We start from the raw sequence: 288358 nt of genomic DNA, 5'->3' as shown, positions 1-288358 counted from the left end.
TATGTTTGTAAAGTGATTCTTTTATTCTCAAATGTCTGTAAGTTGGCGAAAATGGAGAAATAAAAATAAAAAGATATAAAACATTTAATGTGATGCAGGAATGTAATAATTGTGGTGATATGAACTATATCGGGTTAGAAAAAGGTCTATCTTTGACGGTTCTGGAGGCTTTGATGCTAAGCAGCATTCTCGGTTCCAGTGGCATTTTCCATGGAACCAGTCACCCGATGAGGTCATAAACCAGCCCACACTACAGGGCTTCAAAGCGTCCTTGGACAGACACTGGTCGGACCTCCATGGTTGTCCCCCTATATAGTTTCTCTTTGTACATAGCCCCTAGCCCCCTAAATTCTTGTAAATAGCAATCACTTGTGTGTTTATGCTTTGCCAATTAAATGAAAGAATGAGTGAATGAAAGAAATATGAAAGAAAATTCAGTAGATACGTTTAATATGAAAAACGTAAGATAGTTCCATTTATTTAATTTTCTAATGGTAAACCTCTATTCCTGTATTTCATATTTCTAAAATATGCCTGAAAAGGAGAAAGACTACATGAAAGGAAAAACATATATTGACTAGTGTAGTATATAGACGGAAGTGAAAAATTTAAATATGAAATAATAGCAGTGATTTAGCAAAAGTCACCCTATTAAGTAGAGTTTCCAGTGATGGTGGGAGCTGTGCAAGTAAATAAACTGAGTTAAAAGGCCTTCAATGTTCTTTGTAAAATGTCTGTTTTGGGAGAAGCAATTGCTCATAAAAAAAGTAAGCAATTTTAAGAGAAAGAAGCAAATATATATTTTCTGGAAACATTTCAGGAAGTGGTTGGTGGGATTTGTAAGAATATGAACATTTTGGCTTGAAAGCTATAATGGGCAATAAAATAGAAAATTGATTCTGCTTTATTACATAAACTAGCGGGGGTACCCGATGTTGCCCGAGTGTTTGTTTCCGGGACGCGGGGGGGGGGGGTTAAAAAATGTTATGGTAGGTAAGTAGGAAGGATCAAACCCGGAGTCATGAGTAAAAGTAGGAAAATAAAGTGTGAAAAAAAAAAAAAAAACATCTGCAACGTTAACAGTTCGGCCACCAAGAAAAGTCCATTCCAGTTGTTTAGGAAAAAAAAAAAAACGACTACGGTAGGTCGGCACGAACGTGAAAATATAATGTGAATTGTCCAGCACGCTAACCACTATGCCACAGAGCACTGCAGCTTAGTTTAGTGATTTTAAATAACTTTACATGAAAGAACTACGAAGCCAAACCAGTTTTCTCTTCTCAACTGTTCCTTGTGAACGATCTCCAAACGGTGTTAAGTGGTGGCAGGGGGAGGAGGAATTTATTAGAGAGAAAATATTTTACCACTTCCATTGATCTTAACCGATTTTGGCCGTGACTTCTCAGCAGAAAAAGTATAGAAATCTAAGATTATCGAGGAATTTGAGAAATAATAAGCCTATAACACACCTCAGATATTGTTCTGCCGTTTGTGCATATTATATTTGCATGAAATATCTTGATTTTTAATCCTATTAATGTCAAAATCAGACGGGAAAAAATGAGTTCATTTTATTTATATAGAGATATAGAATATTTAAAATGGGATTGTTTTAAAATCTAATTCAATCCCATAACTAAAGAATATTTTAGCATGTACACAGGCAGCAAAAAGAAAGTCTGCGCTTGTAGTTTTTTCAAAAACTGCAAATTTAAGCTAAATTTAATGTAACTGTTTAAGCAAACTATAACTCATTTGATTGGCCTTTTATTCTTCTATAATTTTACCTGTTCATACTTGACTTTTAATTGAAATATTCTAGTGTTCTCGTCAATTTAAAAAAATAACTTCAAATTGAGGAAGCAAAAAGAAAGTCCGCATAATGGAAAATTGTTATTTAAAAATGTAACTTTAGGACATTAATGCAACATAAATACAACAGGAACACAATGAACTAGTTAATATTTAATAGCATAGCCCTTTTGCAATTTGACAGCCTGCAATCTTTTGGGAATTCCTTGAATTAGACTGCAGCAATACTCCAGGGAAAGGGCATCCCACTTTTCTTTAATTTTTGTGCGAATTTCTTCCAAATTTGAAATTTTATCATTGCGTAGCTGTTGCTTGATGTAATGCGATACGTTTTTGATAGGATTGAGGTCTGGAGATTGTGCAGGCCAATCCAAACATGGAATATCATGCTCTTCCAGAAACCTCTTGACATTGCCAGCTGTGTGAATGGGGTCATTATCCTGAATGAAGATGAGATGATCATCCAAATTTCGACCAAAGTAGGGTAGAAAATGCTCAGTTAACATATTAATGTACTTGGTCGAATTAATTCGACCTTGCAAGCAAACTATAGGCCCTGGACCATTGGTACTAATAATGCCGCACACCAAAACTGAACCTCCACCACCTTGCAGCATTGAAACTGAGCACCTAGGATTAAGTTCTTCATTGTAACTCTGACGGACGTACTGCCTACCATCACTGCCTTGTCTATTGAACTTACTTTCGCAGAGAGATGTCTGTTCACATTACATTTAAACTTCTGTGGTTTAGTACAGTCAGGGAAGCAGTAAACAGGGTGTGGATTCCAAAGTCCAAGGAAATTAACTATTAAAGAAGGCTTTTCAGTATCTAGGGATCTAAACAGTGAAGAGGTGGGATTTTGGTGCTTGTCTTGTTAGTCAGGACTATGTATGTCGTGAGGGGCACAAGTGCTATGAGTTCATCAAAACACATTTCATTAAAATACTTGTTAAACAGACATGAATGCAATGCTACAACAATGAAACAAAGGTTGGAGCTTGGCAGATAGTGCTGGACCTATTAGATTTTAGCTTTTTTTTTTTTTTTTTTTTTTTTTTTTTTTTTTGGAGCCTGTCTAAAAGTGAAAGATTGGTGACATATGCACCAGCTCAGATGTGGCAACAATACTTCATGCATGAGCGAATTGTAGTGTTGTAAATACATAGGATATTCCCTGGTGCAAGTAATGTTCTAGCATGGTAGATGGAGCCCACTTTTGTTGTAGCAGCTTTGGCAATGTCCTCAATGTATTTGTTCCAATTCATGTTGCCTGTGAATGTTAAAACGATTGAGTTTGATGAATAGGCTCTCAGGTAGGGTGTTATTTGTCATGTCAATTGTTGGTTAAAAAGTTTTTTGTAGTTGTTAAAGGAGAGAAGCTTAATCTTGTTAATTATTTAAATTGTTTTTTATTCTGCAATATTTATTTTTACTTTAGGCTTAAATAACAAAAATGGTATTTGTCAGTGTGTCTGCATTTTGATTTAAAGTCAGTTTTGTGTTTAATAACTTTATTAGTTTTGCTTTTTGAGTTATAATATTTTTCCTCTAAGTGTCCAATTGTAAAGAGCATGTTCACTCATATAAATTTGTTTTTAATTCAGAGCAACGTTAGAATGTACGTACACAGAAAATCGAGGTCATCATATCTACTTAGATGCTTCCTCAATCTGCTGTTGATAGAAACAGACATGATATCACATGGCTCTAAGGGAAAGTGCAAAGCTTTGAGTGGACAGCATGTGTAAAGATATGACTTAACAATCGATTATAAACGACTTCCTTGGCCTTTAGGTTAAGAACAAAGTGTAGTATCTGTTCTTATGCTACACTTAATCTATTCTATGCTAGGTTAGTAAAGGAGAAATTTTTCAAGACTTGAGGCAATTTTTATTTTTGTTCCAATCCAGAGTGCCCCCTTTTTTTTTTAGGGGGCTAAATTTTGCCCATATTAAAAACCGATCTTGTATCTAACTTTGCCCTTGTGGAGAGGTAAGTATATAGGAACAATCGATTATAAACAAATATGTAAGTAACTCTGGAGTGACCTTCCTTCCTTCTCTGCTGCTAGCAGAAGAGAAGGTGACGTCAAGAGCTTAATAAATGGTATTTCTCTTAATTAAGTATTCTTTTTTTCGTTGGTTGTTGTGAGGCTTTAATTCCAGACAATAATGACCCCCTCCCCTTTCATCAAGACTGTTGTAGATGAAGTGTCTCTGGTGTAGGAGGAGTAGTGGATTCAAGATATGATTTAATTGTGCTTTTATGATTTGATTTGCATTCTTTATTTCAGCAAAGCCAGGAGAAGCTAGTTCAAGATGTTGCCAATAGAAATTAGTATTTCCAGCTACAGTATAACTGGAAATGTTTTCTCGATCATTAAATCATTTCTCTCTGATAGGCTCAGAAGAGTAGTGCTTGATGGACAAAAATCAGAGGCCCACAGTATTAATGCTGGAGTCCCTCAGGGTACATACTGGGCCCAACTCTCTTCCTGATCTACATTAATGATCTCCCAAAACACGTACTAAAATCTTTTGTTGACATGTATGCTGATGACACGACTATCTATGGAAACACATTAAAGGTCGTAAATGACGATGTTCTCTCTGATTCTCTCTCCTCTGATTTTGAGTGCGTGGTACAGTGGGGAAAGAGGTGGCTGGTTACCTTTAATGCATCTAAGACCAAGCTCCTATCTCTACATCATAAACGCTCTGATCCCCATCTGGCATCAATTGAAATGGATGACTCCCGTCTAGGGGAGGCCCCATGTTTTGATAAGCTTCTGGGTTTGACCTTTACTCCTGATCTTAAATGGAACACATACATCAAGTCTGTGGTCAAGGTCGATGGGAAAATGGTGGGATCCTTCTACCGCTCCAGAAGATATCTCACTAATGATGCAATTCTCTATCTATATAAAAGCCAAGTATGTCCAAGGATGGAGTACTGCTGCCATATTTGGGCAGGAGCTGCTAAAAACAGCCTATCCTGCCTTGACAGAGTACAAAATAGACTTTGTGGCTTGGTGGGAGATGCACTTTTTCTCTTATATAATCATCTCCTAGTGTTATTTCTATATTTTTTCATTTCTGAATGTCATCATGTAATGATTATACCTATATTTGAAATTATTTTTGTGTCTCGTCTGTTGCTATTATTATTTACTGTTGCTTTATATATGATATTAGCTGTTAGACATTTATTTATTAATGGGCAATTATTTTTATTTTACAATTGCATAATTGCGTATTATTATTATTATTATTAACAACACTGATAGCATTAGTATTACTATTATTATGAAAAGAGCCAGTCAAAATATAAGATTATTTTTCTTGTATTTTTTTTTTTTTTTTTTAATTGGCCTAACATTTTCTTTTCAGGCAGTTGAGCGGGGAGTTTTCTTTGAAATTCAATATGGGCCAATGATCCGCGATAGAGTTGCTCGCAAGCACATCATTGCCAATGTTCAAATGCTTTTGGAAGTCGGAAAAGGAAAGGTAAATGATTTTTATTTTCTTTAAAATAATTGTTTTTCGTTGTTTTCCCGATTTAAAAAAAAGAAAGCATATTTTTATTTTTTCCATTCTGTTTAAATAATATCCATTTTGAAAAATTGGATGTTTTGTTAATTTTTCAAAACTGTGTATTATAGTTCATATATTAAAGAAAATGTTATTTAATATATTGGAAATCTGATTGTTGAAATAGAAAAACTAATTTCTGTCAGTATTACTTTTCGTTTAATCTGCTTTGCTTTTTCTTTCTTCTCCTACTCCCCTTTTTTTTCCTCCCCTTTTTTTTTCATCTTTTCCTCTACTCTCCTCTCTTTTCCCCCCCACACTCTATTTCTATTTCCTCTCTCTCTCATCCTCTCTCTCCCTCTGTTTCCTCTTTCTCCTCCTCTTTTCCTCTTTCTTCTTTTCCCTCCCCTTTAATCCCCCCTCCCTCTCTCTCGTCCCCCCCCGCCCTCTCTCTCTCGTTCCCCGCCCTCTCTCTCGTTCCCCCCCCCCGCCCTCTCTCTCTCGTTCCCCCCCCCCCCGCCCTCTCTCTCTCGTTCCCCCCCCCCCGCCCTCTCTCTCTCGTTCCCCCCCCCCCGCCCTCTCTCTCTCTCGTTCCCCCCCGCCCTCTCTGTCTCGTTCCCCCCCCGCCCCCTCTCTCTCTCGTTCCCCCCCGCCCCTCTCTCTCTCGTTCCCCCCCGCCCCCTCTCTCTCTCGTTCCCCCCCGCCCCTCTCTCTCTCGTTCCCCCTCGCCCTCTCTCTCTCGTTCCCCCTCGCCCTCTCTCTCTCGTTCCCCCTCGCCCTCTCTCTCTCTCTCTCTCTCCTTTCCCTTCTCTCTTTTCTTCCCCCACTCTCTCTCTCTCTCTCTCTCCTTTCCCTCCTCTCTTTTCTTCCCCCACTCTCTCTCTCTCCTTTCCCTCCTCTCTTTTCTTCCCCCACTCTCTCTCTCTCTCCTTTCCCTCCTCTCTTTTCTTCCCCCACTCTCTCTCTCTCCTTTCCCTCCTCTCTTTTCTTCCCCCACTCTCTCTCTCTCTCCTTTCCCTCCTCTCTTTTCTTCCCCCTCTCTCTCTCCTTTCTCTCCTCTCTTTTCTTCACCCACTCTCTCTCTCTCCTCTCTTTTCGTCCCCCACTCTCTCTCTCTCTCTCTCTCTCCTTTCCCTCCTCTCTTTTCGTCCCCCACCCTCTTTCTCCTTTTCCCTTCTGATTCAAATTCTACTCCCACTTTTTTCTCAGTTTTGCTAAGAATACACACATACCACTTGGAATAAGCCACAGGGCAAGCCTATTTGAAAATTATGGGCTGTTTAATTTATGGTATAAAAAACAACTAATTAGAGAATCTTATCTGGAGTGGACATAATTTTATATAATTTCAAATACCATCTGATCTCCGTATATGAACTCTTGTTTTGTTTTACAGTATAATACAAGTCTGAAGTAAGTAGTTTATTTGTCCAAACAACTGTTTGAAAATTTATGACTTTTTTTATTTACAGAATTTAATATTGAGCAGCGGTTGTAAAAATGTAAGTAAAGTTTCTGTTTTTCATTTTCTTATTGACTAGTACATATTTATAACTAGCCTGGGTACCCAGCATTGCCCAGGTGTTTAAAGGTGTGTGTTGAGTAAAAATTTAAAAAGGTGATCGTAGGCAGGCAGGCAGGCTCGAACCCGTACTGCGAAGGAGGAAAAGAATGTGAAAAAAAGATGTGACATTTTTGCCGTTGAGTTCATCGCCAAACCAGAAGTGGCAAAGGTTTAAATTAAGGCTGGTCAAGAGAAAAGAGGGGATGACTTTCGAAAATATAGGCGAAAAAAGCGACCCCTCCCTGTAGAAAAGTGCCCAGTTAAGGGTGAAGGAATTAATGTTTTTAGCCATTTTTTTTTATATTTGTCATCCGAAGGGTCAAGCTTCAAAACAATACCAATCTCGTGAAAATCCATCACCTCTGTCGAAAGTTTTAGTCATACATACATACATTTAAACAGACAGGTAAGATTTATATAATAGATGAAATAATTATTCTTTATACCTACAGACACTAGTGTATCATGCTTACACTATCATCAGTGTAGGAGTGACAATTCCTGCTGGTCGGGAAATTTTAACTTTTCCACGAAGCCACCTTTGACTCTAATTGCTAAGCCTTCGCCTAAGGGCTACCAAATAATTTCCACAAGAATGAAGGTGCCTTTCTGCTTATGTGGTGATAGAACTTCTCAAATGTACATGTGATGTTAGTCTGTATAAGGGTGTTAACTTTGATCAAAATTGGACTGTTCCTTCTTTAATTTTATTTTGATTACTTATTTTGGGTACTTATCAGAGGCATTCTGATACAAAACCTATCTAAGAACATTGTCAGACATAAAGTACATTTGTGTGAAATTTTTAAAAATTTAATCCAGCCGTTTTGGAGTCCCTAGAGAACAAATTCACGGACAAAGTGCCTTTTATACACAAGTAGATACATTAGTGGCCTGGCAAGGCCACAGGGCAGACAACCGGAGCAGCAAAACTAGAGGATGACCTCCAATCCGTAGTGGAATGGGGACAAAAATGGTTGGTCACATTCAATGCTGCTAAGACTAAGCTTGTTTCCTTCAATAACTACAAGAAATCTTCTCTACCACCAATAGCAATGGCCAAGAACACATTTCCTGAAAGTACTTCTTTTAAACTCCTTGGCCTAACGTTTACAGGGAATATGAACTGGAATAGATACATTGAGAGCATTGCCAAGGCTGCTGCAAGGAAGGTTGGCTCCCTCTACCGTGCTAGAAAACTACTTACGCCTGACAGTATCCTATACCTCTATAAGGCAACCATTCGCCCATGTATGGAGTACTGTTGTCACATCTGGGCTGGTGCATCTGCTTCTTGTCTCTCACTCCTGGACAAGGTTCAAAAGAGAGTCGCCAACCTGATAGGTCCTGAACTGTCATCTAGGCTTCAGCCTCTGTCCCATCGACGAGATGTTGCATACCTCTGCCTGTTCTACAAATACTTCAATGGTGAATGCTCTGACGAACTGCAAACACTTGTACCTCCCCGACGTAACTACCCCCGACAAACCCGACAAGCTACTAAGTCTCATCCCTTTACAGTAGAGATCCCTAGGTGCAAGAAAGCCTTTTACTCCAATAGTTTCTTCCCCAGAACTGCGGGTCTTTTGAACTCCCTTCTGGGATTCTGCTTTCCCAACTGCAATGATATGCAGAAGTTCAAGTGTAATGTTAACAAACATCTTTCTACTCATCTCCCTTCATAATAACCCCGCTAATTAAGTCCCTGAAAGTAGCCCCCTGCTTCAAAGTGGCACTGTGCCTTGTTTGGGGTGAAAATTGAATAAAAAAAATAAAATAAAACTAAAAAAAACTGAAGCTGGCCTGCAGGACACTATATATACAAATATAGGCAAATTTGGACATATTTTATTGGTTTGAAAATATAGGCTTTTTTACCAACTGTCATAAAATTTTAACCATAGAATAGTATTATAATCTTCAAAAAGCCTGCAAAGTTACATGTAGTTTCGTCCCATAGAACCAAAGATATGAGCATTTCAATATTCGATTTGACTACCAGTGTATATATATCCATATATATGTGTATATAGACACATAAATACCCGTTCATATACACTTTTTCATGATAAAGCTAGAACCCAGAATTAGATGGAATCGAGCAATTGCATCAACAATAGACAATGCCAGACTCAAAGTGGGTTTCAATGTACTGCATCTCATCAGTGACGTGCTCCGACATAGGCGCGAACTCAGGTCGTTGCACATATGAAGTGTGCAATACTGACGACCTAACCATATGGGCCATGGCGCAATCTATTGGCTGTGCCTCGATTTTAATTTTTATTCAGTTCTACATTCTACTATGTGACAAGTCACGCATCCTATACAACTAAGATAGTTACTGCTAGTATGCAGGCAGTAGATGTCATATCTACAAACATTAACTGAAATCAGTCGACTCCCCAAGACACAATTTCCGAACAACTTATTTGTTGAGGGACATCACGTCTTTACAAAAGCCACTTTGGGTCTGGCGTTGTCTGTTATCGATGCAATTGCTCGATTCCATCTAATTCTGGGTTCTAGCTTTATTATGAAAAAGTGTATGTGAACGGGTATTTATGTCTGTCTATAATCTCCTCTTAATGTCTAATATATATATATATATATATATATATATATAAAATGTATATGGCGATTGAGCTACACTGAATATTCCGCATTTCATCCACTCTCGGATTCTTCAGGCTTATGCACGAATTCTGTGGTTGTTTGTCGTTTTTATATGCGCATCTTCTATTGAGATTTTATTTCAATCAATCAATTTTTGTTTGAGCCAAGCTGATTGGCTAACTAAAATCTCAATAGAAGATGCGCATATAAAAACGACAAACAACCACAGAATTCGCGCATAAGACTGAAGAATCCTAGAGTGGGTGAAACGCGGAATATTCAGTGTAGCTTAATCGCCATAGTAATTTTATAAATTACTAACTAGCTCTACCTACGTATTGAGCACTTTTGAAGTAAATACTTAAAGTTTACGCATAAATCTATACTTTCATATATTAATTTTATGTGAGTAAATTAAATAGTTATATATGCACACACACGCACACCATCTTTTTTGGACATTTTATAAGTTCCAAATCTCAACGACTATTGATCAGAATTTAACAAATGAAGGCTTATTGGAAAGGTAATGGCCTGAATTGTGTAGTGGGCTATGTGAAATTTGCTCTTAACGTCGCACATAAAGGTGATCATTCATCATCAAGAACCTATTTTTCGCACGTTTTTACAGCTATAAAATTTTTCAATCATAATCATTTGTTTTTCTAGTTTTGCATATAAATTACAAAATATGATATTTCCTCAAAACCTCTATCATGATGGAGAAGAACTAAAACTTGCTGCTATGGTTTCAAATGATCTGAAATAACAGCAAGAGAAGACTTGATTCCAGATATTTATCATATGTTATATCTCCCCTGTTTGGTTTTCATACACAAAGTAAATTTCACAGTGTATAAGGATTATTTGATACTGGAGATATTCATAATCATGCCTTATTCTCAAAAGAGGGGAGATATAACAGATGAGAAATATTTGCTGTTATTTCAGATCATTTGAAACCATAGCAGCAAGTTTTAGTCTCCCTTCCATCAAGGCCAGAGATTTTGAAACAAAATATATATATATATATATACACACACGAGGTGCCTTCAATAAGTTTTCAGACATTTTTGTCTTGAAAATTCAGTATGTTATTCCTGTACATCTTATGAGATGACTGACCAATTTGATGATTTCAGGTTTAATTGAACGGCTACATCAGAAATTGGAATACACCCTACTAAAGCCTAATTGTCACAGTTGGTGAATTTCAAAAATGCAATCTGGACAGTAAAATTCTGTTTTAAACTTGAAAAAAATGCCACAGAAACATATGGAATGCTTCAGACTGCTTTTTGACCATCTTGCATAAATTACGTGTCAGTATTTGAGTAGCATAAGTGAAGGACAGGAGGTCTGCAAGAGATAAGTGTGGAAGGAAGTCAGAATACCAAAGTTAATTGACCAAATAAAGAATTACATGAATAAGGACCAGCGTGTGTCTACAGAGACAATAAATGCACAGTTTGATGCCGGTGTGGGAACTATACAAGGAACTGAAGATTAGCGCAAAGTTTGTTGAAAGGTTGCTCAGAGAAGATCAGAGAGAAAGACGTTATAGGCATCAAGACCGTTCCTCACCCTCCCTATAGTTCAGACTTTGCTTCCTGTGACTGAAAATTCAAAATGGCATAATGGAAACATATTAAAGGTATTTGCAGCTTCTCTTCCAATTTTCGGATTTTAATCATGTCAAATCACACCTTCAATCCTTTTGACGAATTGATTGTTGCTATTTCTTCTGATGAGTTGAAGGCATAATAGATTCACTGATTAGTGATTGATTTTGCACTACAAAAGATACTGTCAAGAATTGTAAATGTCAACTGAATTAAAGGAATAAATTATAAAATGATCAACATCATGAATTTTGGAATAGTTGGTTGTCATTTATTCACTATATTGCTCTGTAATTACATTGAGCTTCTTAAATAAGGATTGGTATATATTATAATGAAATATTAGCTATTTTATTCAAGACATATTTCATTAAATATTACAAGTGGTTTGTGTTTGCATATTTTTAAAACATCTTTTCTAGATACTAGATAAGTTTTTAAATTTCAGGCTGGAACTGGCAAATGAATTTGCCATACTTGTTGTGTATCCTAGTAGTTTCATTTTCTTCCGGAGCCATCTTGAGTGAAGAACATAACATTTTTAATTTTTAATGATTTGTAGGTTATAGTATTAAAATCATTTTCCAGTGTTTTCGAAATTAATTTTATTAAGTTTTTTTTGTTTTGTTTTTTTTGTTTTTTGTTTTTTTAAGTAGGTCTTTCAATACCTGTAGTCTTAGTTTGTTATTTTTGTATTCTAATATGGATTAGGAAGGAACCGAATGTACTAGGTTGCACAATGATTATGGTAAATTCAAGATTGAAAAAAAAAAATCCTTTCTATATTTTTATTCCTTTCTCTCTTTTTTTGTCTTTTGTTTTTATTTTGAAAGGCCAAATTTATCGATTTACTTATTCTTCTGAGAATTGTGTATGTATTTTAAAGCTAATGCTTTTTTTTTTTTTTTTTTTTTTTTTTTCTTTTTCAGCCCCTTGACATTAGAAGTCCTTATGATGTAACGGCTTTGTATCCTTCTTTTGCTAACCGATATAAACTTGAACGTCAATATCTGTTGTGTTGTTCATTTTACATATCTAAGAAAAATGTTCATGTTATGGTAAAAAGACAGAGTAGGAAAACAATGTTTTATAATAGCTGTACATGTTTCATACTGAACATTTTTGGGAACTTAAATTGTAAAATAAAAAAAATAAAAAAAAATATTGGGCTAAATACAGGTTTAGGCAATCAAATCATTCATTTGTGCTGAAATGTATACTAGCAAACCTACTCACCCATTATCCAACACACACACATATATTAGGTTGACTAGAAAGTTCTTGTGGAATTTTAATTTCAAATAATGTATTTTCATATAAGTTTTCATTATAATACCTTTATTTTATATATCATTTTAAAGAGCGTTTTTCGCTCTATCTAATCGTTTAAATTACAATCGTTTTAAAACAATTGTCTTCTTTTTAGAATGTTGAATACAAGATGAAAAAAAAAGCACAATTTTCTTATTTCAATTCAAACTATGCCAAGATGCTGCTGAAACAGCTCGCAATATCAACAAAGCGTTTGGCCCAGAAACCACTACTAAATGCACAAGACAATGATGGTTTAAGAAATTTTGTGGCGGCGACAAGTCGTAAAGGTTATAAGCATAGTGATCTGCCATCTGATGTTGACTATGATTAATTAAGAGCCTTAGTTGAAGCTAATCCATGCACAACTTTTTGAGAATTTGCTTCTGAATCGAACGTAATGTATATGACAATTTCCAACCACAAAAAAAATTGGAAAGAAAAAAAAATTTGATAAATGGGTGCCTCATGAATTGAACGACAACCAAAAGAAATGCTCTTATGAAGAGTCATCGTCCCTTCTTTTACACAAGAACGACCCGTTTCTCAACCGGATTGTGACTTGCAATGAAAAGTGGGTTCTTTACAACAACTGACGATGTTCAGCTCTGTGGTTAGACACTGAAGAAGCTCTACAACACTTCCCGAAGGAGAGTTGCACCAAAAGGTCTTGTTGACTGTTTGGTGGCCTGCGACCAGTCTCATCCATTATAGTTTTATTTTTTTAATGCATGCAAAACTATTATGACAAAGAAGTACTGTGAACAAATAGATGAAATGCATCAGAAACTTCGACAACAACACCCAGCATTAGTCAACAAAATAGGCCCAATTCTTCCCCAGGAGAATACTTCACTGCACATTGCTAAACTGACCCTGCAGAAGTTGAATGAATTGACCTACAAAACTTTGCCTCATCCACCATACTATCCAGACCTTTCACCTACCGACTATCACTTTTTCAAGCATCTCGACAACTTTCTGTGCGAGAAATGCTCCAAAAACCTAAGTGATATCAAAAACGCCTTCAGCAACTTCGTCGCCAGAACACAAAATTCTTGCGTTACTGGCATAAGTACATTTGTTTTGCGTTGGCAGAAGTGTGTCAATTCTGATGGTGCTTATTTCAATCAATCAATTTTTGTTTGAGCCGAGATATTTTCATCTGAACTTAAAAGTTAAAACGTGATCTGTTGTCTTGCTCATTTTACATATCTAAGAAACATATTGTGGTAAAAAAAACAGTGAGAAAACAATGTTTTATCATAGCTTCATACTGTACATTGTTGGGGACTTAAATTGTAAAAAGAATTGAGGGTTAAGCAATCAAATCCGACCTGTCAACTTTCTCATTGATGATAGGTTATTGTCAATACACCCTCTCAAATGCACCCTCTTCCACACACTCACACACAGCACAAGTCATTCATTTGTGCTAAAATGTATACTAGCAAACTTACTCATCCATTATCCAACATACACACACACACACACACACACACACATATTACATAAAGGGATAAGTTTTCTTTTTATATATATATATATATATATATATATATATAACGTGAAATCACCTTTTCTTCGCCATATTCCCTCTGCTTCATTATTTGTTATCAAGTAAGATCTATTACTTACTTGTAGTTTCATCAAATACTTTTGCAAGCAAAATCCGATCCCGCATTTTGCTAAATCCTACCCTCTGATGAGAAGGAAAGTATTTCTTCAAAACTTTGAGGATTAAGGACTATCCACTTATTTTGCGCTTCCTTTTTAAAATTAAATATGTTTTTAACTCTTTTTCAAAGTGTTTTTTTAACATGTTTTATTAACTACTTGTTCTTATATATATATCATCATCAAGTGATGTCCTGCCTGGTACAGGCATTGACATCTATGGCTCACCATCTCTCTCTCTCTCTCTCTCTCTCTCTCTCTCTCTCTCTCTATCAAGACCTTCATGAATTCACTGTTGCTCATCATTTTTGATGTTACCCAGGTATTCAGACTGTCAACATATGTTTCTTGCTGTCGTCCTCTGCTTCTTCTATCCATGATCTTTCCTGTCAAGCTAATCTGTTCTATTCTGCTTTTTCTGTAGACATGACCCATGAATCTCATTTGTGTTTATCATACTGTTCTTATTAGAAACTTTTCTGTATTTGCCATTTCTAATACCTCCTGATTTGTTTTCTTTTCTCTCCAAGATATCTTCAAAATTCTCCTCGGGAACCAAGTTTCAGTTGCCTCTAGTCTCTTCCTCATGTTATTGGTGAGTGTCCTGCACTCACAACTGTATAATAGAACAGACCATATATACGTTCATAGTGTTTTGAATTTGGTGTCTAATTTAATCTTTCTCTTGGTCATGATAATAACAATCTCTTGAAGGCTGCAGCTATGCGACTTTGTATATTAGTAGTGCACCTTCCATCAGATGTGATCCAGTAGCCCATATATTTGAATTTATCAACTTTAACTGGTACATTGCAACATTGTAGCTTGCATGTTGGAGCTTGGGTGTTCTTGGATACTACCATGCTTACTGTTTTTAAAATATTTAAAGCAAGACCGTTACTTTCATTTGTTCCCATCACAATAACCGGCATATGTTGGAGGTTCTCTTTGAATTGTACTATTAACACAGTATCGGCTGCATACTTTAGATAGTTAACGTTGTGTCCACCCAAACTTATTCCTTTGATGTCCTCAATTTCTCGCTGTATGTTTTTTGCTATAGAGGTTAAATAAATCTGGTAACGAGACACACCCTTGGCGGACTCCTCCTCTTATTAATACTTCCTCACAGTGCTCTCCATCTATTCTAATTGTCGCCTTTTTGTCTCCAGGTTGTTCAAAATTCTAAGGTCTTTTTTATCAATATATAGTTTATTTAGCATTTTTAATAGGTCTTCATGTCTTACTTTATTTACATATATATATATATATATACTCGGGTTTTTTTATATTCAAAAGTAATGGACTAATGAATTCAACGAGGTTGTTAGATAGTGCTCAATAAAAAGAGCTGATAATACTTGTTTATTGTTATATAAACATGCTCACATCCCGCTGCTACAAATAGCCACTTGTTTCAATCAAACAACAGATATCATCAGGCAGCGACTTGACTATTCAAAAGTTCAATGAATAATCATATAATAATCATTATTCATTGAACTTTTGAATAGTCAAGTCGCTGCCTGATGATATCTGTTGTTTGATTGAAACAAGTGGCTATTTGTAGCAGCGGGATGTGAGCATGTTTATATAACAATAAACAAGTATTATATATATATATATATATATATATTATGTACATTTTCTTATATTGTTACCACGTTTTTACACACACAATCTTCAAATAGTCTGTCAGAAATTGGAGTTGAATTTACTATTTGTTATCTTTTCCCAGTTTTGTGGGTTTTTGCTATTAATTCTCTAGTATATATATGAATGAAACGCGGAATATTCTGTGTAGCTTAATTGCCATATATATTTTCATAACTTACTACCTAGCTCTACCTATGTATTGAGCACTGTTGAAGTAAATACTGAAAAATTTATGCATAAGATTATTTATTTGTATATTAATTTATGTGATTAAATGAAGTAATCATATATATATATATATATATATATATATGAGGGTTGTTCCCAAAGTAATATTAATCAGTTAAGACTGTTCAATTATCTCCCCTTGTCTATAGATAAAAGAAAATCTGAAGTCTTGGCTGTTGTAGTTTTTTTTTAACAAGATGGCGGTTTAGTTTAGACTGGGTGTTTGAGGAATAAATATCTACATTATCAAGTAAGACTTCCTATTTTTTAACTCAAAAGCTAAAACGTTGAAGAGCTACGAAGACGGGAGTGGTACTATTAAAATGAGTGAGCTTTTGTGCTCTAGAATTTTTCTACATAGTCACGAATATTCTAAATGCACTTTTATCTCTTTTTATGCCTCGGTCATAAGTCTGGAGCACTCTTTGTCACTTACATCTCCTTAAATTCGCTGGTGAATGTTGATTGGTTCAATTTTTTCTGCATGCAGGAATTCAATGACGCATCTCTGCTTTTGGTACTCCTGCAGTATTTTACCCACCGATTTCACGATCTTAGCCGAGCGTTGATCGACATCCGTCGGAAAACGCCGGAACATGGCGAGCGGTACGATACTCTATCAGCCAATCAGGACGCTTCAAACGAACGCGCAGCAGACGGATAATTTTCATTGAAATTACACACATAGCGTTTCATTTCAGTTATTTTATTGTTCAAAGTAAAAATACACAGCCTTTCATTTCAGCTATTTAATTTAGCGATAAAAAAAAAAAAAAAAAAAAAAACGGGAGCTGTTGGAAACATATTTATGCGAATTTATGTGGAGACAAAAATTTGGACACAACCCTTCTTTTGTCTCCATAATAAATCAAATCGCGGAAGGCTACCCGGTTTGGGAAGGAGCTTCTTTCCACATCCTCTGAAAACCCTTTGCTCCCTACTTTGCCTCTACAGTCAGTAGAAAATCTTCCAGTCGGAACTAAAGATAAACAGTAATTGTTGTCCCCCCCCCCTACAAACATTACTGAAAAAAAAAAAAAACAAATAAAAAAAACATTGTTGTTACTGTTTAATAACGTTTTGTTAAAAAAAAAAAAAAAAAAAACATTGAAGTGTTTATTACTGTTGCTTACCCCCCCCCCCAAAAAAAAAGCTATCGGAAAACAAAATGAACCAAAAAAAAAAAAATATTCAACAAAATAAATTTATTTTACTTTAAAAAAACTTACGGTAAGTGTTTGTGATTTATTTTATCCAAATTTTTTGTATTAATTTTATCCATTTTGCTGTGTGTGTGTGTAATATCTTTTCCTTGTAATGTTGTTGCTATTCACATACTTTTAGCGTTCTTGCACCGTAGCTCCGAATTCTCGGCTTTCGTCGGCGTTAACGCCGAAAGCGTTCGTCAACGCTCGGCTAAGATCGTGAAATCGGTGGGTAAAATACTGCAGGAGTACCCTGCTTTTGGCACATGTCCATGATAAGGGTTGCTTTCAAGCCATCAATATCTGCAACAGAGACATGAAACTTTCAGATTATGAATGCATAAGTTCAGTCATCATGACAATGCAATTTTCAACCCTTCTGGTCCATTTGGCTGGAATAAAAAAATAGGAGGCATTATTTTTGGAACATTCCTCATATAATGCAAACACATAGGTTGACAAAAAAGTTTTTGCGGTTTTTAACTTTGAAATTCAGATGAACATCTCTCGGCTCAGACAAAAATTTATTGATCGAAATAAGCACCATCAGAATCAACGCAAAACAAGTGTATTTATGCCAGAAACATAAAAATCTTGCGTTCTGGTGGCAATGAAGTTGCCGAAGGCGTTTTTGATACGTTTAAGTTTTTGAAGCATTTCTTGCACAGAAAGTTGAGATGCTTGAAAAAGTAGTAGTCAGTGAGAGATCTGGAAAGTATGGCGGATAAGGCATTTTTGTAGGCCATTTTGTTCAACTTCCGCAAGGTTGGTTTAGTAATGTGCAGTAAGGCGTTGTCGTGGAGGAGAATTGGGCCTTTTCTGTTGACTAATGCTGAGTGTTGTTGTCGAAGTTTCTGATGCATTTCATCCATTTGTTGACAGTACTTCTTGGTCATAATGGTTTCGCTTACATTAAAAAAAAAAAATGGATGAGACGGGTTGCAGACCACCAAACAGTCACCATGACCTTCTTTTGGTGCAAGTCTGACTTCAGGAAGTATTGTGGAGCTTTATCAGCGTTTAATCACTGAGCTAAGCATCGTCAGTTGCCATAAAGAACCCACTTTTCATTGCAAGTCACAATTCAGTTGAGAAACGGGTCTTTCCTGTTGCATTACAGCGTTTCTTCTGGTTGTCATTCAATTTGTGAGTCACCTATTAAGTTTTTTTTGTTTTTCAAATCTCTCAAGTGGTTGAAACCGTTATATACGTTATGTTTAATTCACAAGCAAGTTTTCAAACAGTTGTTGTGTGGATTGGCTTCGACTAATGCTCTTAATTAATCATTGTCAACATCCAATAGCCAACCACTACACTCCTCATCAAGACTCGTTGCCACCACAAATTTCTTAAGCCACTATTGCATTGTGCATTCAATAGTGGTTCCTGAGCCAAACGCTTTGTTGATGTTGCGAGCTGTTTCAGCAACTTTTGGCCTAGCTTGAATTGAAATAAGAAAACTGTGCGACTTTGCTTTTTTTCCATCTTGTATTCGACGTTCTGAAAAGAAGATATAATTGTTTTAAAACGATTGTAATTTAAACAATTAGAGCAAAAAACACTCTTTAAAATGATATATAAAGTAAAGGTATTTTAACGCAGACTTACTTGAAAATACATCATTTGAAATTAAAATAAAAAAAATCAGCAAGAACTTTCTTCTCAATATAAAATATGAATTTGTTTTTGGCCAAATTAAATTATTATTTATTTAATGTTGAGATCTCCTCCCCCTCTTTCCGATTTTACCAAAAATTAAATAGCTACTAATTTGTCTTGTTTGTTTAGTGTTTAATTGCCTTCTCAGCCACTCTAGGGTCATTTACAAGTCAAATAGTTTTTTGTTTTTTTTTTAATCAGCACATATGAAATACAGTTTGGTTTTATGCCAGAGCAAGGAATCACTAGTGCTATATTTATTCTCAGACAAATACGAGATGAGAAGATTGTAGATGTGTTTCTGGTTTGTGGAACCTTTTTGTCTTGTAGAATAGGGGGTAGTTATTTTTCTATTTTTAGATTTTCCAGTACGGTCCAATTGTTTTTAGGAAATGTAATGCATTTTTTATTTATGCTGAAAAGTTTTCTAGGCTGCTGGAAGAACTGGGAGCTTATTATTTCAAAGTCAATGGACATAAGTTTTTGACATTGTGTACATAGAGAGGGATTTTCTCCTTTTAGGTGGGTGTGTAATGAAGGCATGATCTATACGTAGTCTGGCTAGAATTACTTCTTTCTTTCTCTGTTTCCTATAACGCAATTGCCATTCTTTGATGGTAAGGGATATGTGTTCTAATTTGTTATTAGAGGGTAGTTGTTCCATTTAACCCGTAAGGCCAATCCACACTTGCTTTCCTAACCTTTATATTTGTAAAGATATTCCTTAACCTGATGATTTTCAGAGGCCTCATGCTTGGTTTATCAGAACCAAAGGCCAAACAAGCCATCTCGACCAACTGCAATTCTGTGTTATTGCATGCAGGTAAGTCATACTTTTATTATAAACTAGCCTGGGTGCCCGGCGTTGCTCGGGTGTTTTGGAGGTTTGTGTTTTTGTGTTGAGCAAAAAAAAAAAAGTGATAGTAGACAGGCCGGCTCAAACCCGTACCGCGAAGGAGGAAAAGAACATGAAAAAAAAAATGTGACGTCTTTGCCATTGCGCCCATCGCAAACTCGGAAGTGTCGAAGGTTTAAATTAAGGCTAGTCAATCAAAATAAGGGGATGACTTTCAAAAATATTGGTGAAAAAAGGAACTCCTCCTTGTAGAAAATTGCCCAGTTGAGGGTGAAGGAATTAATGTTTTTAGCCAATTTTTCGATATTTATCATCCGAAGAGTCTAGCTTTAAAACGATACCAATCTCATGAAAATCTGTCACATCTGTCAAAAGTTTTATTCAAAACGTACATTTGTAATATTTTTTGCAAATGAGTACAAGGTGCCTTCGATAAGTTTCCAGACTTTTTGTACAGGCATTTAAAATTATTGTAGACTCTTGAAAATTCAGTATGTTATTGCTATACATCTTATGAGATGACTAATTTTTGTGATTTCAAATTAACAACTACAGCAAAAATTGCAATTCTAAAACTTGATTATCACAGCTGGTGAATTTCAAAAATGCAATCTGAACGTGAGGACAATTTAGAAGAACGATATGCAATAAAATTCTGTTTTAAACCTGGAAAAAATGCCACAGAAACGTATGGAATGCTTCAGACTGCTTTTGGACCATCTTGCATGAATCAAGCATCAGTTTTCGAGTAGCATAAGAGATTCAAGGAAGGCAGGGAGTAAGGGATGTGAGAGGCGTGGGAGGAGTAAGGAAGTCAAGACACCAGAGTTGATTGACCAAATAAAGAATTTCATGGATAAGGACCATTGCGTCTATAGAGGAACTGAAGATGCGGAAGATTTGTGTGAATGCACCAGCCTATGATTCCATTCTTGTCACAGACTATTTGACCATAGATGGGCATCAAGACAGTTTCTCACCCTCCCTGTTCTCCAGACTTTGCTCTCTGTGACTTTTGGTTATTCCCTAAGCTCAAGGTAAACCTTAGAGGCTGTTGCTAGGAGATAATTTAGGAGATGAAAGAGGCTGTGAAGAGGACTTCTATGGGCCCTTCCAGAAGTTGCTGAAACAGTACAAGTGCATTGCAGCTGGAGGAGATTACTTCGAAGAGGACTAGCGTTCCATCTGTGTACTACCAATAAAAGTGCCTGTACGAAAATAGTCTGGAAACTTATTGAACGCACCTTGTAAAAGTGAAGTATCTGTTCTCCACATCAGCACCATTTGACGCCAGAAGTTTGCATGTATATCTCCCTTGCAAAAGTTCAAAAATTCAAAGCTAAAATTGTTTACTCCACTCTTAGCTAGAATCATCAATCACCATAATACCATATTTACTTCAAGGACACTTACTACACTCTGATCTTAGTGTAACCCCTCCAGTGCAGCTCAGCTCAGGTGCATAGGCTCGTGATTGAAATGCACCTGTAGCCGATACCTGTGGCGTTACCCGTGGTTTCGTCTAGTGGTCGAATTTGTCTTCGGGTCGTCGTCGGTCTCCTTCCGGTTCTGCTTTCAAATCAGCTTCCAACCGTCACCTGGGCTATCGGAGAAATATATTGCATTCACAACGGTGTTCCAATCAAAGAAAAGAAAGTCAAAACTTAATTGGTTTTCTTAACATAGAATTGATTATTGTCTTTGATTTTACAAATAATAGTTCCACACTGGCCTAGTCATGCAACTTAGGGGGCTGGCAGTTTTGTTTCTTTTACCAAGTTCTCCGTTCTTCATCTACCGTCAGTCCACGGGAAGGGATCAGCGAAAACAGACACCAATTAGCCAAGTCTTTTGTTTTTATCAAATCAGTAATTCCTCCGTCCACCTTTTTGGAGTTATTCTTTCTTTCTTTCCTTTCCTCTCCCTCTCTCTGTTTCCCTGATTTCTACTCCTCCTTACGGCTTTATCTATCCCCATTTTTAACCCTCATTGCACTGAGGTGTTCCTTATTAGGAGCTATTAGTCACTCCCAGGTCAACAATGCCTGGCGGCGACCCCTCACCCCTGATTTCCACCCCAAGCTGTCAGCTTAAGAATCTGGATTTCTTCATATCGCTCAACAGAGGGTCTAAAAACAATCTTTTCGTTGTTAACGGATTTACAATAGCAATAAGATAAGAACAATTATTTGTTTTTTTTTTTTCTCTCTCTGACAAAATCCCATAGACATTTCTGTTTAAACAACATCAAACCATCATCATCATCATTAGAATTCAGCCGTGCGAATTTCTCTGAATTCGTGTCGACTAGCAAGGTCACTCGGCATCGCTCGGTCCGCATCATGTCGCATTAGCAAAAAATCAAGGAGCTATGAAAAATGCTTTTTTTCTTAAATGAATGAAAATAAAATCTATAAATATATATAGTGCATCAACATATAGTATTTTAAATAATTTTGTTTAATTTATTCATACCAATAATATTGTGTAGTCTGCATTTGCACTTGACCTATTAAATAAAAATAGGTAAATACTGTATGTGATGTGTGGGGTACTTTCTGAACATAATGTTTTTTTGTTTGTTTGTTTTTTTTTTGTTTTTTTTTCTTGGTAGTCACCACTTATCAAGGAACAAAGTCCACTCAAGGATAAGGGCTAACGAATGTAAGGTAGTAGTGTAGTAGGCTTTAATGGTGTAAATTGGGTAGAATTTGAATTATTTAAAGGGGCAGCTCAACAAGAACTTTTTATATCAGATTTTGAAGACTACCATGTTGTATTAAACAGGGGAGCAGTCAGCAGAACAGTGTTCCACAGGCGGGTATTCTAGGAAAGAAACTTTGTTCATGGGATCTGCATTTAAATTTAGGCACAGATAGAGAATGGGGGAAATTGTTGATAGTGGTTGTAGCTAGTCGAGTATTTTTGTGAAAATTTGGCAAGGGGGACCATAGATTGGAATTCAGTTGAGCACCATAAAAATAACGATAACGCAGACTTGCAATGTCTCTTCTGTGGGAAAGAAGAGGTAAGGAAGAGAAAATATATTGTATAAATAATGTGGAGAATAGGTTTTCCTAGAAAAGGAAAGAAACAGGGTTAAATGAGCAGGGCTATATTTATAATACACATGCAATCCGGCTAGGTTTTTTTTTTTTTACTCAGCCCCAAAAATCAACAGAAATTAGACCATTCCGGTAATGATCTGGACCTTGTTGATTTTGTGGTGGGAGTTAAGCTCTGTGCAGTTCTAGGAGGTCCATCCTCTCAGGCTTTGTCTTCTCTCTTTGAGAAGAAGTTAGTTTATTGCTAATCGCCTGAGGTGCCCTCACCAGGGAATGCCGATGGGGCTGCCCAGGCACTTTTTCCAGGTCAGAGTGCCCCTTCTCTGGGGTGCTGACTTCTCAATCCCACTTTCCGACCCTGGTGTCTACGTTCTTGCAGTGGGAGAGAACTATATTTTATGTTTATATCATTCAAACATGGTAATGTTTGAATATATGGTTCAGGGGCAGTTTTAGTCATTTAGAACTGCTTTAACGCTTCGCTTCACCGCTCACTCATTTTTCGACCAAATTTCAAACAATTATTACAGTTTATAGATCACCTTCTCAGCTATATTGTGAAAAAAAATTTTTCAATTTTCGTTCAGTAAAACAAAAGTTATGAATTTTTTGGTGTTCAAAATTGTAAAAATATGTAAGGAGGTGAGTGATGCTTTTTATGACTGGTTTCCATAGCCACAGTGTCGCTTCAGCGACTACTGTCACAAAAAGAGAAGTAACTCGTGAAACAGACAGAATGAAAGGGAGATAATTGGGAGTATTTTTTTTTAAGCAAACGAGTGCCGTATATTGTTATTACATATACGTATGTTATGTTTATGCAGTAAAAAAATAAGACTGAAATTAAACAAATAACAAGTGAATTTACTGGAAGCCTTGAAAATTCATGGATTGCAATAGAAAAATGTGAGCATGAAAAGTAATATGGTTAAGCTTAAACCTGGAAAAGAAAAGGACAAGATATTCTAGTAAAAAATATAAATTTATAGCTTAAAATATTGCAGCATTTAAGAATTTTTTAAAAAATTCAATTTATAACATTATATAATCAATTCTTCCTATTTTACATTTTCTTCCTATTTTACATTTTTTCCTTTTTTTTCAATTTTTCCATTTTTTTTCCTCTTTTTTCCATTTTTTCCTTTTTTTTACATTTTCCTTATGTTTCTCTTTTTTTCTTTTTTTTTGTACATTTCCTACCTTTTTACATTTTTTTTACATTTTCTGTTTTTACATTTTTAGCATTTTCCCCTTTTTGACATTTCCTCTCTATTTTTCCATTTTGTCTTTTTTTTCTTTTACTTTTAAAAAGTTTTGTTACGAGTTTATGCATTTGTATGAATCTACTGTTTTTGTTTTTATCATCTTATTAGCTGCTAGAAAAGCTGGACGTTCTGTTGTGAGCATCAGCCGACTGGACGGGCTCGCAAATCAAGACAAATGGATCATCAATGCTACAGATCCTGCGACTATCGAGAGCGAAGAATCAAATCCAGAAGATTCAGAAGAAGAAACTGAAGATTCTGAAGATGAAAGTTATCATGAACCACCGACCAAAAAGAAAAAAGATCAGACATAACTTCATCATTTTTCTCACATCCTTTTTCTTTTATTAAAAAACATTAAACTTTACTGTGCTTGTATTTATTCTTTTTTTCATCTGAAGTTCTTGTCTGTGGCATGGTATAGTTTTTTTTTTTTTTTAGTTTTTTTTTATACAAGTTTACAAATATTACAAGTTTCTGAATTTTTTTAGATGAGGATCGATTATCTGTATAATTTTAACAAGCAGAACCTATGGAAATTCCACAGATGACTCATTCATATGTTATATATTGATGTTGGCATTCTGTAGATGTTCAGTGTAAATAGAGACGCTCTGATATTATTGTAGCTTTTTTGTTAAAGCTGCAAAAGTATTTATCTAAGCTAGCATGAACACCTGGTAAAACCCGGTCATAAAGTACACTTAAATATATTTTAATTCTTGCAGATTTCGTATATATTATTAGAAAGTTAATGTTCTATCGATTTTTATACATTATAAAGTTGCAATTTCAAAAATAAAACAATTTATCCATATAACTTGAGTGCATTAGCTTGAATCGAAACCGAAATAGAAACTTATTAAAAAAAAAAGAAAAAAAAAAGGCTTTTGACAGGGTATGGCATGAAGGTCTTCTCAGGAAAATCAGATCATATGGTATCACTGAAAGAATACATGACATAATTAAATCCTTCTTAGATAAGAGAAAATTCAGGTTGTCCTCGACAGTCGTACATCTAAACAATACAATATGAATGCGGGAGTGCCTCAAGGGTCTATGCTGGGACCTCTGTTATTCCTAATATTCATAAATGACCTCCCTGACAAAATTGCCTGTGAGATGGGTATATATGCTGACGACACCACACTCTATAACAGACATTACAGGAAAACAAATGAACACGTATCTAAAGAAATGGCAGAAACACTAGAGGATGACCTCCGATCTGTAGTGGAATGGGGGCATAAATGGATGGTCACCTTCAATGCTGCCAAGACAAAACTCGTTTCCTTCAATAATTACAAGAAATCTTCTCTACCACCAATAGCAATGGCCAATGACTCTTTATCTGAAAGTACATCCTTTAAACTCCTCGGCCTAACACTCTCAGGAAACATGAGTTGGAACAATTACATTGAGAGTATCACCAGGACCGCTGCGAAGAAGGTAGGTTCTCTCTACCGTGCTAGAAAGATACCTATATCCTATACCTCTATAACTCCACCATTCGTCCATGTATGGAGTATTGTTGTCATATTTGGGCTGGTGCATCTACTACTAGTCTCTCGCTCCTAGACAAGGTTCAAAAGAGTCGCCAATCTGATAGGTCCTGAACTGTCATCTAAACTTCAGCCCCTGTCCCATCGACAAAATGTTGCCTCCCTCTGCCTTTTTTACAAGTACTTTAACGGTGAATGCTCTGACGAACTGCGACACTTGTGTCCCCTCGACGTAAATATCCCTGACAAACCCGACAAGCAGCTAAATCACACCCCTTCACAGTAAAGATCCCTAGATGTAAGAGAGCCTTCTACTCCAGTAGTTTCTTCCCTAGGACAGCTAAACTTTGGAATTCCCTGCCGGGTCCCTGCTTCCCCAGCTGTACTGACATGCAGAAGTTCAAGTGCAACAAAGTAGCAATATGCATTGTTTGGGGTGAAAATGTAAAAAAAATAAAAAAAATATTTATATAACAACTTGAGTTCCTTCAGCCATAATTGAAACCGAAACGAAAACTTACGAAGAATTCTTGATAAAATTATTTATATATAAAAAAAAAAAAAAAAAAAAAAAATTAGATGATTTAAGTGCCTTCAGCTATTGTTGAAACTGAAACCAAAACTTATAAATGATTTTTACCAAGAATTCTTCATGACAAAAAATAGAAGAACATAACAATTAAATGACCCGGACGTAATTGTGACACACACAATATTGATATATAGATTCTTCGGACTACTGTTCTCATCTTTAGTGTTATTTTCATAAGGTTTCTGTTAATGTAACCCTCGACCTTTTTCAAGTGTATCTTGCTGAACTCGGGAATCTACACAAAATATCCACGGGGTAACATGCTCTTGTTTGATCAGCCATGACTTGATTGTATTTGAAGTACCGTCCACACTGAGGATTGAACCTTCTAGATCCAGAAGAGTAACTTTTACATACTGAATTTTATGAAATACTCTGCAGTGCACAAATATTAGCTAATTTTTTTTTTTTTTTAGTAATCATTCAAAATTTCTTAAAGCTACTCCTAAGAGCTTTTTTTCCAGTCTTATTACACTACCATGACCAAATGCCTAAAATATGTTCATAGTCACAAAATGTTCTCCATTTTCCAACAACTACTGCCTCGATAAGAACACGAGACAAGGTTTCTAATTACAAAAAAAAAAAAAAAACTCGTGGATAGTGTACTATTTGAAATTAAAAAGAAAAGCAAGTTATAAAAAAAAAAAAAAAAAACCTACGATTTGTTAAAATATTTGCATTTTAAATATTGTTTCAAAGGCATTTTGTCTGTTTATTCAAAATTTCCAGTATTTGTCTTTTTAAATTATTATTGGCCAAACAATTGTCCAATAAGCAACTCTTAATATAGTTTGATTGTTGGGATTTTATTTAAACATTCTACAGACATCTAATATGAATTTTTTTTTTTTTTTTTTTTTTTTTTTTTACACCAATTTTTAATCTGTTATATCCTTAAATAAACTTAATTTAGGCCACAGGGCTGGACATGACCATGGAAAATTATAAAGAAAAAGATGACTCAGATAAAATTCAAACCTGTACCTGTCAAAGAGGAATTATCTGTTACTAGGATACAATTCTGTGGCAAAGTTTGGAAACTTACAAATGAATACTGCCAAAAGTCCTCAATTATAACATGAAATATGTAGAGCTATCGATCTGTGATAGAAGTGAGTTAAAAATGTTTATTCTGTGTGTATCATATTGGATTCAATCCTTAGAACTTTATTTTATTAGAATAATGTTTGCTACCAGAACAGATGTTTGGAAGAAACAACTTACCTTGCAGACTTGTATATATTCAAATTTATTGCCTCTTAACTTGCAGGGTATTTCATTCTGTCTTATTTTAATTGGAATTCATTATTGAGATGAGTTTTATTTATTAATTGCGGACTATTATCCTCATCTTTTTTTTAGTTGTTGTTTCACAACATTTCGGCCAACTATTCCTCTAGTCTTCATCAGGTGGTAACCATGACAAGGTAGGAACTCTGAATCTCTTAACTGCATTCTCAGCAATCACTACCATCTCACCACATTTTGGCCAAGTAAGCCCCTGGCCGGCTTTGAGTAGGATTGAAACCGCTATCTTCAGATAATTCTCACCTGGAACAATAGAGATTCAACATCTCTATCCACTGCGCACTGACGATCAAGGTTGGATTTTTTGGTCTTATAAATCCACGTTTATTTATTACCTGATCTTCCATGGTCGGGTGCATGCCGTTATTTTAATTGGAATTCATTGAGGTGAGTATTATGTAATTCTGGTCTTCAGATAATATCTAGTCACTAGAAGAGAATACACACTATTTCGTTGCTTTCATTTTAGTAAATTTTACTTTGTAATAGAATTGGATATTTAATTAGACATATTAACCAAATAATGGAATTTTACATAAGTTAAATAATTTTTAGAATTTTTTATTTTTTTTTATTTGATCATTGAAAAATACATACAAAAACTAGGAAGTAATTCAAGAAATTTGTGTTCTCATTCTCTACTCATTATTTTTAAAGATAGGAAAGCTCAATGGCTGAAAATGCAAAGCACAAAAATAATTTTATCTGATGTATCAAATGGGAAGTCCATATTAAAACACACTTTGGGTTGAGGTCAAAGCATATCCTACGTCATCCATAATGTCACGCCGTAGTGTGACAGAGTAACAAATGGTATTTCAACATTCTGTCCGTAGCAGTGAATGCATTTGAATGAGAACTTTTGCCGATCAGGATTTTAGGTTTTTCAAGCATTTTTTTTTTTTTTTTTTTTTTTTTTTTTTTTTTTTTTTACACAGTGGTCACCACTTATCAAGGCCCGGAAGCCACTCAGGGATAAGGGTTATTGCAAGTACAGTATGTTAGTGTGGAGATTTGATGAAGTGTTTACTTAAGGTGGCAGTTCATTAGGAATTTGTTAACGTTGGACTTGAAGACATCCAAGTTGTAGTCATGTGGGAAGCAGGCAGACAGAACAGAGTTCCACAGGCGTGCAGTTCAGTTGTTGTAGAAAAAGATTACATTCTGCAATTTTTTTTTTTTTTTTTTTTTTTTTTTTTTAAAAGGTGGATAAAAAGTAACGAGCTTGTGTGTATGCAAGAGTCAAGTATGAGGTATGTTCCCTGCTTGAGCCCCTGAGATAAGACATTAGTTTCTTAGCTAGTTGAGTGAATGGCCAACTCTCCAATTTTTTTTTCTTTTTATCTCTCTTGCCTCCCCCAAATTGCATTTATCTTGGAAGGACATCACTTTCCCTCTTCCCCACCCCCTATTTTTTTTCTTTTCCTCATCTAGATTTCTTCCTGCTTAGATTGGAACTTAAAAAAAGCAAGCCAAACAAGCCAGAAAACCATGGGTGGTTTATCATTTAGAAAGTCTTGGGAACATCTTACTAACACTCTCCCCAATGCTAATTAAATACACTACAAATAAATGATTAAATTAAAAAAAAAATTTTTTAATAGATTTGGAAATCTTAAGTAGGATGACCCCCTGAAGTGAATGTGGTATTATGGTGACTAAGGATTCCAGTTAGGAAGAGCTTAGACAATTATAAGGTAAAATGACAAGGATAGCCATAGAACCCCTCTCCCCACACTTTTGAATGGCCTTTCACCTAATTTATTTTTCAATCTTAAATTTTCAGAAATAAATTTTTCAAAGTGTATCTGTGCTGTCTAAAGGGCTGGACATCTGCTTCCCAGCTGATTATAATATGGTAAACTTCAAGTCCAATGTAAACAAGTTCTTGAGCTGTCCCCTTGAGTAATCCAAATTCTACCCATACCAATTACTTCACTACTACCATACATTCATTAACCCTTGTCCTCGAGTGGGCTTTAGGCCTTTGGTGATTTCCTTGTATAAAAAAAAAAAAAAAAAAAAAAAATGCAAATATGTCGCAAACTTTTGAGAGATAGAGCCTTATAACAAAATATACTTTCTGAAACCTAGTACATAGATAAGCATGTTTCGGTTCAAATGATATTTGGAGGAGGAGGCTGCAATCACACTGGATGTCCATAAAATTTTTTTTTTTTTTTTTTTTTTTTTTTTTTACAAAGGCATCACCACATTATCAAGGCCAAGAGGCCACTCAAGGATAAGGGTTAAAGAGTGTACAGTAGAAATTGGTCAATATAGTAATCATTAGTAATGAAAATTTGGTAAATTTGATAACTTATATGGAACGGCTCATCAAGAACTTATTTACTTTAGACTTGAACACAACCATATTGTAGTCAGCCGGAAAGCAGGAAAACGGAAGACAATTCCACAGGCATGCAGTTCTAAGAAAGAAGCTTTGTTCATGGAATCTACGTTTAGGTTTAGGCACAGATAAAGAGTGGGGGAAATTATTGATAGTGTTTACAGCTAGACGAGTGTTTCTTGTGAAAGTTTGGCGAGGGGGGACCATAGATTGAAGCTCAGTTGAACACTTTCCATGAAAATAACGATACATCAGAGACAAACTCGCAACATCTCTTCTGTGAGATAGAGGTTGCAAGGAGGAGAAAAGGACATCTCCTATGAGGCTACGAATCTACAGCAGCAATATAGATTTTAATACTTGTGATGCTGTGTGTGTCTCCCTCAGTAGCTGCCCATGTGAAAGACGAAACAACCAAAGGAGAAGATCATGAAAACAACATTGGATTGGCAATTTTGTCAGGCAAAGCAAATGTGATATATTATAAAGCAAATAGCAAGCGAGATATCCCTGCCATCTCAAAATTAACTATGAAAGATATCATTCACACTAAATAGAATGTCAATTTTTTTTTTTCTTTTGTAGGTCAAAAATAATTTGAGAAATGAAATAATTCCATAATTTTATGTGAAAACTTGGAGGGGGGGGGCAGCCTTGCCCAGTCGTTAAATATGCTTTTATTTTAATGCATGCAGATTTATTATTACAAAGCCAATTGTCTATTGAATATTATATTGTACCTAATATATAGTAATGATTTCAAATGTTGAAGAAAAAAAATATCCAAACCAAAACATTTAGTGCTACTGCCACATTCTCTACCATTTCAGCTATGGACAGATATATAAAAAAAATTAAACTAAACCATTTCAAGCTATGAATGAATTTGCACATGCAAAATTAATACAAATAGTGAATTGAAATGAACAGTTTGCATTTCAACTTGTAGACATTTCTGTACACTTTATTCATCCATCCAAAGTAAGATTACTCGTTATAAACAGTTTTTGGTGTACAAATAATATTTCCTGTTAATTTCAGTGTTATGTGACTAGGAGTTTAAGAGTTTATTGGTTAAATAATTTCACACAAACAGACATACACACGTTTTATTTATATATAGATAGATTAGCATGAATACCGACAAAGCATAATTGTTTTTATTTTTTTGTTTGTGTGTTTATGTGGGATATACTTAAAAAATAAATAAACAATGATTTGGGGAATAACGGAAGTTAATTTCAGAAACATGCAGTTTTCTTCGAATAGACTAATTGCATTTTTAATGATTTAAAAAAAAAAAAAAAAAATTACAAATTTTTTTTTTTTTTTTTTTTTTAATTCATATCTACTATAGAGACAAAAAAATTACATTTCAGTTGCGGTTGGAAAAGTTAGAAGCAAGATTACTTTTTCTATAGGAAATAATATCTCCTACCCCCTCTGTGTCAATACAAAACAATTTAAATCTCAAATCGAATTGAATGTTAATTGAAGTTTATTTGAAAATAGTTTGTTCATACTAAAACTGCTAGATGTAAGGCAGGCGAAACAGAAATGTTGATCTCTGCTCCATTAAATTTATATTTTAGTATCACACGCTCCTCGAACTCTCATATTCCTTGAAAACAAAATAGATTAAAAATATGAAGAAATTTTCAGGGTTTTTTTTTTTTCTTTCTTTTGAAATACATCAAATGTTTTACTTACCTGAAAACTGGACAACATATTTAGTCATCAGTATTGTTATAAAACAATTTAGATTTGTTTCTTGTCCAGAATTTCCCCACTGTCAAAAAAAAAAATTCAATCAGTATGATGTACATACTTCTGACGAAACAATATAAGTCGATCGAGTAGTTTTATTTTTAAGAAAATCAAATTTTAAAAGTAACTAGAGAGCAGTTTTGTACGCCATTTTAAAACAATTTTTAAAAAAGAAAGGGAGGTAACTTAAATCAATCTTATTTTTGTTGTAATTTTCTACAAATACCGATTAACTGAAAACGATTTTCTTCATAAAAATACTTTGTTACTTTACATAATTTTGGGGATATATTTTCATTTTATCACAGGCACGCACATCAAATTTTTCTTTAGTTTTTTTTTTAATATAAAGAAGAATTCTAGACAAGGACTAAATTTTTCTGTATGCACTTCAAGTTCGCCTCGAACTCACTTGTCCATATTTGTTAAATGTTGAACACTTAAAATCCAGGGGAGGTAACTGCAGTCTGATTTTAACAAAATCAGAATCTGCAAATTTTAAAATAGAAAATGCCTAATATCTTATTTTTTGTAGTTGGACTATTCTCATCCTGGTTATTTTTTTTCTCACGTTTCAACCAATGTAACCTCCGATCGTCTTTAGGCGAATTCACGCTGGATATTATTGGTGAATGGTGAGAAATGCCCTCTCCCTCTACAATGAACATAGCTGCTGGAAATTCAAAATGCAAATAGCACCAATTTTTTTTTTTAATATGTTTGTATATTTTTGAGATGAGGATTGATAATTATTTGTGTATTATTTGGACTATTGTTCTCATCTTTTTTTTTTTTTTCTCACAACGTATCTTGTTTTTTGGGGAAAAATATTTCTTGTAGATCTTGTACTCGATCATATTTTTGTAACTTTTACTAATTTTGACATGAAACGTGAATATGCAATAGTAATTTTTACCTAAACTGCAGCGCAGCTTTCAAATCCCTTTTTTGCACAAACTATTTTTTTTTTTTAAACTTGAGGGTGGAAACTTAGTTGGACTTATTTCTAACAATTAAGAAAAAAAAAATTTTTTTTTAAATAGAACATTTTTTTATTGGCAAGTTGAATGCTAAAGATGCAAAACCCAAATTACCAAGCAAATCTAATTTTATTTAATGCTAGCAGTTCAGCCCAGCTTTGCTCGGGCCCTATGTACTGTTCATAACTATGTGCATATGTATATATATATTAAAAAGTTTGACTTATGTCCAGGTAACCTACATCTAAAATTTCAAGTGTTTAGACCCAAATTGGTGGAGGAGTTTGGTAGAGCCTGCAAAGGTCAACTCATAACTGACCTCCTGAGTCAAATTTTCGCCACAAAAACTGATTAAAAAAGCTTGCTGCATATCAGAATACCTGTTATGTAAAATTCCAAATGTTTAGACCCAAAATTGGCTGAATAGTTTGCTAGAGACCACAAAGGTCAAATCTTTTGAACTTTGACCCCTTGGCAGCCAAATTTTCAGCCAAAAAACAAACATTTTCCCAAATCTCAATACCTCTTATGAAATCTCAAGTTTGTAGACTGAAAATTGACAGTAGTTTGGCAGGGAAATGTACAGACAGTTTCACTTTTATATATAACTAGCGAGGGGGGGGGGACTCGACGTTGCCCTGGTGTTTAGAGGCGTGTGTGCTCCGGAGGGGGGGGGGGGGTAATAAAACATAAGAATAAACAAAGTAAATAAAAAAAGTTAAAACTTAAAAAAAAAACTAACGTAAGGCAAACGAACGATGTTAAACGTAAAAATAGGAAAAACAAAAAAGAAAACGCGAATCTGATGGAAAAATAAAACAGAAAAACGAATGTTAAAAAAAAAAAAAAAAAAATACTGGCTTAAATAACCGTTTCAATATTAAAATTAAAAAAGATATCTCACACCACGATTCGAACCCAAAACCTTTAGATAATGATGCCACGCTCTAAGCAACTGAGCTAAGACAACGACGAAATGGGATAGTTTTTTTAAATATTTAAACTAAATCGTTCTGACGTCATTTGCGCATGTGCAGAGGCGGACTTGCCATGAGAGGACGGGTTTTGCTAACCCCTCCCTGTAGAAAACTGAAGATTTTAGGGTGAAGAAATTAATGTTTTTGGCCAAGTTTTCGGTATTTGTCGGGCGAAAGTTGGAACTTCACATTGATACAGATCTCGTGAAAATCTGTGACCAGTGTCGAAAGTTTTTGCGAGACATACACACATTTTCGCTTATATATATATATATATATTATATATATTGATTGAAATGTAATTTTCATAAAAAGACAGACATAGAATGTCTTTGTATGACTAAGGTGGTTTGGTTCTCTCTAACTACAAGAACTTAGACACCAGGGTTGGAAAGTGCGATTGAGAAGTTCATGCTTCCAAAGAAGAGGCACTCTAACCTGCAAAAAAGTGCCCAGGCAGCCCTGTCGGCATTCCTCAGTAAGGGCGCCTAAGGCAATTAGCAATAAACTAACCCCCTTTTAAAGAGAGGAGGCAAAGCCTGGGAGGGTAGAACTACATGGAACTAAACTCCCAAGTGACAGGGACCGGATCATTACTAAAATGGTCTAATCTCTTGATTTTGGGGGCCCAGGAAAAAAATCCCAAGCCAAAATAATATATTGTAAGCCATATATTCATTTAATTTGAAATAAGATTTTATTTTTCTTTGCTTGTATTGAAACTAACGAAAGTTTAGATCACAATTTCCCTAGGAACAGCTGAATTACTGATTTTCTTTATTTCTTATAATACAACCTTTAAAATGTTTTCCATTTCCACTTCAAAACATCAAAAATTAAAATCAATTGTTTATATATATATATATATATATATATATATATATATATATATACACTCTGAAAAACACATTTAGTATCAGATGTAAAAATAACATTTCAAACTTATTTTAAAAAACCTTTTTACGAAAATATCAGAAGAGAGCAAAACAAAGCTTGAAACCCGTTATAAAAATATTTAAAAATAAAAATGATAAAAGGCTGAAAAACCCATAATTGTTGATGGTTACACACACACTGTATATATATATATATATATATATATATATATATATATATATGTGTGTGTGAATAAAAAAGAATGCGAAAAGTATAAAAGCTTATAACTTTTCTTTATTCGTTTTTAATTGGTGACGTGCAGGAATACAAAATAATATTATGAAAAAAAAAAAATTAAAAAACTTTTTATATATATATATATATATATATATAGCCAGTAGAGTTTAGTTTCCTAGAAGTACATCCAATGAAACAACATGTCTACCAAAATAGTGCTCAATGAGTGAACAAAGCAAGTATATTAATTTTATGTTTGTATAAATAAAATTTATATATATATATATATATATATATATATATTACGAATTCCGTTATTAATGCAAACAGAAAATAACACATTCGTGAGTTCGTAACAAAAAAATAATAAAACATTCATAAAATACAATGAACATTAAAACACGTAGGCCCTGGGTTCGATACACCTCGCTGAAATAAAAATGTGGCGAGATTCTTTCAAAACCAGAAATATACAATAGACGAAGAACAGCATATGAAAATAACGGAAAACACGACACGCAATGGTAATATTTTCAAAATTAAATTTTATTATAAACCGATGACTATAGGGGAGGAATAATGCAATTAAGTGAAAATAAAAAAACAATAAAGACGGGGAGGGGTATTTTTGTCTATTCGAGGATGCCAACGAGAAATATCAAAACCAAAAGTGTATCTTTAGTGCAAACAAATAATGGCAAAATGAACTCAATGTCTTAATATACGAGAGAGGGAAATATTCACGGAGATGACTTGCTGAGTTTTTTTTTTTTTTTTTTATCCTTTCTTTTTGTTCCAAGCGGTTGGTCAAAATGTCTTTAATATCCATCCCTCCGGATTAAAACGCACGTGTAAAGTTTGCCGTTTACCATCGTCAACATCGCATCCTTTTGCCGTTGGTATCTAATTTCTCCCAGGCATTACTTCGTTCGCTGTTGATGGGGTTTTTCCCAGGCATTATCTCCTTTCGCTGTTAAGGGGGGGGGGTCGATACCTCCTATCTCGACGGCATCGCTGCTCTATCGCTGGGGTGGGAATTTCGCACATCCGTCTGGCAGCACGGCCACTGTTGTATTAAAAAGGCCTCTTTTTCTTTGTGTCTCTCTCTCTCTCTCTCTTCTCAGTATCTTTCTTAGCCCCTTTCTTTCCTTTATTCTTCGTTGCTTAGGAACCCGCATGGGTCAAGTTTCTGGTCAAATGACCCGGTCATCTCGATAGCTCATGTGTCAAAAGGCTTTCTCACCTCTCTCTCCCTCTCTTCTATACTTGCTGTCTTTCTTTTTAGGTTTAGCCTCCCCCTCTTTTTTCCTATACTTTCTTTTTCTCTCTTTAAACTAAGTTCATTGCCTCGGTGATAAGATAAAATAACAAACGATACATTTCTCGTTGTCCCGAAATTAAATATTTCAATTTTTAATTAATTACGCAATCCAAGTCTTGGATTACGTCATATATATATATATATATATAAAGAAAAAAAAAAAGAAAAAAAAGGGTGCTTGTCCAAAATTCCCACTATATTAAAAAACTAAAATTTAACAAATTGTGCAGATTTATGACTAAAAGAATGAGAATTCATAAACGTTACAATTTTTTAAATTCGAATTACTTAAGTTTTTTCAAGATGGCATTGCTGTTTTTTTGTTTTTTTCTCATTTAACCATAAAATGTTCTTATTTAAAAAGAAAACTATCAATTTACATGATTTTTGGAATACAATATTTTTCTTTCCATCACAGGTTAGACTTTATTTTATTATTTTTATATAATATAGGGAAAATTCTGGATAAGCACCAGAAAATATTTTAATTGTTGAAACAAAATGTAAAAATAAGTCTCAATAAATTATATTCCTTGATATGACCCGAGTGCCATCCTAAAGTAAGAGAGAACCTTTAATATTTAACGCATGCAAAATTAGTCTCAAAACTAAAACGTCTGACGATCAGAAAGAAAACCCAAAGCAATCATTTATATGAAGCAAGTTTTATTGTCAATAAATGCTTGGAGTATACAGATAACAAGGCGGGGAGGGGGGGGGGTTGTATAGGGATACGAGGGAAGACCTTATTTTTATATAGCGTTTTATTTTTTTTTGCTACAAATTGATATCTTAGAGGAAAAAAAAAAGGTAAAATCTAGAAAGGTTTAACTTCAGTTAAAAGTACAAGAAAAACAAAACGGTATATATTTATTTTGAAACTTTTACTTAGAAATCATAAAATCTTAGTATTTTCCCTCTTTACGCTAAAATCGGTTCTCAGTTCAATAAATTGATTGAATAAAGTTTTTCAAACTAGAGAAATATAGTGGGCAATAGAAATAAACAAAATCATTTTTATGTAACACAAAAAAAATAAAAAATAATCTGTCATCTGCATTTAAATGAACTCCTTTTCCTGTTTTAATATTTTACAGTCGTCCAACCATCATCTTCTCCATCCTCACGAGCTGAAAGCACAGAAAAAAAAAAAAAAAATGTAATAACACCTATGAATTTTTTTTTTTTTTTTTTTTTTTTAAATATGTAATGGTGATATATAAAAAACATTTTCTATCTTTTAATACATAAGGACTTTCTACTCAATAGTTTAAAACATTTCCAAATTTGCTTAAAATTTTAAATGCTTAGTAGTAATTCTTTTTCAACTATTACTAAAAGTAGTAAAATGGCTAACTTACTTATGAAGAAACTGAAATGCATTAAGGTGGATTTAATTTCATAATTTAGCACGTATGTTTTTATTAAATAGAATTTAAAATTGTTTTCTTTTAAACTATCGCAATCTTCAACTTACTCTTAATAGTAAAAGAAATAAAATGTAATTCCTATTTAACACACAACCGGTATATAAAAAAAAAATTTTCTTATGGATATTATGTTAATTTTTTGGATAAGGATTTATTTATATATTTGAATTATTCAGACTACTATTCTCATCTTTGGTGTTATTTGCACAATTGATGTAACCTCTGACCATCTTCAAGTATATTTTGTTGAACTCTGGAATCCTTTGGTAGTACTCCGGAATCTGCACAGAATTTTTAACAGAATCCTTTTAATCCAGAGAAGCAGCATACTCTTATTTCGCCCACCATCAGCCATAGGTAAATGTTCCAAGTAATTCACAATTGTATTTTGAGCTTCAACTTTCAACAATGGTGTAATTTAAAACTGAATTTGGTACTTGTACAGTTTAGTCAAGACATTAAAAAATGAAAATACCGAAAAGTTTTAATTGTATGTATCAGTTATACAACTGAGTTCTCCGAAAAAAAAAAAAAAAAAAAATTAACTTAATTTCAAATAGTTTTCTTTTTTTGTTTTTTTTACAGCGGAAAAACATGTTTTTATGAGAGCACGTTGAAGACGGCCATCTTGGATTTAAAAAAAAAAAAAAAAAAAAAAAAAAAAATTGTTTGAATTTTAGAAATGCCAAAGGGAGATAACTCCAGTTAAAACGCTGACACGCCTTCCCATCTTTAATACTAGCTTTTCTTCCTAAAAGTTGAAGATTTTGCTCGATATCAAATTGTTTTTTCGCAGTAAAAATTAAGTGAAATATTTTTTCCGAGAACTTTGTTCCATAACGGATACATACAATTTACACTTTTTTCGATATTTTCATTTTTTTAATGTCTTGACTAAACTGTACAAGTACCCTGAATTTTACCCAGTACTCTATCCACTACACAATTGGGTTTTTCGTACAAACACTCAAGATGAGAACATTAGTCCAAATAATCCAAATACGGATTTAATCTTTAATACTCCTTATGAAATAAGGAGTTTTAAAACTCCTTTGGGTTTGTTTTTCAGAAAAAACCTGAAAAACAAATATGTAGTGATAAATAACTTACCTGAACCAGGTGCCCTCCAGTTCCGAGATGGTGTTTGGTTAGGGGCATTACGTTCCCCGCGTTCACCACGGTCCATTCCTGTAAGACCAGAAAGTATTTTCAGTGTAAGATTGATAGGTTTTGTTTTTAACAACTTTCCAATCTTTTGGGAATTATTATTAAACATTTCATTTGTGAATGTATCATAAAAGACATGAATCAATTCATGGATTTTGATCAAAATTGGAATAAGGATTCTAGACAAAAGGTTTAATAGGATATATACCTTTTCATAAGGAAAATATAAAAGTGGTGCAAGCCTGTGAAATTTGGTGCTTGTGTATTATAACTGGATATCAAAAAATTCATTTCAAGCAAAAAACAACTAATTACACATGTCGAAATTAGTAAAAATTCCAAAAAATGATAAAATTAAAAAAATTTATCAAATAATGCAGTTTTATTAGTTTCTTCTATTGCAACTAATTCCACATGACTTCTCATTTGTTTTCATTTAACTTTGCTATTTCAAATTAGAAAATGGCCAATCGAGAATATATAATGCTTTTTTCTTTTAATATAAATTATGGAAGATAGAAAATCAGAACTATTTTTCTTTTTCTTTTTTTACACTTACTGACATGTAGTTGCATAATATCTGATTAAAAATTAGAAACTAAACAGGATGCACCCAAAAAGTTAATATTTTTTTCTCATCTAGACAGGATATGGACACACGGTTTTTAACAACCAAGTTTTGTATTTAAAAATTCAAAATGCCTATCAAAAAGTAATAACTAAAAATTTCAAATAGTTAATTAGAAAATCTTGTTCAAATAGTTCTATTAAAAATAGATAAGTTTTAAATAAAAATTTTTTAAAAAATAGAAAAAAAAATCTAATGTTTTTTTCGGTTGTTTACAAATGTCACATGCAAAGGTCAAGGTCAACCATTGCTAAACGAAAACCGCCGCTTTTGTGTCTCCGATTTCATATAGTTATTCTATATGCTCTATTAACATTCAGATTTCTATAAACAAGCACCAAAATGTGTAATTTTTATTTTTTTTTATTTTTTTTACATGGGCATCACAACTTATCAAGGCCCAGAGACCACTCGAGGATAAGGGTTAAGAGTGTACAGTAATCAATTGGACAATATAGTAATCGTTAGTAACGGAAATTCAGTAAATTTGTTAACTTGAGTGGAACTGGACTCTTAGGAAAATCTCCATTTGAGTTATTATAGGAACAACTAGACTCATGAAAGAAAAAAAAAAATTTTTTAAAGGCAAATATACCAGGTGAACCAAGTGCAAGAGAAATTCAAACAAAAATAATTAAATTTAAATGGACAGTTAAAATCTTAACATCTCTTGGTTGGAATGTGGGAGATAGCAGGTGAATGCTCCATCACCAACTAGAACAAAAGAAAATTAGAAAAAATATACACACATTTCATGTAAAACAAATATATAAAGCATATATTTATATCATTGTTAATAATGAAAAATCAGTTTGTTTTTGTTTTTTTTAAATTTTTTAGTGCAATTAACACATGAGCAAGTCATAACATTAAAGATCTGCTTACCTCGTCTACCCCAATCGCCATCACGACCCGGTGGCGGTCCTCGGTCATCTCTATTCCTATCACCACCACGCCAATTATCTCTGCCATCTCTGTTACCCCTATCACGGCCCCAGCCTTCATCACGCTCCCGAGAAGGAGCCCGATCATTTCGCCAATCATCGTCCTTTGGAGGAGGAGCTCGGTCCCTGTCACGATCTCGACCCCACATACCATCCCGGGGTGGGCCGTCTCTGGGACCATCACGTTGACCTCCACGCCAAGGAGAGTCACGAGGTGCACGATCTCTCCAGCTACCATCGTCACGATCTCTAGCACGATCCCTCCAGCTGCTACCCCCAGTTTCTTCACGGGGTGTACCACGATCTCTCCAAGTATCTTCTCTGCCTGGAGGACCACCACGTGATGGAGGACCGCCACGCCTCCAGTCATCGTCATCACGTCTTGATCCCCATCGATCATCTCTGCAAAAGGATAGAAAGAGGATATTTTAATCTTACAAGTCAATCTGGCAAGGATTTCCTTTTAAGCAAACTAAAAGATGTTGGGTTGGTTGTTTTACGGCATATCAACCCTTTTTAAGTTATTTAATGTTGAACTCCGTAATGTTGGAAAGTTTTTATGCTTTAAATTCTTTATATCTTCCACTATTCACGGTGTTTGGTTGGGTTTGTAATGTGACCCTTTGGGCTGTGATCATAGCGTAGTATCTGTTAACTGTGGCAAGCAGGAACAAGGGTCAAAACATTAGAGAAATAAACAATTAAATTGGGAAAAAACGATTGACATAAACATGATTTTGGTTTGCATAAACAAATAGATTGGGGCCATCAGCTGTTGGTCTGAGACAAGTAATGATGAGATGTAATGAGACACCATATGTATGTAGATTTGGGGAGAATCTAGGCAGTCGTTAGCTGAACATCAGAGAGAACGGATGGCTCAAAATGACGCAGGGAGTGGCGTGATTTCAGACAGCCAAGGTGTAAAAACGTGTAACTCTGAAAATGCCGGCCAAATCATGAAAATAAATGTTCGTAAATAATTCAGGTATGTGTTGTGTTATTTACATCTGTTGAAAAAAAAAGTTTGTCTACAACTGTTTCGATACGTCCACGTCAATCATTTCCTGTTAGAACTGTTGTTAGACATCTGTGGTGATTTTTTTTTTTTTTTTTAAATAAACCAAAGTTAAAACTAATTATTAAGTCATCTCACCTTTCTCTGTCGTCATCTTTCCTGTCTCGCCAACTGTCTTTCGCTGGTCTATCTCTTGATGGAGATTGATCTCTAGGCGAGTTGGATCTTGGACCAAGATTCCTGGGTCCAACCCGGCCAGAGACAGGCTTAGATGAAACACCATGTTCCTTTGGACCATGCCAGCCATCATCATCGTCGTCGTCGTCGTCATCATCATCATCATCATCAGCCCTAACATCCTTAGGACGACCATCAACATCATCATTATAACGATCATCACGGGCTGGAATACGGTCGGTTCGAGTTCTTTTTAAGTCCTCACCTTCACTGTGAAAAAAAAAAAAAAAAAAAATTTACAAAAATACAATACTTATGTAGCCTGATGCGCACTATGGTAAAAACAAATTGTTGCCATAAGTCAGTTGTGCTCTTAATACGTTTGTGACAGTTGTTGCAGAAAAGGACCCCACCCAAGTTTCTATCAATAGTTATCAGGTTGTGTTGGCCCCCCAACTCCCCAGTAAGAATGTTTGGCACTTTTTTGGAATAAAAACAAAATTATGTCAAAATCAGTAACATACCCAAAAATTACGAAAAATGATAAAATAAAAAACAAGCCAAGCATGTTGGTTCCCTTCCATGAATGTAAAATTTACTTTCATCATGTGTAATGCTTGTACAAAATAAAATAAAAACTCCAAGGTTACTGAGAAAAATGCGAACAAATTACTAGGTCTACTTCCTTGTTTGTCGGATCAATTATTAATGCAAATAGTTTTCAAAGAAATTGCAACATATACCAAACTAAGTTACTTCTGTTTATGTTGCACTAGCATGCCGCCTAGCATTGCTCGGTCCTAATAGGCTTAAATATGATATTTCAATTTATACGGATTTTGTATTTATTATATTGGACCCAATATATAGTAATGATTAAAAAAATTTAATTAATTTTTTTTGATTAAAAATAAAAAATTTATTTTTAATTTTTTTAAAAAGAAATCAAAAAATTTTTTTTAAAGATTAAAAAAGTTTTAAATTTGAAAAAAAAAAAAAAACGTGGCTAGAATTGTCAGACATTTTTTTGTGACAGGATTTTCATTCTTATTCCAGATATGCACTTTATCCAAGGTGAACGAACTCATTGAATTTCGGACACTCTTGGCACTTCTACTCAAAATCAAACTGACAGAAAAACTAAAAGGAAAGTGCACGCTGATATATTTATCACAAATTAAATGATTAATAGGATTTTGAAATTTAAAAAGAAAAATACAATGAATTAAATTGATTAAAATAGTTAACATAGCAAATGGGAACATGGTAGACATGTTCATTCTTTTTTGGTATCAGAATGGGCAGTGATAGCTTTCATGGTCACTAGCATTGTCATTCTTTTGTCAAAAAAAAAAAGTCTACAGATAATTACCTAGCATCTGGCTTACGCCAACTATCTTCTCTCTGTATGGCACGTTCACGCCAGCCACCTTCTTTAATAGCAGGTTTCCAAGGCATTTTATCCTTCTTTTCTTCTTTCTTTTCTTCCTCACCCTCGCGCATCATTTCTCTGAGAAAAAGAAATATTTAAAAAATTTAGTGCTTATTTAAAAGCAAACCTAAAAATTAAAATCACAGAAAAATTTTTTATGATGTATATATCCGTCATAGGTTTAAAAAATCAAGAACAAAATTAAGGGAAACAAGAGTTACGAAACTATCAAAAGTAAACCCAAAGATCATTTATTCTCTTCAATTATAAGAAATCTTTCCAACCACCGATTACCATGGTCTTCCGAAGACTTCAATGTTCAAACTTCTGGGCCTATCAACTTCTACTTTATTCATAGCGTATCATAATGCTGCAATTTATTTCGATTTCTTGGAATTTGTAAGTCACCTTTTGCTAAGAAACCCGGGGTACATTATTTACCCCCTTTGACGTACTTGCACTTTCATCAATATTTGGTAGTTTATTTGAAACTATTTTTTTGGCTTGTTAAAATTTGAATGATTTTCTGAAAATTTTTTTACTAAAATCCATATTTATAAATTTTCTTATTTTTAATGCAATGACAAAAGAACGAAGAGTAAAAGGCCCGATGTGCTTAAAGATAATTCAAATATTGATAGATTATACATCATACATAAAAATTGTGTTCATTAAAATGAAAAACTCACTTCATGCGTTCTTCCCGTCTTTTCTTTTCTTTCATTTCAATCTCGTGTTCACGTGCACGTTGTTTGGCAGCCTGTTCTTCCAGTTTGGCAATTCTTTCTTTAGCCTCAGCCATTTTCTCCCTCATTTCCCTCTCACGGCGTTCTGTTTCCAGCCTCTCGCGCTCAGCCATATCTAAGGGAGGAAAAAAAAAATTTTTTTTACATACACAAGTCTGCATTAATATCAAAATAATCAAATCTCGTAAAAATAAAAATGGCTACTGAAAATATTTTATTATATATATTTCTTTTTAAATCAGACTAAACAAAAATGGATGTGAATAGCCAATTGTACAAAAAATTGTAACTGAAATGAATTGCCAAACATGTATGTAATAAAAACCCATTTAATATAATTAGATTAATATAAATCATGGTAAGCACTGAACGTTCACGTGGGAGTTCTTCCTATAATATATAACAGTACTGCTTACTACATAATAACCCTGAAGAATGAGGGGGGGTTACTATATTTTAGAACTTTTTATATACTCCCTAGATTGTAATATCTACAATCTACAAATGGAGATCGTCTATATCTTATTTGAGCGACTTTTACGAAATTCACGCTATTCTGTCCTGTCGCATGCTTGTTCGGCTTTTTCGTATAAAAGCGAAACTAATCGAAAGCAAAGTCATCAGCGGCCTTTCATGCAGAGACATCTTGAAAGCAATTATCTTTGATCAATGTGGGGAAAACCCTTCATATTGGACAATTGCTATTCATTTGAGAGTTCCCCTTTTCAGGAGAGCTTGGTTTCCCCAACATCGTGGCGAAACAAATGAAACGGCGGAAAGCTTAACTGGCTTTCAGCCAAAGTTCATTTCTGCATTCACTTAGCAAGTCAACTTTTTGATTGACATCACTAAATTTAAACGCTTTTCACTTTCTATGGCCTTGTAATGTAGCGGCAAGATGTCACGTTTTCTTTCCCTTTCTTTCCAGCCTCTGCATCGCGGGTTTGAGTCTCCCTCCCTACCAACTCTTTTTTCTTTTACACCTCCCAGCACCCAGGCAACGCCGGGTACATCCACTAGTAACAAAATAATCAGTAAAATCCAATTTAAAATTAATCATCAAATGTTACTTTCCTCTAAAACGAAAAATTTTTGGTACAGAATAGTTAACACTTAAAAACTAATTCATTAAAACAAAATTATTTATCAAACCTGGCGTATGGCTAATAAATCCACCATAAAACCAACTGTCAAACCTACCTACGGTCCCAGATGTATGCTAGTCCCGAGATTGGCTGCCTATTACTATCTTGGCTGCTGCAGAACATTGTGCGTAGTCTGCATCCATTCTATGGGAGTTGGCAGCTCAGAACCCACCTAGTTTTAACATGACTAAAAGATTTGTAAGACTTCTATAAAATTTGTCTTTAACAAAAGTTACAGGTGGAAATGTAGCCTTGTTAAGACAGATTTTAAAGGGAAAAAAAATTTTTTACATTAAACTAGGCAGGTTTGGTAGAGAATTTGATTCTAAAAAGTTTTATATAAACTACATTTTCTTTATTTCAAACAAGTCCTTGAAGGTTAACTATTTTGTACTTTGAACAGGTTTCATCTCCACACATCCTGTGTACACATGTATTATATAAAAGAGCAATTGTCTTTTTGTATATCCAGCTAAAAAACAAGAGGGATTAATTCAGCGTAACTATGGATGTATGTCTAAAATAAAAAATAAACATTTGGGAGTCAACAGCCCATTGTGTGCGCGTGTGTGTGTGTGTGTGTTTATGTCTAGAGAGGAATGGACTAGGCAAAAAAGAGAGGAGGTTTGAGAGAGAGAGAGAGAGACGTTCAACTTTTGCTCTGCGGAATTCCGGGGTAGCCCTGCTAGTGTATCATAAAATTTGTTTTGATAAGTTCTATCTCTCCAAGTAATCCTCTTAGAAATCTACCTGTTCCTAACCACAAGTGTATGAATTGACTTACCTCTCTGCTCGGCCTCTTCTTTGAGTTGAATCTCTCTTTCTCTCTTTTCGCGATAATATTTCTCTCGCCTTGCCTCTTTTCTTTGCTCTTTGCGTTCCTTTAGTCGTTTTTTCACCTCTTCTTGGAGACGGGCTTCAAACGCCTTCAATCTTTCCTGTTATTAAATAAGATAAAAAAAATAGAAATAAAAAAAAGGTACAATTTAAACTATCTTAATGTCAGATGAAAACATTTTAAAATTTTATCAGAAAGACGATTATGCAGTAGATAAAGATTGGATAATTTTTTTTTTCAAAGATTATGACATGCTGAATGTCGACATTAAAATCAATTTGGTATTACGCATGGGGGGGGGGGCACTTTTTAAGCTGGTTGATATATTGGCAAAAAGATCTAAGATGGATACACGTAAAACTAATCCATATAAAAATTGGAATGGAGAAGAGTCCAGAATAAAAGTATTTTAATGAGTTATAATTGCTTTAGCACGGATATGAGTTTTTAAAAAGGCAGCAATGTAGGATACTGGAATGTTAAAGTGACAAGTAGGAACACAAAAATGGAAAGTTGACGACAGCATTCAAATTAATCTTTGTGTATTTTTCAAAGATTTTTCAAACATCAGAAATTCGGGATGGTATAAGATCTGATAATTTTGAGAGTAAACCTTTTTGGAACAATTAAAATGTTTATAAAAATATTTCACAATGTAATTTTTGTTTTGACTTAAAATTTAAAAACAAAAAAAAAAATTGCTTTTCTAATAAAATGTTTACTGATTAAAATTAATATTCATTAAAAAATATTAAAGTAAAATTCTTTCTCGGTTAACATGCAAAAGATGTCAAGCTTTCTCTGTCTTTTGATTAGGAGCAAAGTGTAATAGCTCTTCTAATAATTCATCTTTTCTGCATTTGACTAGTGAATGAGAAACTCTTGTACACAGAGGCAATTTAAATTTTTGTTCCCATCCAGACTGCCCCCCCTCTAAAAAAATGACCTTTGTATCTAACTTTTTTCACAAGTATATAAAAAAAAAAAAAACTTACATTAAAGTCAGATTTCCTGGATTCAGACAAAGTTTTAATGAATTTATCCCTTTCGTCTTTCATGTAAGACAATCGGTTTCGACATTCCAGAGCATATTCACGTTCTTTCTTCAGTGTTTCAATCTAAATTGGAAGAAAAAATAAATAATGATAAAAACTGGTACAGTGAAAACTTTACAAACTTTCACTGCCATAAAACAAACGCAGGAGACAATTTTCAAACATACAAATACCCTCATACCACCACAATCAATTTTCATTCATGCACAAACACATTTTTCCTCTCTAAAAAAAAGTTGCTACATTTACCAAATGCTATTAAGCGTATTTTATTTTTGTTTGATAATTCCAATTTTATTTATTACTAGCAGGGGGGTGCCCTGTCTTACCTGGTCATAAAATACACTTAAATATATTTTAATACATGCAGATTTTGTCTTTATTATTAGAGCCAATTTTCTATTGAATATCATATTGCACCTAAGATATAGTAGTGGTTTCAAAAGAATTAAAAACAAAATGTTTACTGCTCCAGCCATATTCCCTACCATTTGAGCTATCGACAAATAAGATTTAAAATTAAACCACTTCAAGCTCTGAATGAATTTGCGTATTCACAAAAGTAATAGAAAAATGTCAGCAAGTTGAAATTAACATTTTGCATTCCAACTTGCCGACATATTTCTGTATGCGCTATTCATCCAACCTAAGATTTTACTCGTTATAAACCATCCTTGGTGTATGATCACTAGGGCTATGACAACAGAATATTCTTTTCATTGTTTTGACTCTTGAGTATTTATCTAACACAGTTAATCAACCGAGAACATCATCACTATATAAAAACCTAAGATACACACTCGAGAGTCAAAACAATGAAAAGAATATGCTGTTGTCATAGCCCTACCCTATTTAAACATACAACGGACTCTTCCCATACGTATATAAGTATCTTTAATCTTTTCATTACAGCATAATTGTGACAAAACCAATATATATCAGCAGCAGAATACCTATCTCAAGACAGGTACAACTAATTTCATATACAGAATTTAGGCACCACTTGTATATCCATTATTAAAATCTAAATAGAATGCTAAACTTTATTTCTAGAACTCTTATTTTAATCAAAATTCATTACAAGATTTTTATTCTAGAAAAAAGTTTAATGAAACATAACTGAAATTCAAAGAATTTTGCTGAAGTTGTGTTTATGTTTATAAATACAAATCCAATATATTTGAATTTTTAAATGAGAGGCTGAGTACATATGCCCACCCATCCTTTTTTTTTTTTTTTTAAAGATAAAAATTTGGAGAATATTAATTGATATTTAAGATCTATTGTTAAAATTACACTAAAAAATCCAAAATATCTTGATTTTCACAATTAGATTCACTCCCATATTTTTTTAACCAAGTTAAATATAGTCCACATCTGGACCCTTTACGCCTAGCAGCTGTGTTCTAAAATTCATAATGATCAGTTAAGTCCATACAAATATATTAACATACCCATCATCAAAGAGATTAGGCCAAGCAAACAGTTGTATCCCTAAGTAAAAACCAATATATTGTACAGCAAACCAAGTTTTTTTTTTTTTTTTTTTTTTTTGATATTCATGAAATTGAAAAATGAAAGCAAAAAGGTAGACATACTCGTTCTGTCACTTGTTCTTCCCAAAACTTCTGCATTTGAACTCTTTCCTCCTCAAACTGCAATTCTAACAAAGGAATTTCCTCCAGTCGTTTTGCTCTGGCAAAATAATCCACCTGGGAAAGGAAAAAAAAGCAGTTAAGAATGATTTCTGAAATGAATGTTATTTTTTAGTAATTTTTTTTTGGAGGGGGGGGGGTTCTATTTCACAAGTTTTAAAAAGAAAATCTATACATTACTATCACTATATCCTATTTTTTTTTATTAAAAAAAAAAAAAAAGAAAAAAGAAAGGACTTTATAGTTGAAAAAAAATTAAGGTACATTTCAAAATGAATTGTTCCACAATTGAATACAATTCTATCATTGATGTTAGTTTTATTTATTGTATAAGCAATACCCATTGCAAGATTAATTTGCATATCGATTTTAAAAAAGTACATTTTATTCATTATCCATTTTGTTAATACTTTCTTTTAATTCAATTTTTTTAAAATTTTAATTGATAGTGTTCTTTTCCATTTGAAAAAAATTACAAACGATTTCCGGCATATATTTTCTTTGCGTCATAGGCATATTCATCATACATACTTTAATTTTGTTTTGTTTTCTTAATAAAATAGGTTGGTTGGTTGTTTTACGGCATATCAACCCTTTTCGGGTTATTTAATGCCGAATCCAAAGATTTAAGAAAAAAATTTTTTAATAGAATATATTTGTTGTTCTCAAATCAGTTTCTATTTAACCCATAGTTAAACAGGTACTACCACTCCGGGTCCGAGTGGACCTGGGAGCAATGGTAATTAAAGGTTGGCTCCACACTCCCTAAAGCCCGCAAGCTGGGGCCTCACCACTGTATATAGTTTAAGGTCATATCCAGGACCTAATATAATAGGAATTCTGGACAAGCAAGAAAAATTCTTTAAATGAATATGTTACAGTTTACGGATTTTTCAGACAAAATCAAAGTGGAACAACTCACAGGTTGTATAGTATTACTTACCTTCTTTTCTTGTGCTTTAAGTCTTTCCATCAATTCCTTCTTTTCCTTTTCTAATTGTTCAACTTGTCTGGCCATGATTTCATCTACATCCAAATCAGCAAAATCCTAAGTACAAATATATATAAAAAAGTTACCAAGAAATATATATGCACACACACATTTTTTAGAATCTTTTATATTAAACAAGGATACATCAGACAATATAAATAATTTATTTGGACGATTGAGTAGTAAAAATGTTACAGTATCATTTCAGCATAAAAGAAAAGGGTAACAAGGTGGATTCCCTTTATCGAGCTAAAAGACTACTCACACCTGAGAGTATTCTGTACCGTTACAAGGCCATCATTCACCAATGCATGGAGTATTTTTGCCATATCTGGGCTGGTGTATCTACCACTAGTCTCTCCCCCTTAGATAAAGTCTAAAAAGAGTTGTCAATCTAATCAGTCCCACTTTATCAACTAAGCTCCAGCCCCTGTCCCATCACCGTGCCTGTCTTACAAATATTTTAATGGAATGTGTTCTGATGAACTTGTTTCACTTGTACCCACTTAACGTACATATCTCCGACAAACCCGCTTAGCAATAAGATCTCGTCCCTTCACTGTTGATCTCCCTAAATGCCAGAAGGCTTTCTATTCTAATAGTTTTTTCCCCCCCAAACAGCTAGACTTTGGAATTCCCTTCTAGTTGCCTGCACTGATATGTAGAAGTTTAAATGTAACATAAACAAATATCTTGTTAATCTTTCATAGACATGGGCCCCAAATAGTAGCCCCTTACGTCCAAGTGGTGATATGCTTTGTAAGGGGTGAACAGGAGTAAAAAAAAAAAAATGATCAATAAATGAAATATTGGGAATTTTGCTAATTAGTGGAAAATACATCCAGTCTCAAAGATGTAATTCCTTGTAGTAACCATATGCAAACCAGAGGATTTTATATACAATTCAGCTTAAAGATCACAGGTGTTTACTAAAAAGGTATGATCAAAACACATGTAAAAGCAACTGGACTCATGAAAAAGAATTTAAGAAAACTATTTGGCAAAATATGCATGAACCAAGTTCAAGAGATACAAACAATTGCACTTAAAAAAAAAAAAAAAAAAAAAAAAAAAAAAAGGACAGTTGCAATGTATGTGAATGTCTGAAATCTGGTAGGATGCCCCATCCCCAGCTAAATATGAAAAACAAAATTACTTGTTAAGGCTATCTTCAGGCTGTATGATTTTTTACAAGGTGGTTTTAACCATCCCACATGCAGTGTCTGATATTCCTCAACTTTGGTGATCTAATTGAAAACTGCTTCTAATTTTTGAGACAACTAATGATTTGGATTATTTGGAATACTGTTCTCGTCTTAGATCAAATTCTCACAATGTTTTAGTCGATGTAACCTCTGATCATCTCCAGGTCATCTTATCTAAATCAGGAATCTGTTTGAAATTTCGAATGGAACCTTTTAATCTACGAGGGTAGTATGCTCTCATTCTATAGACCATGAGAACTGGTGTGTTAATATGATTAAATATATATTTATATATATAACTTATGATTGCTTTGAAGTATAATTATCTCCTACTAAATGGTCATAGGGTGCTTCATAGTTATAAGACCTCTTGGTATTTCAACTGGTGGTAATGGATTATTCTTTTACTAACCTCTTCAAATCTTTTTTTGGTCATTCCTGTCCACATACGATTGTATTGATACCTACACAATAAATTTTAAAGGCAATTAATTGGATTTTTTTTTTTTTTTTTTTGCTCAAGCTGGATGTATCTCTGGCAGCATGCGAAGTAGTCAATGGGAGAATCGAAATGAATTTTCGAACCTGCAAGGCCACATTCACAAAGAAAAAAAACAATTGAAAGCCACCTTGTGTGTATGACAAGAAATCATTTCTTTCCACCCTCCCGCACCATACCCATGGCATTGAATTGTTGAGTTTCAAGGAAAACTCATAGGAGGGGTAAGGAAAGAGCAAAATAAAAAAAAAACAGAAAAAGAAACGTAAAGTGAGAGGAGAGGAAGAAAGAAACTAAATGAGACCAAACAGCGATAAAAAAAAAAAAATGAGGTAAAGTTCTAGTAATTTGGCAGTCATTATAGCAATTCCTCGTAAAAAAAAAAACAAAAAACAAACTAATATGGGAGGCTCTGGTAATTTAAGCAAAATTCGGCTGTTTCTGTGTTACACACACACATTATAAAAATGAATAAAAATTATGACAACTTTAATAATTTCTATACCTCTTCATCAATATTCTGCAGAAATTTAGCGCCCATTTCAGATTTGCGCAATTGCTCTATCCTCTCCTTGGCATGGCGCCTCTGAATTTCTTTATGTTCATCCTCTAATCTTTGCTTTTCCCTCTCTTTTGTTTCACGATCCAATCTGGCCATCTCAGCCTCATAAGCTTTGCGCTTTTGCTCCTCCTGCTGCTCATGTTCTTCACGTTCCTAAAAAACAGCATATAAAATAGGTTGTGTTAAAAAAAAAAAACAAAAAAAAAATTACAATTTTTTCATAATTGATAAAAATGAACATATACCGAAAATAAAATTTTTTTTAAATGCAAATTATAAAATACATTAAAATTTTTTTTTTTTTTTTTTTCATTATTCACAATGGCTAACCATTAAATAGAAATCAAAATCATTGTTGGATACCTGTCCCAAGATAGTAAAATTAATAAATTTTGCACAACTTTTATGGCCCCACATGACGATTAAAATCGAGATACCAAACCTCATGTCTAGAATCATTTTCTAATTCTGATTGTAGAACAAAAATCTAAAATTCTAAGGTGTCTTAACTGAAATTCAGGGAGTCTGGTTTAATTGGCATTTAATGATTATGGATCAAACTTAATACCAATCAAAAATATTCAATTTGTAAATGAGATTGTGCTCATATGATGTTCCCTAAAAATCTTCAAAATGTTCCAAACTAAAATTGAAGGAATATTTATTAATTGATGTCTAATATCTATTGTTGGAATTTCATTAAAATCAAATTTGAATTTTCAGAACAGGTTTCTACTACTTTACTCTTTGCATAAAACTAAATATAGCCTATATTACTCATCCTTCCACCTCACAGCTTTGTTCCAAAATTTATAATGATCAGTTTATTACTTAGGTGAAAATCCTTTACAAATATATAAACATTTGTAACTTTATATAAAGGGTAATTTGTAGACACATTGGCCTTGAAAAAAAGTCTGCCAAGATCTTAGAATGCATTCAACAATGGTTGGATGAATTGCCAAGCATCAGTTAATAGCAAATTTTTGAAGGTGTGAAATCTAATTTAACACATGCATTGAACCGTTATTCGCAATCAACTGATGGTTGGAGATGGAAATATTCAAAAAATGGTTTTCATCGTCCAGTACAAAAAAACTTTTTTTTAGGTAAAGCAAACTTTTAGAGAGCAATTATCTTTATAATTTATGTGGAGTAAGGATTTCTTTCAGTTTCTACATAAAACTCAGCAGCCTTTTTCTTTCAAGGCTCGTGTGTCTAAATAAAAGGTGGGAGGTGACAGTGGCCAAGTGGTTAACGACACATTGATAACCTGTAGGTTTCAAATTTGAATCTAATTTGTTCCACAAAATCATTTTCACTTAAAATGTTGGCAACCTTCATGTGACCCGCTCCCATAAGTACCCGATATCATTCTAGAAAAAAATTCTTACTAGAAAAGTATTGGTGGAACCAATGCCAACAACATCTTTAGACTCATACAATATGAAAATGAATTAAAAGATAACAAGCCGAGCACGAGTCCCACTCCACAAATGAAAAATTTACTTTCACCATGATTAATGTTTGTTCAAAATTAAAAAAATTCAAGACGTGGTTATGGAGAAAAGTGTGAACAAATGATTTAGGGGCAATTTTACCCTTATAATTTTTTTTTAGGAGGGTGGGAGGGAGGGAGGGGCCCAGAGTTAGCCCGGAAAATTAATCCCGGCAAATTTTTTTTAAAGATCCATGACGTAGTTATTGAGAAAAGTGCGAACAAACGAACGGGCAAACGGGAGTGAATTAAGAGATCCAATACCTCTTTCGTTGGAGAATCAAAAATATTTCACTTTTAGTGATTATTTAATATTTTATGATTTTTTTTGTTTTAAAACAAAAACTTACTCTTTGATCGTTGAGATGTTCCAACTGTTCTTTACGATCTTCAATGATCTGTCTGCGCTTGAGAATTTTGATGTGTTCCTTTTTCGCAGTCTGTCGGTAAGTATTAATCATCTGCTGGCGAAGATTCTCTTTGTCGCTCTGTCAGAAAAAGCAGATTCAACAATAAGATTCAAAAAGTCAGATAAAAATAAAAAAAAATAAAAGTAAACAAGATATATACACCCAAAGTTATTTTTTTTAATCATTTAATAAAATCTCAACATTTGGTTTTCTAATATTTTTAAATTAACTTTACAAAAGGTTTTCAAAGATGTGACCAAATTTCCGTTTAAACACACATATTAGTCTGAAGAAGACTTTAATTAAGAAAATAAAAAAAAAAATAAAAAAAAAAAACTTTAACCTATCGCAGACTTAGCACCTACATAATCCGACTTCTAAAAAGTTTATGATTACAAAAATGAATTCATTTATATAAGGAGAGGAGGGGAGGGGAGGAGAACAAAAATAAAGCCGGAACTAAAATTGTTAAATAGAAATAGACTTAGCACTTGCATAAGCCGATTTCGCAAAAGTGTTCAATTTTAAAACAAAATTTAACTATATAAGGACGAAAAGAGAAACCCTTAACTGAAATTTAGTATATAGAAAACAGGGCTTCTCAGCTGCTTACCATGTAGCTGTTTCGGAGATTTAAAAACAGAACAGCTGTTAAATACATAGCTCCCCAGTGGATAATACTAATTCCACAATAAGAAAATGTAGAATAATACGGTTACTATTGATACTAATATATATTAAAAAAAAAAAAACTTAATAAATAAGTTTAAGATTACAAGATCTATTCTGTGACATGTTAACTAGCATATAAATGCTATGAGAATAAAAATGCATAAAAGCTTAAGTACCTTAGGTACCAGAAAGGCAAATATATATATATATATATATATATATATATATATAAATAAGAATAGTAAATAAATTTCCAACAAATAAAGCGAATACCATGACCGGAAATCAAATTGTCAGTCTGATGTTTTACTTATTTGGAGTTTCTTATAAAACAGCTTAAAACTATCATAACTAATAAACCTTTCGCTGGATGTCATATTTATGATGTGCCTTTCGCTGGATGTCATATTTATGATGTACCTTTTGCTGGATGTCATATTTATGATGTGCCTTTTGCTGGATGTCATATTTATGATGTACCTTTTGCTGGATGTCATATTTATGATGTACCTTTTGCTGGATGTCATATTTATGATGTACCTTTTGCTGGATGTCATATTTATGATGTACCTTTTGCTGGATGTCATATTTATGATGTACCTTTTGCTGGATGTCATATTTATGATGTACCTTTTGCTGGATGTCATATTTATGATGTGCCTTTTGCTGGATGTCATATTTATGATGTACCTTTTGCTGGATGTCATATTTATGATGTGCCTTTTGCTGGATGTCATATTTATGATGTACCTTTTGCTGGATGTCATATTTATGATGTGCCTTTCGCTGGATGTCATATTTATGATGTGCCTTTCGCTGGATGTCATATTTATGATGTGCCTTTCGCTGGATGTCATATTTATGATGTACCTTTTGCTGGATGTCATATTTATGATGTACCTTTTGCTGGATGTCATATTTATGATGTACCTTTTGCTGGATGTCATATTTATGATGTACCTTTTGCTGGATGTCATATTTATGATGTACCTTTTGCTGGATGTCATATTTATGATGTACCTTTTGCTGGATGTCATATTTATGATGTACCTTTTGCTGGATGTCATATTTATGATGTACCTTTTGCTGGATGTCATATTTATGATGTACCTTTTGCTGGATGTCATTTATGATGTACCTTTTGCTGGATGTCATATTTATGATGTACCTTTTGCTGGATGTCATATTTATGATGTACCTTTTGCTGGATGTCATATTTATGATGTACCTTTTGCTGGATGTCATATTTATGATGTACCTTTTGCTGGATGTCATATTTATGATGTACCTTTTGCTGGATGTCATATTTATGATGTACATCAAGTCTCAAATAAAAAAAATAAATAAAATTGAATGGATAAACATTATCAATAATTTAATACATTTTACTTTGTATACAGATTTGCATATCAAGTTCTTTTGCATGTGTATAGTTTGTGAACAAACAACCTAATATAAATTCTATATAATCCATAGACCAGTTTGGTTTGATTTATTAAACTTTACTTTAGACCTATTTTCATAAATAGTAAAAGTTCCATTTTGATGTCATTAAATAATTTCTTTATACCGTCTCTCGCTCAAGCCATAATAAATGCGTGGTCAATATAGAGATCGAAAAGGATAATCTACCTTAGTGCCTCTTTACAGCCATATCTCCTTAATCGGATTGCATTGTCAACAATTTATTGGTAGTGTTAATGCAGCTTCTTAATTGCCATTTCTCAAGAATATGTGTATGGATCTTAACATCTGTGTATGGAACTTTAAATTTGTTGTTGGAGAGCTCTCATCAAAAGTTTTGGCTGCTGTGGAGACTAGTATTTCCCGGATTCTCATCTGATTTTCCAATCATAACCATGTGATTGCATAATTTACATGAAAGGGAAAATTATTACTATCGGCTCACCTAAGGTGATCATGATGCTCCGACAACAGTCTTTGTTATTAATAATAGGGATGTTTATTCTCATATTTTAGTAGATATTGAAAAAAAAAAATAAAAAAGAATTGAAACAATGTGTTGTCTAGTGTTGAATAAATTTTTCGCATTTATCTCCTTTGCGGGCCCTTTTTTCTAAGAGGTTTCTTTTTGACCAGAAAAGCTTCTGGTGGCTTTCCGCAATTGCTTTTAACCACTTTTCTTATGGCTCTATGGCATAATTTACCTCCATTTGACATCTAACATTTTTTTAATACTCACCAGTTAGAATTATTGCCTTTCTCTTTTACTATAGAATGCAATCATGCATTCTTTTTTGATATTTCTTCATCTAAATGAGATTTGTTTACCTTTTGCTTATATGTGAAACATCTACCTTTCGTAAATTGGCTGCAACTCAACAATTTGTATTTTTTCCTTTCAAAGAGTATTTTTTATACCCAAATGCTTTCTATTCTGTAAGAATAAGTCTACAACTCTTGAGTCTTAGTAAACTTGTTATCTCTTTACGGTCTTCATTTTGTAGCCATGCGTTTCTTTAGCAATGTTCTTATTCCTTTTCAGTTTTACCTTTGTCGATGACCAATAAATCTGTAAATTATGCCATGTCTAAGAGTCTTGCCAATAATAGTTTATGATGAAGTTTTGTGCACATTTCATTGAAATATACACATCTCCAAAACCAATGAAATATATTAGAGAATTTGATAAAAAAAACAAAAAAAAAAAAAAATTCTTACCTCATTTTCTTTTGGCTGAACTAAATTAACAGCTTTTGAGAGGACCTGAGTCATAATGGCTAGCTGATTACGAATACGTTCACTCGGCATACTTTGGATATAGGGCCCTTCAGGAATGTCTTCCTTTTGAGCAAGTATCAAATCTGTGCCAAAGGTCAAAGATTTTGGACAATGGTTGATCCTAACCTGAAATGAACAAGAAAATACAGTTGTTACAAAATGTACTTAAAGCATATAGCAAGTAAATCTCAAGTTATAAAAGATCATGAAGATTGATGGTATAGAGGGAATTCTTTTTGTTCCACAGGAGAATCAAGGAAAGAGTCAAACAGACATAATATGGATATGCAGTGTGAGTATTAAATACAAGTTTAGATCAGATGATTTCAGAAAGATTAAATTTGGACAGTATAGAGAGATGTGTGCACAACAGAAGACTGTTAGTATGGTCACATTGAAAGAATGGAATTTCTTCGCTTAGTAGATTTAGAACAGTTGAGGTAGCAAGTCACTTGACAATGAAAGGCCAAAGGCTACATGTGAAGTGATAAAGATGGACTTGAAAAAAATAAAGACCTGACCAAAGATAGTCCATTTCTAGAAGCTGTCCAAGCACAGCAGCATTAAACTGATAGGATCAATAAAAATTGAGGCATTACAGATTCCAGAATTACCAGTAGCATTTGAAAAAAAAGAAAAAAAAAATGCAGTGCTTGTTAATAAGATAGATTCAACAGATCAGATTTTTGGAAATACGGTTTTAAGCAAAAATAGTACTTGTCATATCAAAAATAGTAATATATCCAAAAATTACAAAAAAAATGAAAAAAAAAAAAAAATCACTACGGTCCAAAACAGTTATATCCACCATAAAAGTAGCAAAAAGGGAGATAAATATGTCCCCTGTATTTGCAATCTGCAAAGTGTTCACATCTAGGGAAAATGCAATTTTCACCCAATTTTGCGTAAAAATTTGTTACTATTAATAATTTTCTACTCAATAAATTTTCCTAATTTTTGGATACATTACTATTTTTGATATGACAAGTACTGTTGCCCCTCCCCCTTCGCCAATCTTTCACGAAACGCATCCGTCTGGCTGAAACTACTGTCATTAATTTTCCCTACTCTTTATCTGTGCCTAATTCCAAGTGTAGAGTCCATAAGCAGAGCTTTCTTAGAAGTGCACGACTGTGGAACTCTTCAGTTTGCCTGTTTCCCACCCGACTACAACTTGAATGTCTTCAAGTCCAACATAAACAAATTCCTGACACACCGCCCCCTTAAAACACTTCATCAAATCTCCAATACCAACGATTACTATCCTATTGATTACTGTACCTGCAATAACCCTTATCCCCGAATGGCTTCCGAGCCTTGATAAAAAAAAACAAAAAAAAAACGCCTGCTTATCAAAGATAAGGAGGATATAAGCAGTGAAATCTGAAAATTGGTTTTAATTAGATTTCTTCCTTTCTGTCTAGTGTTATTGGTTGTAGGAAGAAGACTGAAATGTGTTAAATCCCAAGACACCTTCATGATATTAGTAAGCAAAGCTGAAAATTATTTTGCAGATGAAATATGCAATTCAATAAAATGAATCACTTTTTTTTTTTTTTTAGAACATTGACCAAAATTTGGCAAACAAGCTTGATAAAAAATTGTTTTATTTACTTTTTATTTTGAAAGTTATTTTGGACAACCAAATAGGGGAACAAACTGACTATTTTAATTACAAGTTCCAGTGCATAGTTTTTAAATCATTGGAATTGTTCGTTTGCCAGCATATCATTTAAAGTTCATTCAATTCTAATATGCAATATAAATTGTATGAAATTTCTAAGAAAGTTTCCCTTTTACATATCTGAGAGAAGGGTGGGGGACAATATTAAGTGCTTATCCAATATTCTCCCTATATATATATATATAAAAAAAAAAAAAAAGATCTTTATGATGTATGTACCCATGATGGAAAAAAATGTCTTTCAAAACTGCATTAAAATTCATCAGGTAGTTTATAAAGAAAATCATTTTTAAATTAACTTGAGTTTTTTAATGCCCTCCTCCCCATGTTAAGAATGGCTTTCTAAAATCTAGTAAGTTTGAATTATTTAAACTTTTCGCTTGTCCCTTCACCTTATTTTAAAGATAGTGGCACAATATTATTGCTGTTTAGCCACAAAATTTGATTTCATTTAATAAAACTAGTTGATCAATTTGTGATTTTTTTCCATCACAGGTATGTACATAGATTTATTTTTTAGTGGGAGGGCTAATATTGGATGAATTCTGGACAAGCACCTAATATTAGTGTACTACAATTGATCTGTGAACATTTGAACTCTATAGAAGAGATTCCATGGTCTATGATAGTACCCATGAGGCCAATGCCACACACTTAAAATCATTGGAAGAGAAAACAACTTACTTGTAAATCTAATTGTTTTGAAGCAGATACAATAATTCTCTCCAGATGGAAAGGGGAGGCAAACGGCAACAGTGCAGCAAGACGCTTGAATTCAATCGTTTGATAAACTTGAGAGACCTGAAACGCAAACATAAATTTATCTAAATGCAAAAGTTTTTTTTTTTCATTCATCTTTCCTATATTACCATTTAAACAGGATACTATTGTTTAAATTAATACAAAATAGCATTTTGAAATTTTATACACAGATGAACTATGCAAAAACAATGTCTAATTAGCAGGATTTTTTTTAAAATAGTTCATAATTCATATCTGAAGTAAGACTGTATTATTTTTATATATTATTTTAATTGGAATTCATTATTGAGATGAGTATATTAATTTTTATTTATTGCGGACTATTATTCTCATCTTTATTAGTTGTTTCACAACGTTTCGGTCAACTATTCCTCTGGCCTTCGTCAGGTGGTAACTGCGATGGATAGGAACTTCGAATCTCCTAACTGCATTCTCAGCAATCACTGTAATCCGTAGTTGTCTCACTACGTTTTGGCCAAATAAGCCTCTGGCCGGCTTTGGGTAGGATTGAAACCGCTATCTTCAGACAATCATCACCTGGAACTGTAGAAATTCAATGTCTATCAACTGCGCCACGGACCCCGAAAGGCGATCAAGGTTGGATTTTTTTATCTTATAAATCCACATTTATTTATTATCTGATCTTCCATGGTCGGGTCCGTACCGAATGGTATATATATTATTTTAATTGAAATTCACCTGACGAAGGCCAGAGGAATAGTTGGCCGCAACGTCGTGAAACTAATAAAGATGAGAATAATAGTCTGCAATAAATAAAAATTGTATTATTTTGTCGAGACAAATCAATCTAAATGCGCAAGCTTTTTTTTTTCCATTCGATATTCCTATATTACCATTCAAAACCAAATCTATGTAATATTAAGACAAATTGCATTGCTCAGTTTAAGTCATTCCGTTAATCCATGACTATGTTCTAGAATATGTACAGAAAATTACTGAAAACCCGGGAGCGTTTGTTATTTGATTATTAAGTCTAATATAATATATAGGAAATATGGTGAAAAGTATGCTATTTAAATCATGTAGTGTTCATGAGTTTTGTGAGAGGACTTAATGGTAAGAGAGTGAAAGTGTTTCCTTTGTAGGATTAAATATCAGTAAATCTAGTCAGATTAAATGTAATAATTTGTGAACATGGACAAAATGTATACATCTTTTTTTAAGAAACACACTATATGTTGTAAGTAGTAAAAATGTGTTTAAGTGTTCAGTTATTTTCCTGATGTTTCACAAGGGAAACAAAATAAAATAAAAAATTCTCTCATTAATATAATAGATACACTATAACTATACATTACTTATGAATTTTTCTGCGTAAGAAATTGACACATACCTGTTTCAAAACTCTGGTGATGATAATATCTTGCAAGGAATTTACATACTGTTTTAAGTCAGTTTGGTTGTTGATGTATTCAATAGGAGGACTTATTCTGTGTGCTAATTTTAATGGATGGAACTCAACTTCCATCCACCGATAAAGGTTTTGCAGCTCCGGAAATACATACTGAATCACATTGTATTTGACCTGCAGAAAAAATAAAAAAAACATTAAACAATTAAAAGAATTGAAAAAGTTACCTTATTTAAAATTCGGAAGAATCCAGTTGAAATCATTTGACTAAAACAAGAAAACCTCAGAAATTACAGTATTTCTAATGTTTGGTATATGTTTTAAAACTATATACTGTATATAGTTGTCATAAAAACTTGAGGGAGTTGTCTTATGAAGCATTATTATAACTTATCACTATCTGTTGCACAAATCTTATTTGAAATTTTTCTTTTAAATAATCATTCGTTCCCATATTTCACATTTTGTATTTAATTCTATAGTTTACTTAAGATACCTTTGTCAACCAACATGTGTACTGCTTTGAGACATTTTACAAAAAGGAGGGGCTCAAAGATCAGACCAACAGTCGTCAAAATTTTCCAGTATGATTTGTGCAATCTTTATTTTGGCAACCAATAGAGAAACATAACATTGTTTAAACTGAAAAGCTACAAAATTCCTGGAAAAAAGTTTTCATGTTCATAAAAAAAAAAAAAAAAAAAAATATAAATTATTTTTGACATTCTTATTGTTTACCCCGGAGATAGACTCTTTCTGCTACCTCTGAGACATAGTGAACACGAGTGACGAATGTGTACTCAATAAAACCATAAGGATGAAGATGTCTAAAAACTATAGAATAGAATTTTAATTAAAAAACAAATCAATTTTATTGTATTTTCCGAATTGCCATTGGCACACTTACACAAAACAGGGAAACAAGTCAGGCTATCATTTCGCCACATAATCAATGGCAAAAAAAAAAAACTTTAATCAAACTTCTACTTGATACTTTTTAATTTTTTTTGGTGTAGATACCTATTTTTTGCCTGTTAAATTATTTGGAACTGCGATTTTCACTCATTTTTTTTTTTTTTTGGGAAAAGCACCCGCAAAAGGTTTACATACCAAGTCTTTGATTAGTTGCGCTCTTGTTGGTGGATTATTCAACATCAACAGAGTGGCAAGGCGTCTCTGTTTCTCAATGGTGCTATCGTCCATATCAAGCATCTGACCAATAGCATTTCTGGCAGGAGGAATAGGTATAGCAAGCGTAGCGCACAAAACTCGAGAAGCCATTCTAAAAATAAAAAATTTGAAAGATGGTTGTTATTTTGTCTATCACAAGAAAAAAAAAAAAAAAAAAAATTATCAAACAAACACCTATAAAATAATCCCCCCCATTTCATTGACCAGAATAGCTTATCAAACAAAGGTTACATAAAAACCTATCTTTAAAAAATATTTCATATACGCCCACCAAATATTTTATGCTAATAAAAATAAGTTTGATCTGCTTATGTTTTTACAAGTTAACCTTCTAAGGCCATTTAATGCTAAAACGATGTGATTGAAAATAATATTCTATTTTTCACTTACGGGCCAGGATATCAGGGGTTCAATCCAGAGTAGAATTGTGTGTATGCGCGGAAAGGCCCACCAAATTACTGTCAATTTTTGGTCTACGAACTTGAAACTTGATATATAGAGAATTCAGATCCGTGAAGTATGTTTGATTTAATTTTTAGTCGAAAGATCAGCTAAGGGTCTAAATTGAAAAATTGGAACTTGGCAGGTGCAAGTCAAACTATTGCTTATCCCTTATGCATGCACAAATATACATTTATATGTTTAATAACATTTTTCAAGTTTTGTTGTGTTGGTCACCCAGATTGTTGCGAATACTGCTGAAGGCCTAAATGTTTTGGTTTTGATTCTATCTTATTGCACTCCAGTCATTTTTCTTTTTAAACTTTTGAAATCACTACTATATATTGGGGTACAATATATTAATAAGGAATTGGCCCTATAACAAATACAAAATCTGCATAAATTAAAATATATATAAGCATATTTTACAACCAGGAAATGTTAAGCGGTGAATTAATTTTCCATAAAGAAACTTAAGTATGGGTATTCTATTTTAACTGAAATTGACAAAAGCTGTTTATTATGGAATTAAAAAAATAATGAATGCAAATTTTTAATAATGTCTTTAAAAGTCAGATTAAAAAATCTAGCAATTTTGTTCACTTTCAAATAAAACAGTAATGTAGTTAATATAAAATATACCAGATTGTACCTGAAAGTAATAAGATTAATTTCTAAAGGATTCATTAGACTATGCAGAAAATAAAGTTGAGGAAATAGTTCAATTAACTTATTTTTCTTTTAAGATGATTATTTAATATCTGTAGACTGGATTAAAATGTTTTTTTTTAAATATATTGTAGAAGTACAAAGTATATTAGTCTATTATAACAATAACAAATGAAAGTTGGCTCCTCTGACTAAATTGTTAGTAGTGAAAATTTGGTAAATTGGATTTGTTTACATTGGACTTGAAGACGACCATATTGCAGTCAGCTACAAAGCAGGCAAACAGAACGGAATTCCACAGGCGGGCAGTTCTAAGAAAAAAGCTTTGTTCATAGAATCCATGTTTAGGTACAGATAAAGAGTGGGGGAAGTTATTGATGATGGTTTCAGCTAGAGGAGTGTTTTTCATGGAAGTTTGGTGAGGGGGGGTGCAGAGATTGGAGCTCAAACAAGATTATGGTTATTAGTAATAGTAGTATATTAATGTTCACCATCTTCAGGGGTTGAAGCCTTGGAGTATTTAATATTTAGAGTAATTAAATAGTGGCATATTGACCCCCACCTCAAAGATGCTTAATGTCAAATTTATATCAATGCTGCCATTCAGTTTTGTAGCTTACAAGTGACCAACAGCAAGACAAAATATGTTCATTTATCTTAGCCTATAATAAAAACCAATGTGTATTTAATCCTTATCTGCAAGTAGCCTTTGGACTTCAATAGTACAAACAAACAAAAAAATTGTATATAAATATGTTCGTAGATCCCTTCACAAAAATTGGTGAGTACTGTTAAAAGGGTAATAAAATGCAAGAGTTGTATGCTCAGTCTTAAATCCAAAGTAGCTGAGCAACGCCTAGGTTCCCACCAGTTTTGGCAAACAGGGTCCTGAACAGAAATGTGTGCTCTATCCCAACAATCAATGGACCTGAGGTAACCTCGTCAGCATTAGACAAAGCCAAACTCTTTGCAGGTAATTCTACCCTATGCAATCAAAGTTATCAACCCCACATATTTCCTCCTGTAACAGAAAACACGCTATGCGACATACACATATCTGTGCATGATGCTGCCAAGCTAATCAAGAACCTTGATTCCAGTAAAGCAACTGGCCCTGATAGCATTTCAATTATAGTGTTGAAAAAGCTTCAACCAGAACTAACCCCAAAGCTGTTTAAGAATTGTTTTAAGGAGAATTGCTTCCCAACACCCTGAAAAAACTCATCAGTATGCCCTGTATTTAAGAATTCAAGTGATCAGTCATCTCCCTCTCAGTACAGACCAATAAATCTCTCGTGTGTTATAAGTTGCTGGAATTCGTATTAAATAAAGTAGTCAACCACTTCAGCAGAAATAACCTTCTTAGCGACATGCAATATGGTTTCCGTTCTGCTAAATCTACAGCAGATGTGCTAACGGTTATATCTCAGAGGATTAGCAAATCTCTCAAAGGCTTTCTTTCTAGGGCAGTTGCTCTTGACATATCAAAGGCCTTTGATAAGGCAAGGCATAAAGGCCTACTTTAGAAGATTTCAAGCTACAGTATAGCTGGAAATCATAGGATTAGTGAATCTCGACAAAGGTTTCCTTTGTAAGGCAGTTGCATAAAGGCTTACTTCACAAGATTTCAAGCTATGGTATAACTAGAAATCAATTATTAAATCATTCCTCTCTGATAGGTTCATAAGAGTAGTGGTTGATGGGCAGAAATCGATAGCTCACAGTATTAATGCTGGAGTTCCTCAGGGGTCGATTCTTTTTTATTTTATTTTATTTTTTTTTATTACATTTTCACCCCAAACAAGGCAAATTGCCACTTTGGTGTAGGGGGCTACTGTCAGGGGCAACAACTACTGGGGTACTATGTAGGGATTTGGGCAGCAAGGTGTCGGTTCACGTTACACTTGAACTTCTGCACGTCAGTACTGTTGGGGAAGCAGGGACCTGGAATGGAATTCCAGAGTCTAGCGGTTCTGGGGAAGAAACTATTGGAGTAAAAAGATCTTTTACATCTAGGGATCTCTACAGTGTGGGGGTGGGATTTAGCAGCCTGTCGGGTTTGTCGAGGGTGCTCACGTCGTGGGGGCACAAGTGATTGCAGTTCGTCAGAGCATTCACCACTAAAATACTTGTAGAAAAGGCAGAGGGATGCAACATTTCGTCGATGGGACAGAGGCTGAAGCTTAGATGCCAGTTCAGGGCCTATCAGGTTTGCGACTCTCTTTTGAACCTTGTCAAGGAGCGAGAGACTAGTAGCAGATGCACCAGCCCAGATGTGGCAGCAATACTCCATACATGGGCGAATGGTGGCCTTATAGAGGTACAGGATACTTTCGGGTGTTAGTAGTTTTCTAGCATGGTAGAGAGAGCCCACCTTTCTTGCAGCGGCCCTGGCAATGCCTTCAATGTAATTGTTCCAACTCATGTTTTCTGTGAACGTTAGGCCAAGGAGTTTGAAAGATGGACTCTCAGATAAAGAGTCGTTGGCCATTGCTATGGATGGTAGAGAGGGTTTCTTGTAATTATTGAATAAAACTAGTTTAGTCTTGGCAGCATTGAACGCGACCAACCACTTGTCCCCATTCCACTACAGATTGGAGGTCTTCCTCTAGTGTTTCTGCCATTTCTTTAGAAATGTGTTCATTCGTCTTCCTGTCGTGCCTGCCATAGAGTGTAGTGTCATCAGCATATATACCCATCTCAGAGGCAATGTCGTCGGGGAGGTCATTTATGAATATCAGGAACAATAGAGGTCCAAGGATAGAACCCTGGGGCACCCCCGCATTTATATCATATTGTTTAGATGTACGACCGTCGAGGACAACCTGGTCCATCTTGGTCCAACACTCTTCTTGATCTGCATCAATGACCTTCCAAAACACATAGATCATTCGTAGACATTTATGCTGACGACACTACCATCTATGGCAACACATCAAAGGTAATAAATGACCAAGTTCTGATTCTCTCTCCTCTGATCTTGAGCACGTAGTACAATGGAGAAAGAAGTAGCTGGTTACTTTTAATGTATCTAAAACTTATCTTTACATCATCAACACTCTGATCCCCATCTAGCATCAATTGAAATAAATGGCTCTTGTCTTGGAGAGGCTCTGTTTCAACAAGCTTCTGGGCTTGATTTTCACTCCTGATCTGAAATGAAACATTTACATCAAATCTGTTGCCAAGGTCGCTGGAAAAATGGTGGGATCCTTCTACCACTCCAGTAGATATCTCCCACCTGATTCAATTCTCTATCTATATAAGAGCCAAGTACGTCCAATGATTGAGTACTGCTGCCATATCTGGGCAGGAGCTGCTAGAAGCCGCTTATCCTGCCTTGACAGAGTTTAAAACAGATTTCGTAACTCAGTGGGGGATGCCCTCTTCTCTTCCTTGCAAACTCTTTCCCACAGAAGAGACGTTGCGAGCCTATCTATGCTTTATCATTATTTCCATGGCAAGTGCTCGTCAGAGCTCCAATCTATCCCCCCCAACAAACTTTCACAAAAAACACCCGTCTAGCTGAAACTACAGTCAATAATTTTCCTCACTCTTCATCTGTGCCTAAACTGAAACGTAGATTCCATGAACAAAGCTTCTTTCTCAGAACTGCACGCCTGTGGAACTCTCTTCCGCTTGTTTTTTCAGCTGATTTCAATTTGGTTGTTTTTAAGTCCAACGTAAACAAATTCTTAATGAACCGTCCCATTAATCAAATTTACCAAATTTCTACTACTAACGATTACTAATAAATTATTCGATTGACTACTGTACACTTAATAACCGTTATCCTCGAGTGGCCCCCGGGCCTTGATAAGTGGTGACCCCCTTTGTAAAAAGGAAAAACATGCGTCCTTTTCTAACCCCCCCTCCCCAAACCATTTTAAAGTGATGAGAGAAAGTGAGAAATCAAATAGCAAATTCGACAATTATTTTAGATTTACTGAAACACATTTAGATTTTTTTTTTTTTTTAAATAAAAGTCATCACTTGGCCTGAAGGCCACTCAAGGGTAAGGATTAATGAATTTAAGGTGATAGTGTTATAATTGTTAATAGTGTAGATTGGGTAGGATTTAGAATATTTAAGGGGACAGCTCAAGAACTTGTTTACATTAAATCCTCCACTATAATGAAATGTCAACGGAGTCTTTTTTTTTTTTTTAGGTAATCAGAAAATGTATATATGAAAAATTAAACTGATTTAATTCTATGATTTTATACATTTTAGTAATATATCTATATAAATATACATTTTAGTAATATATCTATATAAATATACATTTTAGTAATATATCTATATAAATATACATTTTAGTAATATATCTATATAAATGGTAAGTAAAAACAACCAGCAAAGGATTTTTTTGTCACTTGACTGAGGGCGTCTAAAAGTATAGATTGCTTACTTCTGCAATTCATCCTGGGACAAATTCTTCTTTTGTTCTCTTGACAAATGGAACAAGCGGTGGAGGGTACAGGCATGGAACAAGTGATTTCCAGATTTCCAAAAAACTAGACCCAACTTCTGATAATAGTTGGCCATCAGTGAAGGCTTGGGAGGCTTCTTTGATAAACTGATGAGGCCGTAGATATCCTCAACTGCCTTGAAGGCTTCCTGCCACAATTCCATTGTAATGGCACTGTCCAATTGAGACAAGCGAGTTTCCAAATGCATCGCCTGCGATTCAGGATTATTCAAGTTTATGGCTGTTTGTTGATGCTGTTGCTTGTTAATTTGTATTAAATGCGTCCGCAGCTAAAAAACAATAAAATCAAACACGTTGAGAAAAAATTTTTTAAAAAAAGCTCACAAACACATAATATATATATATATACACATACAAAAAAAAGTTGAAGTGACTGAACTTAAAAAATTCAAGAGTTATTTCAGTTGAGATTAATTCATACATATTCTTAAAGGGTACCCGATCACTTTGTATTCATTTAAGAGAAAAATACATTAAGTGATCAGGAAATACTTCAACACTGCAGTTAAAAATTCAATAATTAATAGGTTATATCAATCTGAACTTCCATATATTAATTGGGTAGATTTCAAAATATTCTAATTTCACATGTGAAATAAATGTGAGACAATGTTACTTTATATGAAAAACTCATTCCTGAAAAACACTTATGCGTAAGATTTCAAATGTATGATTTTCTTCATTAGAATATCAAAATTCATCAATTACAATCTCTGGTAATATTACATGGATATACTTGGAATAGTTAAAGAACTGTCAAGAGAGAAAAATTGAATAGATTTTTTTTTTTATAAATGGATTTTCTTAAGATAGATTAAGACAGGATTTCAAACGAAAATAAGTTATTCCACTTTGTAAACAAATTGTTTATATTCATTTTTCATCCAATAAAAAAATCAGAAAAAAAGAAAAAAAAGATTGTATTTAAGATATTTTATGATTGAATTATGAATAAAATCATATTTGGACTAAGCTTATTGTTTAAGTCTGTTGATTTGACATAATATAGAATTTAATTTGTCTCCTTCCCTTTGTTACCGCGTCGTGGCCTAAGGGTTGAATACCAAACCAGTATTAGACATAACACTAAACCATGGAAGTTCTAAATTCAAGTTTAGCCCTTCTTTGGACTATACAAAACCAGTAACATGAAGGCATGTATTGTGCGACTTGAGCCGCCACCACAAAACATGCAAACCATGATAAATGATAGATTATGGGATGAAACAACTGCAAAATTGAAATTCTCTCAATTATTGATTATAATCAAGTAAGCTTGATTAAACCTGAAACATTGAGCAGAAGTATTTTTAAAACACACACAATCTTTTTAACTGAAGTATGAATAAATATTCGAATCAATGTATGTGATGGATAACTTTGACATTTGACGTTAATATAATATACAAAATGCAAAGAAAAAAAATTGTAAGAAAATAAGAAATTGAAATACTTACATTGTCACATAGTTTCCTAAATTCTGTCTTTCTGTTGTATTTGATACAAAACTGGAACGCTAGCAAAATAAAGTCATTTTTACATTAAAGCTTATGTAATCTTTAATGTTCAAGTCAACTTCAGTATACAGTAGATCCCAAGGATACGTTTTTTTTCAGGTTACAATGTGGATTACAATGTTTTTCCGGACCCTGGTTATGGTATTTGCCCCGCCTCAGTTATTAGATTATATACATGTGTATTATATACTGTACTGTATTTTGTTACTAATTTTTAATATGTACTGTATAAAATTTTGCTTGGCCTCCGCCATAAAGAGATTTCACGTCACGACCCTAGCCCCCAAACGGATTAATGCTGTATCCTGGGGTTCTACTGTATTATGTTGTTGAAATTTTTAAATATTTTCAATACAAACAGCATCATTTATACGATACAGCCAAGCATATATACAATTGGCTGCAGCATTGGCGACCCCCCCCTCCCAATATACAAATTTAAATGCATAAAATGAGGTAACAAAAAGTTAATTTTTTAATCACAAATTTAATTTGGGTAAAGTTACAATAATTGGTATTCGGCTAAAATTTAAAGATGTTTCAACTCACAATCCAGAAATCATATCCAACAGCACCTCACTTTCATACAGACTTCCTTTGTCATTGTTGAAAGGGGAAAAAAAAAAAAAAAAAATTGATCATTCTGGAAACTTTACATCAACCTCTTCTTCCTCTGTATTCCTACATTGCTTGTTACAGAAGTCAACAAAGTCTTCACCACTATCCCAGAATGCACAAACTACTTTTCCACCATGCTATCACATTGTTTGGACCCTTTCTCCTACACTTACTACCTACTCTACTACTGACTCCCTGTCCATATTACTAGCAAAGTTTCCTTCCAATAAATACCCATTTGCTCCGTCCCAACTGACTACACATTCATTTTAAAGTCCAATGTTAAATTCTTGTTGAGATGTCCTCCTAAATAAATACTGTCTAATTTCAACAATTGTTTATAAATCTTTAGTGTTTTCTCACTATCCACCAGACAAACTCATTAATCCTTATCCTTAAGTGCCTTTTGTGTCTTAATGAATTGTGGCCCATTAGTACATAAAAATCAAACCATTTCATGTTGAAACACTCCTCACCTCCTCACCACATACACTGTATCGATTTCTTACTTTCACAACAGCACCCAAAGTATAAACATCGACAGTTAATCAATTGTTTAGCCCAAGCTAAGGAGGAAATATTGAATTGAATTATATTAATCTTAGTTCTAAATTATTTTTAATTTTATCCCTCTTTTCTATATTTGTTACATATTTGGACATAAATCTAAAAAATTACTATTTTTATTTGCATTCTAGCCAAAGGTAGCTGTCAAATGTTTTTCATTAGACCCCCCCCCCCCTAACTTTCAACGTGTTTTTTTTTTTAAATTTCCCCTCACTTCTGAGAGGCTTTAGCCATCAGTGATTTGATTGGTTCTGCCTAAATTTGAAATAGCATCCGCGCGTCAATCTGTCTCGCTCACGTTGGAAATAGCATCCGCGCGTCAATCTGTCTCGCTCACGTTGGAAATAGCATCCGCGCGTCAATCTGTCTCGCTCACGTTGGAAATAGCATCCGCGCGTCAATCTGTCTCGCTCACGTTGGAAATAGCATCCGCGCGTCAATCTGTCTCGCTCACGTTGGAAATAGCATCCGCGCGTCAATCTGTCTCGCTCACGTTGGAAATAGCATCCGCGCGTCAATCTGTCTCGCTCACGTTGGAAATAGCATCCGCGCGTCAATCTGTCTCGCTCACGTTGGAAATAGCATCCGCGCGTCAATCTGTCTCGCTCACGTTGGAAATAGCATCCGCGCGTCAATCTGTCTCGCTCACGTTGGAAATAGCATCCGCGCGTCAATCTGTCTCGCTCACGTTGGAAATAGCATCCGCGCGTCAATCTGTCTCGCTCACGTTGGAAATAGCATCCGCGCGTCAATCTGTCTCGCTCACGTTGGAAATAGCATCCGCGCGTCAATCTGTCTCGCTCACGTTGGAAATAGCATCCGCGCGTCAATCTGTCTCGCTCACGTTGGAAATAGCATCCGCGCGTCAATCTGTCTCGCTCACGTTGGAAATAGCATCCGCGCGTCAATCTGTCTCGCTCACGTTGGAAATAGCATCCGCGCGTCAATCTGTCTCGCTCACGTTGGAAATAGCATCCGCGCGTCAATCTGTCTCGCTCACGTTGGAAATAGCATCCGCGCGTCAATCTGTCTCGCTCACGTTGGAAATAGCATCCGCGCGTCAATCTGTCTCGCTCACGTTGGAAATAGCATCCGCGCGTCAATCTGTCTCGCTCACGTTGGAAATAGCATCCGCGCGTCAATCTGTCTCGCTCACGTTGGAAATAGCATCCGCGCGTCAATCTGTCTCGCTCACGTTGGAAATAGCATCCGCGCGTCAATCTGTCTCGCTCACGTTGGAAATAGCATCCAAGTATACCTGCCCTACAAAAGATCTAAATGAATAGCTTATGGCTAAACATGCTAATGAAGTAATTTAAAATTTTTTAAAAACAATTGTTTTTTTTAGATAACACCTTATTTGCCTGAAGATTATACAAAAATATACCAACCTTGTTGTGCAATGTTATGATAAAGTCTCTCCACTCTGCTATTGTTTCGCAGCAAATCTAAACATTGCCTGTATGACTCCCATAGAAATTTCACCCATGGTGTCAGGATGGCACGATCTGTTCGATCTTGAGTGTCTTCACCACTGACAGCCTTCATCAACAAGCTGGAAATATTGAAAGCATTTGTTAAGTAAAACCAAGATTTATAGAATGTCAATCTTTATTATTCATAAATAACTTTTTTTCTCAAGTAAAATATGTTGGAGAAAAGGGTACAAGTAATAAAAATATCAAAACTATTAGGAACGTTCATAGTCGCAAAACTTTGCAGATATAAGAGATTTAAAATTTTTTTAAATGTATATATTAGAAATAGGGAGAAAATATGTTTAAACTTTTTGATTTCATCATTTTGTCATGGCTGGGGATGGAGCATCCTACCAGATGCCAGACGTGCATCCATTATCTCACAGTCCAACTGAGATAAGTAAAAGCCAAAAGCAATAACATCAATGCTTGATGCGTTTATGTCAAGCCGATATCTTCAGATCGGCCTGATCCAGTAGCATCAGATATGGCTGATGAAACAAACTTTGCCCCTGTAGATTAAATAAAGTGTTCAGTTCAAAATTAAAGACAGGTTCCGAAATTCCACCTAAGATTCCCATGTTTGAAAACACTTGAAGTCAGAAGTTACATTATACAAAAGATTATGAATGTATATATATATATATATATATATATATATATATATATATATATATATATAAAAAAGCCAATAGTTCAGGTAATACAAATTTATCAATTTCCATTTCAAAAATTCCAAAACAGATTCTATTCAAAAGACAATTTACCTTTCTGGAGTGTCCGGATTGTCTAAATCATCTACATCAACAACAGCCTGATGAGACTGTTCGCGGGCATCCTCCGTCGCCTTCTCAGCCAATTTCAGGTAATTTTCTACCACATCCACAAGTGAATTGATGTTCACCTATAACATTCAAAGATATTCAAATATATTTTCTGCATAACAAATAAAGAATGCTATAATATAAATTCTGAAATTTAAATATTGCATATTCATTAACACATCAAGTCCCAGAGGTGATAATTTTTTTTTTTATATCAAGTTGAAACTTGTGTAATTACTAAAAATGGGTTAGAATACAGAAATTGAAAGTCATTTGATTTAGAAAGAAATATTGATTCCCTTATAAACAGGATACTGGGTACACAAGATATTTTAGAAATCAGCAAATTATATAAGTATTTGCTTTTTCATGAAAGCAATATGTGACACAAGGTCATTTTTAATGGGGAGGAGAATACCGGCTCCCCAAAAAGGGGCATTCTGGTAGTAGGCACAAATAAAATTGCTTTAGTACATAAAGATTTCCTTCTCCATTGCCTTAGGAAAAATGAACTGGAGTCTAGCATAAGAACAGATACTAAACTCTGATCCTGGTCTTTGCCAAAGATGAAATTTACACATTTTAAAGAGGAAAGCAGTTCAGAGTTACATTGCACTTTTGGCAATAATTTAGTGGTTTACTCAAAGTTCATACATCATTGAACAAATAGAATTTTAGCAAATTTCACAAAAAATTTTTTAAGAGTGTTCCAACTGTCAGAGAAATTGATGCATATAAATTTTTTTTTTTTTTTTTGATTTGGTGTCCTATTTATAGGACAGTGGGACCTAATGGTTTAACTCGATTATGCTGTCATCCACTTCATTCTAAGCTTTAATGTTAAAACAACTGGAGGTTGAGATCTAAAGAAAATTCATTACGTTACAAGTCAGAATCAGTAGGAAAAAAAAAAAAAAAAAAAAAAGCTGTACCCGACCTGCAGCTCAGTACTCATAACGAATATGGAGAGTTATTTATTTATTTTTTTTTTTTTTTTACAGTTTTGGCAAATGTGGTGAAGATGCATCTTTCTTTTTACCAACCAACAAAGGGTAATCAAGTCATCAGAAGCATCAGCATCCTGCTAAAGTCCAACTCTTCATCACCATGGTAAGGGCGGTGGCAACATGGTAACATCAGAGCTACCTGGTTTAAAGGAGTCAGTATCAGGATTCACTGTTCACTTTCGTTTAAATTTCATTTTGTTCTAGCTGGGGATAGGGCATTCTACTGGATGTTATACCCACTATCTCACATTCCAATCAAGATCTATTTAAGATTCTGTCTCTAAGTATAACTAGCAGGTTGCCCAGCATTGCCCGGTCGTAAAATACAAATATATTTTAATTAATACCAAAACTGAGACATGTGCATGCGAGTATTGTTTTTTCTAAACAGTTTGCTTTTTGTAAGCACAAAAAAGAAAAAATACTCTAGTGGAAATCGAAACCAAAACTAAAAGACAGTGAGCCATGGTATGATAACCATTAGGCCAGCTTGCCACGCTCTTTACAAAGTGTTTTCCAACCTACTTATTCTTAACGTAAAGTTGTCATGTTTCATGGCTGTGCATGTGCATTCTTGGAAGCTGACAAACAGAAAAATCCAATTATTCCCATGTGCCACGTTTTCAATTTTGACCCTTAGCTGCCCCTTTTCCAGATAAAAACGCATCAAGTTTTCCACATGTCTAAATGCCCTATATACAAAATTTCAAGTCAGATCAAAAATTTGTTGAGTATATAGGTTGAGAAGTATCCTCTCACACACGAATAAAGAAACCATATTTGTCTTAGCCTTTTGCATTTTAATTCAAGCTATTTGAAAGTGACTGAACTTGCGAATGTAATGTTTAACTTGAATTGAAGGTCAAGTAGCATTTTGTTTTATATTGAGTAGTAATAAGGCAAAGAGCCACTCGAGGATAAGGATTAATGAGAGGAAATGATTCAGTCAAAAGATGAACAGTCAATGGTATGAACTACCATTGCTTTTTTTTCCTCATTGCTCTAGCTGGGTATGGGGCATCCTATCAGATACCAGACATTAACCCACTATTTCATACATTCCAACAGCTATTTTTCAGATTCTAACCATTTTTTTAAGTGAAATTGTTTACAACTCTCTTGCACTTGGCTTACCTGGTATATTTGCCAAGTAGTTAGGAGTCCAGTTGTTCCTATGATTACTGGAATGGAGATCTTAAGATTCCAGTTTCTTTTCATGTCGTACATAAGACCTTGGTATTTTATCTTTTTCCCCTCTCTTCAACCCAGCATCATCGAGGACACTAACTTTTAAAGTTGCTTCGTTCTCGTCCCATATCACTATGTCTGCTTCTGCACATGGCAATCAAAAATGTTAGGCAGGGATCTGAAAATTAAGAGTGTGGAAATGTTGCTTCTGCATCATTTTAGGCCAAACTTTCACCAACTCCTCATACAACTGCTGAGCCTGGCTCCTCTTGGTGTCAGGGATAAAACTTACAATTTCGCTGGTTGATTGGCTACAACCAACAAAGACTTCAGGTAGAGCTGACAATCCTGAGGCATGATTTTTGTGAGTTCTCTGCAGCAGTTTTACGATCCTGTCTTCCAGCATGCTTGATGAGAGTAGCATCAGCAGCAATTCTTCATCTCCTTTCATCATCATCCTGTCTGCACCGCCCCAGTAACAAGTCACCAGCAGCTCTCACCAATGACAAATCACTGGCTTCTATTATCTTCTATCTCCGGCTTATTCAGTGAGACAACAACTGTTGTATCTTTCTACTGGTTTCAATATCCAGTTCTTTAGGAATGTTTAATAGTTATTTAAAATGATCAGAGAACCTGTCAAGTATCTCATGTAGCCAGCAGCTGAGTGCTTCCCTCAATTCTGGATCCATATTACTTAGACTTACCCCTCCCTCATCCGCATCATTTTTGATCTGAAGCCAGATTGACAGCGTCCTAGTTTCTTTCTGTTACAATCAAATTTCTTGATTGTCTGCTTCATTTTTGATCTTCCTCTTTTTCCATCAGAAGTCCATTGGAGCACTTGGTTTGCAATTCTCACTGGAGTCAATCTTGTCAGAGCCGGCCTAGACATCATTTGCAGGTTACTACCTGTGTGGTGACTTCTTGGTTGGTAATTTCATTGTTTCATTTGATCCTTAGAATCCGAGATACTTGGAATCAAACGCATCTAATTTCTTCTGTTGGTTGATTTTTTAAATGTCAAGTTTCTCTCCCGTATAGCATTATGGACAAGATGTTGCTGTTATAAATTCTTAAATGTAGATTTGAGGGTGATTTTTTGTTTCTGCAAGATTGCAGAATTGATTAAACGTTGATCTGGATCCATACATCACTTGCTTAAGGTAGTATTCCCAGAAAATCAAAGGAGTAGTTTTCCATAGAGATTAAGCTGTTCATACCAGTTGAATATGCAGAGTTTGGACCATTTTGAAGATAGGTGGCATTTCTTCTGTCAGGAGCCGAGGAATGGCTCTATGTAGTTCTATGATGTTCACCTCACTATTCTTTACCTTCTCACATTTTGAGAAGGGTGTAGTTTATTGGTAATTGCCTGAAATGTCGAGAGGCTGTTGTCATGGGAGGACATTTTTCTCATAAAAGATAATACAATTTCTTATATTAAAAATGTATAATTATTACTATTAAAAACATTACATTAAAATTAGAATATAAAGAAAATGTTCTTTTTGAGAGTTTCTGGAATGTTCTAAGTTGTGGTGTTCCATTTGGAGCGTTTCTGGAACTTTCCGTTAAACTATAGAAGAATGTTGATAGCGTCATCTCTTCAGCCAGTTTGAGTAATGACTCAAACTGGCTGAAGAGATGACGCTACATTACACTGCTCCAGGTTGTCAGACGCTGACTAGATAGGCCAATATTTCCTAGGATCCAATAGAAAAGGATCTTATAAAAAAAAAAAAAAAAAATTACAAGCAACCCTTACAGAAAAACTAGACAAAGATTTTTCTGACCTTCTCTCTGACCAAAGAATATGGTTATTAATTCTCAATAACTCTGCCTTTCTTCTAAACGTAAACTAGAACTTGCTCATCTCCCTGAAACCATTTGTAAATTTGTTTCTTTGTTTCTACATACAATAGTTTTTTTAATATATGTTGCATGTTTAATACTCCTAGACTCAAACACACAACACTGTCCAGACCAGTGCACTTGCTCTTGTACATTGGCTTTTCAAATCTTCCCTTTCGATGTTGTGCCATCTTGCAATGGAGGGAGGTAAATATAAGCAGAGATGCCAACCTGTTCAAGGTCTCGCCTTTCAAAAGGAAGACTAAATCATTAATAAAGATGCTATTTGTTGATGAAGTGAATAATTAGTGGCTCAGAGAAAGTACTAAGAAACTAGTTTGAAGCATTCATCAATGTAGCAGTAGTAAAGTTTATTTTTTGAATAACCATCAAAAGACTGAATACTTTTACCAGTCGTTCTTACAATGCAACAACTTAAGCTGTTTTACTATTTGTGTTCGACAAATTAAGGCAATTATTGCGGATCGTTATTATCTTCAGTTATTTCACCAGGTTTCGGCCAACTCATCCTCCAGCCTTTGTCATAGAACATTTTTCTCATAAAAGAAAAATTAGAATTTCTTATATTAAAAATGTATAATTATTACTATAAAAAAAAAAAAAAAAAAAAAAAACATTACATTAAAATTAGAATATAAAAATGATTTTTCTTTTTTTGAGATCTTCTGGAATGTTCTAAGTTGTGGTGTTCCATTTGAAGCGTTTCTGAAGCTTTCCATTCACCAAAACTATAAAAGAATGCCGATAGCTTCAATTCTTCAGTTAGTGAGTCAGTTTGAGTAGTTACGTCGCTCCAGGTTGTCAGACGCTGACTAGCTTATCTTTAACCAATATTTTCTGGGCTCCAAATCTGGTGAAAAAGTATCTTATAAAAAGAATCAACTATAAGCACTGTCAAAGAAAAACTGGACATTTGGTAATTATGATTTTGCTGACTTTCTCTCTGACCAAAGAAATATTGTTAATAAATTCTCATTAACTCTTTCTTCTAAATTTAAACTAGACTGAATTAAGATCTTCCTTAGGCCATTTGTAAATGTGTCTTTTTTTGTACAATATTTTTTATTTGTCTTTAAACTTGGAAAAAAAAAAAAAACTTGCTTTAATTTTTTTTTTTAAATATATGCTGCATGTTTAATACCTCTAGACTTTAACATGTAACACCTTCAGCTGATAAAATTATGAAGCCTCATCTCAAAGGATTCCAAAAATAAAAAATAAAAGCACATCAAATGCTCCGGCTTATTTTCTATTCATGTTATATAATTGCATGACAAATTTAGGCATATATCGTTCCTGTTTTTTTTTTTTAATATAGGGGAAATTCTGAACAAGAATCAAAAAGCCTGTCTACTACCAGGCATTACGTGGTCGTAAATTCACTTTACCTTTAGAAAAAAAAAATGTATGAATTGATATCTTCCCTCCTTAATTATGGGGTGAAATCATTGAGCTTGATAAATCAGTATGGCTGAAATTGTTGAAGAATAAGGTCCTAAATTGTTTTACTGACTGAAAATAAAACAGGTAAGCCTCCTAAATAACAGTAAATTTTGCGTTTAGCAATGATGTTAAACTTAAAGAAATGTTTATGTGTGCAGTACCTTTTTAGGCCAGGAGGACAACAAAGAATAAGAGTAATATGGCCATGAGAGAGAAGGGAGGGGAAAGATGAAAATGAAAAAGAAACTGAATGATTTTTTTTTTTTACCTGTTGACAAATGATCTTATATTGATACAATCCTTCTTTGGCAATATGGCTTTTGCGAAGAACCACACATAGCTCAAGATATTTTGCCATGATCTGTTCGTGAATCTTCTGCCATGTTCGATGTTTCTTACTCTTGATGACATCGTAAAGGGCATCCAAAGCACGCTGCTTTTTGCCCACATCAATGAATTCTGAAGATGAAAACAAAAACATGTATAAGGATAATATTTTCAATAATAGATAATTGCAAAACAGTAACAATGTTTAATCAAATTATAGGAATGCAAGAAAAAAAAAAAAAAAAAAAACACAGAAAAGGTAGGAGAGAGACAGCTGAAGGAGAGGAATGGTTAGTTGGTTGGTTGTTTTACAGCATATCAACCCTTTTCAGTTATTTAATGAATTTTTTTTCTCCTCAAATAAGGTTATGCAAGTTAGGTATTTTTACTCATTTGTTGAATTAAGTTTTTTTTTTTTTTTTTTTTTTATTTGTTAGATAATGTATGTTTTTTTTTTGTTTTTTTTAAAGATCAAAGTTAGATTAGAGCTATATTTTTTTGTATAGGTTTACTTTTTTGCGCAGTCCCTCAGTCCTCACTTTTTAATGAGCGATTTTTCTGACAAAGGGAGAAGAAAAAGCTGTTTTCTAGGTTGGCAGTATTTTGCGCGAACAGTTGGCAGAGATGGCGGAAATTTTCTGTTTCTATGTCTATCCTTGTAGCCATGTCACTAGTAAGGGTGCTGGAGGTAAACGTTTTGTCTGGGCTGACGTTATCCGCCTGATAGTCAGGGACCCGAACCTTGGATTAACCACCAAGGAGGCTGTCCTATCAGCAGGTGCAAAGTACTGGAGCTGCTGTATTGCCATTTGGTGAATGGATTCTGGACCATGCAGTAGCTTCTGGTGGGGCCTCTTGATGCCATACTAGTGGGTAATTGTTACGGCTTTACCTTATCATGTGCTTCAAAAAAAAAAAAAAATTCTTCATTTCTTTTTCTCTCTTAGTTTCCCCTCTCTGTCCTGCTCTAAGTAAATCTGACGACCTAGTCCACAAATTCCAAAAATTCATCATGACAAGTTTCAAGAAAAAATACACGATTAAACCCTGTTCTCCAACTTCCAACGTAGACCCCTACTACCATGTCTCCTTCTCCAACATCAGGGATCTACGTTCTAACCTTCCAGAGGTTGAAACCCAATTACAGGAGACTAAACCAGACCTTTTATTTTTAAGTGAAACTGGCATTGGACAGGCTATTTCCCTAGAAGAGTTCACAATTAAAGGATACTCTAACTTAACTTCTAAATCTGACCCCCAAGATCGCCATGGACATGGAATATGTGCCTATATTAGGGATAACTTTCCATGTGGTAGGGACATCTCCAGGGAAGATCCTAACTTACCCTATATGTGCTTCCGGGTTGCTTTAGCTCACACTACAGCATTTATATTTACTCTCTATCGCCCCCCTAACAGCGGAGTTACTATCTTTCAAAGCATATCTGAGAAAATTGACCAAGTCCTATCTGCTTATCCTTTAGCTAACATTCACGTATGTGGTGACTTCAATGTTCACAACGTCAAATGGTTGACCCACTCTAACAAGACCGATGATGAGGGGAGGTTCTGTCATGATTTCTCCATTGCCTATGACCTCACTCAGATTGTTCAGGAACCCACCCGTGTGCCCGACAATGACGGCCAGTATGCGAGCCTACTAGACCTTTTTCTCACAACTTGCCCTGAACTATGTTCAGTTTCTGTTCTGTCGCCTCTTGGATCTTCCGACCACTCTGTTGTATCAATTAAGATAAAAATGAAATGTAATAAGTCCCCAGACGTACCTCTTCATCGTACAGTATATCGATACACTAAGGCTGACTGGGATAGCTTCCGTACATTTATATCTGATCTACCTCTGCATTCCATGTTTAAAAAGGATGTGTCCTCTATAGTATTAGACCTGACTGAATGGTTAATTGTAGGTATTGACCGTTTCATACCCTCGAAAAAGTTTCAGCAAAAACCTAACAGCCAGCCATGGTTCTCTCCAGAATGTGCTGCTGCCATTGCGCACAAAAATAACTTTTTCCACTTTTTCCAACGTAATAGATGTATGAAAACTAAAGCCACTTTCAGGACTGCCAGCAACCATTGTAAGAAAGTAATAAAGAATGCAAGAGAGTTGTATGCTCAATCTGTTAAGTCCAAAGTAGCTGAGCAGCGGCTTGGTTCCCACCAGTTTTGGCAAATAGCAAACAGAATCCTGAACAGAAGCGTGTGCTCCATCCCAACTATTATCAATGGACCTGAGGTAATCTCGTCAGCATCAGACAGTCAAACTCTTTGTCAAGAACTTTGCAGCTAATTCTACCCTTTGCGATCAAGGCTGCCAACCCCCAATATTTCCTCCTGTATCAGAAAACATGCTATGTGATATACATATATCTGTACGTGATGTTGCCAAGCTAATCAAAAACCTTGATTCCAGTAAAGCAACTGGCCCTGACGGTATTCCAATTATAGTACTCAAAAAACTTCAACCTGAACTAGCGCCCATACTTACAAAACTGTTTAAACGTTGTCTTAAGGAGAATAGTTTCCCATCTCCCTGGAAAATTTCATCAGTATGCCCTGTATTTAAGAATTCAAGTGATCGCTCATCCCCCTCTCAGTACAGGCCAATAAGTCTCCTGTGCGTCATGAGCAAGTTGCTGGAATCTGTGTTAAATACAGAAGTAATCAACCATCTCAACAAAAATAACCTTCTTAGTGACACTCAATATGGTTTCCGTTCTGCTAGATCTACAGCAGATGTGCTTACAGTTATATCTCATAGGATTAGCAAATCTCTCGACGGAGGCAACCTTTCTAGGGCAATTGCTCTTGACATATCTAAGGCCTTTGATAGGGTATGGCATAAAGGTTTACTTCATAAGATCTCTAGCTATGGTATTGCTGGAAATGTCTTCTCAATTATTAAATCATTTCTTTCTGATAGGTTCATAAGAGTAGTAGTTGAGGGGAAAAAATCAGAAGCTCACAGTATTAATGCCGGTATCCCTCAGGGATCCATCCTGGGCCCAACTCTTTTCCTGATCTATATTAATGATCTTCCAAATCACATCCTTACATTATTTGTAGACATCTATGCTGACGACACTACCATTTATGGTAGCACATCTAAGACAGTAAACGACCAAGTTCTCTCCAATTCTCTCTCCTCTGATCTTGAGCACGTAGTACAATGGGGTAAGGAGTGGCTGGTTACTTTTAATGCATCTAAAACCAAGCTTCTCTCTTTACATCATCAACATTCTGATTCACATCTGGCATCAATTGAAATGAATGGCTCTCGTCTTCAGGAGGCCTCAAGTTTTGACAAGCTTCTTGGCTTGACCATTACTCCTGATCTTAAATGGAACACGTACATCAAATCTGTTGCCAAGGCCGCTGGAAAAATGGTGGGATCTTTCTATCGATCCGGTAGATCGATCACTGCTGATGCTATTCTCTATCTATATAAGAGCCAGGTACGTCCAAGGATGGAATACTGTTGCCACATCTGGGCAGGAGCTGCTAGAAAGGACTTGGCCTGCCTTGATAGAGTTCAAAATAGACTTCGTAGCCTCGTAGGAGATGTCCTTTTCTCTTCCTTGCAACCTCTATCTCACAGAAGAGGTGTTGCGAGTTTGTCTCTGATGTATCGTTATTTTCAGCTTCAATCTATGGTCCCCCCTCGCCAAACTTTCACAAGAAACACTCGTCTAGCTGTAAACACTATCAATAATTCCCCCCACTCTTTATCTGTGCCTAAACCTAAACGTAGATTCCATGAACAAAGCTTCTTTCTTAGAACTGCACGCCTGTGGAATTGTCTTCGTTTTCCTGCTTTCCGGCTGACTACAATATGGCTGTCTTCAAGTCTAACGTAAATAAGTTCTTGATGAGCCGTTCCATATAAGTTATCAAATTTACCAAATTTTCATTACTAATGATTACTATATTGTCCAATTTCTACTGTACACTCTTTAACCCTTATCCTTGAGTGGCCTCTTGGCCTTGATAATGTGGTGACGCCTATGTAAAAAAAAAAAAAAAAAAAAAAAAAAAAAACTGAATCGGACGTAACTATATGGCCACTTGGTTTTGCTTGGAACTGGACATAACCGCTGGCTTTCGTCGAGCATTGTTGATTCTCAAACCGTAACAATGCCACAAGGAAAATAGTGAATAAAATATTTAAATATAAACTCACCAGAAAGAAATAAAAAAAAAATTTAAAAAATGGTCTACCGTAAAAATTTGTGTTATTCTTGTAACAAAATGTTTTGTAAGTAAAAAAAAAAAAAATGTATATTTTTTTTCAACCAATTTTTTTGGTCAAACAAAATTGGACAAAAATAAACCAATATTTTTGTTTTTCATTTTTTTAAAAGTTAAAAACTTTTTTTTTTGCGTTTTTTTTTTCTTTATTTTGTCACACGTAAAAAGTTTTTCCTATAGAATGAGGTTGGGTAACCAATTTTTAAAAATTAAATCAAGACAGCCAGGATATTCCCTTTAAGCTTAGGTAGACTTTTCTACAGTCACATCAGACGATGTGAAAGTGGGAAAAGAGACAGCAGATGTGGAAGAAACTTTGCCAACCGGGCGGCTTTCCGATACATGGTTTAAAATGGAGACAAAAAGGATCATTATCAAATTTCTGTCCCCACAAACTTGAAAAAGATAACTTGTCAAGAAACTCCCGGCTGTTCATGTTAGCACCCCCCCCCCCAAAAAAAAATTGTTTGCTCCTTTGGCATGCACTGATCAGTGTCTTACGTCAGATTACAATCAAACCCGAGCGCATGACATGTTCCAAGCAAAGCCAAGCAGATGGCGAGTTACGTCTGGTTCAAATTCTGCACAAGTACTGGATTTATTTTTTTTAAATAATTCTTTTACGTAAAAATTTGGACAGACATGTGCAAGATTGGCACAATCTAGAAGGGAGGAGAGGACTGATTATTATCAAGAAATATTTACTATAAAGTAGACGACATTAAAAAAGCTTTATTTCTTCAAAAGTTGTCAAAATTCATCCTTTATGTCATTTTTTAAGTAAATACTTTTATTGTAAACAAAAAAACAAAACAAAAAAAACAATTAAATTATATATTTGACTAGCTTTACCTATCGAGCGTTACTCAGGAGAAGTAGAATTAGTTTTTGTTTAATATTTAGTCACTAAGTACCTATTTACTATGCCACCCCATGGGACAGAGTTAGACACCAGAGTCGTTTTTGAACGTGGAGAAAATGTACAAAAATAAAAAAAATTGTCTCAGTCGTGAAGGACTGATCCTCCACCGAAAGAGAACAAGAAATGGAAGTGCAGCATCTGAAGAACAGATACTACACTTTGATCTTAGCCAGAAGGCCAAGTGTTTAGTCATTAATTGAACAAAAACTAATTGTGTGCTTGTACATAATTTGATATAAAAATACATATTAAGTAAAAACAGCTACGTAATTACATGTTGAAATTAGTAAAAATGATTATAGTTAGCTAATATACTTCCTAACTTCTGGCATAGTACTACCGGAAGTGGTGACAAAACAAATCAGTTCCTTCACCTTTTCTATTACATTTTTCTGATCGTTTTATTCTTATATTTAAATATATTTTAAGTTATTCAGTCTTATTTTGATAAAGAACTATTGAATTTTTTTTTTTTTAAAGATTTTAAGTGTTTTCAATTTAACTATTTTGGGAATATTACATATTGGATAGGTTTTTTTTTTATGTTTGACATTGTTATTTCGATTTCAATAATTTTATTTTTATACTTTCATAAACATTTATTATAAATTCAAATACTTATTTTTCAAATTTAAACTTATTTTTATGATTAAGCATTATAAACATATTTCTTATAAAATTTCACTTCAAATAAAAACATTTTGTTATTACATGGAAATAAAAACTAATTGTGTTATTTTTATCTGTATGATTTTGTTAATTTTTATCTGTATAAATTTTCAGTGTCCTTATATTTTTTTTCTTTTACTCGCATTCATCCCTAACAAGGCATGTGGCCACTTGGACTATTTGGGACCATACTTAGGAAAGATTAACAAGATGTTGGTTTACGTTATGTTTAAACTTCTACATATCAGTACAGTCAGGAAAGCAGGAAGGCTGTCTAGCTGCTCGAGGGAAGAAACTATTAGAGTAGGAAGCTCTTTGGCATTTACAGACCTCAATAGTGAAGGGGTGAGATTTTGTTGCTAAGCAGGTTTGTTGGGGATATGTTGAGGGGGGCACAAGTGTAACAAGTTCAGAGCACATTCCATTAAAATATTTTCCTTTCAATAAATCGCTTCATAATAGAAATACTGAAAAACAAAACTGAAGGAACTGATTTGCCTTATCACCGGAAGTTAGGAAGTACATTAGCTTACTATAACTATAAAAATTTCTAAAATTATGAAAAATGATAGAGTAAAAAAATAATTTTATAAAAAAAAAACAAAAAAAAACAAACATGAAAGTAAAAAACATCTGGGCAACACCAAGTAAGTACAGCTAATTAAAAATTTTAGTCACTTCAACAAAAATCTTTAAAATAGGATTTTTAAAAATTCATAGATATTGATGGTAATATCTGGAAACATCTAAAGTAAACATTTGCTTTGAATTTTATTTCTGGAAAATCAAATCAGATTTAAAAATAAGGATACAAAAATGAACCATGACAGCTTGCACTGTAGATATAATTCCAATAGACACAATGGCAAACAACTCCAAATAAAGTTTACTGTTATCGTATCAAAGCAGTCCACCCACACCATTCAGCTGAATTCTCGGCATACTTCAGTAAATTTTTACGTGCCCTAGCGTGTTACAAACACCCCAACCTCCATGTTAAGAACGGCTTTCGGAATACCCCCCCCCCACCCCACCCAAAAATCTATTCTCAACATTGGATATTCCGAAAGCCGTTCTTTAACATAGGGTGGTTGGGATTGTTCTGGGGCAGGTCGTAAGAAAGAAAAAAAATCAGCCATTCTTTGTTTCCACAACAAATATCAAAAATGTGGAGACCAGCTACCAACTTCATGTTAATATTCAGTTTGATATCTTTTCACTTCCTCCAGCCATCCAGTATAACTGAAACCATAAACTTTCAGATGAATTCTTGGTGCTTGTGCATTATAATTGGATATAAAAGAACAAAAAAAAATGCAATTACCTGTCATGTCAAAATCAGTAAAAATTCCAAATTATGAAAAGTCACAAGTCCAAACAAATTAACTGCATTATAATTGGATATCAAAAAAACTGCATTTTAAGCAAAAACTAATTAACTTCATCCTGAGATGGATCTCAATTTATGATCGTGTATATCAAGAAGTTGATAAACCACGAGCATGCACTTGTCTATGCAAGCGTATATCTGTGACTGACAAAGTAGTCTGTAGAAAATTTGTCTTTACATTGCCAATTTGAAGATATTAGTCAAAAAATTGAAACTAAGTTTTCAAAACTGGGTTGCCGTTTTCGAACCTGATATTGTGCCACAGCTGGAGATGGAATGGCATACAATCAAGACTGCAACAGCAGAAGAGGATACAGGATTCACAAACAGTTACTGTTAGGACTACATCAGTTTCCAAATTTTACAAGCTACTCAGTTGTTATGGTTGGACTGTAATACACACTGGCATGTATTAAAGAAAGGGGAAAATTGCAGCATGGAGAGACTCATGCAAGCTTTATCAAATGATGAAGAGTCAAGGAAAGTTGAGGTTTAGAGAAACGTTTCACACCCAAGACAGCATGGTGAGCACTAATCTGATATGCTGTGGAAAGAAAACTAACAAACTACAATCATCCACCTCCAATGAAAAGTCTATGCTGAGAGATAACTGCAACATAGCCCAATCAATGGTAGAAAAAGTGTAGTAAGTTGTGCATCAGCTACATAAGGCTCCCAGCTAGGATGAGATTCCTGCAGAAGTGTACACATTAGGGATATCAGATGCCTCCATTCAGTCTCGAAAGACAAAGGATACCCCTTGTAAGGGCAGCTGCGCATGTAATTGTGACAAGGGTTGCGTAATCCCAACCACACCTCTTGAATCGTTACTGCTTGAGTCCAGTCCAGGACGACTGGAAACAATGCCAAGATAAGCAGAGAGCACATACAGCACCTGGAAGTCCCAAATGGTCACCCATCTGGTACTGGCCAGGCTCACCGTTGCTTAACTTTGGTGATCTGATGGGAACCGGTGTGTCAAACGTGATTATGCCGTACATTAGGATGTACCGATTAGCAAATTGGCTGATTACCGATTAATCGGCCTTTGATAATCAGCCAATTAATAGGTTTCTAATGCTGATTTATCAGCAAATTGTCATAAATACTAATATTAATTAGGTACTAGTGCACTTATTGATCCGTGCTGAAATAACATTTCAAAAGCCATTCTTAACATGGGGAGGGTGTTTTGTAGCTATTCTGTACTTTAACTTCACAATTTAATAAAAAGACAAATCTATCTTAAAGAAAACATTGAATGAAATAGAAAAAATTGCCGTCAGCGTCCCGTATTTACTTGATGTAAGCATTTTTTCAGCTCAAAAACCATAGTCTTTACCGATGTATTGGAAAATTCAAGATGGCGTCTGACTCCCTCTTTAACACGGTAAGTTTGGGAAAAGGTGTTATAAATAAAAAACTGGATAAAATACTGTTAAAAACTCGCTCAATATATGTTACCGTGACATAGCTGGACATATTCGGCGGGTTTTTAATAGTATTTATTCTAGTTTTTCATTTATAACACCTTTTCCCAAACTTAACGTGTTAAAGAGGGAGTGAGGCGCCATCTTGAATTTTCCAATACATCAGTAAACATTGTATGGTTTTCGAGCTGAATAAACGTGTTACATTGAATAAAAACATGAAAAATATATCCAATTTGGTAGAAAAGTAACTTATCTTGCCTTTGATAACATTTATTTGTTATATATTTGTTTTTTTGACAACTTATTCGAATCTATGTGTACAGTAATACAAACACCGAATCTGAAAATCGTTTCCATCGCAAAAAAAAAGTTTTCATGATATGAAGAAATTACTTTTTCGAAAAGTGGGTGATCACTTTTCATGTTAATTTAACTTAAAATGAGTACCCACTTTCTGGCCACCTGAGAGAAAGGGGGGGGGATTTGAGTGTTTATTGGCTAAAAGGTTTCCATTTTTTTTTTTATTTATCTTTCAATAAAGACACGAGGAAATTAAAAAAAAAAAAAAAAAAAAAAAAAAAAATCGGTATTATTTTACTTTAAGGCTCGTCTCACATTCGTATAGAAAACAGTCTTTTGTAGTTTTCGGTGTGCTTTAAAAGAATATGGTAACCGTTTCTGTCGCAAATTTACCGTTTGTATGGTATTAACCCCTTAGCTCTGGGACTATTTTCCATTTCACAGACCAGCTTTCGTTTACGCTACGCTGTGAAATGAAAAACAGTCCCAGAGTTCAGGGGGTTACTACAATAATAAAAAATAAAAACTTTTTAGCTAATAAACAAAAAAATCTCATGTGACCAGAAAGTGGGTGCTCATTTTAAGTTAAATTTACATGGAAAAGTGATCACCCACTTTTCGAAAAAGTAATGTATTTTTATTATGAAAACTTTACGACGGAAACGGTTTGCAGTTTCGTTTTTTAGTACACCGAAATCTACAAAAAAAAAAAAAAATTTGGTACTCATGCCGAAAGTGATCCGTGCTGAAATAAACGTTATTTCAGCAAACATTCTTAACATGGGGAGGGTATTCTGTAGTTTAGGCACCGCCAAAAATGGCCGAAAAATCAAGTTGTTTTTTAAAACGAAATTACATTTATTAAAATCCATTATTTCTGAGTAACTTTTTTTTTTCCAGAAAGAAAACCCTGAATTTTATCATATAGAAAACAGAATAATGTAAAACTTTTTCTACTATTTCTAATTAAATTTTAAATGTTAAATTTTCCTTTGTCTTGCACAAAAGACGTACATAAATATTTAAAAAAAAAAAAAAAAAAAAAAGAAAAGGTTTTTGAAATAATTTATTTATTTATTGTCTAAGATTTAGGATGATTTTCTAAGAGAATATGCAAAAATATTATAATATAAGTACCTGGATTTCAAATAATTCCACTTATTCATATAGATAGGTAACCAGTTATTTCGCGTTGATTTAGAGTCTAGATCGACACTTTACGTTTGCGTTTGATAAAACTAGGGAAGACCAAACAGGCCAAAAAAAATTATTTTTCAGTGACGAAAATTTCAATGTATTATTAAGCTGAGGCTGGCCAGTACCAGATGGGTGACCATTTGTATGAGTTTGGTTTTTAATGTGTATGTGTGTGGGGGCCAGGCTCCCCAAAATGGGGGGGGGGGGGCAATTTAAAGCAGAATAAAAAAAAATTTCAGCGCATTTGGTCCACCGTAGTCGAAAGGCGGCAAACGTTTTCAAACGGGATCGAAAAAAAAATGATGCTATTTTTAACACAAAGGGCACAATATTTATCGAATTTTTTTTTTGTATCGATTATTCAAAGCATTCCCTGTTTAATAATGGTCATGCATTATTCGGCTCGCTAAAAAAAAAATTGTTTATTTATCAAAAATTTTAAAATGGCTTTTTTCGTATAAATATTTAAAAAAAAAAAAAATGTTTTTGTTTTTTTGTTTTGCTTAACTTAAATGAATTATTTTACTTAACATATTCACCGAATTTCACACTTCAAAACTCAAAAGCGGGATAATTAAACACAATCGAAGTTCTGATATTCAGACGTCAAAATAAGGTATGTAAACAATTTTTTTTTTTTTTTAAATCTATAATTCTGTCCCTTACAACACAATGTTGTGTTCAGTTTCAGATGATTATTTTAAGCATATTTGTTCCCACTTCAAAACAGGAAGGGGGGGTTGTAAACAAAAAAATATATATAAATATCGTTTATGAAAAATAAGTACACTGTTATAAAGTTCTAATAATCGCTGAAAATTTCGTATTGATCGGATAATTACCTGATTTTTGGTAGATTTTTAAGACGGTCCGTCAAAAAGTACTGACCTGCCCCCCCCCCCCAGTTTTGGCGGTGCCTACTGTACTTTAACCTTACAATTGAATAATAAAGAAAAAAAAAACTTTAAACGTGGAAATATGACTTAAAAAATAGCGTGGATCTGGATCACTCTCTGCATTAGCACCAAATTTTGTTATATACGAACAGTCCTTGAAGTAAAATACCAAAGTATTCAACTTTAAAAATTGAATAAACTAATTTAGCAGTTACTACGTTAATGTATCAAAGTTATCTGATGAATCACTTGGTAGATGAAATGGTTTAAATTTAGGCACCGCCAAAACTGGGGGGGGGGGCGGTCAGTACTTTTTGACGGACCGTCTTTTTAAAAATCTACCAAAAATCAGGTAATTATCCAATCAATACGAAATTTTCAGCGATTATTAAGAGAAGAATGAACTTTATAACAGTGTACTTATTTTTCATAAACGATATTTATATATATATATTTTTTTGCTTACAACCCCCCTTGTTTTGAAGTGGGAACAAATATGCTTAAAATAATCATCTGAAACTAAAAACATATTCCGTTGTTGTAAGGGACAGGATTATAGATTAAAAAAAAAAAAAACACTTTTTTACATACCTTATTTTGACGTCTGAATATCAGAACTTTGTGTTTAATTATTCCGCTTTTGACTTTTGGAGTGTGAAATTCTGTGAATATGTTAAATTAATTTAAGTTAAGCAAAAAAAAAAAAAATTTTTTTTAAATATTTATACAAAAAAAGCCATTTTAAAATCTTTGATAAATAAATTATTTTTTTTTTAGCGAGCCGAATAATGCATATGACCATTATTAAACAGGGAATTCTTTGAAGAATCGATACAAAAAAAAAATCGATAAATATTGTGCCCTTTGTGTTAAAAAATATCAGTTTTTCGGTCCCATTTGATAACGTTTGCCGCCTTTCGACTACGGTGGACCATACGCGCTGAAATAATTTTGTTGAATCTCCATGACTGCCAAAACCGGTGCAAGCGTGAATCAGTACAATTTATGTTGGTCAACACTCGCATAGAAACGAGACGTTTCTCTTTTCATTGCGAGACAAAATTATGGATGGTAAATAAAAATTTATTATTTTTATTATTACACGTGTTTATTTTTATTTTACCGAAACTATAGCGGACATTTGTTCGTCCGTCTGCCATAAACGAAACTTTATAGTGAAAAATTAATTTTAAACTAGAAACAGTACTTTTTTTATACTGCGAAAAATACGCACCGTAAAAAAATGGTTAAACCTTAGGTGAAAGTGCAGATGAACACCCCCATGTAAAGAATGGCATTCTAAATAAAGTTATTATTTTAGTATGGCCCGTACACTTGCAGTGTCAAAATTACACAAAAGGAAGCTTAGAATAAATTCTTGTCAAATTGCCGATGTTGTCCAACAGAACACTTGTTTTTCTAAAGTTGATTTAAATTGGTTTTCGGGTGTGTTATGACTGAATATCACACTTAAAATTGTGAATTATGCGTGAATCTCTTGAAAAATCTGTCAGAAAGAAGCCCCCCCCCATTTTGGGGAGCCTGAGCCCCCCACACGCGTACACATTAAAAAGCAAACTCATCAAAATGGTCACCCATCTGGTACTGGCCAGCCTCGGGGTTGCTTATGTAGTCAAAAAACCCTACAGTTCTTCCTCGTTCAATGAAGGAGAAATCTTTCTAGACTGGGTCAATTTTAATTTTTATTCTGCTTCACCCCCCCCCCATTTTGGGGAGCCTGAGCCCCCCACACGCGTACACATTAAAAAGCAAACTCATACAAATGGTCACCCATCTGGTACTGGCCAGCCTCAGCGTTAATAATACATTGAAATTTTCGTCACTGAAAAATAAGTTTTTTTGGCCTGTTTGGTCCTCCATAGTTTGCTTTTTATTAAACACAAACGTAAATATTCTCGATCTGGACTCTAGATTGATGCGAAGTAACTGGTTGCCTATATGAATAAGTGGAATTATTTGAAATCCAGGTACTTACATTATATTTTTGCATATATTCATAGAAAACCACTCTAAATCTTAGTTAGACAACTTAATAATCAACTTAATAACTTAATAACTTAATAACTTAATAACTTAATAATCAACTTAATAACTTAATAATCAACTTAATAACTTAATAATCAACTTAATAACTTAATAATCAACTTAATAACTTAATAATCAACTTAATAACTTAATAATCAACTTAATAACTTAATAAACAACTTAATAAACAACTTAATTCTTTCAAAAACCTTTTTTTTTAAATATTTATATATGCTTTTTGTGCAAAACAAAAAATGTCAATTGTTAACTTTTGGGGAAAATTCAACATTTAAAATTTAATTAAAAATAGAAAAAGTTTTACATTATTCAGCTTTCTATATGATAAAATTCAGGGTTTTATCTTTCTGGAAAAAAAAAAGTTACTCAGAAATCAGAATTTTTAATAAATGTAATTTCGTTTTAAAAAACATTTTTCGGCCATTTTTGGCGGTACCTATTTAAATTAATAGGAAAGAGAAAAGTAATTAATCGGCGGTTTAATCGGCAAAGTGGCTCTTTACTGTCTACTTTTTAACGTCTCAGAAAAATGGAATTTTACCCAATTCTCCGTAAAAATTACTTTTTACTATAACTTTCTATTCTATGAATTTGGCATTTTTGGATATAAGTATTTTCGGCATGCCAATTAAGTACGTAATACAGTTTTTGCTTTAAACATTAAAAAAAAAAAAAAAAAAGAAAAAAACGATCTCTCGACCTGTTTTAATCCATGTTAACGCATTTTATTATTTACTAATCTATGTTAATCATTTGATGAGGGGAAGATGGCCGGAAGTGAGTAAAAATTAGACTTTTATTTAATAAATTGCTATAAGAGAAAAAAAAAAAAAAAAAAAAAAAAAAAAAAACGCAGATTCGAAAGTTTCTAGAGAAAATCATTCTGATCATCCGAAAAAATATAATTTTAAATCCACCAATAAACTGCATCTTTTGTCAGAAGACATTTTTTTTTTTGTTTTAAGCCATAAGACAATTTTAGATATTTAAATTTTTAATTTAAAATTAAATGTCGCAAAAAAAAAAAAAAAAAAAAAAAAAAAAAAAAAAATTTTCATTTGAAGTATTTTTGTCTTACCATATGCAACTGATTCGCCACAACTAAAATTAACACATGGTTATCTTTTTTTTCTTCTAAGGAAAAAAAAGGTATCTTAAAACTATTTCTAAGTCTACCTTTGTTGTTTTTTTTTTTTTTAACCATTTAAGTTTTCAAATTATAACTATATTAAGAAAAACATGAAATATAACATTAAATATAAGTAATTTTAGTTGCGTAAATAAGTAAATTAATAACTCCGAGAAGAAATTATCACCGTCAGCTGGTTGCATAAAGAAAAAATACATAAACCTCTCAAAAACGTTTTTTTTTTTAATTTGGAATTCAATTTAATTAAAAAATTAAATATGTAATTAGAATTATTTTTACATTATAAAATAAGAAAAAAATCGTATAATTATCGGAAAAAGAAAAATAGGGCGCGAAAAGGATTCCACAGGTTCCGCATGGAATAAATGGGATACTTTTCAAGAAGCCAATCTAATGGTTTAATTACATGCACAAACACATATTTTAATAACTTACCATCTGCCCGTTTAAGGGCATTCTCAGGACGTTGAAAATAAGTAGGCATTTTTGCGTTTGAGACCACTAAATAGTAAATCTATTCTCCTTTCAAGGGAATTTTAAGACATGCCAGCCTCATGAGCAGATTTCAAAATGGCGACAGCTGCTTAAAACCACGACTACACAACGTGACCTACGAAGAGTTTTATTTAAAAAGTATTATTTTTTTTAGTTATGTCCTATTTAATGACTATCTTTAGTAATAAGATAAAAAAAATTTATACTGTAATATTTTCATAAATATTTAACAAAAAAAAAAAAAGTTTGGTATTTTCACGAAGTATTTTACGGAAAACGTCGAACTATTCCGAAAACTCGAAGTCGCCGGTAAAGGGGAATAACTCTTTCGTTTTATTGAAGAATCGACGTAATACATTTTTTTTTGTTTTTTACTGACAGTCAGCACCTTGCTTTTTTATTTATTTATTTTTTAAGAAAGGTCTAGAATGTTGTAAATGTTGATTTATTTCTCTGCAATTATTGTAAAAACATATATTTTTCATTATTATATGTGATCACATGTGTCCTTTCCTTTTGTTTTTATTTTTAAAATTATTAGATAAATGGTCTTCGTTATCTAAAAATATATATAGAATGAATATTTTAATAAGATAGTAATTTTTATATTGCAATAATATTTTAAATAAATATTTGACTTTTTTCTTTTTTTTTTTTTTTTGTATTTCCACGCGTAGTTTTTATTTTACGGGAAATACCGAACTATTCCGGAAACCTGAAGTCGCCGGTAAAGGGAAATAACTCTTTCGTTTTTATTATAGAGTCGCCACCGGTCGCCATAACACACATTTTGCTGGCAGTCGATATTTTTTTTTTTTTTTAAAGAAAGGTGTAAAAATTTATTAGTATTTATTTATTATTTTTACAATTTTTTGTAAAAATTATGTTTTCATAATTATATGTTTACTTTGTTCTTTAAATCTTTATTTTAAAAATTATTTAATGATTTTTTTTTTTTTTCTTCAGAAAATGATGGCAGACATTCTAGACGTGCTCGAAGATTTGGGATACCCGGTCGACCAGCTGGAGGAGGGTACTTTTGAGACGTCTTTAGAAGAAGGCCAACGATCCCCAGTTTTCACGCATGTCGTGTCCTGGCTTACCCTAAAGCTGCAAGAATTCATGGACTTGGTGGAACATGTGAATCCGATCACTGACTCAGCTGATAGTAGCACGTTTATGCTGGAGCTGAGCGCGTTTCTGCGTGAAATCGGATGCCCCGTAGCTGCGTTGACGGCAGGCACGGTCGACGATCGTCTTAGTACCAAAGAGTTACGACTTCAACTTTTGCATTATCTTACCATGGAATTGGCTAGTGTGATGATGCTGGCCGTCAACAAGCCAATTGTTCTTGTTTCCAGTAACAGCAGCGACGCCCCACAGACCACAAGCTACGAGTCGGACGTCGCTTCGCACCTAAAAAGCATGCTCATTGCTTTGGGCTTTTCGAAACCGCCGGCTACCATCACTCCTCAGCAGCTTTTTTCCAAGATCGAACTTAAAATCAAGGAGATGATGCACAAGCACCCCAACCAGCTGGGGAAATCTATGCTTAAATCCCGTCTTTCAGATAAGCAGTGGGCCCACCTTCTGGGCATCAACAGCTCTCTAGACAAGGAGTATCACACCCGGCGCGAGATGTTGATCAAGCGACTGGACGTAACTGTCCAGTCTTTCCTGTGGTCAGATCGGGCCAAGCAGAAGGAAAAGCAGATCCGAAACTTCTACGAGGGTCCAAGCAAGAGTTTATCAGCACGCACCAACATCGGGATCCCTCAGATACTGGCTGCCAGGGACTCTTTGCTCCGCATCCACAAAACCAGCAGCGGAGAAGCTCGCGAGAAGACCAAGTGCGCCATCAACAAAGTCCGCATCGGGCATGTGCCCGATCGGGGTGGCCGTGCCTGGGAGCATGAACCCCCACCACCAGAGATGCCAGCATTCCAGCAGAGAAACGCAGGTCAAAGCGGGGGAGGTGGACGTGGTGGTTTTCAAAGTGATCGTGGTGGTGGCCGTGGTGGAGGCCGTGTACAAAGCAATTGGAATGACAATAAGCAGTCGTCCCAGAATGTGGGCAGTGGTCAATGGAACCAAGGTGGTGGAGGTTTGTATTGTTATCATTATTTATTATTTAATCACTTTCAATTTCTCCACCAATACTATATGACCTTCTTCGTATTATTTGGATTCATCGGACTACTGTTCTCATCTTCATTCCATATCTCATCTTCCACAACGTTTCAGTCGATGTAACCTCCAACCTCCTTCAGGTGTATCTTGTCGAACTCTGGAATTCATCCCAAGTTCGACCAGATACACCCGAAGAAGGTCGGAGGTTACATTGACCGAAACGTTGTGGAAATCACGCTGGAGATGAGAACAGTAGTCCGATGAATCCAAATAATACGAATAACCAATCCTCTTCTCAAAAATTGAGAAACGTCAAATGACCTTTCTTCCTGTTTTTTTACTATTTTGAATTTCATCTACCAATGACAATAATAATACGGACTCAGATCAAAGTGTAATATCTTTTTTCACACCAAAAAAAAGGTGTATTGCAACTAGAACTTAAGGAGTTAATATTTGGGATCATGTTTGCAGGGGACTACGTGGGGAATTGAACAGGGATATATCTGTTCACATTACATTTAAACTTTTGCATGTTATTATAGTCAGGGAAGCAGGAGATAGGAAGGGAATTTCAAAATCTAGCAGAAGTGGGATTTTGCTGCGTGTCCGATTAGTTGGTCATCACATTTACAGCATTCACCTGGGGTCAGTTGGACCAGCTTTTTCCAACAAGATCATGACGTCCTGAAAACTGGCTGACCAGGGGCAGCGATTTAAAGCTGCTCCCGTTATGAGTGTAAGCGGTTCCAATGACTGGCCTCGAAAAAGTGAGGGCCCAGAATCGGTTCAACATCCTGTCAAGTTTTGAGTTGGCCACTGTGATGTTTCTTTCAGCCTGGTGGCAAAGTGTCGGAATTAGCTTACCGACGAGTAGGGGGGGGGACAAAAGATGTTTTAAAGTCTTGCAACATATGTCGACGTTGCTTACAAGCAGTCTTTCCTTGTAAAAATAACAAATGAGTAATGATGGTCGAAGTGTACTTTGTCTAAAAGACAACAACAATAACTACTACTTCAACAGTAGAGCGGCCACCCCTTTTATCTACTCCAACTCTCAGTCAACGAGATTCATGCATAACTGGAATGTCTATTTAACTTGTAAGGAATAGGCACTCAGGTTCTTTGATTAACGGACCACCGACCTACCCTTGGCAAGTCAACCAATTCAAAATTCTCACACATTCCTCACAAAAGAAAAAAAAATCTTTAAGAGAATAAAACAGTTTGTTTAGACTCCTGCTAAACTGGGTCTACCAGTTACAACTCCTTAAGGGTTGCAAGTCGGACAGAACCATTGTTCATCTCCTGGTGGTGCTTCAGTTAGACCCACACAGCTGAAGTGAAACCAGTCATTGCATCTATCGCAGACTATCATAGGTTTGGTATTCTCAGGTCTGTTACAGCTAGGACAGATCCAAATTATAGTACTCTCTCTCCGTTGAGGGTCCTGACTTATATCCTGTGAACTTGATTGTTCCATGCCTATCGGGTCAGGTTCTCCAGGCTGTTGAGAGAATTCCAGAGGAAAGAGATGCTTGCTAGAGTATGTGTTTATAGCTCCATTCCCCTTCCTCACCTTCACCATGCGCACCAATTCATCACTTCCTTGGATTAGCTGTAGAACTTCACCTAGGGACCAAAAAGGCCTTGTCTTCAGAGGGCTTTTTATGAGCACTATATCCCCTGGTTTTACTTTATCTTCAAAAGAACAATCAGCCAAGCTCATTGCTCTTTCTCTGAGACTCAACAAATAGTCCTCATTCTAAACTTTCTTAAATTTAGTCAGGCTTTCTTCCCGGGAACGCAGGGTTTGAATCAAGTCACTTCGACTAAGAGGATCGATCGTTTCTAGGTCTTGGTTTTCCAATCGCATTATTATTCCCTGACCAACATTCACATTCATGAGAGAGTTAGGGGTTAAGACATTCAGATCAGCATCCTCAGAGCTCTTATATGTCAGGGGGCGGCTATCTACTGCCCTTTGCACATCAGACAAAATTGTTAGTAAACCAAAATAGTCCACTTTACCTCTTCCTATTGCTTTATAAGCAAGATTTTATGGTCTTGATAGACCTCTCCCAACTACCACCGTACCAAGGTGAAAATAGTGGAATTGTGCAATGTTTTAAGTCATATGGGCTAAACCTTTCCTTGAATTCGTCTGCTATCATGCCCCAGTTAATGATTCTGGCAGCAGCATTAAATGTGCGAGCATTATCCGAATAAAGGTGTGTAGGGATTCTATTCACGTTTGTGAACCTAATAAATGCTTGAATAAATGATTTCACAGTCATATCCGGAACCAGTTCCAAATGTACAGCCCTAATACTCATACATGTAAATATAAGAATGTTCATTTTATAGTCTTTTTCTTGTCCTTTATCATAGATATGGCTGGTAAAATCCACACCGGTATGTAGATAGGGCCTGACAAAATTCACCCGAGGGGCTGGTAAGTTGGTCGAATTTGGTATTGAAGAGGAAACGGCATTATAGCGTTTAAATTTCACACAAGTACTAACCACATTTTTAACAGCCTGTCTGGCTTGTGGTATCCAGTAACCTGCCAATCGTATTTCATTCAATGTTGTGGCCAAGCCTAAGTGTTGGCTTCTTTTGTGGTATTCTTGAATGATCAATCTTGTTAGATAATGCTCTTTTCCCAATAAAATAGGATTTATGACCTCATATGAGTGATATTCCGATTTTCCTATTCTTCCCATCGATCGTATAATGCCCTTGTGGTCCAAAAAGAGATTCAAATTCTTCACCAGTTTTGCCATGCTATTTCCTCCAGGGCCCAATAAAAAGTCCAACTCCCTTGAAAAGGATTGTTTTTGCATTGTCTTGATCAGGTAGGCATTTGCTTGTAACTCAGGATCCATCTCCCTCTTTTTTAACTTGTTGATGAACTTGAATATCAGTGAAGTTACACTGATCAACTTACTTAAACTGGAGAATTTTTCCAATTTGACTTTTGATGTAGCCACTTCATTCTCTGCAGCATAATTTACTGAAGCGCCAATCCGCTCCATTTGAACTTTAGAAAGGTAACCCAACTCACGATGGCACCAGGAGGATTCTTCTTGCCTTATCCATTTCGGTCCCTCACACCAAAGAGAAAACTTTTCCTTAAATTTCTTGATAGTCAAACCTCTGGTGATGTAATCGGCTGGGTTGTCATCTGTTGAAGTGTACTGAAAGTTTATCTTTATGCTAAAATCAGATTTAACCTTCTCAGACATTTGAGCTATGTCCTGCAATCTATTCTGTACAAATACATTTTTCGTTTGGACGAAGTCGGCCAAAATCCAGGACAGAACTACCTGAGCATCTGTGATTACATAGACGTCTTTTATAGGAATGTTCTTTAGGAACTCTTTTATAAAAGGGAAGCATTTCATTGCTAAAAATACTGCTAGAAGTTCCAACGTTGCGAGGGATTTTCCCTGCAAAGGAGCCATTTTCATTTTGGCAAGTACCAAGGATGAATTTCCATCCTGTACAGCATATACCGCAAACCCATATGTGGCTTTAGACGCATCGCAGAAAAAGAATAACTTTGTATCCTTTCCTTCATCTATAACCCTCCTGGGGAAAGATACAAAGTCTAACGCTGATAGATCTTTTGTCAACGTTCAGTTTGGAGAACGTTGACAAAAGATCTATCTTGAGGAATTATATCATCCCAATTCAGTTTTTGTCTCCATATTTCTCGCGTCAATAAACAACCTCGTACTGTCACAGGTAGATACAGAAACAAAGGATCAAATACCTTTGAGGTTTCCGATAATATTTTCCTCTTAGTTGATGCCTCCAAGTCGCATGATGGTGGGGAGACTCTTATAGAATCTTGGACAGGGTCATATTGATACCCCAGCACCTTTTCCCAACCAGAGTCGAATCCTGATAACGTTCCATCTGCCTCCATTTTCTTTTCGAGTGTTACACAGTTGGAATTGCAAGACTGTAAATTAAAATTTCCCTTCTGCAGACGCTCTCTTGCAGAGGTATACAGATAAGATAGATTTTCTGCATTATTCACAGTTTTCACTAGGTTGTGAACATAAAAACTAGATTTCAGTGCCTCCGAACATTCATCCAAAGGGAATTTCTCTGCATGAAACTTTAACACGTAATTTAAAATAAAAGGGCTTGCATTGAAGCCAAAAATAAGGGTTTTGTACCTGTAGCAATGTAATTTTTCACCTTTCTTCAGAAAAAAGCAAAACCGATTACGATCCTTTTCCAATGCCAGACGAATCATCAGAAATGCTTTTCTGATGTCAGCCAACAAGACATATCAGTTTGTTCGGAATCGGATCATCAATTTTAACATGTTGCTCATCAGGTTCACTCCAGGATATGCTGCTTCGTTCAATGATACGGAGCCCTTATGCTTATAAGAACAATTAAACACCGGTCCCACCTTGGTAGTAGTCTGGTCTGTTAGTTTTAGCACTGGCCTATGGGGAATCCATATATAGTCTTTAAATTGTTTGGGAGGCACAATTATTTCTTCAATAATACCCTCGTTTTCTTGTTGTTGAAAAACTTGCAGATACTGATTATACAAGTTTTTCTTTTCCAGATCCTTATTAACCTTTTCTAGCACCCGAATAGCAGCATTGTAATTAGAAGGTACCGATTTTAATTTATCTTCATACTACTGAAGTTGTACATGATAGAGACCACCTTTGTATGTGATGGAATCTCTAAACTGCTTAACCTTCTCTTTATTCAAGGTTGAAAATTTCTCGTCAGTGGGTAATCCAATAGATTCAAGGTTGAACATGTTTTCCAACCCTCGCTGGACACTACTCTCTTCAAACCAATTTTTTAGAGGGTCTGGGTAGGATTCCTCTGGGTGAACCACGTAGTTGATTCTGGAAGATGGAAGTGGTGGAGTTTTTGCCAACACCTCTGCATAATTAATCTGTGTTCTTTTTTGGTTTTTAATCTGGTACTTATATAGAAAAGAACACCTGTTTCCAAAGGGGATTAGTCCTGTTTTGGTCTCGAATGCTGCTCCATACATGCAAGGGACTATCTTTAAAGGTTCCAGGTACTGGATTGCGTCGAGTCCTAGTAACCCATCTATAGTAACCAAATCCTCCTTTGCATTAAACTTTGCAGCCAGTCTGCAATTCTTTAAATTTCCAAGAATCTGAGTAAGTCCTTCAAGGCTGTAAGACAAGTTCAGCTTGGTCGCAAGAATCTGAAGAGTATGTGTTTTGCCGGGCATCAAATTCAATCGCAACGAGATTTCCTTAAAGGTTTTAGGACTCGTTCCTAAAAAGGTCTTTACTTCCATTATTTTATCCTTTGCGAAGGAGAGGCAATTTAGCTTCTTTAAAATTAAAGAGTCCAAATAATTTCTTTGACTGCCAGTGTCTAACAGGCAGTTTACCTTCACTTTTTTATCCCCTCTTTGCACTATTATTTCAATTATGGGAGAAAGGAAAGCATTACCGTCTTTTGTATGTAGGCAGGTATCAACCTGCATACTACTCGTAACAGTTGAACACATAGCAGTTACGTGTCCTTTAGAGTTGCAACTATGGCAACAAATTTTTCTTGATGTCCTTAATGGACACATATTCCCCAAGTGAGATCTCTTTAGGCACTGAAAACAAAGACGCAGCTCTCTACACCGGGTTATCCTGGCTTCATGGATCGTATAGTTGCCACAGTCCTCAGACAAATGTTTATTGCTTTTGCAAAAGTTGCATCTTACCTCGGATCTCAATTCAGTAATAAAAGTTTTAAGAGACGAGGTTTCGATCGTCTCCTCTGGCTTAACCTTAGGTTGCAGCCTAGGTTTGGACATCAGTACCTTGGTCGGCTGTCTGGCAACTAGCATTTGTTTCACTATTCTTGGTGTTTCCTTCAATAGTGTGGACAATGTTGGGTAGATAGTCCCAGAGATTCGTAAGAGTTCTCCCTTTACTTCGGGCGGGAATTTCGCAAATAACACTTGTGCTATTATTATTGCTCCAGCTGACTTATCGTCATATAAATCACAACTATACGAGGACCTTAGCTCCCACATATCCGCCTGGGTCTTTATCATAAAATGTTTTAACCCTTCCAGGTTTTTGGGATTATCTAACTGGAAGTCTAATATTTCCTTAATTATTTAATCTCTTATCTCCTCCTTGTCCAGATATTGGTCCTTAAGGGCCATATTGTAACTATCTTCAGAGGGGGAGAGATGATTTATAAGTTGGAGGGCCCTACCTTTCAAGGAGCACCTCAAAAAATATAGTCTTTCCGTGTTCAAACTTTGTCAAGAAGTCCTTGAAGCTCCTCTTGTTGGTGTCAAAGTCCTTGCCATCAAAGCGTGGTCCCTTCAACTTTATTTTAAATGGCTCCACAGAAAATGAAGAATGGGCTGTTGGTTTGAAGGGTGGTGATCTCTCATTTTCTGGAGTAACCGGGTTGCCATGACTAGAGGTTGAGTCAACATCTTCCATCGAGGTAACTGCTGAGTGCTCACTTTGGTCAGCTTTCCGCAGAGAACTTAAACGCTGTCTCGCTCCATATTTAAAGCAGAATGAAGCTAGACTTAAGCTTGCCAATGCTTCTGCTTCTCCTCTTGCAGCCAAGTGTTCCAACCAGTCCTCTATTTCTCGCTTAAATAGAGAAAGCACTTCTTCAGAACTTTTCTCTTCCTTTTCTAACCCTTTCAGGGTAGTTAGTATTTTTCTTCGAAGAAGTTCTTGTTTCAGCTCCAGGTCCTCCATCGAGACTGAATCATCCATGTTATAAGTTCAGTTGAACACTAGAATAATCCAACTCCAAAGAGGAGAAATCAATTTCGTTGCAATGTGTCGGAATTAGCTTACCGCCGACCGGGGGTGGGGGTGGGGGGTGGTTTAAAGTCTTGCAACGAAATGTCGATGTTGCTTACAAGCAGTCTTTCCTTGTAAAAGTAACAAATGAGTAACGATGGTCGAAGTGTAATTTGTCTAAAAGACAGCAACAACTACAACAACAGTAGAGCGCCCCCCCCTTTTTATCTACAGTCAACGAGATTCACGCGTGACTGGAATGTCTATTTCACTTGTAAGGAATAGGCACTCAGGTTCTTTGATTAACGGACCACCGGCTGTTTTGGTCACAGCTACCAGCACTCCTTCTTCCCCACCGACCTACCCTCAGCAAGTCAACCAATTTAAAATTCTCACAAAAGTTGGATTGATGACTTCACGGATGAAGTCATCTGAGTGGCATTGAAAAAAATTTTAAGTAGGATAATCCATAGAGTAAATGTGGTATTTTGGTGACTGCTGTGGTGAAAGTGATGGACCAATGGTAAAAGGATGAAAGAAACTATGTTTGTACAAAAATGTGTCTAATTAAGTATAGACTAGACATACATATGTTCTGAAAACTCTGGCATACAGTGGAAGCATTTAAAGCTCAAACTTAAATACCTGGGCAGGAGACAGATAATCATTACCCATATTTGAACACTTTCCTATGTAGGAACCCAACAGCTAAGTGCTCTCATGAGTCGATGAATTTAGGAAAATTAAGCCATGGAAAACTGCTTGTATGTAGATATGGCAGCGACGTTGTTTCTACTGATTCCACTAGCTTCTTTCCGAGGACTGCAAGGTTGTGAAAATCTCTTCCTGCTCAGTTTTTCTTCTTAGTCTTAGTCAGACTTAGTCTTGTAAAGACTAAGGTCAACAGGCATCTTCTGTTTTTGCAATAATCATCTTTCGTTCTTGTTAGTGCCTTACATCAAGTGGCTTCATGCCTTGTCTCGAGTGATTTCCATAAAAGAAAAGAACACAAAGAAGTGTTACCGATTCTTTGCTGACATTATTTCAAAGACTAAAAGACAGAAAATTCCCCCACACTAGGATAAAAAAAAATTCTCCCACATGCTAGGATAAAAAAAATTTTTTTTTTTTCTTTTGGTCCCCCAACAAAGGAGGGATTGGATCTAATAATTCACTCCTGTTCATTTGTTCTCAATAACCACATTTTGGATTTTTTAGAAATTTTACACAAACATTAATCATGGTGAAAGTAAATTTTTGCCATATTGAATTTTCCGGGAATACTCTGGTTGCTCCTCTAGGGGCCATTATTGGGGTAAAATTGCCCTCAAATCATTCATCCCATTCATTTGTTCGCACTTTTCTCAATAAGCACATCTTGGATTTTTTAGAAATTTTATACAAACATTAATCATGGTGTAAATAATTTTTTGCCAGCACAGATTTTCCAGGAAAACTCTAATGCCCCCAAATCGTTCATCCGTTGGCACTTTTCTCTATAACCACTCCTTGAACTTTTTTGAAATTTTACACAAACATTAATTATGGTAAAAGTAAACTTTTGCTATAATAGATTTTCCAGGATAACTCTGGTTTCCCTCTAGCGGCCATTATAGGGGTAAAATTGCTTCAAAGCCATTTGTTCGCACTTTTCTCAACAGCCACTCTTTGAGTATTTTTGGAAATTTTGCACAAACATTAGTCATGGTGAAAGTAAATTTTTCACTCGTGCTTGGCTTATTCTTTCTTTTTTAAAAAAACAAAACAAAATTCAATTCAAACAATTGATGATATTCTAAGTCAGTTAGTTCATCCATAGAGTAAATGTGGTATTATGGTAACTGCTGAAGTGAAAGTGATGGACAAATAATGAAAGAATGAAACGAACACTGTGTGTACAAATGAGTCAAAGGGCTTCTAGTTAAGAGTAGGATAGACAAGATGACCTCTCCTACTCTTTGCACTTTTGAGGGTCTTGTGCCTGATTTGTAAAATTGTACTTGTTTTATTTTTGAAAATTAATAATTCAAAACGTAGCATCTGTACCAATATTTGGTCCTGTCTTTTGTGGTATCTCCTAATTTCTAATTTCATTGGAGATTTTGGCTAAACCGACACAAATCTGTATTTTTCATCCACGTATCGGCTCCCTAGAATAGACTGCCACTTGAGTTTGTCACAGCACCAACAACGGATCAGTTTAAGACGAAGTTGGACAGGTGCTGGTCAGCTGTATTTCCAACAGTCTAAATTCGCAGCCCCCCCTCCCTCCTTCCCTCCCTCTTTGTCATTTCAAAAAATTACCCGTTTTACCCTATAACTTTTTATCCTCATCTTAGTTGTTGCTGTTTTACCACGTTTAATCAACTGAAGAGGATGAGTTAGCCAAAATTTTCTTGTTGTTTAAACATAATCCTTCATGCTTGGAAAATTTCAATTTTTCAAATTAAGTTTAGGGCTTTAGTTAAGATTGGCATTTCTTTGTTTATAAAGCCATTCAACAGAAGTAATGTCAGATAAATTTTTATGTATGGATGACCAAAACTGTGTATCATGTATCTTTTTAATGCAGATATAAAGATAGAAGCTTTATTCAAACAGTCTTTGTTTGAACTTTTAATAACAAAATTATGACCTTATATATAGTAAACATATGTTTATGAACTGTTTTTTCTTTTTTTTAAATATTTATAAACCGTTTTTTTTTTTTTTTTTTTTTTTTTTAACTTTCATAATAAAAATATATTATGGCCTGTTTTCTAAACATCAAATGTGTTGGTATTTTTGTTTGTTTTAGCTCAAACATAAAAATAGAACTGTTTTAATCAAAACATTTAAGAACTGGGGTTTTTTTTGGAGGGGGGGGGTAATATATTTATGAACTGTTTTTCAAACAACAGAGATGTTGGTAATTTTTATAATTTTTTAAATTAAAACTCATTAAAAAAACATATTCAATAAAGAACATTTCCAAAATAATTGTCTTTGATTGGAAATCCCATTAAAAGTTATATTATAGGCACAAAAAAAATCTCATAAATATTTTTTTTAATAAAATCTTGTTGGAAAAAAACAGTTCATAAACATATTTTTACTATAAAGGTTATAATTTTGTTATTAAAAGTTCAAACAAAGACTGTTTAAATAAAATTTCTATCTTTTATATTTGCATTTAAAAAAAAAAACCTACATGATATACAGTTTTGGTCATCCGTAGCTAAAAATTTGTCTCTTGTCACTTCCGCTGAATGGCTTTGTAAACAAGTGCCAATCTTAACTAAGGCCATTTAGATTTCCAACTTTTATAATAATTTGTATATCTTTTTCTTTTTTTTTTTTTTTTTTAACAAAGGAGTCACCACTTATCAAAGCTCAGAGGCCACTCGAGGTTAAGGGTTAATGAGTGTACAGAAGTCAATGGGACAGTATCGTAGTACTCATTAATAATGGAAGTTAGGGAAAATGGATTATTTAAGGGAATGGCTCATCAAAAACTTGTTATCGTTGACTTGAAGACAGTCATATTGTAGTCAGCTGGAAAGCAGAGAAACAGAAGAGAGTGTGCAGTTCTAAGAAAGAAACTTTTTTCATGGAATCTTGGAATCTGTGTTTAGGTTTACGCACAGATAAAGAGTGGGAGAAGTTATTGATAGTGGTTTCAACTAGATGTGTTTTTTTCATAAAAGTTTGGCGAGGAGGGACTATAGATTGGAGCTCAGACGAGCACTTGCTATGAAAATAATGATAAAATAGAGACAGGCTCGCAATGTGTCTTCTGTGAGAAAGAGGTTGCAGGGACGAGAAAAGAGCATCCCCCACTAGGCTACAAAGTCTAGTTTGAACTTTGTCAAGGCAGGATAAGTAGCTTTTAGCAGCTCCTGCCTAGATGTGGCAACAGTACTTCATCCTTGGCCGTACTTGGCTCTTATACAGCTAGAGAATTGCATCAGCCGTCAGATATCTCCTGGAGCAGTATCTACTAAAACTCTGATAATCTTGCTTGTTTGCACATTGAGTGTTCTAGATAGTGGGAAGGGAATAGAGAGAGTACTAATATTAGTAGCAGAAGAAGATCAGATAAATGAATGACATGAATAAAGAAAATGAAAAGAGAAGAAAGTGAATAAAAACGTATGATTTACCATTTCAATTCCTAAATACCAAGGAATATTCAGAGATGTGAGTTGTATACTTTTTAGCTGAATTGAATTTTTATTTTTAATTATTAAATCGAGAAAAATGTGTTTTTCAATTGAAAAAGTTAATCTCTTGTAAGTTAGACTTGTTTTTCATTTTTTTGAAAATGCTGCGGATAACGGAAGAAAACAAAATTTAAAAAAAAAAAAAACGAAAACAACAATGACATTATTTCGTTTCAAAGCGAATGGATTAGAGGAACACATTAGTTTTTTAGCTGAAAAAAAATGAAGGAAGAATGGAAAATTATGAAGATGTAATGGAGAAGATCAAAGAAAAAGGAGCAATCGGTTAAAAGTCTTGGAATGAACCGGATGGGTAGAGATGATTTAAAATTGACAATTAACTAAAGAGCCAAATATTCATAGCTATGGATGCCCTCTGCCACTAGCAGAATAAAAGGCAACACCAACATCCTAATAAAGTCTTTTCTTTAAATTGATGATTTCTTGTTTCTTTGTGCCATTATGAAACATTAATTGCAGATTCTCTAATCACGGATCAGTGGAAGACATAAAGTAGGTAATACTCGTGTTGCTATGATTTGTGATTTATTTGGTACCAACCTATGTATTTTATTTGTTTGTGAATTGTAGGACATTAAGAGCTCCTCTCAAAGGGGAGATTATCTGAAAGTAATTCAAATTATCAATTCTTGTTGTTTTTTCTTTTAGTTTTTTTTTTTTTTTAATTTTTTCCGTTCACATAACTGTCACCATAAATTTCTAATCTATCCACACAGTTTGTTGACTTTATGAATGTTTTGATTGTTTTCATTTGTTTGCTTCCATAATTCAAGTTTCTATTTTTATTTCTTAGGTCATTACCATGCGCAGCGACAGAATAACTATGGTAGGAAGTGAATATTTTTAGACGCAGGCTGTCCATTAAAGAAAGAAAAGAAAATTCTTTTTTTCTTTTTTTTTTTTTTTTTTTTTTTTTTTTTTTTTTACAATCTTTTAGTTAAAAACTTTTTTCTTTTTTTTTTTTTAATAATTACAAATTTATTTCATTTGAAACTCAATCAGAAAAATGTTCAAATTAACCCATTTTATGCAGAATTCATTCATAATTTTACTTTGCAAAATTAAGCTTCCGTTGGGGTCTCTTTAACACATTCGCTGTCAACTACAAATATTTTTGTACCCTGGCGTTTGCTTAGCCTTGCATGCCGCGAGTAAACTCATAGTAACGAAATTCTTTTTCTATCAGTCAATGTGCGCTTGACACATACGATAACTGTCTTTAACTTGAACTGGCATCTGAAAATAACACATATTGAATATTCGTATTATTTGGATTCATTGGACTACTGTTCTCATCTTGAGTGTGATTTTTGGTTGATGTAACCTCCGATCTTCTTCAGGTGTATCTTATCAAACTCTGGAATGTTTCTGTCGAACTCAGGAATTTGGATGGAATTTCAAGCAGAACCCTTTATTTACTTCACGGGGGTAGCATACTCTTGTTCTGTCAGCCATAGCTGTATAGAGGTCCTAAGTAATTTGCAATTGTATTTTTTGGTCACTCACACTGAGGCTTGAGCCTTCAGGAGAATAACACTTTTTACAATTGATCTTTCTAAATACTCTAACCATTGTGCCACGAGTCCTTGCAGAGTTCGACAAGATACACATGAAGAAGGTCGGATGGTTACATCGACCAAAACGTTGTGAAAATCACACTCAAGATAAGAACAGTAGTCCGATGAATCCAAATAATACAAATAACCAATCCTCATCTCAAAAATTCAGAAACGTCACATATTGAATAGTATATTTACGAGTTATCTCGTATTTGGCCCCTGCCATATATCATGTTTTCCTAGCGAATACGTATGTAAGTTGTGAGTTGAATGATTCATTATAAATAAAAGCTGATTTGAGTTATTTTTATTACAAAAAATATAAAAACTGATAAAAACAGACAATTCCTTTAGTAAAAGTGGCCTGTGACAATTCCTTTAAAAATAAATAATATAAATTTAATATATATTCCATATTATTATTTATTTTATATATATATATATATATATATATATGTTTAATATATATTCCATATTATATTCATATGCATTATTTGTTGATTTTAGTTTTTGGAAATTGCAGAAAAATAGCTTCGCAATGACAATAAATTTAATAGAGATATAGTTGGCAGCGATTATGTTAATGAGCCTTTTTTTTTTTTTTTTACTCCCTGAAATAATTTTTAATTTCTGAAGAAAATAAACTAAATTTTAATTTAAATTAATCCTGGTAAAATTGTACTCTTCAGGTTTAATATTTTTCTGAGCTCATCAGATCTGAGCCTGTCTTAAAATGGCTTCTAATTTGAAAATTAAGAAAACTTATAACTCTAAACTTTAGTATTGATTATTATAGATTATCAATTAGAGCTTCATAGATTTCAAATAAGTCTTAGAAAATAACTTGATGAAACAATCAGGTTATTTTTATTTATATCTGTGAAAAGATTTTCCTCTTCTGTTCTTTTGGACAACCTGTATTTTCCGTCATTTTATTTCTCATCGTCTTGTTGCAAAATATGCATTAGAGTGTCCCCCAAAAAAATATTGATGATTTTTTTTTTTTTTTTTATCCAAATTTGTTTTAGTGTATCGAAACAAAATATTAACAATTTAAAGACCCAGATTTTTTTATGAAATTTTGAACTTTTCAAGAAAAATCATATGGAAATCTCTTTTATCCATATTTTTGCTCCAGCTGATTAATATAACCTGTAAAATTGAATTGAAGCAATCAAACATTGGCTTTCATAAAACGCCATAATAGAAGACTCAACATTATGTTTTTGTTCAAACACACAGTGTTGAGTCTTCTATGAACTTTTTTTCTTTATATTGTCATGCATTTTTTTCTACCTAAGCAAAGAATTTCTAATTTTTCTGAAGAGTATATGTACTGAAAAGAGACGGTATTGACATAATAACCGTTTGTTTCTGCATAACGAAACAGATTTGTAAAATATGTACCAACATTGTAACAAGTGGAGGAGCTGTTTTGCATGAAAGGTAAATAGTTATTCTTATATATATATATATATATATATATATATATATATATATATTTATATAAAAGTGAACGTGTCTGTGTACATTTTCCTATGCAATAACTCTGTCAATTTTCAGTCTACAGACTCGAAATTTGATATACAGGGTACTGAGATTTGGGAAAATCTTTGTGATCAGTTTTCGGTCAGAAACTTGGCTGTTAAGAGGTCAAAGTTCAACAATTTGACCTTCGAGAACTCTACCAAACTCCTCTGACAATTTTGGGTCTACACACTTGAAATTTTAGATATAGGTTCCTTGGACATGGATCTAACTTAATAACTTGATTTGAGCCCAAAACAATAAATGTTAAAAGGTCATAATAGGAGTCAAAGTTAAATAAGTTAACAGCTTTTTTTGCTCAACATAAACCTCCAAGCACCCGGGCAACGCCAGGCTGAAATGCTAGTATATATATAAAAAAAACATATATATATATATATATATCTGTTTGCTTGTTAATTTATTTAGAACTGCCATATTTCACTTGTACATTTTTATATATAAGCACCTTTTTCTATATATTTTGTATATTGACAACCTTCTCATTTTGTACATTCAACATTTTTCTGTTGTATATCATTTTTAATTACTTGCGCAAGTAAAATTGTTGAATTAATATATACTGTTGCTTTGCCTTTTCTGCAAAAATTGTTACACAATTCAAATTTTGATTCTTATCCAAAATTCTCACTATATTAAAAACAAAAATAAAGAAAACTCTGTATGATCTACGTACTTGTGAAAATCATTTTCAAGCGATTAATGGGAATTCGTAGATATCTAATATATAAAAGGCAAAATGTGTGTGTTTGTATGTTCACCAAAATCTTTGGACAGATGCATCAGATTAAGGCAAAATTAGTATTGTTATAAAGATCGATCTCTCTGATAAAAAAATATCTAAAACTTATCCAAAAAGATTAATTCTATGTTGGTCAACTGAGCTGTTTTTTTCAAGGAGGGGTCACTGTTGAGATTTTTGCAAGTTATACGCCTAGCAATCTCAATGTACGCTTAAAAAACGTTTCAATCCGTTGTGACGCCATAAGTCGTTGTGGCCGTGACAGCTGGCGCATTAGCTTTTTTCACCTCTTTCACATTACACATTGGAACCTACCTACTGTTGCTTTTTTTTTTTTTTGCGACCACACGGGTACTTGCTGCTATTTTTATTGAAGAAAATTTTTTTTTTTTAAGTCTGGGAGTTGCTCAATATCCCTAATAGACCATCTCTCTCAACACCAGGTAGCCATGCTAGTCATAATATAAATCTTAAAAGTTTGAAGTATTGCAGAGTTATTTCCCTTGGTTTTTTATTTATTTATTATCGTATTTATTTTTATAATTTTTTTTATTTTATAATTGTTTTCAAAATGGCAAATTAGACAGCCGCTCTTTGGTTACTCATAAAATTTTTTTTTTTTTTTTTTAAATAAAACTACTTAATCAATTTGCGTGATTTTTGGTATATGATAGATTCGTTTAATCACGGGTACATACATCATACAGATTTTTCTTTCTTTTTTTTTTTTTTTTTTTAATATAGGGTGGAATTCTGGACAAGAATCCAAATTTCAGTGTTTATTTTTTTATGGTTATTCCTATTTGTGTTTAAGAATTGAACATTGAGGGATAATAATTTCCCAACAATTTACACACAGAAATCTGCTTTATTTCTTCAAAATATATAATTGTTGGCTTTATTTCTGCAAAATGTATAATTGTTGGCTTTATTTCTGCAAAATGTATAATTGTTGGCTTTATTTCTGCAAAATGTATCCTTGTTGGCTTTATTTCTGCAAAATGTATCCTTGTTGGCTTTATTTCTGCAAAATGTATCATTGTTGGCTTTATTTCTGCAAAATGTATCATTGTTGGCTTTAAGGCAAAATGCTTTTTCATTATTTAACATTTTTTTTTGTTTTATTTTTTTGTTGTAATTGTTTTTATGTAACCTTTGGATAGATGAAGATATGTATTTATAACTCACACCCCCATCCTCTTTCTGTACATTCACAATTTTCGGTGCTTCTACACTATTGGGACGAAATTTCGGAAATCTTAATACTGAATTTCACATGAAAACAATGGTATCTACATATTCCTCCTCATAGTTTTAAGATGATCATATCCAAAAATTACGAAAATCGATAAGGTAGAAAGTTATTTATAAAAGAAAATAAAAACAGACTTTGATGAAAATGATCATAAGACACAGGAGAGTTCAAAGGGGAGCTAATTTTCCATTTCGATTTAAACAAGATGGCTGCAATTTTTCACTTGCTAACATGATTAAAGTTATGTTTTTTTTTTTTGTTTTTTTTTTAATCATCCAGTAATATTCAGGTAATTTCAATGGCATAATTTGGAAACTACTGTTGTAATTTATTAGAATTGACAAAAAGAAATCAGTAGAAACCATTGTTTTTTATCTGGAAACTCCATTTATTGACTACAAAATTTCGTCCTATTAGTGTAGAAGCACCCAATTTTCTGTTGTATATCATTATTACTTAAACAAGCAAAATTGTTGGTTTTTCTGTCTCTAAATATCATTTTCCTTTTTTTTTTTTTTGTTTTCTTTTATATATATATATATATATATATATATATATATATATATATATAATTTTTTTTTTTTTTTTTTTCTGAGATATTCTTTCTTAAGATAATTTATTTGTTATTCTTATTGCTTTTTCAGGTGGTTATCAGCAACAACAGCAGCAGCAACAACACCAACAACAACAACCACAACAAAACTCCCACAATTACCAACAAGGTTACAACCAAAAGAACTACCAATCTTATAGTGGAGGCGACCGGGGCGGTGGCAGGGCTGGCCGTGACAACTTCAGCATGTACGGCCAAAATAGTGGTGGTGGTGGTTATGAAAACTATAACAACTATCAGGGTGGTGGTGGTGGTGGTGGTGGTGGCGGCCGCGGTGGTGGTGGTGGTGGTGGTGGTCAGTATAATCAGTATGATAATCAAGGCTACCAGCAGAGGGGAGGTCGAGGTGGACGGGGAGGCCGGGGTGGACGAGGCGGCCGGGGACGTTATTGAACGACTGAATTTACTATGCAATTTACTTGGACGATATGCTTACCTAATGCAATATTATACATATGTGTGTGGGTGTAATGTATATCTATGTATTGAGACCGACTACCAATGTAGGCAATGTGAACAATTAGGATATTTAAATGAGTACATTTTTAAAGACAAAATAGTGGTAGAAAAGCACAGATTAATGGAAAATTCTAGTGCCTGACATGTTTTTTTTTGTTTTTGTTTTTTTTCAACGCTTTGTCAAAAAATATTTTACTTTTTGATGAAGTTCTTTGAAAAAAAAAAAAAAAAAGGTGCTTGTTCACATTGGTGAGCTTTTAAACCAACACATTTCATGTGAAAACATTATTTCATACTTACATGTCATGGCGAAATTAACATAAATTACAAAAATTTACAAAAAAATGATCCAGTAGATGATGTGTTAGTATTTTAAATTAAAAAAAAAAGAAAAGAAAAATCAGCCATAATTATGTTCCCAGATATCGTATTTAAAGATGGCAGACTCTTAAGTGAAGAGTTATCTCCCTTGTTTGTCATACTGAATTGGTCGCACAGCTCTTCCACATTAAAACATGCGATAAAACTTGATAATTTGATAAATTCTAATCTTACTTGTGATTATTTTTATACTGGATCATTTTCCATAATTTTTGGAATTTATACTAATTTTGCCATTACATGTAAATATGTAATGTTTTCACTTGAAATCTGTGCGTTTAAAAGATCACCAATACAAACTAGCACATTAAAAAAAAAAAAGAGGTTGACACTAAAGTTTTCCCTTCTGTCTCCTATATACACATATATATATATATATATACACATACACACACATGTTTTATATATATGACTAATAACGTTTAAATAATTATACGAAAGAATTTGTTTTGAAGAGAAAACAAAAGTTACCAAATTCTTTTTAAAATTATGCAAAATATTTTTTTTCTTCGTCTGGTTAAAAAATCGTAACACGTTTACAAAGGATTTGTTTTGAAGACAAAAATAACAAAAACTTATCAACCAAATTCTTTGAAAATTTATTCCAACATATTTTTTTTTCTTTGTATGTTCAAAAATCATAATCCATTTATTAAGAGTTTGTTTTGAAAAGAAAAAAAAAAATCTTATCAACCAAATTCTTGAAAAAAATTATGCAAAGATATCTTACTATGATTTTTTATCATAACAATTTTGGGGCGTAAAAATTTTCTTTTTGTTTTGTTTCTTTTTTTTTTTTTTGGTTGTTTCTTTTTCTTTCTTTTTTTTTTTGTTGTTGTTAAGAAAAGAAAAATCCATCTTTTGCAAAATTGAGATTCAACACAGCATGAAAAACTAAATAAAAAAAAAAAAAAAATTTTGAAAAAATAAATATAAAAATATAATTCCAGCAAATTTTAATTTATTGTTATTTTAATTTTTATGCGTCTGTTTATATTTTAAAAAAAGAAATTTTTTTTTTTTTTTTTTTTAATAATCCAATCTTTAGTGTACCTATTCGGATATTTCTGAACTGTCAGAATCATCGTACTCATATTCGGTTTTATATGCTAGCATGCATTGAATGGTTTTAAGAAATTTGAAATGGAACCTTTTATTTAATCTATCGGGGTAGCATGCTCTTGCTCCATCAACTATGACCAAGTAGAAGTTCTAACTAATTTGCAAGGACTCATAATAGATAAAGTACTTGGTAAAATTCAGTTGTAAGTTACACTCTTCTGGAAGTTGAAGGTTCAATCTGTGCCATAATGTGCGCCGATGTTTCATAGACAACAGTCGCTGCAGTAAAATAGGGAGAGAGAAGGAGTAGGAGGTAGCAGGACTGGTGATGTCACATGGAGATAGTGGCAGCAGCGGGAGAAGACGCAGAGAGTAGAGGGGGAAAGCTGTGGCAGCATGAACAGCAGGAAACGACAGCAGACAACAACAAATTTCCGCTAGCCGGTGAAAACTCTGTGAAAATTGGTTATGTAAAAGGAAAAGCCCAGACAGGAAATAAGTGTTTCTCAAAAAAAAAAAAATAGCAAGTTCAAATATTTGTTTTATTTGTTTGGCACTTCAATGGGGTCGACAGACAAGCGGAAAACGAGAATGAGAACGCCCTTCCATAACATTACAAATCCTCAGTTTGGCCAACACTCAAAATATAGTTGCAAATTACTTCGGATTTCTACTTGATCATGGCTAACTGAACGAGAGCACACTCCCACCATTCATTAAGTAAAAGGATTTTTTTTTGTTTTCTGTTTTTTTTTTTTTACATAGGAGTCACCACTTATCAAGGCCCTCGTTCCATTCGAAATTTTGTGTAGATTCCTGTGTTTGACAAAGAGATTCCTGAGTACAATAAGGTTCACCTGAAGAAGTTCAGAGGTTACATCGACGAAAACATTGTGAAAATAACATTGGAGATGAGAACAATACGAATTAACCTATCTCTGATCAGATTCTTATTTTTCTTTCTCTTTTTATCATTTCCTATGTTTTTTTTTTTCTGGTCTACCCCTGGCTCTGCTACCTCAACTGTTCTATGAACCCAAGAACTCTCATCCATTCTTTCAACATGGTCATACCATCAAAATCTTCTGCACACAACATCCATATACTGCCCAGATTAAATCTTCCTCTGAGATCATCAGAATTAAGCCTGTCGTTAAGACTTACAGTAGACGTCCATCATAACATTCTCATATTAGTTTTTTTCATGCAACGCATGCCATCAACCCTCACTGGCCAGGTTTCATATCATTGCACTGCATACACGTCTGATAAACTATTTCTTTAGTCAAGAGTGGTAATGCTCTGCTAGTTAGTAATGACTAGGGCTATGACAACAGCATATTCTTTTCCTTGTTTTGATTCCATTGATATCTTATGTTTTTATGTAGAGTGATGTGATCCTTGGTTGATTGTGTCTGTGTTGGATATATACTCGAGAGTAAAAACAATGAAAAGAATATGCTGTTGTCATATTCCTAGTAATGACATAAGTTCCCTGAACTTTCTTAATGTTAGAGAAACACTGCAGAGTATGCTTGTCATGTTTGGGAGAGATCAACACATGCCAAAACACTAAACTCTGCATTGGATAACACCTGCCACTTGATCACTGGCTGCCTGAAGTCTACCAAACTGAATAATCTGCACCTACTTACTGACATTACCCCTTCGGATGTGAGACAGGATGTTGCCAATCGAGTAAAGATCACAAAATCTATCGGTGATGAACACCATCTTCTTCATGGATGTGAACCAGCTATCCAATGATTGAAGTCGAGGAGAAGCTTCTTCAGCCACGATGAGCCCCTGACATCATCTCAGGCAGAGATCAAACTACAATTGTGGACCAGACAGCTAGAGAATGCCCCCCCCCACTCCTACTAATAGGAATCTTCTTTTCTGAGGCCATACCTCCCAATTCAGAAGCACCTTTGTTCCAGGGAAAAACATTCAACTGTCTGAGAACAGAAATAGGTCAATCAAAAATTAATATGATCAGATGGGGCTACAAAACTGACCCAACCATTTGTGAATGTGGAGAGGAGGATCATATGATGCAACACTGTTTTGTCCGCCGTCTACTGCGCAATAGGTGCAGCTTGAAAGAATACAACATAAATGCAAAAGACTGCATAAAAAAAAGCGGGAAAGCGTATGACCACATGCATTTTGAGACAAGCAAAAGAAATTGTTTTTTATAGAAGCAGGTTTTTTTTGTTTTTTTTTTTGTTTTTTTACACAGTGATCACCACTTATTAAGGCCCGGAAGCCACTCAGGGATAAGGGTTATTGCAAGTACATTACGTTAGTGTGGAGATTTGATGAAGTGTTTACTTTCTAGGTTTAGTCGAGTTTTTATTCTGGAGATATTTCATGTTGAGGTTTTGGGATTTGTGGAATAGGTCGGCATACTTGGTTAGAGCAGTACAGAGAGGGAAAGTAAGAGAGAAAAAGACTGGAAAATTTTATTGGATGGCTCGTTAGTCTAGGGGTATGATTCTCGCTTTGAGTGCGAGAGGTCCCTAGTTCAAATCCCGGACGAGCCCCATACTTTTAAAGCAGGTTTTTCCTTTTTATTTGGCGATCTGTTGTTATAAAATATTATAGGAGTTGGTTTTAGAGTCTAAGATTGACTACTATAATATCTGGTGTCGTTTGTCTCCAACTTGTTTTGTTAGAATGATATTAATCATGGTGGTGGGGTGATGATATATGCTCGTTCAAATGCTCCAACACACCAAGTAAAAAAATTAAAACAAATTATAATTTTTTTATATATAAATCATAAAAGAGATGTCGGCTCCTCTTTCTTGCAAGAACATTCCTTGAAACTAAATATATGTTGCGTTGTCATTCATTTCTTTATCAGGATCGGTGTTATCATTTTGCCAATGCTTCAAATCTTTTTGTTAATTCAGCTGTTAGTGATGAACGCCATTTCCTTCATGGACGTGAACTAACAGTCCAACTGCAGTCAAAGAGAAGTTTCCTCAGCTATGTTGAATCTCTAACAACATCTCAGGATGAGACTAGAATACAGATGTGGACTAGACAGCTACATAATGCTCTCCCTCCTACTGACATTGAAATCTCCCCTTTCTGAGGTACTCCTTTCTGGTTCAGAAACACCCCGGCTCCAATGGAAAACACTCAGCCGCACGGGAACAGGATTGGGGCGATGTAAAGTTACTATGATCAAATGGGGCTACAAAACTGACCCAACAGTTTGCGAATGTGGAGAGAAGGACCATACGATTCAGCACTGCCTTGTCCACCCTCTACTGCACAGTTGGTGCAGCTTGAAAGATCTTTCAGAATACAACAATAATGCAAAGGACTGCATAAAAAAAGCAGGGAAACTGCTGTATGACCACGTTCTTCAAAGATAAATAAGTAATTTTAAATCTATCTATAAAAGTGAGAGGATATGCGTGTGAGGACACTTCTCAACCTATATACGCAACAAATTTTTGATCTACTTTGTATTCAGTTTTCATCCAGAAAAAAGACTTGCTAAGTGGTCAAAATTGAAAAATCGGTACATGGGAGTCATCGGATTTTTGTCTGTTTGCTGTTTCATGACTGCGCATGTGCGAATCATTTATTAAGAATAACAAGGTTTGAAAACATTTTGTAAAGATCATGTCAAGCTGGTCTAATGGTTATTGTACTTGACTCACTGTTTTTAGGTTTTGATTTCGATCTCAGCTTCAGTATTTTGTTACAAGAATTGAACTGTTTAAAAAAAATAATACTTGCATGACCAATGTCTCAATTTCTGTTTTTTTTTTTTTTTTTTTCTTAAAGTAATTTAACGTTATGTTTAATACCGGACAATGCCGTATACATTTAGTAGGGCAATTGCTCTTGACATATCAAAGGCCTTCGACAAGGTATGGCATAAAGGCCTACTTCACAAGATTTCCAGCCACGGTATCACTGGTAATGTTTTCTCAATCATTAAATCATTTCTCTCCGATAGGCTCATAAGAGTAGTGGTTGATGGTCAGAAATCAGAGACCCACAGTATTAATGCTGGAGTCCATCAGGGGTCTATCCTGGGCCCAACTCTTTTTCTAATCTCATCAATGATTTCCCTAAACACATACTTAAATCATTCGTTGACATCTATGCTGATGACACGACCATCTACGGCAACACATCAAAGGCTGTAAATGACAAAGCTCTCTCTGATTCTCTCTCCTCTGATCTCGAGCACGTGGTTCAGTGGGAGAAGACGTGTCTGGTTACCTTTAATGCATCTAAAACCAAACTCCTATCTTAACATCATCAACGCTCTGATCCCCATCTGGCATCAATTGAAATGGATGGCTCTCGTCTAGGAGAAGCCCCATGTTTTGACAAGCTTCTGGGCTTGACCTTCACTCCTGATCTGAAATGGAACACGTACATCAAGTCTGTTGCCAAGGTCACTGGAAAGATGGTGGGATCCTTCTACCGCTCCAGAAGATATCTCACTACTGATGCAATTCTCTATCTATATAAAAGCCAAGTACGTCCAAGAATGGAATACTGCTGCCATATCTGGGCAGGAGCTGCTAAAAACAGCCTATCCTGCCTTGACAGAGTACAAAATAGACTTCGTGGCTTAGTGGGGGATGCCCTTACCTCTTCCCTGCAACCTCTCTCCCATAGAAGAGACGTAGCGAGCCTATCCTTGTTTTATCGTTATTTCCATGGTAGGTGCTCGTCTGAGCGCCAATCTCTAGTCCCCCCTCGCAAATCTTTTACAAAAAACACCCGTCTAGCTGAAACCACTGTCAAAAACTTTCCCCACTCTTTATCTGTGCCTAAATCAAAACATAGATTCCATGAACAAAGCTTCTTTCTTAGAACTGCACGCCTGTGGAACTCTGTTCCGTCTGCCTGCTTCCCACCTGACTACAAGCTGGATGTCTTCAAGTCCAACGTAAACAAATTCCTGATGAACCGCCCCCTTAAATAGACATTTTCATTAAACCCTCACACTAACGTACTGTACATGCAATAATCCTTATCCCCGAGTGGCTTCTGGGCCTTAATAAGTGGTGATCACCTTGTAAAAAAAAACAAAGTATATTCTATAAAAGTGAGAATGTGTGTGAGGACACTTCTCAACCAATATACGCAACAAATTTTTGATCTACAGACTTGAAATTTTGTACATAGGATATTAAGACCTGTGGAAAACTTTTTAATTCAGTTTTCATCTGGAAAAATGGGCTACTAAGGGGATCAAAATTGGTACATGGGAGGATCGTCAGATTTTTATCTTTTTTCTAACTGTTTCACGAATGTGCATGCGCGAATGGTTCACATGACAGATTCATTATGTTAAGAATAAATAGGGTTGAAAACACTTTTTAAAGAACGTGTCAAGCCGGCCTAATGGTTATCGTACTTGACTCACTGTCTTTAGGTTTTGGTTTCGATCTCAGCTTGAGTATTTTTTTTTTTATATAAAGCGAACTGTTTGGAAAAAACATAATACTTGCAGGCGCATGTCTAAGTTTCTGTATGAATTAAAATATAATATTTATGCATATTTTATGACTGGGCAGCCTGCTAGTATTTAATATTTTAACATTATGTATCTCGGCGATGTCACTTATCCCCCCTTTTTTTATGGTAATATTTCATTTCTAGGTTTATGACAACAGAATATTCTTTTCATTTTTTTGACTCGAGTGATGTGGTTCTCGGTTGATTAACTGTGTCGAATATACCTGGGAGTCAACGATGATAAGAATATTCTGTTATCATAGCCCTATTCATTACTTACCAAAACTAAAAGCGTCTCAAGGATAAGGGTTTGTGAGATTTTCAGTTGGATGATGGAACAGTATGGTAAACATGCGCTAGACGGTGCATTTTTAGTGGGTTGCATGTTTCTTTTGAATGTGGACAGAAGATTTATCGCAAATGAGAGATGTTTGACTAAGAGAAAACAGAGAGGCAAAAGAAATTGAAAATATCTCTGATTTGGGGTTCGACCACACAGAATTGGATTTCTCTTTACAAAAAAAATAAAAATAATTGTCTCTTTAAACAGGAGTTCATGCTGAGAGATAAAGACTGAAAAAAAAATGTTTATAGATTGTCTGCAGATAGACTCCCTTAAATGGACACTGACTAGTCATTATCTTACCTGGATATCCAGATGGTTGATGGTCAGGTAGGGAGGATCGAGAAAAAGACCTGAATCTAAGATTTCCGATACAAAGTACACATATTCCAGGAAATGGATATGGGCTGGCAGTTAGAGACCTTTATCTCTTGACATCACATAGACAGTTTTGTTTTTTTCTGGAGCTAACAAGAGTTGTATCTGTGTAATTTCCTCAATGAAGATGATCTCTGGAACTTGTGTTTTGATTTGGTTGGGCAAAAATCTCATTCGTTCTTAGTCTGTTCAGAAATGAGTACTTACTTCAATTATCTTAAGCCTAAAAATATAACTTTTAATCCGGATCTCAAAGATGTACAAAATACCTAACAAAATTATTATTTTTATGGAGAAAACAGTTGGTTTTCTGGAGGCTCGCACTAAGTTGGATCAATGTGCCTCTCTACGTAAGATGGGTCATTTTATATATATGTATATATATATATATGTGCCTCTAAGATGGGTCATTTTGTAATATTTTCATTAAAGAATTTCTTTATACATACGTGCTTGGGTCTTTTATTGCCTGGTCTGCTTCCACCACTTCTCTTCATCATTTTGTCCAGTGGTTGCTATGCAACCAGACTGTTTGCTGGGGAGAGTATTTTAGCATGTCTGTACTTCGGAAGACATCTCATGAAGTGCTGTTAAATCTTTAACATGATTGTTAAACCAATCCCATAGACGATCCAATCAGGGAATGATTGTTAAACCAAGCCCATAGACGATCCAATCAGGGAATTGATATGTCATTAGCTTAATCTGCTTGAGAGATCTTTTGACTAGTTCTCAGTGTTATTACTGGCAGGGACCATTGTACTTGAATTGAATGCTGTACGAACAAACAACACATCTTTTATATATATATATATATATATATATATATATATATATATATACAGTAGAACCCTGGGATATGGTGGCCTTAGGATACGTTTTTTTCAGGTTACGATGTGGACTACAATGTTTTTCCGGCCTGGTTACGGTATTTGTCCCGACCTTATAGTGTTATTTATAATGTTATTTGATTATATACATGTGCATTGCATACTGTATTTTGTTACTAATTTTTAATATGTACTGCATAAAAGTTTGCTAAGGCCCTGCCATACAGCGATTTCATCTTACAATCCCAACCCCGAAATAGATTAATGTGCCATATCTCTGGGTTCTACTGTATGAATATTGAATTTTTTTAACATTTGAGAAAGAGCATTTTTAGAACTCGAGAGTTGTGGTGTGTGACTCGTTACCTTCAGGGTTCTGATTTCACCTGATTATCTCTTTCTAGTGTGATGACAGAAAACAAAAGAGGAGGAAAGGGAAGAAAGAAAGAGAGAGACTGGGGGGATACATATTACAAACAAATAGACTGAAATAATATTGTTTTACAATTCTTTGGTGTCAGTTAAGTAGGTTTGACCTTTTGCACTTGTCTACCCCGATTGCTTTGACACAGCTGAGATTTTATAAACATCTGTCAACCTGAGGCGCTGCTATGTTTTCCATAATGCAGTTTTAAAATATACTGACTTCCATTCGTCATTACTGGCAGGGACCATCGTACTGGAATTAAACGCTGTATGAAACAAGCAACATATCTTCTTTTTATATAAAAATAGAAGGAGCATTTTTAGAACACGAGAAAGAGAGGTAAAGAGGCACGTATACATATGGAAAAGAAACAGGGATATGCTTTTTATTATGTTTACAGAGTCTGATTGTCAGCTAACTTGACTTGACATTTCAACCTCGATTTTATAAATAATCTAGCCTGTTGATATGCTCTTACACTGCAAGGTGAAATGACGGTGGCTCGGTGGTTAACGACATGGTCTGAGAACTTGGGTGTGCCAAGTTTGAATCCAGTTCATTCCATAGAAACACTTTCACAGACGTTGGCAACCTTCATGTGGTCCCTCCTGTGATTACCCGATATCCTTCGAGAAAGAATTCTTAATAGAAAGATATCAGGGAAGCAAAATTGGAATTCCCTTCCTGCTGCCTGCTTTTCTGGCTGTACTGATATGCAGGAGTTTAAATGTAACATAAACAAATATCTCGTTAATCTTTCCTAGACATGGCCCCCAAATAGTAGCCCCTTATGTCCAACTGACGATATGCTTTGTAAGGGGTGAACATGAGTTAAAAAAAAAAAAAATATGAATGAATGATACTTAAATAAACAAACAGCACTGGATTAATTACACTTACCTCCTTTTGAGGATAAGGAATGACGGGCAGAAGGTTTTTAAATGTGGGGAGTTCCAGCGCCACCAAAAAGAGTTCTTATCGTTATGCCACCTTTGCAGTGGATGCACACACACACACACACACACACACACACACACACACACACACATGCACACACATTAAAAGAGAACTATATTTGATTAAATATTTGTTGTTATTGGATTTGAAAACATTTTCCATGGTAACTTGTTCTACAGGTGGGAAATTCTTGGAAAGAAACTCTGTTCATGGAAGTTCTGTTTTATTTTTAGCTATAGAGAAAGAAAAGAATGTTTTTTTTGTTTGTTTTTTGGGTTTTGTTTGCAAATTTGGTTATACTGGGATGCGTGTATTTTGTGAAAATATACACAACACTTCGCGTAAACTCCCATCAGCAAAAGTAAAACTGAAAGGAATAAAAAATCGCTTTAGAAACACATAGTTACAAAATGAAGGTGAGGATTTACCTTAAAACTTGATAAACTTACAGAATAGAAAGCATTTGGACATAAAAAATGCTCATAGAAAGGGGAAAATACAAACTACTGAGTAACAGCTGAATTTGGAGAGATAGATGGAGGTTCCACACGTGATTAGAAAATAAACTAGGATCGTTTGTATAAAGGAAATAATGCTAAAAAATGATTACATCTAAACAGTGTGATATAAATGCGGGAGTGCCTCAGGGGTCTATCCTTGGGCCTCTATTGTTCCTAATATTTATTAATAACCTCCCCGACAAAACTGGCTCTGAGATGGATATATATGCTGATGACACTACACTCTATAACAGGCATGACAGGAAAACAAATGAACACATAACTAAAGAAATGGCAAAAACGCTAGAGGATGATCTCCAATCTGTAGTGGAATGGGGGCATAAATGGATGGTCACATTCAATGCTGCCAAGACTAAACTGGTTTCCTTCAATAATTACAAGAAACCTTCTCTGCCACCAATAGCAATGGCCAGTGACTCCCTGTCTGAGAGTACATCTTTCAAACTGCTTGGCCTAACGTTCACAGGAAACATAAGCTGGAACAATTATATTGAAAACATTGCCAGGGCCGCTGCGAAAAAGGTAGTCTCTCTCTCTACCATGCTAGAAAACTACTGACACCTGAAAGTATCCTGTACCTCTATAAGGCCACCATTCGCCCATGTATGGAGTATTGTTGTCACATTTGGGCTGGTGCATCTGCTGCTAGTCTCTCGCTCCTAGACAAGGTTCAAAAGAGAGTTGTCAATCTGATAGGCCCTGAACTGGCATTTAAGCTTCAGCCTCTGTCCCATCGACGAAACGTTGCATCCCTCTGCCTGTTCTACAAGTATCTTAATGGTGAATGCTCTGACGAACTGCAGACACTTGTGCCCCCACGACGTAGACACCCTCAACAAACCCGATAGGCAGTTAAATCCCACCCCCACACAGTAGAGATCCCTAGATGTAAAAGATCTTTCTACTCCAGTAGTTTCGTCCCCAGAACCGCTAGACTCTGGAATTCCATTCCAGGTCCCTGCTTCCCTAACTGTACTGACATGCAGAAATTCAAGTGTAACGTGAACCGACATCTTGTTGCCCAAATCCCAACATAGTGTCCCAGCAGTTGCTGCCCCTGATAGTAGCCCCCTTACACCAAAGTGGGAATGTGCCTTGTTTGGGGTGAAAATGTAATAAAAAAAAAAAAAAGTAAGAAAAAATTACATTATTTAATTCTATAATTAGAAAGAAGAAATGCGATAATTCTTACTGGAGATGCCCAATAATATCGAGGTATTTAAGGGAGTGCAGCTAAACTAGATTAGTCATGAATCACCACACGAACATGTAATACACTATCCATCCCCAAAAAGGGAGGTAATGCCTGAGAAGATGATATCATGGATATCATGACAAACGAACAGGTACTACATCGCTCATCCCCCAAAATGGAAGTAATGCCTGGGAAGATGATATGATGATTAACATATACTGCACAAGTACTACACTGCTCATCCCCAAAAAGAGAGGTAATGCCTGAGAAGATGATATCATGCCGAACATGTACTACACTGTCCATCCCCAAAAAGAGAGGTAATGCCTGAGAAGATGATATCATGCCGAACATGTACTACACTGCTCATCCCCAAAAAGAGAGGTAATGCCTGAGAAGATGATATCATGCCGAACATGTACTACACTGTCCATCCCCAAAAAGAGAGGTAATGCCTGAGAAGATGATATCATGCCGAACATGTACTACACTGTCCATCCCCAAAAAGAGAGGTAATGCCTGAGAAGATGATATCATGCCGAACATGTACTATACTGTCCATCCCCAAAAAGAGAGGTAATGCCTGAGAAGATGATATCATGCCGAACATGTACTACACTGCTCATCCCCAAAAAGAGAGGTAATGCCTGAGAAGATGATATCATGCCGAACATGTACTACACTGTCCATCCCCAAAAAGAGAGGTAATGCCTGAGAAGATGATATCATGCCGAACATGTACTACACTGTCCATCCCCAAAAAGAGAGGTAATGCCTGAGATGATGATATCATGCCGAACATGTACTACACTGTCCATCCCCAAAAAGAGAGGTAATGCCTGAGAAGATGATATCATGCCGAACATGTACTACACTGTCCATCCCCAAAAAGAGAGGTAATGCCTGAGAAGATGATATCATGCCGAACATGTACTATACTGTCCATCCCCAAAAAGAGAGGTAATGCCTGAGAAGATGATATCATGCCGAACATGTACTACACTGCTCATCCCCAAAAAGAGAGGTAATGCCTGAGAAGATGATATCATGCCGAATATGTACTACACTGTCCATCCCCAAAAAGAGAGGTAATGCCTGAGAAGATGATATCATGCCGAACATGTACTACACTGCTCATCCCCAAAAAGAGAGGTAATGCCTGAGAAGATGATATCATGCCGAACATGTACTACACTGCTCATCCCCAAAAAGAGAGGTAATGCCTGAGAAGATGATATCATGCCGAACATGTACTACACTGCTCATCCCCAAAAAGAGAGGTAATGCCTGAGAAGATGATATCATGCCGAACATGTACTACACTGCTCATCCCCAAAAAGAGAGGTAATGCCTGAGAAGATGATATCATGCCGAACATGTACTACACTGTCCATCCCCAAAAAGAGAGGTAATGCCTGAGAAGATGATATCATGCCGAACATGTACTACACTGCTCATCCCCAAAAAGAGAGGTAATGCCTGAGAAGATGATATCATGCCGAACATGTACTACACTGCTCATCCCCAAAAAGAGAGGTAATGCCTGAGAAGATGATATCATGCCGAACATGTACTATACTGTCCATCCCCAAAAAGAGAGGTAATGCCTGAGAAGATGATATCATGCCGAACATGTACTACACTGCTCATCCCCAAAAAGAGAGGTAATGCCTGAGAAGATGATATCATGCCGAACATGTACTACACTGCTCATCCCCAAAAAGAGAGGTAATGCCTGAGAAGATGATATCATGCCGAACATGTACTACACTGCTCATCCCCAAAAAGAGAGGTAATGCCTGAGAAGATGATATCATGCCGAACATGTACTACACTGCTCATCCCCAAAAAGAGAGGTAATGCCTGAGAAGATGATATCATGCCGAACATGTACTACACTGTCCATCCCCAAAAAGAGAGGTAATGCCTGAGAAGATGATATCATGCCGAACATGTACTACACTGCTCATCCCCAAAAAGAGAGGTAATGCCTGAGAAGATGATATCATGCCGAACATGTACTACACTGTCCATCCCCAAAAAGAGAGGTAATGCCTGAGAAGATGATATCATGCCGAACATGTACTACACTGCTCATCCCCAAAAAGAGAGGTAATGCCTGAGAAGATGATATCATGCCGAACATGTACTACACTGCTCATCCCCAAAAAGAGAGGTAATGCCTGAGAAGATGATATCATGCCGAACATGTACTACACTGCTCATCCCCAAAAAGAGAGGTAATGCCTGAGAAGATGATATCATGCCGAACATGTACTACACTGCTCATCCCCAAAAAGAGAGGTAATGCCTGAGAAGATGATATCATGCCGAACATGTACTACACTGCTCATCCCCAAAAAGAGAGGTAATGCCTGAGAAGATGATATCATGCCGAACATGTACTACACTGCTCATCCCCAAAAAGAGAGGTAATGCCTGAGAAGATGATATCATGCCGAACATGTACTACACTGTCCATCCCCAAAAAGAGAGGTAATGCCTGAGAAGATGATATCATGCCGAACATGTACTACACTGCTCATCCCCAAAAAGAGAGGTAATGCCTGAGAAGATGATATCATGCCGAACATGTACTACACTGCTCATCCCCAAAAAGAGAGGTAATGCCTGAGAAGATGATATCATGCCGAACATGTACTATACTGTCCATCCCCAAAAAGAGAGGTAATGCCTGAGAAGATGATATCATGCCGAACATGTACTACACTGCTCATCCCCAAAAAGAGAGGTAATGCCTGAGAAGATGATATCATGCCGAACATGTACTACACTGCTCATCCCCAAAAAGAGAGGTAATGCCTGAGAAGATGATATCATGCCGAACATGTACTACACTGCTCATCCCCAAAAAGAGAGGTAATGCCTGAGAAGATGATATCATGCCGAACATGTACTACACTGCTCATCCCCAAAAAGAGAGGTAATGCCTGAGAAGATGATATCATGCCGAACATGTACTACACTGTCCATCCCCAAAAAGAGAGGTAATGCCTGAGAAGATGATATCATGCCGAACATGTACTACACTGCTCATCCCCAAAAAGAGAGGTAATGCCTGAGAAGATGATATCATGCCGAACATGTACTACACTGTCCATCCCCAAAAAGAGAGGTAATGCCTGAGAAGATGATATCATGCCGAACATGTACTACACTGCTCATCCCCAAAAAGAGAGGTAATGCCTGAGAAGATGATATCATGCCGAACATGTACTACACTGCTCATCCCCAAAAGGAGAGGTAATGCCTGAGAAGATGATATCATGCCGAACATGTACTACACTGCTCATCCCCAAAAAGAGAGGTAATGCCTGAGAAGATGATATCATGCCGAACATGTACTACACTGCTCATCCCCAAAAAGAGAGGTAATGCCTGAGAAGATGATATCATGCCGAACATGTACTACACTGCTCATCCCCAAAAAGAGAGGTAATGCCTGAGAAGATGATATCATGCCGAACATGTACTACACTGCTCATCCCCAAAAAGAGAGGTAATGCCTGAGAAGATGATATCATGCCGAACATGTACTATACTGTCCATCCCCAAAAAGAGAGGTAATGCCTGAGAAGATGATATCATGCCGAACATGTACTACACTGCTCATCCCCAAAAAGAGAGGTAATGCCTGAGAAGATGATATCATGCCGAACATGTACTACACTGCTCATCCCCAAAAAGAGAGGTAATGCCTGAGAAGATGATATCATGCCGAACATGTACTACACTGCTCATCCCCAAAAAGAGAGGTAATGCCTGAGAAGATGATATCATGCCGAACATGTACTACACTGCTCATCCCCAAAAAGAGAGGTAATGCCTGAGAAGATGATATCATGCCGAACATGTACTACACTGTCCATCCCCAAAAAGAGAGGTAATGCCTGAGAAGATGATATCATGCCGAACATGTACTACACTGCTCATCCCCAAAAAGAGAGGTAATGCCTGAGAAGATGATATCATGCCGAACATGTACTACACTGTCCATCCCCAAAAAGAGAGGTAATGCCTGAGAAGATGATATCATGCCGAACATGTACTACACTGCTCATCCCCAAAAAGAGAGGTAATGCCTGAGAAGATGATATCATGCCGAACATGTACTACACTGCTCATCCCCAAAAGGAGAGGTAATGCCTGAGAAGATGATATCATGCCGAACATGTACTACACTGCTCATCCCCAAAAAGAGAGGTAATGCCTGAGAAGATGATATCATGCCGAACATGTACTACACTGCTCAAAGATGATATCATGCCGAACATGTACTACACTGCTTATCCCCAAAAAGAGAGGTAATGCCTGAGAAGATGATATCATGCCGAACATGTACTACACTGTCCATCCCCAAAAAGAGAGGTAATGCCTGAGAAGATGATATCATGCCGAACATGTACTATACTGTCCATCCCCAAAAAGAGAGGTAATGCCTGAGAAGATGATATCATGCCGAACATGTACTACACTGCTCATCCCCAAAAAGAGAGGTAATGCCTGAGAAGATGATATCATGCCGAACATGTACTACACTGTCCATCCCCAAAAAGAGAGGTAATGCCTGAGAAGATGATATCATGCCGAACATGTACTACACTGTCCATCCCCAAAAAGAGAGGTAATGCCTGAGAAGATGATATCATGCCGAACATGTACTACACTGCTCATCCCCAAAAAGAGAGGTAATGCCTGAGAAGATGATATCATGCCGAACATGTACTACACTGCTCATCCCCAAAAAGAGAGGTAATGCCTGAGAAGATGATATCATGCCGAACATGTACTACACTGCTCATCCCCAAAAAGAGAGGTAATGCCTGAGAAGATGATATCATGCCGAACATGTACTACACTGCTCATCCCCAAAAAGAGAGGTAATGCCTGAGAAGATGATATCATGCCGAACATGTACTACACTGCTCATCCCCAAAAAGAGAGGTAATGCCTGAGAAGATGATATCATGCCGAACATGTACTACACTGTCCATCCCCCAAAATGGAGGTAATGCCTAAGGAGAGGATATCATGACAAACGAACATGTAATACACTGTCTATCCCCAAAAATGGAGGTAATGCCTGGGAAGATGATATCATGGCAAACGAACATATACTACACTGCTCATCCTCAAAAAGGAAGGGGGGGGTAATGTCTGGGAATATGATATCATGATGAACATATACTATGCTGTCTCTTCCAACTCTAAATAATTTACTCTTTGTTTTCTTAGCAGGTTGTGAAGATAATCACTACAACCAACAGAAATATAGTCTCTCACTCCACTAGCAATTAGCAAATTAACTGTACTGTTTCCGTGTTGCGTGTTTTGTGGAAATGTTCATAATCCTTTGACAGCATAAACTCTCATTGACGATCAAGACTTGTAATTGTTACGGCTTTACCTTTTCATGTGCTACAAAAAAAAAAAAAATTTCCTGTCTTTTTCTCTCTTACTTTCCCTCTCTATCCTGCCCTAACCAAGTATGCCGACCTGTTCCACAAATCCCAAAACCTCAACATGAAACATCTCCAGAAAAAAAACTCAAATAAACCTAGAACCCCATCTTCCAACATAGACCCCTACTACCATGTCTCCTTCTCCAATATCAGGGGTCTACGTTCCAAACTTCCAGAGGTTGAAACCCAATTACAGGAGACGAAACCGGACATATTCTTTCTAAGCAAAACTGGAATAGGGCCAACCACTTCCCTAGATGAGTTCATAATTAATGGACACTCTAACTTAACATCTAAATCTGACCCCCAAGATCGCCATGGGCATGGAATATGTGCCTACATTAAAGATGGCTTCCCATGTGGCAGGGATATCTCTAGAGAAGATCCTAATTTACCTTATATGTGCTTCCAGGTTGCACTTACTTACACCACTGCATTTATATTTGCCCTCTATCGGCTCAATAACAGCGGAGTTACTATCTTTAAAAGCATATCTGAGAAAATAGACCACATCCTGTCTGCACATCCCTCGGCTAACATCCACATCTGTGGTGACTTCAACGTCCATAACATGGAATGGCTGACCCACTCAAATAAGACGGACGATGAGGGAGGTTCTGTCATGATTTTGGCATTGCTTATGACCTCACTCAGATTGTTCGCGAGCCCACCCGTGTGCCTGATACTACAGGTCAATATGCAAGCCTCCTAGACCTTTTTCTCTCAACTTCCCCTGAGCTATGTTCATGTTCTGTTCTTTCTCCTCTAGGATCTTCCGACCAATCCGTCGTATCAGTTAAGCTAAAAATGAAATGTAATAAGTCCCCAGACGTACACCTCAACCGTACTGTATACCGATACTCCATGGCTGACTGGGATAGCTTCCGTACATTCATATCTGATCTACCTCTGCATTCCATGTTTAAAAAGGATGTGTCCTGTATAGTATCAGATCTGACCGAATGGTTAATTGTAGGTATAGACCGATACATACTATCTAAAAAATTCCAACAAAAACCCACCAGCCAGCCATGGTTCTCCCCAGAATGTGCTGCTGCCATTGCGCACAGAAATCATTTTTTCCATAGCTACCAACATAATAGATGCACTGAGACTAAAGCTGCTTTCAGGACTGCCAGCAACCACTGTAAAAGAGTAATAAAAAATGCAAGAGAGCTATATGCCCAGTCTGTTAAATCCAAAGTAGCTGAGCAGCGGCTTGGTTCCCACCAGTTTTGGCAAAGAACAAATAGGATCCTGAACAGAAGTGTGCGTTCCATCCCAACCATTATCAATGGACCAGAGGTCATCTCGTCAGCTTCAGACAAGGCCAAACTATTTGCAAAGAACTTTACAGCTAATTCTACCCTATGCGACGAAGGCCATCAACTCCCTGTATTTCCTTCTATAACACAGAACACACTAGGTAACATACAAATATCTGTGCATGAGGTTGCCAAGCTAATCAAGAACCTTGATTCCAGTAAAGCAACTGGCCCTGACGGCATCCCAATTATAGTGTTAAAAAAGCTTCAACCAAAACTTGCTCCCATACTGACGAAACTGTTTAAGCGTTGCCTTAAGGAGAAGTGCTTCCCAACACCCTGGAAAACCTCATCAGTATGCCCTGTATTTAAGAACTCAGGTGATAAGTCATCTCCCTCTCACTCTCAGTACAGACCAATAAGTCTCCTGTGTGTTACGAGTAAGTTGCTGGAATCTATATTAAGTAGAGAAATAGTCAACCACCTCAACAAAAATAACCTTCTTAGTGACATGCAATATAGTTTCCATTCTGCAAGATCTACAGCAGATGTGCTAACCGTTATATCTCATAGGATTAGCGAATCTCTTGACAAAGGCTTCCTTTCTAGGGAAATTGCTCTTGACATATCAAAGGCCTTCGACAAGGTATGGCATAAAGGCCTACTTCACAAGATTTCCAGCTATGGTATCACTGGTAATGTTCTCTCTATCATTAAATCATTTCTCTCTGATAGGCTCATAAGAGTAGTGGTTGATGGACAAAAATCAGAGGCCTGCAGTATTAATGCTGGAGTCCCTCAAGGGTCCATCCTGGGCCCAACTCTCTTCCTGATTTACATCAATGATCTCCCTAAACACATACTTAAATCATTCGTTGACATCTATGCTGATGACACGACCATCTACGGCAACACATCAAAGGCTGTAAATGACAAAGCTCTCTCTGATTCTCTCGCCTCTGATCTCGAGCACATGGTTCAGTGGGGGAAGACGTGTCTGGTTACCTTTAATGCATCTAAAACCAAACTCCTATCTTTACATCATCAACGCTCTGATCCCCATCTGGCATCAATTGAAATGGATGGCTCTCGTCTAGGAGAAGCCCCATGTTTTGACAAGCTTCTGGGCTTGACCTTCACTCCTGATCTGAAATGGAACACGTACATAAAGTCTGTTGCCAAGGTCACTGGAAAGATGGTGGGATCCTTCTACCGCTCCAGAAGATATCTCACTACTGATGCAATTCTCTATCTATATAAAAGCCAAGTACGCCCAAGGATGGAATACTGCTGCCATATCTGGGCAGGAGCTGCTAAAAACAGCCTATCCTGCCTTGACAGAGTACAAAATAGACTTCGTGGCTTAGTGGGGGATGCCCTTTTCTCTACCCTGCAACCTCTCTCCCACAGAAGAGATGTTGTAAGCCTATCTTTGTTTTATCGTTATTTCCATGGCAGGTGCTCGTCTGAACTCTAATCTCTGGTCCCCACTCGCAAATCTTTTACGAAAAACACCCGTCTAGCTGAATCCACTGTCAAAAACTTTCCCCACTCTTTATCTATGCCTAAATCAAAACGTAGATTCCATGAACAAAGCTTCTTTCTTAGAACTGCACGCCTGTGGAACTCTGTTCCGTCTGCCTGCTTCCCACCTGACTATAAGCTGGATGTCTTCAAGTCCAATGCAAACAAATTCCTGATTAACCGCCCCCTTAAGTAGACACTTTACTAAATCTCCACACTAACGTACTGTACTTACAATAACCCTTATCCCTGAGTGGCTTCCGGGCCTTGATAAGTGGTGACCACCTTGTAAAAAAAAAAAAAAGCTGAGACATGGTATGCTTAGACACAAGTTTGTTGATCGTCAGCAAAAGGTAAAGCTGAAAGAAATAAAAAAACACATTGTTTCAGAAATACGTAGTTTCAAAATGAAGGTGAGGATTTACTGAGACCTTAAAGATTATTGAAAACTTAATAGACTTACAGAATAGAAACCATTTGAGCATAAAAAATGTTCATCGAAAGGAAAAAATACAAATTATGTTGATTAACAGCCAAATTCTGAGAAGTTAGATGGAAGTTCTACATGTGGTGAGAAGGTAAATCAAGATCGTTTATATAAAGGAAATAATAATCTCACTTTAATCGCTCTCCACTAGCAAATGAACTATACTGTCTCCAGTATGTGTGCATGGTCTCTTTACATTACACTTGAACTTCTGCATGTCAGTACAGTCAGGAAAGCAGGAACCCGGAAGGGAATTCCAAAGTCTCGCAGTTCTGGGGAAGAAACTCTTAGAGTAGAAGGCTTTCTAATATTTGGGGATCGCTACCGTGTAGGGGTGGGACTTAGGTGCTTGTCGGGTTTGTTGGGGGTATTTACGTCAAGGAAGTACAAGGCGATCTACCATTAAAATACTTGTAAAACAGGCAAAGGGATACAACATTTCCTCGATAGGACAGAAGTTGAAGCTCAATGCGAGACCTATTAGGTTTGCGACTCTCTTTTTTGAACCCTGTCCAGGAGTGAGAGACTAGTAGCAGATGCACCAGCCCAAATGTGACAACAATACTCCATACATGAGTGAATAATGGCCTTGTAAAGATACAGGACACTTTCAGGTGTAAGTAACTTTCTAGCACAGTAGAGATTTCATATTCTTTGCAGCAGCCTTGGCAATGCTTTCAATGTATCTGTTCCAATTCATGTCCCTTGTGAACATTAAGCTGAAGAGTTTGACTGAAGTACATTCATGTAATGTATCATTAGTCATGGCTATTGATGGTTGAGAAGGTTTCTTGTAATTATTAAAGGAAAGAAGCTTAGTCTTAGCAGCATTGAACGTTACCATCCATTTTTGACCTCATTCCACTACAAACTGGAGGTCTTCCTCTAGGCTTTCTGCCATTGCCTTGGTTATGTGTTCATTCGTTTTCCCCTCGTGCCTGTTATAGAACGTGGTGTCATCAGCAAATATGCCTATCTTAGAGACAATTTTATCAGGGAGGTCATTTATGAATATCAGGAATAATAAAGATCCAAGGAACAACCACTGAGGTACACCCACATTTATATAATATTGTTTAGATGGACGACCATCAAGGACAACCTGGATTCTTCTCTTATTAAAGAAGGATTTAATTTTTTTTTTTTTTTTTTTTTACACAGTGATCACCACTTATCAAGGCCCGGAAGCCACTCAGGGATAAGGGTTATTGCAAGTACATTACGTTAGTGTGAAGATTTGATGAAGTGTTTACTTAAGGGGGCGGTTCATTAGGAATTTGTTAACATTGGACTTGAAGACATCCAAGTTGTAGTCCGGTGGGAAGCAGGCAGACGGAACAGAGTTCCACAGGTGTGCAGTTCTAAAAGTTTTATAATTATGTTAAGTATTCGTCCAGTGATACTGCATGATCTGATTTTCATGAGAAAACCATTGTGCCATACCCTGTCAAAAGTCTTAGATATATCTAGAGCTACAGCCTTATCCAGTGCATGGTATAGAGGTTCAGAGATTACAGTTAGGATATCTGCAATAGAACGGGCTTGCTTAAATCCATATTGTTGGTTGAACAGAAGTTTAGCAACTATAAGGTGGTGGACTAGAGCTTAATTAATTATAGACTCAAATATTTTGATGAAAAGAGGGAGGAAGCTAATGGAGTGATAATTTAATGTGCCAGTTCTTTCACCAGAATTTTTGTAAACTGGTACCACAGAAGCAATCTTCTAGCAGTCAGGAAAGCAAGATTTGTTTAGGCATTTGTTGAAAAGTTTGGAGAAAACTGGAGCAACCTCAGTGGAGCATTTTTTTAATAGTACAGTCGGGATGAGATCAGGTCCATATGCTTTTGAGGTGTCTAGTTTTTTTTATATCATGTGCTTGAGAAGGGGTGATTTTCAGATCATCTAGTGTGGTTTCTGGCTGTAAAGGAAATGAATCACGCCCAACAAGATCAACAATTATGATTTCAAATAAGTTTTTGTTATAATACCTTTACTTTGTATATCATTTTAAAGGGCGTTTTTGTTGTTCTATCTAATCGTTTAAATTACAATCGTTTTAAAACAATTATGTCTTTTTTTCAGAACATTGAATACAAGATGGAAAAAAAAGGCAAATTAACAAAATTTTCTTATTTCAATTCAAGCTAGACCAAAAAGCTACTGAAACAGTTTGAGATATCAACAAAGCATTTGGCCCAGGAACCACTAGTGAATGCACAGCACAATGGTGGTTTAAAAAATTTAGTGGTGGCAATGAGATTCTTGAAGATGATGAGCATAGTGTTTGACCATCAGATGTTAAGCTAAGACAGAATACACTGAAACCACCAGAAAACGCATCGAAGCACAGAAATTAGAAACCTGTGTCTTTTGGAAAATCTACAACAGTGTAGTAAATAATGGCAGTCAACAATTCCCCCACTATCAAACAATCATGAGGTTGTTTGCACGGCAATCGAGAAGGCTAACCTGCTTGCCAGTCGGTTTGCCTCTAACTCCACATTGGACCCGGCACACCACTCCCTCAGGGGTCTATCCTAGGACCTTTATTATTCTTGATATTCATAAATCACTTCCCTGATAAAATTGTCTCTAAGATGGGTATATTAGCAAGCACGAGGGGAAAACAAATGAACACGTATCTAAGGAAATGGCAGAAATCTCCACTGCGTAGTGGAATGAGGACAAAAATAGGTTACATTTAATGCTGCCAAGACTAAATTTGTTTCCTTCAATAATTACAAGATACCTTTTCTACCCATAATAGCAATGGCCAAGAACACATTACCTGAAAGTACTTACTTTAAACTTCTCGGCTTAATGTTTACACGGAACATGAACTGGAATAGATACATTAAGAGCATTACCAGGGCTGCTGTGAAGAAGGTGGGCTCTCTCTACCATGCTAGAAAACTACTTATGCCTGAAAGTATCCTGTACTTCTATAAGGCCACCATTCGCCCATGTATGGAGTACTATTGTCACATTTGGGCCGGTGCATCAGTTACTTGACAGGGTTCAAAAAAGAGTCGCCAACCTGATAGGTTCTGAACTGTCATCTAGGCTTCAGCCTCTGTCCCATCGACGAAATGTTGCATCCCTCTGCCTGTTCTAGAAGTACTTTAATGGTCAATATTCTGATGAACTACAAGCACTTGTACCCCCCCCTCCAACAAACCCGACAAGCAGCTAAATCCCACTCCTTCACAGTAGAGATCCCTAGGTGTAAGAAAGCCTTCTACTCCAATAGTTTCTTCCCCAGAACTACTAAACTTTGGAACTCGCTTCTGGGATTCTGCTTTCCCAACTGTACTGACATGCAGAAGTTCAAGTGTAATGTGAACAGACATCTTGCTGCTCATCTCCCTTCATAATATCCCTGCAACTTATGTCCCCGATAGTAGCCCCCTACTTCAAAGTGGCACTGTGCCTTGTTTGGAGTGAAAATTGAATTAAAAAAAAATGTACCATTTGTTTCACTTGAAATACAATGTTTTTTTTTTTTTTTTGTTTGTATAATATAGAAGTGCCAAATCTGTCAATGGAAACTGAACAATATCTTGCTTAAAGTTGGTCAAACCATCTATGTTGTCGTTCAGTTGATTACAGAAAGCATTTTCAACATCTCATCTAAGATGTGTGTTTTTCTTTTGTCTTAGCAATGTTTCTGTTAATCAACAACTGCTTTCTATTTACAACAATTCCATAACTGTGTTTGGTTTGGTGGTTTTGTTTTCTGAAATTTTTTTTTTTTTTTACAAGGTGGTCACCACTTATCAAGACCAGGAAGCCACTCATGGATAAGAGTTATTGTAAGTACAGTACGTTAGTGTGGAGATTTAAAGTGTCTACTTAAGGGGGCGGTTCATCAGGAATTTGTTTACGTCGGACTTGAAGACATCCAAGTTGTAGTCAGGAGGTAAGCAGAGTTCCACAGGCGTGCAGTTCTAAGAAAGAAGCTTTGTTCATGGAATCTACGTTTTGATTTAGGCACAGATAAAGAGTGGGGAAAGTTTTTGACAGTGGATTCAGCTAGACGGGTGTTTTTTGTAAAAGATTGGCGAGCGGGGACCAGAGATTGGAATTCAGACGAGCACCTGCCATGGAAATAACGGTTATTTAATACCTAATTCAGTAATTTTTGAACAACGTTTTTATGCTAAAAGTTCTTTACATCTTCAAATATTTATCCATAGTGGTAGGTCAAGAACTAGCTAGGCAGGACCTTCGACACAAGGCTAGCGAGCGTTACGAGGACCTAGTAGTTAGGGCTAGACTTAGAAAAGTAGTCAACAAAGCCTGATGCAGATGTATGTAGGGATATCTATGTGTGGCTCAGACAAGTATATAGCTAGCATCAAGCACCCAGACGGACACATCCTAATGTCAAATACAGGAGATCTGCAAGGAATTTCAACAGCATTTCGAAGAGCGTTTTATGCAACAACTCAATCTCCATCTATGAATTTGGCAACTAGTTGGCTGACTCTCCCTGTTTCGAGGCGGTTAGTTGCGAGGGAGGTCCTGATTGCGCTGAAGCAGATTGGCTGCAACGGAGCGCCTGGATTTGATGGTGTGTATTACGAAGTGAAGCAGGAGGGGTGACTCACTTTTTTTTTTTTTTTTTTTTGTATAGGAAAAATTGTTTTTGTTTTTGACTTTACTTTGCAGAACATGACTGAATTTTGAAAAGAAAGATGATTGATGTGTGTAAATTGTGTGGGTTAAATTTCCCTTTTTTTTTGTACAATACTTTGTAGTTGAAAAGATAATTACCGCCCTTATTTGTTTTTATAAAATCAGAAACTAGACACATGAATTGAAAATTTTGTTTTGTGGTGCAGCCTGTAGATATCACCTACAATCATAAAATGTATTACATAAATTTATGGACTATATTTTAGAAAAGCATAAGATGCTCGTATTTTTCAGGTTAGAAATCTTCATAATGCTTACATGTAGGCACATTTCTTTCAGGACAAGGTTTCTTTAACCTGTGTTCACTCTGCCATCTTGCACGGCAGTAAGACATGGGTTCCAAATGCTAATCATTTGCAATTTCTTTGGCAAAATGATTGTATAGTAGCAAACTAGTGAAAAGAATCCCTCAGACATGCTCTATCAGAAATTTGGTATTGGTGGGATTTGGGATGCACACGCAGCATCTCAAACGGTTTGTCCTTGTACAACACATCATCTTCTGCATCAACTCCCAACTTAACAACAGACATGAATATGACAAGCCAAGAAAGACCTGGCTTAAGGGTGTACAAAGTGACTTGACTGCTTGCAGTATGACAAATATGAACATTTTGAATTGGACTGCATGGAGAGCAGGTGAACGATGTTATCTTGCGTTACCTATCCCAGAGTTTAGAGACATTTAAATACCGAAACATGGTGTGTGTGTGTGTGTGTGTGGGGTGGGGAAACAAAAAACAAAAACCGACTCAAAATTAGTTAACATCTGTAAGGGCACGGATGTGTGCATGACAGCTATATGCAAATACTGAGCCATGTGCGAAATGACGTCACGGTAAGGAACAAAAAAAAAAAAAAAAATGGACTATAAAAAGGAGAGATGATCACATTAGAAACGTATGTGACAAGAAGTAACGAGAAGTCACGTGTGGCGGTAGAATGAGGAAATAAATTTTGTTGTTACAAAGAGTAGAGTCATTACTCGTCCTATGTATTGGTTTTATGTGTAAATGTGTTTTTTTATTGCACAAATGGTTGTAGTAGATATGCCAGAGAGCATTGACAAAGTTACGCTTGTTTGTATTAAGTGCTGCGTCTATCATAATTGTTGTTGTACTTAGTTTTTCTTTTTTTTTTTTAATCTAATCATGTGGGTTTAATGTAAGTATAATAATAATGAGCAGATACGACCTTGTTGTGTTTGTCTTTTGTGATGCTTTCTCCTCGACCATCTGAAGCTTCAGACATGTTTCAAGGGCTTACATCATATAATACATGTAAAAACTTTTCACAGTGTTGGGAACAACTTGTAAAACGCGACTTAAAAAAAAAAAATCAAAAATAAAATAAAATCAAGTTATGACGTGCTCTTTGTTCCTTGTGACGTATTCAGCTACAATGAGTTGGATCTACATGTACAATGCAACACATCTTATGAGTGAAAAAGTTTTGACGATTCTCATGAAATTGTGATCGGAGAGTAAACACATGAATTGAAAATTTGTCATTTTTTTTTTTTGTGGTGCACTTTGTAAAACTCACCTACAATCATAAAATCCATCACATAAATTTATGTGCTACATTCTCGAAAGTATTAGATGCTCACATTTTTCAGTTTAGAAATCTTGCTAATCCTTGCATCCATACATATTTCTTTCTGGATCGGGGCAACTTCCCCTTAACCCATAACTAAACTCCATCTTGCATGATCAGGTGGATACGTGGTAACAAACTACAGGAATTAATCCCTTCAGCTATGCTCTATCTGAAGCTCGTTATTTTTTATTTTATTATCTATTTATTTTACAAAGGAGTAACCATTTATCAAAGCCGGAGGATACTTAAGGAAAAGGGTTAATGAGTGTACAGTAGTCAATGGGAAAATGTAGTAATCGTTAGCAGAAATTTGATAAATTGGATTACTTAAGAGGATGAGTCAAGAACTTTTTCATGTTGGACTTGAAGACGACCATATTGTAATTGGTTGGAAAGCAGGAAAATGGAACAGAGTTCCACAGGGATGCAGTTCACGGAATCCACGTTTAGGTTTAGGTACATGCCATGCACAGGATCTCGGGATTTTGCAATAACACGCATGGATACGAGTGTGTATGGAAAACCCAAGGAAGATCTGGCTTGAGTGCATACAAAGTGACTTGACCGTTTACAACATGACTGTGCGAGACTTGCGAAATGTTGTCGGCCATGAAGTGCAAGGCACTTGCAGTACCTTAAATACCAAAATCAGATAATGAAAAACTGACTCAAAATTAGTTAATATTTTACAAGCAAAAAAAGTTCAGGATCTCAATTTGATAAAAATCATTCAACTTTTGGAGATTGATCAAACTAAATCTGTACACAACATCTTTGAACAATAGCCCTTTTAACAGAGAATATCCCCGCCCCCCCTTTTTTTTATAATGAAAACGTGGTTAGATTTGATGGTTATTAATTAGGTGATTCAAGATTACACAGACTGTGTTGTTCTGAATATGCGAACTACAATGGTGAGTGGATCATCGATCACCCAAGATTGTGAACCTCTGATAAAGATGAGAGTAAAACGGGGGGGGGGGGGAATCTGAAAACTTGAAACAGATCAAAACTCATTCCTGGAATGAACATTCTGGAGAAAACCTCTGGAAGATGCTACCAAAACGTCCAATGTTCATGACAAGCAAAGACAACGTTAAACCAAACTGAACAAATAATGACTAGAGCTATGAAAACAGCATATTCTTTTCATTGTTTTTACTTTCAAGTATATATCCGACACAGTTAGATGCAATCAATCAACTGAGGGTCACATCACTCTACATAAAAATGTAAGATATCAATGGATATATACATGAGAATCAAAACAAGGAAAAGAATATGCTGTTGTCATAGCACTAATGATGATACACAAGAAGTCAAGAATGTTTCCAATAAAATTAAGGTTGCATTTTGCAGTATGAAAGCGACGCGCAGTAAATTGGAGATTCCAACAAAAATTAATTTTACACTGGACTTACATCTAGACATTCATTCGCAATTCACACCAAATTTGCAGACTATCTTCGGATCTTTCACACAAAGACATAAAAAACTATTTTCCATAAAAAAGAAAAAAAAAAGAAATGAAAAAGCAAAGAGAGCAATTTAAAATTGATTTTATTTTGTTTGTTTTTACACCATGTACATCCTTTTCAGGAGTTAAAATAAAAAGCTAAATCTAAGAATTTTGATAGAAAGCTCAAGTCATTAATATCTTAAAAAATTTATATGAATTTATACTCATACCTATTGATGTCATTTCATGCCATATCCACAACTGATTTTATTAAACTTATAAACGGGACCTGGACAGGTACTACTGTAATGATATTGGATGGGGAAGGGGGGGGGCATTAAAACCGGTATTTTTTCATATTAAGTTGGAATAATCAGAGAAGAGGAAAAAATTTCATTTTTAATTCCTTACATCAAGTGGCTTCACACTTTGGAGAAACTTCCATCAATTAGAGCCATGTGTCAGGATGTGGTTCATGGACAGGAAGTCTTAAGTGACACGTACTGAGAAATAGAAATGAGCTGATTGGGTTTGGAGGTCTTCTTTGGGGCTCTATCTGCCCCTCTGGGGGAAGCAACTTATGTAATATGTAAAATAGTTTTTTTGTCATGACTTTGGTCCGTGCTCATCCAGAATTTTAGTGTTGCATGGAGAGTTCTTTGATCTATGTCAGATCGCCTGTAATCTTCACGTTGACAAAAATCAGCAGGTACCTCGTCGACACATTGCGAGTAGTTGACAAAGCAATTTGTATAAAACGTAATCACATGGACACGCTAGTTCTCATCAGATCACCGAAGTTAAACAAAATTGAATCTGGGCAGTACTAAAACGGGTGATCATTTTGGAAATAGCAGGTACTGTATGTGCTCTCCGTTTATCTCGGCATGGTTTCCAGTCATCCTGGACTTCTTGCCATTGAAACAGGCAGCATCGACTCAAGAAAATTGTTCAAATCTTACTTCACAATTACATCCGCAGCCAACCTTACAGAGAGATCCACCGTCTATAAACGGAAGCCAGGATGTAAAACATAAAAAAAGCATGATGCTATCGAGCAAATATATTGTAACATTTTCTTTTTATTTGACACCTGCTGAAAGGAAAAAGAGGAAGACGCATCACCACTACAACCACTTTTACAACTATGCAACATTATCCATTGAGCCAACTACTCGCAACATATCAATGAGAAGCGACTGCTGTTTTCTGTCAACAAGATTAGAAGATTACAGGCGATCTGTGAGGAATCGAAAAACTCTCCATGCAACATTACAACTTTAGATGAGAACGGATCTTAAAGTAATAGCAATGTAAATATGACTCCACGCTCCCAAATTGGGGCTCTCACTATTGGATGTAAACTGAATGAATTGAGAAATTTCAATGAAAGAATGAATTTATAAGACTTGTGTACAAAAAGGCATCTGTGAAATATGGCAGTCAAAAAAGACAACAAAACTTTATGAAGCATCTATTTAGTATTGAAAAATATTACTGTATATTAAAAATTATGGAAAATGATTGAGTATTTTTATTCATGAAATTCAACTATGCATCACAGTAAGTCTAGAGAAGTCAGCCATCATCAGATTTTCAAGATTCCCATTGATTATCTCCCCTTGACATCAATAGCATATATATGCCTATTTTATTTTTAAATTAAAATTTTAATTGATCATTTTCTGTAATTTTCAGTGTACAGTAATATTTTTCATTACCAAGTAAGTACTTTATAAAGTTTTGTTATTTCATTTTTAACTGCGATATTTGACTGGTGTCTTTCCATGTACAAATGGCGAATTTACTGGCACATTTTTGGAGACTATCTGAGGAAATGTTTAAAAAAATTTCTATCTTTGTATCCCTAATAAATATTTTACAGGTACACGCACGTGTATTATATAAGTTTATTACTACTACAATTTGAAATGAGATTAACTAAAATAAACACAATAAATATCAGTTAATCTCAAAGTACAATGTAAATGATAAGTATACTTGAGCGTGACCTACGTAAATAAAGGGCTATTCCATTAAAGTCATGTGACCTGCTGAAAGTACAATGCTCACGGTTAAGCAACAGACGACTATTACAAGAATAGTTATTTTGGGTTTCAATTTTGAAAGGGATGTATAAAACTGATCCAAAAGTGACTTTAAAAAAGAAAAAAAAAAAAATTAAAAGATAATGAATTTGTATTATTTGGACAATTGTTTTCATCTTGAATGTTATCTGCACAACGTTTTGGTCGATCTTCTCCAGGTGTAAAAGTCTTCATGGGTTTTGGCAGGGGAAAAAGAAGAGGAAGGGGAAGGTTTCATATTTTTGGATTTAGTTGGAAGTAAGTTTACACAAAATATAAAGATAATTAAAATGATCAGGAAACGCTAGGGAAGTATTGTTTCTAACTTAAATTCTTGGAAACGCAACATTTACAGAAACAAGAGGTTGCTGGTTTTAATATGTTTAATCTCGTGTGTATCTTGTATTTCAAAGAAGCAGTTCGGAAGTTATATCGATTGAAACGTTGTGCGGATGAGAGTAATTGTCCGATTAATTAAAAAAATACAAACAGATAAAGAATTATTTCACATTTGCGACATGCAATAAAAAAGAAAAAGAAAAGAAAAGATTTCTTTTCCGGTCATAGTAAAGTTTTATTATTTAACAGCGTATTTAATTATTAATTTTAAAATGCACCTGTAATAGTCATCTATCTTTTAACCATGGCCATTGTACCTTATTCTATGATTTCAACAGGTGACGTGACTTCAGTAGAATGGCCTTCTATTTATGTAGGTCACGGTTAACTAAGTTACGTATTTATCATAAAAGTTAATTGTAAAAAACAAAAATGAGCACGTCTAAGAATAAAAAGAATGTTCTAAATATAAACCAATGATACCCCACCAATAGTCAATTTCCCACTCAAATTCACTGAAAACAAAAACAAAAATGAACAGAATACTTTTTAATATCTAAATTTTCATAAAAGAATTTCCTACATTAAAAAATATAAAATATCAGCACCTTACACACTTAAATATATCAAGATTTTATCTCAAATACACATATATATGCTAAATATATGTATACTTACACACACACATTTCTGTAAAATGCATTGAAAGAGATGATTTTAAATGTATACTTTATAAAAATATACATAAAACTACATATGCATATATTCAAATATACATTTTATTAGACATGTATGAATTTTAAATATACATTTAATAAATATATATATTTCTTAATGATGCATTTGAAAATAAATATTGTTAATGTATAGATTTCCTTGTTCTTTTTAAATGCATAAACCAGTGTATATATACATGTTCTTCAGTATAGTGATTATATTATTTCATGTATATACAATTATATTATAAAATAATATTGTGTTCATGTGTGCATATATATATATATATATATATATATATATATCTTTAAAAAATATTTTTTAACTGCTCAACATGAGAATTATAGAAATTATACTTATGGCAAGTCACCTACACATTTGTGTTTCATACTGGAAGGAAATTAGGATAATTGTCCGATATTTTCCTCTTTCGTGTAATTTGTCATAAGTGAACTACCTTCCTGCTGCCTGTTTTCCTCCTACCCATAGCCTTGATCTTTTTAAGATTTATGTCAATAGGCACCGTCTGTCGTTGCAATAATCATCTTTTGTTTTCTTTTTAGCTCCTTACATCAAGTGATTTTTGTGCCTTAACTTCAGCAATTTCCATTAAAGTATATTTTATAATGTATACATACATATATATATATATACATACATATATATATATATTAAAAGGGAGTCGAAGTATATAAATCTTTTTTAAGATTAGACCTATTGAAAGCTCCCTAACCCCTATTTCATTAGGCTTCGAAATACCTAGGTATAAAGAACATATAACACCGCTCCCAATTACTGGGTCTTATTACATCGACAAATAAATCTACATATACCAACAAATGTCTTTGTCTTGTCTATAATCCTATTATATATCTCCCTCTCAAACAAAATATTTACTTTATATATCTGTGTAATGAACAACTCTAAATTTTTAGTCAAAAAAGCATTTTTAGTTATACTCAAGATCATATATTCTTTTTGACTTCCAGTTTTTGCAATCCATTAGACATTGTCAAGCAAATTAGGAAACCATTCTTAACATGGGGAAAGGAGGTGGGAACCTTTATCTATAGTATAAATCTCACCTGTGTATTTAAATGTATGCATGTCTGCCTTAAACTTTCAACAGAGGTGATGGGTTTTCACGAGATCGGTATCATTCCAAACTTCTGGCCGCGTCATGGAGTAGAGGTAAGACGTCAACTGCAACCACTTTTTTTTTTTTGCTCAACATACACCTCCAAACACCCAGACAAGTATTATCTAAGAGGAAGATAATCATTAATCAGAAGGACCATATCTTGCTAGTTATCTTTCTCTCACCTCGGAGCAGAAACCAGAAGTCAAACAGAGTAGACAATCTTGATTTAAAATGGTATTTTTTTTTTTTTTTTTTTAATTGTATATTGCGTATAGTAAATGATACGCAACTTTCAGCTATGCTAGCCTACAAACCTGCATTCCTTTTAGTATCCAATGGCCTAAAAAGAAAACAAAATGGTGCAAGTCATGCACCATGCCCCCCCCCCCCACACACACACCCAATGTAACAGAGATGATGATGTAAGACAAAGAAATATTTTAGACATTGTTAGCATGCAAGTTGACATTTCGTCTCCAATTATTACCTAATGAATTAAGTACTTTAAGTCTTTGGAATATAACATCTCACAATGACTAATATTTTAAAGAGCCATTGCATATGCAACTGTCTAATTTTCATATTTATCTCACCGAAAATGTTTCTGCATATAAACAAAGGCTATTTACTACTTTACTATTGATAATAGCTTTACATACGTGCACATGTGTTTTGAATAGTAAACAATCTTAAAAAGGTCGTTAAAGTCTAGGGCATGGGAAGACATGTTGGTTTGAGGCAAGTGCAATGTTCACACTTTAAACCTGATCAGCATAAACGTGTTAAAAACATCTTTTGTAATGGAAGACCTCTTGTTTTTGAGGTGGAAAATTTGTCTTCAGAAGTTGTTCTTTACAGGAGTATACAAGATAAATAAATAGAATTCATGTGGGTCAGGCTATATTAGATCAGATGCTGAAATATGGAGATATATATAATATTTTATATATAATATATTTTTTTTCCATAATTTTCATCATATATATATATATATATATATATATATATATAAAATATATAAATGATGAAAATTATAGAAAAAATATTCCAATGTGATGAAAAAATGAACAAAATTATTTATATAGTCAATGTTTTGTCTTTATTTCTGAGGAAGTCTTGAAATAAAGAGGACTCCTTGATGAATAAATAATTTTGGTTTTTGAATAATCAATCAATATATATATATATATATATATATATATATATATAAATAAAGATTAAGAATGAAAGCTATATACAACTTTATTATATCAGATTAATCAGGAAAAGTAAAGGAAAAATTAAGAAAAAACAAGTTTTTTAAACTGAAGAAAAAACAAGTTTTTTCTTCAGTTTCCCCTTTACTTTTTCTGATTAGTCTGATGATATAATAAAGTTGTATATAACTTTTATTCCTAATCTTTCATTTAATATATTTTTTACTCTCTTAATAGGGTTGAGCTTTTTCTTGATAAATTTTGCTTTGTTAACGATTTATTCTTTGATAACACAATTGTGTATATGTGTGTGTGTGTGTGTGTATAGTATCTGCCTACAAAAAAAATTAAAAACAATAAAATGTAAAAATCTGTGACTCACTGCTCTGTTGACTAGTCTTGTCTTACCCTTGGTTGGACAAGACTAATGCAGGTAGAAGCTTACTTTATTATTTTACCAAAGATGGAAATATTTTGCCAAGCCCATAATTTTCCTCATTCAAGAAGGACACAAGCACCAATGTAAGTTCCTTTCCATTCAAGAACCCCCCTGCATTCAGTAAAATAAAAACCTGAACAGAAAAGAACTTACATTTGTGCTAATTTTATTCTCAACTAAACTAGATGATGGGACCGTAAAAACATTTTTTAATCCGATAAAATGTATGTACATGTGTTTCTATGGGCTGGACAGAAATAATCAGCAAAATACAGTCACAGATTTCTGTATTTCTTTTTTTTTTTTTTATCAATAGAAAGGACTTCGTAGCCACCATTTTCATCTCAACATGGATCAATCCATCCATTTACTTTTTTACATTTTTTTCATAGGTCAATTCTACACAGACATTATATATATATATATAAAGTTCAAGTATATTGATACTATGAACTAAAAACAAATATTCTTTTTCAAAAGTGCTCAATATCCGAGTAGAGCTTTTATAAATAAAATTATATAAACATTAGGAAGAAACTCAGATCGATCTAAGTTTTGACATTAACACGTGTCGTTGGGGGATCTTGATGAGACCTGTTAACATCGAAATATACATTATATATATGTATATAATGTACTATTGCAAATTCAGGTGTAATGCCAGCCAAATAAATCTCTGTAGACTTCATCAAGCTCTCATATTTTCTAAAAGATCAATGATATCAAAAAGTCTCTGTTTAACATTATTCTCATTATTTAGGCAGATTAATTTTATCTGCTCCTTGTCTCCATCAGGGTGGAATGAGGTGATTAGTTGGAGGTCGTGAAAAGCCTTCATCGCATTTTTCAATGTATCTAACGCTGCAGATTCACCTGAAATATTAAAAGAAACAAATTAGTAAGAATAAGTTATGAAATCATGCTTGCTGCAAAGAAAGAAAAAAAATGTCTTACGATTAAAAAATGTACTATAGAAAATCCTTAAGTTTAACTACTTGACAAAAACGAACAGTGAGAATTGAGACCTTCAAATTAATGGGATTGCTTAATATGGAACATGATTTAATATTTCTTCTTTCATTTGAAATCTGTTGCTAAGAACATTTAAGCATTTTTTTTTATCTAATATATAAACGGCTATATGTGTCTTTCTGTGTCTCCATATTTTTAAACTATATCTCCTCTGAAATTAAAAGTTGCAGAGTGGCGCTAGGAGCCTCAAATGATTGGATTTTTTTATGAGCTGTCCTTTTATGGGTCTTTAGCCGATTAAAATTGTTTTTAAGAGGTCAAAAAAAGGGTCAAATTTGAAAAAAAAAAAAAAAAAAATCGTTAAACATTTTGTACATTCTTCTTAGTTTATTTTTAATCAATTCATACGCGTGTCACGTTGGTACAGCTGTAACGTCACCAGCTTTGACTGCTTCAGTTTTGATACTAGCTAGTGTCGTCTAAATACATTTTTTTTGTACTTTTGAAATTACGACTATAATAATATATACAAAATCTCGACAAATTAAAATATCATATTTAAGCATATTTTACGCCTGGGCAAAGCGTATGATATCACTCTCTGCATAGTCTGTGTACCTCCTTAGCCAGCCATCTTGGCAGTACTTACTATGAAGAGTGCTCTTGTATATGCTGTTTTTTGTTTCAATATATTTTACTGTTTCTAACTCCTCTCTTTATCTGTGTCTTCCTTAGTCTCTTCCAGGGCCACAAAAACTTTGTGACTAGGAATTTAAACTTTCAACAACTTGGTGATGAGGAATTCGAACTTTCAAAGGAAAGATCCACAACATGCATATAATAACATGGAAAATAATGTAAAACTTTTTTTTCCTATTTGAGTTATGTAGAAGATAGATATGAAAAATACTAGCATAGCGAAATACTTCAGTTAGTAAGGTTATTAAAAAAAGCTGAAAAAGCTATTTTTTTTTTTTTTTAATTTTTTTTTTAATAAATTAACAATTTTTAATGAATAATACTTACTACATTTGGCAAGTTTCTTGAATACACGATCTTTAGCTGTTTCATGTAATGTGGAAATGAATTCATCCTCTGAAAATATAAAGAAAACATTTCAACAATTTAGACAGATACATTGATATACCTGTGATCATGTATGCTGTGGTTAGAAGTCAACAAGGTATTTTGTTTTTGGTAGTAGTGGGGGTTTAAAACCTATACCGTCAAACCCCCCCCCCCAATATTTTGTTTTCCAGCTTGATCAGAACTGAAAACAAGTCAATCTCTAGATAGAAGTGGGATCTCAGTGAGAGAAAAAAATAGAGATTTGATTTGGGAAGGAGATGGTGTCCTTCCAAGATAAGTACCATTTGAAGTTACAGTCAGCTAACATACTTCCTAGCTTCCGGTGTAGCGCTACGAAAAGCAGTGACAATGCAAATCAGTGCCTTCACTTTTATTGTTCTTCAGTATTTCTATTGTGAAGCAATTTATTGAAATAAAATATAAGAAAACGACATAACCAAAAAATATACAATAAAAATGAACAAAATTATACAGATAAAAATAACAATTAGTTTTTATTAAATAGTTGATTACTTCAAAAAGATTTTCAAGTGTTTTTAATAAGTATTTAAAAAAAAAACCCAAAAAACACGAAACTAATTTCAATAATTCTTAATTAAAATAAGACCAAAAAAACTTTTCAATAATTATTAAATAAAAAAAAGAAAAATCGAAAAAAATGTAATAAATAAATTTAAAAAAAAATGAGTACATGCACAGGAGAGATATAAGTGTGAGGAAAAAAAAAAAAAAAAAGGGTGAAGGAACCGATTTTCCTTGTCACTGCTTCCGATAGCGCTATGCCAGAAGTTAGGAAGTACATTAGCTGACTATACCTCATTTGAGAAAGGCTGAAGGCAAAAAGAAGAGTGCGCATTTTGGGGGATCTATTCTGGGACTCATTCACTCCACTAGCTAAGATGCTAAACTTACTCAAAGGCCCAGGAACTGTGTGCAGCATGCTCAGGAAGGGAAAACATGCTCATCCTCAACTCCTTTTCGTATGCACTTTGATTCTAGCCAAGATGTGAAATATACGAGTCAAATTGTCTGTCAGGCAGGGTAGCAGGACAGGATTCATGACATAAATGACAATTGTGTATATTTGTAAAGTTGGGATTTGTCGTAATGAATGTGACATTTAAATGGCAACCTCTTATTCATGTCTAGTAGGATTATCTGGCATGGCTTGTGGCAAAAAGTGTGATTCTATTAAAATATTTATCTCTTTCATTTTCTCTCTCCATCTTCCTCTCCCGTCCATTCCTCTTTATAGACGCACATATGCACACACAACTGAAGGAATAAGACAGCATAAGGGATTTAACTCCGTGGACCCCCTCCCCCCAAAAAAACATCAGCATTACTTCCCTTTAGTTGGTGGCTACTTTTCTCCATATTACATTCATATTTAAACTAGCTAGGGGTACCCGGCGTTGCCCGGGTGTTTTTCGGGGTATGTGAAAAAAACCCAAAAATGTGAAAAAAAAAACAAAAACAGGTGCCCGTGAAAAAACGAAGCCTTCACGATGCACAGTTGGAAAATAGTAAAGTGTTAAAAAAAAACAAAAACAGGTGCACGTTTTTGATTAACGTGACGGCGATAGGTATTCAGCAGTAAGCATTTTGTGCGGGACAGTTTTGAATGAGGTGAATAAATCGGTTTGTTTGTTTTTAAAAACCCGCTCCCTGTTTATTAGGAGGAGCGAAATGAAAGCTACAGTCTGATATGACGAAGTTGACCTTGAACAAATGTTACTTAGCTATCTTGAGACAACTGGCTATCGGCCTGTGATTAGAGTAGAGTTTCGCTTTTTTTTATACCGAAAACCGAATGTAATGCGTGCCGATGCGGGAAATGTCGAATAATTAACGTTTGAAAGTCAATAAAATTAAATAGACAGGCGAGCTCCGTGGATAACTCTGAGATATTACAATTTATAGATGCTATAAAAAGTTTTAAGTTGTGAACCGAGCAAGCGCTTCTCTGAAAGAAGCCTTTTGTGGACATCGAGGAAAAGCATACATACATACATTCCTTTTATACATATACAGATACTTCAGATTTTCTCAAGCTTTATGAAGCTATTAGTGATGGGACAATTCCAAGATTCTTTTTCCCTGATACCAACACAATTACCAATTCTATTCTAAATTACCAATCCAGATTCTTTGTAAAATAGTACAATCTTTCTAATGTTTCTAAATTTTCTATACTCTTTATGTCGGGTTTCGCAAAGGGACAAAGGAAAGAAATGGCATTTTTTTTTTCCAAACCAGCAACAATATGGTAGCATTCTTGCTTTTCCCCTCTCAAGGTCAACAGTTTTGTTGTTTTAGTCTCCAGCTGTAACCAGCTGTTATGCATGTAATTCGCTTCACAGTTTACGGCTGCCCGAAAATCTTCCACAAGTTTGGAAGATAAGCAAGTTCTGCATCTTGTTTGTTTGGTCAGCATAGTCAGAGAGCACTAAAAAAGATTTTGAAGTGAGAAAAACACTGGCATAGAGTGCATGTCATAAGCTGAGGAAGATATGGTCATCCACTCTCAGAAAAGCTGAAAGTAAGACTAGTTGTTACCACAGTAGAAACAGTCCTTCTCTATGGTGCTGAAGCATGGACTCTTACAAATGCGCTGAAGAAGAGACTGGATGGCTGTTACACACGGATGCTCAGGATGGCCCCTCAATACATCATGGAGGAACTACGCAGCAAAACAATAGCTTTATGGTGACCTACCACCAGTATCACTGGAAGTACAGCAGAGAAGGGATTTAACTCTGTGGACCCCCCCCCTAAAAAAAAAACATCAGCATTACTTCCCTTTAGTTGGGAGACATAGTGAAGAGGAAGCCAGCAAGCTAGTTCTCTGGATAACAGATGGCCACCCAAACCATGGTAGAAGAATGACCTACATTGACAACCTGCTACAGGACACAGGATTGGAAAGTATTTGGGACCTACAAACTGTCATATGATATCGAGAGAACTGGAGAAGTCGTGTAGATTCGGTAGTGAAGCATTCCGAAAGACGATGGAGATGAGATCTTGTTTAAAAGTTCCTGCCCTGCTGCCATGTGGTAAAAAAAAAAAAAAAAAAACTGCCTTGTCGACATGTAAAAAAAAAACCTGCTTAAGAGGAAAGAAAGAGGAAAACAAAAGTTTCAGCTAATGAAAAATTATTTGTCACTGATACTTTTGTGATAAATTTTTTGATAAACTGTTTCCACTTCAATTTCTGCATGTATTAATTCAGAAATAAATTATCTTACCTGGAACATTGTGTTCAAATAAAATCTTGATGTGGTTGGCAGTAACAAGGTAAGCCTCACAAAGAGGAAGCATTATTTTCTGATAGAAATTCAGCTTCTCAATGCAGTTGTCATTCGAAGTGTTGATCTGGAATATAAAAAGTGGAAAGAAAAAAAAATTAACTAAAATTCAAAACCATGTACCTATGACAAATTGGAATGCTCTCAAGACCCCAATTGTGGCATTCTCAGATGGTTGGTTCAATAATTTATTTCATAACATGAGGCTGGAACATGGTAATCTCCCTTTCCTAATTCTTGCATGACAGGAGTCATAAACCTCTGTGTCTTTTGGGTTATGTATATCCCCCCTCCTTCTCTTCATAGCCAGAGTAATGAAAGCAATTAAAAAACACTGACCCTTTACTTTGCTCTGGGATTTCATTTACTTTTTACAGCAAATACATAGAGATGAACTGTATCCTTCCAACCTAACTCCTATAGGAAATTCATTTCACTCATCCTGGAATGGATATTCTTATAGTGTGAATGTCATTTTCACTCATCCTGGAATGGATATTCTTATAGTGTGAATGGATATTCTTATTGTGTGTGTTTTATTTGAATATGAAGTGCATAATAAATATCATGCTAACAAGAAAGTCAAACTTACCATTAATCTTTCATTTGCATAAGCAAAGTCTTCTTCATCACCAAGAGAATAAATATCAACCACTTTTCGAGGATTCATCCGATTGGATACCTATTAACAACAGGAAGATATGTAAATGTTATGATTGAGATAAAGACACAGATAGACACAAATACAAAGAGCGAGAGACAGAGAGAGGGTGAGAGAGAGACAGAGAAAGGGTTAGAGAGAGACAGAGAAAGGGTTAGAGAGAGAGAGAGAGAAAGGGTTAGAGAGAGAGAGAAAGGGTTAGAGAGAGAAAGAGAGAGAAAGGTTAGAGAGAGAGAGAGAGAGAGAGAGAGAGAAAGGTTAGAGAGAGAGAGAGAGAAAGGTTAGAGAGAGAGAGAGAGAGAAAGGTTAGAGAGAGAGAGAGAGAGAGAAAGGTTAGAGAGAGAGAGAGAGAGAAAGGCTAGAGAGAGAGAGAGAGAAAGGTTAGAGAGAGAGAGAGAGAGAGAGAAAGGTTAGAGAGAGAGAGAGAGAGAAAGGTTAGAGAGAGAGAGAGAGAGAAAGGTTAGAGAGAGAGAGAGAAAGGTTAGAGAGAGAGAGAGAAAGGTTAGAGAGAGAGAGAGAGAAAGGTTAGAGAGAGAGAGAGAGAAAGGTTAGAGAGAGAGAGAGAGAAAGGTTAGAGAGAGAGAGAGAGAAAGGTTAGAGAGAGAGAGAGAGAAAGGTTAGAGAGAGAGAGAGAGAAAGGTTAGAGAGAGAGAGAGAGAAAGGTTAGAGAGAGAGAGAGAGAAAGGTTAGAGAGAGAGAGAGAGAAAGGTTAGAGAGAGAGAGAGAGAAAGGTTAGAGAGAGAGAGAGAGAGAAAGGTTAGAGAGAGAGAGAGAGAGAAAGGTTAGAGAGAGAGAGAGAGAGAAAGGTTAGAGAGAGAGAGAAAGGTTAGAGAGAGAGAGAAAGGTTAGAGAGAGAGAGAAAGGTTAGAGAGAGAGAGAAAGGTTAGAGAGAGAGAGAAAGGTTAGAGAGAGAGAGAAAGGTTAGAGAGAGAGAGAAAGGTTAGAGAGAGAGAGAAAGGTTAGAGAGAGAGAGAAAGGTTAGAGAGAGAGAGAAAGGTTAGAGAGAGAGAGAAAGGTTTAGAGAGAGAGAAAGGGTTAGAGAGAAGAGAAAGGGTTAGAGAGAGAGAAAGGGTTAGAGAGAGAGAAAGGGTTAGAGAGAGAGAGAAAAGGGTTAGAGAGAGAGAAAGGGTTAGAGAGAGAGGAGAAAGGGTTAGAGAGAGAGAAAGGGTTAGAGAGAGAGAAAGGGTTAGAGAGAGAGAGAAAGGGTTAGAGAGAGAGAGAAAGGGTTAGAGAGAGAGAGAAAGGGTTAGAGAGAGAGAGAGGGTTAGAGAGAGAGAGAGAAGAGAGAGAGAGAGTGAGAGAAAGGGTTAGAGAGAGGGTTAGAGAGAGAGAGAGAGAGAGAAAGGGTTAGAGAGAGAGAGAGAGAGTGAGAGAAAGGGTAGAGAGAGAGAGAGAGAGTGAGAGAAAGGGTTAGAGAGAGAGAGAGTGAGAGAAAGGGTTAGAGAGAGAGAGAGAGTGAGAGAAAGGGCTAGAGAGAGAGAGAGAGTGAGAGAAAGGGTTAGAGAGAGAGAGAGTGAGAGAAAGGGTTAGAGAGAGAGAGAGAGTGAGAGAAAGGGTTAGAGAGAGAGAGAGAGTGAGAGAAAGGGTTAGAGAGAGAGAGAGAGTGAGAGAAAGGGTTAGAGAGAGAGAGAGAGTGAGAGAAAGGGTTAGAGAGAGAGAGAGAGTGAGAGAAAGGGTTAGAGAGAGAGAGAGAGTGAGAGAAAGGGTTAGAGAGAGAGAGAGAGTGAGAGAGAAGGGTTAGAGAGAGAGAGAGTGAGAGAAAGGGTTAGAGAGTGAGAGAAAGGGTTAGAGAGAGAGAAAGGGTTAGAGAGAGAGAAAGGGTTAGAGAGAGAGAGAGTGAGAGAAAGGGTTAGAGAGAGAGAGAAAGGGTTAGAGAGAGAGAGAAAGGGTTAGAGAGAGAGAGAGAAAGGGTTAGAGAGAGAGAGTGAGAGAAAGGGTTAGAGAGAGAGAGTGAGAGAAAGGGTTAGAGAGAGAGAGAGAGAGAGTAAGAGAAAGGGTTAGAGAGAGAGAGAGAGTAAGAGAAAGGGTTAGAGAGAGAGAGAGAGTAAGAGAAAGGGTTAGAGAGAGAGAGAGAGAGTAAGAGAAAGGGTTATAGAGAGAGAGAGAGTAAGAGAAAGGGTTAGAGAGAGAGAGAGAGTAAGAGAAAGGGTTAGAGAGAGAGAGAGAGTAAGAGAAAGGGTTAGAGAGAGAGAGAGAGTAAGAGAAAGGGTTAGAGAGAGAGAGAGTAAGAGAAAGGGTTAGAGAGAGAGAGAGAGAGTAAGAGAAAGGGTTAGAGAGAGAGAGAGAGAGAGTGAGAGAAAGGGTTAGAGAGAGTGAATGAGAGTGAGAGAAAGGGTTAGAGAGAGTGAATGAGAGTGAGAGAAAGGGTTAGAGAGAGTGAATGAGAGTGAGAGAAAGGGTTAGAGAGAGTGAATGAGAGTGAGAGAAAGGGTTAGAGAGAGTGAATGAGAGTGAGAGAAAGGGTTAGAGAGAGTGAATGAGAGTGAGAGAAAGGGTTAGAGAGAGTGAATGAGAGTGAGAGAAAGGGTTAGAGAGAGTGAATGAGAGAAAGGGTTAGAGAGAGAGAGTGAGAGAAAGGGTTAGAGAGAGAGAGTGAGAGAAAGGGTTAGAGAGAGAGAGTGAGAGAAAGGGTTAGAGAGAGAGAGTGAGAGAAAGGGTTAGAGAGAGAGAGTGAGAGAAAGGGTTAGAGAGAGAGAGTGAGAGAAAGGGTTAGAGAGAGAGAGTGAGAGAAAGGGTTAGAGAGAGAGAGTGAGAGAAAGGGTTAGAGAGAGAGAGTGAGAGAAAGGGTTAGAGAGAGAGAGTGAGAGAAAGGGTTAGAGAGAGAGAGTGAGAGAAAGGGTTAGAGAGAGAGAGTGAGAGAAAGGGTTAGAGAGAGAGAGTGAGAGAAAGGGTTAGAGAGAGAGAGTGAGAGAAAGGGTTAGAGAGAGAGAGTGAGAGAAAGGGTTAGAGAGAGAGAGAGAGAGTGAGAGAAAGGGTTAGAGAGAGAGAGAGAGTGAGAGAAAGGGTTAGAGAGAGAGAGAGTGAGAGTGAGAGAAAGGGTTAGAGAGAGAGAGAGTGGAGTGAGAGAAAGGGTTAGAGAGAGAGAGTGAGAGAAAGGGTTAGAGAGAGAGAGTGAGAGAAAGGGTTAGAGAGAGAGAGTGAGAGAAAGGGTTAGAGAGAGAGAGTGAGAGAAAGGGTTAGAGAGAGAGAGTGAGAGAAAGGGTTAGAGAGAGAGAGTGAGAGAAAGGGTTAGAGAGAGAGAGAGTGAGAGAAAGGGTTAGAGAGAGAGAGAGTGAGAGAAAGGGTTAGAGAGAGAGAGAGTGAGAGAAAGGGTTAGAGAGAGAGAGAGTGAGAGAAAGGGTTAGAGAGAGAGAGAGAGTGAGAGAAAGGGTTAGAGAGAGAGAGAGAGAGAGTGAGATAAAGGGTTAGAGAGAGAGAGAGAGTGAGAGAAAGGGTTAGAGAGAGAGAGAGTGAGAGAAAGGGTTAGAGAGAGAGAGAGAGTGAGAGAAAGGGTTAGAGAGAGAGAGAGAGTGAAAGAAAGGGTTAGAGTGAGAGAGAGAGTGAGAGAAAGGGTTAGAGAGAGAGAGAGAGTGAGAGAAAGGGTTAGAGAGAGAGAGAGAGAGAAAGGGTTAGAGAGAGAGAGAGTGAGAGAAAGGGTTAGAGAGAGAGAGAGAGTGAGAGAAAGGGTTAGAGAGAGAGAGAGAGTGAGAGAAAGGGTTAGAGAGAGAGAGAGAGAAAGGGAGAGAGAGAGAGAGAGAAAGGGAGAGAGAGAGAGAGAGAGAGAAATGGAGAGAGAGAGAGAGAGAGAAAGGGAGAGAGAAAATTGATGAAAGTGATAGAGAAAAGATTCCACATGGAAGTAAAAAAAAAAATAGGAAGGTAATAAATGTTAGTGAAAGACATAGCAGTGTAAAAATTGAAATGGAAGTAATGAAAAAAGTCAGATTTCTGCTCAAATAACAGAGGCAATTAATTATTGGCTCATTTAAATTTTTGAAATGAAATCATGTAAAAAAGCGGGCCAAACAATGCTCACCTCTAACGTTGGAATTTGTAAAACTTCCTTCATGACTAAAACATCATAGGCATCCGCAATAGCATCTTCTATTTCCATGCAGTTCTTGAAAAACAAAAAAATAAATAAAATCACCTTTTTTCAAAATATTTATTATGAAAATACAATTCCAGTTTGAAAGAAATACTGACAATCAATGAATAATTTAGTTTTTTACTTTAGTGGATTTCAATTCTTGTTTAATTTTGTCATTTTTTCAGCTTCATAGATAATTAGAAAAAGCAAATGGAGTCTCTCGAGCTGGACATCTATCACAGATTAGATGGCTTTGATACAGGCACATGTCACAAGCTGTTATAGTTTTGTGGTTACAGAAGTCCTTATGCAATTTATGATCATAATTCTGAACAAAATAGACGTTTCTTCATTTACTACTTTAGTCTGCACAAAAGTCACTTGTACTAAACATACTGTATAATCCCATGAAACTGGTTCTTGTTAGATTACTGAAGTTAACTAACGTTAAGCATGGTCACTATCAGATGGGTAACCATTTGGCAATACCAGGCACTATATGTAAGAGGATGTTGACACGTCGATGCAAAAACCTAAAGTCATCATCTACCCTGACCGAGATGTATATGCCATGGAGTATCATATGAGAATTTAATATTCCCTTGTCACTTCCTCCTCTGAAGGAAGCCAATTCAACCAGCCTAGGATGAACGCTGCTGGCATACATACATACTTGTACTAAATACTAGCGATGGGACAATTCCAATAAATATTTAACTATAAAGCTGCTACCCCACCTCCACCATTACCACAAAAACAAATGTCAGATTCACATATATCTTCTCAAACGTAAATACACATTTGTGGGGAAAGGGTAATCTATAGATTTTAGTTTTGAAATCAATAAATATTTATTATTTTATTATTACTACCAGCAGTGGAAAATTTTGTTTTAAAAAAAAAAAAAAAATAAAAAAAATAAAAAAATAGAGGAATTGTTTTTTGGCACTGGAAAGCAGGCACAAATTTTTCTGATCCTGATACCTCACAAAGTTGCAATTTTTCTGATTCCCAATTCTGATTAATTGTTCCAACACTACTAAATACCTATATTAATGAAATTATGTGACTGCTTACACATTAAATTATTAGTTTTTGATTAACATTAATCAAATATTTTATGAAATAAAAAATTTAAGAAAATTTATGGAATTAAATCAACCAGATTGCATTTTGGTTTACTCATAAGGCAGCTATTTTAATAGTTGAATAATATATATATATATATATATATATATTTATATATAATGAACTACCGGGGGTACCCGGCGTTGCCCGGGTGTTTCGAGATGTGTGTGCTCTTAAATCAAAAAGAAATACGAAGGGGGGGGGTAAGTAGGTAGGATCGAACCCAAGAAAAGTTGAAAAAAAAACAGGACACATTAACCGCTCGGCCAGCAAGAAAGAGTAACTGAAAGACGTTTGAATTTATTTAAGTAGGAAGAGAATTGACAGGTGCCCGCACTTAATGAAGTCAAATAGAAGTCTCAGTTAATATCTTCTGCGGGATAGTTTTTAATGAGGTCAAAATCCGGTTTGTTTTTACCCAACTTTGGGGAAAACCAGCTCCTCCGTTTATTAGGGGAGTGTCAAGATGAAAGCAGTTGTCTGATATGACGGTGAAACGCCGACATTGACCAAACGTTTACATTGCTTTCCCGAGATCACCCGCCCCTGGGCCAGGGAACTGCCGATTCGAATCCAGTTTTGCTTTTTTATACTGAAAAGCAAGTGAAAGTCAGGCAAATTAAATACACATGCGACCCTTGTTCGTAACTCGTAGATATAATTTAGACAGCACATAAAGTTTTAAGGAGTGAGCCGACCGAGAAGCTCGGCAAAAAGAGCCTTTTGCGGACATACATAAAAAGCGAACATACACACACATTTTTGCTTTTATATTTATAGATGACAAAAGTCTATATCCAAATTTCATGATGTTGACCATCTTACAATTTATTCCTTTGATTCAGTTGACAATTCTTGACAGTATTTTTATAGCACAAAATCATTCACTTAATTATTACATCAATCAGTGAATCCATTTTGCCCTTAACTCATCAGATGAAATAGCAACAATCAATCCAAAAGGAAATGAAATGCTTTTGAACAGGATTAAAAATTTCGAAAATTGGAAGAGAAGCTGCAAATACCTTATAATTTGCTTACATTATGCCATTTCAAAATATAAGTGTCAACTGAATTAAAGGAATAAATTGTAAGATGGTCAACATAATGAAATTTGGAATATAGACTTTTGTCATTTATTCATTATATGCTCTAGAATTGCATTGAGCTTCTTAAATAAGGATTGGTATATATAAAAAGGAAATATAAGTGAATAAAGAATATTTCCAAAGAAATAAATATATTTATTGTAACCCTTACGTTACCTAAAAAAAAAAAATCTTGCACATAATGTATAATGCATATGAAAAGTCTCATTAAAAAAAAATGAAAAATGGGTCAATTTCTATCAGTCTGAAAATTAATTTAGATTAAGCTGATTACCTAGAAATCAAAAGTAATTTGAATGGAAAAGGGAAAGGAGAGATAATTCTACGATTTAAAAAAAAAAAAAAAAAAAAAAAAAACTTACCAAAGAAAGTAAATATTCAAATCTGAATAATTTACAAAGCACAATGGCTGTTTGGAAAAGTTCTTCTCGTTTGATATAAGTATCAGCTCTGTGGATAGAACTGTTCATACAACTCAGGCTAAACTGACCAATGTAAAAACAGGCTCCGACTGAAAGAGAACGTACACATAGATGTATATATACATGTGAAAGATATTTACAGGATAAACATCCAACAGAATGTATTGATAAAAAGGTGCTTCTATATTTAAACACCGAAAAACACAACTATATTGATTTTCAAGTAAAACAAATGGTACCTACGTAATTGTCATGTTGCAAATAGTAACATATCCAAAAATGATGGAAAACAATACGATAGAACATTAATAATTTGTTAAAAATAGCTTCGATAAAGGTAAAATACTTTGATAAGGTTACATGCTGAGGTGGACATATTGGGTCATGTGACATAAGCAAAAGGGAAGTAACTGTTCAAATCATGTGTAGCAGACAGAATTTATTCAAAAAACAAAAATAAACATAACATAAAAACATAATTTGTGAATATCTTTAAAAAAAAAAACCCAACTTTTTTTAACTGTTTGAATTTAAAAGAAAAATTTAAAGAACTAATTGAATTTTTATATTAGATTTCCAAGAAATTGAAAACCTAATTACCTCTCCTGTTAACTAATTCGAACCAGAAAATTTTGGAATCAAATCACTAGATTTTACTAATGTCTTTTTCATGATTAATTTTTTACCCTATTATTTTCCATCATTTTTTAATGTTATGATTAGCGACATGACGATTACGTAGATACCATTTGTTTTACTTGAAAATGCAATATCTTTTCATTATTTAAATATAGAAGCACCAATAAAAATAATGGAAAAAAAGATGTAGGTAAACAGAAAAAAAAAAAACATCCAGTGCTTGTGTAGATGGGTGATCTTTTAAACCAATGCATTTCAGGTGAAAACATTACGTACTTACATGTCATATCAAAATTAGAATAAATTCCAAAACTTATGATCCAGTAGAAAATTACAAGTAAAAATAAAATTTGAGTTTAGCAATTGAGAGTTTTATCTTGGAGAGGTTACAAGATTCAAGATGAGATAACTGCAATCGATCATTTTGACTAAATTATAATCTGTAATTTTTAAACAAAAAATGTTGGAATGCAATTGTGGCTTTTTTTTTGTTTTTTATTTAATTAAAAATACTTCAAGCATATCTACTGGATCATCTATATATCAATGATAGCATGGGTTTTTTTTTGTGTGTCACGCTTACATCCGGGTCATTTAATTGTTATGTTCTTCTATTTCTTTTCATATATAATTTTATCAAAAATTCTTCATAAGTTTTAGTTTCAATTATGGCTGAAGGAACTCAAGTTATATATATATATATATATATATATATATATATATATATATATATATATATATATATATATATATATATTTTTCAAAAGTTTTATTTCGGTTTTGATTCAAGCTAATGCACCCAAGTCATATGGATATATTTTTTTTATTTTTGAAATCGCAACTTTATAGCATAAAAATCGATAGAACGTTAACTCTAAAATATATTGTATATATTATAATGTATATATTGTATATATTATAATATAATATAATATATTATAATCTGCAAGAATTAAAATATATTTAAGCATACTTTACGACTGGGCTTTACCGGGTGTTCATGCTAGCTTAGATAAATACTTTTGCAGTTTTAACAAAAAAGCTACAATAACATCAGCATCTCCATTTACGCTGAACATCTACAGAATGCCAATATCAATCAATATATTACATATGAAGGAGTCCCCTGTGGAATTTCCACAGGTCCTGCTAGTTTTTCATAATTTTTGCAATTTACATTAATTTCAACCCGATACGTAAGTACATAAGAATGTTTTCACCTGAAATACATCAGTTTAAAAGATCACTAATCTAAACAAGTGCTGAACATCCTCTTTAAAACAACAGCTGTCTTCACGTATAGGGGCAGATGCTTTTCTAAAGAGAAAGATTGAGACTGAAAGAGAGGCGAAAGTAGAAAACGCCACCTGTTGATCAAAATGAGGATTACCACAAGGGCAGGTAACCGGTGCGTGTTGAAGGTGTGTGTACGGTTTGAGTAACACGTTAGATTTAAAAGGCATGTGCCTATAAATCTACAGGTAGGTTGCCTGCTCTCGTTTCGTCATTCATGACTACATAACATAATTCGTATTGTAATATCACGTGCACTAAGGATGAAACCTTTAACAACCAGCAGTAAAGTGTCAGTTAGAATTGAATATTATCTACTACTTTATCCGTTACACCATAGGTCCTTGAGGAAAAATACAATTGCAAATTACTTCAGTCTTCTACCCGGTTATGGCTGATGGAACGAAACCATGCGTCACAAGTAGATTAAATAAATAGTTGTTTGAAATTCTGTGGAGATTCCAGAGTTTCACAAGATACATCTGCTGGATCAAACAGAGCTGAGGAGTAGAAGATAAAATACTTAGGTCCTATGTATGACATAATAAAAATAAACTGAAATATCAGGAGATCTGTCATTCCCGAGCAACCGGATTCATGAGAAAAAAACTATCTGGCAAATATACCCGGTAAATCAAGAGCAAGAGAGAGATACAAACATTTGTGCTTAAAAAGGACAGTTTGAATATTAAAAAGATCAGTCGGAGTCTCTGAAATAGTGAGTGAAAGTCTAGCATCCAATAGGATGCCCCTTCCCTAGTAAAAAAAAGAAAATGGTGAAAACGGTCTATTGTAGACGATTTATCAAATACAAGCTGCTATTTTACTTATATCTGAAGAAGCATGTTCTTACTGTTGTCAATGGTACTATTGTGGAAGTGAATATAAAAGGCAGAGGCTGTAAATAAATATTAAGAAAAAGGTGTTTACCTATGATGCTCTCCATTGCAAAAATGCAAGTCACTGGAGCACTGTAGTAGCTTAAACCAAACACAGCAGGTAAATCTACAACTGGCTTGAAAAACAACTCCCCTTCTTGTGTGCGACTTCTGACAAAAAAAAAAAAAAGAAAAACATTTTTTTTTTTGTTTAATTTTATTAAAAAATAAGTTTAAAAAAATTTTCTTTTTGAGAATAAATAATTAAAAATGTCAGCTGGAATTGTCTACAATTAATTTTAGTATTCACAAGAGTTACAGTGAAAACCAAGAAACATACGATAGGGTGGGAATTTGACAAGTTGCATCCACAGATTTCAGGCACCCCAAAAACTGGCAATGAACAAAAGGACTTTTTTTTCAGCAACACCAAATTCTTGGATTTCTAAATCAACTGAGGATACAGAAAATTACACTTTTCTAACTTTTAAATCACAGGTTTTTATAAAGGAAAATTTTTTTTACTAAAAAAAAAAAAAAAAAAAAAAAAAAAAAAAAACATTTTATTATAACTTAAAATAATCCAGTGTAACTGAAAAAAAAAAAAAACAAATGTCCATTTGGTTGTTGCTTATTTTTATCATGCATTGTTTCAATTCCAGCTAGCTACTATCTTTCCACCTCAGAAAATATCTCTCTAATAAAAACACTTCTCCTTTCATCAGGTGATCAGTCTAACATTATAATCGTCATGCTTAGACTTTCACTTTTTAAAAGTGGATAATCAAAATCATCATCAAAATCATTTCAGCAGATCTTTACTAACAGTGAAAAACGTGTTATCCAGTAAGAGGAATACAAACACATCAAAAGCATGAGTGACAAATTCATCTTTTAAAGATGGTTTATTTGTTTGTTTTTAATAATCCATCAAACTTTTTGTGGTCATTTAAGGTCATGCAGATTTTTGTGGAGATTTTAGTGTATTTTAGCAGTTTTATATTTTGTTGAATAGTTTTAGCTCTTTCAGAAAGTTTGTTCTTTTAGTTGTTCTATTTTAGTTAAAAGGTTTTTGAGATTGGTTCATGAAAATATTTTTTTCAGTCTGTATTGAAGTCATGACACTCCAGTAATGTGTTTGACAGGTTTTCCTGGCATACTGGACATAATGAGGGTTCACAACCTTCCAGAAGGTATAAGTGTGTTAGTCGAGTATGGCCTATATGTAATTGGTTTAATATGATTTCTTTCTTTCTGTTAAGTTTATTTTTTGTACACCATTTTCCAATGGTTGGTTTGATATACTGTACTTTATTGATTATACTTCCATTTATGATTCCATTCTCCTTGCTATTTGTTGTTTTTTTTTTTTTAAATTTGGGGTTTGTAGTCTTGCTTGTTTGCTTGCTTGACCAGCATATCAACCTTCTTTGGGTCATTTAATGCTGTATATAAGTTTGAAATTTGATACTTTTAGAGTCGATTTCCGCTGGGTATATTTGGACAATATTTTGGTATAGTTTGTTATTTGATGGTATTTATATTTTATGGTAAAGATTTGCTCTTTTTAAAAAATTTAGAATAGTTTTTGTGTTTTCTTTTTTGAAGAGTTCTTTTAAGTTTGTTGTCTTGTAGTAATGTTGACGAATTTGTGTGAGGTCATAGCAGTCAAGTAAAGTGTTTCACTGTATATAGTTTGTGACAGGATATACATGGGGGGGGGATTAATTTTTTAGTGTGTGAGAGAGTAATGTATGTGTGTCCTATCCGGATACATGAAGGTCTTGTGTATGGTATTTTGTTGTTGGAGATTTTTCCCTTGGGGACTCTTTAAAAGAATGATGGTTACATACGGTCGATGCACGTGAATACTCTTGTTCCAGCATGCACTTGTTTTTTTTTTTCATCACATTTATTTCTGCATACGTCAGAAAGAGACAAGTCCTTCTATGGTGATGATAAACTAAGTCAAAATTATTTCTACAATTCAATTCAAACCTCATGTCTGCCACATGAACCTCAGCTAAAACCTAACACTCGCACATTTAGACGTCAACAAGTATTAATCCATCAATTGAAATCTGCCATTCATTAACAATTTTTTTTTCTTTTTTACTTACCTTCTGACAAAGTTATCTCCCAGCAGAGTTGCAGCATATGGAATGATATTTTCAGTTTTGCCACTGAAGCCAAGTTCACGATTTCGAATGCCGACTTCATTAATCAAATCTTTGAAAGTGACTGATAATGTGCTGAGGTCAGCTCCCTAAAGTGATAATAAAAAAAACAAGTACTGATTAATTTAAATGTTTACAAAATATCCGTTTCAAATAAAATTCAAAAGGTTCTCTTCACAAGCCACAAATTCTTAATCAATCCGTCCATCGATGCATTTCTCCTCCTCCCTACATGTACCTTGTTCGACCTAGACAATGCTTTGGTAAAGGAGCTTTCCAGTCTATCATGATCAAAAGAGGGTTAAAAGCAACTACAACAGAAAACGGGAACTAAAAATCGGAGAAAAGCGAATTAAGAAAAGAAAAGGTATGTTTAGATATCAGAGTGATGGGGCAGAAAAAGCTGTTTTTGAAGGCAGGCTAAAAACAAAACATTTTGGCAGACAATAGAGAAAGATTTTTATAAAAATGCCTTTGTCACTTATAGAAGCGTTTAATTTTCAGAGAAGCGATCCCTGTCATGAAGAATGCTGATGATGCCTGTAATGACGGCCAGACCTTCCAACCGAATCTCGATCCCTTGATGTAAGGGGATGTGTCTATTGTTTTATTGCATCGGCAGCTGGTTGCTGTTTCCAGGATGGAACGATTGTTCCAGAAAAGACGTGGCATCAATTGAAATGAATGGCTCTCGTCTAGGGGAGGCCCCAGGTTTTGATAAGCTCCTGGGTTTGACCTTTACTCCTGATCTTAAATGGAACACATACATCAAGTCTGTGGCCAAGGTCGCTGGGAAAATGGTGGGATCCTTCTACCGCTCCAGAAGATATCTCACTAATGATGCAATTCTCTATCTATATAAGAGCCAAGTACGCCCAAAGATGGAGTACTGCTGCGACATCTGGGCGGGAGCTGCTAAAAACAGCCTATCCTGCCTTGACAGAGTACAAAATAGACTTCATGGCTTGGTGGGGGATGCTCTTTTCCCTACCCTGCAACCTCTTTCCCACAGAAGAGATATAGCGAGCCTGACGTTGTTCTATCGTTATTTCCATGGCAAGTGCTCGTCTGAGCTCCATTCTCTGCCCCCCCTCGTCAATCTTTCAAAAAACACCCGACTAGCTGAAACCACCGTCAATAATTTTCCCCACTCCCTATCTGTGCCTAAATCAAAACGTAGATTCCATGAACAAAGCTTTTTTCTTAGAACTGCACGCCTGTGGAACTGTTCCGCTTGCCTTTTTCCCTCCCGACTTCAACCTGGATGTCTTCAAGTCCAACACAAACAAATTCCTAATGAACCCCCACCCCTAAGTAATGACACCTTACCATTTCTCCAATACTATTGCTACACTATCCCTTTGATTACTGTACACACAATAACCCTTATCCCCGAGTGGCCATTGGACCTTGATAAGTGGTGAACTCCATGTAAAAAAAAAAAAAAAAAAAAAAAAAAAGACTCCCCAAGAAACAATCGGATCACATAGATACTTATTTTTGCCAGATATGTAAGTTTATGAAAAGAGTTTTCTTGTTAATCGATTTTGAACTGCCATATTTCACACACGTATTTCTGTCAGTAAGCACCAAGTAATTAAATGTGTTTTGTAAGGATTCATGCTTTTAAGATGTAAAATTGAAAGATATTTGATAAGTCAGATAATTCAACAAGTTTCTTACTTCTCTGTGTTTTGTTAACAGCAAAAAGGCCAACAGATTGGTACTCATCATTACTGTGCTACACACACAACCTGAAAGAAAGCAGAAAATACATTTAAGTAAAAAAAATAAAAAAATAAATAAAGTTTATATAAAATATACATCAAGTGCACTTGAAAGCCAAATCACAAGGTGGGTTTATATTACTGTACACATAGATTCGAAAAAGTTGTAAAAAAAAAAATTAAAAAAAAAACAAATATATAACAAATAAATCTTATCAAAGGCAAGATTAGTTACTTTTTTACCTAACTGGATATATTTTTCGTGTTTTTATTCAATGTAACATGTTTATTCAGCTCGAAAAGCATACAGTGTTTACCGATGTATTAGAAAATTCAAGATGGCGCCCGACACTCTTTTTAACACGGTAAGTTCAGGAAAAGATGTTATAAATAATAAACTAGACAAAATACTGTTAGAAATTCGCTAATTATATGTTACCGTGACATAAGTTGACATATACTCGGTGTTTTTTAAATAGTATTTTATCTAGTTTATTATTTATAACACCTTTTCCCAAACTTACCATGTTAAAGAGTGTCGGGCACCATTTTCCAATACATCGGTAAACACTGCATGTTTTTCGAGCTGAATAAACATGTTACATTGAATAAAAATAAGAAAAATATATCCAGTTTGGTAGAAAAGTAACTTATCTTGCCTTTGATATTTATTTGTTATATATTTGTTTTTTGACAACTTTTTCGAATCTATGTGTACAGTAATACAAACCCCACAAGGTAATATTTGGAAAATAAACAAATATTTTACTTGTTTGAAATTTATAACAAATATATTTCAGAGCTATACTCCATCTTCAGTATGTTATTTTTCTTTTTTTTCCTTTCTGCTTTCTTACCATGTTGTAAAGTTGGAGAAAAAAGTGTTTGTAAAGAGCCGGGTGTCAAATCTCAGCGGTTGTATTTCGAAATGTTGGAACAGTGCATAGGCAACACAAGAATAACGTCAACTTTACAACATGGCAAGAAAGCAGAAAAGAAAAAAAAAGAAAACATACTGAGGATGGAGTTAAGCTCAGAAATATATTTATGTTATAAATTTCAAACGAGTAAAATATTAAAAAAATAAGAGTTCAATAGAAATGTTAAAGTAAAATATTTGTTTATTTTCCTAATATTACATTGTGATTTGGCTTTCAAGTGCACTTGATGTGTATTTTATTCTATTTAAATCAAATCAACGCTTCTATATGGAACTCACACCCTTGACGTTAAAATTTATATAATAATAATTCATTAAGACAATTCCATGTATGGCCCAATCATGTTGACACACTGGTTCTTGCCAGATCACTCAATCAACATTGAGCCTGACCAGTACCAGATAGGTAACCATTTGGAAAGGTTAGGCGCTGTATGGGAAGGTTAGGCATGGGGCCAGCACCCTCACCCCAAAAAAAGAGCTCCTCGCTACAAAAGCATTTACAAAGTTGTGGATGACCTATGCCCCTCCAGGGGCTCCAGGCTATGGATAGACAGATGAAAGATAATTTCATGTTCGTACACGTTCTCACCATCAACCTCCTTTTAAAAGAGGGTACTACCTGATCACCAAAAATACAATGCAAAACAATTTTTTAAAATTACATTGTTTTTGTCTCACAATACAGAAAATATGAAATTTCAGAAGAATGTATTTCAATTTTACTTTTAATATTTAAAAGATATTTTATTATTTCGATTTTATTTTTAATATTCCGACAAATTTTTACTGAATAAGAATACAATTTCCAAGGCCTTTTCGAGGTAATAATAGAAATAAGCCCCTTTCAAGATGAAGCTTAAAACACAAGGCCTTCTCAAGCCTGTGTGAACCCTGTGTATAAAAGTATTTTTCCGTGATTTATTTTAATCAAAAACTTGCTACCGCTAAAAAAACAAAAAAAAAAAAAAAAAAAAAAAAAAAAACACTTTATATATCAAACTATCATCTTATAAGTAAACTAGGATCTTATTTAAATTACTTAGCAAGATAAAAAAATGTTTGTTTTTTTTGAGAGGGGAGAGGACACTAAAATGCTGTAGCTGATTAAACCCCCTTTCACACTTACTGTAGATGACATGTTCAGCCAAACTCTGAATCAATTCCCTGTTTTCTTTGCTGACATTCAGCGTGCACAATGAAGTATTGCTGGACAAACTGCTGGAGAGAGAAGATGGTGTCATTGTCCCATCAGGTAGAGGAGGATTGAGTGTTAGGGATGCTTGCAGGGGAATACCATTGTTGAGGTTGAAAGACTGAATGAATTCCTGAAAATAACGGAAAAAATTATGTAAATTAATCTATATAATAAAGTAAAGCTAGTCTTTTTCTCAAATTTTATTGATTAATAACTTCCACACTATAAAATTAGTGTTTTGATTCTGGTTTGTCAATTTTTTTTTTGTGCAATGTCGGTACATGTTCTTAAGAAAAATGTCTCAATTCCTTTCAAAAAGAAAAAAAAAATTAATGCACCTAGAATTATTTTTAAAATGGTATTTTTTTCCCAATAGTGACCTAGACACAGCAATAGCAAAAGACTGTAGAGATATAATTGGTTGGCATTATAAGATATATAAGCCAACTGAAGTAATTGTTAAATGTTGATTACAAAATAATTTTAGAAAAACTATTTGACTTCAAAATTTGAAAAACAGATTTAATAAATTAAATAAAAGCATTAAAAATATTTTAAAATTATAAATTGAAAGGAAATCTTTTGACAGTGTGTATGATCAGAAATTTCTTCAATTTTAATAGAAATATTTCATGTAAAAATAAATTTATTAAAAAAAAGATTTGAATTTAAAAAATAAATGAATCTGTGATATAATTTTTACTAATTTTATTCATTGTTTAAAAAAGTTTATGTTCTTCCTAGAAGCATCCTTTTCCTTCTTTATTCCATCAATTTGTGACAGACTTTAACATTGTTTGTCTCTGATGAGTTGTGATAGCAAGATCAACTATATTCCCAGCAAAACACATGTTTGGTTTGGTTTTACGGCATATATCAAACTTTTTTTTTTTTGGTTATTTAATGCAGAGTTCCAATTTTTTTTTTTTTTTTGTGGAATAGATATTTTAATTTAATCAGTGAGTCAAATCAGACTTTCTGTATCATTAGGTGATGTGCTTCCTTTTTTTTTTTTTTTTTTGGATGTAAAGTTGGATTGAATTAAAGTTATATTCTTTTATATAGATTTACTTTTCTCAGAAATGTTAGTATTTTGTTGGAGTTTATTTTTTTTAAATAGTTCTTTCATATTATTGACATTGTAATAATTTTGCCGGATATGCGCGAGATCACCACAACCCAAAAGAAAGCAAAACACATGTGAAACGATTATGGAAAAAAGAAAATGTAGATATTGACCTATGTTAAAACAAAGTATTAATAAAAATCATGGTTGTAGACCAATTATTTTTGCTTGTTTTTGGAATGAAACTCAACTATATATATGTTATACTTAGTGTTATGATGTTGATGTGATGCCTGACATTTAGAAAAAAAAAAAGAAAAGAAAAAAAAGCATTCTTTGTCAAACAGTAACAAGATCTTAATGAATAAACGCTACCCAAAGATTTCAACGTTTTTCATTCTGATTAATTTTATTCTTTTCGTTCCATTTTTTTTTACAAAAAGCAGAGGACTGCTTGAAATATTAAAATAAGATAAAATAAATTAAAAAACAGTTTCTATGATTCTTACACCACCTATAACTGTGAATATATATACACACACTCACACACAGAAAAAAAAAAAAAAAACTAATTCAAAGTCTTATTGAAAAGTGGCACATTGAAATTGCCTTTTTTAAGCCAACTTTGGCAGATGAATAACCTGGTCAAATTTGAGTCGACGAAATAGTTTCTAATTCTAAATTTTGGTTTAACATCTATGCAAAGTCACACGAAAACTCATCAAATTAGCAACTTACTTTTGCGGAAAATGGTTGAGGAAATTCTACCCTCACGTGACCGTAGTCTCCACAGAGGACTTGAATTAGAGCACATAATGTACCCCATATACTTTCTCGTTGTTTTGGAGAACCCTGTAAAGACATATAAAGTTTATAGTATTTTGACAGTTTCATGGTAGCTGCAATTATATAAATGGTTATGAAAATAAAACCAAACGATACGAACAATTTAAAAACAGAAGTTTTTCATTTCCAAGCCTTTGGCTCTGAAAATTAAGAAATTAAAAAAAAAAAAAAAATTTTTTTTTTTTTAAATCATTCAGCACTGTTAAACTAGTTTGCTTTCAAGTTTTATATCTTACGTGCCTGGTGTTGCCCGGGTGTGTAAGGGTGTTGGTTGAGCAAGAAAAAAAAAAAAAAAAAAAAAAATTAGTAGTAGGCAGGCTCAAACCTGTAACGCTCAAGAGGAAAAGGTGGTGAAAAAAAGCAAACGGTCTTATCAATGCGTCCACCGCGATTGTGACGTCATGGGTGGTTGAAATAATGTCCTTTATGCGATGTTGTTGACATGAGGTTTGAATGACTTGCAAAAATGTCAACAAAAAAAGTGACTCCTTGTAAAAAAAACAACCCAGTTGATGGTGAAAGAATGTTTTTGGCTAATTTTTTGATATTGAGCTTTAAAACGATACCAATTTTGTAACGGACTGACATGTCTGTTGAAAACTTTTTGGCAGACATACAAAACACACACATTTTGCCTTTTCTATAATAGATTAGCTGTACTTATAATTTGGCCAAAAACTTACTTTTTTGTTTAAAAACTCATGCCCACCTCTAACAAGGCAAATCACCACTTGGACGTATTGGAACGATTTTAAAAATTAAATTATAGTATCATTTGGCCATTAAACCATTAATTAAATCAAATTGCTACTATATAAAAGGTAGTTGTTTGTATGTCCAGTTAAAAGTAAAAAAGTATACAACAAAGACCCATAAACTTTTTTTTTTTTTTTTGTTTAAAATCGGCATTGCCCTGGTAAAAAATATCTAAAATTTCAAGAAATATATTCATTCTTTAGGAGTCAAGCGACCAAATTTTTATTATAGAAGGAGGGGCTTGGTTTTTCAGCCATTTTATGTGCTAAAGGGAAGTAACCGTTTTTCAAGAAGTTACTTCCTTTATGCCAATTCATTCTTCAAATATAAGGATATAAAGGAGAATTGTCTGTATATGTCCAGAGAGAGGAATGGGCTGCGAGAAAACAGGAGAGGGACAAATAGAGACAGGAAGAGGTAAAGAAATAGAAGTTTTAATAGATTAGTTACATTTTTTCCCCAGGCAACATCAGGTAACCCTGCTAATAAAATAAAATAGAGCAATGAAACTTGGCACAGTTATTAGTCTTTCTCTACATAGCAACCACCCAGAGTTATGCATTTCTCCTATCATTTGATGCAGCTCTGGAGACCGTTTTTGTAGAACACCTCAGGTTGGTCCTCCAACCACAACGTGACTTCAGAAATCAAAGCTGCATCATCTGGGAAACGCTTTCCTTTCAAAAACAACTTCATGGCTGAGAAGAGGTGAAAGTCAGAGGGTGCAAGGTCAGGAGAGTAGGGAGGATGGAGAAGGATTTCATAACCACACGCCCGTGCTTCTGATCTGGTGACATGCGAGTTGTGGACCGGAGCATTGTCCTGCAAGAGGAGAGTACCTTTGCTGATCTTGTTCCGCCTCTTGATTTTGATAGATTCCTTTAATTTCCTCAAAAGTGAAGCATAATACGCTCCTGTAATTGTGGTACCCTTTGCCAGGAAATCTGTCATCACTACTCCGTCCTGGTCTCAGAAGATTGTGAGCATGACCTTGCCAGCGGAGTGCTGCACCCTTGCGTTCTTTGGAGGTGCTGAATCCAAGTGCTTCCACTGCATTGACTGGGCTTTGGTCTCTGGATCATAGTGATGAACCCAGGTTTCATCCTGTGTAATCAGTCTTTTGAAAAACTTTGACTCATCTTCTTGGCATATCTCCAAATTCATCCTGGAGCACTCGATGCATTCTCGTTTCTGGAATGGTGTGAGCAACCTGGGAATCCATCTGGCAGACACCTTATGCATATGCAAATGGTCACGAATGATAGTTTCCACAGACCCTGTACTAATCTTGACATCTATTTGGCAAATAGTAATGCGCCAATCTTCCAAAATGGCAGTCTCAACTTGTCGGACATATGCCTCATCAATGGCAGAAGGGGGGGGGCGACTAAGTCTGGGAGCTGTTTCCACAGACTTCTGGCCATGTTTGAATTCATGATGCCAGCATTTTACAAGGTCATATGATGGGGCATTATCACCATAAGTTTTTCATTTCATCAAAAGTCTCCTGTGGTGTGCGTCCTTTCAAATACAAAAACCGGATCACTGCTCAACATTCAACAGGCTCCATTTCACACCTGACTCAGTTCAAACACCTGTAAAACAGAAACCACAATTAGTTCAGAGCTGTAATTTGCCACATAATCCGTAGAGATATAAATCATTGCACATGCAAAATTTCAGCTAGATCAGACAACTGGAAGTGGGTCAGGGGCATTACTTATTGAACACCCCTCATATTATCTATATTATATTTCTTTTAGTCTGCCCTGTAGGGGATGCCCTTTTCTTTTCCCTGCTATCTCTTTTTCACTGCCAATGCAATCCTAACTGTATAAGAGCCAAGTACATCTTAGGATGGAGTATTGTTGCCACATCTGAGCAAGAGCTGCTCGGAGCACCTATCTTGCCATGACAGAGTTCAAAACCTGATAAGTGATGTCCTTTTCTCTTCCCTGCAACCTCTTCCCCAGAGAAAAGTCGTTGCTAGCCTATCTCTGCTCTATCATTATCTATCATTATCAAGTAGAACTATAGATTGAAGCTTGCTCGAGCTTCAATCTATAGTTCCCCTTACTAAACTTTCACAAAAACACCCATCTAGCTAAAACCACGAATACCCCCCCCCCATTATCAGTGCTTAAATCGAAATGTGGATTCCATGAACAAAGTTTTTTTTTTTTATCTAGAGCTTGTGAGGCTGCTTTCCAGCTGACTAAAAAATGATTATCTTCAAGTCCAATGTAAACAAGTTACACTTATTAACTTTTATCCCCGAGTGGCTTTTGGGCCTTGATAAGTAGTCACTTCCATGTAAAAAAAAAAAAAAAAAAAAAAAAAAAACTTGCTAGCAGCGATGTTGTAGGATGCAGATATTAAGAACAATAAGCTAGAGTTAGGAATCATAACTAATACAACCGATTCTCTTGAAGAATAATGGTACCCATCATCCTAAAACTTAGAGAAAAAAAAAAGAAGAATCTTGGATTATTTCTCCTTTTGGTCAGACAATGAATAACACATATGGCATATAGTTGCAGCTTCCAATTTCAAACATAGTACATTGAAATTGAAAATAAAATTATAAAATTACAAGGATTGAACTCGTGCAAAAGCATGCATCATACTGGTCGAATATCATTTACCTGATGTCAATTTAAAAAATTGTAGGTGTGGTTACCACCAACGATCACAGTCATGCATCTGCATACGACACAGATTACGGAAGAAGAAAAAATCTTTTTTATTAAACAGAAACCTAAGATTGCTCCTATTCCTTTACTTTCCTAGTGTGGTTTTTTTATTTTTTTATTTTTACAATTGAAGGAAAAAGTGTTAGAACTGTTAACGAAGAACAGGAGATTGAATACACAACAAAAATTAGACCTTACAAATTGTCTCCTTTTACTATTTTATCACATTTTTATTCCGTTATTAGGCTGACGACCTTTTCGTTTTTTGCTTTGTATTCTGTCTCAGACAGGTGTGGCAGTGAATGGGAGGAGAGAAGTGCAGTCAAAATGTTCATGATTGAACATTTTGAAAAATGTGATGAGGAGAAATGTTAGAGAGCAAGGTTGAAAGTATTCGAACAACAGAAATAATTTGTCCTGGTTAATGAACTCTGGTAATGTAATCAAATCAATTGTCAAAAAAGGTCCCAACAAACTAACAAATGAAAAAAAAAAGACTTGAATGATTGGTGAACACATCCAAACCAAAACAACCCATCCTCTTCCATTTGACTGCCGGCAATACAAAAATAATGCAGAATTATCTATATATAAAAGCGAAAATGTGTGTTAGTGTGTGCACTTTTTCTGGATGTCCGCCAAAGGCTTTTTTCGCCAGGCTTCTCGGTCGGCTCACTCCTTAAAACTTTATATGCTGTCTAAATCATAATATCTACGAATTAAGAATGGAAGTCGTGTATCTTTAAGTTGCCAGACTTTTACACGCTATTTTCGAGATTGTTTTCGATCGCTGCATCTTCGTTACGCTTTTCAGTATAAAAAAAAGCGAATACTGGGGCAGGGGAAACAGAAACTGGCTTGCAGCGCCAAACAGTTTGACCTTATATGGTCAAACATCGCGCGACTTAGCTTTCTCGCATCTGTCAATTTCACTTTATAAACGTTAAATTAAGACAGCTTTCACTTCCTCTCCCTTCGTGGCCGAGCTGTTTAGGTGTCCGAGTTTTTTCCCTTTCGTTTCCACCTATGCGTCAAGGCTTCGGGTTCGAGCCTACCTTCCTACTAAAACTTTTTTTTTCTTTACACCCCCCCCCACACACCTACAAACACCGGGTAACCCCACTAGTATGCTAGTATTTTCATAAATCAAAATAAATTGTCATAAGCAGACAAGCGGTCACAGCAAACTAATAAACAATTTTTAGCAAAGACTTGGGCGAAATCGCAGTTGTTTTGGCAAGCAGTGAGAGCGACCGAATTCCAAAATTCCAAATGTGTCATCAGCCTGAATACAAGCAACCATCTCCCTGCCTCACCACCACCACACTAACATTAACAATAAACAGATTTAAATTGTATAAATCAAAGCGTCATCTTTTGCTGAATCCAGCACAATATAACACGGTAAGTTGTGAGATTATCTATTTTACTACAGTAGGAGCATCGGTATAGTGAGAAACTTGAATATTCCATTAAGAGACCAGCTGATACAATGCATCTCATTAAGACTATCAGATATTAAAAAAACAGCATCTTCAAAAAGATTGAAAGAAATCTGTGATCTTTCACTGCACTGTAAGATTTTCAGTAAAAATGAAAAATTAAAGAAAAAGAAAGTTCATCATGGAGCCTAAAATTTGATGTAAAAAAAACATTTATTTGAAAAAAATCCTGCATCGTGTTATCTGGTTTCTTATCAGATTAAAAAATTTTTCATTGTATTGACGTTTGTACCCTAATAAAATAGATCTAAATAAATGATTATAATTTATTAAAAAAAAAATATATTTTTATTCAGCAGTCTATTTTTAAATTATCAGTAACAAACCCAAACGAAAGCAGGGGTTAATTTTCTAATGCAACAGAATTTACCATTAATGCTTAATACGATTGCCTACTCTCAAGTTCTGCAGATCTTAAAGACCACGAGGCAGAATTGTTTATAGAGCAGTTAGTCAGAATACATGCAATACATATGATACCAGATATTAATAGTGGATTACCCAGAATAGAATGAGTGACTCCCCAGACTACAAATTTCACGCAGCGAGACTGAATTTTCTCTATCCAATCTGCTGTAGCCAGGATTGTGTCATTTTGACGTTTCTTTGTCAATGTCTCCCAGCCATACAAGAGTACAGGTGAGATATTTGGGTTACATGCTGCCATTCTCGCATACGACAGAATTTTGTTGTTGTTGTTTTTTTTTTTGTTTTTTTTAAATAGTCAAGAACTACCCGAAAACTCTCTACACGGTGGATATATGTCGTTTTATAGTTATATTAGTTCACTCATTCAGACCAACAAATTATGCAGGATGATTACAGGCAACCTGAAATCGATCAACCTGCCATCTATCTATAGGATGTCAGGAATCCATTGAAAGGTAATAGCAAAGGCAGAGCACGACAAGCATAGCAACGACAATCACCATTCTGTATTTGGACATTAAGAGGTGTCACAGCTACTACCATCGCGTAAAAGTTTTGCCATTGTCACAGGCCTTGAATGAACAACACCAGCGCCCTTCCATCGTGGAATGAATCAGTCAAAGACAACAAAACTGAGACTCTTCCGACACCGAAAACACCTCCCAGCACGTTCTGAGGCCCGACAATCTGCACAAGTGGAGTTATGTACAGGATGCTGGGTGTCTCTACAGTGCCTATGCAAATTATCACATCCTCATAAACTGTCCCTTAAGCAAGGTATGCTCTTATGTGGACCTAAGGGGATGTCTCAAACACTGCCCAATGATGGATCTTGAGTTTTTTTGTTTTTGTTTTTTATGGAGCAAAACGCTATGATGACCTATTGGAATTAACTGCGTCGTCTACGAAGGTGAATTCATCGATTCTTTTTATACCTACAATTTCTTTTTTCCACGAGAGTCTTATTTCAACAGCTTTCAGCTTTTCAAATTTCAAAACGATCAAATTTTTAAACGTTAAAAGATGGAAAGTTTGTTTACAATAAAACAAATGCACTCTGGTGGATTTAATTCTACATTAAATTACTTTCTACATAGTATTTTTAAAATTGTTTTTATTTTATGTTTATTTACTTGCTTCCCCACGAGGGCAGAGTAAGACACAAGGTCAGTTTTTAATGTGGGGAAAATCCATCTACCCCAAAAAGGGGCACTCTGGATAGGAACAAAAATAAAAATTACCCCAGTCTTGAAGGACCTCTCTCCCACTGACCTTGAACAGAAAAGGTGAAGTGACGCACCAGAACAAACACTACACTGTAACCTTGGTCAGGTGTTATTGCATTCTTTATTTTAACTAGCGGGACCTGTGGAAATTCGGCAGGGGACTCATTCATATGTAATATATTGATGTTGGCATTCTGTAGATGTTCAATGTAAATGGAGACACGCTGATATTATTGTAGCTTTTTTGTTAAAACTGCAAAAGTATTTATCTAAGCTAGCACGAACGCCCGGCAAAACCCGGTCGTAAAGTGCACTTAAATGTTTTAATTCTTGCAGATTTTGTATATATTATAGAGTTAATGTTCTATTGATTTTTATATATTATAAAGTTGCGATTTCAAAAATAAAAAAAAAATACATCCATATTACTTGGGTGCATTAGCTTGAATCGAAACCGAAATAAAAACTTCCGAAGAATTCTTGATAAAATTATTTATGAAAAAAATAGATGACTTAAGTGCCATCAGCTATAATCGAAACCAAAATATGAAGAATTCTTGGTAAAATTATTTATGACAAGAAATGGAAGTACATAATTAAACGACCCGGATGTAAGCATGACACGGACAATAACACACACACACCATTGTATTAATATATAGATGATCGATTAATAAAAAAAATTCAATGTGTAATTATCAAACCTACATTGAATGCGCACACACAAAGTTGTCTCATAAATTTACATATATAAAGATACAGCTATTCAAAATAAATGTTACAATTTTTACTCTCATTGCTTTAACCGAAAAAAAAATTTAAAAAAATCCTTTAACTTACCATCTGTTCTGCAGTAAAATCGCCTTCTACAAGCTTCTCGTAGCTTATACTAATTGGCACGATATAAGCATCTTGTATTTGACCTGCAAAGGAATAAACAATTTTATTTTGAGATATAAATAGAAAATTATTTTTTAATAAAATCACAACTCAATTTTAAAAATATGTGACCCAACTCATTGCAGTGATAACATCTTAATATTCTTTGTGCTTGTAGATAAACATTTCTCGCACCACTTCGACTGCGGCACTCTTTAGAAAAATGATTAGGACCCCTACATTTACAGCACACAGGGCTTTTGTGCTTATTGCTAGTTGGAGAATTCACATTTTCCCCATAAATGTTCAGATAATATACAAATAGTATTTGCTGCTGCTGTAATTAGTCCTGGTTCAGTAAGGATGTTTTGAGTTTGGGCCAATAGTTTGCCCGTTGTTAATATGTCAATTCGTGATGACGTTTGCAAAAGTCTAACATCCTCAGGTAAGCCTACCAAAAAGGCACATCTTAATATTCTGCTGTTCACACCACAAAATGGTACTGACAATTTTTATAAATCAGCTATGCTGACAGTTTTCCTGGGTTGAAACCACTGGCCAATAAACTGTTGTATGCAACAAAAGGATCCGTACCAAATACTGTATAAAGGTTATGTTCAATTTTTTCCAAGTTTGGTTCATCTCAGACTTGCATAGGCTCCCTCCGGTTAACCGCAAAAGGGTTGCATTGCACACATTTTTTAAAACATTATTTGGTAAGACTACATTTTTTTAATAGTTATGACTAAAGTTTTCAACATTAACTTTATAACAAAGATAGACAGTTTACCCTTACTCTCAGCTCAATGGACAACGCTTTCACAATACAATTTAAAGACAATTCCATTCTTACCTTGTAAGTAGGCATCTACAACAACGGAGAGGAGACCGCCTTTAGGATAAAGAGCCTTGCCACTTCGACTGCGGCCGCCTTCTACAAAGAACTCCAAAGATTGACCTTCTTGAAGAAGTTCTTGCATGTACTGAAATCAAGACACAAAGAGGAAAGAAATGTTAGCAGCTTTTGCATAAAACTATATTTACAGACGGTTTCTTTCTTTGGAAGTAACAGCTGAAAAGTAGAGCAAGTATGAAATTTGTAAAAAGTTTTTTTTTTTTTTTTTAATTTATAAGATCAACGTTAAAATAAAATGCCAATCAGGCTAATGGAAAAATATCTGAAATCGAGATGAATTACTCAAACTTCTCACCACCATTGCACTAATTTCTCAAAGCGGGAGCTCACTTATAATTAGGGTTGTGACAACAGAATATTCTTTTCATTTTTTTGACTCTCGGGTATATATCCGACACAGTCAGACACACTTAATCAACCGAGAACCACACATGTCTATATAGAAACATAAGATATTAACGGATATATACTCAAGAGTCAAAACAATGAAAAGAATATGCTGTTGTCACAGCCCTACTTATAATCACCTTAAAAAAAACAAAAACAAAAAAAAAAATCTCATTTTGAGGGTGGGGTAGCATAGGTTGTTAATTTACAATACTTTTTTTTTATAGGAGTCATCACTTATAAAGGCCTGGAGACCACTTGAGGATAAGGATTAATGAGTATGGTAATCAATGGGACAATATCGTAGTAATCACTGGTAGTGGAAATTTGGTAAATTGGATTATTTTAGGGGACGGCGTATCAAGAACTTGTTTACATTGGACTTGAAGATGACCATATTTTAGTCAGCTGGAAAGCAGACAAACAAAACAGAGTTCCACAGGTGTGCAGTTCATAGAAAGAAGCTTTGTTCATGGAATCCATGTTTAGGTTTAGGCACAGATATAGAGTGGGGGGGGATTATTGATAGTGGTTTCAACTAGATGAGTTTTTTTTGTGAAAGTTTGGCAAGGGGGGGGGGGCAAGCATTGGATCTCAGACAAGCACTTGCCATGAAAATAACGATAGAGCAGAGACAGGCTTGCAATGTTTCTTCTGTGAGAAAGAGATTACAGGGAAGAAAAAAGGACAGGATAAGCTACATCTAGCAGCTTATCCTGTCCAGATGTGCCAACAATATTTAGCTTTTATACAGTAGAGAATTGCATCAGCAGTGAGATATCTATTGAGTGGTAAAATGATTCCACCATTTTTCCAGTGACCTTGACAACGGATTTGATGTTGCCATATCTGGGCAGGAGCTGTTAAAAACAGCCTATCCTGCCTTGACAGAGTACAAAATAGACTTTGTGGCTTAGTGGAGGATGCCCTTTTCTCTACCCTGCAACCTCTCTCCCACAAAAGAGACGTTGCGAGCCTATCCTTTTTTTATCGTTATTTCCATGGCATGTGCTCCTCTGAGCTCCAATCCCTGGTCCCCCCTCGCCAATCTTTCACGAAAAACACCAGTCTAGCTGAATCCACTGTCAAAAATTTCCCCCACTCTATATCTGTGCCTAAATCAAAACGCGGATTCCATGAACAAAGCTTCTTTCTTAGAACTGCACGCCTGTGGAACTCTGTTCCGTCTGCCTGTTTCCCTCCGGACTACAACTTGGATGTCTTCAAGTCCAATGTTAACAAATTCCTCATGAACTGCCCCCTTAATTAAACACTTCATCAAATCTCCACACTAATGTAATGTACTTGCAATAACCCTTATCCCTGAGTGGCTTCCGGGCCTTGATAAGTGGTGATCACTGTGTAAAAAAAAAAAAAAAATGTACATGTTCCTTTCAGATCAGGAGTAACGGTCAGACCAAGAAGCTTGTCAAAACATGGAGCCTCCCCCAAGACGAGAGTTATTCATTTTAATTGATGCCAGATGGGGGTCAGAGTGTTAATAATGGAAAGATAGGAGCTTGGTTTTGGATGCATTAAAATTAACCAACCGCCCCGTTCCCCATTGCACCACATGCTCAAGATCAAAAGAGAGAATCAGAGAGATCTTGATTATTTACAACCTTTGAAGTGTTTGAAGTATGGCAAGATTAACATTTTTAGCGGGAGGCAAAGCAGAGCAAGGAAAACATAATAGAGGAAGAAAGAAAGAAAAATAAAGTAATAGAAATGAAAAAAAGAGAAATAAAATTGAGCCAAATGGGGGGGGGGATAACTTATAATTGCCTAAAAAAAAAAATCTCATTGGGGAATGCTGATTTAACAAAGGGTCATAATCTACAGTACATTTTTTTCATACTGAAAGTATCGACATGTTTTAAGGAGAATAGGAAAAGATTCATTAATGAAACAAAAGTCTTCTACCCTTCCACTCACAAATCATTTGACGTGTGGCAAAACTAATATTTTCAAAGAGAGGGGAAAGCAAAGCAAGACAAAACATGACGGAAAAAGGAAGAGAGAAAAAACAGGGAAAGAATAAAGATAAAGAGAACAGAAAAAAAAAAAAAAAAAAAAATTGAGCCAAATCAAGTGTTTTCTCTTCAGGTATTGTATCCAACATTTTCATCTATATTTTTCAATTGTGGCATTTTTTTTCCTATATATTCATTTGTGGCATTTTTACTGGGTCATTTTTTTCCAGCGCCATTTTCTCCTAAATTCGTCATTATGAACTATAAATTTTAGTTTTACTTGTTTAAAAACAAATATCTAACACAAGGACGCAATACTTAAGCAATTTAACCTTCTTTAAAGGAGAAAAGTGGAATTCTACCTTTCCTGAATTATAAAGAAAAATTTTGCTAAATTCCGCAGAAAATTGAAGAATGGATAACAGTTCTTGAGTCATTAGACGAAGAACAATTAAGATAGCAGATCCAGTTCGCAGGGAAGGAAGGAAAACATAAGTGATTAAAATCAACTCAATAAGGATAACTACTGGTCACCGACCAATAAACTGTTGCATGCAACAAAAGGATCTGTACCCAATACTGTATAAAGGTTATGCTTAATTTTTTCCAAGTTTAGTTCATCCCAGAGTTTCATAGGCTCCCTCTGGTTAACCTCAAAGAGTTGACCATTGTACACATCTTTGAAAACATTATTTGGTAAGACTACTTTTTTTTTAATAGTTGCGGCTAAATCATAAAAAATTAATTACATTTCAATGTCTGTTTCCTATGACAGTGTCCCTACCTATTTCTTAAAATCAACATGTAAAATGGATATTAAACTGATAATTTATCCCCTTCTTTCAAAATGAAAAATCAATTACATTTTGAATTATATTTTTTGTTGAATTAAGTCCAAGTATTGTGTAAGGAGAGTAAGAGATGGAGACAAGATCTCATGAGCGATGTCAAGATAAAAAAAGATGGCTGACAATAACTCTTTTTCCAGTATGTTATTGATTAATAAAAGACATATAAAAGGTACTTTTAAATAACTAAAACTTCCATAAAACATACATTTACATTCATTCAAACTGGATGATTCTATCTCTTCTCTGTAATAGGAAGTCATACATTATCTCTTTATTAGAACTCTTCAATGATGTCACTCTAAAAAGGTAAAACATTCCTGCTTTTTCATCAGGAATAGCATTCAGTTTAGACATGCGAAAATATTGCTAATAGAAGTACATTATATCCTAATTTCTGACTTCAGCTTTAATTCGTGATGGGATGATTCCAATATATGTAACTACTGATTCAGATTCTAAAATCACCTAAAAAGGTAGAATTTGGGGAGGGGGGGGGGGTAAATGTAGATATAATTTTCCTTTTTAATTTGACAAACTTCTTCATGCAGTGTATCCAAGATTTTTGTGAAGTCATGGAGATTTTCAATGGTGCTATTTTTTTCTATTATATTAATTTATGGCATTTTTACCTGTTCTACTTTTATCGAGCAATTTTTCCTAAATTCGTCATTATGAACTATAAATTTTAGTTTTACTTGTTCGAAAACATAAATATTTATCATTTTATCTATCTATATATCTATAAAAGTGAACGTGTCTGTCTGTCTGTCTGCCTGTGTACATTTCCCTACGCAATAACTCTGTCAATTTTTAGTCTATAGACTCGAAATTTGAAATACCGGGTACTGATATTTGGGAAAATTGATGTGACGGGTGTCAGCCAGAAATTTGGCTGTTAAGGGGTCAAATTTCAACGATTTGACCTTTAAGAACTCTACCAAACTCCTCCGACAATTTTGGGTCTAGACACTTGAAATTTTAGATATAGGTTCCTTGAACCTGGATCTAATTTAATAAAGTGATTTGAGCCCGAAACTATAAATTTTAAGGGGTCATAATAGGGGTCAAATTTTAAAAAATTAACCATTTTTTTTTGTTTTTTTGCTTTTTTTGCACAGCATACACCTCCAAACACCCGAGCAACGCCGGGCACCCCTGCTAGTCATCAATAAAAAATTAAGGTAAAAAAAAATGTTTTTTCTTTTCAATCGTTTTTGAAATCTGAAAATAATCACAAATTTTTCCGATTCGCCAAAATGTTTCAATATTTTATGTACCTGATTCCGACCATTCATCCTAACACTAGTTTCAATATATTACATGCCCAAGTTCCTTTGATTTAAATATAAAATAAGAGTATTTTTTGTGTATACATGGCAATTCATAATAGAGAAAAGATCTGACTGATTACTTCATGTGTCTATTAAATGCCAAATTTGTTCATTAATTAATTTTCTAAAATATTTAAAACTTCTTAATATTACACAATCTACTTACTATACCTTTGCGATCGATGGTAGATTTTAACTAAGTATTCCTGCTCTAGACAATCCTCAAGGCAGAGGGATTAATAATTGGTATGCATTGGATGGAAGAAATGTGACAAACAAATGCAGTTTTAGTAATTTATATAAAAATTCTATAAAAGATTACATGAAAATTGATGTTTTTATAGATCTTTTTTTTATATTGGTTCATAAAATATAATATGAAGTGGCATTACCGATTGTAACACAGCCCGATAAACCAAATCTTTCCTGCCATTCTGGTCCAATTTCCTTCGAATAAAAAATCCACCAAGGGCTCTTAAAACAGAGCTGAAAGGAAAAAGAAAAAAATCATAATGTATTTTATATACATCAGAAGTAGACTTCATAAGAAAAAAAAAAAATGCACTAATTTTATTGGTCCCGGACAAAAGAAGGGTGGACCTGTAAATTCACCCTTGTTCGTTCGTCTGTTTGCACTTTTCTCGATAACTACACCTTGGAATTTTTTTGAAATTTTGCACAAACATTAAACATGATACGAGTAAAAAAAGTAACAGATTTTCATGCAAATTTTAAGTGCGGTAGTGAAACTGAATCTACCAGGTAGGAAGTATGCATGTGACAGCAAGACACAGCGCCTTGCCATACCAGCTGGAGGATCAAGGTTTGGCTATCATACTTCACATATGGTCTCATAGCTTGCCTAGTTGTGACCTCCACAATTCCTTTATGTGAGGCACAGTAGAACAAGATACTAACAGATCCAGCTGCAACATTAAGGATGAGCTGAGGACAGCTGTTTAAGTAGCAATACCACACCATTTTTTTTTCTTCACATTGAATAAACTCAAATCAAGCATTATTAAAAAGAGCATAAAAAAAACAAAGAAATATTATCTTCAGTTTTTAAAATCGGTCCATTAGAACTGGAGTTATGACCATTCAAAGTATCAAAAAATGTGTGGTTCACTAAAGATTTTGCCTTAAGTCAGTCATAATCAAATGCATATAAGCTTGTGGCTGAAAATGGTAGGAAATTTGCACGATTTACAGACTAACCCATCTTCAACTGTATCTTCAGATCTTTTTAAGTTATGATGAAATTTTTAACATATAATACCATGAAGAGCATCTCACTTGGTATCTTATGGACTAATTAGCATATTTCAGTTTCATTTTAACAGAGCTAAAAAAAAAAAAAAAAAAAATGGTATGTAAGACTTTATCATCATATGAAGTATTATTCTGATGGACATTATCATATGAAAAATCCAAGATGGCAACCAGGAAATCCAAAATGATGACCACAACGTGATTCAAAGAAATTAAAACATAGCTTATCAAATTTAAGGAAATTTTGTATAGATTAGAATTGCTTTCAAGCACATTAAACCAATTAGTGTAATTAAATTTCATATTAATGGCTTTAAGCGGAAACATCATAAAAACACCAAAAAAAAATTGGGAGGTAAGGCTTTATAATCATGTGAAATATTATTCTGATGGACATTATTATTTGTCATCCTTACACTGTAAAAAAATCCAAGATGGCCACCACGACATGATTAAAAAAAATTAACAAAATATGACTTGTAGCATATCAAATGAAAGAAAATTTAATAGAGATTTCAATTGTTTTCAAGCACATTAAACTAATTAGCATGATTAATTTTAACGGCTTTAAGTTGCCGTGTCAATTATTGGGTGGGTTTCTATCACTATTTTGTATATTTTTCACTTTTAAGTCCTTGTCAAAATTTCAAAGATTTCAAGAGACATCGCGGCCATTTTTTCTTGTTCTCATGCACCACTCCACACTACTCGTTTTGCGAACAGAATAAACATTTACAACACAAAAATTTATTGAGGTAGGTAAAAGAATAACTTATCTTACCTTTGGTAACATTTATTTGTTCTGTTTTTGTTTTGTTTTTTACCACTTTTTCATACCTCTGTATATTGTAAAACAAACCCAATAAACCTTATCATAGGCAAGATAAATTATTCTTTTACTTACTTGATAAGTGGTTTGTGTGTTTTAACTCATTTAAAAGCGTTGTTTACTTAAATAAAAAAAGTGGTGTTAAGTAAAACAGTTTGAATAAAAATTCAACAAAATTTTTTAACAAAATAAAATTACAGTACTATTATTGTAATCCTATTTTCAAGTTAAATTCAAGTTTTACAGTATCTTTTTTTTATTACATTGTTAGGTGAAAGTACAAAATAGTTACAAAAACACCTTCCTCTTCCCATGTTAAGTATAGGTTTCTAAATAATAAATAATGTTAGTACAATATAATTATAATTTTTTATTAACTTGTTACGTGAAAATACAGAATAGTTACAAAACACCTTATCCCCATGCTTAGAATGAGTTTCTAAAAGTGTTTATGAAGTTTGAAAGACTGTTTTAGAGCTGCAGAACCCCCTCCCCCTTCCCCACTTAAAAATTTATAAAAATTCAGGAAATTAACCAATTTTAATGAAATTTTCAGTATTTATTAATTAACAGCAACAGAATATAAATATTTATAAAAATAATATTTTTGGACATCTTGTGATGTATTAAACGTTCCTCTCACGTTTTTCATAGTTTTATACAAATAAACTTTCGGTACTTATGTTACTGTGCTGAAATAATGTTATTTAGAAATCCATTCTTAAGATAGGAGTGGAGGGTGTTTTGTAATTATTTTGTATTTTCACCTAACATAAAAAAAAAAAAAAAAAAAAATCATAAAACTTGAAAATACTATTTTAAAAAAATAGCATGGTAACATAAGTGCATGAGCACCAAACTTTCTCCTATTCAAATGAATTTGTTTGAATTGAATATTTTTTGAAAAAAATTTTTCTGACGCTAAAATGGAACATTACCAAAAATATTCTTTTTCTTTTCATAATCAAAAATTTATATTTTCTAAATTAAAAATAAAAATATAAAATGTATACCCCATTGTTGTAAACCACTTTGTTATGAATTTACATGATGGCATTGCATGACACTCAAAAAAAAACAAAAAAAAACAATGAATATTGGCGCTTGCTATCATTTCTATCGATGCGCACGTAAAAAGTTAATACTTTTCAAATTTTATAAAAGAAATATGTTGGCTATTACATACTGTTTGAACAAAGTTTCTATCTTGATTTATTGTTGTACTAGAAAACTTAAATTTCAAGATGTTCTAACTTGATTGGAAAGTTGCACATCTCTTGTTCAAATTCTGTAATAAAGACAATTCTTTTCTCTTATCGGTTTGAAAATATGAAACATCGAATAGTAGAACTTCTCTGTTGAGTATTTATATGAACACACGTAAAATGCATGCATTAAAAAAGTCATCTACTACTCGTAGATATGCCGTCACGGTGTGTGTTTTATAGTTAATAGGTGGAATTAAATTGCAATTTCTTGGAATATACAAATCACAATAAAAATATTAAAATACTATTTAAAAAAAAACTTTATTCTGAATCCAGTCATATAAGTTTCATAGTGATTGATGTAGGAGAAATATATTAACTACGAATTTAAAAACTATGACTCTCAGATTAAGCAGTAGAATGTGCCTTGTCCAGCGTTAAGTGGTATGTTGTTTGGTATTACTAGGTTAAGTTGTGGAGAGTAATGAAGGGTTATGGCTGGTTACGAAGTTGCTTCGAGGCAGATTAATTAAGTGAAATCACCAGAAGACAAACTGATACAAGTTTGATGAATAACTAAAAATTAAATACTGCATTTTTTTTTATTTGCATAACGTTTTGGTTGATGTAACCTCTACTTGCTTTAGACATATCTTGTTGAACTCAGGAATCTTTCTGTTGTACTTGAAAATTCTGTGCTAATTTTGAATTTTTGAGTTGAGCAGAAAGATTACCAAGTTCTAAAAGATACACCTGAAGATAGTCAGAGATTATACTGATTGAAATGTTTGAATAACACTCAAGATGAGATCAGGAATCAAAATAATAAAAAATAAATGATTTCTACACATGAAGTTTCTCCCGTTACAAGTTATGATGTAAATATTAATAATGGAATTGATAATTGTTCAATTTTATATTCATCTTTGGTAATTGCTGGTAAGAGAATATAACTGGTAAGCAGTATTAAATTTGTTTAAACATGCAAAGTTTTTTTTTTTTCTTTTAATTTATAGGATTAATGTTAAGAAAACAAGATGTGAGCGCCCTTCAGTTCATCCTTTATGTTCTAGCTGGTCTGTTAGTGTCTTATTCTACTGCGCCCTACACAGAAGAGTTGAGGAGACCGTAACCAAATGAACTGGGAGACCAGATATGAAGTGTGATCGCCCAAGTTCAATGCCAAAAAAAAAAAAAAAATCTGAAACTGTTTCTTATTAAAAAGAAAGGAGTGCATTATAATAACCTCAATAATAAAAATTGGCCGCAATCTGGATAATGGAATGACAAAAAATGGATTTGCACATCAGTGTAAAAAAACAAAAACAAAAACCATGGCTACAGCTTCCTCAGCCCCAGTAATGTAGCTGCCACAAAAATGAAAGTAAAAATAAACAAACTTAGTTTAGAAATCGCTCTAGACAAGGTGTGAAACCATTTACTGTAAAGAATGAAAGAATTATTGTAAAGATAATAGATGGTTATTGACTTTAGTCTTGAAATACCAAGTATATAGGCAAGGGGGGGGGGATGCCACATACTTGGTAGCACAACTGCCATATATAAAAGGTTCATTCTTAGTGTAAAAAAAGCTCACAGTTTGGCATGACAATAATTGGTCTTCATTGATAGAAACACTAGTCACCCTAGCTGTAGTAGGTGGACAGAAAGAACTCACCCAAGTAAAGGTATGTTGAGGTTGTTTCCAGCTGCAACATGAGGGACCCTCATATTGTATAGCCACATGATCCATGTAATAATGACATAATCCAAATGACTTTTGTGCAAAGGGAGATAAATAATTGGAACACCTTTCTGGAAAAAAAAAGAAAAAAAAAAATCAAAATGATAGAAAAATCAAGAAAATCATTTTAGATATAAACTAGTGGGGGTACCCGGCATTGCCCAGGTGAGAAACATGGGGGGGGGGAGTTTTGGTAGGTAGGTAGGATCGAACCCGAAGCTCTGAGGTGAAGTTGGAAAATAAAATGTGAAAAAAACATGACACGTTAACCAATCGGCCAGCAAGAAAGAGTTACTGAAAGACGTTTGAATTTATTTAAGTAGAAAAAGAATTGACAGGTGCCTGCACCTAATGACTTAATGAGGCCAAGTGGAAATCGTGGAGTTAACATTTTCTGCAAGCGTTATGACGATGTAAACAATAGCTAGTCAGCAGTTAACATTTTCTGCGGGACAGTTTTTAATGAGGTCAATAACTCGGTTTGTTTGTTTTTACACAACTTTGGGAAAAACCAGCTCCCCGTTTATTAGGGGAACGATCTAAAAATCTGAAACAAATAGCGCGTGAAAGTCGGGCAAATTAAATACACATGCGACCTCCGTTTGTAACTCTTAGATATTATCATTTAGACAGCATATAAAAAGTTTTAAGGAATGAGCTGACCGAAAAGTCCAGCAAAAAAAGCCTTTTACAGATATACACAAAAAGCGAACATATATACATACATTTTCGCTTTTATATTTATAGATGTTGGTAAATCAATCATTTTATGATTGAAGAGTTTAGTTTGTTTAATAACCCCCATGCATTATATAATACTGAATCTTTTGTAGATACAAGGTCCATCATAACTAACTATATATATATATATATATATATATATTCATTTGCCAGATATGACCCCTTACAACATTTTTCTTGTGAGGCGTTCAAAGTCTACTTAAAGCTCCAAAGCTGCTGTTGTTCAAGTGCCTGTGGAATTGTGTGCTAAAATATGCCACTCAGTCCCTGAAAGATAGCAAAGTGTATTGAGCTCTATGGAGAGCACACTGAGCTTTAATAGATATATGTTGCAAATTTCTATACCACAGTCGTATATTTCTTTCAGGTTACATTTATTATAATAAAGTTGTATTCCTATCTGTGTGTTTGTTCACAATTAACATGTAAATAAAGGTACACCATTTCACAATTTCCATACTGAAAACAGACTTGCATACCCTTTTATTCCAGCATGATTTCTATATATACTGTTTATTCAAAAGAAATCTACATTCAATGAGTAACCTCATTTGCATATTAAAGAAAATCTATTTAAATAATTAGCTCAATGTTATCAGTTATTTGTTGTAACAGAATCGTTTTAATTGTTCTATTAAGAAATATTTAAAGTTAATTTATTTTCAATATAGTGAAAACGGTCTTATATTCAGCATGATTTATATATATATATATATATATGCTATTTATTCAAAAATCTACATTCAGTGAGTAACCTCATTTGCATATGAAAGAAAATCTATTTAATAATTAGCTCGATTTTAATAATTGTTTGTTGTAATAGAATCGTTTTAATTGTTCTATTTAGAAATACTTTTTAAAGTTGATTTATTTCATTTATTTTTAATTATTAATAGCTGACAACAGTTGCATTTAAAACCGGAAGTAAGCTTATTTAAGCTATGAGAGTTATTTCCCTTTTAAGCCATGAGAGAGACTTCGCATCTAATTTTCATAGACCAAGCTGGATGTGTTTTATTCTCCCCTTAATCCAACATGTGGTCACTTTTCGTAACAAGTTAGGATATTTGGTGCATCTTAAACAGTGTGACTAAACTCTCCACCCGCCAATATGTTTTGCCCAGGTAACACCGGGTATACACAGCTAGTATTGAAATAAAGGTACTTGTACAGTTTAATCAAGACATTAAAAAATGTAAACATCGGAAAAAGTTTAAATTGTATGTATCCGTTATGGAATGAAGTTCTCCGAAAAAAAATTTCACTTAAATTCATCAAGTAGTTTTTGTTTTACAGCGAAAAAACAATTTGTTATGATACTGAGCAAAAGGTTCGATTTTTAGGAAAAAAAGCTAGTATTAAAGATGGGGAGGGAGTGTTTGCACTTTACATAGTTATCTCCCCGTGACATTTCTAAAAAAAAAAAAAAAAATTTAAAACAAAGAGGTTTGCCTTTAACGTGCTATCATAAAAACGTGTTTTTCCGCTGTAAAAAAACTACTCGATCAAATTAAGTGAAATTTTTTTTAGATCTTCAGTTCCAAACGGATACATACAATATAACCTTTTTTCATTATTTTCATTTTTTAATGTCTTCATTAAACTGTACAAGTGCCGAAATAAAATTATATAGTTAGTAGTTATGGTGGACTGTATATTATTTGTAAAAATCAATTTGTACAAATATCTCATCTATCAAAATTTGTGATAAAATCTTTATCTTATTCTCATGCTAAACAATTATCATATTGAATTTGTCTCAAGCAATGAATATGGTGTCACATAGCAAACATTGGAATAGATTTCCAATCATCGTCATTATATTCGGTTAAACATCCATTTTTACATGCTGGCAGGTGTTGGATGAATTTAAGAAATTAACTTTTCAAAGTAACCTATTTCAGGGTAGATCTTCATTTATTCCTCTTTCTCTCGAGTTCATTTTCATCATTTGTTTTCTTTGGTCGTCTCATGTACTGGACCTGCTACCTTAACTGTTCTACATCTACTGAATCAAGAATGCTTATCAATTCTCTCAATATTGCCATAGCACCAAACTCTACCTTTTTACATGCTGGCATGTGTTGGACAGCTTTAAGAAATTTCTTTTCAAACTAATTAATCTCTGGCCATCTCTTTTTCATCTTTACCATTTTCTCATGTTTTTTTATTCCATTAATGTAATGAGCAAATGATACCATAGTATTTCATTGTTGGTCATGGAACTAGTCTAGCCTAGTCAGCAACATTAACTCTAGGTGGGTTGAACTGGTTTTCCCAAAAGGAGGAAGAGTCTAGAGAATATCAAATTCACAAGCGGTCCTCAGTCACATGTACACCCTGATTAAGGGAGAGGACGACATTCTATTTTTGCAGTTCTTACAGGGAGGTGTGAACACCCTCCTACATACAGCGCCTGGTATTTCTAAATAGTCAACCATTTAATACTGACCAGACTCAATGTTGCTTAACTTCAGTGATCTATAGAGAACCAATGGGTTAACATTATTATGCTGTACACTGCCCATCAGTATCCTGGCTGCTGCAGAGTGTCATGCACAGTATGCGTTCATCTGGAAACCAGACCAATGTCTGTCACCTCAAGTCAAGTCCCGTAACATGCACCCTTGTTCTCTTCGCTCAAGCATAAAACTGATTACTTTATAGTTAGTTTCCCTCTCCATGCACGAGTCACATAATCAGCATTGCACCATAACCACTCCCTCTTTCCACCTTCTTGCTGATTTTGCACCTCTGACAAAAAGGAAAGCCTCCAAGACAACACTGGGTAGGTACAGCTAGTTAAAAATGTAGCTTTCAAAAAAAATAAAATAAAATAAAATAAATAAATAAAATAAATAAAAAAGAAAATGTTAAAAATAATTTTTATTTTACAGCAACTCACAAAGAAAAAAGGTGACTTGTGATAAAAACTTGTGATAAAAACCAACCTTTTCTAATGATTCAATAAGTTGTAATTGTGATCGATGTACTTGAACACTGCGCAAGATAAGACCTAGGAACTTGAATAATGACCAACCAACAAATCTGGAAAAATAGATTGCATAAAGTTAGAGATAACTTTTTGAATAAATACACAATTCAACATTTGACAAAGATTCAAATTTAAAAGTTCATGAAAATCTTTTTCAACCACCAGATTTAAAATTGGGAATGTTTTGTATATGGAATAGTGGATAAGTATCAAACATACTAGTAACAATGATAAACATCTCTAACGCTAACAGATATTTTGATCATAAAGGCTTTCTGTACCAACAATTAAGGTTGTTTGACAACCACAATACTGGTTAGGTTTATGTGCTTATGTTATTATAGCAAAAAAAAAGTCTGTTTTAATTCTTATCAATTATTCCATACACTAAACATTCTTTTTTTTTGGGGGGGGGGTATTTGATGGGGGGTTAGTTGTACTCATAGTTGTTCTGAATAAGTGAGGTTGCAACTATGATCCTACCCGTATGGATTACGTAAGTCGCTTAATATTCTACTTCATCAAGCAGTTATAATATTACTAACCTAAATAAGTACCTGTATGAAGGTATATTTGAACCAAACGAGTAATAGATTGTTTTGGGTGAACCTCGTAATAATGTATGCATATGGGTATTTTTGGGTGTATGCATGTATGGATATATGATCTTTATATACCTGGGTAGGAAAGTTAATTTAAAAAAAAAAAAGAAAAAGATAAATGAATAAATAGATGAAAGAAAGTAAGGAATGAAGCGTGAATGAAAGAAAAGGGAATAAAGAAATTAGGGTGAATAAATAAAGATGAAGATAAGTACTACAATATATAAGCTTTTATACTCAGTTTGTATAATCTAAATACTCTGATTTCTGTCATATGTTATATATTATTATTGTATCATTATACATCTTATGTATATCTGCCTAACCATCGAAAGAGTGCTTGCTTAATATGAAGATAGGCCTATGAACTTCATGCTGAATTCACTATAAATTTTTACGTAGTATAAAATTTTACGTAGCAAAAAAACCTACAACTTAGGAAAATGTAACAAGCGGGTGGGGCCATGAAATATAACTATGCGTGTGGAGTTTGATAGAAAAAGGGAATTTATGTAGTAAATGAATTCATGTCTGTTTCTACTTTAGATGTATCATTTGGTGGCAGGGTACACACACACATATATATATGTCTGTATTTTGTGTGAGTAGGTATGTATAAGTGTATTTATGTATGCATGTATGTTTGTATATATATATATATATATATGTGTGTGTGTATCTATATATCTGTGTGTATGTTTGTATATGGATGTATTTGTATATATATATATGCATATATATTTCTGAACTATTAAAATAGGCTGTCTCGTATATGATTGTTGTAGCAATGTAGATTACAAGAATGTATGGATGTCCGAATATTGTTTGTATGTATGTTATTTATATATAGATATATATATATATATATATATATATATATATATTATTTTTTTACTATTATAATTAAATACCTACAGACACTAGTGTTTCATCCTTTCGGGATTCTTCAGTGCAGGGTGTCACGATTACTACCAGTCGAACGATTCGAACCCCGCGACACGAAACATCTCTGGCTCGATTAGCGGAGGCCGTATCCATTTGGCTACCATTAACCGTGTGAAATAGCGTTGAACTTTAAACATTTTAATTTAAATGTTCATTACGTCAGACAGACAGTGATCAAATCGTTATACGATGATCTACGCATAAGAGCTAAATTGACCAACTTTTTAATTCAACTGAAAGTGCTCAACGATAAGAAACGAATTTCTTAAAGGGGCTGTCATAATTATATATATATATATATATATATATATACACACCCGTCTGGAGTGTAGTAGCATGCTATTTCATATATGAAGGGGTTACCACGCTACTGAATTAAGAAAAATGCCATTATATGTCTATGTATGTCTGTATGTGTGTGTGTATATATGCGTGGGTGTAGCAAAGTGTAGGCGTTTATAAGTATATTAATATATATATGTACATGTGGGGTTTAGATAACTTTCGTGTTTTATGTTTATTCATATTTTGTTTTTTCATATTTTGTTTTTTTATTTGTTTTTATTTTTATTTATTTTTTGTTTTGTTTACCTTATTTTAATTTTAACTTTATTCCTGCGTAGTTTAGAGTTATTGCCTAGTTTCAGTACGTGTGTGTGAGTAAAATAAAAACGAACAGCATAGATTCGCTTTTGAATATATGTATTAACGTGAGTGTGTGTGTGTGTGTGTGTGTGTATGTGTGTGTGTGGATGGGTGTAGATTGAAAGACACCGGTCAGTACTTAGTGACCATAACAAATGTTCTTAATTTACAGACTCCAAGACAAAAAAAAAATAAATTCTCAAGTACCTTATGCCATAAAAACCAAAAGATAGGTTGGATGAGGGGAAAGGGAAATGAAAAAGATGTTTATTATCTTCAAAGACCTCACTTGTCCTCTCACTGTTTTATGACTCCCACCCAGGTTACATTCTAACTTGACAAACGAAATAGGAAAATGTATTTGGTTTAAATATCAGTTTCGACGGTAATTCTTGGCCTGAAGACGTAATCCCCCAACGCGGGTGATTACAAAAACATGTATGCACATATGTAGCCATTAATGTTTGTATAAATAAATTTAATATACCTGCTCTGTTCACTCATTGAGCACTCTTTTGGTAGACACATGTTTCATTGGATGTACTTCTAGGAAACTAAACTCTACTGGCTATATATTTATATATATATATATATATATATATATATATATATATATATATATATATATATATACACACACACACACTAGGTAGGGCTATACACACCCTTAATTTTTACCACTTTATTCCTCACTCATGTTCGTCCAGTTTGTTTACTGATTATATAAAGAAACAACTTATAAAAAAGTAATATTTTCACAAAAATTAAAACAAAATATAAAATGAGATCATCATATTGTGTATTTTCTTATGCGTTAAAATTGTTTCGTAACCATTTTGACAATTTTAAATAATATATCATTCAAAAATATTCCAAAAATAGCTACTCTTCAGATGGCAAAATACAGTAGTTGTACACCTATATAAATACATTCACAATCTTTATTTAAGACAGAAAATTGTACCCAACTCAATACCGCTCATATCTTGTTATGGGGACATAAAACATGATATATAAAAGTGCGTAAAAATTTAAAAAGGCCATGTTAAGAGACCACTCTAATTAACCGTAAACATGATTGAAATGCATGTATTGCCAAGGAAAGCAATTTATATAGAGAAGCATGGCCACTATGTAAAAGTAAATGCAACTTACTTTGATGATATATGGAAATGATATCTATGACCAGCAAATGCATCAGAATGGTAAAATTCATGCTAAGATAAAGTGACAGTCGGACATATTCAACTAGCTTTGAGCCCAAAAGTTAGAAAGAAGAAAAACTTTATTCTGAATCTTATGAGTGGAGAGAGTCTTTATACTTCCAGACAGAAAGGGTGTACTCTTGTATTACCAAGTAATAATTCAAGAGAAATAATATTAAAATACTTCAAGGGAAGTAACTCCAAGCCAACAATACAATGAAATACAGGGTGCCCTTCCCCCAAAACGGGCCCCAACTCTAATTAGGCCCTGTTTCTTAGTGTTTTGTGTGAATGAAATGAAACTTTGGTCATAACTAGTTTATTATATTCAAAACATCACATCAAATCACTAGGGTCCTTGGCCTTTTTTTCTCCGTTCTACCGTATATCTTCTAGATGGCCTCCATTTAGCCTTTGTTTTTTTTTTGGGTCATCAAGTTGATCGCCTTTTTCCTTTTTATCTCTACATCACGTTAATAGGCTTCAAATTTTATTTGAACAAAAGAGTTAAACTTACCTGATTACTTTATTTGATATACATGCTTTCATGTTTTTAAATATCTTTTTAGCTCTGTCACTTTCATCTTTGACAATTTTCTCCACGCTACATTGTACAGCATCTGAAAAAAAAAAAAAAAAAAAAAAAAAAAATCAATGAGAAAATATAGATTGTCATTCACCGAGAAGCATTCATACTCGTTCCAGACAAGACATTTAGCCACTTGATGTAAATATACAAAAAAAAAACTTCAATATCAAAAAACCAACCAACGATAAGTGCGAGATGAATAAATTCCGAGCCAGAAAAAAAAACAATTATTCTCCCATTGTCTGAAATGTCCATGGAATGTTAGGACTAAAGCACAAGATAAAAGAAGCGAGAGTTCAATTTGGTACTATCGTTTGTTTTGGAAAGATCTATATCATAAGTTTTTAAATATAATGAAAATATAATTTTGGTTTGAGATATTCTAAACTGAAGTCATCGAGTTCAATCACTGTTGAGGGAAATAATAGAAGGAAGTTTAGTTCTTATCCAGATTCCCCCTATATTAAAAAACAAAAATAAAGAAAACATTTATACGGTGTACGTATCAGTGATGAAATGAAAATATTGTATTCCAAAAATCATAAAAATAAAATTAATCAATTAACTAAGAAAATCAAATTTTATGTGTAAACAAAGATTGACTATTGCGTCACCATCTTGAACATAATCTTAAGAGAAAATATCTCACCAACAATTCATACTAACTAGATTATGTTGCAATTTCTTATAATTTCCTATTAATTGCTTAAAAATGATTTTCTTTATAAAAATAAGACTACTTTATCAATTTAACTGATTTTTGAAATATGATATTTTCATTTTGTCATGGGTCATATAGATTTTTCTTCATTTTTTTTCCAATATCGGGGAAATTCTGGACAAGACCTGAAAGTTTTATTTAAAAAGACAAGAAAATGAAGTAAACCTTAAATGTGCTCACCTGGCATTGTACTAAGCGTGCTTTCTGCATACTGTTGGACGGCATCTTGCACCCTAAAAATAGATAAATCTTTTAATGAAAACAATAGCAAAATAAAAATTGTAATACAAAGTTAATTATCTTCACCAAGAAGTATTTAAATTATTTAGACTACAGTTCCCATCTTATTCGCACAACATTTTGGCAGATATAACCTTCAGTGCATCTTGTCAAACTCAGGAATCTTTCTGTCAAACTCTGGAACCCTTTATTTAATCCACGGGAATAGCATGCTCTTGGTCTGTCAACCATGACCAGGTACAAGTCTTAAGTAATTAAGAATTGTATTCTTCGTATTGCCCATACTGAGAATAAAACCGTCACACCTCTCGAAGGGCGTCACTTTCAACTGAATTTTACCTAGTACTTTATCTGTTACACCACAGATCTTTGCGGATTCAGAAACATTCAAGGTGGTTATGTTTCTGGCTGAATTTGTTTTTTTTACAGCTTAGCATTTACATTACATAATATTGACTATGATCTAATTTAACACTGATTTAATTTTGGGATGTCAGTCAAAGTTACAGTCATGGAAAAGGTTAAAATCACTTTTGGCAATAACTTTGGTTCTGATCATTGCAGAGACTCGCTACTTGGCCCATATTGTAGCCAATGAATTCCACATAAGATCTTGAACTTTGACCTTGAAAAATTCTGTCAACCTCGAACTGTTGACTGTATTTCATCTTTTGATTTTTCTCAAAATTTGATGCTTTTTTGTTAACTAATCAAAATGCAACATTTTCACTATAATCAGATAAAGTTTTTGCGTTATTAACGTTTCCATGGCAAAACTTCAGAAATACTTCATACAATATGAAGTAAGGCCCAGATAAGACTTTAGTCTATCCTTACTTTATATATGAAAAAGGCTCAGATAAGACCGACTCATCCTTATATTGTCAGGCAGAAGTATCAAGTCTTATGACTAATTTATATTCCTGTTTCTAATTTATCAGTCTAAAGCTTAACTCTTTATGACCTGAATTATGATGTAGATGATTAAAAATATTTATTGTTAATTTTAGTTAGTTTAAAGGGTAATGATACTATGATTGTCTTCAAATTAGAAAAATCATGAAGTTCAATAGTTAAACGACCACTGAGAATTTTTGCATTTCATAAACTTAGCTTGATTATTAGCCATCGTGCTTGAAAGAAGTGTTTATGACAACAAAGCTTCTTTCTTAGAACTGCACGCCTGTGGAACTCTGTTCCGTCTGCTTTCTTCCCACCTGACTACAACCTGGATGTCTTCAAGTCCAACGTAAACAAATTCCTGATGAACCGCCTCCTTAAGTAGACATTTTTATTAAACCCCCACACTATCGTACTGTACATGCAATAATCCTTATCCCGGAGTGGCTTCCAGGCCTTGATAAGTGGTGATCACCTTGTAAAAAAACAAACAAAAAAAAACAAAAAAAAAAATCCTCCACTCTTTGAGACAGATGGCGGCATACTGTTGCTATCTGACATCTACCCAGATACTGCATAATATGCACAAGGTGTGTTTGAATGAATTCCCCATTCATTATATTCATTTATTTACGGCTGAACAAATTAGTTCAACCAGGTCATAAAGGGTTAATAAATATAAACTCCAATTGTAAGCAATAAAGTGAAATAACCCCCATACATATGCATGCATACAAATATGGAGTGATCCAAAAAAAAATAATAAAGTGGCAATTTTTTTTTTTTTTTGATTAATAGAGTCCGTGTTCAGTTGAGTAATTATTAATAATATTTGGTTAACGAACCAGAAGCACTCTAAGGTTGGCAAAGACATCTAGGAGGCAAGCTAAAGATGTGGTTGCAGACCATCAAAAGAGACAGGTTTAAAGTGTTTGCTGGTGGTCTTGGGACTGGCTGCCTATCACTATGTTGGTTGTTACCGACCATCAGGTGTGGTCTGCGTTCATCATGAACGCTATGCATTCTAGGAGAGGAGTCAGCTCAATTCATCCTGGGTGAATGTTGCCTCAAGTTAAAATAATGGCAGATTAAAATAAATAAAAACATTAAAGGTTAAAGTGTTAAAATAAGGAAATTAGTAATATTAAATAAAAAATCAAAATATAATCACCTGTTTGATATAAGCACTTGTAGCGTAACATCGGGATACTTGTGATATGTCTGACGCTGGAAACTGTAAGTCAGACATGGAAAGGCTTCTTCCAATCTATTGACATTTCTAGAAAAAAAAAAATAGTTAGAAAATATATTATTTGGAATTGAATGATAAAGCTTATGCACAAGACCATAAAACATTATGTTTATCTTTTAGATTTATAAAATTAGAATATTTAATTTTGTGTTGGAGCCCTTTTTTCAACATGAGCACTGCTATGATGGATATATTGCTTTATCATGAATAACAATTGAAATTTCAAGGGAGGGGGGAGAAACACAATCAATACAAATGGTAATAAGGAAACTGTTGATTTGCATGAATATAAGAGAAATTGAAATTATGATAATAAAATTTATGTTGTTAGTTTGTCACATGTTTAAAGAAAGAAAAAAGATTTTTTTTTTCCTTATTCCATATAGTTTTGAAAATTAGGCCTTTTTCTTCAGAGGAAATAACTAGCAAAATAAAAGTAAAGAATTACTAGTTTGCATAAATTTAAAACTTACAAGTAAAAGAATTTCTACCATCTGTTAAAAAGTTCTTTGCAAGTATCAAATTTTTTTTTTTTCTTTAAACATTTACCCGTGTAAAATTCACACTCTAAACCTTTCAAAATTGCCAGATGGAAGTAAACATTTTTCATTTTAGTTATATTTAGCATAATTTTACTCAGTTATAAATTCACATTTTCATTTAACCAGTAAATGTAAACAGTCCAATTTTATTGTGAAACACATTTCAACATTTTCTTAGAAAATATAGAATCAGATGTGGAACTTAGATATGCCGGTAATGTAGACATACAGTGGCGCTAAAAAAGAAAGTTTTCACTATTCAAAAATTGCAAATTTAAGCTAAATTGAATGCAACTGTTTAAACAACCGATACCTCGAATTTTATTTGCCTTTTATTCCTCTATAATTTTACCTGTTCATATTTGACTTAATTGAAGCATCACGTCAATTTAAAAAATTAACTTCAAATTGGTAAGGCAAAAACTCTACACAATGGAAAATTGTTATTTAAATGTAACTTTAGGACATTAATGCAACACAAATACAACAGGAACACAATGAACTAGTTAATATTTAGTAGCATAGTCCTTCTGGAATTTGACAGCCTGCAATCTTTTGGGCATTCCTTGAATTATTCTGCGGCAATACTCCGGTGAAAGAACATCCTACTTCTCTGTAACTTTTGTCCAAAGTTCTCCCAGATTTAAATTTTATCATTGCGTAGCTGTTGCTTCATATAATGCCATATGTTTTCAATAGGATTGAGGTCTGGAGATTGTGCAGGCCAATCCAAACACAGAATGTCATGCTCTTCAAGGAACCTTTTGAGATTGCTAGCTGTGTGAATGGGAGCATTATGCTGCATGGAGATGGGATTATCATCCAAATTCTGGCTAAAGTAGGGTAGAAAATTACATATGCACCATATCATTGTCACTATTTCACTTCATGCAACACATGTTCTCAATTCTCACTCCTCAGATTTCACTTGTATACACCATAACACTGTAAAATATTCAAAGTGATCGGTAATATGTCTTGTACCCCCGCCTCCAAAAAAAACCCTTCCATCTTAGTGGATCTCCTAATATTTCAGGTAAAAATATTTTATCTTCCAAACTTTTGGGATGTTTTTTTTTTTTTTTTTTTTTTTAAAAACATCTATTCTCATCTTGGTGGCTATATTCATAATGTTTTGGCCAATGTAATTTCTGACCTTCTTTGTCTGTTACTTTTCGAACTTAGGAATTTTTGTCAAAACTCTGGAACCTCTATGGAATCTTTGAATTCCAAATATAATTTTTATGATTGTATCATTGATTACATCTTTTAAATAAAATTTATGGTAGACATGATATGCCTCCCCAGTTTTCAAAATTTTGTCATTCAACAGAAAAAAAAAAAAGAAAAAAAGAAAAAGAAAAGATTTATTCAATTCTTAGCGGAAGAAAGAGAGAGATAGTTTGTTATGCAAGATTTTTTTCTCCCTCCGAAGATTTGCTAAGTTTCTTTTTTAATCTTCAAGTGGTTACTATATGGATTTAAAAATTCAGAAGTTATAAAATACTTGAAAAAAAAAAAAAAATTTTTTTTAGGTGATTTCAATTATTTGTGAAATAAGTTTAATGTAAAAGATCAAATAGAGAAAAAGGAAAAAAAAAAAAAAAAAAAAAAAGATCCCTCCTCACCAATCATAGTAATGGTTGAAGCTGATGACATACATCTATTGTTTCTTCTATGTTATCTCTTGTACAAGTCCTACCTTTATCATTTTATCCACATACACATCAATACACATCTATTTGGTGTGAATTAATCATCCAAAAATAAAAATCAAATGTTGATTTTACCCTAAGTCATATATTCAAACCAACCTAGCCTAGCACAGGATTATTTAATCTAACTACTTCCTTAAAAGAGTTATTTGGGAAGAACCCTCTTAAAACTTCAAGTACATATATCCAATTTTAATTTAAGTTCTGAAGTCAGTTTCTAAAAGCCATCCACAAATGCCAGCATGTAAAATAGGATTTTAAACTGGACTTAATAATGAAAAATAGTCAAAATGCACCCCTCCACTGAAATGCTATTATGACAATGTTAAAAATAGTAAAAGTATCCCCCCCACCAAATACCATTATGGCAACATTAAAAATAAAAATGCATCCTGCTCACACAAAATGCTATTATGACAATGTTAAAAATAGTAAAAGTACCCCCCCCCATACCAAATACCATTATGGCAACATTAAAAATAAACAAAATGCATCCTGCTCACAAAAAATGCTATTATGACAATGTTAAAAATAGTAAAAGTACCCCCCCCATACCAAATACCATTATGGCAACATTAAAAATAAACAAAATGCATCCTGCTCACAAATAATGCTATTATGACAATGTTAAAAATAGTAAAAGTATCCCCCCCCCCCACCAAATACCATTATGGCAACATTAAAAATAAAAATGCATCCCGCTCACACAAAATGCTATTATGACAATGTTAAAAATAGTAAAAGTACCCCCCCCCCAACACCAAATACCATTATGGCAACATTAAAAATAAAAATGCATCCTGCTCACACAAAATGCTATTATGACAATGTTAAAAATAGTAAAAGTACCCCCCCCCCATACCAAATACCATTATGGCAACATTAAAAATAAACAAAATGCATCCTGCTCACAAAAAATGCTATTATGACAATGTTAAAAATAGTAAAAGTATCCCCCCCCACCAAATACCATTATGGCAACATTAAAAATAAAAATGCATCCTGCTCACACAAAATGCTATTATGAGAATGTTAAAAATAGTAAAAGTACCCCCCCCATACCAAATACCATTATGGCAACATTAAAAATAAACAAAATGCATCCTGCTCACAAAAAATGCTATTATGACAATGTTAAAAATAGTAAAAGTATCCCCTCCCACCAAATACCATTATGGCAACATTAAAAATAAAAATGCATCCCGCTCACACAAAATGCTATTATGACAATGTTAAAAATAGTAAAAGTATCCCCCCCCACACCAAATACCATTATGGCAACATTAAAAATAAACAAAATGCATCCCACTCACACAAAATGCTATTATGACAATGTTAAAAATAGTAAAAGTATCCCCCCCCACACCAAATACCATTATGGCAACATTAAAAATAAACAAAATGCATCCCACTCACACAAAATGCTATTATGAGAATGTTAAAAATAGTAAAAGTATCCCCCACACACACCAAATACCATTATGGCAACATTAAAAATAAACAAAATGCATCCCACTCACACAAAATGCTATTATGACAATGTTAAAAATAGTAAAAGTACCCCCCCCACACACCAAATACCATTATGGCAACATTAAAAATAAAAATGCATCCCGCTCACACAAAATGCTATTATGAGAATGTTAAAAATAGTAAAAGTACCCCCCCCCCCACACCAAATACCATTATGGCAACATTAAAAATAAAAATGCATCCTGCTCACACAAAATGCTATTATGAGAATGTTAAAAATAGTAAAAGTACCCCCCCCACACCAAATACCATTATGGCAACATTAAAAATAAAAATGCATCCCGCTCACACAAAATGCTATTATGAGAATGTTAAAAATAGTAAAAGTACCCCCCCCCCACACCAAATACCATTATGGCAACATTAAAAATAAAAATGCATCCTGCTCACACAAAATGCTATTATGACAATGTTAAAAATAGTAAAAGTACCCCCCCCCATACCAAATACCATTATGGCAACATTAAAAATAAACAAAATGCATCCTGCTCATAAAAAATGCTATTATGACAATGTTAAAAATAGTAAAAGTATCCCCCCCACCAAATACCATTATGGCAACATTAAAAATAAAAATGCATCCTGCTCACACAAAATGCTATTATGACAATGTTAAAAATAGTAAAAGTATCCCCCCCCCACACCAAATACCATTATGGCAACATTAAAAATAAAAATGCATCCTGCTCACACAAAATGCTATTAGGACAATGTTAAAAATAGTAAAAGTACCCCCCCCCCACACCAAATACCATTATGGCAACATTAAAAATAAAAATGCATCCTGCTCACACAAAATGCTATTAGGACAATGTTAAAAATAGTAAAAGTACCCCCCCCCCCCCACACCAAATACCATTATGGCAACATTAAAAATAAACAAAATGCATCCCACTCACACAAAATGCTATTATGACAATGTTAAAAATAGTAAAAGTATCCCCCCCACACACCAAATACCATTATGGCAACATTAAAAATAAAAATGCATCCCGCTCACACAAAATGCTATTATGACAATGTTAAAAATAGTAAAAGTACCCCCCCCCACACCAAATACCATTATGGCAACATTAAAAATAAAAATGCATCCCGCTCACACAAAATGCTATTATGAGAATGTTAAAAATAGTAAAAGTACCCCCCCCCCACACCAAATACCATTATGGCAACATTAAAAATAAAAATGCATCCTGCTCACACAAAATGCTATTATGAGAATGTTAAAAATATTAAAAGTACCCCCCCCCACACACCAAATACCATTATGGCAACATTAAAAATAAAAATGCATCCCGCTCACACAAAATGCTATTATGAGAATGTTAAAAATAGTAAAAGTACCCCCCCCCCCACACCAAATACCATTATGGCAACATTAAAAATAAAAATGCATCCTGCTCACACAAAATGCTATTATGACAATGTTAAAAATAGTAAAAGTACCCCCCCCCATACCAAATACCATTATGGCAACATTAAAAATAAACAAAATGCATCCTGCTCACAAAAAATGCTATTATGACAATGTTAAAAATAGTAAAAGTATCCCCCCCACCAAATACCATTATGGCAACATTAAAAATAAAAATGCATCCTGCTCACACAAAATGCTATTATGACAATGTTAAAAATAGTAAAAGTATCCCCCCCCCACACCAAATACCATTATGGCAACATTAAAAATAAAAATGCATCCTGCTCACACAAAATGCTATTAGGACAATGTTAAAAATAGTAAAAGTACCCCCCCCCCACACCAAATACCATTATGGCAACATTAAAAATAAAAATGCATCCTGCTCACACAAAATGCTATTAGGACAATGTTAAAAATAGTAAAAGTACCCCCCCCCACACCAAATACCATTATGGCAACATTAAAAATAAACAAAATGCATCCCACTCACACAAAATGCTATTATGACAATGTTAAAAATAGTAAAAGTATCCCCCCCACACACCAAATACCATTATGGCAACATTAAAAATAAAAATGCATCCCGCTCACACAAAATGCTATTATGACAATGTTAAAAATAGTAAAAGTACCCCCCCCCACACCAAATACCATTATGGCAACATTAAAAATAAAAATGCATCCCGCTCACACAAAATGCTATTATGAGAATGTTAAAAATAGTAAAAGTACCCCCCCCCACACCAAATACCATTATGGCAACATTAAAAATAAAAATGCATCCTGCTCACACAAAATGCTATTATGAGAATGTTAAAAATATTAAAAGTACCCCCCCCACACACCAAATACCATTATGGCAACATTAAAAATAAACAAAATGCATCCTGCTCACACAAAATGCTATTATGAGAATGTTAAAAATAGTAAAAGTATCCCCCCCCCACACACCAAATACCATTATGGCAACATTAAAAATAAACAAAATGCATCCTGCTCACACAAAATGCTATTATGAGAATGTTAAAAATAGTAAAAGTATCCCCCCCCCCCCACACACCAAATACCATTATGGCAACATTAAAAATAAACAAAGCGCACCCCTCCTTCTCAAAAAGAAACCTGGGATGTTTGACCACATTTGTTTACATAATATCAGCTATGACAACAAATAAATAGTTTACTTTGAAAACAGTAAAGTTCATTAACATGTCTGTTTATTTTGAAAGAATTCATTGAAAACAGATGAGAACTTTGGAGGGTCCTTTTTTTTTTTTATTATTAAAACTTTTTAAGGAAAACATTTTTGAAAGAAATTGTTTTAGGTTTACACCTTTATGTGCGAGATTGATAGAAATGTTAGATGATAAACGCAAATGAAATAATGGGTTCAAAAGCATAAATTCACAAAAGAAATATTTTATGTGTGTTTAAATAATGGAAGTAAGAAAACAATGTTTTAATATTTTGAGAATTCTTGTAGAACAAAGGGTGATTCATTAGCTGAGATATTGAAGTCTGAGTCGATAATTTAAGGGTCGTAAATTATCTACAAGTCTGAAAAAACAGTACTTGTACAGTTTAATCAAGACATTAAAAAATGAAAATATCAAAAAAAAGGTGATATTGTACATATGCGTGTTGGACTGAAGATCTCTGAAAAAAAAAAAAAATTTCATTTAATTTGATCAAGTAGTTTTTTTTTTTTTTACAGCGGAAAAACACGTTCTTATGAGAGCGCGTTGAAGTCAGCCATTATGAAATTTGCTAAACATGCCACGGGGAGGAAACTTCAGTTAAAGAGCTGACACTCCCTGCCCATCTTAATACAAGCTTTTCTTTGTAAAAATCGAACCTTTTACTCGGTATCATAAATTGTTTTTTCACTGTAAAAAAAAAAACACTTGTTTTTCGGAGAACTTCGTTCCATAATGGATACGTGCAATATAACCTTTTTTCAATATTTTCATTTTTTAATGTCTTGATTAAACTGAACAAGTACTGAAAAAACTAATCTAAATTTCCCCAATTTGACAAATTACATTTTATTAAAAGTTATTAATATGCTTTAATGTTCATTTGTTTTGGTACTTGTGCTAAGTTCAGTGAGAAATGTTACAAGTATTAGAATGAATAAATTGAAAATGCAAGTTTAAGAAGTCAATTCAATACATTTAAAAAACAAAAAAAAATACATTTATTTGTTCATAAAATCATACTTTTTAGCATCATACACCCATGTTAGGATAAAAAGTGTTTTTATTTCTTTTCTTCCCTTGTGGCATTATGCCACTAAGAAAAATAAGATCTATGTGGCCGCCTTTAACGGTAATGTATTAAATGTTCAAGTCAGGATATCTGCGTAGTCAAGCGTGAAGTGAGTTATGAAGATTGTTTTTCTCTGTCCGTGATAAAAGCATTGTTTAAATTTAAATAAAAAAATGTAAGTTTACGAAGCCAATTCAATGCAAATATTAAAAAAAGCAAGAAAACATTCACTTGTTTATAAACCAAACTTTTTGGTGTCAGTCTATACATTTGTTTTTACTAAACAGACGATATGAATTAATGTGTTGCGTATGTGTGTGTGTTACTATCAGAGTGCATATGCTTATGACCCTTTTTTTTTCTTTCTTCCTTTGAAGATTGTAACGCTTGGTATGGGGCAGCCAAACCAGCTACCAATATTGCCCTGCTTCTTATTGAAACCAACCAAGAGCTCTTTTTAGTCTCCCTATTGTTCCTTTAAGTGCAATTTTCTGGATCTCTTTTGCACTTGGTTTACCAGGAATATTAGTTAGGTATAACTTCAGGTTCTTCTTCATAAACCCTGTGGCACCTATACTAACTGGTATGATTGATATCTCTCTAAGATTCCAGTTTCTTTTAATATCATACATGAGACCTTGATATTTGGTCTGTTTCTCCCTTTCAGCTCTGTTCAGACCATCATCAGGGACACTCACTTCAACTAAGGTTGCCTTTCTCTCTGACTTATTCCATATAGCTATATCAGGTTTGACAGCAGCATTTCCAAGGTAGGTGGTTGTAGGGATTACATGGTCATAATATATGGTATATAAGTCATTTCCAACTGTTCTTTCAGGTTGACGACTGTGAGAGTTGATAACTATTTAAATGGGGATGAGGAAAGACAAAGCAAAGTAGATGGTAAGCTCTGTTGTGAGTTTTAGCTCAAACATTTTGTGGAGAAAAAAAAACAAACAAAAAAACTAGCTTTTTATACATTCAGGGTGGATCAAAATGACAAAATTTTATCAATTCAGACAAATGCATCTGATTGGCTTAAAAATTGTTTATTAATACATGTGCAGAAATAATTTTAAGCATATTGATTCTGGAGGCCGAAGTATAAACTTCGTCATTTGCGACTGAAAGATCACGAAAGAGATAGATAAAAGGTTGCTCCAGTTAGTTGAAAGACTGGCAAAAACCGTGATAAGTTGAAGAATTTTATTCTCAACATGTAGTGACGCTCTCCAGCATATGCATGTAAGTCTATTTTGTAGGTAAGATTTAAAGTATCAATGAACCAGAAGACTGGAAGGAGAATATGAACAATGATTTGTTTTTTAAAATGTGTACCTATTTTACATATAAATTTATAAGAGAGAAATGCAGTTTGCTTGAAGCATTGTTGGTCAACAGATTATACGAGTATTTATGAAGGCTGATAGCAATGTAGAAAAAGCCGGAATGCTGAAAGAAAGTATGAACAAAAACAATCAAAGACGTTATTTAGGTTAAGAATATTCAGAAAATCTATTTTTCAAAAGTTCTTTGACATGTCATATCAATAAATATAAAATTTACTGCTGAATATTAAAAAAAAAATTTTTTTTAAGAAAGGTTCACATTTGAAATTATCAAAGATGTTACACAATCCCAGATACCAGTGTTACCTGGCAGTCTTTTTACCTTTACCTCCTTTCTTTTAAAACTATACCATTTGTTTTTCTTTTAAATGTTATTTTTTAATAGACTTTTCAAAATTTAATTTTTTTTTTTTTTAAATACTGTTATTCATACATACAGATATTGAAACAGAACCAACATGTATTATTAGTAGTGTTGGGACGATTCCTAATTTTTATACGATTCCGATTCCGATTCCAGGAAAATATTGATTAACGATTCCGATACCAAGTACGATTCCGATTCCGATTCCTAGGGAATTATTGTTTTTAAATATACCAGGTAGTTTTATACTTATGGTCGGTAGTTCCCAAATATGTTCCCTAACTTTGGAAGAGATATTTTATGTCTACACCAGTACACCGTCGTGTTTTGGTTTAAATAAAATTATTATATAACGGAAAACTTAGCAAAATTATTATATATAAAATTATTATATATAAAATTATTATATAAACGGAAAACTTAGCAAAATTTATTTTAGAGAAAATTTATTTTACTTAATTGGAATACAGAAAAAAAACTCCAAGAAAATAGAATTCATCCATCAGAGAAAAAACAAATAAAATAGAATTTATATAACAGAACAAAAACAAGAAAATTAGAGAATAAATACACACAATTCATTATTTTGGTCCTCATAATTAACAGATTTAATGAATTAAATAAAAAAAATATAGCGGAAGAGAAAGAAAATATGTATTAATTAAATATAAAAAAGATAAATATTTAATTTAATAATTTATAAATGAACGTGCGTAATGAAAAAAAAAACAATATACCATGTGACATGGCGCCGTAGATACAAAATAACCTTTCCAAAGTTAACGACCATATATGAGAAATACCATTAATCGAAAGTTTGTGTTTTATACCAAAAAGGTAGGTATAACGAAAAGTTACAATTAAAGGAATTTAAAAAACGATTTTTTGTTTGGCTATTGATAGTTGTATTTGTGACGGCAGTTCTTCAGACCTCCATAATTCACAAGGAGTAGTTAACACCTATTATTTTTTTTTACTTTTTCATTGCTTTTACACGTTGTTTCTAACGTGAAGAATAAGTTTAGCCAAACTAATTTTGAAATAGGGTATATCAAAGGAACACATATAAAAATGATACCACTATAAAAAACAAATGAAATACTAGATAAAATTGAGCAAACATAATTACCAAAATTACAGAAAAAAAAAAAAAAAAAAATGGTGAAGTTTGTTGAGTGAAATGAATTATTGAAAGAAAATTAATTGAACTAATAGAAATGTTAAATAAAAAAATGTCACATTTCAATATTTTTTAATAATTAAATTCTCAGGGTTGTCGAAATTAAAAATTAAGTGATTTTTTTATTAGACTTTTTTCGAAGCTTGTTACCTTGAAAAATACATTTAAAACCCTGTTTTTTTTTTAAAATAAATTGAAAAATAAACGCAATTAAAAAATTTAATTGATAATTGAAACTTTAAAAACATATTAAACATTGAAAAATTACTTATCTCACAAATTAACGTCCAATAAAGTAGATCCAGTCTTCATACAAGAATTCGGTTATAATAAATATATCTTTCCCAAACTTAAAAATCAAATCTTTTTTTTTTTTTTTTTTCTTTGGAGGGAGAGAGTGCTTTAAAATCGCCGGGCAGTGCCGCCTAAAATTTTAAAGAAGTAAATTTTAGGAGTTTAGTGCCTTTCAAAGACGGTTATCATAATTTATTATCATCATTTAATTTCCTTTTTTTCCTTCCCCCCACACCTTTCCACGTGGTTCAGTAGTTAACCAGTGCTCCTGTTGCTGTCAGTCAGCTATCTTTACCTAAGTTTTAATTTCTAGTTAAAAGAATTTTTCATGAATAGAATCAGCATGTTTAAAAATTATTTTTTTAGTTGTATATATTGTATTTACTCTTTGAAGTTAAGGAGGGTTAAAAAAAATTGGTGACACCTAGATGGTGACGTAGGCAAAAAAAAAAAAAAAAAGACACTGCAATTTCGACCCTCACTAATAAAACTGCTCTGAGTGACTAGTTGGTAATTTTTTGTTCCTTTTCTTTTTTATTTTGCTCCTCCAATTTATTTGGATGCATCATAGTTAAATGTTTTAACATGTTGGTTGTGGTCATGTAAGATGGTTTTATTCCTCGCGATATTTTAATTTGACAGACTTTGCCAATGGCTTTAAACTCATCATCTTCAAAAAGTTTCCATGGAAGACTTTTTTTGGACTTTGGCGTTGTGCGTTCTATCCCAACCATTATCAATGGACCAGAGGTCATCTCGTCAGCGTCAGACAGGGCCAAACTATTTGCGAAGAACTTTGCAGCTAATTTTACCCTATGCGACGAAGGCCATCAACTCCCCATATTTTCTCCTACAACACAGAACAAGCTAGGTAACATACAAATATCCGTGCATGAGGTCGCCAAGCTAATCAAGAACCTAGATTCTAGTAAGGCAACTGGCCCTGATGGCATCCCAATTATAGTGTTAAAAAAGCTTCAACCAGAACTTGTTCCCATACTTACGAAACTATTTAAGCGCTGCCTTAAGGAGAAGTGCTTTCCGACCCCCTGGAAGACCTCATCAGTTTGCCCTGTATTTAAGAATTCAGGTGATAAGTCCTCTCCCTCTCAGTACAGACCAATAAGTCTCCTGTGTGTTATGTGTAAGTTGCTGGAATCCATATTAAATAGAGAAATAGTCAACCACCTCAGCAGGAATAACCTTCTTAGTGACACACAATATGATTTCCGCTCTGCAAGATCTACCGCAGATGTGCTGACGGTTATATCCCACAGGATTAATGAATCTCTTGACAAAGGCTTCCTTTCTAGGGCAATTGCTCTTGACATATCAAAGGCCTTCGACAAGGTATGGCATAAGGGTCTACTTTACAAGATTTCCAGCTACGGTATAACTGGAAATGTTTTCTCAATCATTAAATCATTTCTCTCCGATAGGCTCATAAGAGTAGTGGTAGATGGACAAAAATCGGAGGCCTGCAATATAAATGCTGGAGTCCCTCAGGGGTCAATCCTGGGCCCAACTCTCTTACTGATCTACATCAATGACCTCCCTAAACACATACTTAAATCATTCGTTGACATCTATGCTGATGACACGACCATCTACAGCAACACATCAAAGGCTGTAAATGACAAAGTTCTCTCGGATTCTCTCTCCTCTGATCTCGAGCGCATGGTTCAGTGGGGGAAGATGTGGCTGGTTACCTTTAATGCATCCAAAACCAAACTCCTATCCTTACATCATCAACGCTCTGATCCCCAGCTGGCATCAATTGTGATGGATGGCTCTCGTCTGGGTGAGGCCCCGTGTTTTGACAAGATTCTGGGTTTGACCTTTACTCCTGATCTGAAATGGAACACATACATCAAGTCTGTTGCCAAGGTCGCTGGAAAGATGGTGGGATCCTTCTACCGCTCCAGAAGATATCTCACTACTGATGCAATTCTCTATCTATATAAAAGCCAAGTATGTCCAAGGATGGAATACTGTTGCCATATCTGGGCAGGAGCTGCCAAAAACAGCCTATCCTGCCTTGACAGAGTACAAAATAGTCTTCGTGGTTTAGTGGGGGATGCTCTTTTCTCTACCCTGCAACTTCTCTCCCACAGAAGAGACGTTTCAAGCCTATCCTTGTTTTATCATTATTTTCATGGCAGGTGCTCGTCTGAACTTCAATCCCTGGTCCCCCCTCGCCAATCTTTCACGAAAAACACCCGTCTAGCTTAATCCACTGTCAAAAATTTCCCCCACTCTGTATCTGTGCCTAAATCAAAACGCAGATTCCATGAACAAAGCTTCTTTCTTAGAACTGCACGCCTGTGGAACTCTGTTCCGTCTGCCTGCTTCCCTCCGGACTACAACTTGGATGTCTTCAAGTCCAATGTTAACAAATTCCTAATGAACCGCCCCCCCTAATTAAACACTTCATCAAATCTCCACACTAACGTAATGTACTTGCAATAACCCTTATCCCTGAGTGGCTTCCGGGCCTTGATAAGTGGTGATCACTGTGTAAAAAAAAAAAAAAAAAATCCGCTAAAAAAGACAAAAAGAAAAAAATATAAAGGGATGGGGCGGTAAATTGTACCAACCGGTAGTTAACAAAAAAAAACTTATAGAATTTAATTTTTGAAACCAATGTATAAAAGTTTACATAATGAAATGCAAATATGCATTTTCTTTTGAATTTTTTTTTTTTGGTTGACTGTGTTCAATTCACACATGGTTGATGCGGTTCAATATTGCTAAACTATAAGTCTTAAGTAAAATTCTATTTATAAATACTTTTTAAAATGAAATTATTTAATTAATCGTAAATATTATTTAGACATAAAAATTAATTGATTACAAAACCTTTTAAAAATATATATATTAATTTCTTTTTCGTTCGGCAAAAAACTGCGCAAAACACTTTTAATTTTCAATTTAAAATTCTAGAAAAAAGATTATATTATTCGGCTTTTAATATAATCAAATTCAGGATTTTGTCTTTCTGGAGAAAAAAATTAAAAAAATGGATTTTATTTCAATGAAATTAAAAAAAAAAAACTTGACTGAATTGAATTAATTACCCTTGAATTAACGAAGGGGCTATTTAATAACTTTAGGTTTGGAAGAGATAGGTATGGGGTCGATTTTTTGGAAACATCAAAAGAAGCCGACAACTGTCAAAACTTTGCGAAATAATACAACGTGATCAATTTCATTTTAGAGATATTTCTTTCAAAAGCCTTCTTTTAAAAAAAGAAAAAAAAGTACATTGTTCTATTAAACCGTTTACTGTTTAAATAATTTGACTTTGCTCGTTTTATTTTAAGAAAATATAAGTTGAAAAAGCATTTTCATTCAGTATTAGAAGATTTGTCAGTAAAAAAAAACAATCGCCAAAAAGATAAGCGTTTTTTTTATTTTTACTCGCAATGTAGAACCCTGCATACTTCTTTTCAAGTTAACTCTTTTGTAGTTTTGATTACAATAGATCTGAATGAATGAATCTTGTAAGGGAGGGGGCACTAAGCATTGCCCTGTTAGTAATGAATTTCTTTGGTTTCTTTTTATAACATGCTACATTTCTCTCTTGCGGTTAGAAATATCAGGAAATTTTTTTCTTTTTTTCAACATCAGACTAAAAGAATCGTAATGAAGGAATCGGAAAATTAAGGTATTTTTTAACGATGCGATTCCGATTCCGATACCTCCCAAAATACACAATTCTTACGATTAACGATTCCGATTAATCGTCCCACCACTAATTATTAGGTTAAGGAAGGGTTTAGAAATACTAAGATTCTTGTAAAATTATAGTAAAAATGTCAATGGTAAATAACTACAGATTGATTAATTACTCTTTGCAAAGGTCTCAAGAGATGCGCAGTCACTCACAACCCACCTCTGTTGATATCGTCTGCCAGAGAAAGCATTAAAAAAAAAAAAAAGAAAAAAAAAAGAAATGGCCACTCGGGAAAATTGTCAGTCTGTTTAAATAGACATGACTTTAAAGGACTATTTCTTTTTTCTGTAATTGAATTTAATTGCAAAATTAAAGAGTTAAAAGTCAGCAGTTAGAATGAAAAAAAGAAATTTTGCAAACAAAATTTTTAGGCCATCTTGAAAAGGTCAACATGAAAAAACAAAGATAAAACAAATAATTTAGATTTAAATTGTAACAGCATAATAGAATGAAGAGTCTCCAAAAGTTAGAGAATGTGAGGTTTCAGCTTATGTATAAATATGTACATACTAGCAGACTTGTGTCCTAACATTTCCTAGGAAAATTGAGAAACAAAAGGAGTATATATTCAAAACTCTAAACCACATACTAATACTGCTATTAGTGTTGGAATGATTAATTGGAATCAGAAAAAAAAAAAAAAAAAAAAAAAAAAAAAAAAATCACAACTTTTTGGGGTATCAGATTCAGAAAAATTTGTGCCTATTTTTTTATGTCAAAAACAATTCCTTAATTATATATATATATATATATATATATATATATTTTATTTGATTTCGTGTTTAAAAAATCCTCAACTGCTGGTAGTAATAATAAAATATTCATTTTTGATTTGTTCTGTTTTCCTGCTTTACAATATGGTTGTCTTCAAGTCCAATGTAAACAAGTTCTGAACGAGCTGTCCCCTTAAGTAATCCATTTACCAAATTTCCACTAATAATGATTACTATATTTTCCCATGGACTACCGTACACTCAATAATCCTTATCCTTGAGTGGCCGCCAGGCCTTGGTAAGTGGTGACTTCTTTGTAAAAAAAAAAAAAAAAAAAAAAAATTTGTTAAATAACAGGTACTGTATGGAGAACAAAAACAAATCTCTCCGGAACACAAAAAAAGTATATAACCTCCTAATCCACACAGGCATTGACATAACAGAACATGCACTGTCTGCATGGAACTTCTGTTCTCAATCATGTGTTGAAGCTCTATTGCTACACCTAAAAAAAAAAAAATATATGTAATTTCATGTGTATACCATAACTCATAAAATTATATTTAACTTATTGATAGGACTCGACAGATACTACCACTTTGCATGTAATATCAAAGCTTCTAAATTGGAGGCCTCCCCCACAGAGGCAATTTCATGTTATACTCAGGACCTTCTAGACAGAATAAACTGGAAGCCAGTGACCAATGTTTATACATATTCATTTTGTGAATAGTAGGGGAGATTTTATTTGCCTCTATGTTAAGCTACAACATTACAAGAACTAGTAACCATAAAGAGTAGTTATGAGCTTTTTTATTTTTATAGTCATATAATTGGAAAGAAACAATTTAAAATTATACTATGTAAAAAAAAAAAAAAAAAAAAAATGGAAGGAAAAATGTAAAAAAAAAAAAAAAAAGAACGATACCTTAGTTCAGACTTTACATCAAGAACATTCTGTAGAGTGTCATGGGATAAATTCTCAGAAGTAATGTCTCTCTGGAAAAAAAAAAAAAAGAAAAAATTTACATTGTGAGAAAAAAAATATTTGAATGTTGGAGATGAGAAACTCAATTTGAATAGAATGTCTAGCACATGTTTTCATGCCTTGAACATTTTTTTTTTTTTTTTTGAGATAAATTAAACAAATTTTTGAAAAAAAAAAAAAAAAAAAAAAAAAAAAAAAAAGCAGGAGACGTTCAATTTTTAGTGACAGATTCAATTTTCTAACCAAGTTTAAAATTAACGTAAAATGGTCTTAGAAGATTTTCAAATGGGTGTCCGAAAAATGTGCCCCCCCCTCCTCCTCCCTCACCTTCAGAACCCAAGCCAAATGGGAAACCCTGTATTTACAAAAATTGTGGCTTTATCATCTTAAACGCCAGGAGATTTTGACAGTTCAACAAACTACATATGCATCAGTATGAAATATGTAAACCAATATGTACAAAAATCATCAGAAGTAAACAGTCTAAGGACTTTCAACATCTATCAAAGTAGTTCTGGGTTTTGTTCTTTTCTTCATCTGTGATGAAATATGTTCTTCCATTTGAGGACGTATTTGGTGTTCCGATTTTCATGATTACCTTGTTCAATGGAATCCATCCCTTATCACCTGTACCAGGCCAGTGAAATTGAGCTGATGGCTCATGTGGATGCAGGAATTTGCAAGTGAAGTCTTGTTCATCCTTATTTATAGCCTCAATCAATGCCAGCCACCAAAACCTGTCAAAGATGCAAGTGATGTAGTTGTTTCATTTGAGAGATTCTAGTATCTCATTCTGTGGTGGTGGCATGGCAGGGAAGGATTGGTTGGTTGTTTTTGTTTTACGGCATATCAACCCTTTTTGGGCTATTTAATGCCGAATCCAAAGTAGGCATCAAAATGGCTTATTTTCAAAGGGCTTTATGGACAAATTTATTTTTATTTGACCTTTGACAACTAAATATTTTCGTTTAGTATCCAAATAGAAAAAACTGATGAAAAGTTATTTCACTGTTATAAATAAAGCAATAATCTGAGGTCAAGTTTTGATTTATTTTTTTTAATTCTCTAAGAAGATACAGATGAAATCTATGAGAGAAAATTCAGAAATTTCAAGAACAATTACATTCAGTGGTACTGTTACCTGGAAAATATCTCCCAGAATTCTATCCACTGACAAATGTTTAAAAATCTCATCAGTTTCAATATTATCAAACTTGAAACAACAACAGCCTCAGAAAAACATTACATTCACTTCAACTGTTACCTGGCAAAGATGTCCCACTTTAACATTTGTTCAAGTTGAATTGTCAAATTAATAACTCGTTACTCTAAATCTTTTTTTGTTTTCAAACAATATTGCTTTGTCCTCACTCTTTTGTTCCAGGTACTATTTAAAATTTTAACTCGTTCCAATCATTTAATATGGTTCAATGAAAGGAAATGTATGGATTTGGCCATTTTCTCATGCTTTCCATCTTTAATGGCCCAAAATTATTGATTTCACAAAAAATACGAGCTAATAGTCATGAACGGCAAAATTAAGAATTTTTGTTATTTTTACATTCTTTGAAACTAAATACATTTACCGATCAAGATTTGAGGATAGTCCCTAAAAAAGCCCCTCTGCAAGCCATGAATTAGCATTTCAAGGTCAAAAAATAGGCACACTTGTCTGAAAACATTGATATAATGGTATGATTAAGCACTCATACAACACTGATTTGTTGAAATATTGTCAAGTATACAATTTGCCACGCAAAAAGTGATTTTTCCAGATGATTTCTTAACACGTTTCCAATACAAGTTTTTCCTATTTTTTACTATTTGTGGCCAAAAATAGGGTAAAAAAAGGCTATTTTAGGTGACAAAAGTTTTCAAACCGATTTAAAAATGGTGCTTTCAGTTTTTTTTAACGTTTATCAAGCACCTTTGCAGCAGACTTGGCAATAGTTTCTATGTATTCCAATTCATGTTATGTGGTGAATGTTAGGCCAGTGCGTTTGAATGTTGGATTCTCGGGAACGGTGCTATCATCTTGAAGACTATTTTCACAATGTTTCAGCCGACGAAACCTCAGATCTTTAGAGAACTCTTGTTGAACTTGGGAATCTGAATGTAATTTCGAAAGGAATCCTTTATTTAATCATCAAGAGTAGCATGTTCTTGTTCCATTAGTCATGACCAGGTAGAATGATGGAATAAGAGAATGCTACTCCTACGGATTAAATAAAGGGTTTCATTCAAAATTCTGTGCAGATTCTCAGAGTGGGGCCAAAAGGTTCCCAGAGTTTGACAAGAAACATCTGAAGATGGTCTGAGGATACATTAGCTGAAACATTATGAAAATAACATTCAAGATGAAAACAGTAGTCGAAATAATACAAATTACCAATCTCCAGAAACTATCAGCTATGGCAATCGATGATTGGTAAGGTTTCTTACAATTGTTGAAAGTTTAAAAAAATCTTTTTGGTAGCATTAATTGTATACATTCATTTATGGTTCCATTCGACTAAAGGTAATTTTCTAAAGACTGCCATATATATACTAGCATAGATACTCGATGTTGCCTGGGTGGACATGAAATTCGGTTTAGACACAGCTGCTATACTAAGGATGTTTAGCACTTTCATCAATACCCCCACAAAACAGAATCGCCCAAAAAGAGAATAACCTTTCCACCAGATATTTTGGCAGAAGGGATACGAAGTGAAGTATCTATTCTCCGACCCCCTCCCCACCCCCAATATATGAATCAAAACAACTTTTCAATCAGAAAAACAGTGAGTACCCGTGCGACCGCAAAAAAAAAAAAAAAAAAAAAAAAAAAAAAAAAAAAAAAAAAAAAGCCGCAGCAGCTGGGTTCGAACCTGAAATGCAAAAGAAAAGGGGAAAAAGTTATTGGCTAATGAGCTAGCTGTCACGGCCATGAAAAATAACATTTTTAAATATACTTTCAGTTTGCTAAGCGTGCATAACTTGCGAAAATTGCGACATGAAAACTGATCCCACCCCCACCCTTGCAAGAAACGGTCCAGTTGACCACCACAGAATTAATCTTTTTTCTAATTTTCACATTTATCCGACACATTGCTTTTACAGATGGTACTAGTTTCGACCTGGTCAGATACGGCTGCCGAAAGTTTTTAGTAGACATACAAACACACACAGACAACTTTCCTTTATATAATAGAAGATATATTAATAGGTTAATATATATATAGCAAATGATATATATATATATATATATATATATATATTTAACAGCCACATTTTAAGAAACTAAGACTTACAAGCTTAACATCTAAATTATACGTGAAAAATGGTGCATGGGGTACAATGGTTAATCACCCTTGCCATGAATGAAATATACACCTGTAGAGAACTGGAAAGCACATTGGCTGACATGTAATAATGTTGATAAGAACAATAGTCCAAAAAGAATCAATTAATTTAAGTAATTAACAGAAACTTAAATGTTCAGAAAACAATCTCAGTCTTTGAAATGAGATCAAATTGTAGTATCTGTTCTATTACTAGTAAAAGAGAAATTCTAAAATGAGGATTCTCCTTTTTTGTTGCCTCAACTATGAGTGCCCATTTTTGGAGAGCTAGAGTTCCCCAAACCAACTTTCTGTCAAACTCTACCCTTATGAGAAGGCAAATAAATATGAACAATATGAAGATAGACGTAGAATAAATTAAAAATAAATAAATAAAAAAATATATACATTTTCAAAAACTTTTTTTCCAGGGTGAATTTATTTTTAAGCTCTAATTTTCTGTGAAATGAAATTTTCATTCAAATTACAAAACTATCTGAACAGATTCAGCAGAAATCGATATTTACCCGACTCTGAGGGAAGCATGGGCAACAAAACCCCATATATGTGCGGTAAGTGACGAGTGATTCTGGTTTAATGACTGGGGTCACCTTAAAATTTCCAATGCTATCGATGTTCAACTGAAAAAGACAAAAACAGAAAATGAAAACATTTTTACACCAACAGCAATCAGATATGATAAATCAATTCAGACTTTGGGATACAAAAAACACTTTACTTATATATTCATTAGAACAGAAAAAGAAAAAAAAAAAAAAATTGCAAAAAATTATATATATATATTGGTTCTGATTAACAGCTTTCAATACCCCCCACTCCTATTATACCCCCCCCCCCTTCATTTTTACGTGCAAGCACCCTGAAAAACTTGGCAGAAATAAAATATGTATATATATATATATATATATATATATTTCAGAGTTTAAAATGAGGGAACAGTTTCATGTATAAATTCGATGTAAAATAATATGCTATTTTCAGACCGGTCTTAGTTTTGAGGCAGTTAACTAATTTGTTTTTTGCAATAAGAGCTAAATCAGATGTGTTTATTTTTTTCTGTAGGTTGCTGTCTGGGCTTAAGGAAAAAAAAAAAAAAAAAGGTAATTACTTATGGTTTTGTGATTTTGCCACTCGAACTTAGGGTTAGTGGCTAAAGAAATTTGGGTTAACTGCCCTAAAAAGTTAGAATGGCCTGAAAATGAACATTTTGCATTAAATATATAAAATTGATCGCTCACTTTATATCATAAGCTTTGAATGGTTCTCCACATTCTTGTTAAGTACATCATATTTTGACCCGTATGTAAAAAATTTGGAGATACGAAATGATCCACTGAGTCAACGTTAATACATAATACATTAATATATACATTCAGTGTCCTGAACAACTACTATTACTACTTTAGAGCCTTGCTTGTTTATGTTCTTGTTTTATGCTACTGCTGCTATTATTCTTCCTATTCCTTTCACCATATTCAAAAACATTTTTAGAATGTTTGAAAAATGTAAACAATTTCTATAAAATAAAAACCAGTTCATCAATCGTTTAAAACTTAGCAGATGAAAATAAAAACAATTCTTATTCCATTTCAAATTTGCATAAAAAAAATAAAAAAAAAATGGTGGCAACATCTATAAAGATCTGTTAAAAGATACAGCCATTGTTGTTCGTTTTATATTAACAGAAAATCATTTTCTCATGGCTTCTTTCCAAGAACTGCAGGTTTGTGGAACTCATTTCCTGCTGACCGTTTTCCTCCTACTTATTGTGTTGATCTTTTCAAGACTAAGGCCAACAACCATCTCCTGTCTTTGCACTAATTAGCTTTCATTCTTGCTAGCTCCTTACATCAAGTGGCTTCATGCTCTGTCTGGACGGATTTCCATTAAAACAATATATTTTTTTGTTCAGTGATAATAACTAACAGCGAACCAATAAAAAATATAGAATTTTATTTCTTGAAACCATTTTTTTTTTAAATATATTTTTAACATCCTTCTTTATTACAAACATTTTAAACTTAAAAAATTCAACATCTGTCACAAACTAACTAATAAGAAAAATTAAAGAACTAATTAATTATATTTTGTAGAACAATATTACTTTTTAATTAAAACATCAACAAACCAATCGGTTCACACAGTATGGGAAACACTCAAGCTACAATTACAAATTACTTAGGACTTCTACCCAGGATTATAGTCAGCTAACATACTTCCCAACTTCTGGTGTGGCTGCTACCAGAAGCGGTGACACGACAAATGAGTTCCTTTGCTTTTTTTCTCTCACGCCCATATCTCCCCTATGCATGTACTCTTTTTTGTTTTATTACATTCCCCCAATCATTCTTTTTTATTTAGTAACTATTAAAAAGGTATTTTGGTTTTATTTTAAATAAGAATTATTGAAATTTGTTTTATTTGTTTTTTAAGAATTATTAAAGAACACTTTAAAATTTTTTAAAACTATTTTGAGAATATTATATATTGGATATGGTTTTTCAGTAATTTTATTTTTATACTTTCATAAACATATTTATTATATATAAATTTGAATTAATTGAAAAAAAAACCCCCCAAAAAAACAAAACATTTTTATAATTTTATAAAAATATTTCTTATAAAATTTAAAATAAAGTAAAACTTGTTTTTTGTTTGGTTATCAAAAGTGCAAATAAAGACTAATTGTGTTATTTTTGTCTGCATTATTTAATTTTTATTGTATACTAGGGGGGGGGGTACTCGGCGTTGCCCGGGTGTTTGGATGTGTGGGTGGTTTTGGGTAAATCAAAACTGGGGGGGGGGGGGTAAAATAAAATAAAAAAAGTTTTGGTACGTAAGTATGAGGATCAAACTCGAACCCTTGAGGCAAAGTTGGAAATTAAAGTGTGGAAAAAAAAAAAAAAAAAAAAAAAAAAAAACACGCGACGTTAACCATTGGGCCACTGCGAAATATTAACGTTTGAATTTATTTAAGTATTAAAAACAGAATTGACATGTGGCTGCAATAAAAGTTAACTCTGCTGCTTCTATTTGACCTCATTAATGAGGTCAGATAGAAGTCGCACAGTTAACTTTTGCTGTGGGGCAGTTTTTGGGTTTGTTTACCCAACTTTGACTGTTCCTCCCCCCCAAGATGTTTAGGAGGGGGAAACCAGCTCCCCATTGTCCAGATTAAATAGCAATTGTCTGATATAAGGAGTTTGGCCCCACATTGATCAAAGCTGATTGCTTCTGGACGTTTCCCCTGGTGCAAATGCCGGGAACAGACCCTTAGTTTCGGTTTTATACAAAAAAGCTGAATGAACACAAGACGGGCTGAAATAGCAATAATTTTGTAAAAATCGATGTAAATAAATCTAGAGGCGACCCGCGTTCCCAAATCCTTGATATTATTATCTAGGGGGTATATAAACAGTTCTCCGGTAGCAGCCATGCTGGAAGGAAGTTAGAAAATCATGGCTGATAAAACAAGTGCATGCAAACACAGTGTATTAAATAAATGGCTTTGGTCAAAATTCCTTGCAGATACCCGAGTTCCACAAAATACACCTAAGGAAGATCAGAGGGTACATCGACCAAAACGTGAAAATAACACTCAAAATGAGAACAGTAGTCTGAAGAATACAAGAATATTTAACCCTCATCTCAAAAATTCAGAAATGTAATATATTTTTTAATTAAAACACAGCAACAAATCAATGTGTTCACACATTACTTTCTGTACATCAATAGATAAATCAATAGAACTTCCACTAGTTCACACACACTATTAGTTCAAAATGGCGTAATGTAAGCAAATAAGGTAAATGAAGCTTCTCTTCCAATTTTCAGATTTTTTAAATCGTGCCCAAATGCATTTTATTTCCTTTTGGTGGATTAATAGTTGCTATTTCCTCTGAGGAGTTAAGCGCAAAATAGATTCACTGATTGATATAATAATTAAGTGAATGATTTTTTTGTGCTACAAAGCAGATACTGTCAAGAAGTGTAAATGTCAACTGAATTAAAGGAATAAATTGTAAGATGGTCAACATCATGAAATTTGGGATATAGACATTTGTCATTTATTCATTATATGCTCCATAATTACATTGAGCTTCTTAAATAAAAATTAGTAAATATAAAGAGGAAATATAAGTGAATAAAAAATATTTCTACAAAAATATAAGCTTGCTTTGTCAGCTTGCTATTGCTGAGCAAAGTTTGCAACTAGCAACAAAAATTAAAAAAAAACTATTGCATTCATAAACTTGTAAATACAAAAACCTTTTGCATTTACATTTCTAAATTTTTGAGATGAAGATTGGTTATCATATTTTGGATTCTTTGGACTACTGTTCTCATTTTCAGGTGTATCTTGTCAAACTTGGGAATTTTAACAGAATTTTGAACGGAACCCTTTATTTACTTCACGAGAGTAGCATGCTCTTGTTCCATCAGCCATGACCAGCTATGTCCTAATTAATTCACAATTGTATTTTTTTTTATTAGTCACCCACACTGAGAACTGAACCTTCAAGAAAATATCACTTTTACAATGGATTTTTCCAAGTACTCTAACCACTGAGCCATAGGTTCTTGCATTTGTGAAAATAATACTCAATATGAGAACAGTAGTTCGAAGAATCCAAATATGAATAACTTTTTGCATTTATCCATACAAACACAAAAATATTAACATTTCGCTAGTTGTCATGAGACTATAAAATAAATTGTGGGAGTGGATTTTTTTTTTTTTTTTTTAAATTCTTATTTACAATTTTTATTCTGAATTTAAAAATAATACAGAAAAAAATGGTAAAGAGGAAATGAAAATAGAGAATGCAAGCAATCCGTCATGTTGCTTATATCTTGTATATTTTTCTTTCTAGTTAATTTAAACTAGCAGGGCCAGTAGAAATTCTACAGAATGAGAAATATATTTAATCAATAACTATGCGTCAATAAAGCTGGTATTTTTCTAGATAAAGCAAAAAATTAGTTTTTGGGGACAAAAAAAAAAACTAATAACACGCAGCAAATATGAGTTTATTAACATTTCTATGAAAATAGTGTCCAGTCTATTGTAAATATAGAATTGACCCAAATAAGATAAATTAATAAGTACTAATAAATACTCTGTAATATTGTGTTACAAAGTTCAATACAAATAAAATCACATTGTAAGAGGCCATCTTTAATTTACTTATTCAGTCCAGCACCTCTTGGCACTATCCTCGAGTGTCTAAGGTCTCTCTGTACAAAGGTTTGTCAGGACAATTTGGCATGAGGAAACTTTTCCCTAGAAGTAAATCCTGACCAAATATTCAAAATGACATAGCATTTGCAGCCCAAATAAAATCTCCTCAGTATGGTTAACCCACATTAACTTTTACGAGAAATGGTACACCTTCTCCAAGTGTTGTTACCTCAAGTAACAACATGAAGCTGGATACTCCACTAGACTAAACAAATTCTTTTATTGGAATCCAGTAACACTAAAAGGCCAAAAAGAAAACTATAATGGTCAATTGGGGAGAGGAAAATTATGTTCCCAACTTCTTTTACTAACTCAGTGTTTAGGAGATAAACTTTAATGGAACATTCGAATCTGTATATCTCGTATAGAGTTCAAGTGTTAGTCCCAGGTAGGGCGCCTCTTGATTTCTGAGAACTTCAACTGAAGAAAAATGAAATAATAGTAATATTTTCTTTATAAAATAAAATGTGGCACAATGTCAAAATTGGATCGGATAGAATGGTTGCCAGCTGTCATTCTCTTAATCTATTCTTCAAACTAATCTCAGTAGCCAAAATACCACATTCACTTTATAAAACCTGCTCAGCATTATCCCCAATACTTTTACATTGTTTTTTTTTTTTTTTTTTTTTTTGTTTACAAAAAAATATACATATAATTTCATCGGTTGAGGAGTACAGAAGTATGCTAAAAAACAAAACAAAAAATAACTGAGATTGCTGAAAAATAAAATGTGTGGTGCTTAGCATGATTTTCACAAAACAATCTAGGTATAAGTTGCTCATTGTTTTCCGGGCTGTTTCAAGGGCCAAAAACAAGCAAGACAGTTCCTCAGGGGATTTCTGGAAGATTATAAAAAAAAAAAAAGTATGGATTGTGTCGTGTCCTTTAAGATGGATACCATTTTTGGTAGCAGAGTAGGAACAAAATAAAAATAGGAAGTGGGCATTTCAGAGGATCTCTAATAGCGATCCTAAAGAAAAAGAGGGAGGCAGGACTCATTTGTACTACTAGCTAAGAAACTTTGCTAACTTGAATGGGGGACTGGTAAGACCATAGGTCAGCATGAGAGTGATAAATAAAATAATTTTTTTTTTTTAATTTACATTATTCACATATATATAAATCTACTATTATATAAAAGAAATGTGTGTGTGTGTGTGTGTTGGGGGGGGAGTTCATTCCTTATGGACTCGAAAATGGTTGGACTGATTTTATAAATTTTTACAAAAACTACTTAATGTGTCTGGAAGTGTTCTTATGTAAGTTTTGTATTGGAATGCATCAGATAAGTATCGAAAATCGAAAAAAATCTGATTAAAGAAGTCAGATTTTTACCAAAGTTAACACTTTTATAAAATCTACCATCACAAATGCATTTGAGAAGTTTCATCACTGCACAAGCAGAAAGACCCAGCTTATAAAATCAACTGTTGATCCTTTTATAAAATAGGAGAATCATGATAATTGACTTCTGCATTTTAAACTTGAGTGAATTATTTACAGATAATTTTATAAAATCAATACAAGATTCTCTACCTACAGTGCAATGTAGACTACAATGTATTGTGGACTAAGTCACTGTGGGGAGACATGTGAAGCTTCCAAGTATGATTCGGGAAAGTGGGGTCCCTAACTAGAGTAGGCAATCAATCGATTGGATTAAAAACAAAAAAAATGGGTGATTTCACTGATGTCAATGATAATAAACGTATGGAAGAGTGGCACATTTGTTGATCCTCATTCGATCCCGGACAATGTCAGGGTTTTCCTGCTAGTGAAGTATACTTAATACACTAATACTTTAATCATAGAAACTAATATGAACTAGCTCTGCGGTTACTTCATACTTAAAAGACATTCCAGGTTTTACCGTCTTACCTTTGAGAAAAGGTAGTTTATTACCAACTAGCGAGGGGTACCCGGCGTTGCCCAGGTGTTTGTAGGGGTGTGTGGTGTTAAATAAAAAAGAAGCCGAGGAGGGGGGGGGGATCGAAGCCGAACCCCTGAGGCGAAGTTTGAAAATAAAATCGGCCAGCCAGAAGTGAAAGATGTTTGAAAGTCGTTGAGCGTTACGACGACGATGTAAGCATTGTTATAAGTAAAGTAAGAAAAGAAAATGTTTTAATTAAGCGGGGTGGGGGGGTGGGGTAAAACACAAATTAAAACAGAAAAACGAACGAACGTTACGTGAAAAATGGCTTAAATAATACAGGGTTCAATATTTAAATGTAAAAAAATCGAAAAAAAAAAAAAAAAAAAAAAAAAAAGACATCTCACACCACGATTTGAACCCAAAACGTTTAGATAATGAACCAACCCTTAACTACCTACGCTAAAGCGGCGTATATAAAGTTTGTTCGGTTTATCAACTATTTAAAGTAAATCAGGTCATGACGTCATCTGACGCATGCGTTGTTGACCCTCCCCCCTGTCGAATCTGTCTAGACATCTCTCTCTCTCTTTCTCACTTCGTCTGCCTTACTCTAAAGACTGGAAAATGGCATCTGGCTGTTTTTATTTTTAAAAACTTCATTCATTAATATTTTTTGTAAGCATATTTTTTTTTTTTACTTCACATGTTTGGCTTATTATTTTTCGTTTAACTATCGAGTCTAACTATTTTGAATGTGGTAATAACTTTGGTAACGTTGCCATAGCGTAGAAGTTCATAGTTTAGCTTTAATTAATTTTTTTTTACCGATAACAACATTTTTAAATTGTAAATTAAGACCGCCATTAGAGGTAGCTGACGTCAAGATCACGTGACATGACTCAGCGGGTTTTAAATACAAGTTGACCCAAAATAAACGGCCGCGTGTATACTTTATGTAGAAGACTTGGCGGACGTATTTTTTGGGGCAGTTATAAATCGATTTAAAAATATGTAATGTTTAACATTAAAATGTCACTTTTTTGGCCCCCCCCCTGCAGAAAATTGATCAGTTGACGCACTTCTGATGGTCACTTTGGGCCAATTTTTCGATATTTGTCGTCCAGAAGGTGGGGCTTTCATATGAGACTAAGTCTGTGAATTTTTGTGGTGTCTGTCAAAAGTTTTTAGCAGACACACAAACATACATACACACAAACAAACATATACACATTTTCGCTTTTATATATATATAGACTAGCGAGGAGTACCCGGCGTTGCCCGGGTGTTTGTAGATGTGTGTGGTGTTAAATAAAAAAGAAACCGGGAGGGGGGGATCGAACCCGAAGCCCTGAGGCGAATTTGAAAATAAAATCGGCCAGCCAGAATGAGTTAGTGAAAGATGTTTGAAAGTCGTCGTGCAAACGAACACGTAAAAAATGGCTTAAATAAGCCTGTTTCGATATTAAAATTTAAAAAATCGGTGGATACCCGGGTGTCGCTAAGAATAAACGAAGTAAAAAAAAAAAAAAAAAAAAAAAAAAAAAGAAAAAACCAGGAAAACGAACGTTACATGAAAAATGGCTTAAATATTTAAGGGTTTAATATTTGAATTTAAAAAATCGAAAAAAAAACAAAAAACATCTCACACCACGATACGAACCCAAAACGTTTAGATAATGAACAAAAAGGCTAATCAACTGCGCTAAAGCGATGGAGATGAAATGTGTTCAGTTTTTCAACTATTTAAAGTAAATCAGGTCATGACGTCATCTGACACATGCGTAGAATCAGTCATCGTTACGAGAAACCTGTTTTTGTTTTTTTTTTAAATTCTGAGACTTGTGGTGCAATACATCTTTTTCAAAAACTGTTGGTCTAGATGGTTTTTTCATTCCATAATGGGTTGACCCCTCAGAGTTAATACCAGCAGCAAAATGAAGAGAAAAAAAAAACATAAGTCTTTAAAAAAGATATTACGCAAAAAGTAAAAAAAAAAATCCTAATAATTTTAAAAAGTATTTTAAACATTTGATTTTCTAAAACTTAAAATTTACCTTGATAATAAAAGAGTATTCACCAGTAGTAAAGCAAGAGGAAATCTTTGTATTAGAATGATGAAATATTTGTGGATTATTTAAAAAAAAGTTTCAAAACAAGTGAGAACTAAAATGTTATGGATGGAATCAGTTGAATCATCCCATCACTAATACATCTTAGAAACATGGGAAATAAATTTTAAGTTTTGCATCATTTCTTTTAAATTATATAAAATAAACCATAGACCAAAAATGAAAGAATTTCGGGAGGGGGGGGAGATCGTGTGTGTGTGTGGAAAGGGAAGGGTGACTAAGATTAATCATAAATACTTTTAAAAGTAAAGAATTGCAGAGACTTAATATGAAAGAATATAATTAGTAAGATGACCCAAATTTAAAAATGAAAGGATTATTAGCAAGCGAGATAACGATTGTATTGATCAGGAAAAAAATAAATACTAGATTATTATTCCTACAGATTAACACATCTCTCTTATGCATTCATACTTGTATAAACATACGTGGCATTGCCCAGGAATTAGAGTAACCTTCAGTCTACTCACGCTCCTAGCCCTGAACCCCATTTAACATTTGGCATGTGCTGTGTTAGAAATTCATTTTCGAACTTTCTCTTGTTCATTCTCATTGTTTTATCCTATGTTTTCTTTGTGAACTGACCCTGATACCTCAACTGATCTACATATAATCCAAGAACTCTCATTCATTCTTTCAATATATCAAAACAAAATCCCTTTTCCGCAGATATCATTCTAATGTATGCCAGCTGCATTCATTCTAGGCAGGTTAAACTGGCTTCCTCCAGAGGAGGAAATCTCAAGGAATATTAAATTCACAAGTGGTCCCCAGTACAGGTTATAGATATCACTTTAAACTATACAAGTAATCTTTTTCTGAGGTCATCACATCTAAACCCATCTTCAATACTCGTAGAATACATCCATTATATAATTCTCACATCATTTGTTTATGTAACGAGTTTTCTCAACCTTCACTGGCCATCATATGGTGCACACACAACTGATAAATCTTTCCCACTCTGCTGGTTAGTAATGGCAAAAGTTATTGAACACACGCCACAGACTCATGGTAAAACAGATAAAACAGTTTTGATAAGCCTTCTTGTAATTGAAGATTTAATCTTTATTACAGGTTATCTTCTATTATATTAAAGGGACTTTGTGTGTGTGTGTGTGTGTGTGTGTGTGTGTGTGTGTGTTTGTTATTTATAGACTACAAAACAGCTGAGCTGATTTTTATAAACTTCCACACATTTTATCTATCTTGCAATGTTCTTAGATAGGTTTTATATTGGAATATCTGATAAATATCGATAATAGAAAAAAATCCGATGAAAGAGGGAACAGGCAATTTTGAACAAAGTTAACACCTTATATAGCCTAACATCACACGTGCATTTGAGAAGTTTTATAACCACACAAGCAGTAAGGCCTGTCATATAAAATCAACATTAGATTTTTTGATATGACAGGGATGCATTCGAAATGAACGTTTCTGTTTAAAGCACAATTAAAGCGCAATACTTCACTTTTGCATTTTAAACTTTAATTCAAGCTGTTATATAGAAAAATAATTTTATAAATTTAACAGGTTCTCTACAGTGCAATATAGATTGCGAACTAAGTCACTGCAGGGAGCTATGTGAAGTTTTCTCTGGTGCACTACAATTGAGCCCCAACTTGAGCAGGAAATCAATCGATTTGATTTAAAAATGAGCGATTTCACCGATTTCAATGACAATGAAAATATGGGAGTGTGGTTGATCATTTAATCCTGGGCAATGTAAAGTCTCCCTGCTAATAATAACTAAAAATATGTAATTAATATTTTTACCTGGTCATGGCTGAGAGAACAAAAACAATCTAACCTTGTAAATTATATAAAGATTTCAGTTCAAAATTTATTTTGTCAAAATATATATATAAAACCTTAATAAAAAAAAACTAAGTTTCCATATAAACTAATAATTAACACTTTTACCCAGTTACAACTGACAGAACGATAACAAGCTACCGCCATGGATTAAATAAAGAGTTAAGTTTGAAATTCCTTATAGGTTCCAGAGTTTTACAAAGATTTCCAAGTTGAAAAACATGCACATAAAAGGACATTAGAAACTATATCTGCTAAAACAATGGAAACAGTAGTTCAAATAATCCAAATTATCAATCCTCATCTCAAAAATTTTGAAACATTTCTTCATTGAATTACATTTAAGAAAATCGTAAATATTTTCTTTACAAGAAATTAAGAGAAAAAGCAAGAATGCATTGGAGGTGGGAGGGCTTGAAGATAACAATGAGCAAAACAAAAATTAAAGTAATAAGAGGTTAATGTAGTTTGAAGTATTAGCTGTAATGTGTATATATGGGAAATTTAAGTTTATAGAAGGCAATAGAATGCAGATGTGTAACGGATAGACACAAACTAAAGCAAATTAAGATATGGTTTTAAAATTTTACAGTTTACAATAGCCTCAGCATGTACGTCCGAAAGTTGAACACATCTGATGTAGGAAAGATTTTCCTGAAATATAACGAGATACTTTTTCTGATGCAAGTAAGAACACAATACATCTAATATATAGAAAAGTCACTTTGTGTGTGTGAGCGCGCGAGTTCCTTTCTCATAGGCTCAGCTGTTTTGGAAACTATTTTTTGCAAATTTTACACAATGCTAATTTATATGCCTGGCAGTGTTCTTAGATATGTTTTGTACAGAAATTCATCCGATAAATATTGAAAATCGAAAAAATCCGATCTTAAAAACAGCTTTTCCCTAGATAAAAAAAAAATAATTTTTACAGGGGAATATTTTACATTACACTGGCAAAGGGAGATAATAAAATTTCAGCAAATCATTTCTTCTTAAAAAAACAAAAAAAAAACAGATTTATTATAATCTGGAGATATAGCTTAATGGTAGAGCATTCGACTACAGATCAAATGATCCCCTGATAAGTCTGGGCGTACCTCACCATTTTATTTTAATTTTTTCTTATTAATGAGTTCAATTTATGATAAAAGAAGCGGTACTATTTAAAATTGCCACAAATCATTTATTCGTTTGCATATTTCAAAACTAAACATAATCAGAAGTGACTTTTCCAGAGCATTCATCATCAAGCTTAAACATCAGCTGACATGATATTGTAAACAAACATGACGGAACTTGATGAACGACATTATTATTATTTATTTTCGGACTATTATCTTCATCTTTATAGTTATTCCTCTCGCCTTCATCAGCATTGCTATCCCATCACGGTTAACAACTTGACGAACACCATAAGAATAGTTGTCCGAAACGTCGTGAAACAACAAATATAAAGATGAGGATAATAGTTTGCAAACAAACAAATAAAAATATACAAATTACTAATCTCAATAGAATCCCAATTATTAAATAAGACATTTTTTTTGTGAATTAGATCACCGGGCAAATTATTCCCTGTAATATTTTATAATCAATAGAGGATTCATTATATGATAATACATATGCAAGCTACATAAATTAAAATACATTTAAGCGTATTGTATGACCAGGCAATGCCAGACTGCCAGCTAGTACATATATATATTACTTGCAAAAGCCAAAACAAGGAAAAAGATTAATTTATTTAGTGCGGACTATTCTCATCTTTAATAGTAGTTGTTTCACAATGTTTCAGCCAACTATTTCTCTGGCCTTCATCAGGTGATAACCGCGACGGAATAGGAACTCCGAATCTCCTAACTGCATTTTCAGCAATTACTGCCATCCATAGTTGTTGCCTCACCACAACAAGATCGTGAAACAACTAATAAAGATGAGGATAATAGTCCGCAATAAATAAATGAATAAATAACACTCATCTCAATAAGGAAAAAGATTGTATCATATTTGTATTTTTTCGAATGTTACAATTGTATCGACATCAACTAGACAATTTTAAACTTTATATTGTTGGCATCTCATCAGACTTGCTGAAAGAAATATAAGGTTAATACGAATCTGAACAGGTTTTCCTCCTGTTATTAACGGTATCATGCAGTGGGATCTGTCTCATCGTGTTTTGATAAATCCTCTTCCGGTGTTTTTCCTTGTTGTTTTGGTTTTTGCAAGTATATATGAATGCTCGATTACAGAAATGTTAATCATGTTGCTTAATATTTGAGTTAATTTACCTGGCTTAATTTTTATTGATATATGTACATTGCCACTGGCAAATAGATTTTAATATATCACACACACACACATATATATATATATATTGGATCAATAAAGATAAATCTGCATAGGTTATTCCACTGATAGGTCTTGATTTTCTTCAGCTTGTATCTATCCATTACACCTCTGCATCATATTGTTTCCAATAAACTTAAATTTCCTTCATATAAAAATATAAGCGACAACATACTCTAGCAAAACCATCAAAGTACAGCTAATAAGCTGGTATATGAAGCCCCAACCACAACTTACCCACAGACCATTAAAATGGAACAAGTTTTGGGGAATATTTTGTGCAGGGCAAAAAAAAAAAAAAAAAAAAAAAAAAAAAGAAAAACTCACTGTTTCAATTTTTGCCTGTGACTTCTTTTTCGTCCTCCGTGGGGCAAGGGTCAACTGCTTATATTTCTCTTTCCAACGCTGTTTGCCCTGTTCTATTAAGTCTTCGACATTTTCCTTCTCACCATCGTCATTATAACGGATATTATTGTTGTTGTTGTTGCTGTTCTTTTTGTTGTTGTACAAGACACGAGAAGAGTCTGAAGAGTTCCAGTTGGAAGCAGCATCGGAACTGTGCTTATAAGGGCGAGATTTTTTCTCCCATTTAGCATGTACTTTATTCAGAGCATCTATTTGTCCTGTGTTCATTGTGTGAGCTAGAATAATAATGAACAAATGAAAGCAAATAAAAAGCAAAAGTAAAATAATTCTTAAAAAAAAAATAAATAAATAAAATGAAATAAAAAATTTCTTTAAATTATATTTTTGGGTTTTTTATTTAGAATTCCATTGTATTAAAAAAAAAAAAAAAAAAAAAAGACAAATCTTTATGATATACACACTCATCACGGAACAAAGATGTTATATTCCAAAAATCACAAATTGATCAAGTAGTTTTTTTGTTTTTTTAAAATCAAGAAAATCAAATTTTATGACAAGCAAGAGAAGAGCTGCCATGTTTTATGTGTTAAAATTCAAGAGTGACAACTAGATTACCAAGATTTTATATTCAAAATAATCAAAACTGATTGCTAAATCAGAAATTTTGATTTTTTTTGTTAAAAAAAGAACAAAAACAAAACTGAGGAAAATGAAAATTTCCGATTTTTAATGATTAAAGTTTTAATTATTTTGAATATTAACAAAATCTCTGTAATTGAATGGAGTTGTTACTCTTGAATTTTAACATTATTAAACATGGTAGCACCAGTCTCACTTATAAAATTTGATTTTCTTGGTTAAAAAAAAAAACTACTTGATAAATTTACATGATTTTTGGAATATGACATCTTTTAGTGACTGGTACATACATCAAAGATTTTTCTGCATTTTTGTTTATTTAAACCGAATTCTAAATAAGAACCCTTTTTTGTACTAACAATCATTTCCAACTGATCTCTGGACGCAAGTGGAGTGATAGACCCTGTCTTGAGCAAGTTCCTGAACAGATCTGGTTTATTAAACACATGCTATACTAAGAAATATCATGAATTGACTTTACAGGCACCTCGATGACAATATTGTTAGATGAAAAAGTGGTTTATGTTAAACTTACAATTTAATTTAGCGAAAAGCTAAATCAAGTGGGAATGAAAAGAATCGTTTTTCTCGTCCAGGGGTCTACAAACAAATTTATCTCTACTTGACCTTTGACAACTAAATATTTTCGCTTACTAGCCAAACCCACATCATTGGAATATGACATCCTTGTTCTGTGGCGAGTATATACATTGTAAAGATTTTAATAGGTGTAATTCTAAATATATACCTAACTTTATGTTGAAGGTATAAATATTCAAAAAAATTTTTTTTTTTTTTTTAAACAGCCTTCATTAAAAAAAAAAAAGAGAAAAAAAAGTGTATATTGTTGTATTAAACCTTTTATTGTTTAAATAAATTTGCTCATTTTATCAAAACAAAAACAAATAAAGGTTGAAAAGGCATTTTTGACTCCGTAATGAGTTTTGGAAGATTATTGGTGAAAAAAACAAAACAAAACAAAAAAAAAACACACAACTGCTAAAAGATAAGTGTTTTATTTCTAGTTGCCATTTGGAAAAAAAAAAAAAAAAAAAAAAATCACTTGTAAATGCGACTGTTTCACTCACAACACAAAACCCCGTCATCATGTGTGGTTGACAACTTCTCTAGATCGCTTTGTAACCGATATGGGTCACGTAAGGTTAGTGGACAGTAATGACTGACATTTTTCTTTTCATGAAAACGCCCTGTGGATGCTAAGCCAGCAGAGCATCCAATGAAATTTTCCAATATTTCCATATTTGGTTTTGAAAAAGGACACTTTATTAACTATAAAACTAATCTATTTCTATGTTAATAAAAACAATTTTTTTTTTTTTAATTTAAAAACTAAGTTTAACTTTTCCATATGAAAAAGTTAACATTTTAAATGATTGTTAGTACAAAAAGTGATTGTTCGTTCAAAATTCCACCCATATTAAAAAAGCAAAAATAAATCTGTATGATGTAGGTACCCGTGACGAAACAAAATTATCATATTCCAAAAATTATGTAAATTGATCAAGTAGTTTTATCTTTAAGAAAATCAAATTTTATGAGTATTGCAGGAGTAACCATCTCGTCAGTCATTTGAGGGAAAACAAAAAACTTCAGAGAGAGGTAACTCAGTATTTCAAAACTTGCTAGTTTTATATTGTAATGTCTATGAATTCCCATTAATTGTTTAAAATGATTTCCTTTAGAAAAGTAAAACTATGATTTTTGGAATATGAAATTGTCGTTTTGTCTGGTACATACATCACAGATATTTCTTTATTTTTATTTTTTATAGGGCGAATTCTGGACAACAATCAAAAAAACAAAACAAAATGAAAAATAGAAAAGAAAAAAAAATAACGTTTTTGGATTCAATTTTTATCATAAACTCTTAGAATATCAATGCATTTCAATAAATTATTTTAATTACTAAGTTAATAAAATTATGAGACAACTACATGCGGACACATGCTTTTCTCATAGCTAAATAACTTTCATAATTACACACTGTATTATTATCAATCAAATATGTATTGAAAATTAGAATGTAAAAAAAAATAAATAAAACCAAATCTTTAAAATCTTACTAAAAACAAAAAATTAATTATGAAGTTAAGATTCTTTGAAAACAAATCAGCCATTTTAACCTTGTTAATAGTTGAGAAAAAAAAAATGGTAAAAAATAAAAACAAAATAAAAAGCAGAAAGCATATGAATGATAGATGACAAAAATAAAATATGATGAAGTGGTTGAGCTGTTAAAGAAATATTTCTAATCAGAAGGCGTAACATTTTAGTAAAGTCTTTATTCACTTCAAACTTGTGACAGTTTAATGCCAAAAAAGAATATCCGGATTAAAGATATTTTATTTCTCTAAAAGATTTTTGCTGTAGAAAATATCACTTTCAGTACCTTTGCAATTAAGGCGTTTAAACATTATCAGATTATTAAATTTGTTGAGTCAACACTTGTATGTTGCACTTTTTTCTCCTTTTTACTTTACATCCTTTATGATATCCTCTTATTCTCCTTTCCTCATACAGACACTCTGACTTTGGCAGCATTCACCCAGGATGGGTTGAGCCAGCATGTTGGAAATTGCGATTTTGCTGAGAAGGTTGGTTATTCCAAAAAGAGTTCAGGGGGTTAAGGCTGACATATGTCAAACTCTGTAGCTGGGGGTCAACGATAGCACCTGAAATAGGTCATTTGGGTGTGTACAAAAGAGAAAATGGAAAGAAAGAAAGAGAGAGAGAGCATGAAAAAAAGAAAGATATCTTTTCTTTCGTATGCAAGTCAGTCTGGTTTCCGATTTTGGACAGAACAGGCGCGTCAAGATTGGCACAAAAATGCGTCGGAAACAATAAAAAAAAAAAAAAGAGTTAAGAACGGCCAACAAGAAAGAATGTTGAACTGCCAAGACTGAGAAAGAAATAAACCAAGCATTAATTAAAAAAAAAAAAAGCTTCCAACTTGTTATTTTGTGCATGCCATTCCCTTTTACAGTTACGAGCAACAAAACCAAGAGGCAGAAAAGAGGCATGTCAACATTTGGTTATACACACATATAAGACATTACAAACACGGTTATATATAATTAGACCATTCTTGTAATGATCTGGTCTCAATTGATTTTGTGGTGGCGGTTTAGTTCTGTGCAGTTCTAGGAGGTCCACCCTCCCAGGTTTTACCTTTTCTCCTCGAGAAGAAGTCAGTTTATTACTAATCGCCGAAGGCGCCCTCATTGAAGAATGCCGACAAGGCTGCCGAGACACTTTTGCATGTCAAAGTGCCTCTCCTTGGGGGCGCTGACTTTTCAATCCCACTTTCCGACCTTAGTGTTGGAGTTCTTGCAGTGGAAAGAACTAAACTTCTTTGTTGCGGCATGCAGTGTGGCCAAACCAACAAAGTCTCCTCTGAAAAGCACTAATACTACTACTTCCAACATTACTACCACAATCTCTATTCCTCTTTTCCGACCACTTCATCTCATTCATATTTTCCTTCATTATTTAAAACATTCAATACACAAGTAACTAACAAAACAAAATTATCAGTTTCAGTATATATGCTATTTTTTAAATTTAAATTTACTTACCTCATTGAGAGATTTTACATGCAAATACATGAATAAAGTGGTCCCTATTAGTGTTATACACACATTATATATTAGTGGTGGGACGATTCCAATACCTCCCACCCCGGTTCCAATCAAATTACCGTTTCTGTTCTAAATTTGCGGTTGTAATACAATTATCCATTGCAATTCTTTTAAAACCATATACAGAAAAGATATGATTTCATTTCCATTTGATGACCCCCCCCTTTTTTTTTTTTTGGGTTGCAGACCATCAACTAGTTGGTCAGTTGTGTACAAATCCTGAAAGCGATAGGAGCCTTCTATCGTGTCTGAAAGTGACACAATGTTCAACGAGTGAGATCGGAGATGCGCCACTGTACAACTCATGCTCTCTACCGATCCAAGTTATGACAACAGGATTATTGCCAGCACCCTCAAAATTCAAATCCGAATAACAGGAATGTGCCCATGGTGATGGAAACAAAGTTTCTGCCCACGGTTATGGTCTTTGGTGTGGTTTTAAGTGAGGGCTACAACATGCCTGTTCACACCTTTGAAGTTGACTTGAAAGTTAACATCAAACTGTGCTGAAGAGTGTGGTAATCCCTCGTGCAATCAGGTGACTGCTGGCAGACCCTGAATGTGGCAGCAGGACTTAGTGCTGGCCCACAAGTCTAAAGAGACAAAGAGAGAGAGGAGGTGGAAGAGAGGAAGGGAGAGAGGAAGGGAGAAGGGGAGAGAAAGAAGTTCATTACATTATATTGACTGCTTCAATAAGATTGATTGATAGGTTTAAGCGAAATTCATTGACAGGCTTTTGGGAACAATGTGTTCAATAGAGGTTGTAGGGGTGTGTCTCATAAGATTAATGAAAGAGTGAATTTGAAGTGGTACATTCATGCCTGACAAGTCATGCCAAATCTTGGTTAATCATGAATAGATTGAACAAAAAAAAGAAAATGGTCCAGATATCTAATCCTCAAACCACTAGGATGAGTCTGTTCCCACTCAACCTGACACGAGATTACAATTAACAGGGAAAAAGTATTTACAAAAAGGCACAATAGAGAGCGAGAAAAGTGAAAAGAGCATACTGAAGAACTCAAGACATGTTGAGATAGATTATCATGGCTATCATCAAAGCCTTAAAAGGAAACAACCCTCCAAGATGGGAGCAGTGGTTGAAATTAAACCAATCATTATCAAAATAAATAAGTGACGAATTGCTCTAAGAAATAACAGACACCTCTGAAAAATTCACTCTAAAAGAGGGCAAAAATTTTTTCCACCAATAGTGATCAGAGAACAAATCAATATAAGAACATCTACAATGCTAATTAGCACTCCTCTGGACATACACAATTAAAATAAATTCTGATGAAGGGAAATTGAACCTATCACAATTAGGAAATCTTTAATAGAAACAAATACCCCTGGATGTAAACCACCAACAGAAATGAAATTCCAACAGAAATAACATCCTAGTACCCTCTAACAAAACTAAAGATTGCCTTTCATATCGAAAAAAAGATTGATACGAACAAACAAGCCAGGAAGACTCAAGTCTCTATCTGCTTAGTCAGATTAGCAGTTATGGCGGAATTTAAAGTTAAAGAAAATATAGAAATGCCTGTATGATGTACATACCAGTCACAAGACAAAGATGAAAGATTCCAAAAATAACGTAATTTGATCAATTAGTTTGTTTTTTTATTAAAAAAATTAAAATTTTACTGTTTCAATGAGGGTGAAAAAAATGAAATCAACGAATAGGTGGACAAAGGCAGACAACTCTAATGCATGTGGAAACTCAAAATAATCACTGATTATCTCCTCTTATGTTCTCTAGAGAAATATGGTATCGTCTGTCACTTAGCTATAAAAAACAAAAAAAAAAAAAAAACAATGAATTCTTGCGATTTTTGGAACATACAATCTTCATTTGTGACAGGTACAAAATAAAAGGTTTTCTTCATTTTTGTCTATTTTCTATAAGTGCCAATCTAAATAGGCGCCCCATTCTTATACCATTCATTTGATATAAAAAAATAAACAAAAAACATTTAAATACTAACCAGATTTTGTTTGTTCAAATATTTTTGGTAATATTCAAACAAAAATAAAAAAATAGAAATAGAAAAGCTAAATACAATAGATTGATTAATAATTAGAGTGTCCGTTGATGCACCTGGAGTTCTATCCTTGGTAAAATCCTACTGAAGAAGATTGAAGATGTCTCCTTGTTAAACAGTCAGCCCTATAATAGGTAAGGATCAAGGGCAAGTGGAGCAATGGAGAGAAAGTCGTGATGCCCACGCCCACCTTTACATCTGTGCCAATGAAGAAACCTTCAGGTTGCTCTAGACTATGGTGAAACTAAAACTGCCTATAGATATGAAAGTAGGTATCCTAAACAAAAATTACATTCTCATTATGTCTAAAAGCCTTTAATCTAGGAATTTCATTATACTTACAGCTTTCCCCATTATAAACAAAGCTGGTTTTTGATAACTAATGAAACAATATCACACCAGAAACCGAAGTCAATGTCAGCAAAAGAAAGCAAGAAATTAATAAGATCACTGACGTCACAAAATTATTCATGTTGATACATACACACTAATCCAAATAAAGTGCATACAAGATATGGGATTTGGATTAAAAACAAGAAATCTCACAGGAAGTAAATCCGTGTTTTGCCCAACAAACTGGCAAGCAAATGACCTTTAATAACAGCAAACAGACTGCACTCTTTAAGTTCAAATTAAAGAAAAATAACATTAACAAGCCTCATTTTCAAAGAAGGAAAACTGACCTTTAATTTGAACTTAAAAAAAAAAAGCATATCTGTTTCTTTTTTGTTTTTACCCCATTATTAAAAAAATAAAAAAAGTCTTTACTTTTTGAAAGTCAATAACGAGGTTAGTTACCCCTCCCCCCCCTGTAAAATAACGTTTTATTTTTTAATTTTAACTTTTTCCCCAGTAAATTGTTCCCTGTCCTTTAACTAGAAAATTATAAACACGTTATTACTCTTAAATTTGTTTTCAATTCGCTTATAAAGATAGCGATCCTTTTTTCCACTAGAAAATCTCTTCATCTCAATGTTTCACATGTATGATGCACTTGCTATAAACTTAGTGGTTGTAACAAAAAAAAAAAAAAAAAAAAAAAAAAATTTAAAAACCATTTAACTTGATTGAGTGATTGAAAAAAAGAAAAAAAAATGTAATTTAAAATTAGTTTTATTCTATGTTACAAGTAAATGTTAATTTGATTTTGTTTTAAAAACCAAATCTCTGTACCCGATTCCCTTAACGACCACCACTCTGATCTCCTTAATTGATTCATAAATCTATCTTTATGACCTCAAATATTTAGGAATATTTACTAACTAGGACATGAATATATATATATTAACCAAACGTGGAATGTAATCAACCCCCCCTCTACAATCTGGAAAACAACTTTCAGGTACTGGTAGTTTTTTAAACTGATAAAAAAGAAGAAAAAAAAGGTTTTTATCTAGTTCAAAAGCTGTACTATCACCAATTTTATCCCTGGGTGGCTTTTAGCTTTAATAAATAGGGATTCATTAGTTACAAGAAAAAAGGGTGCAGTAGGCAAGTCTGGGTTGGTCAGTTACTATTTGATGTCTTTCTGCACCATTCTTACTCTACACTTACTTAGCTTACTCTTCACATAACTCCAAGCATAGACAGTAGTTAATCAAAACCTTCATCTTTTTTTCCAGTCAATAATCCACAACAAGCAAGTAAGGGAGATTACTCTAAGAATATAACACAAAGAACGGAACTCTTTATTTTAATAAAAAAGGAGACAACATACACAACTTGAAACTGATTTTGTCCGGGGCTGAAAAAGGCACATTTTTATCATCTCAGATTTAAAGATTTAGTCACTTGTTTCCAAGTTGAAAACTATTGTTGCAGACCTTTTTTTTTTTTTTATTACATTTTCACCCCAAACAAGGCACATTACCACTTTGGTGTAGGGGGCTACTATCAGGGGCAGCAACTACTGGGGCACTATGTTGGCATTTGGGCAGCAAGATGTCGGGTCACGTTACACTTGAACTTCTGCATGTCAGTACAGTTAGGGAAGTAGGGACCTGGAATGGAATTCCAGAGTCTAGCGGTTCTGGGGGAAGAAACTACTGGAGTAGAAAGATCTTTTACATCTAGGGATCTCTACTGTGTGGGGGTGGGATTTAGCTGCCTGTCGGGTTTGTCGAGGGTGTCTATGTCGTGGGGGCACAAGTGCCTGCAGTCCGTCAGAGCATTCACCATTAAAATACTTGTAGAACAGGCAGGCTTTCTTTTAACCATACAAATTTACTGTTGTTGATCTGCATTACTCACTTTTGTCATTGATACTACCATCATTTTTTTGGTTTCAACTGATCTTTTATCATTCCTATGGAGGATATTTTTTTCAGACATGGCTAAAGAATAAAACAATTCAACAAGTTAACATTTCACCTAATTTATCGATAAAAAGCAAAACAAACACTACATTAATGCAATAACAAAATAAAACGGTAATTATCTGGACATTTGTCGAATTAAGATATAAAATTGTTTAGTCTTTATAAAATACTTGTGCAACAAATTTCAAGTTAAAAAAGTGCAAGCCACAGAAGACCTACTTTGGTCTAAAGGAAAAGTATTCTGATACTAAATTTGACCATTATTTTTGTAGATTAGGCACCATTTTCATGCATATTGTATTATTATGAATGAAAATTACAAAATTGTCAGTTTAAACATTTGTCTTTCTTAACTCTCTTATGTCGAGTGTCATCCTCCCTTTTTATATTCCAACAGTAATCTACCAGCATGCCAAGGTACCATTTTCTTTTAAAACGTTTCTCCATTAGCAAAATATCCTGATGGAATCTCTTGGCATGTTCATCAATCACATTAAGATTCTCTGCAAATTTCTTGAAAGTGACAATTTTCAAAAAAAAAAAAAAAAAATGCACCTCATTTGATAAAAAGGTCAAAAATGGATTTTCCATGCCATTGTGCATATAAAAAAAAATGACCACAGATGTTCTGCAGTTTTTTTGGAGTGTTGCACAATGTAACTAGAATTTTTAAAGAATTTTTTTTTTGACATCCATCTTCTTTGAAGGTGACTAAAGCAAGTGATATATCACGACCATCTACGGCAACACATCAAAGGCTGTAAATGACAAAGGGTATCTGATTCTCTCTCCTCTGATCTCGAGCGCGTGGTTCAGTGGGGGAAGACGTGGCTGGTTACCTTTAATGCATCTAAAACCAAACTCCTATCTTTACATCATCAACGCTCTGATCCCCATCTGGCATCAATTGAAATGGATGGTCCTCGTCTAGGAGAAGCCTCATGTTTTGACAAGCTTCTCGGCTTGACCTTCACTCCTGATCTGAAATGGAACACGTACATCGTCTGTTGCCAAGGTCGCTGGAAAGATGGTGGGATCCTTCTACCGCTCCAGAAGATATCTCACTACTGATGCAATTCTCTATCTATATAAAAGCCAAGTACGTCCAAGGATGGAATACTGCTGCCATATCTGGGCAAGAGCTGCTAAAAACAGCCTATCCTGCCTTGACAGAGTACAAAATAGACTTCGTGGCTTAGTGGGGGGATGCCCTTTTCCTCCCACAGAAGAGACGTTGCAAGCCTATCTTTGTTTTATCGTTATTTCCATGGCAGGTGCTCGTCTGAGCTCCAATCTCTGGTCCCCCCTCGCCAATCTTTTATGCAAAACACCCGTCTAGCTGAATCCACTGTCAAAAACTTTCCCCACTCTTTATCTATGCCTAAATCAAAACGTAAATTCCATGAACAAAGCTTCTTTCTTAGAACTGCACACCTGTGGAACTGTTCCGTCTGCCTGCTTCCCACCTGACTACAACCTGGATGTCCTCAAGTCCAACGTAAACAAATTCCTGATGAACCGCCCCCTTAAGTAGACACTTTATTAAATCTCCAGACTAATGTACTGTACTTACAATAACCCTTATCCCCGAGTGGCTTCCGGGCCTTGATAAGTGGTGACCACCTTGTAAAAAAAAAAAAAAAAAAAAGCATTTGCTTATTCTCATGGCTATGGTACTCTCCAGAGTGTGTTTTCTTTGTCTAATCATTGTGACTATCTGAACCCCACTCACAGGAAAGTTTAGTGGATCCTATATAGCTAAACCACTGACCTTCAACATCGCTAGGAGTTTCCAGTCTGCAGATTTGCTTGTTTCGATCTTAAGTCAACATTTTATCCCCCCCCCCCCCCGATTGACAGAGATTGAACCATTCCTGTAATGATCCAGTCTCTATTGATTTTGCAGTAAGGGGAGTTTAGTTTTGTGCAGTTATGGGAGGTCCACCCTCCCAGGCATTGCATTCTCTCTTTAAGGGGGTTAGTTTATTGCTAATCATCTGAGGCACCCTTACCAGGGAATGTCAATAGGGCTGCCCGGGCACTTTTTGCAGCCCAGAGTGCCTTTCCTCTGGGACGCTGACTTCTGAATCTTAGTTTCTAATTCTGGTAGCAGAGTTCTTGCAGTGGGAGAGAACTAAAAAGATTTTTTTTTTTTTTCAGCATATCTTTCTCCATGGCAACAGAGGGCTTCTGCCTCTTCAAGGATGAAGATGGGGTTGACTATGAAAGGTGACAGTAAGGGGAACGCATTTTCGTTCTTTTATTTTCTTTTATGGAAGAGTGTGGCATAAAATAATATATGGAGAAAGCAAAGGAGAGGATACTTTCCTTTTTATTAAACTAAGTGAGGTCAGCTAGTACTTTCTATCCCAGAAGAAAGTGATGATGATGTGGGGGGCATTTTAGGAAGACAATTTTCATAAGCTGTAGGAGTGTCAGTTGCTATATCAACCCTTTTCTTTTTTTGCTTACAATCTTTTTTTTTAAGTGGATTAATTTTAGGTATTTTTCCGGTTCATGTCCACTTGTTTTATTTGAGAGGAGTGGGGTCAAGATCTGTTAAGCTGTGGAAGGCGGAGATTCAGGTATTGAAACTTCCACCTCTCTAACTGCTCTATAGTTAATGCCTATTTTTTGTTATTTGGAAGTGGGAGAGAAGAAATGATGGATTGCCAACCCTTAACCCAATAGGATCTTCTGGGTTGTATCCTAGGTGTTCTCCCACCTTATTCTTGACCAAGTCAAGAGTTGACCAAGGTACTTCTTTTTAAGGGCATGTAAAAAGACACACACACAGAATTTTATCTAAAACCCGGTTTTCTCCAAAATTTTGGCCATATCTAATATCCTGTGGTCATGATTAAGAGCCCGTGACCAAAATATAAGACTAGTTCAAAATATGACAAACTGATACTCAAGCAGAACATGAACCAGATTGAAATAACGTTTAGAAAACCCATACTTTAACATAGGGAGGGTAGAGGGCTTGTTAACTATTCTGTACTCTCACTTAAATTAATAAACAAAAAGATACTGGAAAAATTGAACTCCAATTGAAAATCAAAATTGAAAACTGAGACAGTTCGTATTCTTACTGACAAACTAAATCACCAAATGGTTGTGTTCGGTAAACTGAACAGAATGCAGTAGTGCTGCAATAGAGATGGCATTTTCGTCAAGTGTTCATAACTTTGACAGTCGAATTTACAGGTAGCGAAAATGGGTTTGTATTACTATACACAGATTCAAAAAGTTGTCATAAAATAAACAAATAAATATATATATAACAAATGTTTTCAAAGGCAAGATAGAAAGGCAAGATAGGTTACTTTTCTACCTAACTGGATATTTTTTAGTGTTTTTATTTAATGTAACATGTTTATTCAGCTTGAAAAACAATGTTTTACGGGACTGCATGCGGCTATCTGCATGAATAAGTTGCGATCCTCATAAAATATACTGTCATTTCGTCATTTAACGGTACAAATCTCAGTTTTTATAATTTAAACTCGATAAAACGTGCGTCTTTCGCGGAAAGACGCAGTACCTTTATTTATGACGTTAGTATTTGCCTCTTTCCCGCCGTGAGAAGATGCGACACAAGGTCGGAAAGTGGAAATTAAAAAGTCCGCGCCCAAGCGGAAGGGAGCATCCTGGCCTACAAAAATGCCTAAGCAGCCCTGTCGACATTCCCCGATGACGCTTTAGATTACTTTCGACAGGTTTGAACTTTCACCTTTTTTTTTTTTTTTTGATAAAACTTGCGGAGAATGCTGTTTTACGGTTGTTGTATAAATGGAAGGAAATTTAAATTACGTTCCGTTTTAAATTCGGTACATTTTTACATTACGTCCAACTCATCGTTCGCATTCGACATGTCAACTTCGTAGGTTTTCGGGCATGCTGACAATGGCAAGGTTAGGGGTGTCGGAATCTATTAACATTTATTGCTAGCTGGTTTTTGACCTTTAAGTATATTTATTTATTTTTAGCTCTTTAAATCAAGTGGTGCAAGGTGCATGCCTGCCTAGTTTGAAGTAATTTCCATTAAAAAAATAATAATAATAATTTCTCAAAGTGAAAAGGTAAAGCCTGGGATGGGAAGTCCTCCTAGAACTTCAGAAACCATACCTAAGACTTGACACACACAAATGTCAGTGCGCTAGATTACCAACTAAACACCTGCCTTTAAAATGTTGATTTCCGGGTGTTTTGAAATCGAATACACGTGGGCAAAAGCAACCATGTCGACAAGCGAAAACACAAGCGAAAACACAGGGATAATGAAGGTCTTAAAAACGATTTATCGGCGAAAATTTTAAGTGTGATATTCGTTCAAAACGGAGCAGAATACCCGCAAAAATTAACTTTTTTTAAGGTAAGTCCTTTGTTGATACTTTAGCGCACTTTGACAAAAAAGACACTTAACTCAAATGATTAAAACTATCGGACTGATTGTCGAGAACGTATTCGCGCCTTGGTATGAACAACAAGCAATACCCTTAAGACTGGATTGACTCACCAGGAATTTCTTTAGATTTGTGAAAATAAATAAAAAAGATACTTTTGTATTTATTGTAGTTAGAAATCCATTCTAAACATAAAGGGAGAGGGTTTTGTAACTATTCTGAACATTCACCTAACAATTTAATAACAAAAAATAATTTTTACGATAACTTGAAAATACTATTTAAAAATAGTGCGGTATAATAAGTGCCTATACGCGCGCACACAAAATGATATCACATTTTATTATTATTATTATTTCAAAAGAAAAGGCACAATGCGTCTGTGGGTAGACTGTGGGTAAATTTTCATGCTTTTCTGCTCCCCAATGAATTGAAATTTTAGAAAACTCCATAAATTTAAAATGAAACTCAATATAATTTTTTAGTGTACAATCAAATCGAAACGATTGAAAACATATATATATATATATATATATATATATATATATATATATATATATATATTTATTTGTATACATATGTTTCTGATTAAAAAAGAAACAAAAATAGTACTTACGGAGTATTTTATAGTATTTTCAAGTTAAATTCAAGTTTTACGGTATCTTGTTTATTAAATTGTTAGGTGGAAATACAGACAAGATACAACACACTCTCCCCAATGTATTCCTAACGTTATTACTTTACTTCAGCACAATCCGTATTCTACATAATTACAACAAAAATATTCTGTATTAATTTTATGACGACTTACATTAGTCGCGTGCATTTCTCAATGACAACCCACATGGCCTTCAGGTTATCCCGAATTTGACATACCTGCTCTTAAATAATTTAAGTGACTAAAATAGGAATTTGCCAGATATAAACTACGTAACTGAATGCAAGTCAAATTTTTATTCAGAAAATAGTTTATTATTAAACCACCAATTTATAGAATTAAACAAAATCGAACGCGCTTTATAGGTGATGATCAGGGGAATCGGTTTCATATCTAAAACAATCTTTGATTATCTTAAAATCGAGTGTAATTTGCCAAAATAAATACGAAAGAAAGAAGAAAAAAATCGTATATACATACGTTATATATGTCAGTCGGGTAAATATATTCCAGGTAAAATAAAAGCCAGACAGATGTAAAGTTTATGAATATTGAAGATAGACGGATTAATGGGAAGCTGTTGCTACCGATTCACTATGCATAAAGAGAAATAATGAATGGAAAGAAAGAAAAGGAAGTATGAAAATCACTGAACACCCACGTGTCAGACAGACACAAATATATTAGCCAGTGCACTTCCGGTTGGAGTCACAAGGGCATCGGCTATATTATTGAACGTCCTAGATTAGCGTTCGTTTCAGATATCAATTCAAGTGAAAGAAAAGAAAGGCACATTATCGGTAATTTTTTATTTTTTATTTTTTACTCACGTTCACCCCAAACAAAACATTGCCAATTGGATGTAAGGAGCTACTATTTTGTACCATACCTAGGAAAGATTAACAAGATGTTGGTTTACGTTACATTTAAACTTCTGCATATCGGTACAGCCAAGGAAGCAGGTAACAGGAAGGGAATTCCAAAGTCTAGCTGTTTGAGGGAAGAAACTATCAGAATAGAAAGCTTTCTGGCATTTAGGGGCCTCAACAGTGAAGGGGTGATATTTTGAAGCAAGTTGGGTTATTCCGTGTCAAATCATCCAAGGCTTGACACACATATCCATAGATCTGGCGGTAGTTCCTATTTACAATGCCTCCCCACGGGACAGAGTTAGACACCAGGGTCGTTTTTTAACGTGGAGAAAAGGAATAAAAATTGTCTCAGTCGTGAAGGATTTCTCCTCCACGGACAGAGAACAAGAAATTGAAGTGCAGCATCTGAAGAACAGATACTACACTTTGATCTTGTCCCGAAGGCCAATCTGGCGTAGTTTGCACTACAGATAGACAATATAGAAAACTAAGAAATTCTGGAAATTTGAGCACGTAATTCGAAGCAGTTTCTGATTTAGAGCATTTTTCGCTTTGGCTTAAATTACATGATGCGATGCGTTGATGCGACGCCTGGGCGACAATTTTGTGATGTCATCTCTTTGTATATTTTCTGATTGGAAGACTGTACGACCCTGAAAATTCACTTAGTTAAGTTTTTTGACCCAAGGAATCCAAAAATAGTTTCAGATTTGTTAAAAAAAAAAAATGAAGCCTTATATAGATACTAGCCTGGGTGCCCGGGTGTTTGGAGGTGTGTGTTGAGCAAATTAAAAAAAAAAAAAGAAAAGTTTTTTTTTTTTCAAGTGGTAGTAGGTAGGCAGGCTTCAACCTGCAACGCGAAGGAGGAAAAGAATGTGAAAAAAGAAAAACGTGATGCCTTTGCTGTTGTGCCCATCACCAAACAGGAAGTGACGTAGAATTAAATTAACGCTAGTCAATCAAAGAGAGAGAATATCTGTGTAAAAAGCGACCTCTCCCTGTAAAAAAAAGTGCCTAGTTCAGGGTGAAGGGATTAATGTTTTTAGCCAATTTTTCGATATTTGTCGTCTGAAGGGTCGAGCTTCCAAACGATACCTATCTCGGGGAAAATCCGTCGCCTCTGTTGAAAGTTTTAGGCAGACATACATACATTTAAACAAACAGGTGAGATTTATATTATAGACTAGCGGGGGCGCCCAGCGTTGCTCGGGTGTAAAAAAAAAAAAATAAAAAAAATAATTGGTAGGGAGGCAGGCTCGAACCCGAAGCCTTGAGACAAATAGTCTGACAACTTACCATGACGCTACACGGGCAGAGAAGTGAGGAAGGGTGAAATTAAACGTATAAAAAAGCAGGTGCTTAAACAAACATGAGCATATGGTTTTCTAGGTCAAACATCACGCCATAGTAGTAGAGAAAATGAAATCACAGTGTGAATTTTGTAACATAAGATTCAGACGACCTTGTTTTGTACATTGGAGATATTATAATCTAGACAGTATATAAAAAGTTGTAAGATTTAGTGAACCCCTCCGAGCCCCCCCCCAAGCCTTTGGCAGACACACAAAAAAATGCACACACAAACACACACACACACACATTTTCGCTTTTATATTAGCGAGGGGTACCCGGCGTTGCGCGGGTGTTTGTAGGGGTGTGTGGTGTTAAATAAAAAAGAAGCGGGGGGGGGGGAGGGGGTTAGGATCGAAGCCGAACCCCTAAGGCGAAGTTTGAAAATAAAATTGGCCAGCCAGAAGTGAAAGATGTTTGAAAGTCGTCGAGCGTTACAACGACGACGATGTAAGCATTGTTATAAGCGAAGTAAGAAAAGAAAACAACGTTTTAATTAAGCGGGGGGAGGGGGGGGGGAAACAGAAAAAAAAAATAACGTAAGGCAAACGAACGATTAAAACAGAAAAATGAACGAACGTTACGTGAAAAATGGCTTAAATAATAGAGGGTTCAAGATTTTGATTTTTTTTTTTTTTTTTTTACACAGTGATCACCACTTATCAAGGCCCGGAAGCCACTCAGGGATAAGGGTTATTGCAAGTACATTACGTTAGTGTGGAGATTTGATGAAGTGTTTACTTAAGGGGGCGGTTCATTAGGAATTTGTTAACATTGGACTTGAAGACATCCAAGTTGTAGTCTGGTGGGAAGCAGGCAAACGGAACAGAGTTCCACAGGCGTGCAGTTCTAAGAAAGAAGCTTTGTTCATGGAATCCGCGTTTTGATTTAGGCACACATATAGAGTGGGGGAAATTTTTCACAATGGATTCAGCTTTTTCGTGAAAGATTGGCGAGGGGAGACCAGAGATTGTAGTTCAGACGAGCACCTGCCATGGAAATAACGATAAAACAAGGATAGGCTCGCAACGTCTCTTCTGTGGGAGAGAGGTTGAAGGGTAGAGAAAAGGGCATCCCCCACTAAGCCACAAAAAGTCTATTTTGTACTCTGTCAAGGCAGGATAGGCTGTTTTTAGCAGCTCCTGCCCAGATATGGCAACAGTATTCCATCCTTGGATGTACTTGGCTTTTATATAGATAGAGAATTGCATCAGTAGTGAGATATCTTCTGGAGCGGTAGAAGGATCCCACCATCTTTCCAGCGACCTTGGCAACAGACTTGATGTATGTGTTCCATTTCAGATCAGGAGTAAAGGTCAAACCCAGAAGCTTGTCAAAACACGGGGCCTCACCCAGACGAGAGCCATCCATCACAATTGATGCCAGATGGGGATCAGAGCATTGATGATGTAAGGATATGAGTTTGGTTTTAGATGCATTAAAGCTAACCAGCCACATCTTCCCCCACTGAACCATGCGTTCGAGATCAGAGGAGAGAGAATCAGAGAGAACTTTGTCATTTACAGCCTTTGATGTGTTGTCGTAGATGGTCGTGTCATCAGCATAGATGTCAACGAATGATTTAAGTATGGTATGTGTTTAGGGAGGTCATTGATGTAGATCAGGAAGAGAGTTGGGCCTAGGATTGACCCCTGAGGGACTCCAGCATTTATATTGCAGGCCTCCGATTTTTATCGATCTACCACTACTCTTATGAGCCTATCGGAGAGAAATGATTTAATGATTGAGAAAACATTTCCAGTTATACCGTAGCTGGAAATCTTGTGAAGTAGACCCTTATGCCATACTTTGTCGAAGGCCTTTGATATGTCAAGAGCAATTGCCCTAGAAAGGAAGCCTTTGTCAAGAGATTCATTAATCCTGTGGGATATAACCGTCAGCACATCTGCAGTAGATCTTGCAGAGCGGAAACCATATTGTGTGTCACTAAGAAGGTTATTCCTGCTGAGGTGGTTGACTATTTCTCTATTTAATATGAATTCCAGCAACTTACTCATAACACACAGGAGACTTATTGGTCTGTACTGAGAGGGAGATGACTTATCACCTGAATGCTTAAATATAGGGCAAACTGATGAGGTCTTCCAGGGAGGCGGAAAGCACTTCTCCTTAAGACAGCGCTTAAACAGTAAGTACGGGAGCAAGTTCTGGTTGAAGCTTTTTTAACACTATAATTTATCAGGGCCAGTTGCTTTACTGGAATCTAGGTTCTTGATTATCTTGGCGACCTCATGCACAGATATTTGTATGTTACCTAGCTTGTTCTGTGTTATAGGAGGAAATATGGGGAGTTGATGCCCTTCGTCGCATAGGGTAGAATTAGCTGCCAAGTTCTTTGCAAATAGTTTAGCCTTGTCTGACGCTGACGAGATGACCTCTGGTCCATTGATAATGGTTGGGATAGAACGCACACTTCTGTTCAGGATCCTATTTTTTATTTGCCAAAACTGGTGGGAACCAAGCCGCTGATCAGCTACCTTGGATTTAACAGACTGGGCATATAGCTCTCTTGCATTTTTTATTACTCTTTTACAGTGGTTGCTGGCAGTCCTGAAAGCAGCTTTAGTCTCAGTGCATCTATTACATTGGTAGCTATGGAAAAAGTGATTTCTGTGTGCGATAGCAGCAGCACATTCTGGGGAGAACCATGGCTGGCTGTTAGGTTTTTGTTGGAATTTTTTAGATGGTATGAATTGGTCTATGCCTACAATTAACCATTCGGTCAGGTCTGATACTATAGAGGACACTTCCTTTTTAAACATGGAGTGCAGAGGTAAATCAGATATGAATGTATGGAAGCTATCCCAGTCAGCTATAGAGTATCGGTATACAGTACGGTGGAGGGGTACGTCTGGGGGCTTCTTACACTTCGTTTTTATCTTAACTGATACGACGGAGTGGTCGCAGGATCCTAGAGGAGAATGAACGGAACATGAACATAGCTCAGAGGAAGTTGAGAGAAAAAGGTCTAGGAGGCTTGCATATTGACCGGGTGTATCGGGCACACGGGTGGGTTCACGAACAATCTGAGTGAGGTCATAAGCAATGGCAAAATCATGACAAAACCTCCCCTCATCATCTGTCTTATTTGAATGGGTCAGCCATTCCACGTTATGGACGTTGAAGTCACCACAGATATGGATGTTAGCCGAGGGATGTGCAGACAGGATGTGGTCTATTTTCTCAGATATGCTCTTAAAGATAGTAACTCTGCTGTTGTGGGGCCTATAGAGGGCAAATATAAATGCAGTGGTGTTAGCAAGTGCAACCCTGAAGCACATATAGGGTAGATTAGGATCTTCTCTAGAGATATCCCTGCCACACGGGAAGCTATCCTTAATGTAGGCACATATTCCATGCCCATGGCGATCTTGGGTGTCAGATTTAGCTGTTAAATTAGAGTATCCGTTAATTATGAACTCATCTAGGGAAGTGGCCGGCCCTATTTCAGTTTCACTTAGAAATAATATGTCCGGTTTTGTCTCCTGTAATTGGGTTTCAACCGCTGGAAGGTTGGAACGTAGACCCCTGATGTTGGAGAAGGAGACCTGGTAGTAGGGGTCTACGTTGGAAGATGGGGTTCTAGGTTTAATCGAGTTTTTATTCTGCAGATATTTCATGTTGAGGTTTTGGGATTTGTGGAATAGGTCGGCATACTTGGTTAGAGCAGTACAGAGAGGGAAACTAAGAGAGAAAAAGACAGGAAAAATTTTTTTTTTTTTTTTGTAGCACACGAAAAGGTAAAGCCGTAACAATTACCCACTAGTATGGCATCGAGAGGCCCCACCAGAGACTACTGCATAGTCCAGATCCACTCACCAAATGGCAATACAGCAGTCCCAGTACTTTGCGCCTGCTGATAAGACAGCCTCCTTAGTGGTTAAAAAAATCGAAAAAAAACAAAAACAAAAACATCTCACACCACGATTTGAACCCAAAACGTTTAGATAATGAACCACGGCCTTAACTACCTGAGCTAAAGCGACGTCTTTAAAGTTTGTTTGGTTTATCAACTATTTAAAGTAAATCAGGTCATGACATCATCTGACGCATGCGTTGTTGACCCTCCCCCCTGTCTAAAATTGTCGATTTCAGGGTGAAAAAGTTAACGTTTTTCTCGTTTTCTACCTAGACATCTCTCTCTCTCTCTCTCTCTGTTTGCGTCTCTCTCTCACTCTCTCTCTCCGTCTGCCTTACTCTAAAGACTGGAAAATGGCGTCTGGCTGTTTTTATTTAAAAAAAAAAATTCAATCGTTAATATTTTTTGTAAGCATATTTTTTTTAAACTTCACATGTTTGGCTTGGCTTTAATTTTCGTTTAACTATCGTATCTAACTATATTGAATGTGGTAATAACTTTGTTAACGTTGCCATAGCGTAGAAGTTCATAGTTTAGCTTTAATTAATTTTTTTTTACCGATAACAACATTTTTAAATTGTAAATTCAGACCGCCATTAGAGCATGCTAACGTCAAGATCACGTGACATGACTCAGCGGGTTTTAAATACAAGTTGACCCAAAATAAACGGCCGCGTGTATACTTTATGTAGAAGAGTTGGCGGCCGTATTTTTTGGGGCAGTTATAAATCGATTTAAAAATATGTAATGTTTAACATTAAAATGTCACTTTTTTGGCCCCCCCCCCCACCTGCAGAAAATCGATCAGTTGACGCACTTCTGATGGTCACTTTGGGCCAATTTTTCGATATTTGTCGTCCGGAAGGTAGGGCTTTCATATGAGACCAAGTCTGTGAATTTTTGTTCCGTCGGTCGAAAGTTTTTAGCATACACACAAACACACATACATTTTCGCTTTTATATATATAGACTAGCGGGGGGTACCCGGCGTTGCCCGAGTGCTTGTAGGTGTGTGTGTTTGGGAGGGGTAAAGAAGAACAAAAAGGAAACTTAGCCCTGTTTAAATATAAAAAAAACAATAAAAACAGCGATTTTAAAAATGGGGGAAAAAAATAAGGGGGGGGCTTGGTGACAGGTCGGCTTGAACCTGGAGCCTTGAGGCCCATAGGCTGAGCCTGAACACCTGCGCTACAGCAACAGTCAATGTAAGAGTGATTAAAAAGTGAATATCAAACATCACGCTATTCTGCAGTTTTTAATGAGGTCAAATCTTTTTACTGCAGGATAGTTGACGGTGACGTTTACACCAGGTTTAAATCCAATTTCGCTGTTTTTATACTGAAAAGTGAAAGCAACATGCGGTGATCCAAATATGTGGAATATTTATCTTTTGAAAGTCGGGCAAATTAAATAGACAGGCCACCCCCGTTGTTAACTCGTACATATTATGATTTAGAAGTGATATAAAAAGTTTTAAGAAGAAGCGACACCCACGAGAAGGCGTCAGAAAAAAAGCCTTTCTCAGACATACACGAAAACGCACACACACAAACATTTTCGCTTTTATATACATATATATATATATAGAAGATTAAAGGTTTTGGATTTTTCCACGTGCCCAAAAATCAAATAAAAAAGGCGTGTAGTTGGCATGGTAACACATTGATTCTGGACCAAAAATGGTTAAAAGTTCTTTTGTTCACTCAGTTTCTGTTGAAAGTCAGGTATATTTTCGATGAGAATGAAAAATATTCCTTCCCCTATTCGATGTGATAATCAATTTAGACATTTGTTTAAGTCGCCACACCTTAATTTTGGAATAAGCCAGATGTTAAAAATAAACAGGTTCAATTAAATCAGATATTCACAATAAAAATAGTTATCACAAAGGCTTTCTCCATATATTTATCTCACACATTAAATTGTGTCTCCACCAAAAATGGTTAAAAGTGCTTGTTTTGTTCACTCACATTGTCTATTGAAAGTAAAGACTTTTGAAAAAGTCTTAAGACCATTCACAAACTCATTTTCTGCCCGTTTTGACCTCTCCCTTTGTTCCCTTTTCTTATATAAAAAAATGACAATTTTGATAAGGGCTGTTTGTTTAAGTAGGCCCCTCTCTGAGCAAGCATACTATTTGATACACAAAAACAAACTTAAACTATCCCCTGAGAAGTACCCTAATGGAAAGCAACTAGTTTCGATCTGTCCGGGGTTAAGGGGAGTAGCCATTCATGCCAAATTCCAGAAATTTCATCTTCAAACAGGCGTCCGTTAAAAAAAGTTGAACATCTGTACTATAAATCTCACCTGTCTGTTTAAATGCATGTATGTAAGTTTGTATGTCTGCTTAAAACTTTTGACAGAGGCGATGGATTTTCGCAAGATCGGTATCCTTTTGAAACTCGACCCTTCAGACGACAAATATCGAAAAATTGGCTAAAACATTAATTCCTTCACCCTCAACTGGGCAGTTATCTACAAGGACGGTCGTTTTTTTTTTCGCTGATATTTTTGCAAGTCATTCAAACCTTGCATCAACGACGCGCATAAAAGATGTTATTTTGACTGCCCGTTACGTCACCATCGCGGTAAGCACATCGACAAGACCGTTTGCTTTTTTCACCTCTTTTTCCTCTGGCTTGCTTAGTACTCCTATTTATTTATTATTTTTTTTTTGCTCAACCAACACCCTTACACACACCTCTACTTTCTTCTCCGCCTTCGTATCATGGGTTCGAGCCTGCTTAATACAACATTTTTTTTTTTTTTTCGCTCAACACACACCTCCAAACACCCGGGTAATGCCGGGCACCCAGGCTAGTGTAAAAATAAAGATAAAACAGTTGCAGTGATTCAGAAAATAGTGGATTTCACAACTAAAGTCAGCATTCAACATTTTATATGTGCAGTGTTCTTTATGCCATTGAGATGCAGAAATCGTTTTTTGATAAGCTATTGACAAGTTATTGTGTATGTTCTTTCGGTACATGTTGTTGGGGATACAACACAAAGATTTTTCCTGATGGGAACAAACCATGTATCATCAATCTGTGGCCAACTGAATGCCTTGCGTCGTCCATGCAGATGCATGAACTTGACAGTTACATTACCTTCCTCTTTTATTTCATTTACTAGCGAGGGGTACCCGGCATTGCCTGGGTGTTTGGAGGTGTGTGGGGGGTAAAAAAAAAAAAAGTAAGTATGAGGATCGAACCCGAACCATTGAGGCAAAGTTGTAAATTAAAGTGTGAAAAAAAAAAAAACCAGTGCAACGTTAACCATTGCCCCAACACGAAATGCTAACGGAAGCACGTTTGAATTTATTTAATTAGTTGGATTTAGCAGGTGCTCGTTTTAATGAGTTAATGAGGTCAGGTTTGACTGTGGGATAGTATTTACTGCTGAACGTTCCCCCCCCCCCGAAGATGTTATAGGAAAAAGACTAACCCACATGCGGCGAGCGACAAGTATTGAATATTTATCTTCCCGAAATCGACCAAATTAAATAGACAGGCGAGCTTCGTTGTTAACTGTGAGATATTACGATTTGTATGTGATATAAAAAGTTTTAAAAAGTTGTGAACCGACCGACCGCTTCTCTGAAAGAAGCCTTTTGTAGACACACAGAAAAAGCGAACACACATACATACATACATACATTTTCGCTGTTATATTTATAGATGATACCAACCCATCAGAAAGAGTTATAAATACAGGTTATATATTGGATTGATGTCAGAGATAGAAAGAATTGATGGCAAGTTAATCATGAATATCAAGATATAGTTCATCCTCACTGGAGAACTTGTGGCCAATTTGTGATGTTGACAATGGTACAAAATGGTGACTAGCTAATACCTGGCACTGTCTCACCTGGAAAACCTTGCTTCAGGCGATTTTTCACACCTTCCCCATGGTTTCCTTACTGATCGCAAAGAAACAGATGGCAGACAATATGTATGGCTTTATAATCAAGGATTTGATTGTTTAGAGGGCGTTAGAGCAACCCTTTAGCCACATGGGATTTTACTGAACCACCACTTCCATCACAAGGAGATTTTCCATAACTGGTGGCAAAGAAAGCCCACTTGCTTTCAATACCAAAGTCCTCCTTATGTAAGCATAAATTGATGAAATTCTTTTATATTGAGCCCTGCAGCCATCACTGAAGTAAATCATTTTGTTCACATGCGATAATAAGGTCTGGATTAAGTGAACAGTCAGAGTCTCAGTTTGATACACGAATGCAATGTCATGCATGTTGTCAGCGGAAATGAAATTTGCTTAAGCTGCTGATCAGAATCTTGGTAGTAAATCAGGGTGCAATATTCCTTGCTCCAATGAGAACTTTGAATTTCATCTTGTATTAAAAATTGGAAGTCTCCCAGAACAAGGACCTCATTGGAACAAAGATTCTATTTCTTTTGATTCAAGTATCTGGCTTGGCATTTTATAAGATATGAGTGTCTAATAAGATTATCAATGGTGCCAATCAACAGATCTTTATATTCTGCGTATATTGTTTTACGGATACTTAGTGTTACATGGCTGGTTGTGTCCCATGAACTAAAATGAAATTAGTCATTGGGGTTTATATCATACAGTTCCTCATCCAAGAATTTCTGCAATGCTATTCTACCAGGGCAGTTTTCACATGATGCCTCATACAATCTTTGTTAGAAGAATCAAAGACTAACTGAATACCCTTTGCTATCTTCACTTTTTTCACGCGAGCCAATAAGGTAATTTAGGGTTTGTTTCTTAACCCTCGCAAGACCACATGTTTTCACAGAATGCAATGGACAATGAAGGGGGGGGTCAACTTGACCCAGAATTTTAAAAGGTGTATAAACCCTGCGAAACACAAGAAATTGAAACAATTTTATATCCTATGTGTTTGTTAAACTTCTAAGATAAAATATCAACAAAAATTAGCAGCGCTTTGCATTTTGTTGAGGTTCTTTAGTAGCTTCGAAAAAAAAAAAAAAAGTATGGTCAAGCCAAGAAATCTTGTGATTTAAAAAAAAATGCTAATTTTCAGGAATATCAATTTTTGGCCATATTTCATCAAGTTTTGCTACTATATAATCAACTTTTTTTATGTTTTCAGATAGATTCCACATAGTTTTAAGTATCCCCTCATGAAAAGCAATACGTTTTGTATTTTGATCATTTTAGGTCATTTTTATTATTTTGGAATTTCTGAAAAAATTGATAGGAGTTAGTCTCAAGGACACCCCTTGAGAAAAATTATTTTGTAAATTCATGATTTTTTTACACTATATGATAGGTTAGAAATATTCAGGAAGCTATCTAGAAGATCAGAGCAAAAAATTGCATTTTCAGGAAGATATAGACAAAAATTTTAAAAGTTGGGATAAAATGACCCCCCCCCCCCGGTGTTTTGCGGATCAAGATGTTTCTTAATCCAAATTGTTGACTTGAGATAGTACTAGAAGTCTCATAAGATTTTTACCATCCTATTACTTTTTTCTGTATAAAAAAAAGCATACTTTTATCCGGCTTGGTGTTTCCAACCCTCATCAACTAATCTTGAAGACTGCTAAGTCTTTGAAATTGTTACCAGAACGTAACTGTTTTAGCACCTGGCTTATTTGCAAATTTATTCCAAAATTAAGGTGTGAAGTGAGTTTAACAAATGTCTAAATTGATTATCACATCCAATAATGGAGGGGGGGAGTAAATAGGGAATATTTTGCAAATATACCTAACTTTCAACAGACACTGCATGAGCGGAACAAGAACTTTTAACCATTTTTGGTCTAGTGACAATTTATTGTGTCTAAAATAAAAATATATATGAAAAAGTAATGCGTTACTGTAGGAATACATCATCTCCTTTCTATTTTCAGATTGACTGATTGGCTTTTGCGTGACTAACTTATTCTACATGGTGCTACGAACGGGATCGCCGGGCCAGCTCGTTGATTTGGCATCCTGGATCGAATTTTTCGACAAGGCAGGCACTTCCAAAAGTGAGCATGCCCGTTATGCAAAGATCTTCCTGGAAAACCACCAGACAGAAAATACTATTTTGAGCGTTACAGCGGAGCACTTAAGATGCATGGGTATCACAGCCATTGGGGATATCCTTGCAATTATGCAATATGCGGTAAAATATTCCCAGGCTTCTGCAACGCTCCCAGTCCTGCAGCAGACACCCATACCAAATTATAAAGCCACTACAACAGCTCATCTTTCAAGGATCACCACAGACATGACGCCTCAACAATTTCGAAAATTGTGTGTTGACTGGGATGTATATAAGCAACTTACCAACTTACCTACATCACAAGTCGCCACTCAGTTATACAATGCTTGCGATCAAACTGTACAAAATGCGATTGTCAGCTCACATTCGTCGTTCTTTGAATTGGAGGAGGCAGCTTTGTTTAACATTTTGGAGTACACAGAATGACCTTTAGCAATCTTTGTCAGCACGACAATGAAACCATCCAGCAGTTTGTTACTCGTCTTCGTGCTGCTGCCATTGATTGTGCATTTTCCTGTCCAAATTGCCAGAGTGACATTGCTAATGAAAACATCAAAGATCAATTTATACGGGGTATTTCGAATCAACTGCTGCAAACAGACATTCTCGCAAAGGCCAATCAGTTGAAAAGTATTGACCAAATCGTGAACCATGCTGAGGCTTTTGAATCTGCCCTTCGCGATCAAGCCAAGCTACAGACATCGTCTGAAACCTATGCTGCCCGCAGTTCCAATTATCGCAGACAGTGCAAGCAGCCCACAAAGAATTGCATCGGCTGTGGTAGTTCATCTCATGGTGTACTGGGAAAGACACCACGTCACACCAGTTGTCCGGCATGGGGCCAGACCTGTATGAATTGTCATAAGCTCAATCACAACGCCGATGTTTGCTACCGCACTAGTAGGGCAAGTAGCCTCATCGCCATGTCAAATTCTCTGAGCAGCATAAGCAGTTCATTTCCACACCCAATGTGGATGAAGTTACCATGACGCTTACACCAAACTTAAATGGTGCAGAACCAGTGCAACTTTCCGTTTTTCCAGACAGTGGTGCCAATATTTGTCTTGCATATCTCTGCTCTAAAATTCAACTATCACAGTTACGCCTATGCTACAAGAAGATCAGAGCAGTTAGTGAGGGCATGCTAGTCAGTCGGGGGTGGCTGCCGATCACTTTCACTCTCATGAGTCGGTCTACAACACAGCCTCTCTACATTGCTGACAATATTGCAAAATTGTTTTTCAGCAAACAAGGTTGCATGGACTTGGGAATACTCCCACAGTGCTACCCACAACCTATGAAAACTCCTGCACCTCCAGAGCCTGCCGTCCTCATCGCCTCAGCAAACACAGCACGAAGTCCACCACCAAAACGTCCAGAAAAACTACCGTTCTCTCCCACCGAAGACAACATTCCGAAACTGGAAAACTATATCAAGGAAAAGTTTTCCCTAAGTGCATTTAATACTTCTGCTCCATTCCCAGCCTTTTCAATGCCACCAGCCTCTATCCACCTTAAAGACAATGCTAAACCAAAGGCCAGACACATTCTAATCCCAGTTGCGCATCATTGGAAGAAAGAAATGAAAGCGGGGCTGGATAGAGATGTTGCATCGCACACCAGATGCACTTTCTCGTTTTCCTTCCGAACATTCCACAGTGTCATCAATTTTCATGGGACAGCCTACCAATCGAGAAATCAGTGCATCAGCACATTTGCAAAGCCTGGCAAAGTCTATGACAGTTATGGCTGTTGAGAACCTGCCACACGTCACCGTGGAACAAGTCAGCATTGTGGCACAAAATGACCCACAATACAAAGATCTCATTGACATTATTCAGCAGGGTTTTCCCAGGAAACGGGCATTAGTTGAACCTTCTCACCTTCAGGAATATTGGGACGTCCGTGATAAATTGTCTATCATAGATGACCTTGTTCTTTTTGAAGAACGTGTCGTTATTCCTCGCGCTCTTCGCAACAGAGTTTTGATGAATCTTCATTCTGCAAATCAGGGGGTCAGTGCCATGCAGAATCGTGCAAAAGCCTCTGTTTATTGGCCAGGAATCACCAAAAATATTCAGCACCACTGCGACTATTGCAAGGATTGCACAGAAAATGCGCCTGCTCAACCGTCAGAACCACTGTCCCTCTGCGATCCTCCTACATTCCATTTGAAAAAATTTGCAGCGACTACTTTGAAATCGGGGACTTCAGCTACCTCGTTGTTGTGGACAGATTCAGTTGCTGGCCATGTATCTACCATTGCAGAAAATCAAAAATGAATTCGGCTCATCTCATCAAGATTTTCAGAGAACTTTTTATAGCCTATGGTGCGGCAAAAGAACTCAGTACTGATGGAGGACCTCAATTCCAATCTGCTGCTTTTGATGATTTCTTGCTGCTATGGGGCGTTCAACATAAAATATCATCTGCTGCGTACCCACAGTCAAATGGACGAGCTGAATTGGCAGTCAAGGCCGCAAAATGTATCATTCACAACAATATATCGATCAACGGCAGTCTCAATAATGACAAAGCGGCTCGTGCCATCCTTCAATACAGAAACACACCTATACCGGAGATAGGATTAAGTTCTGCACAGATTCTGTTTCATCGAAAATTGCGGGACAGTATCCCTTCAAACCCCAACATTACCAGGTCCATCGCAATTGGATAATTTCTGCTGAACAACGCAAGAAGAAATTCGCTGTCCGTGATCAGGCCTTGAGAAAGCAATACAATACTAACGTAAAAACTTTGCTGCCTTTGGAAGTCGGATCCCACGTGTGGGTTCAAGAGCGCAAGAAGAAGGCCAAGTGGCTCAAATCAGGCATTATCATCGAGGCTCTACCACACCGACAATACCGAATCCGAATGCACCACTCTGGGAGAGTTTCTTTGCAGAATAGACGATTCTTGAAAAGGTGCTTAATCCCTATACCAACTGCAATAACTCATGACGGAAGCCAGCATCCAATGAAGAACAACAATGTTTCGCCACAACACTTGCCTCTGACTGGTCTGACAAATACATCAATACCGAACTCACTCCCAGACAGCAATACCCCCAACACGGCTGATGTACCTGGTGGCAGACCCAAGATGCCGCGGGCATTGAAAAATTTACAGCCGTACAATAAACCCGGCTTAAAGGAACTTTATTGCCAGGGGGAGATGTAGGAATACATCATCTCCTTTCTATTTTCAGATTGACTGATTGGCTTTTGCGTGACTAACTTATTCTACAGTTACCATGCCAGCTATACACTTTTTTTTTTTATTTGATTTTTGGTCACATGCTCAAAAATCCAAAAACCCTTAATATCTCTAGGAGGCTTCATTTTTTAGTAAATCTGATGCCATTTTTTGATTCCTGGGGTTAAAAAATTTACCCTGGGTGAATTTTCAGGGCCATATGATCTTTCAATCAGAAAATACTCAAAGCGATGACGGACCAAATAAAAAATAGATACCCTGTTGCAAAAGACAATGATTGGCGCACATTTTAAGTGACACCGGTAATTCAACCTTGACATTGACACAACCACATGGTACTTGTAAACACGTCAAATAGCAGACGTGGCTGAATGTTTGTGAGCAAGATTTTTTTAAAAAATATATTTACAAAACTTTTTAAGATTTAAAAGAAAAAAATAATATACCTATTCACAAAACAGTTTTTTAATATTAAATATTTACAAAACTTTTAAGGATAAAAAAAAAACAAACGTTTTTCTATTTACACAAAACATTTCATGTGAGTAACAAAACGAATGTATTTAAAACAAAATATATTTAAATATATGGGTGTCTTTCTGAATGCGTTTTTTTTAAATATATTTACAAAACTTTTTAATAAAACAATGATAATAAGCTCGGTAATAAGATTATGAAAATATATTGAGCTAAACAAATGCATCCGTATGTAATCTCAGATCCCTTGTGAGGCCCACAGGGATGCCTGTATAATTTAATTGCCCTATATATATATATATATATATATATATATATATATATATAAATAATAGGACAACAAGAGAATGAAATGAAGACACAAAACTGTATATAGGTAGATATAGAATGGATCATTTATTGAATAATGGAATACAGGCAAAATTTGGGGGATAGAAGGGACTCTTTTATGCCAGGGCATTTCAAAGCCTAACGCTTCTCATCAGAAGAGTAGAGAAGGTGCTAGGTAGCATGGTTGGGATGCGACGTCTAGCGTAAGGTTCGTTAGAGATGAAAAAGATTAAGAGGAATTATAGAGTGTTGGGGAAAGCTTTAATGAATTCTAAATAAATAAGGAGAAGCTTATTATATATAGTATGATATATAAGAATATAAATTGTCTTTAATATAGTATTGAGATTAAGGGGTAAATGTGTTATGGTTGAATAGTGGGTGTATTGCTGCTGTGTGGTGATTTATTTTAACAGTTTATGGGGTGTCTATTTTCTATGGAGTGGGTAATTTTTGATTAATTTGGTGTGGGGGGGTATGTAAGGTTGTAGAACTGGATGGTAATATGCTGCAATATATTTATAAGTTTCTACTGTTATGATATATGGAGCATGATCATAAGGGGGCGGTTGGAGATTAGGGTGGCAATGACTATGAGTGCGTATAACTTGATGTAAAAGGTTAAGTATACATATTGATGTTAAAATGGGGAAGTAAGGGAACCATAGCTACTTATGAGAGTGGTAAAAATATACCAAATAATAGTAGGGTAATTATAATAGTACGGAAGATAATAGTAATGACAATTATAATAATAGTAGTGATAATAAAGTTGGACATAAATTAGATGTAAAATTAAATATGAAAAAAAAAAAAAAAAAAATTAATATTAAGAAAAATAGAATAAAATAAATAAAATAAAGGCAAAATTAAAAGTAAACATTAAATTAAAACATTAAATATAATGTTACCAATAGTTGTGATAAAATTAAATTCCAAATTACTGTTAATGACAGTTAAGATGGAGATAATAGTATCAATTATGGTGCAATTACGGGAGTGATAATAATGATATCAATTTTAATGAAGATTATAATTATAATAATGATGATAAAAGCAGTAATAATAATAATAATAATAATAACAACAATAGTAATAGCGTTAAAAATAGTGCAGTAATAATAATGATGATAATGCTTCTACCACCACCTCCAAACATCGCCACAACTATTACCAATAATAATAATGTAAGTACTGTTAATGTTAAATTATTAGGGGTGCGTAAAAGAAAAGGATACAGACAGGTGGGAGGGGGGTTAAAATAGCAGGAAATGGGGTTTAGGGGTGAGGGTGAATGGACTCGTATAAATAAAGTAAAATAGAAATTATATATATATATATATATATATATATATATACGCATACACAGCTGTATAAGCTCCAATAATTATTGTTGAGCTTGGCATTATCCGGATAAGTCTCCTTTTGTGGAATTGATCTTTCTCTTTTCTCTTTTACTTAAAGCTATATATATATATATCTATATAAATAAAATGAACTCATTTTTTCCCCGTCTGATTTTGACATTAATAGGATTAAAAATCAAGATATTTCATGCAAATATAATATGCACAAACGGCAGAACAATATCTGAGGTGTGTTATAGGCTTATTATTTCTCAAATTCCTCGATAATCTTAGATTTCTATACTTTTTCTGCTGAGAAGTCACGGCCAAAATCGGTTAAGATCAATGGAAGTGGTAAAATATTTTCTCTCTAATAAATTCCTCCTCCCCCTGCCACCACTTAACACCGTTTGGGGATCGTTCACAAGGAACAGTTGAGAAGAAAACACCGGTTTGGCTTCGTAGTTCTTTCATGTGAAGTTATTTAAAATCACTAAACTAAGCTGCAGTGCTCTGTGGCGTAGTGGTTAGCGTGCTGGACAATTCACATTATATTTTCACGTTCGCGCCGACCTACCGTAGTCGTTTTTTTTTTTTTTTTTTTTTTCCTAAACAACTGGAATGGACTTTTCTTGGTGGCCGAACTGTTAACGTTGCAGATGTTTTTTTTTTTGTTTTTTTTTTTCACACTTTATTTTCCTACTTTTACTCATGACTCCGGGTTTGATCCTTCCTACTTACCTACCATAACATTTTTTAAAACTCCCCCCCCCCCGTCCCGGAAACAAACACTCGGGCAACGCCGGGTACCCCCGCTAGTATATATATATATATATATATATATTTATATAAATACACACACACACACACACACACACACACACACACACACACACACACACACACACAAGGCGCTTTCAATAATTTTCCAGACTTTTTTTGTACAGGCATTTAAAACTGTCCTCTCTCTCTTTCTTTGATGGAATGGTCATTACAGAGCAGCCATGGCACTCTTCATGAATCATCGCCATTGACTCTGGTTCTGTGCCATTCTGAGCAACTCAGCCATGCTAATGTCTGCGATAGTCTTCATTCTCAAGATTGAAACTGCATTTTATTCTTCGCTGATTTGATTTACTGTTGCCATCTTTGTTCAATATAATGTCTCAACACTTAACAGTCCGACATTCTTGTTTTTGGTCTTCACGTCCTCTTTTGCCAGGGGTTGTGTACCAAAGAGCACATCTTTTCTTAAGCCATCTGTTCAGGCCACATGCCACAAAAATTGCAATTTCCTATCATTGATGTTGTCCAGCAGTCTTCAACAATCGTCCAGTTTTCTCTAGAACCCATTCGTTTGCATGTTTGTCCTCCCAGCTTACACAAAGAAGTCTATGGTAGTGCCATAATTCAATTTTCCTCTTATACTTTCAAGATCCAATATTCTACTCAGTATGTTGCTATTGAGAATACCAAAGATTGCAGGAGTCAATTCTTTGTGTGTTGAGAAATGAATCTATTTTTCCAGATATTGGTTAGTGCAATCCTTGCTATCCTTGCCATTTTAATATGTTGTCTTACTTCTTTAGTGTCATCTACTTTGTCTGTGAAAACTGCACCTACGTAGTTGAAATCTTCTCCATTTTCAACAGTTTGATTATCCACAATTAGGTTTTCATCATTTGGTGCCTGTGTTACTTTTATTAACTTTGTTAAGGAAGAGTCTTGCGACTTCACTGGCAACTTTTTTGAAAATTGAGTATTTTATTGCTATACATCTTATAAAATGGCTGACCAATTTTTATGATTTCAGGTTCAAATGAACAGCTACAGCAGGAATTGGAATACACCCTACTAAAGCCTGATTGTTACAGCTGGTGAAGTTAAAAAATGCAATCTGGATCTAAGAACAATTTAGAAGAACGATATGCAATAAAATTCGGTTTTAAACTTGGAAAAAATGCCACAGAAACGTATGGAATGCTTCACACTGCTTTTGGACCATCTTGCATGAATCGAGTATCAGATTTTGAGTAATATAAGAGATTCAAGGAAGGCAGGGAGTCTGTGAGGGATGATGAGAGGTGTGGGAGGAGTAAGGAAGTCAGAACACTAGTGTTGATTAGCCAAATAAAGAATTTCATGGATAAGGATCGTCGTATATCTATAGAGACAATAAGTGCATGATTTAATATCAGTGTGGAAACTGTACACACAATTATTTGCGAGGAACTGAAGATGTGGAAGATTTGCAGAAAAGTTTGTTGTAAGGTTGCTCAAAGATCACAGACTATTTGACCAAGATGCGTATCAAGACAGTTCTTCTTCTTCACCCTAACCAGACTTTGTTCCCTGTGACTTTTGGTTATTCCCTAAGCTTAAGGAAAATCTTAGAGGCTGTCATTATAAGATTGAGGAGATGAAAGAGGTTTTGATGAGTCACATGCTCACACAGGAGGATTTCCATGGGGCCTTCTAGAAGTCGTTGGAATAATATGAGTGCATTACTTCAAAGAGGAATAGAGTTTCATGTGTCTACTATCAATAAAAGTGCCCATATAAAAAAGTCTGGAAACTTATTTAAGTTTAAGACACCTCGTGTATATATATATATCTATTATATAAAAGCGAAACTGTGTGTGTGTGTGCGTGCGCGCACTTTGTATGTCTGACAAAGGCTTCGGGTTCGAGCCTACCTACCTACCTACCTACCAACCCCCCCCCCACACACACACCGGGCAACCTTGCTAGTATATAAATAAAAGGACAAATGAGTTTAATAAAATATAAAATATATAGGTTGTTTATTTTATGTACAAACGAATCACCGCTTATCAAGGCCCAAAGGCCACTTAAGGATAAGGGTTAACGAATTTGTCAGGAAGACAGTGAAACAATGTGAAAATTAATAATAATGGTTGAGAGTGACCAGAAATTAGATTATTTAAGAGGACTGCTCAGCAAGAATTTGCTACTATGTTGTAGTTAGCTGGGAAGCAGCTGTATGATATCATTTTTAACATAGATAGTTCTAGGAAAGAAATTTGTCTTCGAACTTCCATTTAGTTTTAGGTATGCAGAGAAAGAAAGGGAAATTATTTATAGTGGTTGTAGCTAAGCGAGTTTTCTTGTGAATGTTTTACATGGAGGAACCATAGATTGGACCACAAAAACTAACGAGAGGGTAGAAAAAGTCTAGCAAACACATTTTTTGTGGGAAAGAGGTTGTAGAGAAGATGATACCCTCCACTAGATTTCAAAATCAGTTTTGTAATCTATCAAGGCAGAAAAGGGTGCTCTGAACAGCACTTCACCAGATGTGATAACAGTACTCTATCTTAAGACGTATTTGACTCTTGCGCAGGTAGAGGAACAAGTAAGGTGTAAGATTGTTAGGACAATCGGAACTGTAAAAATCAGAAAACCCATAAATTAAAGTTTGAAAATAACGATAGAGCAGAGAGAGACTAGCAACATCTCTCTTCTGCAGGATAGTGGCTGTAGGGAAGAGTGGAGGACAATCCCACTAGATTTCAAAGTCAGTTTTGAACTCTGTCAAAGCAGGAAAAGGTGTTATAAGCGGCACCTCCCCAGATGTGGCAATAGTACTCGATCTTAGAATGTATCTGATTTTTACTCAGGTAGAGGATTGCGTCAGGAATGAGATACTTTCTGGAGTGGTAGAATGATCCAATCATTTTTCTGTCATGGATTTCAGCTCAAACTCTTTAAAATAAATCTATTTCTGTTTTTTTTTTTTTATGCATTTGGGGTGGATGAAAATGGTAAATTTGATAAATTGGTGTTTATTAAGAGAAAAGTCGACAGATCCATTTTTTTAAATATGTGGTTTTAAGCAAAAACAACAATACTTAACTAGCGGGACCTGTGGAAATTACACAGAGGACTCATTCATATGCAATATATTGATGTTGGCATTCTGTAGATGTTCAGCATAAATGGAGATGCTCTGATATTACTGTAGCTTTTTTGTAAAAACTGCAAAAGTATTTATCTATGCTGGCATGGATGCCAGGCATAGCCCGGTCATAAAGTACTCTTAAATATGATATTTTAATTCTTGCAGATTTCGTATATATTATTATAGAGTTAATGCTCTATCAAGTTTCATACATTACAAAGTTACGATTTCAAAAACAAAAAAATATATCCATATGACTTGGGTGCAGCAGCTGGAATCAAAACAAAAACTTATGAAGAATGAAATATATATATATCTCTTGAGTTCCTTCAATTATAATCGAAACCAAAACTTATGAAGAATTTTTTTTTTTTTAATTCAATTTTCACCCTAAACAAGGCACAGTGCCACTTTTAAGCAGGGGGCTACTATCAGGGACTTAACTTTCAGGGGGCATTATGAAGGGAGATGAGTAGAAAGATGTTTGTTAACATTACACTTGAACTTTTGCATATCAGTACACTTGGGAAAGCAGAATCCCGGAAGGGAGTTCCAACGACCTGCAGTTCTGAGGAAGAAACTATTGGAGTAAAAGGCTTTCTTGCACCTAGGGATCTCTACTGTAAAGGGATGAGACTTAGTAGCTTGTCGGGTTTGTCGGGGGTAGCTACGTCAAGGAGGTACAAGTGTTTGCAGTTCGTCAGAGCATTCACCATTAAAGTATTTATAGAACAGGCAGAGAGATGCAACATCTCGTCGATGGGACAGAGGCTGAAGCCTAGATGACAGTTCAGGACCTATCAGGTTGGCGACTCTCTTTTGAACCCTGTCCAGGAGCGAGAGACAAACAGCAGATGCACCAGCCCAGATGTGACAACAGTACTCCATACATGGGCGAATGGTGGCCTTATAGAGGTACAGGATACTTTCAGGCGTAAGTAGTTTTCTAGCACGGTAGAGGGAGCCAACCTTCCTTGCAGCAGCCTTGGCAATGCTCTCAATGTATTTATTCCAGTTCATATTCCCTGTAAAGGTTAGGCCGAGGAGTAAAAGAAGTACTTTCAGGCAATGTGTTCTTGGCTATTGCTATTGGTGGTAGAGAAGGTTTCTTGTAGTTATTGAAGGAAACAAGCTTAGTCTTAGTAAAATTATTCATTACTAGAAATGGAAGTCCATAACAATTAAATGACAGTCACTCGGATGTAAGCGTGACACAGAAAATAAATAAATAACACATCCTATTAATATATAGATTGTAGTATCGAAAATAGTGATACATATAAAAATTACAAATAATTCATCAAGTAGAACAACTGCTATTGTGTTTTTTTAGTAAAAACAGTATTGCTATTGGCTAAAACAAATCATTAGCCATTACATTGATGAAAAGGGAGATAAGTATGCCTCCTGTATCCGCAATCTTCAAGATGTTCACCTCTAGGGAAAATCCAATTTCCTCAATTTTTTTGTATAAATTACTTTTAACTATAGATAATTGGTGGACATTTAGGAAATCGCCCCCCTCCCCACTTCTAAATTCCACAATTTACACTTTTCTTTTCTTTTTGTTTTTCACGTTAATCTCATTGATTACAAAATTAACTTTTAGATTGAAAAAAACAATTTTGGAAAAAAATATTTTTATGACTTATCGTCGGGGATCAGTTTTCAATTATTAACGTTCTACTAAATTGATCACCCACTTTGTGACCATCACTCTCATGTGACCGGTGAATATTCCCGTTTAAAAATGGGGTTAAGATAAATTTTTACTTTCTTTCCAACTCGATGACGACTTTTACAGGTTTTTGAATATGCTGTAAACGAATATCACAGTAATGTCCTATCTTAGTGTCGGAAAAAAAACTTTCCAAAAATAATCAATTTAAACAAAAAATGAATACAACATTTAACTGTAACATTTATTTTGGTTATGAGTAAAAACATCTGACAATTCAACGGAGGCTTAATTCCTGAAAAGTTGTAAACAAATGACTTTTACACTAACCCTAAGTTCGATTTGCACTCCCAAATTTAGAGTTAGTGATAGTCATAGGTTTTTAATACAAGTTTTCAAGAACAAAGTCTCCAATGGTTAAACGGCAAATAAAAAAAGCAACAAATAAAAAAAAAAAACGTAAACAGTTTCATTACACATAAAATATACTTGATTTTTAATGCGTTTGGTATAAGGTATTTCTTGATTTTTGTTATTGTTTACAATTTCTCGATTATTAACTATTCTACACTTTAATGAATGACTGTTGTTCCTACTTACTTGCCCCCCAAAAGAGCCATCTAGACAGTATTGTACTGGTGCTCCCGCATGGTGGTAACAGCCAAAGCTGATGGCTCCTCCAGGAGGACAGTGGACTTGCAGCCACAGAACCGCCACTCCATCAGACAAACCCATCATGTGGAAAGCCCTTTTCACCTCGCCGACCGGGTCCCACAGTACAAGAAGAAAACTGTCACGGATGCCTGGAACGGGTACCACTCTGTCCCGATCAGAGAGGGAGACCGCCACATCACCACCTTCATAACACCATGGGGTCGATATCGCTACAGAGTGGCACCGCAGGGATTCCTGGCCAGCGGGGACGCCTACAATCACCGCTTTGACTCCATCATCGCAAACGTGAAGAACAAGGTGAAGTGTGTGGATGACACCTGCATGTGGTCCGACTCAATTGAGGAAGCATTCCTCCAGGCCTGTGAGTGGCTAGACCTGTGCGCCAGAAATGGAATCACACTAAACCCAAAAAAGTTCCAGTTTGCGCAAGATACGGTTACTTTTGCTGGCCTCGACATTACTCCCACCAATGTCACACCGTCAGAAAAGTTCCTAGATTCCATCCGGCACTTTCCCAAACCTATGGACATCACCGGTGCCAGGGCCTGGTTTGGATTGGTCAACCAAGCAGCGTATGCATTCTCCATGGCCAAGCGGATGCAACCCTTCCGTCATCTGCTGAAGCCATCAAATAAGTTCCAGTGGACAACAGAATTCGATGATATCTTCGAAGAATCCAAAACCAAGATTGTTGAAGAGATCAAGGAAGGAATCCGCCTCTTTCAACCATCCCGCCCTACCTGTCTTATCACTGATTGGTCTGTCACTGGCATCAGGTACTTGATGATGCAAAAGTACTGCGGCTGCACCGGTAGAACTCCACTATGCTGTAAGGAAGGGTGGAAGCTCTGCTTGGTAGGAAGCAGATTCACACATGCTGCAGAGTCACATTATGCACCCATCGAGGGAGAGGCCCTTGCAGTTGTCCATGCCCTGCATCAAACTCGTTATTACACGCAGGGATGTCAGGATCTGATGGTGGCTACCGACCACAAGCCACTGGTTGGGCTCCTCAATGACCGTTCCCTCACTGAGATTAACAATCGCCGCCTGCTCAACCTAAAAGAGAAGACTCTTGCCTATAGGTTCAAGATCATCCACATTTCTGGAAAACATAACCTTGGTGCTGACGCGGCATCACACTACCCACCCCGTAGCACCCCAATCACTAACTACAAACCAGAAGAGCCAGTGGATATCGGAGAAGATGCCTCCACTTTAGCATTAATGTCCAGCACACTGTACGCCGTAACTAATGTTGTCACATGGACCATGCTGCAGGAAGCTACATCCTCTGACCTGGACCTCCAGGAGCTACAGCAGTTCATCCGTGAAGGCTTTCCATCTGACTGCAGACAGATGAAAGCCGCATTGCGCCCTTACCATCGCATCTCTAGTAGCTTGTACAACGTAGACGGTGTGGTATTGACAGGCAACCGTGTCATCGTTCCTACAGCACTGCGCTCACAGATTCTGGAGGCTTTGCATGCAGCCCACCAAGGAGTCGGTGTCATGTGCGCCCGGGCAACAGACTGTCTATTGGCCAAACATCAGCACTGACATCCAGCGCATCAGGGACCAGTGCGCTAGCTGCCATAGGATTGCAAAGTCGAATGCCATGCAGCCACCATCTGATTTGGTGCCCCCGAGTATCCTTTCCAGAAGATCGCCTGCGACTATTTTGCACACAACAATCACGATTACGTAGTAGTCGTTGACAGGTACTCCAATTGGCCAATGGCGTTTAGAGCAGAAAATGGTGCAGATGGTCTTGTCAGGCACCCCAGGGAAGTGTTTGTGACTTTTGGAGTACCTGAAGAGTTAACCTCAGATGGAGGGCCCCAGTTCACAGCTGGAAAGACACAGGAATTCCTTCGCTCATGGGGTGTACACCACCGTCTTACCTCAGTTGCCAACCCTCAAGCCAACTGCAGAGCTGAGATAGGTGTAAAGACTGTCAAGCGCATGCTGATGGACAATACATCTGCAAGTGGGTCTATTGATGTAGACAAGTTCCAGCGCACCATGCTCATCTATCGGAACTCAATCGACCCGGAGACTAAGGCATCTCCGGCTCTCATAGTCTTCGGAAGACCTATCCGTGACTCTATCCCCATCCCCATGGGTCGGTACTGCCCTCATCCGACATATGGACAGAGACCCTTATCAACAGAGAAAAGGCTCTTGCAAAGCGACACTCCCGAGAGCATGAGAAATGGAGGGAACACACTCGATCCTTGCTTCCTCTTCGTATCGGGGATCATGTCTACTTACAGAACCTGATAGGCAATCATCCAAAGCGCTGGGAAAGGACAGGCACCATCGTAGAGGTCAGGCAGTTCCACCAATATGTCGTGAAGATAGATGGCTCTGGGAGACTAACTCTGCGAAACCGCCAGCATCTTCGTAAGTTCACCCCCTTTAAAGCAGCCTCACATGAAGATATCATTGAGTCCCTCAGCCCCATCATCAGGGATGCGGTCATCCACTCAAATGGATTGGGAAAACCTACCATTAACGTTCCAGCAAGGAACCCTAAATCAGCATCAGGTGAGGAAGATAAGTGCCTTGGCGCGCCCGCAAGCCCTGGCCCATCGCCTGAGAGAGCCGTAGACACAGCCGCACCGACAGCTGGAGACCCTGTACATACAGCAGAGTCAACACATATTGGTCTTCCCATGCAGAATGTAAACGCCACGCATACGGCCTCTCCACAGCTTCATATACCTGCCATACACACAACCCCCAAGAAGCCTCCCATGGCTTTACGCCGACTGGCATCGCACAATGCCCCCGGTATCGCTGAAACTCAACCAGGCAACAGGTCGCGCAGCCGGCGCTCCCAGCACTAGTAAAATTCACTGATACCTGTACAGTGTAAATAGTTGAAACAGATTTTCTTCAGAATTTTTTGTCATGCCCGCAAAAAACTCGCCGTGGGTGAGGGAGATAGATAGTATTGTACTTGTACCCCTCATATTAATTACTCACACCCCTTTCTATTGTTCCAGAGTGTAACCAGCAGCGCATTCTTTTCCACGTCATTTTCCCAAATTTCATATGAACTTGGGGGGAGCGGGATATCTGTTGGACCAAATGAAGCTGTGGTCATCTTGTAAATATTCTACATAATAATACATATATTGGAATGGGACATACCATTTTGTTAAAGCTTAAGTGGAATCTAGTCATCAGTTAACATCAGAAATTTGGTCGTCGCTACTCATGTTGTGGAAAAGAAAGCAGCGCATTCTTAGGAGCCGGAAGGAATTGGTAACCTGAAGATCGTCGAGTCCCTCCTCTCAAGACTATTAGACCTACTGCTCAGTAGAGGCCTGCACCTTCACTTGCCTACTAGTTCCTTTCCCCTGTCTGCTCATAGGAAGGTGTGTCTACTCATCTACCATCATTCATTAGTTTACTTATTTTTAATAATTTTTTCAACATTTGTCAGCATGAACCACTTTTTTTAAAGACAGCATATGTCAACACCTCAGCAAAGTTTCTTGCATTTTTGGGGGAACAAGCATTAAAAACAAAAAAAAAAGTTTTCCCTACGTGAAAAAAAAAAAAAAAAATTTACTTGCCTACTTACGATGGCAAAATTACAAAATTAGACACAAGGTCGGTTTTTAATGTGGCCACGATTTTTTTTTTTTTGCGGGGTGGGGGGTTCTTTCTACCCTCGGAAAATCCTTTAAAATTCCAAATTATGAAGAAATGCACTCACTGGTCATTTCTTTTTTCTTTTCTTTTTTTTTTTGAGGGGGGGGGGAGGACTACCGGATTGGTTTTCGTTCTTTTTTTGGAGGGGGATATTCAAGAACTTGTACAGTTTTTTACTTATGCTGTTTAATTAACCGTTTTAACATAAGTAACGTGCTGACATTAACCGAACAGAAGAACTTTAATATTTTACAAAAATTCTGTTTACATTTGGTGGGGGAGGGGCAGGGGGTGTTTTGGCGGTGGGTGATCATTTTACGTTAAATTATTATAGAAAAGTGATCCACTTTTTTTAGAACTAAAATTTCTTCATATCATGTAAACTACTCGTTTGCCGTAATTTTAAATGTTATTTTCGTTTTCAGCGACCCCGAAAACCTTTAAGAGTGGTAATTTTAAAGGAATTTTCGAGGGTGGAGTAATTCTTCATATTTACCAAAAAAATATATTAAATTCAAACATAATAAGTACGAATCCAGTAGATGAATCATCTACTAGATGATATACCGAAAAAATTTATGATATACTGAAAAAATTTATTTTTAAATCGGCGACGTCACAGAAATTCCTGTAGGTAAAAAAAACAAAAACAAAAAAAAAACAACGTAAAAATCAAAATTAGGTCATTCGATAATAAGCCCCCTAAAAAAAATTGAAAAGACGAAACTAATATATATATTTTTTTATTATTTGGGGTAAACAGTTACATATGGTCGCTACAAATAGCCATCTGTTTCAGTCAAAGAGACTTCATCAGGCGACCTGGAACCTCTATAGCGTCGAGCCGAGCGTAACTGTTTACCCCAAATAATCAAAAAATATTTTGCTCTTTTTATTGAGCACTATTTAACAACCTCGTTGTCTTCATTAGTTCTGACTTTTGAACACCTCAAAGCTAATATATATATATATATATATATATATATATATATATATATATATATATATATATATGGGGGTACCGACCGCTCATACGCGTGAACCAATCTCTGTCCTTTCTCCGCTAATGTATTGTTGACAAGTTGTTTAAAATAAACATATAGGCAGGTCATGTTTTTAGCCCCATCCACATTTTTTTCTCTCACAAGAACAATTTATAGTTCTAAAATTCTAAAATTACATAACTATGTTCATTAGGTACCTCCAACGCGTGACACAAATTTACCCCCCCCATATGTAACATGATGTAATTGTAATATCATCATGCCATACAAAAAATAATGAAAATGCGAGACCAAAATCGTGTTTACATTATCGACGCTCTAAAAACAACGAAAAAAAAAAAAAAGATCAAAGTGTAGTATCTGTTCTTCAGATGCGGCACTTCCATTTCTCGTTCTCTTTCAGTGGAGGAGAAATCCTTCACGACTGAGGCAATTTTTTATTTTTGTATCTTTTCTCCACGTTAAAAAACGACCCTGGTGTCTAACGTCTAACTCTGTCCCGTGGGGAGGCATTGTAAATAGGTACATTATCGACGCTCTAAAACAACGTTCCAGTTTTCACGGAGGTACGAAAAAGTTGTCACAAGACAAATATGATACATGTTTGTCTTTTTGATACAAATAAATGTCATTAAAGGCAAGATAGGTTAGTTTTTTTCGTCTTACTGGATAAGTGTATTTTCTGTATTTATAATGTAAAATGTTTATTCAGTTCGAAAAACGAGTAATATTAAGCACACCGAAGAACAAGAAAAAAAATGAAAGCTGGATAATCACTTCAAAATAAGGAATAAAAGAAAATAGTGCTAGAACCAATAAATGTTACCGTGAAATTTATGTGGTGGTGGGTTTTTACCAGCATTTTGTCTTATTTCGAAGTGATTATCGGGTCTTCAGAGACATCGCGGCCATTTTTCTTGTTCTTCGGTAGCGCTTATTACTCGTTTTTCGAACAGATTAAACATTTTACATTAAATAAAAACACTTAAAACCTATCCAGTTAGGCAGAAAAGAAACTTATCTTTCCTTTTGATAATATTTATTTGTTATATTTTTTTTTTTTTGACAACTTTTTCGAATCTATGAGTTTAGTAAAACAAATCCAAATATGTATTTATTAGTTGTTATTGAAAGTACAGAATAGTTAAAAAGCTCCCCTCCTCATGTTAAGAATGGGTTTCTAAATAACGTTATAATTTCAGCACGATCCGTAAGCTGCAAGAGTACCAAAATTAATAATAATAATAATAACAACAATACCATTATCTTTTTAAATAATCGATAGTAATTTAAATATTTATGATTATTATTTTTTTTGTGTGTGTGTGTGCACTTGTGCATTTATGTTACCGCGCTATTTTAAAGTTAAATTCAATTTAGGTGAAAGTACAGAATAGTTACAAAACATTCACCTTATGTTAAGAATAGGTTCTAAACAATAACGTTATTATTTCAGCACGGTATGCAGAAGTATCTCCCCCCCCCTTACTTTGTTGCTACATAATAAAACTGCGATACAGATGGGATAAAACGACAAGTTCGAGTTTTCAAACTTTCACTAGTGCCCTTGGAATGTACGATTCCCTTTAGTTTTCGATCAAATAGAAAGGTAGTCTAGTGCAATTTGTTCCTATTTACAATGCCTCCCCACGGGACAGAGTTAGACACCAGGGTCGTTTTTTAACGTGGAGAAAAGGAACAAAAATAAAAATTGTCTCAGTCGTGAAGGATTTCTCCTCCACTGACAGAGAACAAGAAATTGAAGTGCAGCATCTGAAGAACAGATACTACACTTTGAGGTATTTATTTGCTCCCCCACTGAGCAAATTAGGCACAAAGCCGATTTTTAAAGTGAGGAATGAAGGGGAAATGGGGACCAACTCCCCGGGGAGTAGGGGAGCTGGATAGTGACAATTGTTATGAAGGGTTGCCCCTACATTGACCAAGGTCTTATATGTGGCGGAAACCCCACATACGGTCTTTGCTTGCAGTATCTGCCGGAACAGATACTACACTTTGATCTTGTCCCGAAGGCAAAGTTAGTTTAGGAGAAGGAAAACCTCGAAATAACACTTTTTTTTTTCAGTTTTTCCTGTCGTCTCGGACTCAAGTGATGCCGGTTTTCATGCGGTTGGAAGGATTGCGTAACTTTTGCTTCACCATAGGATCCCAGCGCGGACAACCTTGCAGAGGTTAGAGGTATTATTATACAAACACCGTGACAGCGTTAGGGTTAGGGTTAGGATTAGGGTTAGGGTTAGGGGTTAGGGTTAGGGTTTAGGGTTAGGGTTAGGGTTAGGTTTAGGGTTAGGGTTAGGGTTAGGGTTAGGGTTAATTCGCTGTCACGGTGTTTGTATAGTTTTACCGTTGTTTCTATAGACTAAAAGGAGGCCAACTACACAATGACGACGTTCTTAAAAGAGAATTTGAGATGTTGAATACCTATACAATTGTCGTATATCAACTTACACGGGTAGAGAGAAAATCAATTCGGGTACATTAAGAGAAAGATGGTCGATGTTGGATACGAATTAGAAGACAAAAATTAAAATTAATGATTTTGACCACGAATAGCTTAGCTATAATACCATATAAAATAGGCATGTTTTATTTAAATATATACGAACGCAGAATGCGCGGTTTAAATGGAATCTATGGACGGATATGTTTTGTGTATGTGTGCGTGCGTTTAACCTTGGATATTTTCAAACTGATTATGTAAAAAGTATGTAATCAGAGAAATAATTTAAACATATGACAAAGTCTGTGAATACTTCAGGCGAGTATATATACTTGCCAATTTAAATCTTTAAAAGAAAATACCGCGTATTTCGTACTTACATCAAATTAGTTGAAGCGGCATGATTCGTGGGTACAAAAGAAACGATGGTAATGCGGCCTTCACCTTGATACTTGAATTACCCAACCTATGTTACCTCTTTTTTTTTTTTTTTTAAATTAACAATTATGATAAATATATCTTTAATAAAATCTAAATTATTTTTATTTAATTAGCGCTGCTGTAAAAAAAAATTTAAATAAATAAAAGATTTCTTTCTAATATTTTTTTATTTTGTCAAAATATTGGCTTACTTTTAAATATTAACAATGAAGTTACAAGAGTTATTTCCCTTGTACTATTTTTATGTTCCTATTTTCTGTCCTCTCCACGAAGACAAAATTGGAAACAAAGTTTTTAATCTAGGGAAAATCTAGCTCCTCCAAACGTGACAAAAATAAATAAAAGTAAATAAAAAAAAGATGCCTCGATATAGGATTTATCTTTTATTGACTGAGGACAAAAAAAGTGTAATATCAGAAATAATCAGCTAAATATTTTATGATTTCAACTACTAAAATACAAAATGTAAAGAAGTCAATTCTTGTAAGATTTGGAAAATGCGAGTAAATTATATAAAATCCATAAATTTGAATAAATTTTATAAAATTAATAAATTTGAATAAATGTTGACAAATTGATAAATTTGAATAAATTTTATAAAATTTATAAATTTGAATAAATTTTATAAAATGGATAAATGTGAATAAATTTTATAAAATTAAAAATGCGAATAAATTTCACAAAATTGATAATGTGAATAAATTTTATAAAATGAATAAATTTTATAAAATGAATAAATATGAATAAATTTTGTAAAATCAATAAATGTGAGTAAATTTCATAAAATCAACAAATGTGAATACATTTTATAAAATGAAAAATGTGAATACATTTCATAAAATTGATAAATGTGAATAAATTTTATAAAATGAATAAATATTAATAAATTTTATAAAATTAATAAATGCGAATAAATTTTATAAAATGAATAAATTTGCATAAATTTTATAAAATTAAAAATGGGAATACATTCATAAAAATCAATGAATATTAATATATTTCATAAAATCAATAATTGTGAATATATTTCATAAAATCCATAAATAGAAATAAAGCTAATAACAAATGGGAATCAATTTTATAAAATATTAACTAAAATACTTGTGCTTTGCGCAGGACTTTGCTGTATGCTCAGGTACCCACTTCATAAATGGATGTTGTGAGAGGCGCACCAAATATGACCTTAACTTTTGACCTTGACCTTGAAAAATGGTGTGCACCGTTCCTAGGTAGGAACATCATCATCTCGGGTTTGGTCATAATTGGTTCAGTGGTGTGAACTGTAGAAGAGTTGTATACACAGACACACACACACACCTAAATGAATGCTACTAGTTTATATATATATATAGATGAATAAATTTTATAAAATCAATAAATATATATAATCTTTATAAATCAGAAGCTTCAAATCTAATATATAAACGGCTATATGTCTGTCTGTCTCCATATTTTCAAACTCCATCTCCTCTAAAACAAAAAGTCGAAGAGCGGCACTAGGTATCTCAAATGATTGGATTTTTTATGGACCACTCTTTTATGGGTTAAAATTGTTTTTAAGGAGTCCCAAACGGGTCAAAATTGAAAAAATACATTTTGTACATTCATCTTAGTTTATTTTTAATTTTTAATCAGTTCATATACGTGTCACGTTGGCACAGTGGTAACGTCACCAGCTTTGAATGCTACGGTTTTTGGCCTTGATTCTAACTGATGGCACCCAAATGCTTTTTTTTGTTTGTTTGTTTGTTTTTTTTTTACTTTTGAAATCACGACTCTATAATAATATATACAAAATCTGAACTGCACGAGCCTTTTCTAGTCTCACACAAAAACATGCGTTCACATTTCAAGCTATATTATTTGTCATACCATACGCGCACACAAACATACGCGCCCACGTCCACACACGTACATATATTCACGGTCGCGTACATACACTCACATTCACGTGTATACACACACACACGCTAACGTACACACATGTACTCACACACGCGCACACGTATGCACACAAGGATAACGTCACTTCCCCTTTCAAAGGAAATCCACACATGCGCAAAAGACCACTGGAAACACCTATAAAAGAAAGAGCAATAAGCAGCTTCTCCCTTTTCCGACCTGTCTTTCCAAGGTGGTTGGTCGGCGCACCAGCCACCGTCGTTTCAGCAGGCGCACGCACGCGCATACCTCACACCACTTGCTACTATGTGGGACAAAAAGCTATCAGACCGTACGTATACTTTATACGCTTTCTATCTCCATAACCTGGATTGACTTTCTCACTCTATCTCCCCTTCGGCTTTGGTCCATCAAAACAGACATGTGCGCAACGCTCTCCTGAGCTTAACCCTCTCTTTCTACAGGCCAGCTTGCCACTTCGCATTTCTCTATTGCATTCCCCTTTCCTTCCACGCGTGTAGTCGTCAACGGCTGAATGAACACGTGTACACCCAAGACTTTCATTTCTCAACAGAAAATAAACGACATGTTTATTTTATTTCAGCATTTGAGTTCTTTGTTTCCTTCATTCAATTCGTTTCATTATTTTTTCTTGTAGCGAATTAGGGTATTTATATCCTAGTCTTCTACATGAAATGGTGACCCCTTTATTTAAAAATGAAATGAATGTGAGTGAACGAAACACGCGGTGTAAGCTAAACTCTCCCACAAAAATTCACGGCTCGCACGAAAAATTTTATTCCAACATTTCATTTTTTGTTCCTCTACTCCATTTCCTATTCTTGCCACGCGCTACAGGAAAATGGTGACCTCGTTATTTAAAAATGGAATGGATGCGTCTGAACGAAACACTCATACACACACAGACTCTCTCTCTCTCTACAACAATAAACTTTCCCTCTCACCAGCTAACAACGAGAGACGCACGGCAAACTATAGACTTTTCTTCTCACCAGTAAACAACGAGAGACACATGCCAAACTAAACACGTGTAGTACCCTTTTCTTTCATTTTTTTCTTCACGAAATAAATCCTAGTTCATTTAATTCAATTTAATACGTACTTTGTTTCTTTCTCAATTCAATTCATTAGTTCTAATTTTCACCACCACAACAAACTGGCGGCTGACTGACGCGAAACGAACAAGCATAGCGACCCTACATTTTTTAAATTAATTGTTTTGAGCGAGACGAGCATTTTATTTGATAAAGAAAAAAACGAATATTTCAACAAAGAAAAACAAGTGAACCACAACCGACAGGAATAACTACTACAAACAACAATGACGAAACCCCTCGTCAGACTCAGCAGAAAAATAAACACGGAGCTGTCGACTTCATAGCGAATTTAAAAAAAAAATTTGAGCTCGACAAACATTTTTCACGGTTTCCTGACATTACCCTGCAACAAACGCGAGGAGCAAAATCACATAGGCCGATACACATTCTCTCCCACACAGCAGACGCAACAACAAAGAAACAATTACAGGACATCCCTATCAACACATAGGAAGAAGTTGAATCAACAATACAAGTTGAGATGCACCACGCACACTGATAAACTCACAACTTGGAAGTTTCGTTGACAGCCAGCAACCACTCTCACGAATGCACAACAAGTGCCCGTACAGACAATGTACACACTCTACTGTAGATTCACTTGTGAGGATACCGTCAACTTGACACACGACATCGATAACAAAACAAAACTTTTCCTTCCAAATGAACAATTCCCTTTACTGTCCAAGCAACTCGTTGCACATGTCAGCACACAAAAAAACAACCAAACAAATATCACCCTAAAAAAAGAGTAAACGCCTTTTCCACGCATAAGTAAATACTTTTTTTTTACGAACACACTCCGTTTTTGACGTTTTTTTTTTCAAACAACCACACCAACAGCAAAAAAAAAAAAACAGGACGAAAGATCAATTGCCGAAAACATTACTTACAAAAAATATATATATATATATATAAATATATATACACTGCATATTTTTTTTTCCTAGGAAGGGAAGTATTGCGCGAGCCTTTTCTAGTCTCACGCAAAAACATGCGTTCACATTTCAAGCTATATTACTTGTCATACACATACGCGCACACAAACATATGCGCCCACGTCCACACACGTACATATATTCACGTTCGCGTACATACACTTACATTCACGTGTATACACACACACACACGCTAACGTACACACATGTACTCACATGCGCACACGTATGCACACAAGGACAACGTCACTTCCCCTTTCAAAGGAAATCCACACATGCGCAAAAGACCACCGGAAACACCTATAAAAGAAAGAGCAATAAGCAGCTTCTCCCTTTTCCGACCTGCCTTTCTGAAGTGGTTGGTTGGCGCACCAGCCACCGTCGTTTCAGCAGGCGTGCGCACGCGCGTACCTCACACCACTTGCTACTATGTGGGACAAAAAGCTATCAGACCGTACGTACACTTTATATGCTTTCTATCTCCATAACCTGGATTGACTTTCTCACTCTATCTCCCCTTCGGCTTTGGTCCATCAAAACAGACATGTGCGTGATGCTCTACTGAGCTTAACCCTCTCTTTCTACTGGCCGGCTTGCCACTTCGCATTTCTCTATTGCATTCCCCTTTCTTTCCACGCGCGTAGTCGTCAACGGCTGAATGAACACGTGTACACCCAAGACTTTCATTTCTCAACAGAAAATAAACGACATGTTTATTTTATTCCAGCATTTGGGTTCTTTGTTTCCTTCATTCAATTCGTTTCATTATTTTTTCTTGTAGCGAATTAGGGTATTTATATCCTAGTTTTCTACAGAACAAAGTAAAATATCATATTTAAGTGTATTTTATGTTTGGGCAAAGTCTTTCTAGTAAATAATAAAATAATTTGTGTGCACACAAAAGTGCAGTTAAAGGAAGTATAATTATAGGTAGGTTCATAGATGATGACTAGTTTATGTGCAAGAAGTGTTAGACAATGAAGACGGATGAGAACTCGGATATGAAACAAAGTTTATTTGGATAGCAAAACTATTCAGGTTGTTCAGAAGTTTTGTTGCCTGGTGATACCATCGAAACACATGGAATAGATGCTGTTAGTATAATCACAAGAGTTGGAAGTTTATGGAGTAAGTTCAGAGAACTTTTGACTTTACTAATCATTGTTAATCAAGATAAGAGCCTGTAGCAAATCATTAGTTCACTAACAGATTCACTGTATGCGTTCAAAGGGAAATAACTCAATTGAAATTTTTTCTTCAAGTTTTAAAATAGACGCAAGATCTTAAAGAACACTGGTTCGCCCACGCTAACAGATGGCAGAATTTGCACTGCATGCTTCGTCCCTAGTAAATAGACTAGGAGGATTGCAATTTGGATTATAAATACAGTACGCAGGAAAAATTGAGAAACCGGTCCTCAATAGCGAGACGTCAAAATTATTTACCAGGAAATATGCATGCTGAGAATTCACGCCAATGGATAAATACCTTACCAAGGAATTTGTATTTGCGCTAGTGGCAATGGATGAATTTTCTTTAAATCTTTTTTTCATATAAAGACGTATGCATTTATATGTAGCCATCTACATCAAAGCATTTTAAAGTCTGCTCTATAAAAAAATTTAATATATTTTTCTTTCATATTGACGATCATCAACCTTCCTAATTTCGTGACAGATTACCAGGCAAAAAAAGAGTTAATACTACTACTAAAAAAAACCTATTGTGTTAAATAAAACTATTTTTTAATATATATATAGAAACTAGTCTAGCTGCCCGGCGTTTCCCGGGTGTTTGGAGGTGTGTGTTGAGCAAAAAAAAATAAAAATAAAAAAGTGGTAGTAGGTCGACTCAAACCTGTACTGCAAAGTAGGAGAAGAAAAAAAAAAGTGACGTCTTTGCTGTTGCGCCCATCGTTAGTCAATCGAAAAGAGGGGATGACTTTTGAAAATATCGGCGAAAAAAGCGACCCCTCCCTGTAGAAAAGTGCCCACGAGGGTGAAGGAATTAATGTTTTTAGCTAATTTTTTCGATATTTGTTGTCTGAAGGGTCGAGCTTCAAAACGCTACTGATTCCATGAAAATCTGTCGCCTCTGTTGAAAGTTTTAGGCAAACTCAAAGGTCAAATCGTTGAACTTTGACCCCTTAACAGCCAAATTTCTGGTCGAAAACGGATTACAAAGATTTTCCCAAATCTCAGTACCCTGTATATCAAATTTCGAGTCTGTAGACCTAAAATTGACAGAGTTATTGCATAGGGAAATGTACACAGACACATTCACTTTTATAGATATATAGATTATCTAATATATATTATCTTCTGAAATTTATTATTAAAGCCTTACAACTACCCACCCATACCCACCTCATAACGCTGCCTTTAACTCACCGCCGGATCTTCCCTTGCCTCACTAAATTAAAACCCTAGTACACGATGCCCCATGTAATTTACTCCACAACTTTCATCAATTCTCATAACATCACACTAAAACCATAGTCTTCTTATAAGTAATGCTGAGATAAGCGTTACTTTTGTTCAATCCTACTTAGAATACACCCTTTCGCTTTTATCCATCATCATAATCTTTCGCCTGAAATTATACACCGTGTTGTTGTCATCTCGGTTGCATCTGTCGATAAAAAAACAAACCCTGCATAGATACTATACATCTTACATACGGATTAAATAGGACCACCACCCATCCACCCCTACACCCCCCTTGAGTCTTAAACCATAAACTACCTACATTATTTAAGACTATGATAGAAACCCGATACACCTTTTTACATTACACTTTATATAATACGCTCCTCTTTTATCTTAGAATTCGATATAATTCCCCCAACAACATCAAAATTTTCATTGATTTATTTCGTTTCTGATGAATCCCACGCTAGATGTCTCTTCCCCATTATGTTCCCTAGCATCTTCTCTACTCTTCTGATGAGAAGCATTAGGCTCCGAAATACCCTGGTATAAAGAGTCCCCTCTACCCCCCAACTAAATGTTTGTATACCTTTAATAAATAAATTAACCATTCTATATTTACCAATGTATACTTTTTGTGACTTCATTTTCCACTCTTATTGTTTCCTATATAAGCTCCAATGAAATCTGTTTATCCCGATAAGTCTCTTCTCCTAACTCTCTAAGCTATATATATATATATATATATATATATATATATATATATAAAAGTGAACGTGTCTGTCTGTCTGTCTGTCTGTCTGTGTGTCTGTCTGTCTGTGTACATTTCCCTACACAATAACTCTGTCAACTTTTAGTCTATAGACTCGAAATTTGAAATACCGGGTACTGAGATTTGGGAAAATCGATGTGACGAGTGTCAGCCAGAAATTTGGCTGTTAAGCGGTCAAATTTCAACGATTTGACCTTTAAGAACTCTACCAAACTCCTCCGACAATTTTGGGTCTAGACACTTGAAATTTTAGATATAGGTTCCTTGAACCTGGATCTAACTTAATAAAATGATTTGAGCCCGAAACTATAAATTTTAAGGGGTCATAATAGGGGTCAAATTTTAAAAAAATTGACCACTTTTTTTTTTCAACATACATCTCCAAATACCCGGGCAACGCCGGGTACCCATGCTAGTATATCTATATATATATAAAAGTGAACGTGTCTGTCTGTCTGTCTGTCTGTGTGTCTGTGTGTCTGTCTGTCTGTGTACATTTCCCTACGCAATAACTCTGTCAATTTTTAGTCTATAGACTCGAAATTTGAAATACCGGGTACTGAGATTTGGGAAAATCGATGTGACGGGTGTCAGCCAGAAATTTAGCTGTTAAGGGGTAAAATTTCAACGATTTGACCTTAAAGAACTCTACCAAACTCCTCCGACAATTTTGGGTCTAGACACTTGAAATTTTAGATATAGGTTCCTTGAACCTGGATCTAACTTAATAAAATGATTTGAGCCCGAAACTATAAATTTTAAGGGGTCATAATAGGGGTCAAATTAAAAAAAAAAATTACTCTTTTTTTTTTTTTTGCTCAGCATATATATATATATATATACTCTAATTAGGCCCGTTTCTTAGTGTTTTGTCCGAATGAAATGAAACTTTGGTCATAACTAGTTTATTATATTCAAAACATCACATCAACACACTAGGGTCTTGGGCCTTTTTTTCTCCATTCTACAGCATATGTTCTAGATGGCCTCCATTTAGCTTTTGTTTTTTATTGGTCACCCTGTATATATATATATATATATATATATATATATATATATATATATATATATATAGTGCAAAACTTATTTGAAATTCAAAGACTTACTTTTTCTTTTTTATAACTCTTGTTTATTTTCTCCCGGATTTTTTTCATTACAGCTATATATATATATATATATATATATATATAAAAGTGAACGTGTGTGTGTGTGTGTGTGTGTGTGTACATTTCCCTACGCAATATCTCTGTCAATTTTAAGACTTGAAATTTGATATACAGGGTACTGAGATTTGGGGAAATCTTTGGATCGGTTTTCAGCCAGAAATTTGGCTGTTAAGGGGTCAAAGTTCAATGATTTGACTTTTGAGAACTCTACCAAACTCCTCCGACAATTTTGGGTCTAAACACTTGAAATTTTAGATATAGGTTCCTTGGACATGGATCTAACTTAATAACTTGATTTGAGCCCAAAACAATAAATGTTAAGGGGTCATAATAGGGGTCAAAGTTAAAAAAAAGAATTGACCTCTTCAGTCTCTACCAAGTTACTCAGACAATTTCTGGTCTAAACATTTGAAATTTTACATAAAGGGTATTCAGAGATAGGGCAAGCTTTTTAATCGGTTTGGGTCAAAAAATTTTATGTATGTATGTATGTATGTATGTATGTATGTATGTATGTATGTTTGCATGTCTTCCTAAAACTTTCGACAGAGGCGACAGATTTTACCAAGATCAGTATCGTTTTAAAGTCCGACCTTTCAGACGACAAATATCGAAAAATTGGCTTAAAACATTTATATCTTCACCTTCAACTGGGAACTTTTCTACGGGGGGGGGGGAGGGGGGCGCTTTTTACAACGATATTTTTGAAAGTCATCCTCTCCTTTCGATTGTCTAGCCTTAATTTAAAAAAATGTCACTTCCGGTTTGGCGGTGGTCGTAACAGCATGGACGTCAGGTTTTTTTGCCGTTCTTTTCCTCCTTCGCAGTACGGGTTCGAGCCTGCCTTCCTACTACCACTTTTTCTTTTTTTTTTGCTCAACAGACACATCCAAACACCCGGGCAACACCGAGCTGAAGTGCTAGTATATATATATATATATATATATATATATATATATATATATAATATATGCATGTGTGTGCATATATTTATATAAATGTGCACTCATGCATGTAGGTATGTACATAATATATGCATATGTATGCATTTATGTATATCAGTAAGTGTTAGAATCGGCGTATCACTTTAGAAGGAGACTATGTCGAGGAATAAAGTGGAATTTTGTGTAAAATTTGTTTTGTAAATTCAATCCGACACTTATTGAGTGATGTGTTGCACCAATCAATCACCAGAATTTCCAGAATGTTGCTTCTTGAAAAATCAGTAACGTACACGTCCTGTTTGTTAAGTGGACACTAACTAATGGAGACAGTTTCATACTGGCGTCATACGGGCATGACCAAATCGGATCAAAGTGTCCCATTACAATCTAGAAAGAGTTGGAAGGGCTTTACTAACACATTTTGTTTATTTTGTGGACGCTTTCTTTCAACGCCAATGAAATTTTCAACGTAATGAAAACAATTTTACAAAATTTAATACATTATACATAGATTATATATATGTAAAGTGAGAATTTTGGTTTGCACGATATTCAATATGGCCGGCCTGTAACAACATGGTGATGGAATTTTTTCCTAAAATAAAGTGGACCAGATTTTTTATGATGTAGAAACAACATTTTTGTTTTAAATAACATCAGAAGACTCGCATCTGATGAGCTGATAGGCTGGGAGATCTTGGTGAAAACATAAGATCACAAACTTATCTCCCTGTTAACGAAACAGCTGTAATGGGAAAATTCACGATGGAATAAAAGTAAGCTATGAAAAAAATTGTAAGTCTTTGAGTTTTAGCAAAATTTTATACTGAACACACACACACACACACACACACACACACACACACACACACACACACACACACACACATATATATATGTATATATATATATATATATATATATATATATATATAAAATTTATATAATAATAAAATATAATAATTTTATTTTCTTAAATCAGCCCAGCCTTGACAGTTGTGTTTTAAATTTCTTCCATTTCTTTTTTCTATGCACATCTTATCTTTCTTTTAATAAAATTATTTGAACTCATTCCTTTTTCATTGTACCCATTTGTGAATTATTCCACGGATTTCTGCCTTTTGGATAACTGTGGACCATTTTCCAATTACGTGATTCCCTTGGATTTTACTTGTGGAAATGGAAATTTAACCAACTTTTTTGGATTCTGGATTTTTGGATTCACGTGAAATCACCTTTTTCTTCACCATATGCCCTCTGATTCACCATTTGTTACCAAGTAAGATCTATGACTTGTAGTTTCATTAAATACTTTTGCAAGCAAAATCCAATCCCGCATTTTGCTAAGTCCTACCCTCTGATGAGAAGGAAAGTATTTCTTCGAAACTCTGTGGATTAAAGACTATTCACCTATTTGGTGCCTCCTTTTTAAAATGAAATGTTTTTAACTCTTTTTCAAAGTGTTTTTTAACATGTTTTATTAACTACTTGTTCTTATATATATATAAGAGAAAGAAAATTAAAACTGTAAATTGAACTTTACAATCACAATTTTTTATTTTTTTTTAATAATGACATTGACTGTAACTCTTTATAGAAAGATTTGTTTCGTTCTGTCTAGACAATTTCCGGTCAGAGTTATACGAGCTTTCATGGACTGATTCCCCCCCCCCTCCTGCTTAGCCTGATCGTAATTTCTTTAAAATTTAATCTGTAATTAAGCCGATGATGAAGGTTCTCATACTGGTTTTCTCTGTTTTTTATTCTTCGGTCCTATTTGACTGGGGACAGACTTCTCTTTGGGCTACTGTACTGTCTGAAAAAAAAAACAATTTTCGTTTTTTCAGCTGTTTTGAAGGCTTTCCAATTGGATTATATGCATCGTCATGCTGGACTTATTTTGGACTCCATTCTCTCTAAAGAACTATTTTCCATTTCAGACTAATTTGAGAGAATTTTCATGCAAGCTGAAATATTATGCATGTTTTTTGGGGGTTTTTTTTTTTACATATCCGACATTTTTCCACTTTCTTTTTTATTTG

The 288358-nt window shown here is 34.8% G+C and overlaps 6 protein-coding genes and 1 pseudogene across 16 annotated transcripts in view; 4 read left to right on the top strand and 3 right to left on the bottom strand.

The window, feature by feature from the left end:
- Positions 1-24435, top strand: part of LOC145245870 (ribonuclease P protein subunit p30-like) — a 162295-nt gene extending 137860 nt beyond the window's left edge. For all 6 annotated transcript variants that reach the window (XM_080107583.1, XM_080107584.1, XM_080107586.1 and 3 more), the window contains 5 exons: positions 5205-5321; positions 6818-6847; positions 12077-12114; positions 19627-19706; positions 24177-24435. In XM_080107583.1, the coding sequence (XP_079963709.1) occupies positions 5205-5321; positions 6818-6847; positions 12077-12114; positions 19627-19706; positions 24177-24382 (471 nt within the window). In that variant the 3' untranslated portion in view covers positions 24383-24435. The remainder of the gene's footprint in view (positions 1-5204; positions 5322-6817; positions 6848-12076; positions 12115-19626; positions 19707-24176) is intronic.
- A 12195-nt stretch (positions 24436-36630) lies between these two features.
- On the bottom strand, positions 36631-93175 carry LOC145245866 (eukaryotic translation initiation factor 3 subunit A-like). The gene is made up of 22 exons (XM_080107574.1): positions 92976-93175; positions 78192-78382; positions 72354-72490; positions 71500-71663; positions 68864-68922; positions 67326-67675; positions 61724-61895; positions 60596-60787; positions 59164-59280; positions 56736-56921; positions 53322-53459; positions 51417-51626; positions 49160-49264; positions 48160-48273; positions 46502-46624; positions 45453-45606; positions 43467-43638; positions 42718-42855; positions 41307-41615; positions 40092-40552; positions 38522-38599; positions 36631-37111 (listed from the first exon to the last, which is right to left on the bottom strand). Exons 1-22 carry the CDS (start codon positions 93022-93024, stop codon positions 37065-37067), a joined length of 3666 nt encoding a protein of 1221 aa, XP_079963700.1. The 5' UTR covers positions 93025-93175; the 3' UTR covers positions 36631-37064.
- On the bottom strand, positions 86384-86501 carry LOC145246208 (5S ribosomal RNA; annotated as a pseudogene).
- Positions 92441-112529, top strand: LOC145245868 (protein FAM98A-like). Of its 5 annotated transcripts, none has more exons than XM_080107578.1 (4): positions 92441-92539; positions 94002-95139; positions 106979-107011; positions 111934-112529. In XM_080107578.1, the coding sequence occupies exons 2-4, from the start codon at positions 94005-94007 to the stop codon at positions 112293-112295; spliced, it is 1530 nt and encodes a 509-aa protein (XP_079963704.1). In that variant the 5' UTR covers positions 92441-92539; positions 94002-94004; the 3' UTR covers positions 112296-112529. The 5 variants fall into 5 exon arrangements, with proteins under 5 accessions (XP_079963704.1, XP_079963703.1, XP_079963702.1 ...); XM_080107577.1 differs by lacking the exon at positions 92441-92539 and adding an exon at positions 93360-93384; XM_080107576.1 differs by lacking the exon at positions 92441-92539 and adding an exon at positions 93744-93864.
- Positions 112530-146684: 34155 nt separating this feature from the next.
- On the bottom strand, positions 146685-277076 carry LOC145245864 (glycerol-3-phosphate acyltransferase 1, mitochondrial-like). 2 transcript variants are annotated; one of them, XM_080107571.1, is made up of 23 exons: positions 276987-277076; positions 231941-232254; positions 218703-218816; positions 214793-214863; positions 198670-198777; positions 196539-196591; positions 195566-195668; positions 191608-191704; positions 187850-187986; positions 183255-183348; positions 178258-178387; positions 177366-177448; positions 169812-169925; positions 167939-168137; positions 165826-165896; positions 164086-164231; positions 162018-162136; positions 159096-159244; positions 156443-156526; positions 152359-152448; positions 151707-151833; positions 148393-148461; positions 146685-147267 (listed from the first exon to the last, which is right to left on the bottom strand). In XM_080107571.1, the coding sequence occupies exons 2-23, from the start codon at positions 232244-232246 to the stop codon at positions 147083-147085; spliced, it is 2649 nt and encodes an 882-aa protein (XP_079963697.1). In that variant the 5' UTR covers positions 232247-232254; positions 276987-277076; the 3' UTR covers positions 146685-147082. The 2 variants fall into 2 exon arrangements, with proteins under 2 accessions (XP_079963697.1, XP_079963698.1); XM_080107572.1 differs by lacking the exon at positions 276987-277076 and adding an exon at positions 246194-246328.
- On the top strand, positions 246443-258402 carry LOC145245865 (uncharacterized). Its single transcript, XM_080107573.1, has 2 exons — positions 246443-246513; positions 257692-258402. Exon 2 carries the CDS (start codon positions 257730-257732, stop codon positions 258255-258257), a length of 528 nt encoding a protein of 175 aa, XP_079963699.1. The 5' UTR covers positions 246443-246513; positions 257692-257729; the 3' UTR covers positions 258258-258402.
- LOC145245610 (uncharacterized) lies at positions 271213-271758 on the top strand. Its single transcript, XM_080107180.1, has one exon. The coding sequence runs from the start codon at positions 271213-271215 to the stop codon at positions 271756-271758; it is 546 nt and encodes a 181-aa protein (XP_079963306.1).
- Positions 277077-288358: the final 11282 nt, after the last annotated feature.

This window comes from Euprymna scolopes, chromosome 23, assembly GCF_053919585.1.
Source record: "Euprymna scolopes isolate OS-2025 chromosome 23, ASM5391958v1, whole genome shotgun sequence".
In the NCBI taxonomy this organism is placed as follows: domain Eukaryota; kingdom Metazoa; phylum Mollusca; class Cephalopoda; order Sepiida; family Sepiolidae; genus Euprymna; species Euprymna scolopes.
This window is presented reverse-complemented; position numbering and strand designations above follow the sequence as displayed.

What these genes read in the sequence shown, in the direction of transcription:
- LOC145245866 (XM_080107574.1), bottom strand. Translation starts at nt 93,024, where the DNA reads ATGCCTACTTATTTTCAACGTCCTGAGAATGCCCTTAAACGGGCAGAT. An exon ending in CGCAACTAATCAAAGACTTG is followed by an intron (nt 60,788 to 61,723) that starts GTATGTAAACCT and finishes TTTTTTCTGCAG; the next exon opens with GTCAAATACAATGTGATTCA. An exon ending in AACATCTCAACGATCAAAGA is followed by an intron (nt 51,627 to 53,321) that starts GTAAGTTTTTGT and finishes GCTGTTTTTTAG; the next exon opens with GAACGTGAAGAACATGAGCA.
- LOC145245868 (XM_080107575.1), top strand. Translation starts at nt 93,978, where the DNA reads ATGATTTTTTTTTTTTTTCTTCAGAAAATGATGGCAGACATTCTAGAC. An exon ending in ATGGAACCAAGGTGGTGGAG is followed by an intron (nt 95,140 to 106,978) that starts GTTTGTATTGTT and finishes TTTATTTCTTAG; the next exon opens with GTCATTACCATGCGCAGCGA. An exon ending in GCAGCGACAGAATAACTATG is followed by an intron (nt 107,012 to 111,933) that starts GTAGGAAGTGAA and finishes TTGCTTTTTCAG; the next exon opens with GTGGTTATCAGCAACAACAG.
- LOC145245864 (XM_080107571.1), bottom strand. Translation starts at nt 232,246, where the DNA reads ATGAACACAGGACAAATAGATGCTCTGAATAAAGTACATGCTAAATGG. An exon ending in CATGCTTCCCTCAGAGTCGG is followed by an intron (nt 214,864 to 218,702) that starts GTAAATATCGAT and finishes TTTTTTTTCCAG; the next exon opens with AGAGACATTACTTCTGAGAA. An exon ending in GGCTGAACATGTCATCTACA is followed by an intron (nt 165,897 to 167,938) that starts GTAAGTGTGAAA and finishes GCTTTCTTTCAG; the next exon opens with GTTGTGTGTGTAGCACAGTA.
- LOC145245865 (XM_080107573.1), top strand. Translation starts at nt 257,730, where the DNA reads ATGGTGCTACGAACGGGATCGCCGGGCCAGCTCGTTGATTTGGCATCC.
- LOC145245610 (XM_080107180.1), top strand. Translation starts at nt 271,213, where the DNA reads ATGGCGTTTAGAGCAGAAAATGGTGCAGATGGTCTTGTCAGGCACCCC.